This window comes from Lycorma delicatula, chromosome 5, assembly GCF_047948215.1.
Source record: "Lycorma delicatula isolate Av1 chromosome 5, ASM4794821v1, whole genome shotgun sequence".
In the NCBI taxonomy this organism is placed as follows: Eukaryota; Metazoa; Arthropoda; class Insecta; order Hemiptera; family Fulgoridae; genus Lycorma; species Lycorma delicatula.
In genome coordinates this window covers 82672175-82960532 of record NC_134459.1, presented here as the reverse complement: position 1 = coordinate 82960532, position 288358 = coordinate 82672175, and the positions used below count along the sequence as shown (strand labels likewise).

Genomic DNA, 288358 nt, shown 5'->3' with positions numbered 1-288358 from the left:
CACTCCTAAAACTGGCACAACAAGTCTCAACATAACAGTGCTTTACATCAAGCTTCCCAAAGAAAGGAAAGAGTTTTCCTTCTGCCTTCTTAAACGGTCAATTATAGACATACATGGGATGCCAAACCTACTAAAAGCGAATTTTTATGTCTCCATTCATGTGATGCTCGTTTAGTGTCAGGAGTGTAATGAAGCATCCAGCTGTCATCGCCTGTGATTATTTTGTCAAAAACTGTTGACCAGTCCTGGAATAACGTTGATAAAAAGAAAAAGCAGACGCAAAACGTTGATGTTGTGGGTTGTCGGTGAACAGGTGTGGCACTTTACGGTAATCAAGCTGATCGTGAATAATTGCAAATACACTACCACAACTGATGTTAAGTTCACTTGCAATCTCTCTAATTTTAATGTGCCGGTTAAAATTAGAGCCGTTTTTTTCACTCACATTTGTTCTTTCGTTTCTGAGTGTTTGACACCATTTTGTGATCATCAGGCGTGAAATTGCATTCTCACCGTATACCTCAACAATCTGGCGATGAATTTCACAACAGTTGAATTTTTTCCCACAAAAATTGGACTACCTCTAGAGGACATGCCATATTGATAACAATCCTACACACGTACTGAATGTCGTACAGAAGTGTTGCTGTGAGAGCGAAAGACAACAACGCAACCAGTGCTGCCACCACAAGACATTAATAAATCCCTTTCAGTTGCAGTACACGGCAAGGTTGTAACTTAGGTTTTGAACCACCTCTCATATTAATTTGGAAAACATTGTTTAATTTTATTATTTACATTTATGCACAATACCATAATTAAAATATTTTCATTAATTTAACCTGATTGAAATTCATATTAATTTATTCATATCTCATCTACCATTGGCAGTGAAATGTAGAGAGATTATTTGATCTTTACATAATACTTTTTACCATAAAGGTCATACATTGCCAGCATGCACAGTTAACCTAAAGATAAAATTCCCATTACAATATAATTTTTAAATTGAATGATCATGTTTTATTATAGTGAAATAATGTAAAATAACCAAAACTTATTTACTTTTAAACCTTTATATTTCTTTTAACACCTACAAAAATTAATTCTAATTTTCTTTTTTCAGGTTTTCAGTGATATTATAAACTATATAATATTTACTTTACAATTTGATGAAAGCCAATTTTAGAGTGCTTTTATATATTAAAAAGGAATATGTGAATGACAAAAACAATAGAAAAAATATTATCTGTTACTCAGTCCATTAAGACTGAGTAAAACTGAAAGGCATATTGGTCTTGAATCTATTAAATATATTTAAAATATTCCAATTCCAAATCATTCTTTGAAATAATTTAATTAAATTATCAATTGTTGGTGAAATTCTTATTAATAACTTACATATAATTACAGATCTGGTTTAAACTTTTTTAAACAAAATTAAATACAGTTCAATTTCTAAATACATAAAACTACACTTTCGAATGAAACTGTTGGAGGTTTCTGTGTAGCTTTGATTGGAAATATTTTGCTGAGATATCAAGCTTCTAATGTTTAAGAAGTTTTAATGTTTTCCAATTACATTAAACATTTTCTATCAGATTTTAAATCAGATGTTTTTGCGATGGTGAGTTTAATCACTAGGCTAACCCACCAGGTTAAAATAAACACTATATATAAAATTAAAACAAATATATATTATTTCTTTTTTATATCATTATTAATTTACCACATAAACTCAAAGATTTATGTGGAGATGTGGAATTGAAATTTCATAGAGTACGAAATATGCCAACCTTACAAGAACTTTAGTCTGACATTACCACTCTACCGCAGGTGTAGGCATTTTAATTAAATTTCTTTTTTGCATGAAAATAGTATAAAATAACAAAAAATGCTCATGAACAATTTACAGAAAAATAAAAACTTAGAACTACATGCCAATTTTAATTGTTTAATAATAATTACCATCAACAGTTGTAAAAGAATTAAACACCAAACTAAACATATGAATAATTAGAATATAACTACATTTATAATAAAAAAAATAAAAATTACAACTTATAAAGAATATGCTGGCTTGCTTATTATTTATACCATTTTACCCTAGAATATTAGAGTTTGAGCAGTATATGTGTGTGTATGTATGCTTGCGTGCATGCATTTATGTAGTATGTAACGTACATGTAAAGTCTATTACACATATTACACGTCATACCACTCTCACTGTAGACAGGTCACCACATTTTTTGCGACTTCCCTTGTGAACTAAGGAAAAAGATTAATTTCAATGAGAACTAATAAAAATATTTTTTATACGATTACAAAAATATAAGATAAGAGAGACTTTTTTGTTGTTATAAGACAAGAAAAATATTTAATATTCACACAGCATGACCATCACAAAATTTTAAAAAGATATTTAAACTTTTTTAAGACTATTATGAAATTAATTGATTTGATTTATTAATTTCTACAGTTAGACTGGCCGTTAGTTGCCAGTTAGTTTCATTAATGCCGAAATAGTCTAAATCAGCGCTGTCCAACCTTTTTACAACTAGGGGCGCATCTTAATGGTCCATGGACCATTACCTTTGAGACCACAAAGGTTGCGCTGGCGCCAGAATTCGTTTCAATTATTTCCACACTACTGTTGCTACTAACAAAATCAATAATTATAAATTATAATAATGACGAAAAAATTTGAAACAAAAGTTAAATATATTTACTCACCACATAATTAAAGTGAAATTTGACACTGCATGCTTGCTACAAGTTGAAGAAAATCTGATTGGAACAAGCTGCTCTTAACGGTCGTCAAGGTGGGATTCTGTCAAGCAGGATCGGTACTTGTTTTTATAATGTTTTTTGATCAAAATGCAACTTCACAAAAATACGTTAAACCAAAGCATGAATACATTTTCAGTGCAACACTATGGAGATTGGGGTATTCTTCTCTGTCCACCCGAGTACATATATTGCTACACATTGCATATGAATTTTTTCAAAGAAAGGTCTTCTTGAAAATTTTAAAATTTCTAATTCTAATTCTTCAATTTTATACTTTCCAAATTTTCACACACGCTATTTCAAAGTTCACTGATGTCAACGAAAGCGAATGGATTACTGACAAACATGGTCACTTGTTCAAGTACTGAAAACTGCCTAGATCTATTGTCAAATTTAAACACAAGAGTTTCAAGATGCTTGGCATAGAAGAAAGATCAGACTTGCCGTCATTTACTGTTTCTAGAATTGATTTGAAATTTGGAACGTATGAAAGGGAATTTCTGTTTAAATGTGTAATCCATAACTTCACTTTCTTTACAAACACATTTATAACAGTTATCTTATCAAAAATATTACGATATTTCCCATGCAATTCGAGATTTAACTCTTTTTAATTTTCAGATGGCATCTGCCAGGAAATAAAAATCTAGTAGCCATGATATATAATGAAGTTCGTGTTAATGTGGCCTGGGAGTTAATTTCAAAAAATCTCTTACTTCTTCTGTTTTATCCCTACTATAGGCCAATCAAATTAGATTTTTACGTGCCAAAAATTAACTTTCGTTAGATAAGACACGTAAAAAGTAGGAAAAATTCAAATTCCATGAACTACTTGATGAACTACTTCTCCACCCTCTCATTTTTCTGTATCATTTTCAAAATGGCGTCCAAAGTTGTAAAAAAACAGTTTTTTCGTTTTAAAATAACTAGACATTTCAGAAAATATATTTTTTTTGACAATAGTTTTTCGAAAAAACGATGTTTTCTGAAAATTCCAGTAACTCATACTAAAATGTACCGACGTGGCCCATCCGGGACTTGAAATTTTCCTCAAGAGTTGTACTAAACCTTTGAAAATAGTGCACGTATTGCAAAACAATTGCAAATATGTGAAAAATCGACCAAAACATCAACTTTTTTTCGGCTCGAAACTGCAATTATTTTTTAAAGTTGGAATTCCATCGAAATGGCATTATTGCCAATCGATAGCTGCCATTTTTCTACGTGGTGGACGAAGGAGACTTCGACTCGTCGGTTGACAGACTAGCTGACGACGCCAACTCGAAGTCTATCTTCTCCATCACGCGCATCAACGTGCCGAATGGAATAAGTATTTTACGGAGTCCAACATAATTTAGCTTACTGTGAACAAAACACAATCGTTCGCTGTAGAATAATTTTTATATTAAGTACAAGTATTCGAGTACAACGTGTGCAAATTTCAGACCTTAATATTGACAAATGAGGTCGTAGAAAATATTTTCTTGGCTTCACAAGGTCGTAGGGCAATTTTATTTTTAAATTTAGAAAAATTGCAACTATTGAATGGCAATAATGCCATTTCGATGGAATTCCAACTTCAAAAAATAATTGCAGTTTTTTGAGCCGAAAAAAAGTTGGTGTTTTGGTCGATTTTCACATATTTACAATTGTTTTGCAATACGTGCACTATTTTCAAAGGTAAGTACAACTCTTGAGGAAAATTTCAAGTCCCGGATGGGCCACGTCGGTACATTTTAGTATGAGTTACTGGAATTTTCAGAAAACATCGTTTTTTCGAAAAACTATTGTCAAAAAATATATTTATTTTCCTCGCCAAGGACTACATATTTTGGAAATTTCATCAAAAAATCTTTTTTCGTTTTAAAAATATTAAATATTGAAGAAAATGTTATTTTTAGCGGTTTGTTTGCAATAACTAATTTATTTGATGATCAACTGATATCAGGCAGGGCTTAAATTTTTTTTCTAAAAACTACAACTTTTATTTAAAACCTTTTTTTGTAAAATGTCTAGTTTTTTTTTTAACGAAAAAACTATTTTTTTGCCAACTTTGGACGCCATTTTGAAAATGATGTGGAAAAATGAGAGGGTGGAAAAGTAGTTCATTTATTTCAACGGAATTTTTTTCTATTTTTACATGTCTTACCTAACGGAAGATAATTTTGGCAAAAAAACGAGGTATTTTCGACAATTTGATTGGTTTACAAAACTACCTTACTTCTTCATGAAGAATTACGTCACCATACTGAGTATCTGATATATTCAAAACATTTCGAAAAAATCGATGACGTACAGAAGATGATCTGATATAGTTCACCACACGAGTTACAACTTTCATGACATGATGAAACTTTAAAAACCTTTCCGTATAAAGCTTCCTGGTGGAAAATATAATGATAAGAAATAAATTTTGGAAATTATTCATCCTTAGCACAAAGAGATAGAAATCCATTATTCTTACCAGTCATTAATAGAAGGCGGGCGCCCCATCTGTTGTTATAGCATCAAACTTTAAAAGTGGAAAGTTACCATCTTTGACAAATTTAAGGAACGCATTAAATACGTCTACTCCCCTAGTTTGTCCATAAAATGACAACAGTTTGACAAATTCTTCCTTCATTGTGAAATCATAGAAAATAATTTTAATAAATACACACAACTCGGCAATATCAGTTTTCAAAAAAATTGGAGAAAAAATATTCACATAATTGCAAATCAGGATGCAATTGAGATTCCAAATTATTAGAAATCTGTTCAACCCGCCCAGCAACAGTTTGGTGAGACAAATGTAGTCCTTTAAAGGAAGTTATAAGTGCAGATTTATCTTTGTGACCTTCGAGCAGAGATTCAGCGAGATTGATCATTACTTCGTTTACTACTTCCCATCACTTGAACGTAATAGATTTTGAAAAAAGCTTCTGTCTAGTTACTGGTGTTCTAGACAAGTTTCGTAAACACGGATTGTTGCAATTGTAATTTAGATTTAAGGTATTTCACTTTGTGTGTTCTCACTTCAGAATTTACAAGAAACTACTTATTAAACTGTGACTAGTCAAAAAATGTCTCTCTACATTACTTCTTTTAGAAACAGACACGCTAGCATTACACAATAAACACACAGGTTTTCCCTATATTCAATAAAAATAAATTGGTTCTCCCATTCACTGTTAAAGCTGTAAGTTCTTTGTCTTTTAGCAATGCTAAGACTATAATAGATATTATGATAAAATAATATCTGATAATTTAAATAACTTCACTTTAAAAACACTGATAACATTTGGAATGTATAAAATATCATAATAACGTAATAAATTGTACCAGCAGAACGTAGGCCTACTTCACTTCATAACTCCCAAATTAAACTAAAGTTAAAATACAAGAATGGGATGGCATTCAAACAGATAGAATTGTTAAAATGTGTTAAATTAATCTCCTGATTAGCTGAAGACTTAATTATGTTGAAAGATAGAATCTCTCTGGCTTCTTCTAATTAACAGAAAATTCATTGGCCACACCCACATGCAAATTAATTCAAAACCTCTCTCTCATTTGAAATATCCGTGTTTTTTTTTAGAAACATCACGTTAAAATTTATTAAAATCGATGTTAGGAAATACAAATAACGAAAGGGACTAGTTTTACCAAAGAACAGAAAATTCACTGTCTTTTAAAACTGTCAGGTTTAAATTTATTAACTACTAACTGACCAGAAATGACTCTCATTAGTTTAACTAAATGTCTGAAAGATCAGTGTCTTGGTGAATAGTGCAACAATTACTCGAAAAAACATCTGTTTTAAAAATGTCAGTTTGAAATTTATTATAAAGAATGCTAGGAGCTTGAGTGGAGGGCAGACCACCAGATGAATGAATTAAGTAGCTTGTTCTGTCGAGTTAGACCGCCTGCTAGGTAGGTGTTATACCTACTTATATACTATTACAAACATGTTGTAGGACATTGTACATTGTTGTAGGAAATGAATTTGCTACAACAATGTAACTCACAACATATGAAAATGTCATTACTCTGTACTATTGACAAAAGTATTCAACCTTTGAGAATAACCATTCAAAGCCAAATTGTTTCCAACAACACCTATGACATTTTGATAAAATTAATATTTTCACTCTCGAATAGGATAATTTATTGGGTCATTATACTGAAAAAACATTTACTTGAGAGTTCATATACTACAGAATTGTTGAGCTTTTATTTCAACAATACATTTTTTTTAATATCAAAATACTCAAAAAGAATATTAATCCATTTAATTGTTCATTCAGACACTCAACCCCCAATCACTTGACATTATATCAATTCACATACTCTTTTAAACATAAACATTTTGTGAAATACCTAAGTGAGGTTCCAAATCATCCAGAATATTTTATTTTATAAAATTAATAATTTTAATAGAATATTAATTTTTTTTTCAAACGGACAAATTTTTTTCTAAATAAGGTTTTTAAATTTAATCACATTTTTCTTACAATCTATGAATAAAAAAATATACTTCCTGAAAATCATTTTTTAAGCTATATAGTTCCTTCATCAGCAGTCTTTCAGATGGCACATCAGTAATGCAAACTACAACACTACTGATTTCCTAACCAGGTCAAATGAGCACTTCGTCAACGTGTAATTTGAACATTCAAATCTGTTTCATAAACACCTGTTTGAAAGTCTAAGCTAAAACTTCCTTCACAGCTGTACTTTCACAAAGACGTCTCAATAATACTGAGGTGGACGAGTGGTATCAAAATCTCTTTAGTATTTATTTACGAGTAGTTATCTCTAAAGTAAAAACCGTTCCATTGTAAAAATATTTATTCAGATAATTTTATAAATATTTTTTTATTTCTCTTAAATGATATTTGACTCCAAAAATGTGGACGTGCATTATTGTGCAGCACGATCGGTCAGCCGCTCACGTCGCCGAATTTGAATGGTGCGCCGTAACTTACGTGGAGTTTCGCAGTAGGCTTCTGCATTTATAGTCGTTTCATGTATTATGATATCAATCAGCAGTATGTCAAACCGATCCCAAAAGACTGTAGCCAACAATATGCGTTCAAATGGCTTGGTTGTTGGTCTGGTTGGTGAGTGAGGATAACGCCATTCTCTTGACTGCCGTTTTCTCTCTAGCGTGTAATACGAAATACAAGTTTCATTGCCAGTAACAGTTGAATTAAGGAACTCATCACCTTTCTCTGTGTAACGCATCAAAAATTACAAAGCAGATCCCATTCGGATTTTTTAATGACGTTCCGTTAAGACGTTCGGCACCCAGTGTACACAAAGGTTTCTGAAGCCTAACGGTTATGAACAATGCGACCAATAACAGCTCTTGAAACATCTGGAAAGAAGGGTCAGTCGGAAATCGTTGAGCGACGATCTTTTCTGAATTCATCATCGACGCTTTTCAACAAGTCCTCGGTGATTATCGAGGACCTCCCCGAAAGTTCAACATCACGCACATCAATTCTGTTATTTCTAAATCTTTTACACCATTTTCGGACGTTTCTTTCATTCATTACATTTTCACCGTACACACCAACCAACTGCATGTGAATTTCAGCCGACTTAACGTTTTGATGGTTTAAAAAACATTTGACTCCACGTATTTCACAGTCGGCGGCGACATCTATTTTCTTATTCATTTTATAACGTAATAACTCACACGTAATAAAAGATACTACAACGCGACAACTTACAGACAACAATGCAGTGTGTACATTACTAGGGTGCCATGAACGACACAGATTCGCCAACCTTAAGGAGAGAAATTTCCCAGCGGTCTTCACTTTAGAGATATCTCTCGTATATTTATTTGATGTATATGTTTACATTATTACATTGTATTTGTATTTTTGTTCATTTAAGATGTCATCTTTCATAAATTTATTGGGAAGTAAAAAAAAAATGTTATTTAGTAAAACGTGTTTAGTTCATTATTTTTATGTGTGAATATAAAATGTATATTATGTTACTTTAGCATGTTTAAAATTGACATATTATATATTTGTATATTTAATGTTTAACATTTTTATTAAGATCTATTTTAGCTGAAATTGGATCATAAATTCTAAATATTAGTTCTCTGAACAAATTTTATGTCATTTACAAAGAATTACAGATTAAATGCAGGAAAAATATTCCTTGTTAGTACATTTTATATACATTTTCATTTATTCACTCCCAACATACATTAATTATGGGGATTATTTTGTGATATTTATTTATCAAATTTTAAATCTTTATACATGTACAATAATTTACAATATATTATAATAAGAAAGAAAATAATATTAAAAATATTTCTTTGACAATGTGGATAATGACAGAAAAGTAAAGCTTGAGTTTCAGCAAAGAGTATAGTTCAAGTAACAAAAATGTGTATAAAAATATTAATGAAAATGTCAGACCCTGTAATTGTAATTGGGTATTAGACTGCTTTCAATAGATGAATAAATTAATTACTAAGTAAACAAAACAACCGATTTCAATTGTTTTATTACTTAATTTTGTTGTTTTGATTGAAACCTACTTGCTTATTGCAAGCTTAAATCAAGTCAAGATTTGTGATTGGTATAGACACATTATTATTCATTTTTATTAAGCTGTAGTAGCAGTATCGCATAATTGATGACATCAGTGAGAACCTTAACAAAAATTAAAGACAGTTGTCAATATTATTGTATAATATATTAAAATTAGATCAGTAAGCTATAGTGTATAATATACTAGAATATAATGAATTATACATAAACTTATAAATTTTAAATTGAACTTGATTAAAAAAAAGCATAACTTTTTCTCCGTTTTAAATATATAATTTTGAGAATTTTTAATATTAAAAAAAAAATTGTATATATATATATATATATATATATATATATATATATATTACTTGGTTAGTGACAATTTTAATTCTTAAAATGATACTGACTGCTGCAGTCATCAGTCACTAATAAACATCATGCAACGAAACAGTACACTTAGTTAACTATGGTGGTCTGCAGGAGTCAGTTTATTAAAGATATTTTCAATTGCTGATATTTCATCTTTAATTCTTACTCTTCAGTTTCCTGGAGATATTTCTGATAAAATCAACATGCTGAAAATTGAAGAGTGTGTAGCAAGATTAAAATTCCCATTGACCAAATCCATATCATGGCTATTTTAAACTAAGGAAGGAATAACTGCTAGGAAGGTGTTATATCTACTTATATACTATTACAAACATGTTGTAGGACATTGTACATTGTTGTAGGAAATGAATTTGCTACAACAATGTAACTCACAACATATGAAAATGTCATTACTCTGTACTATTGACAAATGTACTATTGACAATGTTCAAAAATTAAACATTGTCATGTTTAATTTTTTAACATTGACCAAATCCATATCATGGCTATTTTAAACCATTTTTTCGTTGCCCGCATAATTACCAAATTTAATATTTGTCAATTTTAGAATTGTTTCTCAATATATTATACAAATACATACCAAAGATGAAAATAAGCCAAACAAAGGCTGTAACATCAAAAATGCCCTTTTTTTCTTGTTACAAATTTGTTTTTTTTTGCAATTTTAGTGATGACATAAACAATTCGATATGTGGACTTAAATAAAATGTACAAATTTAGTTAAGCTTTGAAAGGAAAAATTTAATTACTCTAAATCGGATTATTAATGAAAATAAACATAGATCTTCAAATTTAGGTAATACAACATAGCAGTATAGAAATTTATAACAGAAATAGATATCATATCCACTTAAAAATACATACCTGGTTGAAAGAAATTATAAGTGTTTCAATTGAGTTATATCACTTATAATTTTGTAAATATTAAAATATTTTGAACTGAACAAATAGTTCCTAATTCTATCATTTGTATTATGTATAAGTAGCAGCTAAATGGCCAGTTTTTATTGCTTAACTAATATGTTGATACATAATCTACAATTTTAATGATTTTAATTAATTTTCATAAAATTCATCCTCTGAGCTGAAGCAGGCTACATAACATAATGTTTTACAATGCAAGGGATACATTGATTTGTTGTTTTACACTTAGTTCTCCAGACTTTCTTACAATTAAAGTACTTTTACAGAATGCTAGGTACAAGATTTGGTCAGAGTTACTTTCACTAACAAGCCAAACCTTAAGGTGAATAAAATATATAGAATTATTCATTCCCTTCTAAAAACATAAAACTGTCCTTTAATTAATAATAATTTAAAACTTGTTATATAATTTTAAAAAAATAACAAATACCTGGATTATAATACCATTTTTGATGATAAGATTAAAACTTCCACAAACAGTTAATGGTGCAGCATGCAGTAAGCTTATTAACATATATATCTGCAATAAAATAATACATCATCATAACTGAAAGAGAAATACTATAATATATCCAAGTATTCAAACATTATACTGAATGTAGCATCCTCATGACTGTTTTATACAGTTTCAAATTATAATTTTTATGCAAATGTAGACCATAAAAGTATACAAAATTCCACAAAAAAAATTAAGTAATGATGTAAAAATTATACACAAAATTCAGTGAAAAAAATTATAATGAAGCAGAGATATCATTAAAATCAAAATAATCAATATTTAAAGTAAATAAGCAAATGGTTTAGACATTATGAACATACTGAAAGTAGTAACATGATAAATAAATATTTACTTATGAATTGAGGAAACGTAACAGCATAAAACTTATACTTAAGTTTCAGCTTAATTTTAGACATAAACAACTTTCCTATTTCAGCCACATCATTACCTATAAAATTAACAATTATGCAACTCATGTGCTAACACAATTTGTGTAACAAAATAATCCAGAAACATTACTGCATTTGCGATTTATACAATTAAGCAGAATGTGATCATAACACTACAGTTATCTAGGAAAACCACAAATGGCATCACCAAACACCATAAGAATCAATGTGTTAACTTGGTACATTCTCAGCGTAAAAGACAAATTATCTCTTCTTTAAAGTAACTACAACATACTAGTAATTTCCATTATCTATATATATATATATATATATATATAAATGAATGTCTGTCTGTATCTCTCTTATGCCTTCCTAACTGTTCATCTGATAGCGATGAAACTTTGGGGAATGGTTGGACGCATGCCAGGGAAGATTTCTGAATTAGTTTGGACCGCTAGGTGGCACTGGCGTTGAGATATTTTGAAAAATTGTATTTATGGTCCGATTTGCCTCATATTCAGAATACATGTTACTTACATGGAAAGAATTATCTCTGCAAAAAATGAACCCGCTAGATATTTAGAAAAATTATAATTACGGACCGATTTGGTTCATATTCAGAATATGAATATTAGTTACGTGAAATGAAATATTTTTGAAAAAATTATACCCGCTAGGTGGGACTGGTGTCGAGATATTTACGAAACAAACAAACAAATATACAAACAGCCTTTTTTATTCTATATATAAATATATATGTGTAAAAGGCATGTTCGTGTGTGTGTGTGTGTGTGTGTGTGTGTGTCCGCTAAAGACCAAAAAACTAATGGACCGATTTACACGCAAACAAAACGGAAAGGGGGAAAATGTAAAACAGGGAAAAGGGGAAAAGGTGGAAAGAAAATGGGAAAGGGTAAAAAGGAAACTGAGAGAGGTTGAGGAAGAAGGGTGAAAGGGAGAAGTTTAAAAGGGAAAAGGGGAAGGAGAATAAGTGGAAGGTAAAATTTGTGAAGTTACTTTTTTAGCAAATTTTAAATTGTGTTCATTTATACTCTCTCTCTCTCTCTCTCTCTCTCTCTCTATATATATATATATATATATATATATAGCAATAGCGAAGCATTTCCAGGACTGCTAGTACATATATAAATTTCACTAATATGTGACTTTTATTGTCAACAAAGCCAACCATTCACTTAACAAAATGTTATGAAGTATAATATTATCAGAACAAATTATATGTTCTACAATGTTCAATTGGCCACATACCATTCTTTATTACCTGGTGTTCTATATGACTCAGGCCTGTGTAGAGACTGACAGGTGAAGAAGAAAGGTTTATTTGCTGAAACCTAAGATAAACACATGTTGATTGTATTTTGCTAAAAGAAAAGCAGAAAGAGGAGATCTTAAGTTTATGTTGAGGTACTAAAAACTGTAGTGTAAGTAAAGTATTTAGAACCAAAAATTATAAAAAATGCATGCCATAATCTTGTATCATAGGCTGACCAATATGCACTTACATATTCTCAGGAAATCCAAAACATGTTTAAAAAACAGTAATTATCAGTGTACTGGATGCATATTCACATCAACCTTCTCACTCTCCCTCTCTCTCTCTCTCTCTGTGTTCTTAGGGAGAGAAATTCTTTTTTTATGTAAATGTAATCTTTTAACACATATTAGAACAAAGCAAATTCTCTGATTACTGGGCTAAAGACAGTAGATGTTTTGTAAGGAAGAGAAAACAAAATGAAAAGTAAAAATGTTTTGTAAGGAAGGAAAGAATATGTAGGAAAAAAAATCACTAAGAAGATTAGCCAGTATCAACAGATTTTTATTAAAATGAAATGTTATATTGATCTTAAATAATCTGACTAGATTAAATAGAATTGAAAATGTTTAATTATTCTCATTACTTCAATATCCCTACTTTTCACTAAGATATATATAAAACCTAAAGGTTACTTCTGGTTTACTTTAATTAGGATACATTTAGGGGTACACTCATAAATTTTCCATTATCAGAAGGTTTGATTTTGTTTTATGGCAAACCGCTAGAATATGTTGACAGCCACAGCCAGCTGGCTACATGATAATGTTATGAAAAATGTACATTCATTTTGATAATTACATTGATAAGAAGCAAAACTTACCTTTTATGTTAATTGTTTCAATTTTTTCGTGAATTAGAATTTTACCTATATTGTGCCTTTGGATATCCAAAAGCAATGACCATTTTCATAAGGTCTGATTTTTATAAGTTAGGTTATGTGTTTATCAGCATTAAATTAGTGAAAATTTTACGTAAAAGAACATTCTTCATTTCTCCCCAAAAGCAGTACCAAATGGCATTAAATTACACTGTACCACTAATATATTTTAAACTAGCAATATATTAATTACAGATAAATAATAGTCTACAATACTTGAAATTTACCTCATTTTTTAAATTTTCATCGATAAAAACTGTGTTCATTAGCAACAAATCCTTTATAATTTTTCGTACCTGGAAAAAAAATCAGGGAATCAGTTAGTAAAAGATATACATAATTATTAAACTACAGTTAAACTGACTATCATTATCTAAAGCTCTGGAAGGTCAAATAGTATTTAAATTTAAAAAATGAACAGATCTTAAAAATATTTATTTGTTCCAAAAATTAATTTTTAACATATGGATTTAATTCATACCATTTGGAAGCAACTCAAATATTTTAAATTAAGTAATACCTCATTTTAAAAGCGTACCTGGCATATCCATTTTTAAAGATAAAAACATTAATTGTTATACATAAAAACATGTAATTTCCTTAATAAGGAAAGTGAGTTGTGGAGGGATTTTCCAATGCCTTTTTCACTGATGCCAAATAATGTTGAACAAACTTAACAAAACGAAGCAGATAATAAAGTTTAACAAGTTAAGAGCTTATTAAATATCTCAAACCATCTTGAAATATTATTTTCCTCTAATAAAAAATGCCAACATAAAGAGGTAGAAATTTTAGCATCTCAGGACTGCAGACGTTCACAGTTTATTATTTTTTCTTTATGTTATTATGAAAAAAACTCTACCAAAATATGAGGCAACCATTCTTGCCTCAATCAATCAATCGTTTGGTTATATGTTTAGGTTTAGATTTTTTTGAGAAACTTCTCTAACAAATCATAATTTTGAAAATTAAACACTGAAAACAGGCAGCTTTCATCAATCACTAACTTCATCATAAACAAACCTGGAATACAAATAAATGTAGGAAGCAATGTTTCTCTTTTCAGTAAATAAATGTTACATGTAAAATCAAAGTAAGGAGATGCAAAAATATTGAAATCAAAATAAAATCTTTACTCTAATTCATGCATTTGAAAGATGACTTAATCTCAGAAATTGAAATAAATTTTTTTTTGGGGAGTGAGAGTTAGGCAAGAGAGATTTGATAAAGTTATAACCACTGTATGAGAATCCTGTTCCAAACTACAAGTGAGAATGAAATATAAGAATCTGGAATTTACAAAAGTCATGCATTTATGGTGGTATAATTCTGATGGCATTCCATCTTGGAGAAGATATTCACATCACTTAAGATTTGAAATTTATACTTCTCTTATGTTTTTTATAAGCTTAATTAAATACTCAGACTTATCATTTTTGTTTAAAGTGATTATAATTATGATGTAAATCAATATGTAATATCAAACTCATAGTGCAGATGCAGTAATACCTATTTTGTATGGCAACACAAAACTAAATGTTATAAATATTAATGATTTATAAATTTATGAAAAACTGTTAAATAATTGGTAAGAATGGTCTCCATCATTCAGAGCTGTACAACACATATTTAAATCTATATAGCATCCTTCTTTTTTTAGTATATACTGAAGGGAGTATTCTCGATTAATAAATGCCTTTCTTTTTATTTAAGATGAATTTTTTTTAATATCTAATGCAAGATATTTAGTCTTCTTTTAAAGCCAGATATTACAGCCAACATAAAGGTAAAATTCATAAGTAAAAATGCTGATTGAAAGTGTAAAACAATAATGATGATTACAAAATTTGCAACAGAAAATTTAGTTAGGAAACCACCCTCACAATACCTGATAAATTAGACATTACATAAATTAGTAAAGATTTAGGAAAAATAAAAGATATTGAAATATTGATGTATTTATGAAATCTACTTTCAAAGAAGTGGGTTAAATTCAATGTAGAAAAGTATTTAAGTAAATTCCTGTCAAAAGTTTCTATATTAATGAAAATATTTTTTATATTTTTATACAATGACAATGATGTAACAGTATAATTAAAGGTATAAACAAATAATATGCTGTCAAATTATTGGTGAAAACATTATGCATTTTCTTCTCATAATGTGAAAGATACAGAATACTGAAAATAAATCCGACGATTAGGTATGGAAACAAAAGCAATGAATATTTGTGTTTATATTCAAAATAGCCTAATAGAGCTGATGTGTCTAAAAAAGGTAAAGATCCTATATCTTTAAATATTTTTAAAAATTAATCTCACTGAATCGTAAAATACTAGCAATTTTGTAGACGGGGGCTTGACTCTCGCTTTGTTTTTACTAAATATAAATTTTACTAAGGATAACTTTAGTTTTACTGTAGCATAAATTATTTTGATGTTGGATTTGCTATATTTTATTGAATGTCTACTTAAATAGGTACTCAAGTTAAGCAAATTCTTTAAAATTAAGTAATGAGATTTTCTCATTTAGTTAGAAACCTTTTAGTGGCGTTTATTTTGCATTTAAGTAATGCATACTTGTATATGTATCAAAGTTATTATACTATTATTGTCATTAAAAATATAATCTCATTCCCATTTTTCAATTGAGAGCCTAACTTATCGATTTTCCAATTAAATCTTTTATAAAAAAATCATTTATTGAAATAACTCCATTATACTTAATCTTATGGCTGGTATTTTGTACTTCTAAAAATTTATCATCTACAAAGTTAGATGGGAGGTCTTAATAAATTTTTGATAATTTAAAACCTTAAGTATTAGTTTGGACAATAAAAGATTATTTTTCAGTAATGAAAAAACATTAACTGAGCAACCTCATTTGTTGGGTTAAACGCTGATTCCTTTGTTTATCTGTATGGTCGATTATTCAGTCGATAACTGAATTTTCACTTCGTCCATTTACACAGTGTTAACCATGTAAAAAATATGACATATTTGTCGCTGTTAGTAAAACATATTAACGTATCCCAAATAACATTTAAGAAAAGAATTTATCGTCTGTTTTCAGTAGAAACTATGTTTTATGAAGTGGATGAGTGATGGAGTAATCTACCAATTCACACGGCCGTATTTTTATCTCTCTCACTACCTCTCTTCACTCAGCTCTTCATCAAGTTGCACGAATTGACAGAACTAGAGCCTCCCTTTATAATCATATATGGTCATGTCCTATTGTTATACGTATTTTGGGCGTTAAATATTGCATTTTTAAACTTCAACCCACACTGCAGGGCCACCGATATCTCAATCGAAATTTCCCGAAAGATGTCCACCCCTAATGTTTGATGGAGTACCCTGAATCAGGTCTCAAAATCCGGAAGGGGAATAGTCTAGATTCACCCAAACTGAATTGATAGATTACTCGGCATATGCAAATTAAAAATGACAAATTAACGACTTTAGTGACATCATGAGCTTTTTCAAAACATTTAAAAAAGTAAAAAAATTAAATATGTAGGATGTGTCACGAAGAAATGAAAAAAATTTCTGGACGTGTTCTACAATTAAAAATAAATAAAAACAGTCGTATAAACGTGGGTCTGGAAACGTATATTCTTCGAGTTACGGCTTGCGTGAAATTTATCCCGGATTTCTGATCCTGGGGTAAAAATGAAACTATTGAATTTACTAAAACTTATAAGGGGTAAATTTTATGGTTTCATATAATTTTTGTCCTCCAAAGATTGAAGAAAACAAGTTCCAAAACTATATATCTAGTTTTAAAAAATGATAGTAAAAAAAAAATAAAAAATAATTGTTCGCAAAACATAATTTATTTTTGATTTGATCTACTTTATTTAGTTAAATTGCCAGTAAATAAAAACCGAATTTGTAAACCGGTTATAACAAATTTATTTACGTCGTAAAAAATGTATTCTTTACTTGTATTGTATGACTGGTAATTTTTTTAGTTCTACAAATCTATCGATTACCGTGTCTGATAGTAGAGATCGTAATATATTTTCAATCATTTAAAATTCTAAATAGGAGTTTGCTTGGACAATAACTGATTATTTTTTCGATTATGAGAAAAAGATAATTTTGAAACTCCAAATGAGAAATCATATCTGTTGGATCAACATTTATTTTATTGTATCGTGCGCTGCCTCTTTTTTATATAAGACTTAATTGTTAACATATATAGTCTTATGTTAAATTTCTTTTAAATGCTTACTGTCATATGCAGAGTTCTAAATCATGTAAAAGTCTGTTAGTAAAAGTATTAACTTATTTGATAGAAGACTTTTAAAAAAAAATACTATTTAGTGTTGTTTTCTGCAAAAACATATTTTTTTAATTTTTATGTACTTTTTAAAATTAAAAATTACAAGTTTTCGATGGTAGACTATCATCACCGTATTCTAAATATTCTTATAAATAAAATAAAAGCAATATAAGTAGAACAAATTTTATAACAAATAGATTAGTATACTTTATCATTAATATTATTTAAATATCTATTAAATAATGTATTGTTATTGAAATTTATCGTTTCAAAATAATTTGTTTTGAGTTTTATTTTTTAACTTAAAATAATTTTTCAACTATTCATAATGTTTACATTTTCTCCTTTTTTATTTTCATGGATTAGCCTTTAAACTGAAGACTATGTTCTTTATATATATATATATATATATATATATATATTAATTGTATGGTCATGTTGAATAAATTACTTTTACTCATATTTCGAACTTAAAAATGTAGATATTTCACTAAAATTACCATTACTCTCTCTTCTACAGCTCTATGCTTCTATGTAGGAGCTATTATTTGATAATCTTAAGTGGTGTGCAGTTTACTTTCGCGAGCCAATCAGGCTGGTGTTCTTGAGACGAGAAGACACCGGGTTCTTTGTTGTTCATTGTGTATTTGTCGCTTTTGAAAGATTGAGACTGTGTCTTTCATATGCGATCAGAATGGTGGTTTCTTTAAAAAAAACTAATATTTCTCGATGAATGGTCCTCGTAAGCCCACTTAGACTGTGAAAGACCAGTTTTCCAATAGATTTACAGGTACAGCGATTCCTAAGGGCTTGTGGTCACTCTTTCTCCGGACTTAAGCCCACGGATGTTTTATTCTTGGGTTATGCAAAAATGAAAGTGAGTTGTGGTGGGTTTTCCGATGCTTTTTCCTCAGAGGCGAAAAAATGTCAAATAAACTTACCAAAATGAAACATATTCTTAGCTAAACTTATTAAAATATCTCAGTCCTTCTTGAAAAACTACTCTTACACTTATAACAAAGGAAACACAAAAATATGGAAATTTAAGCGTTTCCTGACTGCTGAATATTCATATTTTTAAGGGTTTTTTATGTTAATATAAAAAAAACTACCAAAATACTTGGCAACCGTACTTATCAATCGGTTAAATTTTCAGATTATATGTATACTAGGCTGATATTATACAGATGTATGTATACTAGGCTGATATTATACTTAATAAGTCTAATAACTACTCATACTAATAATATTTGATCACGACTTAAAATCAGAAACTGACATAAATTTTGTCTTAAGTTCATATTTCTCAACCGGTTTTCAAAACTAAGGGATGATTTTGTTCACAACAAAATGCTTAACATTTTTGGTAATAAAAACATAATATGATAAAACTGATTATTACAAAGATATAAAGGATTGAGAGAATTCACATGACTGCCATTTTGAAATAATTTGTGAACGTGTTAATACTGAAATTGTTTATTTCTTAGACAGCGTTCGACAAAAGATGTGTGCCAGATATTATTGCGATTCCTCCATTCGATCTTGAGATATAAATTTTTCATTAATAAACACAAAATGGCGGACAGAAGAATACCAAGGAGAAATCAACATTTTTTCATGACACATTTTTTGTTCATTTTGACAAATAGAATCGAAAATGTAGAGCCAACTCATGATTTTTGGTACGCTGTATATACATATGTATATTTTTAATTTTCATTATTATTATTAATGACTGTTGTTTATATTTCATACAGGAGCTTGTAGCCTTAAACATTTCGGACAACAAGCTCTGTTAAAGACGCTGATGAAAGTGGAAGACCACCTAAACTTAAAATGTTCTTTAAGTTTTAAGCTGCTTGATATTTAGGATGCTATGACCAAAGATCCATCAAAGTCAATGCGTAAGTAAGCATAGCATAGTAGTACGATATCGGACTTGCTACCGCACATAAAACTATAAGAAAAGAACTGTAAATTTTCCTCTACAAAGTAATGGGTGTTCAAGAGCTGAAACTACAGATCATGCCAAAACGAAATAAGCAGCGCATTGCAAAATATCGCAGACGACAGATGAACTAAAAACTGCAATAATGGCACATGTATGATACATTCCAGTACATCATTGGTTACAGTGTTTGAAATCAAAGGAAACATGTGCAGGTTGTATTGATATTTGAGGAGGTAATTTTCAACATCTTTAATAAACAATTCCAGTGACTGTAATCTGTGTTTCTGTTGAACAATGAAATAAAAATAAAAAGTAATAATAATTAAGAAAGTTTTATCATTACAGGTCCACAATTCCAGTGAATAGCAAGTTTTCAAAAACAATGAACATAAACAATTTGATATAAAAAAATTAGTCACACCCAAAAATGCCATTGACGTTTTCAAGAATAACATCTCATGTACCATTCTCTTTCAAAAATGAGAAAGGAAGTGGTTTATTCTTTGCCGACCTTCTACATTGATCTAAATTACATCATTTATAATAGCCTGTCTGTGTAAAAGAAATATATGTGATATGCAGCCCAACAATTGAAATCTTCACTCTGTTCAGAAAAATAATAAAAGAGCAAATTAATTTAGCTTTTTCTCTAAGAAGCAGCTCATAATACAAATTTTCTTTACTTAGTATGGAATTAAATTGAATATAGTCAACTTATTTGGTAAACATAACATTTACACTTTTTTTTTAATATTGCAGCCCAACAATTGAAATCTTCACTCTGTTCAGAAAAATAATAAAAGAGCAAATTAATTTAGCTTTTTCTCTAAGAAGCAGCTCATAATACAAATTTTCTTTACTTAGCATGGAATTAAATTGAATATAGTCAACTTATTTGGTAAACATAACATTTACACTTTTTTTTTAATATTCCTTTTTTTATCAAATTTTATTATCATTGTCATTAGTGACTAAACATTATAATAGGGTAGTTGTTTAAATTGTTCTTCAGGCCTATTCATTCAGAAGTTTGTTTGATCGAGGTAATCATTAACTTAATGAGCACAGCGAGGAGGAGCCCAATCTGGGTTATCTAACATTGGAACAGCTGATTACAAAGAGTATTGTTTAATTGCTCAGAAATAATGTCTCTAGATATAGATCACTTGACACAATTCTATTCAAGAAATAAAATACCATTGCTTCTCTTTTTTTTTGATCCAACACCAAAGGTGAACTCCAAAGTACATTAAGTTCCGTCTTCATAATAACACGAGGATTTTAATCAGAACATTAAACACAATTATGGCAATTTATGAGATCATTCAAATGAAACATGATTACAGTTCTATTTTTTATTGTTAATACAGAATTTTATCATGTTTACATTTCCCTTTGATTTTAGGCAAGAGGATTTTTATAAGATCTCTACAACTGGATATTCTTCACAATGAATATCTATTAGAAAATAATTGTGGAAAACTGGATTTCTAGGTTTCATGACAGGAATAAATTGAACAAAAAACACATGGGTTAGCATTTCACCAAGGAAAAGATATCCACATCACTTATGATAAAAAACTTACATACCTATTATTTTTTTAACAAGTGAAAATAAATATATAGACTTACCATTCTCTGCAGGTTGTTTGAAATTACTGTAAATGTAATATAAATCAAAGCATAATATCCAACCCGTACTATAATTTTAATAGTACTTATTTTGTGCGTCAACAAAGGACTAAATATCGCAAATATTAACAATGACATTTTAAATCTAATGAAAAAACTGATATATAATTGATAAGGACTATATGTATCATTCAGTGCTGAACAACACAATTTTAAATCATTATACAGTGACCTTATTTTTTCAATATATACTAAACGGGTATTCTCAGTTAATATATTCACATTCTTTGTATTTAAAATGAATTTTTTTAATATATAATGCAAGATATTTAGTCTTCGTTTTAAGCCACATATAACTGCTAAAATAAAAGTAAAATTCATGTGGAAAACTACTATATGATACTGAAAAAAAAAAAATGACGTAAATATAAAGCAAATTAAATCTATGATGGTAGGTTTCGAAACGAAAGCTAAAGTAACAATAACTGTTATATCAGAGAGTAAAAGTGTAAGAAAAATTATCAAGGATATTGTAATATTGATGTATTTATGAAATCTCTTTTCAAAGAAGCAACTTAGATTCAATGTCGGAAATTTTTTAAGTAAATTCCTATCAAAAGTTTCTATATTAATAAAAATATTTTTAATATTTTTATATTGCGATAATGATGCAATATGCAGTGCAGTTAAAGATATAAATATATACAAATGATATGCCATTGTATTACTAGTGATAACATTATGCTTCTTCTTATCAAAGTATGGAGGATACAGAATACTCAAAATAAATCCGGCAATTATGTATGGGAAAAAAAAGAAGAAATATTTATAGCTATGTTCAAAATATCCCAATTCAGCTGATGTCTCTTTTAAAGGTAAAAATCCTAAAACTTTAAATATTTTTAATAATAACCTCACTGAATCGTAAAAATACGAGCAGTTTTGTAAATGTGGCCTCATCTCTCAGTTTCATTTTTCAATTAATATTTTTTGATGTTGGATATTTTATATTTTTTTTTGATTATCCATTCAAATAGCTGTCAAGTTAAAAGCAATTTCTTTAAAAGTGCATAATGAGATTTTCTTATTTAGTTAGAAACCTTTTAATGTTTTCCATTTTACATTAAAGTAAACCATATACATATTATAGTTATTATAGGATTGTTGTTGATTAAAAATGTTATTACAATTTCTTTTCCATTTTTCAATATAAACATTCTAAATTATCAAATCTAAATCACATGAATATAGGTAGTCATTTAAATTGTTCCTCAGTCCTATTTATTCAAAAGAAGTTTGATTGATTGAGATAACCATTAACTTAAAAACCACACTGAAGAGGAGCCCAATCTGGGCTGTCTAACATAGGAACAGCTGATTACAAAGAGGTTCATTTAATAGCTCAGAAGTATCATCTCTAAATATAGTACACTTGATACAATTCTGTTGAAGAAATAAGATCTCATTACTTCTCTTTTTTGTGATCCCACACCAAACATGAACTCCAAAGTACATTACATAATTATGGCAGTTTACTAGGCCATTCAAATGAAAGATGATTCATAGACCATATCACTAAAATAGAAAATATAAAGATTTGTTTCACAGCAAATTATAAATTCCTCTTCAAATCCTAGTGAAAAGTGAACATATAACAGTGAACTTCAGCAGGACAAAATCCCTTACCTTAACATAGAATATCTGTCTCCTTAACATAGAAGGAAAGCTATTTGAGAGATTACTTGTAGACAGATAGTGGGCAGAAATAGAGATGAAGGGTGGACTCTCCCCCAAACATTACGGATTCGTGAGGGCGAGGTTCACTGTCGACGCCCTGGGACATATCCTCGACTGTGGCGGTGGTTCCTGGCGTCGAAGGAGGATCTCACTTATGATCCTCTTAAACTTCAGCAACCCTTTTGGAAGTCAACCTTGGCCAACAATCAACGAGGTGCTTTCTGTTTCGGTGAGAAGTGTTAGCGGCTACTTGAGAGGCATTGTGAATGACTATCTGTACAGGAGGACGGCCACTATACGAACCCAGGATGGAGATATCGACATAAACACATTCGAAGGTGTTCCGCAGGGTCGGTCCTAGGACCACCTCTTTGGAACCTAGCATTTGACTGTGTACTGAGGCTAGAATTTGAGGGCAACGTCGAATTACTAGCTTATGCCGATGATCTGGCCCTCCTTGTCGCCGTAAAACAGAACACAATGTTGAGGCATTGGCTGCTGCGACGATTGGCAAAATACAGAGTTAAATGGAGGATAGAGGCTTGTGTCTGGCTCCTAACAAGACAACTGCAATCACTTTTACTGGAAGAAGGTGAATCAGGGATATCAGAGTCCGCACAGGTAATAACAATATTCCCACGTCGAGGTCTGTAAAATACCTGGGCATGTGGTTACAGACCAATAGAAGGTTTAATGTGCATTTAAACAAAGTCAGTTGTCGAGCGGAAACCACAATGAATGGGCTAGATAGGTTAATGAGTAATGATAGAGGGCCGCGTTCATCAAGAAAAAGGCTTATACTATCGGTTGCAACATCTAACATATATTATGCGATGCCAGCATGGGCAGAGGCCTTTCAAATAAAGAGAAACGAGGCCAAGGTCTAGGCGTTACAATGATGAGCCGATACTATTAGTATCTATCTAAGATACTATCAGTATAGTATCATCTTACAAAACAGTTTCAAGAAATACAGTAGAGGTTATATCAGGCGTGCTTCATGTTAAACTCCGGGCACAAATGCTGCAGAGGATTCATAATGGAATGCCCAAGAACGAGGCTAGAAGACTTTTATTTGCTGATTTGTACATCTCATGGGAGGCTTCAAGAACAGGCAGCTGGACAAGGAGAATTATATCGGATGTCGGCGTGTGGGTGCAGAGGGAATTTGGTGAGGTGGGCTTCTATCTTTCCCAGATGTTGAAAGGCACGGAGAGTTCGAGGCCTACCTACACCAGTTTGGCAAGCGTGAAACCCCAACATACAAATATGGCAAGGAGTTTGATTCGGTTGAACACACGATTTACTCATGAAATAGATGGAACGAAGTCAGACAAAATGTGGGTCTGGCTAGGCTAACTCTGGAAGAGACGGTAAGGTTCATGATGACAGGAAGGCGTAATTGAAAATTAGTGGTAAACATGGTAACTAAAATTATCAGTATTAATGAAAGGGAGATCAGTGAATCAGACGAAGAGTAGGAACTGTTAGGTAAGGATTTCCGAGGGCCACCCTGCTCAGCAGATTGGGGCTCGCCGAGGTGAGCTGCTTCTGATGAATGACCAGGGACCCCTTGTGCTCAGGGAAAACAAAAGACTGAGTCTCGGGCGACCAGGGGGACCTCCATGGGGCACAGCATAGCTGGATCCTGCGGAGTCAACAGGAAGTTTGAGGCAAGGCAACTGCTGAGGTTGCACAATGCGAGAAAGTAGAACCAACCTCAGTATTGTATTTCACTGACTCATTGAGAACAAAAAAGTAGCAAGAAAGGACAAACTTATTTCTAGACAGTAACCTAACAGCTAGAGGTAGTTGATTAAACAATTACTTTGTAGTTTTGATATTGTAATTTTAATAAAATTTTAAGAAGTATAATAAAATAATGTTTCTACCTAGTATTGTAGTTGTGATTTATACTTGGTTGTCAAAATCATCAAAATTATTTCTTGTATGCATTAAATTCCTGTAAATGAACAATGAGGGTTAAATCATAATTTTAAGATTTGAAAGACTTTGTGCACTTTGTAATTAAGCAACTAGTATTCAGTAGTTGGTTAGGTCATTTCCCACCTCAGTTACAAATTTAATAAGAATAACCAAATACTTTATCTGGAAAACCGTGAGAATTAAAAACTAATGATTCATATTTACAGACAAACAACTAATATTTGATCAGTCAGAATGGATCAGTAGATGTCTACATAATGCTTTACTCTAGAATAACAGCTTGATTTTCTTATTAAACATCTTTTTATAAACTTCAGAACAGTTTGCTTAGATATTTTGTGTATTAAAAATACATTACATTATCATATACCAAGACAAATTTATACAAAATTGCCAACAATTTCAGAAAGTTGCAGTGTTGTATTACTTACAAAACTATATCTTTGCAAATTACCTTACTGAAAGTTGACACACATATAAAAAGATATTTAAAACAATATGCACATTTTACACAGTACATAAAAAAACAAATTTCAACTCATTTAAGCAGTATGACATTTTCAGATTTACAATAGTTTGTCAAAAACAACATATTAAACATATAAACACAACATAAAATATATTATTTGATTATATATTAAGAGGTTTCTTAACCTTTTGAAAATAGCACTAAGCACTAAGCACTAAGTTACAGATAACTGCATATAAGAAGAAGCTGGCTGCTATTTAACTCAAAATGCTCATCTGACAGCAAAAAATACAATTTTTAGAGAGTTTAATATTTATATTTTTGCAATGTATTCCAAATTATTTTCTGTTTTCTTTTTGGGAGGGGAGAAGGATTGTGGGCGTTGATTACTGTGGTCATTAGCTCTTATCCAAAGCTAAAAAAACCTTTCCCAACCTATGAAAAACAGCAACCAAGACAAAGGATCATTCTTGTCAAACATATCATCCTGAAAAACAGATTTATAAAAGAACATTAAAACCGCAAAAAAACACAATAACATAAGATGATAAGGGTGTACAGGTCTCTTGCCACCTTACATACAGGCAATCAATTTTTTTTAAAAAATATTGTTAAAACTGTCAAAATGCATTTAAAGAGCTCGTAATTATTAAAAACTGATCTATAAAATAAATTTGTCAGTAGTTTAGAATATAGAACACACAAAAACATCAATAAACAGTCTCCTTGACATTAAATGTATCACATACAACTATCGCCTAGATTTTCCATTAGGCCAACCTTTTTTGTTTCTTTTCTCCATTCTCTTGAAGGTATTTACTGGTGGCTGTATCTTGGCAGATCTTAAAACTTACTTTAGAGGGAAGAGTTCAAAATATTTTCAGATGGGTGTAACTTACAGGGTCTTAAAGCTTCTTTTGAGTGAGAGATTTCATTTTGCTATCGATGATTCTCTTTATCATGGTAGCTAAAGTTGGTGTGAAGTTATTAAGGAATTGATCTGGATAAATACTTTTGGAAGAAACAGTGGCCACTGCCTGAGCATATGTTGTTGTTGGTCTAGTTATAAAGCTAGACCAACAACAACAACACACATACCACATATAAGTGTGTGTGTGTTGTAAACACACATAAGTGTGTTTACAAATTTTTTTGTTTCAAAACAGCCAACCTTCTGTAAGCAGTGCCAGATTTCTAAATAGGGTAACTAGGCTATAGCCTAAAGCAGCAAATTTTTGAAAGTGGTAATGGGCCACACAGCAACGGTTCAGCGGCAGCGCTGGTCGGTCATTCACCCTATAGGCAACACATTTGTAAATCCACCTCTGTCTATAAGGTTTTTAATTCTTAAACCATTGCTTCATCTTTATAAACAGGACAGTTTCTCAACAGTAAGTATGTCATCCCTTGCAGTTAATGCAGACAGAAGGATACCTGCTGGTTCTGTTCAAAGACTTCCTCATCCCTCACATGCATAGCACCACACAGGTTGTGATACAAAACCCCACACACCTTGGGGGTGTATGCCAGCATGCACTTTCTCAGGTAAAGGTTTGTAAATAATAAGCACATTAGAAACAGTATTTAGAACTTCAGAATTTCATCTCATAATCAGCCTTCAGTACTCTATTACAGACTGCATTGACAACTGTTTCAACAATTTCCTGCTCGCAAAAATTAAGTAAGTCGTGACAAAGTTCAACACCCTTTGATGCATTGAGAGTGCTATGAGGCTCAAAATACATAGCATACTCACCTATTATGCTAAAAGTTAGAATATTTTATAACTGCATGTCTTGATGTAAAGAATGTCCCATATATTTCTTTTACTGGACCACCTGCAGAATTAGTTACTTAATGAGCAATAAAAAAAGGGCTCATCTTCGCAAAATAACCATCTTCTTTCGTAATCACAAGATACTTTCATCAAGGTGAAATGTTCTTTTTGACAGTTCTCTGCTGATTCCTTACCTAATTAAGAATCCGTATTGACTCGAAACTCTTCTTCTGTTTCACTTCTGGCAATAGGGCTGGTTCTAAACAAGGGTGTTTATGTGAACCCTTAGCCACGATAGATTGATCAACTTGAATGATGAATTAATACCTTCTACAGTTAGGCTACCTCTCCAGGTTACACAACCTGGCGGTACTCCAATGGAACTAGCAGAAAGCACAGATGGACAGCCCGCATTGACCCCAGGCCCCTGCTCACCGAAGCTTTCAGGGGTGCCATGCACTGACATACATGGACACTTCACTACATGCCAGCCATCGTAGGGGAATATGGACAACAGAAGGGTGTCTGTTTCGTTGGCTGTGGCCACCACATCGCCAGATCTAAAGATGGTTTAAGTCTGTTTGAAAAATCGTACACATTAAGTATGATTGCAGGTGACCAAAACGTTCAGTCCATGTTGTGATCTGAAGATGGAAGTCAGATCAAAATGATCACAAATCTGATGTAATACTAGAATCCTATTAGCCAGTTTTATATACTAATGCACAGCTGTTACTGTTCTGGACATGCAAAGTATGTGGTATATTCTGGATGTGGGGATTACCTATCACAGGGCAAATATTAGAAATGTAATATTAATCTATAATTATCTACTTTTATTGTTAATATGTCACATTTTAAGTAATTATTGTTTGCTTTTTACATTATAAATAAAATTTATATTTATCCTAACACACGCATATAATATATATATATATGTACATTTTATATTCTACTGTGAAATTCTATTCTTTAGTGAAAAAAAAAAAAATATTGATTTAGATGTGTTCTGTTTTTATCGTAAAACAATATAATAATAAAATATTACTAAAAATATATCAATATTTTAAATATATTGTATATAAAATTTAAATAAAACATATCTTTATGAAATGTGAAAAATTAACAAATATCTAGAAGTGTAAATAATTATTATTTTACTTGTCCCAAAAACACATTAATTTTCTTATGAACTAATTAATTATTAAAATATTTATTGTAAAATTATATTATTTTGTTGTAAAATGTAGAATTATACGTACTCTATTATATATGTAAAAAATAGTCTTACTGAATATATGAATTTTAAAACATGACATGATAATTGTAATGGTTAGTAAGTGTTTTTTTGTTAAGTAAAATTATTTATTGTTATATTACATTTATTATATTATATAAAAAGTGTAGAACTAACATTACTAAAGAAAGGTTTTATAATATTTATCCATTAAAATAATTTTAAGTTATTCAAAGTGTTTTTTATTCCATTAAAACTATTTATAAACATCCGAATATATATATATATTTTTAACAGTTTTTAGTTGTTCTCAATTTGAATTTATTTTTCAGTTTGTAGTGTAACAATTATTTATTACAAATTTAACATCTAAGTATTTGTTACATTTTATATTAAAGTATAGTCCTATAAATACAAGAGTGTAGGAAAGAAACTTGGTATATTTTGTACTTGAGAAATTTCAGTTTTTTTATATGAATTGCTTGTCGGTTCATTTAAGTTATTAGAAACACTATTATAGATTATTTCTTACTTAAGTTTTTCTATGAATACTATTAGTATTAATTTTTATCGTAATGAACAACAACAGAATTCAGAGTGATAATTATTGTTCTTACTTTTACGATTCTGTAAGACCACTTTTTAAAATATATCAATTTTTTGGACTGCTTCCTTTGAAAGAAACAACAGCTGAATTTGGATATTTAATATATGATGTTAAAAGCTTAAAATTTTGGTTATCTTATATTATTTTTGTGATTTTTAATTTTATCAGCTTCTGTTGGTATAATTTTAAAACTGAATTCTGGTTCAAATCAAAAACTATGCGTATTCTCCCATATGCATCAACAATAGCCATTCTTTTTCAGCATACATCATTAATAAATGTATATAAAAATATTAATAATATTTTTACAAAAATAGAAAATTTCGATAAAAATCTATTATCAAGCTTTCCTTTTCATAATATCAATAAATTTCTAGAAAATAAGAACCATATGTATTTTAATGTAATTTTATTTTTGATGATGATATCCGGTATTATAATTACTTCATTTATAGATGACAAGTTATCAGGAAATCTTATATACATTTTGCGTGATAATATATTTCATTATCTTCTGGTACTACCTTTTCATTTGCATTTTATACTGATTATTTCACTTCTTTCATGCTTACAAAGACGGATAAAAATTTTACATCACTTAGTTAGTACAATTGTTTCAAATATTAAGGAAGGCAATTTCAAATATGATTCACCATCAAACTTTATTGAAAAAATAAGATTATTGCATTATGACTTAAACGAATATTTTTCTACTATCAATAAAGCCTACAAACTAAATCAACTTTATAATAATCTTTACGTAAAGTATGCTATTGTATCATTAATTTTCTACTCAATAAATTCAGAGAGCATTAACCGTTATCGAAACATATTGTGGACTATTTATTATGCACTGACATATTCTGTAACAGTTGCACTATCTAACAGACAACAAAATATGGTAAGTAAATATTTCCTTGTACAATTTATTTTTAACTACCCATTAAAAAACTAGATCTTCTTAATTCCTTTTTTGAGTGTTGAGTCTAAAATTTAAAAAAAAATAATTTAAAATATAGATTGCAGGATTTTTTTTGTATGTTCACATGTTGATATCTATTTTCTTTATGTTTTAAGAATAGTTGAATTTACATTTACAAAATTTGATTAGGTAAGTTTTTATATTATAAACATTGATGCAATTAATTTTTTTTTTAATTAGATTTTATGAAAGGTAAGATATTGATTGTAAAGGTGGATAAATGAAGAAGTAAGATAGCTTAGAAGATATTTTAAATTGATTGTTAATACCAAGAAGATTCCTCAAAATGTTCTGCCTGTAATACAATATTTGCTTTTTTAACAGACCCTATACAGCTCAAACCCATAAGGTCTCAGCTTCACACTCTTTTACCTAACAGGTTTGATTAAGTAGTTTGGAGATTTTCAAGCGACAAAATTTTTTTCATAGGATTTTAAATATATTAGGAATCCCAAACGAAGTGAATGGTATTTTTGTACTTCTCATTCCTGAAAACGCAAAGGAGAGTCATTTTCACCTCCCACTCCCACCTTGCGGTCGAAAGTAATATTGTAATTTTCTTCAAAAATTCTTCAAAAAAAGCTGGTGAAGTATTGAATAATTTCCCGGCTACACTAATCATCCTACAATACAAATTTTGAAAAATAATTAAAACAAAGGAAGATAGAACAGTAGAACAAAAAAAATATTTCTAATTTAAGAAGTAGAGTTTGATTTAAAAAACATTTTTTTGGACTATTTATGTATGCATTGAATGTAACAAAATTGCTTTAATTAATTTTTCTCTAATATGCCTCTGAAGAAAATCAATATTGGTTTTTCTGTGATATCGCTTCACCCACTTATCAAATTATGAAAAAAGATATTAATATGATTGATGCACCATGTGTATAAATATTTGAGCCAAATCAGTTGGGTTAATCATGAGATGGGCCGAAAGCTGTGCATCACACATAAATATGTTTATTTGTTCTAGATCAGATGAACAAGTTCGACCCTAAATCGTAAAGATTTGCAAAAAACCTGTTACCCAAATTTTGACATGATCACCATACTTCCCCCTTTAATATAGGTATTTTAACTATATTCGAAAAGAAAGTAAAATCAGTACAAAAACAAACAACATCAAAAAGGATTTTTAAAAATCCGCGATTAAGCCAAGCATAAATTAAAAGGTGATACTGCATTTGCCAAACTATTAGATTTTACGCGCGCACACACACACACATATCTATATATATATATATATATATATATATGTGTGTGTGTGTGATTCGTATACAAATGATATATAAAAGTGTATATATATTAGCTCTACCCGCCACGCTTCGCTGTGGCACATTGTGGTTGCATGAATGAGAAATGAGAAAAAAAATGCATACGTTTCATAGAAGTTTAATTTTGCAATACTTGTGGATATACAATTTTTTTTGTTTTTCCACTGTCTGCGTAGATATAAAGGCTATCTGGTTTGCCTACTCGGGAACACGCAACATACAGTTGCCCATGTGAGAAGCAATCCGCATCTAAATCTAAACCACACAATTCTAAAGATTGGCCTTAAGCTTTATTGATTGTGATTGCAAATGCCAATCGAATTGGGAATTGCAATCTTTTAAATTAAAATGGTGTATCGGTCGGGATTATGGGTATTCGAGGAATGAGGACATCTTCACCTTTGAGAGGCTCCGTTAAAATCGATGCTTCCACTACGTTATTCATCAATTTCTTAACTGCAAATCGCGTGCCGTTGCAGAGTTTTGGCTGATTAATATTCCGCAACAGGACAATTGTCATTTTTTGATCGAACCGTTGCTAGAATCAATCTAACGAGGAATGTTTTCCCAGTTCCCCCTGGCGCATCAAAGAAGAAGGTCCCCCCAACTCCGTCATTTATCATTTGCATTATGCGATCATATGTGCCTTTCTGTTCACACGTTAATTTGGCAATGTTTGATTGGACATATGACTGAAGATCACCAATGTTGTAACTCTGTTCACGGCGTAAATCCACATCAAAAGAAGCAATCGCAGCTCGGGTGGGTGCTGGCATTCCCAATTGACTAAGAACTTTATTAGCAATAGCTAAGCACTTGATAAATATCTTCAATATTTATCAATGCTTCGTTGTAAATGCCTTCTGTAAATTCCATAGTCATATTGGTATTTTCTAGGCGTACTCTATGCAAAATATCTTCAGCCATATGCGATCGATATCTTTCTCATAACTCTGTGGGAGATGAAGGGAAGCAAGCGGTCAATATAATTGCGAATAATACGCGAATTTGGTTTGGATGTGCAGTGTTGCACGCGTCATTAATACATATAACCCACTGTTGGTCGTTTTCTAATAAATTCAGAGCTTGGTGAAAGGCGCAGCTCAATCACGACACGATCACACAAAAGTACCTCGATTAAAGTGAATATTTAATTCAGATTGTATAATAATCTGAATCAGATGCAAGTGGATACGTTTTTTTTTTTTGGTAATAAACAATGTAATTGGGAACAGGTATTGTTTCACATGTGACTGCGGTCGTCCTTAGCTATTATGACGAATGTTCCCTTCGCTTCCGGCAGATGGCGCGGTCACTGGTACACAACTGACCATTAAAAAAACTGTTTTCTCGCGGTCGCGGGTATGTGACTGATTCGAAAAATAGATAAAAACAATTTTTGATGAGAGTTATATATCGTGCTAAAATTTGAGCTCATTCGGTGCAGAACATTTTGAGTTTTTGAATCGTACACAAACGAACTTAACATTTTTATATATAAAGATTTGTGGGCTGCGAAAAAACTCTTAAGTCGTGCGAAAAAACACATCATTTTAAATGCTTACAAATGCAGAGTAATTCTTACAAATTACAGATAAATCAAACGGCGTTGATTTCAGATGTTAATAAACTGCTAACGTAAGTAGATGTTGTGCTGCTTCAGTGTACAACGTGATTCTCGAGTATGAATCTACTAATGAATTACGGTCTCCAAAGAAAACAAAACGCCGCAGGTCAATTGAGAAAAAGGTGAGATTTTGATAAAAACGCGATTCGTAAATAAATTACACGAATTTGAATTATTTAGAAATAGTTTAGCGGTATATTATGTCGTTTGGAAAAAAATTCCGTTATTGTCTTCGACGACGCTTCTTATCATTAATCGAAAAGAATTCCAGCCGTGTTATAGAAAAACAATGATATCAAAATGTGGCTTAGTTCAAAAGGAATAATTTTTGAAGAGGTTTAAGTTAATGTTCAATCATTGCAAATGGTTTCGCGTATTAAAAGTAATTATAGTCCGTATAAAATTGGTTTGACACACACCGCCTTATTGGTAAGTCGTGATTTTATTCGGCTCCTAACGAATATGTTTGCCGGCCTCCGTGGCGCGAGTGGTAACGTCTCGGACTTTAATCCGGTGGTTCCGAGTTGGAATCCCGGTCAGGCATGGCATTGTCATACGCTATAAATCATTCATATCATCATCTGAAGCATAGCATAACGGTGGTTTCGGAGGTTAGAAAAAACAAAAAAAAACGAATACTTAGTTGTGTAGTTTCAGTGTTACTATTTGTGAATTTTGTTCATTGGTTTTACATAGCAAAGAACGCTAAATGACCAAAAAACGATTGTTTGGTCATATATATGTAAAAAAATAACCTAACAAAGGATTTTTTGGTCTTTATGTAGGGATATTATTTTCTGTGTATTTGGTTATTTCGACTTTTTTGTTTGCATAGTCTTAAGTCTATCTCGGCTATAAGAAAGTTGGGTGTTTTAATTTATTTACTATAAGTCATCCTTCTTGGTGGCTTTAATTTTTGTTTTGGTGTTTTTTTTTTTTTTTAATAAAATACAGATGTTTAAGCTGTTAAATATAATTCAAAGAAATTTGTTACTTAATCAGTTGTGATTTTGTTTACATTGGCAACGACCATGCGGGCTCTTTGTGATTGGTCGTTGTGTTTGACAGCGGCCATCTTGCATTGATCTGATTGGTTTTCCTTTGTTTACATTTCCAAATTAAAAATAGGTAGATAGATTTATTAAAAATAGATGAAAACAATCTTTGATGCGGGTTATATATCGTGCTAAAATTTGAGCTCAATCGGTGCAGAACATTTTGAGTTATTGAAGCCGTACACAAACGAACTTAACATTTTTATATATATAGATATACACGAATGTATGTCATTTTAAACTATTAAGTGTGCTTTACATGCACTTATACATTGTCCCACGAAGAAATTATGAAAAAAGTTCATATAAACATAGATCTGGAAACGCTTTGTTTTTGAGTTACGGCTAGCGAAAAATTTCGCCCGGATTTCAGTTCTTCTAATAAAAAGAAGCCTTACTGTAATGTTTAGGACCCAAATTAAGGACTAAAGTTGGTAGTTTCTTATGTAATTTGAGATGGAAATAGGATAAAAAAAATAATTGCAATTCCAGAGTTTTTAAGATATCTGACTAAAACACAAAATTCGGTGATGAAAAACAATTTTTTTTAGGTTTGTATTATTTAAATAACTATAAAATAGGAAGATTTAGTAATAAAACTAGTAGAGAATTTAATTCTGAGAAAAGTAATATAAATACATCCAATTAAAAGAAAAAGAGAAACTTATAATAATCAGTTTTTATTGAAAAAAAACAGATGAAAAATAGACAGAAAATAGTATTATTCTTTCTGTACCTAATAAACATTCTTCATGTATCAGCATTTACGACAAAAGGGTCTTCCTAACGTGTTTTTTTTTTGTTGAACGCCAAGTAAATCAATGTGTTAATAATAAACATTGTGTGATTCAGCATATTCAGCCAACCCAAGGACTAGTACAAAGAAAATTTCATGTCGCACTGGTTTAACAAAAAACAAAGTGTGACGCATCCTAAGGAAAGAAAATTGTTATCCTTTTCACCTGCAGAAGGTTCAAAATTAGTATACCAAAAAAAAGGTATACTAAAGGAAAGGAATACTAAAGAAGTGTTACTCATTACAATAGGTAATAATATTGAATTTATACGAAACGATCCTGAGAAGATACCGAAAGCTACCGAAGATGTTTTACACCTGGCAATATTATAAAGTGTACATTGCGAAGGAGAGAATTTCAAACAATTACTGTAACTGAGATTTGTAATTCTGTTACCACTAATCATTTCATTTATTTTATATTTTTGTTTTTTTATATTAAGAATAATGATTATTAGATAGAGAGTAAATAAATACAATTTTCTGTCTATTTTTCATCGGGTTTGCTTCAATAAAAAATTTTGCAATGTTTTTATTTGCAGTAATTACATTATCTCAGAATAAAATTATCTATAAGTTTTATTACTAAATCTTCCGAATTTATTTGTCATTTAACAAAGCTATTTTACTACAACCCTAAAAAAACATTTTTCGACTCCAAACTTGCCGAGTTACTTTTTTGGGACCTGATTTATCCTATTTCCCAGCCCAATTTACATAGAAACCCGCCACTTTACTCCTTAATTTGGGTCCGAAAAATTACAGCAGGCCGAAATCTTTCGCTAGCCGTAACTGGAAAACAAAGTATTTTCATACCTATGTTTATATGAGTCTTTTTTCATTATTTTCATCAATAGAATATGTCCTGAAATTTTCTCTGTTTCTTCATGAGACATCCCGTTTAATTATAAGAGCAATTTTAAAACATAAATCAATACTATTAATAGCAATGGTAACCCACCGGGTTGGTCTAGTGGTAGACTCGTCGTCGTAAATCAGCTGATTTGGATGTCGAGAGTTCTCAAGTTTAAATCCTAACAAAGGTAGTTAGTTGCTTTTATTAGGATTTGAATAATTGATGTCGGATACCGGTGTTCTTTGGTGGTTGGCTTTTAATTAACCACACGTCTTAGGAAAACTCAGGCTGGTCGGCCTGAATTTGTTCAAGACTTCACGTTCACCGGTACAATTACATTACACTGAAAAGTCGCTAATGACTTTAATTGTTGATGCTACTGTAAATAAAAAAATAAGAAATAGCAATGGTTTTGGAATGCAATAATAAGTTTTAATTTTTTACCGAAGAAAGAAGAATCATTCTTCAACGTCAAAAAAAATGATAATCTAAATGAACTAATCAATGATATACCAACTACTATAACAACAGAATCTAAAACTTAACATGTATCTTTCATCTTTAAATTTTTATATTCGATTATTATAATTTACATGTACTTTTAAGAAATAATAATTTGCGTAATTCTATAACACTCAGGATTTCTGTTCTTTTTCAGGTACGTGAAATCATAAAAGAATTATTAAGAATGAACACTGCTTTCATTGATGATGATTTAAAAAATGAGGTAGAAAAGCAATCTTTTATTAAAATTAAAACTATCATAATTAAATTGTAAGAATTTTGAACAATCCTACTATTTTTTGTGAAAATGATTAACAACAGGACGGAGAAAAACTACCATCCATATGGAAGAAACCTCAGTTTATTCCATAGTTTAAAAATAATGATTATAAACAGCAATGCAAAACTTTTGCCTCACAAAATGAATTATGAAGAAAGTTAAAATATTTAACAAATATAAATAGATTTATATTGTGGTCAAGCGGCGAATATAACTTCAAGTTTTAATGCTGATTAGTCCATTGGTTCTTTATGCATCTCTAGATACCATGTAAATTCTAAAATTTACATTGAAATCTGGCAATTCATCATTAAAATTAAAATATTACACAGAGTATACAAAAAGAAATTCCGCGGTTTTAAATTAAATTTACTTTATTACTTTTAGAATTACAAATGTATGTTTTATTACAAGAAAGGATAAATGTAACATTTATTTTATCTCTTAATGTAACAATATGAGCATCGTTTATAGTTCTGCAGACATCAAACCCAGAATTAAACCTCATTACACACTCTGACGAATGTGTCTGCAGGAACTGCTTCCACGGTTGTTTCTATTCTTTGGCCCAGGTGGTCAAATGACTTTATTTCTAGGTATACGATTACTTTTATGTAGATCCAAAAGAAGAAATTGGAGTCAAATCGGAATTGCGCGGTGGCCAAACGATTGGTTTTTCTCTGCATGTCCAGCCTTCTGGCAACCTCTCGTTGAGCGCAGTCCGTAAAACTTCTGCATGTAGTGGAAGGGCTCTATTTAGTTAGAAAAGTAGGTTCTCCATATTTTTAATTTGAGAGAACACAAAGTTCTCTAACATGGTCACTATGCCCGTAATAATCTGCTCATGGGAAAAAATGGACCAAAACTTCGATTATGCCTGATACCATACCTGACATTAATTAAAAAATTACACCTATTCATCTGGATTTTCTGAACCCTATACTAGACAATTATGATACTTCAAGAACATTAACATGTAATGTGGCTTCGTCAAAATAAATGTGCTGCAGGTAGTTTTGATCAGCAGAAATGATTACTAAGATGGACTTTACAAATTGAATTCCTTGCTTATTGAATTTCACGAAGTAGCTGCACTTTATTAGCGAGAAGTTTCAGTCGCTTGCAAATACCTCTTGGATTTTTAGGAATGTTTAGTTGATGACGAATACTACAAACTGAAATTTTGGACTATTGCAATGACAGTGATTTCTTTCTATGTCTTGGTACTTTTTTAAGCCTACTAAGTAAGTCCTTTCAAAACACATCTGGTTCCCAAAAATTATTCACACCACTTATGTATGTTTGGTCACTCAGAGAATTTCTGATAGACTAGATTATATTTGTACAACAATCACTGATTTTGTTTCTGCGAAACTGTGCACAAACTGTGCTTTAACTTTTAACGACACCATAATGACAATGCCCGAGCTCATAACAGCTTGGCCAGAGCAACCGTCTGACAAAGACGACAACACAACACCTCTCTGACAAAGAATGTGTAAACTAAAGCTTAATTCTTATTGTTTCAATTGAGTACTGCAAAATAAAAAATATATTTATTCTTGAAACCCAAGTTTTTTTTTTCAGATACTGGTATATGAATATACTTATATATACATAAATGTATGTGAAGAGAATATTCAATGATATTTTTAGAGTTATGAATCACACTTTTCTTCTGAAATAATTAAGGACCAATTTTCATGAATAAGTATCTCAAAAACCAACTGTTACACCATAGTATCATTGTTACTTGAAACTAGCTGTTTAGCATGTAGAACACCAGGTAGTTGCAGGTGATTCAATGAATAAAAGCAATGTACATGCGAGGGCTTTTCTTTTTCCTTTTTAGCCTCCAGGAATTACCATTCAGGTTACTTCAGAGAATGATATGTATGAGTGTAAATGAAGTGTAGCCTTGTACAGCTCAGTTTTACCATTCCTGAGATGTGTGGTTAATTGAAACCCAACCACCAAATCACGGACCACGGACCGGTGTCCCTGATCTAGTATTCAAATCCGTATAAAAGTAACTGCCTTTACTAGGACTTGAACGCTAGAACTCTCGACTTTAAAATCAGCTGATTTGGGAAGATGCATTCACCACTACAACAACCCACTGTTACATGCAATGGCTGTTCAATCTCAACATAATAGAGCTTTACATCAAGCTTCCTAAGGAAAGGAAAGACTTTTTTTCCTTCTTGAATGGACCAAACAAAACATTTTTCAGACTTTTTTTTAAATATAGTCACCTTGCAAGTTGATTAATCTAGATCTACGACTTTCCAGCTTTACAATATCCTCAGTATAATGCAATTTAGCCAACTCTGTAAAATAAGCAGTTGTCTAGCTTTGATCTCATCATTTGAAGTGAATCATCTTCCAGCAATCCATTTACAAAAAGAAATTATGGCTTACAATTTCTTGATATCTGCCGTTTCATACAAGAAACCCACATAGAATATTTGTAAGTACCTTGTACTAAACATGAAAATCCACAGCTTTCATTGCTGTATTACAAATTTGAGTAGGTTTTTTTATTTTATTTCTTTACAAATAAATTTTACTTTTTTATAAGAAATTTACGCAAAGAGAAAGGCTATTTAAAGGAATTGTAGAGAAGACTTACACAAAATGTACTTAAGTCAAATTTTGGTATAGTGAGCAGACTCAGGTTTCAAAAAAGAGGAGGCAAGTAAATTACCACTAAAAATGAAATATCATAAAAACAGAGAAGACAGTGAAGTTTCATGTGAAAAATGTTGATATTTATTGTATTAGTGCTAAAAGTAGATTATGTTTTTTAGATTATTGTTGCATTAATTATAATTTTAATTGTTACAGATTTATTTATTAGTAAGTCAGTTGGATTCAGTATCATTTAATGTTTGTGGAAGCCTCAGACTTGTTATTAATAATTCTATTTTAATTTCGGTAATGTTTTAATTATATATTTTTGAATTTTTAAAAATGCTTAATTTTAAATAGATTTTTTTTCAGCTCTACTTTGAACACTAGGATATGCAAATAATAAAAATACTGCAAATCTAACTTCACTAATAATGTTATTTTTAATTCACTATAAACAAAAGCATAACTGTGACATAAGTTTTTTTTTGATCCTCCAGAACCACCATTAGGTATTGCTTCAGAGGATGAGATGAATGACAAGTAGCATGTCAAAATGCCATACCTGACCGGGATTTGAACCCAGGATCCTTGGATGAAAGCCCGAGATGCTACCACTCTTGCCTTACATGTGACATAAGTTAGTTAAAGTAATGCCACCTAAATAATGTATCAAGTATATAGGGCTATCCATTAATTATATAAGCATGAAGGTAGAGGGGATTTTACAATATCGTATTTCACCTTATGTGCAGGGAACAACTTAAATACTCTTACATAAATTTCCTGGGCAAAACATAGTATAAATTTTTATAGGTTAAAAAATAAATGACCTTTTTACAACTTAGCAAGAAATTTCTAATTTTGAAATAAAAATTGGGTAAAATGTAACTACAAAGTTGTTTAAAAACTGTTTTCTTTGATTGAATTAGTGTACACATAATAATGGATATTGTATTCAGATTTTATCAGGTGACATAATAAAAACCATATTTGCTATATTTAAATTTTTATTGAAAATGAGTAAAATATGTAGATGAATTTGTTTTAATAGACATCTTTGATATTTAATAATTTCCTTCTTCGGTGGTTTAAATGTACATAATGCACTAATAGTACAGGTACTACTGTTTTTAAATGAATTATGTAAGTTAGTTGTTATATCCAAAAATGTTGAAGAAGAGACCTTTTTATGTTTCTGTTTAGCCTCCAGAAATTACCGTTCAGGTATTACTTCAGAGGATGATATGTATGAATATAAATGAAGTAGAGTCTTGTACAGTCTCAGTTCGATTATTCCTGAGATGTGTGGTTAATTGAAACCCAACAACCAAGGAACTGGTATCCACGAGCTAGTATTCAAATCCATATAAGAGTAATTGCCTTTACTATGACACTGGAACTCTCGATTTCCAAATCAGCTGATTTGGGAAGACTCATTCACCACTAGACTAACCCGGTAGGTTTGTAGAAGAGACCTAATATGAGTTATGTCACTCCTAAAACTGGCACAACAAGTCTCAACATAACAGTGCTTTACATCAAGCTTCCCAAAGAAAGGAAAGAGTTTTCCTTCTGCCTTCTTAAACGGTCAATTATAGACATACATGGGATGCCAAACCTACTAAAAGCGAATTTTTATGTCTCCATTCATGTGATGCTCGTTTAGTGTCAGGAGTGTAATGAAGCATCCAGCTGTCATCGCTTGTGATTATTTTGTCAAAAACTGTTGACCAGTCCTGGAATAACGTTGAAAAAAAGAAAAAGCAGACCCAAAACGTTGATGTTGGGAGTTGTCGGTGAACAGATGTGGCACTTTACGGTAATCAAGCTGATCGTGAATAATTGCAAATACACTACCACAACTGATGTTAAGTTCACTTGCAATCTCTCTAATTTTAATGTTCGGTTACTCAAGATCATTTCAATCACGCGTTCCGCGTTACCCTCTTGTTTGCAGTTGAAGGACACCCACATTTTTCTTTCGTTTCTGATCGTTTGACACCATTTTTCATTCTGATCATCAGGCGTGAAATTGCATTCTCACTGTACACCTCAACAATCTGGCGATGAATTTCACAATAATTGCAATTTTTTCCCCACAAAAATCGCACTACCTCTAGAGGACACGCCATATTGATAACGATCCTACACACGTACTGAATGTCGTACAGAAGTGCTGCTGTGAGAGCGTGAAAACATCGCAGAATGCCATCAGAAAATAATTCATCCCTTTCAGTTCCAGAACACGACAAGGTTGTAACTTCGGTTTTAATCCACCTCTCGTATTAATTTGGAAAACATTGTTTAATTTTATTATTTACATTTATGCACAATACCATAATTAAAATATTTTCATTAATTTAACCTGATTGAAATTCATATTAATTTATTCATATCTCATCTACCATTGGCAGTGAAATGTAGAGAGATTATTTGATCTTTACATAATTCTTTTTACCATAAAGGTCATACATTGCCAGCATGCACAGTTAACCTAAAGATAAAATTCCCATTACAATATAATTTTTAAATTGAATGATCATGTTTTATTATAGTGAAATAATGTAAAATAACCAAAACGTATTTACTTTTAAACCTTTATATTTCTTTTAACACCTACAAAAATTAATTCTAATTTTCTTTTTTCAGGTTCTCAGTGATATTATAAACTATATAATATTTACTTTACAATTTGATGAAAGCCAATTTTAGAGTGCTTTTATATATTAAAAAGGAATATGTGAATGACAAAAACAATAGAACCAACCAAACACAACCAAAGATGGACGAAGCAGAAGCGATATAAAATGCCGAATAGCACAAGCGAAACGAGCCTTCAGTAAGAAATATAAATTGTTTACGTCAAAAATTAATTTAAATGTCAGGAAAAGATTTTTGAAAGTATATGTTTGGAGTGTCGCTTTATATGGAAGTGAAACTTGGACAATCGGAGTATCTGAGAAGAAAAGATTCTTAGAAGCTTTTGAAATGTGGTGCTATAGGAGAATGTTAAAAATCAGATGGGTGGATAAAGTGACAAATGAAGAGGTATTGCGGCAAATAGATGAAGAAAGAAGCATTTGGAAAAATATAGTTAAAAGAAGAAACAGACTTATAGGCCACATACTAAGGCATCCTGGAATAGTCGCTTTAATATTGGAAGGACAGGTAGAAGGAAAAAATTGTAGGCAGGCCAAGTTTGGAATATGTAAAACAAATTGTTAGGGATGTAGGATGTAGAGGGTATACTGAAATGAAACGACTAGCACTAGATAGGGAATCTTGGAGAGCTGCATCAAACCAGTCAAATGACTGAAGACAAAAAAAAAATTCCAATTCTAAATCATTCTTTGAAATAATTTAATTAAATTATCAATTTATTGGTGAAATTCTCATTTATAACTTACATATAATTACAGATCTGGTTTAAACTTTTTTAAACAAAATTAAATACAGTTCAATTTCTAAATACTGAAACTACACTTTCAAAAGAAACTGTTGGAGGTTTCTGTGTAGCTTTGATTGGAAATATTTTGCTGAGATATCAAGCTTCTAATGTTTAAGAAGTTTTAATGTTTCCAGATTACATTAAACATTTTCTATCAGATTTTAAATCAGATGTTTTTGCGATGGTGAGTTTAATCACTAGGCTAACCCATCAGGTTAAAATAAACACTATATATAAAACTAAAACAAATAAATATTATTTCTTTTTTATATTATTATTAATTTACCACATAAACTCAAAGATTTATGTGGGGATGTGAAATTGAAATTTCATACGAAAAATGCCAACCTTACAAGAACTTTAGTCTGGGACTTCCAGATAAAATGCTGAGATATTACCACTCTACCGCAGATGTAGGCATTTTAATTAAATTTCTTTTTTGTATGAAAATAGTATAAAATAACAAAAAAATGATCATTAACCATTTACAGAAAAATAAAAACTTAGAACTACATGCCAATTTTAATTGTTTAATAATAATTACCATCAACAGTTGTAAAACAAACACCAAAACTAAACATATGAATAATTAGAATATAACTACATTTATAAAAAAAAAAAAAAAATTACAACTTATAAAGAACATGCTGGTTTGCTTATTATTTATACAATTTTACCCTAGAATATTAGAGTTTGAGCAGTATATGTGTGTGTATGTATGCTTGCGTGCGTGCACTTATGTTGTATGTAACGTATATGCATAGTCTATTACACATATTACACTTCATACCACTCTCACTGTAGACAGGTCACCACATTTTTTGCAACTTCCCTTGTGAACTAAGGAAAAAGATTAATTTCAATGAGAACTAATAAAAATATTTTTTCTACGATTACAAAAATATAAGATAAGAGAGACTTTTTTGTTGTTATAAGACAAGAAAAATATTTTATATTCACACAGCATGACCATCACAAAATTTAAAAAGATATTTTTAACTTTTTTAAGACTATTATGAAATTAATTGATTTGATTTATTAATTTCTATAGTTAGAAATTGCAGAAATGGCAGCTAGTTAGTTTTCTACGTGGTGGGCGGAGAAGACTTCGACTCGTCGGTTGACAGACTAGCTGACGACGCCAAGTCGAAATCTATCTTCCCCATTACGCGCATCAACGTGCCGAATGGAATAAGTATTTTACGGAGTCCAATATAATTTAGCTTACTGTGAACAAAACGAAATCGATCGCTGTGGAATGACTTTTACATTAAGTACAAGTATTCGAGTACAACGTGTGCAAATTTCAGACCTTAATATTGACAAATGAGGTCGTAGGAAATATTTTCTTGGCTTCACAAGGTCGTAGGGCAATTTTATTTTTAAATTTAGAAAAATTGCAATTATTGAATGGCAATAATGCCATTTCGATGGAATTCCAACTTTAAAAAATAATTGCAGTTTTTTGAGCCGAAAAAAAGTTGATGTTTTGGTCGATTTTCACATATTTACAATGTTTTGCAATGCGTGCACTATTTTCAAAGGTTAGTACAACTCTTGAGGAAAATTTCAAGTCCCGGATGGTCCACGTCGGTACATTTTAGTATGACTTACTGGAATTTTCAGAAAACATCGTTTTTTCGAAAAACTATTGTCAAAAAATATATTTATTTTCCTCGCCAAGGACTACATATTTTGGAAATTTCATCAAAAAATCTTTTTTCGTTTTAAAAATATTAAATATTGAAGAAAATGTTATTTTTAGCGGTTTGTTTGCAATAACTAATTTATTTGATGATCAACTGATATCAGGCAGGGCTTAAATTTTTTTTCTAAAAACTACAACTTTTATTTAAAACCTTTTTTTGTAAAATGTCTAGTTTTTTTTTAAACGAAAAACTATTTTTTTGCCAACTTTGGACGCCATTTTGAAAATGATGCGGAAAAATGAGAGGGTGGAAAAGTAGTTCATTTATTTCAACGGAATTTTTTCTATATTTACATGTCTTACCTAACGGAAGATAATTTTGGCAAAAAAACGAAGTATTTTCGACAATTTGATTGGTTTACAAAGCTACCTTACTTCTTCATGAAGAATTACGTCACCATACTGAGTATCTGATATATTCAAAACATTTCGAAACAATCGTTGACGTACAGAAGATGATCTGATATAGTTCACCACACGAGTTACAATTTACATGACATGATCAAACTTTAAAAACCTTTCTGTATAAAGCTTCCTGGTGGAAAATATAATGATAAGAAATAAATTTTGGAAATGATTCATCCTTAGCACAAAGAGATAGAAATCCATTATTCCTACCATTCATTAATAGAAGGCGGGCGCCCCATCTGTTGTTATAGCATCAATCTTTAAAAGTGGAAAGTTACCATCTTTGACAAATTTAAGGAATTTAAGGCATTAAATACGTCTACTCCCTACTCCCCTAGTTTGTCCATAAAATGACAACAGTTTGACAAATTCTTCCTTTGTTGTGAAATCATAGAAAATAATTTTAATAAATACACATAACTCGGCAATATCAGACATGTCAGTTTTCAACAAACTGGAGTAAAAAATATTCACATAATTGCAAATCCGGATGCAATTGAGATTCCAAATTATTAGAAACCTGTTCAACCCTCCCAGCAACAGTTTGGTGAGACAAATGTAGTCCTTTAAAGGAAGTTATAAGTGCAGATTTATCTTTGTGATCTTCGAGCAGAGATTCACCGGCATTGATCATTACTTCGTTTACTACTTCACTATCACTTGAACGTAATAGATTTTGGAAAAAGCTTCTGTCTAGTTACTGGTGTTCTAGACAAGTTTCGTAAACACGGATTGTTGCAATTGTAATTTAGATTTAAGGTATTTCACTTTGTGTGTTCTCACTTCAGAATTTACAAGAAACTACTTATTAAACTGTGACTAGTCAAAAAATGTCTCTCTACATTACTTCTTTTAGAAACAGACACGCTAGCATTACACAATAAACACACAGGTTTTCCCTATATTCAATAAAAATAAATTGGTTCTCCCATTCACTGTTAAAGCTGTAAGTTCTTTGTCTTTTAGCAGTGCTAAGACTATAATAGATATTATGATAAAATAATATCTGATAATTTAAATAACTTCACTTTAAAAACACTGATAACATTTGGAATGTATAAAATATCATAATAACGTAATAAATTGTACCAGCAGAACGTAGGCCTACTTCACTTCATAACTCCCAAATTAAACTAAAGTTAAAATACAAGAATGGGATGGCATTCAAACAGATAGAATTGTTAAAATGTGTTAAATTAATCTCCTGATTAGCTGAAGACTTTATGTTGAAAGATAGAATCTCTCTGGCTTCTTCTAATTAACAGAAAATTCATTGGCCACACCCACATGCAAATTAATTCAAAACCTCTCTCTCACGTGAAATATCCGTGTTTTTTTTAGAAACATCACGTTAAAATTTATTAAAATCGATGTTAGGAAATACAAATAACGAAAGGGACTAGTTTTACCAAAGAACAGAAAATTCACTGTCTTTTAAAACTGTCAGGTTTAAATTTATTAACTACTAACTGACCAGAAATGACTCTCATTAGTTTAACTAAATGTCTGAAAGATCAGTGTCTTGGTGAATAGTGCAACAATTACTCGAAAAAACATCTGTTTTAAAAATGTCAGTTTGAAATTTATTATAAAGAATGCTAGGAGCTTGAGTGGAGGGCAGACCACCAGATGAATGAATTAAGTAGCTTGTTCTGTCGAGTAGGACCGCCTGCTAGGAGGGTATTATTTACCCTCTTGAATTACTTCTCTTGAACTTCTGGAAAATATAACGGCTAAAATAATTTTTTATATCCTTTTTAAGATGTAAAATATAATGTTTCTTTGAAATATGAATTAATATTAAAAATTGGCAAATGCGAAAATGGGCACGGGCGCCATGGCTCCCGTGGGCCCCGGGTTGGACAGGGCTGGCTTCGATATTTGCTGTTAGGATAAGATATATGTGTGGAGAACTCTGTGATGGAGCTGCAGTGCGAGAGGATGTAGGCATTGACCTCTCTCCCAAAATGGACCAGAGCAAAGAGAGATACGATATGTTTCCATTAGAGGCTTATTAAATTTCTAAATTTGTTTCTTGATTTTTAAGCAAAGCAAGAGGACTTTGAGTAAATTGAATTGAAGGACAAAATTGCCTTTGTTGCGATCAGCACTTGTTTTGTTGATATGAGGATAGTATTTTTGGTGTTTAAAGACCATAACCTGACCTGAGTGTATAATCTAATTGAAGTTAGATATAAGAATAGTTTTTGTGTGAAACCTTCGGTGTTAGGGGAAAGCGGGGATCACACTTACATGAATCAGTTAATTTGATAGTTGAGGGTTGTAAGTTATGGTAGGTGGTCACATGGTTGGAAGAGGCCATACAAAGGCAATAGTACTAATGGAAAATATACTAATGGAAATGTCTGCTTGGCATTTGCATCGATGGCATCCTGATAGAGGCCAAACTGATAACTGTGTTGTGTTTTAAAATTTAGAGGATCTAAAAGTCGACATCTGGTAAAACTTATCAGGGCTAAGAACTGAAGGGGTAATGTGGTGACCGGGATTGTCACAAAGCAGTTGTCTTCCCCTATGAGAGTTAGGATGGATAGTACAATTTTAGTTCACATTGCATGTGCTACCTTTCAAGCTCTGGCATATGCCACTGATTTGTTATCCTTCATCAACGTCATTAAAGATTATTGTTAACAAGAAAGATGTAAAGATTGCAAAAAGATTTAATTAAATTTGATACTGTAATTACAGAATGATATGCGTAAACTACCAGTGAAGTTTTTTTACTTATAAAAAGGTGTTAATTAAAAACTGTTGAAAAGTCATTGATAATAATCTGAAATATTGTTTAGCAACCTAAAGAACCACAGAAAGTAAAAGTTATTTAGTTACATATAAGAAAGAGTCAGTAAACAAGATGATTGTGATCATTAAAAAATACTCAGTTTGCATCTCAAAAATTCCACCTTTAACATAATTTCCATCAACACTGATGTACTTATCCTATTCTTTTATCAGTGCCCCTAAATCTGCTGTATAAATGTTATTTAGAGGCTACTGCCTTATGTTCAATATTGTCATCATCCTGGAAACATATATCATACAAGTCAGTTTTTAGCAAACTAAACAGTTTATAGTCGCTGCAAACAACAATCCTTGAGAAATCTAGAAAGTTATTTTACTAATCTTATCAACAGTTGATCAAGTAATCAATCAAGTTAACAGTAATCAATCTAATGACATAATATGAATGTCTTGTACAAATCTGAAGAAGGTTGTTTTTATTGCATTGAATCATGCTTCAATGTTGGTAGTGATATACTCATGCATCACCAATGTCAATCCAGTTAAGCACATTTTCTCCTTCATGAGTATGCAGAAAGTGATGTTGAAAGCAAGGCACTATTGAATTCATTTGGATTCCTTTCTCAGTTATAGTCTGGATATCCACCAAAGTTGAACAACATGATATCTTATTTGTTCAAATACAATTTGAAATAACTAAGTCATAGTGAAAATGTTAAATAAATTTTCAAATTTCAGAATAAAAAAATCCTTTGATCAAAATAAATATCATACCTATTTACAGTACATTTAGGATTCTGTATTTTTTAATTATAGTTCAAAATTGCTGAAATGATTCATACGAATTAATAAACATCACTCAGAAGTGAACAACATCATTTAATGTAAAATTTATTAAGAATAACAATAATTAATTAAACATATTTTTTATTTGTTTAAATACATTCTGTGTAAATTTAAATAGAAATTAATTTATATGTAATTTAATTAACTCTACAAGTTAAATTATCTTTAACTTGTCTTATCTTATCTTTAACTAGTCAAGTTATCTTTATCTTTAGATGTATTGGTTATGTTAACTTAAAAACTATTATTAATCATTAAATTTGAAAATGTTTGACTTTTATGCATGAATTAAGTGAATAATAAATACTTTTATAAAACGTCATCAAATACTATGGTCGTCCAGAAAGTTGGAATATGAATTGATGTGCAATGCATGCGCGCAACTTCACTCACAGCAATTAATCAAGACCAGCTGATCTCAGTTGTTCTGCTAGTGCTGTACAAATTTTGTAACTGTATTATTATAAGAAGTGACTTTGCATGTGTTTATAATGAATAAAAAAGTTGAAAATCCTGCCAACTGTGAGGTACGCTCAGTCATACGTTTTTTTTGAATGTGCAAGGTGTTCGTTCTGTGGAAATTCATCATTAGATTACTGCCTTATATGGTGATAGTGTAGTGAAAGAAGGTAACATAAGGAAATATTGTCTTTTTAATTACGGCAAGGAGATCTTATCTGTTCATGATGAGTAAAGCTCAAGTCACCCTATTCTCTTTACTGAACAAGTTAAAGAGCAGATTAACAGACATGCTAAACAAAACAGTCATTTACCGTTAGACGAACTTAGTGAAAAATTTCCTGTATGTTCAAGGTCTCTGTTACATGAAATTGTATCTGCTTACCTAAATTACCATAAAATTTGTGCCAGATGGATCCCAAGAATGTTGACAGACAATAAAAAAAAGTCTGTTGCTCTGTCATTCCTAGAGCAGTATCATAGAGATGGCAATAAATGCTGGATCACATAATGACTGGTGATGATTTTGCTCTAAATGTCAATCACTTCAATGGCATCATTCAAGAATGATGCCATGATTGGCATTGCCTTCAATGCCAAAAAAAATTCAACCAAACACTTTCAAAACCCAAAGTGATGGCCACAGTTTTTTGGTATCACCACCAGGGTCTTACTGTGAGAATGTATGCCTTGCAGAAAGGCGATACTGATTCTTATTTGGAAATTTTGATGAAACTTCATTGCACTATTCAAAATCACTGGCCTGGTCTTTTGACGCCTGGAGTGTGCTTCTTGACAATGCATGTCCACATGCAAAAAAAACTTGTGAACTTTTAAAGGTTTCAGATGGGTTGTTTTAGATTGTCTGCTGTACAGCCCAGATTTTGCTCCAAATGATTTCCACCTGTTTACAGAGTTGAAGGAGTTTCTTGGAAGGAATCTCTATGAAAGTAAAAACAACATCAAGACAGCTGTTCATGAGTTACTTAATGGTTTGTCAGCAGACTTCTTTGACAATGGTATAAAAAATGTAGTGCCACAATTTGACAGATGCTTGAACTTAGGAGGTGATTAAGTGGAAAAATAGCTTAAAATCTAAAATATGATGCATAAATTAAAGTTAAAATTAATCAAATTTATTTTTTATTAAACAAAAACGGTTTTTACTTTCTGGACCACCCTCATAACTGGGAAAAGGTAATGACATAATTTTTCAGACCATTTAGCGTCTGTAAACAGAGAAAAATGGATCAACAAAAAATAGAAACTTATATACTAGTAACTTACTTTCAGATACAAGTATATTATTTTTTTGCATCTAAGAACAAAATAGATTTAATCCATGTTTTAAAATTATTACAATTTAACCTCGTTCAATAGTAATTTACTAGCATTGAATTCAATCATGTTAATAAGAAAATACTTCAGTCCCTAGGACTCAGTTATGATCAAAATATAAAGTAATTACAATTTTTTTAATCTGTGGAAATTCTACTTTGTAGAAAGTGGTCTACTTCTAAGGTTGGCTAAGTAGAAATATTGATGCTTAGAGTTTCGACAATTTAAAGGATTCATTAATACCAATTAAAGACAACAAGTTTACAGTGAAATGATTCAAGATGATACGTTTAAGAATTAGTGAATTTAAGAATATAGTGAGAGGGATCAGTGAAGTCAAGAAAAGAATAAGGTAAAAAGGAATAAAGTTTTCTCTATAAGCAAAAGAATATATTTTATGCTAATTTGGTGAAATTTGCAAAACATTCACAAAATTATTTGTGAAAAATTTGATTACATTAGAGGAGGCTTTGTTGTTACACAAAAGTTTTTGTACTTTGATCTAACCAAAGTTATTTTCATTACCTTAATAGTAATGTTACTGACTACAAGATTAAAGCTTCCTGTGATGTCAAAAAATGATGCATTTAGCTGATTAAACTATAAATATATCTGAAATTAATGTTATATGTAAATAATGTATATTATAATTTAAGAATAAAAGTAGTTTTAACATTACAAGTGCATGCACACACACACACACACACACACACACACACACACACACACACACACACACACACTCACAGTTTGAGTAATTTGATAAAGTCATTAAATGTAGAGAATGCTGATTACTGCTTGAAGTGATGTAGTTAAGGACTGCCTGGGAAAAAACGGAGGTGGATTTATGCTGGTAAGTTGATTACTGGTGGGTTCATTCTTATACCTGAAGAAAACAAGTGATTTTATGAGAGTGTGTGTGTGTATGTGAATACATAGATAATCTGACACTTACAGAAAATAAGTAGAGGTAAGAGATATAAAAAAAACGAAAGAAATTTCAAGAAAAGAAATGTTATGAGCTAAATAAGACAATTATTACAGAATGGCATAGACACCAACTTTTTGTGATAAGTAGTAACTTTGATTTCGGGTGAAGTTGGTATTATGGGGTAGATACTGTAAAGATTGTTATAAAGGTTTACTGGCTGACAGTTCATGCAGAGTCCAGTAAAATAAGTTATCTTATGGAAAATTAACATAATTATTATTTTGAGAGTCACTGAGAAGAAGTTTGGAAAAAGAAGATCAGTAAATGTGATCATAATACAACATTTATATTTCTTGGTACATAACAAATGTATAATATTAAAGAAATCTAATAGGGTTATAAAAGACTTAATTAAGATGTATACACAAGGGTATAAAAATAAAAATAAAAACAGACACGTGGATTAGTAAATGATGTACAGAGAAAATTATGCTCAGAGAAAAAAGTACAGATGTTCTACCATATCAACAATTACAATAATTGCTGTATGGTAATGATAAACAGAAGTCATAATCAGAAGTGTGCTCATAATCAGTACAGTCTGAGAAGTTAGCTGGTTTGATTCTGGTGTTTGAACCAAACACCTACCATAAACAGCTTTCTTGCAAAAGGAAGATAAAATGTACATTGCAGTCCTACATCTTATTTGTGGATGTAGTTGGTGATTTAATCAACTCAATAAAACTGTTATGAAGAATGGGAATAGCATACACCCAACTGATAAAATGTATTGTTTTTCTTTATGAAAACACAACAACTCTAATAAAAGTTAGAAGGAAAAGTAAATTGTTTATTAAAAGTTTCTAAAGGAATATATCAGATATGTTGAATTTTATTATTACCAAATATTTTTTTTAGGCAATAGTAAACCCAGACTTACCTTATCCAATATTTGGGATTTTAAATCATTTTCCATTTATTAACATTATCTCTGTTAGGAGCCTGTGAATTAATATGACTTTCTAAACACCACTGCAAAGAGTAATGCTTTATTACATTTAAAATGTCTGGCTAGAAAATTGTTTTATAAAATAACCTGAATTAAAAAGAGTTTTTCAAATTTCATTTTGATCAATTAAAATACATCTCGACAGGTGAATCAAGTAAATAATATTAATATCAACAACAATTGCGAATTAGTAATAATCAGAAGAGATTTTTATTTAATAATAGAGAATTAATGTATATTACTATTTTCTGCCAACTAAAATCTAGTTTATTTCACAAAAAAATTTTGTTAAGAAAAATGGAATTAATAAAAAATCCTTAGGTTAGTTAATTTTGTATTTTTATTTTAATTAGGACTTGTATATAAAGGTTTATAACAACAAACCTTTTTAGATGATAATTAAAAATGAAAGTGTGAACTTATTTATATCATTTTTCAACTCTTCTGCTACAAAGACAAAGTTTTTTATCAAAATATGAAAAATTTTATTTTTTTATTTTAATTAAATGTGTTATTAACAGAGAAAATATACATGAACAAGTGTTCCACTTGTAAAGCCCACAAAAAACTAAAACAAATGCTAAATAAAATCCTACAAATCCATTAGTCATGTAAAAACTAAAAATCTTAAGTAGAAACCTAATGTAACCAAATATTTCTAAAACATATTTACACCAATAATTTCAAAAACAAATACTAAAATTTTCTAATAAAAGATTTCATATTAAATTTTTGTATGTATTTCAGTTTTTAAGAAAATTCATGTATATTTTTATAAACAGGTGATTTATATTACAATAATTGTTATTAAATATAAAGTCCCTAAACTTTCTAACATTTCTAATTTGGTCTTTTTAAGAAAAGTTAAAATTTAAAACTTTTATAATCATAAATGTAATACCCGAATTACAGATGTACTTTCAAAGGAAGAAAACTGATGGGTATAAAAATCTTAAAAAATAATTTTACACAATTGTAGAATTTTGAATATGAATTAAGGTTCATATATGTATGACTATTATGCATATTTATATTTCTTTAATGTGATCAAATAGTTCAAATTAAATGGTTTTTTAAATGTCCTTCAAATTCATTTACTTTTCTGAAATAAAGTGGTAACATATTCATTTTTTTATTAAAAAGAATTGCTATTACCACAAATAATGTGGACAAGTTTCAAGCATATAGGTAAATTAAATCTATTAAAAAAATACAAATAATAAAAATGTATATTTAATTTTTGTCAACTTTAAGAATGTTACTTAAAGAAAATTATTTTATAATTTTCTGATAAAAGGTATTAAATTCTCTTTAGTTAAACTACAGTAATGTAGAAGTATTTATTAAAATGAAATAGATATTACGTATGTATGGAGTAATGTGAAGAATTTCATTATTATTTAAGTAGTAAATATTTATTCATTAGTAATGGTATACTGGATGAATTATTTATTTCATAATAAAGGAAAAATATTATAAAAATCACTGAAAATGCTTTCAGGGGGGTCCAAGTGAAGAAATAGAATTTTTTTATTTTTACTTTCTTGTACGAAGTAAAGGAAATATTGTAATCACGAAAAATTTTGGTTTTCACATTTCAACGAAAATACCAATTTTGACCATCCCTGAATCCACTTTGACTAGTTTAGGTGTGACATCTGTACGTACATATGTATGTATGTATGTACGTATCTTGCATAGCTCAAAAACAATTAGCCACAGAAATTTTGGATTTAGGACTGTTGTAAGATCTAGTTGTGCATTTCCCCTTTTGATTGCAATCGACTGAGTCAAAAGTGTCCAAAAAAGCCCAAAATCCAAAAAACATTGGATTTTTTTTTCTTGACTGCAGTAATAATCCCTCATTGAGAGCTTTTCAACGATATATCATAAGTTGTACTTATTTTCATTGGTTCCAGAGTTATAGCCAGAAGAAATTTTAATTAATTAAATATTTGGATCAAGGGGAAAGCACATTGGTTTGATCAGACTTCAGCTACTTTTTTTATTAATTAATTTATTATTTTTTTAATTAAATATATCAATTTATTAATAATTATTAACCCATGACTGTAAAAAAATTATTACAATAAATAATTATTCAATAACAAGAATGAAAAAAATATATATAAAAAAAAAACAGAAGTTATTAGTGAAATAAAATTTTCTGTACTTTTAAAAATGTATATATGTAATTTAATAGGCATTATTACATATGTGTATTTGTAACAGAGTTGGTGAAACATCTGATTATTTAATCTTAATTGAAAATTATAATTTACAATGTTATTATTTTTGGATTTTCTAGTTTAATTTCTGTTTACTTTTATCTACATTAAAGTTAATTACAGAGTAACTGAAAAATAGACCGTCATAAAAAAGTTTTTACGATAAATTAGAATTCAATAAGTATCAATGAAATAAAATTTTATGTACTTTTCATTTTTTTTAAATGTATATGTAATTTAATAGTCGAACAAAAAAGTCATGTGGTGTCCACATCAGATTTTTGTTTTTTAGCGTCAAATGGTTGCATAATATTTTAGTTTTAATTTAAAAACTTATTTATGAAAATTTGAGGGCTAGAAAATTTTTTATGATTTTTTGAAGAAATGTTTTCCACTGGGAGTATTTTGTCAAGTTTTTGTAATTACTTTGTTTTTTTTTGCAATATTTTTAATTTAAAAATACTTATTTTTGTTGAGTCAGGAAATTTCACTTTTGAGGGAAAATTTTTCTCTTATTTCAAATGTAAACTGTTTTTATAAACAATGTTATAACCTTTCAACATAAAGGTTGGTTGTTAGTTTGCATTAGTAGGTGAATTTAACTTGCCTCTATGAAATGTATTTTTTTAACTGCAAACTTCTCAGAACCATGCTTTTATACAATGTTTTAATAACACTGTATGAAATCATAAAATCTATTTATGATAAGTTGTACTAAAAATTTCAGTAAAGTTAGCATGAATACTTATGAATATAATATGCTTGTTCAATATTTAGCAAACATGTTTTGCAATTATTTAAACAATCTTTCTTCACTATAGGATTTCCATTCCTTTTTCTTAAAATAAGTACTAAAATTATAACTCATAATGACATTTGCAAACAAAGTTTCATAAAACAACTCAGGTGAATCATAGGAAAGTACACACACGTTTGTGTAAACATATATGTTTTACCTGACAAAATCCAGTTCAAATCTAGGGAAGTGTTATTTATACACAAAGTTGAATTATTTTAGTTTATGAAAATGAATCACAGGATGTCATGTGCAATTACAATAAATATAAAAAATAAAATGCATGGAAATACTTCTGAAGAGAATCCATTATTAAAAATAATTAAAATTTCCTTCATATAAACTTTGGATTGATTGGAAATATTTATAATATTGTATATTCTTGACTTTTTTTCAGTCTTATAGACAGAATGATATTTTGTTTATTCTTAAACCAAGCTACGGTGAAAATGTACACTAAATATAAAAATTCTGAAAACTGAAAAATCACTCATCTAAAAATATAGTATTATATATATTTGGGTAGATGTTGGATTATGTACTCTATTCAATTAAAAAATTTAGAAATGAATCATTCAAATTAATAAATATTATTAATTTAGTGAATAAGAGTAATGTTTTACATTAAATGTAAAGCGTATTAAAAATAACAATAACAAAGATAATAATTACTTAATATTTTATTACAAGCACTCTAAATTTTAATAGAAGTTAATTTAAATGTAATTTAAACAGTTGCTACAAATTTATCTTTGGATACATAAGTAGTATTAATTTAAAAACTATTATTTAGGCTTGAATGAAATTTCATAAGGATTTTTTTTTACTTACGTAACATGTAAATATCTGACTTATATCCATGAATTAAGTAAATAACTAATATGTTTATGAATTATCATCACGTAATTGTGAAAGGCTAATTACAAAATCTTTTACATCGTTTAGTATCTGTAAACAGAAAAAATTGATTAACAAAATATTTGAATTTATTGATCTAGTTTGTTATTTTTTGCTTCTATGAATAAAATAAATTTTAACAATATAAAACAGTTTTAACTATGTGTGTGTGTAACTTGCTTGATCTATCTACATCTTTTGAATTACAGTTAAGCTTGTTCAATAGTGAACCTTATAAAAAAAATAAAGATGAATAATGGTTTGAAAAAATTTTCTCATATTAATTGGAACCCGACCTAATTCATTAAGTATCAATACAACAGGATCTGACAGGAGGAAGTATTATGAGCAATGAATCCACTCATGGTTTTACGAAAATACTTTTATAAAAATATTCAATTATACTAAAATCGAAATTTTCTTAACCTAAGTAAGTAAGTTATTTGTATCTTATGTATTTTAGGTTCGATTTGACAAAAAAAGATATTGAAGCTTGGATTCTCAAGGATTCAAAGGAATCATTGAAACTAGTCCATCAAAATCAGTCAAGTGTAGAGTGATTCAAATTGATATGAAAATTGAATTATCATAATAAAAGCTTTTTTAGTGTGTACAGTAAGTAAAGTCAGGAGAAGAATAACATATCATAAGGAAATGGATCCTTTGCTTTCTATAAGCAAAAAGATATCTGTTATGATAAATTTAGTCACATTTGATAGAAAAGTTCTAATAACATAAAGAAGGTTTTGTTATTATAGCAATTTACTACATTGTTTGTTTAGCAGTAATTAAAGTAAACTCATTATTAAATTACTTTTGTTATTACCAATCAATCATTAGATAATGATCCATACAATCACACATTTCTCCATAAATATACCATTATAACTGTCACTTCAATTAAAGGATTTATTATAGTGCATTACTGTTTAAAATCTGTAGATACTGCATTAAAATCCTGTTCAGGCATGGCATTTTCACACATACTACAAATCATTCATCTCATCCTCTGAAGCAATACCTAACAGTGGTCCAGAGGTTAAACAAACAAAAAAAAGATACTGCATTAGCAAAGCTACAATTTATTTGACCAGTATTTTAGAACTGAAAATCAATTGCACAGTACATTTCAAAGGGAACATGTATAGATGCCACCTTTTTTCCAGTAATTTCATAATTGTAGTAAATTAGAACAAAATTTAGCACAACTGATCACTTGAAAGAATAAAGCCATTTGCTACTGTTGATATATTTATTCATTATAACACTGAATGCCTGAATGCAATAGTTCTAATTTTAAGAAAAACTATGGAACATGTTCATCATATTTTTATTAGTTGCATTTCTTCTTTTTTATTCCTTTTCTTGCTTTTCAATATTATTATAATTTATTATTTAATTAGAAATTATCACATTGCAAAATTATAAAAAAAGAGCCAGTTCTTTTTTAAAAATCAAAATATTTTAACCTAAAGTATTAAAAAGTAAGTAATTATTATGAATTATTGATCTTACAATTTAAGTCCATAATTCATGCAGCAGAAGTGTCAAAAACACTCTTTCACATTTCAAGTGAAAGAAAGCAAATTACATCATATTATACACTACTATTCTTTTTTTTTAAATATGAATCATTTTGCCATTAAAAATTTGTGAGTGTGCCATATTTAAAAGTGGCTCTATTTTTAATTTTTTTTTGTTTCAATCACATGCTACCTTCTTGGACTCACCATTATTGCTTCTTGGCAGATTATCATTATAAATTCACTTACAAAATAAATTTTTGAAATTAGAAATTGCAAAGAGATTTCTTAAATCTTCCTTATAAAGACACTCGGTTTGAATTTTGTTGTATACAAAAGTAATTTTCATTACCTTAATAATAATGCTGCTATTGATGACAAGATTAAAGCTTCCAATCACATTAAGAGATGTTGTATGTAGTTGACTAACCAATAAATATATCTGAAACAGATATAAATAAATAATTATCAACCAAAAACTTATTAGAAAATAAAAGTACAATAGAATAAACATTCACAATCCCTAAGTACATACATACACAATCCCTAAGTTAGTTAACACTGAGTTTTTGTTTCATATACTTAGTCAGTGTGTGAAAATATTGATAATAATAGATATAAATAACAATCCCAAAATCCATGTTAAACAATTTATCAGAGACTTGAGTCTTGACTATGAGACTTGAGTGTTCAGCTAAGCAGAGAAAGAAGATACTGCAACATCATCAGAAAATGGCCTGTCCAAAAGAAAACAAACAAAAATGGACAGAGACTTATCGATCTCTGCAGAAACCATAATAACCGAATCTTGAATCCACGTACTTCAAGAGGGAACTCAAAAACTCAAAACCTGGAAACATCCCCACTATGCTAAAGGAGAATGACAACTAGATCATGTCTTCATGGAAAAACACTACCACAAGGAGATCTACAACGTAAAAATCCTGCAAGGAGTAGATACATGCTCAGATCACTATGTAGTCAAAATTAAAATTAAATTTTCTCCCCAAAGAAAGCAACAAAACCAAGTCCCTAATACTAAAAGAAAAATGGATCTTACTCAACTACTCAAGAATGAAAATTACCAAAAATCAACTGAAAAAATAACAATCTTGGGTAAACAAAGGTCTAGTCAACACATTAAAATCACAGAAGAATTAGTCCCAATAAAATCTTATAAAAAACATCAATGATGGAACAGCAAATATGACAAAACAGTGGAAAAAAGACATCAAGCATGGCTATTTCACCAATCTCAAAAATCAGAAATATCTTTCCAAAATCTATTAAAACAAAGAAAAGAAACCACCCGAACCCTAAGGAGAATAAAAAGACAACACCTTAAAGATTCACTAAAGTCAATAGAAAAAGAATTTAATAAAACACAGTCTAGAGACTAAAAAACCTTCAAAAAATCAGCTCCAAAAATATGAACCTCCAACCCTACTAATAAAGAATGAAAATGGTAAACTGGTCCATAATAATAAAGACAACGCAGGAATCCTAGCTCAATATTTAAAAAAACTCCTAAATTTTGAAGAACCGACAGAACTTCTAAACTTCAGCACCACCAGAAAACATCAAACCTCCCACAATAAAAGAAGTCTACCAAGCACTGGATGAGACGAAGAGTTAGAAAGCAGCAGAAGTAGTTTATACTTTTGTAGAGTTCTTGAAACATGCCAGGAAGATCAGAAAAATTCCTCTTCATCAACAGGTTGTCAACATCTGGATCAAAGAAGAACTACCAGAACACTGGACGACTCTTTCATCTGCTACAAACAGGGGACAAACAGTTCCTAACAGTTACAGAGGAATCTCACTACTAGACACAACATACAAAATTCTTTCAAGAATCATCCTCAACAGGATCAGTTCACAACTCGAGAAAGAAGTAGGAGAATACCTGGGAGGTTTCACACTCTGGAGGAACTGTCCGGACTAGATTATGAGTCTCAAGCTAATAATGGATTTAAACAGGAAAAGAAAAGAGATATGATGATAATATTTGCATATTTCAAGAAAGCTTATGACTGCATCCACAGTGAATCCCTACTGAAAATTCTAAGACACCTCGAACTACATACCAAATTAATATATATGATAAAACTGACCCTCACAAACACTAAGTCAAAAGTAAAATTCAGAGGCAAGCTCTTGGAACCATTTGAGATCAAAACAGGACTCTGCCAAGACAATGGGCTCTCATGGCTATTATCCAACTGCTCTTTGGAAATGATAATGTGAGAATGGCTCAAAAAATGTCCTCCAAAAGTAAAAATAGGCTGAAAATTCAAAATAAGCTGTCTTGGTTTCACAGACAACTTGGCACTGCTAGCAAATATTGACGAAGCTAAGTCACAGATATTAGAACTTCAAAGCATTGCAAATAAAATTGGCCTCAAATTATCATTCGAAAAGACAGAAATTATGTCCCAGAAACCAACATGATTAAAAGAAGTAACCATAAACGGTGATAAAATCAAAATAGTAACCCAATTTAAATACCTTGGAGAAATAATAAACACAACAACCTAAACGTAAGAACCTTGATCCAAAAAAGAAGAAACAGACTTTCTAAAGCTCAAAAATTAACCTGGAACACTTACAATAAAAAATGCCTATCAATAAACGCAAAAATAAGATACTACAACACAGTTATAAAAGCAGAAAAGCCACTTATGCAGCAGAAATACTCTTCCATCTGAATGAACAATCAGACAGACTCCAGAAAATTGAAAGAAGATTTGAAAGAAGCTGCATCAATAAAAAGTTCAAGAAAGACGGGCAGTGGTGGATTGTGCCCAACAAAATTTTATACAACTGGAACCCATCACTGATACTATGCATTAGAGGAGACTAGGAGTGTTTGGATATGTCATGAGGATGCAAGATTCAGTACTTCTGGAACAGCTAGTACAGTACAATCTCGACTCAAAAAACACCAAGACAGGATGCGTCTGTCATCCATCTGCAGATGGATCAGAGAAATAAAAGAGGATCTGAAGGAAATTTACCCTACACCAGAAGACATCACAGATAAGATAAAATTAAACAAGAGAATCAAAAACAAAAACACTTGCTTCACACTCAGAAGAAAAAACTTATAACACAAACACTTTCAACACTAGAAAGGGCACAAAGATCGGAACGTAGGAAAAAGTACTGGGAGGACCACAAGGCCCAAACATCCCATCGAAGAGACTTGGATAATGGACTGACTAAAGTGATCCTATGCGATCAAAAAATATAATAATAAAATTTTAGTTAAATGATAACTGAAAATGAAAATGTGAACTTTTATATTTACCTCATTTTTCAACTCTTCTTCTATGAAGGCTGTATTCATCATTAATAAACTTTTAATGATTTCACGCATCTATAAAGTAAACATAAAAAATAAGTACTTAATTATCATTGTATTTGCTTCATTAAGCAAGATATTAACTTATTTTAATTTAATATATTCTTATCTGTCTCCATTAATATTTAATATCAAAATAGATTCTCCACCAATCATTCAAAATATGGTCTATGGAAGGATAAAACTCTGCAGGAGATATGGATTTAGATCCATGGGATCAGCTAAGAAACTTTTTTATTTAAATCCTAACCCTAAATGGTACAAAAAGTATGAAAACATACATCTACAAAACCTAATTCTCTTGTTTCTTCAACAGTTGGAAAGCTATTGAATTGTGAATGCCTATTGGTTTCACATATTTTTCTACTGGGGCATTTTAATGACAAATCTTAAATATATCAAATTTCAAAATAAAAGCATATCATATATAATTTTTTAAGTTAGATTTACGTATACAAATTTGAATACTAGATCGTGGATGCCACTGTTCTTTGGTGGTTGGGTTTCAATTAACCACACATCTCAGGAATAGTCTACCTGAGACCGTATAAGACTATACTTCATTTACATTCATACATACCATCCTCTGAAGTAATGCCTTACAGTGGTTCTGGAGGCAAAACAGAAAAAGTATTGGTTTTTTTTTTTGTTAAATCTGACATAACTAATATGTTTTTCGTGCATTATGCAACCAACTAATTACATAGTTAGATTAGTAGTCATATGACTACTGCAACATCAATAATAAAGAAATTATATCCTTTATTTACACCAGAGAAATTTAATCTACAAATGTTTTAAACAACCTTCAACAAATGTCAGAACATCACTTGGAGCAGTAACTCACAGAAAAGGGAAGACAAGAATTGCTAGTTAGAGTTTTAGCAGATCTTTGCTTCATGCAGTAAAAATATGCTTCTTGCAGACAATATATCTAAGCTAAAATCCAATCATCTAATATTTAGTGAAAATTTGGATTTATGTCAATATTATGAGGATGTATAAGAAGATTAGAAAATTTTTCTGAATTACATATAAAATAGAAAATGGCAAAAATAGGAGTAAATAATCATTTAAATACAATAAATAAAGGTGTGAATGATTTGAAAATTTTAGCTGAGTGGTTTCCCTCATACATACATACACTAAATTCTACTCACAAAAAGAATCTATGTCTCCATTTATCTCAACATCAATAAATTATGATAGGCTTATATTACAGAAACATACTAATATTATTTAAAAGGTAAATTACCTTTCTTTTACTTAAAGTTTCAAGAACAACTGTAATTCCTGCAAGTGCAAAGTTATAGAAACACCAAAATATTAACAGTGGAATTCTTCCATTGCTTGAGTATATCATTTCATAAACTAACATCGACAGAACATGTTTAACAAATAATAGAAGGCATAAAATATATGGACTATATGAATTATTTAATGCATTATAACACATAGATAAATCATAAAAAGACATTCTAATACTTTCAACAAATTTTGATGGTGAATGATATTCAAATGTCGCTTCTTCAACATCTACAATAAATTTTTTTATCAAATTACAAAGAATATTTTTTCTTTTATTTAAACTAATCATAATTGTTATTAGTATTGAAAAGTGTACATGTACAAGTATTACATTGGTAATGCCCAATAAATACCAAAAGAATGCTAGATAAGATCCTGTTGTATAATTACAGAAAAAATTTAAAACCTGAAGTGGAAACATACTGCAACCAAATATCGCAAGAACATATTTACACCAATCACTTTCAAAACAATTAGTAAAATCTTCTGATGAAAAGTTTGATATTAAATTTTTATCGTTTATTTCAATTTTTAAGAAAAAATCATGTATATTTCTATAGACTTTCACATATGAGATTTGTAAAATAACGGTTATTGTAACACATATAAGGGTTAAGTTATCTAGCATTTCTAATGGGAATCCATTCTTTTTTACAAAGAAAAATAAATAAATTGTAGTAATATATGAAACCCCGTGAATAATGTATGATTTAATAAAGTTAAAACTTTTGTAGTCAAAAATGTAATATCCGAATTCAGATGTTGTTTCTTTCAAAGGAAGAAAACCAATATGTATAAAGATCTTAAAAAATAATTTTACAGAATTGTAGAATTTTGGATATGAATCAATATTTATGTTTGTATGGCTAATATGCATGGTTATACTTCATTAATAAGATAAAATAATTCTTATTAGATTACTAATTTTTATCAAATTCATTTATTTTTCTGTAGTAGACCTTATTCCTATCTTATGCTTCACATTCTGGGTTTGAACCATAGTCAAATTTGATTTATTTTTAGTAAAAACAACTACTACTGCAACATACGAGTATATTATATTAATGCATAAGCCTCGAACTTCCAAGTAATAAAAGTATTAAATTAATTTAGTCAGATTTAAGAGTGTTATTCAAAAAAAAAAAAAATTGATAATTTTCTGATAAAAGGTATTAAATTCTTTTTAGTTAAACTACATTGATGTAGGTATACAATGAAATATATATTACTAAGTATGGATGGAGTAATGTGAAGAATTTCATTATTATTTAAGTAATAGTCAATATTTATTCATTAGTAATGGTGTACTGGATGAATTATTTATTTTATAATAATGAAAAAGCTTTATAAAAATATATTGAAAATGTTTTAAATAAATAATTAAATTCATAATTTAGAAATTTTATCATTATTCGTTGCATAAAAATTGCACAGTAGCCTTCTTTTCTTTACGTTATTTTATATTTTGTTTTAATAACATTAAAATTCATTAATTTATGATATATTGTTTTAAACTTTCAACTGAAGTAATATGAAATAAATATTTAATGAATTAGCAATATAAAAATCCCTCTCGGCATGCCAGAAGGTGGAGGTAGATTTCACTGGTGCTAACTAGGGGATAAAAAATATTTCCACCTTAAAGTTAAGAAAAATTTCAAATTTACTCAATACGACAATAGTTGCATGTGAAAAAAGTTTCACGTGTTTAGCATACGACAAGCCCCGTTTCCTTACAATTCCAGCAACATTTTGCTCATCCCTTGCCATAAGGTTTAGTCATATCAAAAATTGTTTCAGACAAAAGTTTTAGGTAATGTTTAGAGGACTAACGAACACTTTAAACTGATTCGATAATGTGCCTATTAGAGAGGTATGATTTTTTTTTGTTTTTGAAACCCCATTTTTTCTACCCCTAGGCCAATGATTGGTGATATCAAAAAAAATTACTTAGATAGGTTTTAGCCCCTATCCAAAGAATAGTAAGAACTTTAAACGGATTTGATATTTTACTTAATAAGAAAGTTATAGCGATATTTTTTTTTTCGAAAAATTCTCCCATTTCCAACCCCATGATTCGATTTTGCCCAATTTCAAAAATTTGTATTCCTATTGCAGGTTATCATTAAACACACATTTCTTTGCCCATTTTTAAACGATGAGACAAAAAACAAACAGAGATAAAATGATCAACAACATGTAGACGAGTTACTTCATACACGAAAACAACATAAACACATTGTCCCTGTTGTGTTGCCAAATGGCTAAGTAAAACGTTGTGGCGAGACCGGTAGCCACGCCTCCATCAAAATCGACGTCAGCGCTTGCTCCAAGATCGGCTGAGAGATGCATGGCCGTAAGAAAAGGTTTAAAAATGCGAAGTTGAACAAATAGGTCTAAAATTTAAAAAAAAATCCTCGCCAGTCATAAAATTCTCAAACCCCGGACATTTTTGCAACCCCGGACAGCACTAAAAAACCAGGACTGTCCGGGCTAATCCCGGACGTATGGCAAGCCTAACAAGATGGAAAAGGTGTAAAGGGCCTAAAATTATCACACCATCACATTAAATTTATCACATTAAAAACACTTCAAAAAACAAAATACTTTTAAAAACTCAACCATTTCTAATGAAATGTGAAAAAACTATGAAAATAAATTAAAACATTAAATCACAAAATTAAATCGAATCACATAAAAACTAATTTCTTAATTTCTATCGCTTAGGTTTCCCCTTTAGCCATCCTTTCTTCTTTCATTTCTCCACTATCCTGAAGGCCTCAATGTCGAACTCCAGGTTGTCTGAGGCCTCTAAAATGGATTCTTCTGTTCTACAGTAAATCACGAAGGATCTCCTTCTGCCGGCATCAGATGATGCCAGCTCCAGTTGTACAGTCAGCAGCGTATCAGAGTTAAGAATCGATGCACTCCCCGATAAAGATTGTGGGGCAGCTGAAGTACACGCATTCTCGTTTAAAGGCTTCCGTGCCTTCGGAGGCTCTATTGTAGGATGTTCAAAGTCCTCTTTTTTTAATACTTTTATTTCCGGCTTTTCTGTTGCCTGAATGGGCATTAACCTGCTCTGATTCAGATTCGGGCTTTTCCTTTGTTCTAATCTCATTTTCACTATTCTTGCGACTGATTGATGGCTCATTGGTAGGTTGTGCAGAACTCTTAGGTTTGGAAGCATCTGCTTTCTTCTGCGTCGATTTGAAAGTACTTTCTGTTGATGGTCAATTCTTCAGTTTTCATTGATTATGAGTTTAACCAAGCATGCTCAACCAGTTCAAAAACTGCGTGTGGTTTAATGGCAGCTGCAGGAGCTGCAACAACCTGTGAGCATGAGACAGTTTTTGGCGTTCTAACAAGCCCAGTTTTCCTGGCTTCAAACTAGCTGACTTTCTGTATAATCCTGTTCTCTTGTACAGCTGCTTCTTGTTTGTATTTCAGACAGTTCCTAGATCTTGCCGAATGGTTCCCATGACAACAAACATACATAGAAGGGTCCCTGCATGGATCACCAGGATGTAATGCAGTGTTCCTCAACCTGTAGGGCGTGTCCCCCTAGAGGGGCGAGATAACACTAAATGAGAAGCGCGAGCACATCGAAAAGAAAATATTATTAAAAAAAATTATTAATTTACTGAAAGGAAAGCAAAGCAAAATACATTCTGACATAATAAATAATAGCAGAGACATTTATAATGATATAATACACTTATAGAAAGAATTGTATCAATACTGCACAATGTATTTTATAATTAACTTATCAGTACTAAATTTAAAAAAAAATTAATAATTATTAGTGACGCCCTTGTGCCTGTGTTGCAGAGCAAAGGTTTTCGAAGAGATTTAATATTAGAAATATTAAACTGAGTTATTTTTCTATATTTAGGTGAGATCTATATTTTGTCTTCAAAGCAGTCACCATTGAAAATCCGGTTTCCCAAAGATAGGATGTTGAAAATGATAATAGTAACCCTCTTGTTTTCAGTGCAGAAAATTCATCATCCATCCCTGCCCAAAATTCAAAGAGTGATTTATTACTAAATTATCTTTTGATTTCGCCACTTGCCGTGAAGTCTATGAAGATTTCTTCTTCTGCAGTTGAAAGCCCTTCTGGAGTATTTGAAATGGATCCCTAACCCACTTGCTACCAAGTTGTCGTCAGGAAGAAAATACTTTTTAAAATTTTTTGCCAGCATGGCTACATGATTTTCAATGGTTACAGAAACTTTCACATGTTGTTCTTCACTCTTGTAATTTATTACACATTCTTCCACATAATTATGTAAACATTTCTAGGTTTTTTGCTTTAAATTTCTGCTCTATAATTCTAATTTTCTACAAAAAGCATTAACATTATCACTTGTACCCAACATATGTGTATTTGCTTCTTGGAGTTGAAGATTAAAGGTAGTTAATTTCTCGAATATGTCGACCAAGTAGGTCAATTTCATCATAAATAAACCATCTCGAAACTTCTCAGCTTCCGGTCAGTTTTTCTCTTCTAGATTTCATCTATTAATCATAAACACGTCGTAAAAATTTCCCACGGGATAACCATCTTGCCACGGAATAAAATAGTAACGCTAAATGTACTACATTCATACATATGTACATTACATGTCTTTACAAAGTGCAGAAAAGATTCTTATTTTAGGGGTCTCAGTTTTATATAATTTACTACAATTGCAACCGTCGTTAGCACAATATTCAGACCAGGACTCACTTTTTTTGAAGCTAGAGCTTCTCTGTGGATCTTGCATTGTGTATAGACACTTTGTGGAGATTTTTTTTTCACAAGTGATTGTATACTCTGGAATCTTCTAGACATTGAACGAGCACCACCGGTGCACCATTCGACGCAATTTTTCCACTCTGTTTTCCTCGTTTATAAAGTCATGTAAGATCGAAAATAATGCGAGTGCTGTTGCTTTGAGTTCTATTGGTTTGCATCACAAAATCGAACATAGGCAATGAAATGAGCATTTTTATTGCTATCTGTTGCCTCATCAAGCTGAATTGAAAACAATTTGTCATGCAGCCTCCCGAAAAGCTGATGCTGTACATTTTCATCTACATAACATATGAAAAGCTGTTTGCTTTTCATATGATTTTAATTTTAATTCGAAGAATTCTCGGGGTTTGTTATCGTACTCACTATGAATCGTTTCAAATATCGTTTAAGTTTATTAGATTTCATGCTGTCTGCTGCCAAAAGTTTTGAGCAAATGACACACAGGGGCCTTTCTTCTTCATTTAATTCAGTACTGGTAAAGCTAAAATTTAAATATTCTTGAGAATATTTTCTTGATTTTATTTTCGGAACCACGCTGGTCTATGCACTTGTTGATGCTTCACTATCGTCTAATGCTCGTTTACACCCACTAAAAAATTTATCCATCAGTCTGTAAAAATCTACTACCGTGAATATTTAACACTGTGAATTGCAATTAACATGCAAATTATAACATATACATTTACCATAGATTCGATAGCGATAGAAGGATTGACTAGACTGAGACTGGCTGGAATTGAACGAGGTGCAGCATTTATACATGTTTGCGCAAACGGTTGAGCAGACGTCCAGAATGTTTGAGACAAATCGGAACTTCTCGCCAAGCTGCGAGAATGTCCGATATGGTGGACTTAAAACAGAGAGCAATAGAGAGGCATTGATTCTGGTTTTGTCAATGCAGCGGATCAGGGTTGCCAAATATCAATAAATTTACTTATTCTTGGTAATTTAAAATTACTGAAATTAATGTCGTACTGTAACTTTAGCATCAAAATACGCAAAACACATTATTATTGTATACATTCTTATTGTATGAGAGGAGGGTGTGAGGAAAATTATGATTGAAAATTAGGGGGCAAATACTGAAAGGTTCAGAAACGCAGGTGTAATGGGGCATCACATGTACAGATTTGCTTCCTCGTACAACGTGCCGCTGTGTGTCCGAATCGCTGACATCCAAAGCAGCGCAAAGGACGAATATCAAACCTGTGGAATCCAGCTCTAATCTACTCTGGACATTCTGACTTGTTTAAGGTTAACACATGCGACTCGAAGGGTAGAACTTCTCCTTTGCGTCGTGTATTTAGTCGACAACACGAACAACTGCTTGCTCATGAAGTTCCTGAACGATTTCCTCTTCTATACAATTTAACAAATCTCTGCACACGACTACACCCTTAGAGGAATTCAGTTTACTATATGTTGTAACCTCAATGTCCAAGATTCCGATTTTCTTGACTTTGAGTAACCGTGGCAATTGAATATCGTTGGAAAGTTTCAACAAACAGCCCAGTAGCAGTCTTTCTTGTTTCTCTTACAGGTCCACCATCAGCTTCTGTGATACCTAGATCTATCACGTAAGGACTGACTCACGAAAAGTCCCCTTCTTTTAGTTTGATCACCAAATATTTTGGAATCATTCCAATGCTCTTTGGACAAAACTTCGTTCGGTCCGTCTTTTCTATCTTCATGACTTCTATACTCTTCCTTTGCTTCGCTTTCGAAGCTAAAGGCTCTCCAAGATAAGGTTTTTACGTTGACTATCTGCCACGTACCTTTTGGATGTTGTTATTTCCATAAAATATAATTTCCCCAGTCAATATGTCACAAGGTACGAGCGGAGATACAGTTGGGTGTGTCCCAGATCATTGATTCTGCCTGGGGAAACCCAGGCAGGATCAGTCGGCTGCCTCCCACGAATTTAACCCGGGCCGAGAGTCACTGGAGGTACTGCCTGACCCACGATACCGTCATCCAGGGCTCACACATAGCAGTAAGGAACCGATACCCTTACTCATGGGACAATTCCTACCAAGAACCGAAGTAACTGACACACACTGGCTGGCGCAAGACTTCGGCAGAGCAAACTGATAGCAGCCATCCCTCGATCCGGCTCCACAATCGAGAAGAAGAATGAGCACTTCCCATCCGCACTTCGCTCAGCGTCGGCAGAACAGATCACGGTCATGACTCCCGCTCCCACTGCAAACAGCGAAACCGAGAAGCACAACCGCAACCAGCTCGGGACTGCCAATCTCATACTCCACGGGAGCTACTGAGTAGCCCCGTTGGCCGAGATAAGTGGGGGAGTAGTTTTAGTCGGTAGTCTACTGATAGCAGTTGGATAAGATCCCCAATGGGAGCCCGACACTCATTGCGTAAATGCATTTCCACCCAAAAATCGAATTTTTGGGCCATTTTTTTCCCATGTGTAGACTATTACAAGAATATTGACCATGTTAGAGAATTTTGTGTCCCTGCAAATTGAAAATATGGAGAGCCTACTTTTTCAACTGAATGGAGCCCTTCCATAACATACAGAAATTTTGCGGACTGCGGTCAATGAGAGGTTCCCAGTAAGCTGGACAGGCGGAGAAACTAACATCGCTTGGCCACCGCGCAATTCCGATTTGACTCCAATTTCTTCTTTTGGATCTACATAAAAGTAATCGTATACCTAGAAATAAAGTCATTTGACCACCTGGGCCAAAGAATAGAAACAACCATGGAAGCAGTTACTGCACACATTCGTCAGAGTGTGTAATGAGGTTTAATTCTGGGTGTGATGTCTGCAGAACTATAAACGATGCTCATATTGTTACATTAAGAGGTAAAATAAATATTACATTTGTTCTTTCTTGTAATAAAACAGATACATTTGTAATTCTAAATGTAATAAGGTAAATTTAATTTAAAACCGCGGAATTATTTTTTGGATACTCTGTGTAATATTTTTATTTTAATGATGACTTGCTAGATTTCAATGTTAATTTTAGAATTTACATGCTATCTAGAGATGCATAAAGTACCAATGGACTAATCAGCATTAAAACTTGAAATTATATTACATGCTAGACACACAATATGAATCTAAATTAAGTATTTGAACTTTCTTCATAATTACATTTTGCAAGACAAGTGTCTTGCATTGCTGTTTATAATCATTACTTTTAAACTATGGAGGAAAGTGAGGACCATATGGATAGGAGTTTCTCCTATCCATTTGTCCTGTTGTTAATCATTTTCAAATAAAAATAGGATTGTTCAAAATTCTTACAATTTGTGATAATTTTAATTTTAATAAAAACTTGTTTTTTACTTAATTTTTTAAATCATTATCAATGAAAGCAGTGTTAATTCTTAATAACTCTTTTATGATTTCACGTACCTGAATAGAAATCCTGAGTGAATAGAATTATGCAAATTATTATTTCTTAACAATACATGTAAATTATAATAATAAAATCTAAAAATTTAAAGATGAAAGATGCAACTTAAGTTGTAAATTCTGTTGTAGTAGCTGGTATTTCATAGATTAATATTGATTAGTTCATTTAAATGATAATTTTTTTAACGTAGAAGAATGATTCTTCTTCAGTAAAAAATTAAAACTATTGCATTCCAAAACCATTGGTATTTTTTTATATTTTTTTTTATTTACAGTAGCATCAACAATTAAAGTCATTAGCGACTTTTCAGTGTAATGTAATTGTACCGGTGAACGTGAAGTCTTGAACAAATTCAGGCCGATCAGCCTGAGACGTGTGGTTAATTAAAACCCAACCACCAAAGAACACCAGTATTCACCATCTAGTATTCAAATCCTAATAAAAGCAAACTGCCTTTATTAGGATATGAACCTGAGAACTCTCGACTTCGAAATCAGCTGATTTACGACGAAGGTTTACTACTAGTCCAACCCGGTGGGTTACCATTGCTATTAATAGTATTGATTTATATGTTTTAAAAGTGGCCATATAATTAAATGAGGTGTCCCATGAAGAAACGGAGAAACTTTCAGGACATATTCTTCTGATGAAAATAATTGAAAAAGTTCATATAAACATAGGTTTATATGAACAGTCGAAAACACTTTGTTTTCGAGTTACGGCTAGCGAAAGATTTCGCCCGGATTTCAGCTCTTCTAATAAAAAGAAGCCCTAGTATAATTTTTCGGACCCAAATTAAGGAGTAAAGTGGTGATTTCTTATGTAATTTGAGCTCCGAAATAGGATAAAACAGGTCCCAGAACGGTAACTCCGATAGTTTAAAATATCCCACGTAAAACACAAAATTCGGTGCCGAAAAAAAAGTTTTTTTTTAGGTTTGTAGTACAATAGCTTTATTAAATGACTAATAAATTCAGAAGATTTGGTAAAAAAACTCGTAGAGCATTTAATTCTGAAAAAATTAATGTAAATACTGCGAATAAATCGCTGAACAATGTTTTATTGAAGCAAAACAAACGAAAAAGAGACAATAGATCGTATTTATTCTCTCTAAACATTTAATAAACATTTTTCTTAATATGACAAAAAAAATGAAATGATAAGTGGTAATAGAATAACGACCTCGGTTACAATAATTGTTCAAAATTCCATCCTTCACAATGTACACAGCACTCTGCTTAACGTAAAATACTTCCGATGTCTTTCCGTATCATCTCAGGATCATTTCGTATAAATTCAATATCATTACATATTTTAATTAATAATACATTTTTAGTTTTAACTTTTTGTTTTGTTGTATCCTTTTCATATCGCCCAAAATGAAATAATCTAGCACCGTTAAGTCAGATGATCGTGGTGGCCAATCGATTGGTTCACCACGTCCAATCCAGTTTAAGAAATTAGCACTCAAATGATTTCTAGCTACTAAAGAAAAATATGGTGTTCCACCCTAGTGCTGGAAAATCATTTGCAGTCTAGTTAGTAAAGGTACATCTTCCAAACAAGCCGACAAATTATTTTTCAAGAAATGTACGTATTCATATCCCGTAAGGTTTTCATTGGAAACAAATGGTCCTAGAATTTTGTCATAAATAGTGTCACACCAAAGATTAATGTAGAATCTGTTAGAAAATAGTTTCCACTGTACTATGTTGATTTTCTTCACCGTAAATGAATATTGTTAGAATTGAAGACTCCGTTTCTCATAATAATGGCTTCAACCGTAAATAAAATTGAATTTATCTTATCAGCGTTGTCTAGAAGCCAATCACAGAAGTTTAACCGCTGGGGTACTCGGTTGCCCGCAAATTTTAAACCTTCTGCAGGCGAAAAGAATAAAGATTCCCTTTCTTTACGATACATCACACTTTGTTTTTTGACAAACCAGTGCGACTTGAAATTCGCTTTGTACTAGTGCCTGGGCTATGCTGAATATCCTGAATCACACGATTTGTATTATTACTACGATGATTTACTTGACGTTCAACAAAAAACAAGCACGTTGGAAAGACCCTTTTGTTCGTAAATGCTCATACACCGACGAATGTTTAAAAAGAAAGTTTATTAGGTACACAACGAATAATAATAACTTTCTGCCTATTTTTCGTATGTTTTCTTTCAATAAAAAACTGATTATTATAAGTTTATATTTTACTTTTTATTGGCTGTACTTATATTACTTTTCTTAGAATTAAATTTGCTACTAGTTTTGTTACTAAATCTTCTGTATTTTTCAGTCATTTAACAATATTACAAACATAAAAAGAAACTTGCTTTTCGACATCGAATTTTATGTTTCACATCGGATATCTTAAAAACTCTGGAATTACAATTCTGGGACCTGTCTTATCCTATTTTCAAGTTAAATTGCATAAGAAACTACCAACTTTACTTCTTAATTTGGGTCCGAAACATTACAGTAGGGCTTCTTTTTATTAGAAAAGCTGAAATCCGGACGAAATCTTTCGCTAGCCGTAACTCGAAAACAAAGTGTTTTTGACTGTTCATATGAACCTATGTTTATATGAACTTTTTTCATTATTTTCATCAGAAGAATATCTCCTGAAAGTTTCTCCTTTTCTTCATGGGACACCTCATTTAATTATAAGGCCAATTTTAAGACATATAAATCAATTCTATTAATAGCAATGGTAACCCACGGTATGGTGATCATGTCAAAAATGGAGATCAGGTATATTGCAAATCTTGATGTTTTAGGGTTCAATTCATCTAGTCTAGACCAAAACAAAATATGTACATATGTATGTGTGTCGTCCAGCTTTTGGCCTATCTCATGATTTACCCAACCAATTTGGCTCAAATATTTATACAAATGGGGAATCAATCATATTAATTGTTTTCAAAATTTGGTAAGTGAATGTGGGGATATCACAAAAAGACCAATTTCGATTTTCTTCAGTGGTATATTGGAGAATAACCAATCAAAGCAAATTTGTTACCTTCAATGCATATATAAATAGTACGAAAAAATGATTTTTCAATCAAACCACTTCTTAAATTTGAAATATATATTTTTTGGTCTACTGTTCTATCTCCCTTCATTTTAAACATTCTTCAAGGTTGTTTGAAAGTTTATACTTCATATATATACCTATTAAGAGGTATTGTAGCATGATCAGCATATACGGAAAGTTTATGCAATACTTTACCAACTTTTTTACAGAATTTTCAAAGAAAATTACTATATTACTTTTGATCGCAAGGCGGGAATGGGAGATGAAAATGAATTTTCTTTGCGTTTTAAGGAATGTGAAACACAAAAATACCATTAGTTTAAATTGGATTTTCTTATATATTTAAAACCCTATGTAAAAAATGTTGTCGCTCAAAAATCTCCAAACTACTTGATCAGACGTGTTAAGTAAAAGAGGACCATGCTGAGACCTTATGGATTTGAGCTGTATAGGGTCTGTTAAAAATACATATATTGTATAACAGGTAGAAGAACATTTTGAGTAATCTTCTTAGTATTAACAATCAGAGTTTAAGATATCTTCTAAGCTGTCTTTCTTCTTGATTTAGCCACCTTTACAATCAATTTCTTACCTTTTGTGAAACTGAATTAAAAATAAAAATTAACGACATCAACTCTTAATATAAAACTTACTGAATCAAATTTTTTAAATATAAGTTCAACTGTTTTTAAAATATGAAGAAAATAGATATCAACATGTAAACGTACAAAAAAAATTCTGCACTCAATATTTCTAATAATTCTTTTTTAAATTTTAGACTCAGACTCAAAAAAATGAAGAAAATCTAGTTTTTTGACGGGTAGTTACAAATAAATTGTACAAGGAAATATTTACTTACCATATTTTTTTGTCTGTTAGAAAGAGCAACTGTTCAGAATACATCACTGAATAATAAGTAGTCTGCAATATGTGTCGATAATGGTTAAGGCTCTCTGAATTTATTGAATAGAAAATTAATGATACAATAGCATACTTACATAAAGATTATTTAGTTTGTAGGCTTTATTGATAGCAGAAAAATATTTGTTTAAGTCATAATGCAATAATCCTATTTTTTCAATAAAGTTTGACGGTGAATCATATATGAAAATGCCATCATTAGTATTTGAAACAATTGTACTAACTAAGTGATGTAAAATTCTTATCTATTTTTGTAAGCATAGAAGAAGTGCAATAATCAGTATAAAATAAAAATGAAAAGGTAATACTAGAAGAAAATGAAATATATTATCACATAGAATATTTATAAGACTTCCTGACAACCTTTGATCTACAAATGAAATAGTCATAATACCAGGTATTATGTACTCATTAATGTTGTATGCTGAAAAAGAATGGCTGATGCTGATGTCTATGGGAAATAATGCATGGCTTTTGATTTGTACCAAAATTTATTTTTAAAATCATACCAATAGAAGCTGATAACATACAAGATCCCTAAAATAATATAAGATAACTAAAATTTGAAACTTTTAACATTATATATTAAATATCCAAATTCAGCTGTTGTTTCTTTCTAAGGAAGAATTCCAAAAAATTGATTTGTTTTAAAAAGTGGTCTTACAGAATCATAAAAGTAAGAACAATAATTATCACTCTGAATTCTGTTTTGTTCATTGATAAAAATTAATAGTAATAATAAGCGTAGAAAAACTTAAATAAGGAATAATCTACTAGTAAAATAGAGTTTCTAATAACTTAAATGAACTGACAAGCAATTCATGAGAAATAAATGAAATTTCTCAAGTACAAAATACACTAAGTTTGCCTATATTCTTATATTTGTAGTAGTATACCTCAGTATTAAATGTACCAAACACTTAGATTTTAAATTTATAATAAATAATTGTTACACTACAAACTGAAATTGAGAACAACTAAAAACTGTTATATTGGGATGTTAGTAAATACCGTTAATGGTATAACAAACATTTCGATTGAATAATTTAAAATTACTTTAATGAATAAAATACTATAAAACCATTGTTTAGTAATGTTATTTCTACAATTTTTGTACATATAATAAATGTAATATAATAATAAATAAATTTACTTAACAAAAAACCACTTGCTTACCACTACAATTAACATGTTATGTTTAGATTTCATATATTCAGTATGAGTATTTTTTACATATATAATACAGACCATATAATTCTATATTTCACAACAAAAATGTATAATTTTACAATAAATATTTTAATAATTCATTATTTCATAAGAAAATTAATGTGTTTTTGGGAACAAGTAAAAAAATTATTATTTACACTTTTAGATATTTGTTAATTTTACACATTTCTTGAGTATATGTTTTATTTTAATTTTATATACAGTATATTAAAAATATTAATATATTTTTAGTAATATTTTATTAATGTATTGTTTTACAGATAAAAACAGAGCACATCTAAATCGATATGTTTTTTTTATAATAACAGAATAGAATTTCACAATATAATATAAAATATATATATATTAGGTACGTAATAGTATATGTATTATATATATATATATGTGTGTGTCTGTACATTAGGATAAATATAAATTGTATTTATAACATAAAAAGCAAACAATAATTACTTAAAATATGACATATTAACAATAGAAGTAGATAACTAATATTACTAATATTTGCTCTGTGATAGGTAATCCCCACACCCAGAAATACCACTTATGTTGCACGTCCAGGGCAGTAACAGCTGTGTATCAGTATAACAAATAAAGCTAGCTATTAGATTTTCAAGTATTTCATCAGACATGTGATTATTTTGATATGATTCATCTTCAGATCACAATTCAGACTGGGCATTTTGGTCACCTGTGATCATATTTAATGTGTACGATTTTGGAAACGGATTTAAACCACCTTTAGATCTGGCAATGTGGTGGCCAAAGCCAATGTAACAGACACCCTTCTGTTGTCATATTCCCCCATGATGACCAGCATGTAATGAAGTGTCTAGGCATGTCGGTGCATGGGACTCCTGATAGCTTCAGTGAGTAGGGGCCTGGGGTCAGTGCAGGGACTGTCCATCTGTGCTTTCTGCTACTTCCATCGCAGTGCCTCCAGGACTGGTAGCCCTGGAGAGGGGTTGTGTACCCTGGAGATAGTCTAACTGTAGAAGTTATTAATTCATCATTCAAGTAACAATCTATCGTGGCTGAGGGTTCACATAAACACCCTGTTTAGAACCAGCCCTATTGCCAGAAGTGAAACAGAAGAGTTTCGAGACAGTAAGGATTTGTAATGAGGTAAGGTATCTGCAGAGAACTGTCAAAAAGAACATTTCAGCTAGATGAAAGTACCTTGTGATTATGAAAGAAGATGGTTATTTTGCGAAGATAAGTCCTTTTCTTACTGTTCGTTAAATAATTAATTCTGCAGGTGGCCCAGTAAAAGAAATACATGGGACATTCTTTACATCAAGACATCCAATTACAAAATATTCTTACTTTTAGCGTAATAGGTGAGTATGCTACATGTGTTGAGCCTCATAGCACTCTCAATGCATCAAAGGGTGTTGTAGTTTGTTGCGACTTACTTAATTATTGCGAGCAGGAATCCTGTTGTTCCCTAGTTGTCTTAGGTCTTTTTCTATTTCATAATGCCAACTGGTTTTCCTGATTGAGCTGTTCACTGTATCAAAGATCCTCTTCATGAGTCTGTTGTGGTTCATTCACTGTATGTGCCCATAGAATGTAAGTCTGTGTTTTCTGATCATGTCTATGAATGTGTCTATTCTTTCATATAATTCTTTGTTTAGTTTCTTCATCCATATGCCATCTCTATGAACTGCTCTAAAAATTTTTCAAGTATTTTCCGTTCTTTTTTTCTGTTTCTGTGATGCCTGATGCTCTAATTCTGATAGTTTCTGATGCATCCATTGCCTTCGGTAGCACAACTCTTTTGTAGTGTCTGAGTTTCACCTGACTCGATATACTTCACTTGTGGTGGTGTGACCATGTAAGTCTGTATGCTTTCTGAAGTTTTTCCGTTCTTTCCATACTGGATACCTTGTCTGATCTTCCCATTTGTATATATTCCCCTACATATTTGAATTTTTCTACTCTATGTTTCCATATTTTGTGTGTATTGTTTTGGTGTCATTTTGCCTTTCCATATATTGTGTTTTCTCATATGATATGTCTAACCCTGTTTTGGCAGCAATTTCATATAAGAGTCCCAGTGCTTCTTGTGCTTCCTGTCCTTCCTGTCTTTTGTTGTTGAGTATTGCCAAGTCATCTGCAAATGCCAGGCATCTGATAATTGTTTTGGTATCATGTGTTCTTTCCAGACGTATCCACTTGAAAAATTTTCCCATTGTTTGATAATTTTGTCCAAGACCACGTTTAATAGTAGTAATTAGAGTCCATCTTCTTGTCTGACTCCTGTTTGTATCTCAAATGGTGCTGAAGTTTTCCCATGCATTTTATCTTGGAGGTGCTGCCCAAGAGTATATGTTGTATGAGTGCCCTTGTTTTTCCATCTACACTGTATTCTTCTAAAGAATCAAAGAGAGAGTCTTTCTGTCTATGGAGTCAATGCTTTCTTAAAATCCATAAAAGTGATCACAATGTTATTTGTCTATCTAATCTTCAAGAGTGTTTTCAAGTTCTAGATCTGTTCGACGCGTGATCTTTGTTTTCTGAAGCCTGCCTGATATTCAACTAACTGCAGATCTATCTGTGGTTCTAGTCTATTGAGCAATGCCTTGGAAAGGATCTTGTGGTGACCGGTAGTAGTAAGATGCCCCTGTAGTTACTTGGGGTCTATCTTGTTGCCCTTCTTGTATAATGTGTGGATCAATGCACACTTCCATTCCTGTGGAATTTCCTCTATGAACAAAATTCCCATGAGAAGTTTGTGAACTTTCTTTTTGAAAAAAAAATTTCATAAAACTAACTGAATAAAATAATCATCATCATTACTAAATATAATTTCACTAATATTACAAGGTTGTTGGTTAAGATTGCTAGTAAACCATAAGAATTCACATTTATCATAATTATTTAAAAGCCACCTGTGCTCTTCCGGTATCAGTTGCGACGGAATACACTCGTACGATCTTTGGCAGATATTGGACAAACATAGCGAGTTCTTAAAATGTGTGGTTCAAATTCGGAATAACAAGGAAATCGGAACTTGTTGCATCAAAATTTTTTAAATGTTTCTTTTTAAACGGTTCATTAATAATTTTATTCCATAATTTTTCAAAAAAGTTTAAATCGAGCTTTATTAACGATTGCTGGATCATTTTGGTTCTTACTAGGAACTCCATAAATTTGACATACAAAGTTTTCAAGATTTGGTATACTTTATCTTCAGCCGATGACAAAGTACAGAGCTCTATAAAAATTTTTTACGTCTCTTGGAATTCCTGAAGAAAGGGAAGCAACTTTCCCTTTCTATAAAAGGATGGATGATAATCATATACTGTAAAGGCATGAATCCTAGAAGTGCTTCGCAAAGAGATTCACCCATTAACTCATAAATTTCATTAATATTTATTACGTTTCGTTTACCTGAAACTCCATATTCAATTGAAATATATTATTTAGATTTAATGTTACGAAACTTTTCCTATTAATATAATCGAAATATCTGTATTCGAACATTTTATTGAAATATTAAAATCACGATCAATTTTACAGATATGAAACATTTTTGTGTCCGCTTCTTCAGGACAAGAAAACTCTTCATTGATTGACTGCATGAGTTGGCCATTAGCAACTTTATTTGAATAACACTGATCAAAATTCACTAAAATAGTTTTATCTATAAATTCAACAAGATGTCAGTTACTCCAGTGATTTATTATAAAATTAATTAATACATTTTTAAATTTACTTTTGCGCAATTGCTTGGAAAAGTCTGGGCCTCAGTTGAGTTTCACCTAAAATAACGAAGTCACAATCAGATGAAGAGCTTCCTCTTCTTGAACGTTTATAATATTTAATAGAAGGTTAAATAAAAGTATCGATAAAAAATTAAGTGAATTTCGGATGAACGATTATTAGTGATGGCTTGCAATATTTTTTTTTTTTTTAATTGTTTCCAAATGTTTGAGGAATATCTTTCATAGAATGTATCATATAAAATCTATCTACTATTATTATATCAGGTATTAAAACCCGGTTACTTTCAACCTTTAAATATTTCATCGATTTAGGTTTTCTCTACTATGAATCGTGACATCTAAATTACAAAAAGACTGTGGAACGGGAGTTTAAGGGGACATTAAAACCTTTTCAAGGTCAATATTTTGCTGCATTGAAATCCTAAGCAAACGTCCAAATAAATTTCTCTGCAACCGCGATTCTTGCCCTTTGTTATTCACAATCATTCTTTCCTTCTGGTTACACAAGACGAAATTAAGAATTTTATTACAAGATAGACTCTCTTCAAACCGAAATTCAGATTCACTACATTCTGAAATAGATTTTTCCTTCAACTCATTGACTTTTTCTTCTGCACTCAAAAGAAAATCAGCTACTTCATCTGTAGCAGGTCGTCCTGTTTCAATATTATACAGGAAGTCATTGCCCACCTCAATACAATCGAAAGGATTCATGTTATTTTGTATAACAGATACAAATTTATTCAAGTGAGTTAAAGTCTGATTGATTTTCATTTTTTTCTAAATCTGAATTAACGTCTTCACTTTTTCTTAACCCGGTTTCATTGAGAACATGTGAAATTATTATTGATCTGATAGCATGAACTTCTAGACAATCGCTGAGGAGCAGATATTGTATTTGTTAACTGAGTAACACCGGTAAATCTTCTAGCAGCATCAGCATTTATGATTTGTTCGAAAGAAAGATCTACAGGAATTTTTGAAAAAGATTTTTTTATTGTTTTTACAGCGAAAAATCCTTTTTTTAAATCTTCAGTAAACGATGGATGTGTTTCATTTACTTGTAATAAATTGTTATGAAACTTCAATAACTATTTAGCATAGTTGTGGTGATTGAATGTAAAAAACAAATTAATGAGTTTTGGAGTAATAGATTTATAAAGTTCGAAATTGCCAATACGTATACTTCAGGAAAACATAAAATAATAATTGATGAATTCATCATGCAAAATTGTGCAGTTTTACCTAACTTTCCTGCAAGCGTATTTTATTTTTATATTCAGCATATTTGTTCAAAAGATTGTTTAGTTCTCTATTAAGAAAAATTTTTTATTTAAAAATAAAATTTTACAATTATTGTAAGATTACATAAAATATGTGAGATGTTTTGATTAATAGTAATTATATTTTGTAAATAGAAGAATTTTGTTTGAAAACCACTTTTGAATTTATAAAAATTAATCGGTTATTTAAATTATATTAAAAAACATTAAAAAAAGAATCCAACTTACCAGCATGTTGATATGTTCTCTAGATCTTTCAGCTTACTTGAAAGCCATCATCAGGAGTTAAAATTAATGCATTAAAGTCAACGCTTAAAAATCAGATATATATATAAAGGGACAGTTATGACTGTTTGCAGTCCGAAAAGACTCTTTTTTCAACTATTACCTTCTATTTTGTAGTCCGCCCTTTGGAAAATGAGCTTAGACATAAGCAAAAAATGTGTATTTACACTGGCGGACATACCCTATTGATTTTTATTAAGAAATTTTCAAGATATTGAAGTTGTTAGAAAATTACGCTGCGTTCAGGTCACTTCCCATCGAGATTTTTAAAAGGAAAACTTCCGATTTTTTCCCCGCCTTTTTGAATATGAGCTTATACACTTATATAAACTGCACATGCGAGTTGGCGGACGTAGGTCTTATGGTTTAAATTTTTTTTTTAATTTTCCTAACATTGAGGCTTTCCGCCAGCTACTGTCTTCCACTCAGCGTTCCGCCATTACACGTACAATAACAATATCCACTACTATTTAAATTTTCATCTTCACCCGAATGATTTACCAACCTTGAAACTTTTCCATCTTTCACGCTAGAACAGTTTCCATCTTCCACACTGCTTTCCGCCATGAGTTATTAGAATCAATATAACTTCAGTATTACCACCATTTTCGATCATTTTATTCATAGACTTAGTAAAAAAAAAAAGGTCCTTATCTCTTAGACTATTAATAATCTAGCCCTATTGTTTTATGCAATAACAAAATGAATGTCAAAATTTGAATTCAAAACCTTAACGTAATTATGGAAATGAGCAGTAATTTTTACATCATTAAAAATTATTCCTGATCTCCATGGGGGAATGGTAGCGTCTCGGCCTTTTATCCGGAGGTCCCGGGTTTGAATCCCCCGGTCATTTTTCATAGCTACCAAATTCCGTTTCCATAGCCCACGCACAAGCTCTTCAAGCTTTACATATCTAACAACAAAAAAAGTCAATAATATTTTAAGTATTACAAATTACAACGGGACGAGTTACTTAACACGTTTTACGTACAACGTAATATAACTTTCAGCATTACAGTACTTTAAATGAAAAGTGTAGAAAAATAATTACAAATGTTTTGTAAATAGAATAACTTCATTTTTTAATTTATAATTTTTATAATTAGTCAACTGTAGTAGGAAAACTTAGGTAATTTTACTAATGGTAAAATTACCTAAGTTATCCTTCCTTATTTGGAGTTTGACCAGTAAAAAAGAAGATGCTTTTTGCTCCTTCTTTTGTTCAATATTTAGTTAGTATCTGGTAAATCAGGTGAATGTTTAGCGAGGGATTACTGTACTGCATTCTAGCTGAGGTAAAACTAGTTACCTAGTTTACATCTGCAAAAGTGTTTGATTTGTGTACAAGGTTGATTTTTATATTTAGAAATAAAGGATGTGGAATACAATAGCAATGAATTCAAAAAGTGAAATACATAGAAAAAATTCAAGTGAGAATACCTTAGTCTTGCGTGTAATAATACTTTTATGAATTATTATCATGGATCTGTGAAAGGCTAATTGCAAAGTCTTTTACATCAATTAGTATCTGTAAACAGAAAAGAAAAACTGATTAAAAAAATATGATCTTGTATACTAATAACGTATTTTCAAATGAATTCTTATTTTTTACTTCTATGATAATAAATTTATATATACCGGGTGATATTAAAGTATGGGAATAGCAACACTGAATATCAAAGAGATATTTGGAGGCAGAGAGAAATCGGGTTCTACATGATTAAAAAAAATCTTCATTATGGTGGATTTAAAATTCTTGTCCACCATCTTGGATCCGCCATATTGAATCAAACTTAATTTTTTTAGATAGGAAGGTTGACATATGACAAATGATTTCGATTTAAAATTTTACAAGAAGAACAATGGTGAAACCTGTTTTTCTGTGTTGTTATAAGCATTCAAAGTTGCAATGACGGAAAAATCGTGTTAACAACAAAACGAGGTAAAACGCGCTGCATGAACAATTTTATTGCATTTTCCATTCATAATTCGCACAATAACGAACTTTAAACAGTGCTATAATATCTATAAATGTACGGGTATGATAATAGAGTTCGGCCTTTACAACAGGTATGTGATTTATTTAATAATATATTTCCAAACAGAGAACCAATAAATAAATCCGTGATCAAGGGAGTACAGCGATTTGAAGAAAGAGGTACTGTAAAGAATCGTCCTCGAACCGGTAGACCAAGGACTGTCACAATTGATGCTAAGTCATTAAATATATTGCAAACCTTTGTTGAAGACCCTCATTCATTGATTAGGAAAGCTGCTGTCCAACTTGACATCAGTTGTTTTACAGTTCAAAAAATCGTTAAAACATAGAGTATCAAGACCAGTAAAACGGACCTCTCTTTTTTCCTGTTTAGCCTCCGGTAACTACCGTTTAGATAATACCTCAGTGGATGAATGAGGATGATCTGTATGAGTGTAAATGAAGTGTAGTCTTGTACATTCTCAGTTCGACCATTCCTGAGATGTGTGGTTAATTGAAACCCAACCAGCAAAGAACACCGGTATCCACGATCTAGTATTCAAATCCGTATAAAAGTAACTGGCTTTACTAGGACTTGAACGCTGGAACTCTCGACTTCCAAATCAGCTGATTTGGGAAGACGCGTTCACCACTACCTGAGCAACGAATTCCTGCCAATTAAGAAGAAAGTTGTAGAAAATATAATAACGAGAGAATCCAGAAGGGGCTAAAAGAAATACCCTTTTAGGAAAGTTAACAGGTCCGTTTAAAAATCGTCCTTTGTAATAGGCCCCGCTGGCACACCTAAACAGATTTTGTTCAATGAAAAGGGGTTATCGAACCAAGGTAGGAATCTCATGGGAAAATGTGAGGGCGAACGATCATTCTCACACTTCGAGATGGATCCGGTCCGGAAGGTAAAGAGTTTAGGAATATAAATACTCCGGGGAAGACCGGTTGACGGTCAGTCCGTGAGAGAGTTCTAAGCGAGAAATTATGAGAGTTTAAAGCGAGACTATTCTGCGAGGTCAGTGAAGGAGTGAATTTCTAGTGCGTAAACGTTCGACGCGATTAAGGTGACGTCACAAGTAATTCCAGTACATGAAAACAAGAAGTGGTTCTGTGAGTTACTGTTAGACTATAAGTGAAAGAGATAATGGACTAAATTTCATTCTTAAATTGTTAGGGTAGTTTTATTTGTGAACACCAAAGGTATTTGCAGTGAACGAACTTTATACTTAACATATCCTTTCTACTATTGTTGTCAATACAAGACTAGTGATTAAAAGTGTTAAGATTAGTGGTCATGCTAATGTCTTTTGTCAATGGGGCTGAATTATGGTTTTCAATATTTAACTACCTGTAAATAAATTCGTTCGATTATTTAAATTCTGTTTTGTATGTGATCACTGTTTTATTATTATTATTACTGTACTGACATTTATTATTAATATTGTCGTGTTAGTGATTACTATTATTATTATTTGTTTATTATTGTCGTTTATTATAACACTGATCAACATGATTTTTGTCTCACGAGTACCAATACGTGAACTGAATCCAGTCTTTTTCCAATTTTCAAATATGTATAAGGAATTTCTCCCCCACCCACAATATTTTTGGTAATTTAATGTTTTTAAATATTTTAAAACGTTTTTCGTCCATTTGTTCATTGTCAAGTAAAAGCTGCTAGAGCATTGTAAGTATGATGGAAACAAATGAGCTAACTCAAAGGGTAGCATTGCTACTGTTTTGCAGGTTCTATTAGACATGTACAAACGTGATCTAGTGTAGCACACATTTATCAGAATGATGCCAGTTGTGAGATAGTAGTGAACCAGTAAACACATCATTGTGAGTGCTTTGTGTGCCTGAATTATTGTGTATTACATATTTACAACTTTCTTTCTTTTAATTAGTCGTTAGTTACAAAATGCCTAGAGTTTGTTTAAATCATCCTAATAATTTTTGTTATGTATGTGGTGAAGTACCGCTCAAGTCCCAAAGGCGAAAACTTATTCTATTAATAAAAAAGTGTTATATAAACTTTATTTTGGGTGTAAGTCGGAGACCAAACAAGCACCTGGGCCCCACATATCTGTTATTTATCGTGTTGTAGGCTTCTCTCTGCATGGAAAAATGACACACGCCACATGCCATTTGTTCTCCCTATGATTGAAGGGAACGAAAAGATCACTCTTCTGACTGCTTAGCAAACATTAAAGGGATTACATCAAAATCAAAACATACAGTGCTGTACCCTAACTTGCAATCTCCAATGAGACCAGTTTCACACTGCGAAGAATTGCCTATACCAAAGCCTCCAGAACATCTGACATTAGATGAAGAGAGCTCAGAGTCTGATGGAAGAAAAAGAAACAGATTCTGGTGATACAACTTTTGAACAAAGCAGTTCATCTGAGCATCATTTACTGACAAGAAAATCTTAATGATCTCATATGAGATTTAAAGTTATCCAAAAAATACAGTCTGAAGTACTTGCTTCCCGGCTAAAAGGATTGAATCTTCTTCAAAAAAATACAAATTACTTATCGTAATTGTCATTCTGAATTTAAAGACTATATTTCTGAAGAAAATGGCTTAGTGTTTTGTAATGACATTTCTTCTCTTATGGACATACTTTGTAATGAACCTAACCCAACAGAAAAGAGCTCGTTCATTGATTCCTCAAAAATTAGTTTAAAAGCTGTGCTTCTACAAACGGCAATAAATACCCATCAGTACTTGTGACTCACTCTGCTAGTATGAAAGAAACATATGAAAACTTTAAATTTATATTGGAAAAGCTTCAATATGCAATGTGTGAATATGCAGTGGTGATTTGAAAGTAATTGCACTTATTCTTGGTCTGCAGCTTGGTTACACAAAGTACTGTTGTTTTTCGTGTGAATGGGATATTAGGGACATAAAAAGCCATTTCATTACAAAAGAATGACCTAAACGCGAATTACTCATTCCTGACAGAAAAATATGAAACATGACCCTTTGTGTAATCCTAAAATGTGTATCTACCTCCATTAAATATCAAACTAGGATTAATGAAGAATTTCGTCAAGGCCATGGACAATACTCCTGGTTTCATGTACTTAAAACAGAAGTTTCCTAAAATTAGTGATGCAAAAAAATAAAGAAGGAATATTTGTGGGTCCACAAATACGATCACTAATGCATGAAAAAAAGTTTAAATCCACTGGAGAAAGCAGCTTGGCAAGCATTCAAAAATGTTACTCACAGTTTTTTGGGAAATCGAAAGGTGGATAATACCGTGATATTGTCAACGATCTTATAACATTTTATAAAAAATTTGGGTTGTAATATATCCTTAAAAGTACACTTCCTACATTTGCACCTAGATTTCTTCCCGGAAAATCTTGACGCAGTGAGCGATGAACATGGGGAACACTTTCATCAGGAGATTTCACCTATGAAAAAGAGGTATAAAGGCAAATTCAATCCTAATATGCTGGTTGATTATTGTTGGACCATCAAGAGGGATGCTCCATAGGCGAAATATAGCAGAAAACATCATTTCCTATTTTCTAGGTGAGTCAAATATTTAAATATTGCGTAATTAAGAATGCAGAAGGTATTAAAATGTTTAAAATTATAAATGCCTGTCTTTCGGAAACCTTGCATAATGGGAAAAAACCGATATATTTGAATTCAGAAGAGAAAATACTATCAGAATCATATATTTTTCTTCGTGAGACCAAAACAAATTCTTTTTTGTTCCCCAGTGTTATTATTATTATTATTAATGATTTGTCTTATTTTATTTTTAAAGTAATAAATTATAATTATATAAACATTTTCAACTGTCAATCTCTCAATATCCTGATCAAGCCACGCGACAATATAAATTTCACCCTTATAAGTTACACCTGGTGCATGAACTTTCGGAAGATGATTTTGACCACCGAGTTGAGTATTTTGATGTTATAATGCAAAAATTAGATACATACGCATATTTTTCTGATTCAATAACATTTACTGGTGAAGCGACTTTTATTTAAATGGCCATGTGATTAGGCAAAACTCTCAGTGGATATTGGAGCAATAATCATTCCAGATGGATATTGGAAGCTCATCTATAATACCCTCAGAAAGTGAACGTTTGAGTGGGAATCGTTGGTTTTAAATAACAGTCATTTTAAACTTTTTAGTTGTTGTCATTTTAGATGACAATCTTACAGGACTGTAACTTTTTAGCAGATGGGATTTTACTAAATATTCGGGAAAAAGTTGGACAAGAATTAAAGAATAACGTATGATTTCAGCAAGATGGAAACCACTCTTAAATGGAAAATTTTAAATGAACAATTTCCAAATCACTGGATAGGTCGTAGAGGAGCCATAGAATGGCCTGTCAGGTCTCCAGACTTGTCTCCTCTCGATTCCTTTTTTGGGGATACCTGAAACATAATGTTTACAAAACAAAACCTGCAGACATTGACGAATTGAAAAGAAGAATAATTGACGAATCTGCTTGTCTAACACCAGATATAACAAAAAGTTAAAAACTGGTATTACTTGAAGTTAGCACACTGGCAAGCTGTAGAGGAGAAGCATTTTGAAAATTTATTGTAGATAGGTATGCTTTCAAAATTTATTTCATTAGTAATTTACGATCAAAAACATTTACTTAAAATTTTTAAATAAATATTGTAATATTTCAAATAAATAATATAGCTGTTTAATTTGTTATACTGTTGTTAATTATTAGTGATTGTTTAGTATTATCCATATTATAGAACTGTTTAAAGTTTGTTATTTTATGAATTATGAATGGAAAATGCAACAAAACTGTTCATACACTGTGTTTTACTTCATTTATTGTTAATACGATTGTTCATTGCAAATTTGAATACTTTTGATTCGATAACGAAGGCATTAATAGAAAATGGGTTTTACAATTGTTTTTCGTGTAAAATTTTAAATCAAAATCATATGTTATATATGTCCACCTTCCTATTTAAAAAAATTAAGTTTGATTTAATACGACGGATCCAAGATAGCAAACAAATATTAAAATCCCACCAAAATGCAGATTTTTTTTAACTTTGTAAAACCCCATTCTCTCTGCCTCCAAATATCTCTCAAATATGCAGTATAAAGCTGTTTCCATACTTAAATTTCGCCTGGTATATATTGAGCTATTTAGATCTTTTTAATTATTAAGTTTGTTCAATAGTGGAATTAACAAAAACATAAAAAAATGGATATTAGTTTTTTATTAGAGATTCATTTCATAACTGCTGGAATCCAACTTTAGTATGATGCAAAGGGTTTGACAGAAAAATCTATTAGGTGGATTGAATGGACTCGTTTTATTTATAAAAATACTTGCATCCCAGGTACTCTATTATGCTTAAGATCTAAATATTATTAACTGAGAAAGCTGTGTCTCAGGAAACTTGTTTATTACACAATAAAATCCAGAACCATCATGATCCATTTCTTTGACAAAATCTTTCATTAAACCTGACAATGAAACTTTTTCTGATTTTACTAGTGTTTGACTCACACTGTTCTTCTCAGTTACAATCAATTTTTCTCTTTCTGGACATTCTTTTTTAGCATAATGATTCTTCCTTTCTCTACTGTGCCACTCATAATAGAAGCAATAAAATTAAATATACCCAAGTTCCAAGCCAAATAACAGTCTTCTAGCTTTCAGATCTTCACAAGTATGCCTCAAATATTTCTTATACTGAATCATATTCAACACAATTTTCATATTTTCATAACACTTCATCTGAGCCGCATGAGCTAAAGAAATTGATGGGATATTACTTCCAACAGGAAGAAGGACTGCTTCAGACTATGATTTCAACAGTCTACAAAAAGACACCAGTCATCAGGTCGGTGCATATCTCCCATAGTTTCTAGTAAGATTCCACATCTTTACAGAAAACTAGGTCCATATGAAGAAAAATGTTCAAATTCACACTGCCTGTCACAAAAAGTCCTTATTTTAACATTTTGTTGTAAAAGATTTCATTCTTTCAGTAGTAACACAAGAATTTCTGCTTGATTCTTGGATAAATTTAGATCTCGATCAAGCTCATTTAATTCTGATTTTCTTAAGTGTGATCAATTTTTTGTATTTTCTTAAAAGTTCTGGTTCTCTCCTTTGATCATTAATTGATAAATCTGCACAAGCTTCAACATCAATAGCTTCATCTTCATCTAATTACCATGTATTTAGTGATAAAAGAACTGGAAACTGTGGACTGTAAGGCATTGTTATAAGAATAGAAGGATCTGGATATTTATCATTTTAGCAAATGTCATGTGTCGAGATCCACTCAATTAACTAGTCAAGAGTGCCACACATGAATTGCAGCAAATAGGAGGAGTGCAAGACCTGTTCTGATCATCTGTTTTACATCTAAAATAAGTTCATATGATTTTTTATTTATTAGTGAAGTTATATTTCTCATCTGAGACTTTATGTTACCTCATATTAATTGAACCTAATACTCTCTGGGGTTCTTCATGCAAATCCAAGACATATTTATTCAAAAATTCACTGCAATAATACACTCACAAACATATACTACAAAGTTTAAAAATTGTATATACTCATTAATATAGTATCTATAATACTGTAGAGGAACTATACTATAGACTTTAAATGGAAAATAAAATCACAAATTGATAGGAAAATTAGTTGATCTACTAAATGCTACACATGAGAGCTCACACTTGACTGATGTAGTTAAGATTTTTATTAGACAAAATGTTTATTATTTACAGTATTACATCCAGCACTGAGTCACCAAACCAAAATATTCATATAAGCTGCACAGTGTGGGACTAATTTCTCAGATCACATTTTGAAAAAAAATAACATGAATCATATGTGTATCATTTGTAACTGTTTTGATTAGTGTGTAAATAATAATAATAATAATGATATGTATTTGTCATGGTAATTTATCAACACAAATAAATTATAGTTTATTTAGAATATCTGTTATAGAAAATAGAATATATAAATAAATAATAAATATAAGTACTTGCATTATTCATGCTATGCACTTGTTGAAAAATAAGAACAGCAATTACAAAGAATCTCACAACAATAAGGAATTCCTGACTTCAAATCCAAAATCTGTGCCCAAAAATACACAAGATTCAGCAAATATTGTCCATGTATCGAAATCATTGTTGGCCAGTGTTATATATTCTGTTTAACTTTACAGATACATGAAGTCATTAAAGAGTTATTAATGATGAATACTGTTTTCATAGAAGAAAATTTCAAAATTTAGGTAAATAAGTTCATATTTTCCCTTTCAATAATCATCAAACTAAAATTTTATTATTATTTACCTTAATTTGCAATTCCTATATAAATGAAACATAAAATAAACATTATCTAAAATATAATACTTTATATATATTTCTGCTCTTATTCTCTACCCAGGGTTTTTAAACTTATTGAAACACAACTCTTAGCAGTGGTAAGGTGTCTGGACTTCTTGTTCTCTAGATATAATAGTGGTCTTATATAATCCTTTAAAAACTTTAAAGGAACATTATTAATGTACAAAAACATATTTCTACATTAATATATACATTATACCTGTTACTTGATTAAAATCAAGTATCAGTTACAGAAGATAATATACATTTATGTATAAAATTTATTGGACCAATATTTTAGAATTCAAAATAAATTCCGTTAGTCCATTTCAAAAGAACAGATATAGGTGTCATCCATTTTTCTAGATATCTTATAATTATAATAAATAGATTACTTGAGCTGATTAACTTAAGTTGATTACTTGAAAGAATAAAGCCCTGTGTCATAGCTGATAGATCTATGTAATAAAACACTCAATGCAACTATTCTATATTTTAGAGAAGACTAACCAATGAGTAATCCAGTGTTTATCATATTTTTATTAATTCTGTTTCTTTTTGTAATCCTTTACTTGATCTCAACACAAATTAAAAATTTTATCTTTATTTATAAATATTATCACTTACAAAAAAATAAAAATAGATCCAATTTTAAAAACATTATTAATGAGTGTTTAAGGCCATAATTTATGTGGCTCCTTCACATTTCTAGTGAACAAAAAAAAATTGCATCACAATATTAAGCATTTCTCAAATTTATGGGTGTAAATCATTTTAAAGCAGCTCTATCTTTTTTATTTTCTTAGAAGCAACATGTTTTTTCATACACCAGCTTTGTGTACTCAATGTCATTGCTTCTTAACAGATTAGTTAGCTTCTAAATTCACTTACAAAATATAATTTTTAAATTAAAAAATTGCATTGTATTTCTTAGATCTTCCTTATAAAGACACTCTCAGTTTGAATTTTCATTTACACAATATTCATTTTCATTACCTTAATAATAATGCTGTTATTGATGACAAGATTAAAGCTTCCAGTCAGATTAAAAGATGTTGTATGTAGCTGACTCACTAATAAATATATCTGAAACAGACGTTATAAATAAATAATTATCAGCCAAACATTAATTAAAAAATAAAATTACAATAGGGTATACATTAAATGCACATACAACATACACATACAGGATAAGTAATGTTATGAAGTCATTGCATATAGAGATGAAGATGATGGGATCAAGTGATTCTAATAAAGGCTGCGTGAGGATAGATTGGAGATGGGTTCATGCAAATGAGTTGATTCATGCAGATTGACCAAAATAACTTCATTCTCAAGTTATATTATGAGAGTGGCAGGTTGTGAATAGGCAGATAATTGATCATCCATCCTCAATATAAGGATGGATGATCAATTTATAAAATCACTGAAAAGAAACTTGGGATGTTAATAGTGTATTAATAAGGCTGTATGAAGTTTGCAAATACTGCAACATATAAGTTTGTTTAGTTAATAATAAATGCACACATATTAAGGATACTGCAACAGAGTTAATAGTGGTTTGAATAAGTTCAAAACATAACTTGGGACTAATGCTAATTGTCTTAATAATCAATGGATTACTGCACAAAGAAAAAAAGAACAGATTAATTACCATTACAGCAATTATAACCAGATTGAATGGATGTCTAATAAAAAAAAGGTAGAACAGTCTAAAAAGTATAAGATTTTGTGTTTGATAATAAGTTTTGTGTTTATCATTTAAAAATCTATTTGACTTAAGGCACCAAACAGTTACTGATTTAACAGTTGATGAAGAAGACTGATGTCTATATTTAGAATGTGAGTGGGAGTCATATATCTATCTCATTTGTGATGTAGTTGAGGTTTTTAAAATGATATCGAACACAAGACTAAATATTACCATTCATGTTAGTTAATGTTTTATGAACTACGTAAGTAGTAAACAACAGAAAGATAAAACATATCACTGCTTTTTATGTTACTTACTTTACTCATTATATGGGAATTTAAATTACATTCAGTTTAGGAATGTTATCTCCTGGTTAATTAAAGAATTAAAATTAATATGGCTACCTTTACACACCACTGCTAACAGTCATGTTTCAGGATGTTTGAAAAACAATGGGTAGAAAATAATAGCAGAAAAATATCTAAAGTATTTATTACAAATATTTTATGTTTATAATATTAGATGTATATAGAAGTTTATCTAGATGTATACAAGTATATCTAGATAAAGATAAATTTTTATTAATTTTATTTATTTTTAGGTAGAGAGTTAATGTATGATATAATTATTACACATCATCTGAATTTTTACTTATTTCAAAAAATTTTATTAAATAATAGAAGGTATATGTATGAATACATACTCATATTATAATTCTTATGTTAATTAAAATTGACTTTTTTCTGTTATTTAGGGATTGTATATCGAGGTTTATAAATAAAATCTTTTAGTTAGACAATTATTGAAAGAGAAGATATGAACTTATTTACCTCATTTTTTAAATCTTCTTCTATGAAAGCAGTATTCATCATTAATAAATCTTTAATGATTTTACGCATCTACAAAATTAACAGAATATATAATTAGTATACAATAAATATATTTTCTTCATTAATCAATATATTAACTTATTTTTAATTTACTGCATTCTTATCTATTTCTATATCCATTTAAAATCAAAATAGAATTCTCCATCGCTTATTCAAAGTGGATGAATAAATTTCTACATGAGAAATAGTCCTTAGGTTTTTGAAACCAGCTAAGAAACTTATTTTATTTAATTCCTAAACATAAATGGTACAAATGAAGAATGAAAACACATATCCTTATTCTGTTTCTTTTTTAACAGCTAGGAAATGGAGATTCTAAATTTATTTTGCTTCACTTTTTACTCTACTGGAGAATTTTTAATGATGAATCGTAAAGACATATCTTTCATTTCCAATCTCTCAAAATGAAAGAATCACTCGGAGCAGTAACTCACAGAACGTGGGAACACAAGATTTTTAGCAGGTCTTTACTTAATGCTGTGAGAAACCCAGCAGACAACAAATATAGGTCAACAATCAAATCATTTTTACCTTAGGTAAAAATTAGGTGAAAAGTTAACATAATGGATTTCATGGACTGTAAAAACTGAGGTAAATATATATTATGACTGAAAAACAAAAAATGGAATAGTAACAATAATGTAAATGATTTTTCATTATTGTTAATACTGTTTGTTTTTAATCCTTCCTCATACACTTGGCCACAAATGAAGGAAGATATGGTATTGTTAAAATTATATAGTGTTGTGGGTAGCACCTAACTATTTGTTTTCATTCAATTATTGAATAAAATCATATTATTTTGTTTCATTTACTTTATTTAATACTTTTTACAATAGAAAAGATGATTTACAAGTAAATTGTAAAACATAAATATATAGTGTTCTGAAAAGTTTAAAAGTATGCTAAATCATAAAATCAAGTGTCAATAAATATTTGCCATATATAAAACTAAATATAGGATAATTTTTTAAGCTTTCTATTTTTCATCTTTCTTTTAATTTTTCATTCACTACAACATTCTTTTCTCATGTATATCATTAAAAAAATAAACAAATTTATCTTAGCAACCAGTTTTTAATAGTTAAACTAATTAAGTATTATATGATAAATTACCTTTCTTTTATTTAAAGTTTCAAGAACAACCATAATGCCTGCAATTACAAAGTTATAGAAACACCAAAATAGTAACAGTGGCGTTTCTCCAGAACTTGTGTATATCATTTTATAAACTAACATCGTTACATCATATCTAACAAATACAAGAAGGTACATGACATACGAACTGTATGAATTATTTAATGCATTATAGCACATGGATAAATCATAATATGATAATCTAATATTTTCAACAAATTTTGATGGAGAATGGTATTCAAATCTGCCTTCTCCAATCTCTAAAATAAATTTTTTTATCAAATTGTGAAGAGTATTATTTCTTCTATTTAAACTAATCATAATTGTTATTAGCAGGGATAAAAGTATATGTAGAGGTGTACCATTGTTAATGCTCAGTAAAATCCAAAAAGATGCTACATAAAATCCTATGATCTTATAATTAATAAAAAAACTGAAAAACTCCATCAGAGCTTGAATGCAACTAAATATTGCAAGAACATACTTACACCAATCACTTTCAAAACAATTACCACAATTTTCTAATGAAAAATTTGATATTAAATTTTTATCAAATATTTCAATTTTTAAGAAAAATTCATGTATATTTCTATAAACTTTTACGTATGTTATTTGTAAAATAACAGGTACTATAAAGTACAGAAAATTTAAATTATCTTGTATTTCAAACAAGAAGCCATTTTTTTTTATGAGAAAAAATATGTGAATTATAGAAATATATATTAACACTTGAATAATGTATGATTTAATAAAATTAAAACATCTATAATCATAAATGTAATATCCGAATTCAGATGTTGTTTCTTTCAAAGGAAGAAACCCGGTGTGTATATAAATTTTAAAAAATAATTTTACAGAATTATAGAATTTTGAATACAAATCAGTATTTATGTTTGTACTGCTATTTTGCATTTTTTTGTTTCTTTTATGTGAAAAAATAGTTGAAATGAAATAGGATATCAGGTTTTCAGCAAATTTAATTCTAACCACTGTGGTGGAACCCTAGATTATCTATCTTTTATACTTTATATTCTGGGTTTGAATCCATATCAAACTTGACTTCGTTTTAGTAAAAACAACCACTCTTACAATATATATTATTATTACTTCATTTTGGACAAGCTTAACAATAAATTTATTTATTTAACAAAACACAAATAATAAAATGTATGATCAATTTAGTCAATTCTAAAAATGTTATTCAGAAAAAATTATTTCATAAATTTTATGATGAAACAGTCTAAATTCGTTTTAGTTAAACTACATACACTAATGCAGGTATTATTTTTTTACAATACGATATGTATAACTACATTATTATACTAATTACACTAATGTGAAGAGGTTCATTATTATTTAGGTAGTAGTCAGTACTTATTCATCAGTAGTGGTATATTTCATAAATTATTTTATAATAAAGAAAAAGCTTTATAGAAATATATTGAAAATGCATTAAGAAATAATAAAATTTATCGTTTAGAATTTTTATCACTATTCGGTACATAATGATTATTCAATAGCACTTATTCTAAACATTATATTATTGATTAACATGTATATCTGTAACACTGATATATTGATAATTATTTACATTATAATTATGTATTTTAACATTATATGTATACATTTAAGTTGTTATCTAATAACATTGTGTTTTTTTTTTTGTCTTCAGTCATTTGACTGGTTTGATGCAGCTCTCCAAGATTCCCTATCTAGTGCTAGTCGTTTCATTTCAGTATACCCTCTACATCCTACATCCCTAACAATATGTTTTACATATTCCAAACGTGGCCTGCCTACACAATTTTTTCCTTCTACCTGTCCTTCCAATATTAAAGTGACTATTCCAGGATGCCTTAGTATGTGGCCTATAAGTCTGTCTCTTCTTTTAACTATATTTTTCCAAATGCTTCTTTCTTCATCTATTTGCCGCAATACCTCTTCATTTGTCACTTTATCCACCCATCTGATTTTTAACATTCTCCTGTATCACCACATTTCAAAAGCTTCTAATCTTTTCTTCTCAGATACTCCGATTGTCCAAGTTTCACTTCCATATAAAGCGACACTCCAAACATACATTTTCAAAAATCTTTTCCTGACATTTAAATTAATTTTTGATGTAAACAAATTATATTTCTTACTGAAGGCTCGTTTAGCTTGTGCTATTCGGCATTTTATATCGCTCCTGCTTCGTCCATCTTTAGTAATTCTACTTCCCAAATAACAAAATTCTTCTACCTCCATAATCTTTTCTCCTCCTATTTTCACATTCAGTGGTCCATCTTTGTTATTTCTACTACATTTTATTACTTTTGTTTTGTTCTTGTTTATTTTCATGCGATAGTTCTTGCGTAGGACTTCATCTATGCCGTTCATTGTTTCTTCTAAATCCTTTTTACTCTCGGCTAGAATTACTATATCATCAGCAAATCGTAGCATCTTTATCTTTTCACCTTGTACTGTTACTCCGAATCTAAATTGTTCTTTAACATCATTAACTGCTAGTTCCATGTAAAGATTAAAAAGTAACGGAGACAGGGATCACCCTTGTCGGACTCCCTTTCTTATTACGGCTTCTTTCTTATGTTCTTCAATTGTTACTGTTGCTGTTTGGTTCCTGTACATGTTAGCAATTGTTCTTCTATCTCTGTATTTGAACCCTAATTTTTTTTAAAATGCTGAACATTTTATTCCAGTCTACGTTATCGAATGCCTTTTCTAGGTCTATAAACGCCAAGTATGTTGGTTTGTTTTTCTTTAATCTTCCTTCTACTATTAATCTGAAGCCTAAAATTGCTTCCCTTGTCCCTATACTTTTCCTGAAACCAAATTGGTCTTCTCCTAACACTTCTTCCACTCTCCTCTCAATTTTTCTGTATAGAATTCTAGTTAAGATTTTTGATGCATGACTAGTTAAACTAATTGTTCTGTATTCTTCACATTTATCTGCCCCTGCTTTCTTTGGTATCATGATTATAACACTTTTTTTGAAGTCTGACGGAAATTCCCCTTTTTCATAAATATTACACACCAGTTCGTATAATCTATCAATCGCTTCCTCACCTGCACTGCGCAGTAATTCTACAGGTATTCTGTCTATTCCAGGAGCCTTTCTGCCATTTAAATCTTTTAATGCTCTCTTAAATTGAGATCTCAGTATTGTTTCTCCCATTTCATCCTCCTCAACTTCCTCTTCTTCCTCTATAACACCATTTTCTAATTCAGTTCCTCCATATAACTCTTCAATATATTCCACCCATCTATCGACTTTACCTTTCGTATTATATATTGGTGTACCATCTTTGTTTAACACATTATTAGATTTTAATTTATGTACCCCAAAATTTTCCTTAACTTTCCTGTATGCTCCGTCTATTTTACCGATGTTCATTTCTCTTTCCACTTCTGAACACTTTTCTTTAATCCACTCTTCTTTCGCCAGTTTGCACTTCCTATTTATAGCATTTCTTAATTGCTGATAGTTCCTTTTACTTTCTTCATCACTAGCATTCTTATATTTTCTACGTTCATCCATCAGCTGCAATATATCGTCTGAAACCCAAGGTTTTCCACCAGGTCTCTTTATTCCGCCTAAGTTTGCTTCTGCTGATTTAAGAATTTCCTTTTTAACATTCTCCCATTCTTCTTCTACATTTTCTACCTTATCTTTTTTACTCAGACCTCTTGCGATGTCCTCCTCAAAAATCTTCTTTACCTCCTCTTCCTCAAGCTTCTCTAAATTCCACCAATTCATCTGACACCTTTTCTTCAGGTTTTTAAACCCCAATCTACATTTCATTATCACCAAATTATGGTCGCTATCAATGTCTGCTCCAGGGTAAGTTTTGCAGTCAACGAGTTGATTTCTAAATCTTTGCTTAACCATGATATAATCTATCTGATACCTTGCAGTATCGCCTGGCTTTTTCCAAGTGTATATTCTTCTATTATGATTTTTAAATTGGGTGTTGGCAATTACTAAATTATACTTCGTGCAAAACTCTATAAGTCGGTCCCCTCTTTCATTCCTTTTGCCCAGCCCGTATTCACCCACTATATTTCCTTCCTTGCCTTTTCCAATGCTTGCATTCCAATCTCCAACTATTATTAAATTTTCATCTCCTTTTACGTGTTTAATTGCTTCATCAATCTCTTCGTATACACACTCTACCTCATCATCATCATGGGCACTTGTAGGCATATAGACGTTAACAATCGTTGTCGGTTTAGGTTTTGATTTTATCCTTATTACAATGACTCTATCGCTATGCGTCTTGAAATACTCCACTCTCCTCCCTATCTTCTTGTTCATCACGAAACCTACTCCTGCCCGCCCATTATTTGACGCTGTGTTAATTACTCTAAAGTCCCCTGTCCAAAAGTCGCCTTCCTCTTCCCACCGAACCTCACTAATTCCTACTATATCCACCTTTACCCTATCCATTTCCCTTTTTAAATTTTCTAGCCTACCAACCTTTTTTAAGCTTCTAACATTCCACGCTCCGACTCGTAGAATGTTATTTTTTACTTTTCTGGTGACCCCCTCCCTAGTAGTCCCCACCCGGAGATGCGAACGGGGGACTATTTTACCTCCGGAATATTTTACCAAGGAAGGCGCCTCTATGTTATTATTATTATTATGTGAAAATGCAGAGCCACATTTTCTTGGAAAAAAACAGCTGTAATTTTCAATTGCTTTCAGCTGCGCAGTACTCAGAGGACTGAGTGATGTTGATATGACCGTTTAAGTCATTGTGACTCACGCCCCTAACAACTACTGAAAAGCTGCTGCCCTCTTTCAGGAATCATTCCTTAGTCTGGCTCTCAACAGATACCTCTCCGATATGGTTGCACCTTCGGTCCAGATACTCTGTATCCCTGAGCACTCAAGCCATTGTAACATTGTATAAAATTATTAAATATATTTTTGATAAATTGTTTTAAAACTATCAGTTGGAGTAAATAGTAAATTAAATGAAGTAATAATACCAGTATACATACCACTATATTCTCTTTAATTAATAGCTTAGCTCGTAATAATTAAATAATGATTACTTTTTTGTAATATTTGTCTACTTTACATCGAGGCCAGAAGTAAACAAACAGATGTCGAGCTAGGCAGTAGAACCGGGTGTTCACAAAATTGCTAGACAGCTATTGCACGTCTGATTTATTAAGGCTCGATATAATTTAAAAAATTTAATTTTTATTAAATTAAGAAAAGTTTTTAAATTGTCAAATATACTAAATAAACTATTTTTTTTTTTTATATATGTACTAAATATACTAATTAAACTAGTAAAACTAAGATACTAAATAAATTAATTGCCATCGAAAGTAATTTAGTTTTACTGTTACAGTAGTAATTGTCATATGCAGATAGTAGATATACAAAATAATAATGGTTTAATGAAATGATAAACATAAATAGGTTTGTAAATAATCTGTTATGTGTTTTACACAAACCCTGAAATACTACCTACATGCATAGAATAAATTAAAAGACATTTTATGATTTATTACCAGTTTTCATTGGTTTTTTCTCAATTTCTTATGGTGAATCACTTTATAAATAAATACACCCACTCAACACCTCATCTTCATCTTCACACTAGATTCCAAGGAGACATTTTCAAAATTAATAATGCATTTATCCACCTCAATATCAACAAAATAATACATCTTCCACATTTCTTCTTCTTGCAGCACATGTAACATAGTTCCGGCACTTATTTGCCGTTACCTCAGCAATACCATTTTCAAGTAAAACCTTTATATCCACTAATTTTTAGGTCTTGTAATTCCGAGCTACAAATCCTTTTATTTGACTTTTCCACTAGTTCTATTGGATTTAGATTGAAGTGGTATCATGAATGCTGTAATACTGTATGTCCGTTTGCTTCAACTACATCGATTATATATTTGTTAAACTTTTTTTTTAACTTCTTCAACGAGTTCAACCTTTAAAAATGTAGAATCAAATGGGATTTGTTTTTTTCTCAGCCACAATTATATCCACTTTTAGCCAAGATGTATTCGGGTTTTTTTCTAATTTTACACTATATTATGGTGCATTATCCATAACAATAGCACTATTCTGCAGAATTAATTTCATAATCGTATTAAACCAGTTTTTAAAAAAATCACCATTCATATCTTTGTAGTAATCACCCTTTTTATCACAATGGTTGACCTACAATCAACCGTTTTCCTTTGTTACCTGCCGATTTCACACCATTACTTAAACCAGACAGAAAAGCCTGTTTAGATGTCTTAACGGAAGTGTCACACCAAACTTTATTGAATGAATGACCTTCGTTCACCAAAGTTTCATCCAAATAAAAAATCTTTTTTCCATTTTTCTAAACTCTAATTTGTTTCAAATATTTTCTTCGCCAGATCTTTATGTCATCTCTATCAATGATAAAACTATTTCTACTTTTTTCCTGCAAATTTGAAATCCATCGATAAAAGAAGTTTATGTAAACTAGCCCGACTAATTTTCAGGAAATCCGGATTACTTTTGACAGCTGAAAGTATATTATTGGGTGTGGGCAATTCATTTAAAAAAATCCGTGGATTTTTCTTTTCAGCTCGCGACCTCTCAATAGTTGAAATGGATACACCCGTGAATTCAGATGTAAGCACTTCCACTAGTTTAATTTCAAAAAAGGGTATTTTTTGCGAAATTTATTGAAAACATTAAAAACTATAGTCTTTTCCCACTTCCTAACATTTTATCTTTTTGTGTTTAACTATACAGCAAGAAAGGCTCTCGGCCATAGTTATAAAATTTCACGACACTTATAAACAAAAACCCAATTTTTAGCACTGTAATAAAGCAAATAAATCATAAATGTTAGTATGATATATATTTAAACCAAATTTATGATAAAAACATCACTCAAAGTAACTTCTGTCATGAACAGCTGGTTGAAGGTCGTCATATATATGTTGTGTACTTGCACGCACCACAGACATGCAGGTTGTTTACTTCAGGCCTCAACGTAAAGTAGACAGCAAATAATATAATACAAACAATTGACAAGTTTTGCTTGGTTACAAAATTTTAAGTAAAATTTAGCATTAGTGTTATTATTACATGTACCTGTTAGTTTCATAAGTTGTATTTTTTTTATAATAATTAAATTTTCCTATTCTTCTGCTAAATTTGTACGGTTATGTTTTAATTACAGACAGCCCTTTTTCCTTTTCAAAATTGTCCATCAGATGCATTCAATCTTTCAGTTGCAAAGAAACCATTTTAGCTAGTGAATTAATTTCAACTTAATGAGGTTAACTTTATTCAATGTTAGTGCATTGTTGAGCATCGTAATTAAATTGTTACAATAATAAAATAGTAAAACTAATAATGCTCAGGAATAATGCAACAGAGTTAAAGTATATGCATATGCAATTTAATTGTTAGACAAGTCATCATCCGATTCATAGAGATATCTACCAAATCAATGAATAGTTCACAATCAATAGACGTTTTTATTATATTTTTTTGATTAATTCAAATATCTAATATGGGTGTGAGTGATAGAATGTCAATGATAATTTTTAATGCAGTCGGTGGGCTCTTTAATTTAGAGAAATTACTATTCAGAGCTCTTTAATTTAAGATAATTACTATTCGGAGAGCCCCCCTCCTCCCTACGACTACATTTAAAAAGCCCGCCTTTTTTCTAGTAAATGATTAATGTTGTAGGGTTTTTGATAAACGAATACTTCAACTGTTAAGGAGTATAAAATTACAAAATAAAAAAACAGAGAGGAATTTGAGGATGATTAAATTACGTTCTTTCCATTTTATCTAGGTTTATGAGAAAATTAAGGTTATATAATTTAATTTACTTCATGCGAAATAACATTTTTATATTTACATTTACATTTTTATTTTATTTTTTTATACAATTTATGTACATATTTTATACATTTTTATGTACAATTACATTTTTATATTGCAGAAGTATATTATTGTTACTATATAATACGTTTACATAATGCAATAATTTTTATATTGAATTCAATCTTCGTAATAAGTTCATATACATATAGTAGGTATAATTAACAGAAAAAGTATTTTAGTTAAATTCGTAGCAAATAATTCATCTTCAATTTATTATAGCTGTGTTAAAATGAGGATGATATATATGAGTGTAAATGAAGTGTAGTCTTGTACAATCTCAGGTCGACCTTTTCTGAGATGTGGTTAATTGAAACCCAACCACCAAAGAACACCGTATCCACGATCTAGTTTTCAAATCCGTATAAAACTAACTACCTTTACTAGGATTTGAACGCTAGAACTCTCGACTTCGAAATCAACTCATTTGCGAAGACGCGTTCACCACTAGACCAACCATGGGTTAATATTGAGAGTTTAGCTTAAAAAAATTGCATGTTTACAGTTATTGGAAATAAAGATTACTTAATATGATGAAAAATCTTACTTCCTTTTCCTGTTCTGCAATATTTTTTCAACAATACAATACTTAAAAACAAAAAACAAGAATGTGCTCCATCAATTACGTATATTAAAATTAAAATAAAAATTAATAGTTTTTTATGCTCACAGATAAAAGAAAATGTTAATTTTCAAAGTGATGACTTATCTAGCTGGAACACACCTCATCTACTTTTCACTAGGCTGTAATATAATTTTCAGCAACATTATTTGAAATTCCAATGAAAGTTAAATAAGATAAATTCAGTATTTTAAGATAAGTGCTTATAAACGAAGAAAAGGAGCCTTTTTATTACTGTTTATGGATAAAAATGATCGAAAATAGTAGTAATACTTGCATTGATTCTAAATAACTCATGGCGGAAAGCAGTGTGGAAGATGGAAACTGTTGTAGAAGGTGAAAGTTGTAAAAGTTTCAAGGTTGAAAGTAAAGTTGAAAATTTATTAAATAAGCAGAGCATATTATTACACTCATGCGTAATGGAGGAATGCCGAGTGGAAAATAAGGAGCTGGAGAAAAGCTTCAATGTTCGTAAAATTTTAGGAAATTTAAACCATAAAATCTACGTCCGCCGACTCGTATGTGCAAAGTATATAAGCTCATTTACAAAAAGGCGAAAAAAATCGATAGTTTTTCCCTTAAAAATCTCGATTGAAAGTGACCGGAAAGCAACGCAGTTTTCTAACGATCTCAGTGATCTTAGAAATTTCTCAATAAAAATCATTAGGCTGTGTTCACAGGTGTAAATTCATCTTTTTTGTTTATGTGTAAGCGCACTTCCCAAAGGGCGGACACCAAAATGAAGATAATAGTTGAAAAAATATGTGTAAAAAATAAATAAATATGAATAATGTTTAATACCGACTACAACATAAGCAGCAACATTACACCTTTATTTTTTTTACTTTCAGGGTTAATCAAATAGCATTTCCAATTGAAAAAAATTATTTAATTTTTTTAATGTAATTTAAACAACTGATTAATTTTTATAATTTCACTGAAATAAAAGTGGTTTTCAAAATTTTTTTTTTATTAGTAAGAAAAACATTGCATTTATATCCAGTAAAACTAAGTTAACAAAATTGTATTTTAAACCCCAAAAAAATAGTAAACCGAACTTTCTCATTTTTTTTTTATAAGAAAAGTTCATTACTGTATCTTTTTTTTTGAGTTCTACAAACTTTTCATGGTATGGTACTAGTGCCATTTCAAGTTGTCTAAAACTGTGCCATGTCAACATCTAAAATTCGTAAAACGTCTAGAAAAGAATCAATTTCAGAAATTGTAGTTCTATCTACCTAAAGATTTCATTCAGCGATTTGAAGAAAATAGTGTAATTCAAACTTGGTTATCACATCATCTTCTTCTATTTGATTAGTTGAGGACTTAGTAATGAGCTATTTTAATAATTTTTCTTAGTTCTACGTTTTAATTTTGCAGAAGTTCTTGAATGTCGAATGTTTGATATCGTTGAAAACTTCGTGTTTTAATTTATGTGCTAAAGACAAGATTTCCAACCTATGTCATCAGAGCTAAGGACAATGTATTCTATAACAGAGTCTGACCAACATTTTCGTGAACAATCACTGATCACTACGTTTAAATTTTATCTGTCGATGAAACGCCTTTATGTTGGCGATGCGTTCTGCGATGTCATAATTTTTCCACCATTGAATGTATGAATCATAAAGATTATCGTCTTCAATCAACCGTAACAATCTGCTGAAGGTACGCCGTAGATAATAAGTTTTTAAAAGAGAGATGATCCCTTGATCTAATAGCTGTAACAAAACTTTCTTCTTTGGCGGAAGAAATAACACTTCTACATTAGAATGTAAAAATGTCACCTGTTCTGGATGTCCAGAAGCATTTTCTATTACAAGTAGCAATTTAAAAGACAGTGATTAAAATTAAAATTCAAAATTAAACTACTCGATGGAAAGAGCTGCTGTTACCTAAGATTTTTTATTGTATTTCTATAAACCTAGTAAACAATTTTTATCCTTCTTTTCAACGGTCTTAGATTTATAGACAAGTATAAGTAAAATGTAAACAGTGAATTGTATGTTCCGTATATAAAATTTTGAGATTTCATTATTGAAAAATCGTATTTTCCATCCAATTTTTTTCGATTTCTTTCGATCGCAAATAGCGACTGATTACTGTATTCTAACTGAGGTAAAATTATTTAACATCTGGGAAAGCGTGTTGTTTGTCACGAAGATCACTAATTTATACTTTGAAACACGGATGTCGTATACTTGTACATTAGCGATGAATATAAAAAGTGAAATACAAGGAAAGACTTCAAGAGAGAATACCTTATTCTTGAGTGTAATTAATACTTTTATGAATTATTATCATGAAACTGTGAAAGACTAATTACAAAGTCTTTTACATCATTTAGTATCTGTAAACAAAAAGAAAAACCGATTAGAAAAAAATGTGATCTTATATATTAATAACGTATTTTCAAATGAATTGTTATTTTTTACTTCTATGATAATAAATTTATATATACAGAGTGATATGTAAGTATGGAAATAGCTTTATACTGCATATCAAAGAGATATTTGGAGGCAGAAAGAAGTCGGGTTCTACATAGTTAAAAAATATCTGCATTATGGTGAGTTTTTAATTTTTGTCCGCCGTATTGAATCTAACTTAACTTTTTTAAATATGAAGGTGGATTGACAAATGACACATTATTTCGATTTAAAATTTTACAAGAGAAACAATGGTGAAACCTTAATATGCAATTTCTATATAAATGAAGCATAAAATAAATATTATCTGACATATAATACCTTATATATATTTCTGCTATTGTTCTCTACCCAGGGTTTTTAAACGTATTGAAACACAACTCTTAGCAGTGGTAAGGTGTCTGGACTTCTTGTTCTCTAGATATAATAGTAGTCTTATATAATCCTTTAAAAACTTTAAAGGAGCATTATTAATGTACAAAAACATATTTATACATTAATATACACATTATAGCTATCACTTTATTAAAATCAAGTCTCAGTTGCAGAAGATAATACATTTCTTTATACAATTTATTGAACCAATATTTTAAAATTCAAAATAAATTCCGTTAGTGCATTTCAAAGGAACAGATATATATAGGTGTCATCCATTTTTCTAGATATCTTATAATTATAGTAAAATAGAATAAAATTTAGCACAATTGATTGCTTCAAAGAATAAAGCCCTACCACATTTGATAGATCTATGTAATAAAGCACTGACTGCAGCTATTCTAACTTTTAGAAAAGACTAACCAATGAGTAATGCTGTGTCTATCATATTTTAATTAATTCTGTTTCTTTCTGGAATCCTTTACTTTTTTCTCAACATAAATTAAAGATTTTATTTTTAATGATAAACTATTACATTACAAAAAAAGAAAATTAGATCCAGTTCTACAAATCAAACATTATTAATGCGTTTTTAAGGCCGTAATATATATGGTTCCTTCACGTTTTTAGTATACAAAAAAAAATTGCATAATAAATATTAAACACTGGTCTTCTGTTTGTAAAAAAATATGAATGCATTATGCCGTTACAAATCTATAGGTATATACTAGGCCCAGCCAATGTTCGAGCTTATGACGTCACGAACAGACTGCGTATTACTACTCGGCCTGAAGCATCAACTCCGCGTATCAAATCGAAATATTATTTATTATCATATTGTACGCGGTAACAACTATCATATTTACATTTACTAATTATAAAGGATACGTAATTAATTCTTTTATAACCTTTATTTGTACTAAATTATTAATACTTCTAGCAAGTTCACCAAACCCGATAAACGAATCACTACCACTGTCGCTTTCACTATCAGAGTCTACACGTATAATATAACATTCTGTCATTTCATCTATCAGTGGTTCAACGTTTTCATACTCTTTTTCATTATTTTTTCACAATAAGGTTTCCATTCATCTTCATTCATGGAATTAATTTTCTCCGTAGTTAATTTTCCAACGTTTGTGAAAGAAAACGTTGTAGTATGACTCGCCACATGTCTTTTTACGGCTGACCGTACCATCTCAATCGGATTCAAATTAGGATGGTACGGTGGGAGTCTAAAAACACGATGCCCATGTTTTTTTTACAAAAGTTCATCCTAGTAATTTTTTTGTACGTTAGCTTTATTTAACTCTACTAATACATATAACTGTGGTATCAGCATTTCTGAACTATACGGAATATGGTTTTTCTCCAGCCAATCACTCACATCTTTTCTTCTGGAGTTACGATTTGGCGCTTTATCATTACCTGTATTCTAACTAGGGGCGTTATCAACAACTACTACTGACATTGGTGGAAGACTTGGAATCAATTTTTCACGTGAACATTTCATGAAATTGTCTGTATTCATGTTGTCGTGGTAGTCGCTACTTTTCAAAACAGCTTTCCTAGTTTGTAATGCGTTCGGGATAAAATCGATTTCTCCTCCAGCATGAATTACTATTAAATGGTCACCTTTATTAATCGGTACATGAAGTCCCTCAACAATCCAATCAGACCACGACTTTGTCGAACAATACGAACTTAAAACATACGTTTCATCCAAACAAACAATTGTAGCATTACTTTGTCTGTACTTAGCCATTGCCTGCAAATATTCAATTTTCTTCCACCTGATATCGGATTTCTCAGTTAGAAGTTTTCTGTTATTTTCAGTTTTATGCCATTTGAAACCTAACTCTTTCAAAATAATAGCTAAAGTTGATTCACTACCTTTAAAATCAATAGATGACTGAAGTTCTTGCCTTATTATTTTTAAAGTAGGTAATTCATTCTTTGAATAAAATTCATTAACTGTTCTTTTGACTACACCTACATCAAAATTGTCCGATCCACTGTCAGGTTTCGAACGTCGTTTATACTTTTTCGGCGTGCTGTAAATACACGATTGGGATGTTGATTGAAGAATCATATCTTTTTTTTCTCTTCTGAGTTTTTGAACCTGTGTTCATGATATCACACAAGCAGCAGCAGTTCTTTCTTTGCATTTTTTAATACCAATTATATGTTTGTCGTCAGTTAATTTACCTACATTTAAGCTTCTTTTTTCATAAAATCATAAAAATTATTGATAATTTCACGTCCTTTAGTCCTAAGTTTTTTCCTTAACTACGGATTTAAATTCTCCTATAATAAAGACCGCACTAATAACACGCGAACAAAAATTAGACAAAAAATAATATATTAAAAAAAATTTGCGAAAAAAACGAGCAATTATAAAATAATATGACCGCACAAAAATGCTATCCGAATACCTTCAATGAACACGATATAAATTGGACTAAAGTTTATTTCTTTATTCGCACATTGTGTACTATCAATGACGGATCTAAATATATTCGTGACGAAGACATCATTTCTAACTGCATGTATTTATAGGCCGATACATAATACCAATCAGAGCATTAGTCATCGGCTAAGGAATTGTTATTGTTTACAAGAATGAGTCATTAACCATTTTTATACATGTAATCAAATCAAGTGTTAAGAATTGAACCCACAATTGGCGTCACAAGCTCGTAGATTCGCTGGGGAAATTATAACTCATTTTAAAGCAGCTCTATCTTTTTTTATTTTCTTAGAAACAACATGATTTTTTCATACACCAGCTTTGTGGGCTCATCGTCATTGCTTCTTAGTAGATTAGTTAGCCTAAATTCACGTACAAAATATAATTTTAAAATTCAAAATTGCATTATCATTTTTCAAATTTTCCTTATAAAGGCATTCTCAGTTTGAATTTTGATTTACACAATATTCATTTTCATTACCTTAATAATAATGGTGTTATTGATGAAAAGATTGAAACTTCCAGTCAGATTAAAAGATGATGTATGTAGTTGACTCACCAATAGATATATCTGAAACAGACGTTATAAACAATAATTATCAGCCAAACATTAATTAAAAAATAAAAATGCTGTAGGGTATACATTAAACACACATACAACACAAACACAAAGGATAAGTCATGTTATGAAATCATTGCCTAGCATTCTGAGAATGAAGATGATAGTATCAAGTGATTCTAATGAAGATTGCACGAGGAAACATTTGAAACGGGTTCATGCAAGTGAGTTGATCCATGCTGATTGAACCAGGATAGCAAGTTGTTTTGTGAGAATGGCAGGATGTGAATGGGCAGATAATCCTACATGTGAAAACAGAAAAATAGAGAGTAGGTAAAAGAAATATGGAAGGAAATTTAAAGCACTGAGAAAAGAGATATAATAAGACGATCACTAGAATCAGGAATGGCATGAAACCAGTTTAATATTTGTTGTGATAAGCAATAACACAAGTTGTTATGAGATTGCTGTTATTGGATGGAGAGTGGAAAGATTTTTATAAAGGATTATGGACTGCCAGTTTGTGCAGAATCCATTAAAATGGAGTATGTTTTGGAAAATAAATATACTTGCTATATTGAGGATGGATGATTAATTATAAAATCACTGAAAAGAAGCTTGGGATATTAATAATGGTGTATAAAGTCTGCAAATATTACAACACATTTTGTTGAATTAATAATAAATGCATACATATCAAGGATATCATAATAGAGTTAATAGTAGTGTGATTATAAGTTCAAAACATAACTTGGGGCTAAGGCTAATTGTCTTAATAATCACTGACTTACTACACAAAGAATAAAAGAACAGATTTATTACCATTACATCAATTATAAGCATACTGAATGGATGTCTACTAAAAGAAAGGTAGAATAGTCTGAAAAGTATAAGATTTTGTATGTGATAGTAAGTTTTGTGTTTATCATTTAAAAATCTATTTGATTTAATGCATCAATCATTTATTAATTTAACAGTTGATGATGAAGACTGATCTCTATATTTAGAATGCGTATGGGAGTAGTATATCTCATTTCTGATATAGTTGAGGTTTTTAAAAATAATTTCAAACACAATAATATTGGATATTATTATGATGTTATTATGAACTATATGAGTGGTAAACAACAGAAAGATAAGACATATTACTGCTGTTTATAAACACCAAAAATGAAGTGAAACAGACTATAAAATGAAATTAAGGTTTTTAAAAGATGATGTCAGACATGGTGCGATTTACTATTACAATAATTTGTAGAGGACAGAAAGTCCAGGCTTACGGTATTCATTACTTGGGAATTTATATTATATTCACTTTAGGAATGTTCTCTCCTGGTTAATTAAAGAAGAATTAAAATTAATACCAATACCTTTTTACATCACTGCTAAAAGCTGTGTTTCAGTCGGTTTGAAAAACACTGGGTAGAAAATAACAGCAGAGAAATATTTTAAGTATTTATTATAAATATATTATGTGTATAATATTAGATGTATATACAAGTCTATCTAATGTATGCAAGCATATCTAGATGTTTTTGATGTATATCTGTTACACACAATATAGTTTGATATTGTTATATATTTTTTTTTTTTTTCGATAGGGAGTCAATATATGATATAATTATTACATATCATCTGATTTTTCTTATTTCACAAATATTTTATTAAATAAAAAAAAAAAAATAACTTTTTCCCGTTATTTATGGATTGTATATCGAGGTTTATAAATAAAATCTTTTAGTTAGACGATTATTGAAAGAAAAGATATGAACTTATTTACCTCATTTTTTAAATCTTCTTCTATGAAAGCAGTATTCATCATTAATAAATCTTTAATGACTTTACGCATCTATGAAATTAACAGAATATGTAATTAGTATATAATAAATATATTTTCTTCATTAATCAAGAAATTAACTTATTTTTAATTTACTGCATTCTTATCTATTTCTATATGTATTTAAAATCAAAATAGAATTCCCCATTGCTTATTTAAAGTGGAAGAATAAATCTCTGCATGAGAAATGGTCCGTCGGTTTTTTAGACCTGCTAAGAAACTTATTTTATTTCATTTCTAGCCTTAAATGGTACAAATAGAGTATGAAAACACATATCTTAGAATTCTTATTCTGTTGTTTCTTGAACAGCTAGGAAACAGAGATTGGAAATTTTATTTGTTTTACTTATTATTTGTTTTTAATATTATTTTATTTCTTTTACTTATTATTCTACTAAAGAATTTTTAATGATAAATCTTAAAGGCATATATATTTTCAGTCTCTAAAAATGAAACCATCGCTTGGACCAGTAACAGAAAATGGGAAGACAAGAATTGCTGGCAAGACTTTTAGCAAATCTTTACTTAATACTGTGAGAAACCCAGCAGACAACAAATCTAGGCCGACAATCAAATCATTTTTACCTTAGGTAAACAGGTGAAAAGTTAACTGAATGCATTTCATGGACTGGAAAAACTGAAGTAAATATAAAGAGTGTTTCTAAAATGGTAAGCTGCCTATATTTTTTCGGATTCAATTTGTAAAACTAAGCAAAAAATATCCTTAGGAAAAATGGTGATTTCTGCTTCGTTCTCCACTGTCCGCCATTTTGTTATTTTTATATAAAAATAACAATTGAGAATGACAAATCACATTAATATTTGGTAAGCGTCCTGGTAATAGAGTTTTAAAGTTAGCAAAAAATCTGGACTTAAATACCTTCGTAAATTACAAAATAGCGGCCATGTTTATTTTCTAATCGTTATATCTTCGTAAATATTAGTTTTATCAAAATTTGTTTTATTTTCTAAAATATTAAGCCTTTTATTTTGAACAAAATGAAATTTTATTTTTTTAAATCGGTTTACAAATAGCCCGGTTATGGCAGAAAATTCATGTAATTTTGTGTCTCTTTTCAAGTCCTCCACTCCATGTTCAATTCGATTAAATATTAATTGTATTTATTAATTGTTAATTGTAGTATTGTAAATTAATATCAAATTAAGTAATAATAATAATAATTTTCTCACAATAAAATTTAATATTATATAATAATAAAACAATTGATATTAATTTTTCAGTTATGAATAATTTTACACAGCAACTATTACTGTTGCGTTAACAACGTAAAAGTGAAACGTCCTTCAACAGGAATGTTCAGGGCGTTCAAAACTATCACGACCAGTGTATCTGGAGCGACGAGAATCCTCATGGTACCTTCCAAAGATTTTCCCTGAACATATGAGCAGGAATTTTTAATGACTATCTTTTTGGTCCCGTCATTCTACCAAATCGTTTAAAAGGAGAAAATTATCTTGCCCACTTAATCGAAAATCTTCCACATTTTTTTGGAAGACCTGCCTCTACAATTAGGAAGAAATATGAGGTTTTCAACAAAGGAACCGAATGGATTTCAAGAAATTAGGAATACTGCCAAAATTGTTGAACGGTTAAGACAATCTCTCAGAAAAAGACTGAAGACTTGTGTTATTTTCTAATGGTGGACACTTTAAACATCTCTGATAACTTTTAACAATTGTTAATTGTTTAGTTACACCTAATGTTCTACAATAATTAACGTAAGATTATCACAGGTGGCTGTTTTATTTTTTTTAATTATTAGATCTATTATTGTGAAAAAATTATTACTTAATTTGATACTAATTTACAGTACTAGAATTAGCAATAAATAATAACAATTAATATTTACTCGAATTGAACGTAAAGTGGAGAGCATAAAAACAAACAAAAAATCACAACATCAATTTTCTGCAATAACTCGTCTATTTGTTAATCGATTTAAAAAAATAAAATGTCATTATGTTCAAAGTTAAAGGCTTAATATTTTAGCAAAAACACAAATTTTAATAACACTAAAATTTACGGAGATATAGCGGATTGAAAAATAAACATGGCTGCCATTTTGTAATTTACAAAGGTATTTAAGTCTTGATTTTAATTAATTTTGAAATTTTATTACCAAGACGCTTACCAGATATTAATGTTATTCGTCATCCGAACTTCAGATATAAATTTTTATATAAAAATAACAAAACGACGGATAGGGTGAGAATGAAGGAGAAATCACCATTTTTCCTACGGATATTTTTTGTTTAGTTTTACAAGTTGAATCCGAAAAAATATAGGCAGCCATTTTAGAAATATTCTGTATATTATTACTAAAATACAAAAAATGGAATAATAACAATAATGAAAATGATTTTCATTATTGTCAATACCATTTGTTTTTAATCCTTCCTCATATACTGGACACAAATGAAGGAAGACATAGTGTTGTACGTAGCACCTAACTATTTGTTTCATTCAATTATTGAATAAAATCATATTATTTAGTTTTATTTATTTTATTTAATACGTTTTATCATAGAAAAAATGATTACAAGTTATTTGTAAAACACAAAAATATAGTGTTCTGAAAAGTTTAAAATCATGCTAAAACTTAAAATCCTATGTCAATAAATATTTATCATATATAAAACTAAATAAAAGATAATTTTTTAAGCTTTCTACTTTTAATCTTTCTTTTAATTTTTCATTCACTACAACATTCTTTATATATCATTAAAAAATAAACAAATTTATTTTAGCAACCAGTTTTTTATTGTTAAACTAATTAAATATTATATGATAAATTACCTTTCTTTTATTTAAAGTTTCAAGAACAACTATAATGCTTGCAATTACAAAGTTATAGAAACACCAAAACATTAAGAGCAGCCTGTCTCCAGAGCTCGTGTATATCATTTTATAAAGTAACATCGTTATATCATATCTAACAAATACAAGAATGTACATGACATATGAACTGTACGAATTATTTAATGCCTTATAACACATGGATAAATCATAATATGATAATCTTATATTTTCAACAAATTTTGATGGAGAATGATATTTAAATCTGCCTTCTCCAACATCTAAAATAATTTTTTTTATCAAATTGTGAAGAGTATTATTTCTTTTATTTAAACTAATCATAATTGTTATTAGCAGGGATAAAAGTATATGTAGAGGCATTCCATTGATAACGCTCAGTAAAATCCAAAAAGATGCTACATAAAATCCTATAATCATACAATTAATTAAAAAAGTGATAATCACAATTGGAACTTGACTGCAACTAAGTATTGCAAGAAAATACTTACCCCAATCACTTTCAAAACAATTACCACAATTTTCTAATGAAAAATTTGATATTAAATTTTTATCAAATATTTCAATTTTTAAGAAAAATTCATGAATATTTCTATAAACTTTTACGAATGTGATTTGTAAAATAATAGGTACTATAAAGTACAGAAAATTTAAATTATCTTGTATTTCAAACAAGAAGCCGTTTTTTTTTATGAGAAAAAATATGTGAATTATAGAAATATATATTAACACTTGAATAATGTATGATTTAATAAAATTAAAACATCTATAATCATAAATGTAATATCCGAACTCAGATGTTGTTTCTTGCAAAGGAAGAAAACCGGTGTGTATAAAGATCTTAAAAAATAATTTTACAGATTTGTAGAATTTTGAATATGAATCAATAGTTATGTTTGTACGGCTAATTGGCATTTTTTTTTTTTGTTTCTTTACGTGATAAAATAGTTCAAATTACATAGGTTATTGGATTTTCAACAAATTCAATTCTAACCACTCCGGTGGAGTTCTAGCTTATTTATACTTTTTATACATTTTATACTTTATATTCTGCGTTTAAACCTGTATCAAACTTGATTTCTTTTTAGTACAAACAACTGTTGTTACATTACTTATCGTAGGAATATGGACAAGCCTCAAGCATAAGAATAATCTAATCACCTAACAAAAACAGAAATAATAAAATGTATTATTAATTTAGTCAAATTTAAGAGTGTTATTCAAAGAAAATTATTTCATAAATTTTCTGATGAAATGTTTTAAATTCTTTTTAGTTAGATTACATTCACTAATGTACGTATTACTTGTTAAAATGAAATATGTATAACTACATAAGTATGGATACAGTAATGTGAAGAGGTTCATAATTATTTAAATAGTAATCAATATTTATTTATCAGTAATGGTATAGTGGATAAATTATTTATTTATAATAAAGAAAAAACTTTCTAAAGATATATTGAAAATGATTAAAAATACAATAAAATTCATAATTTAGAAATGTTACCAAATTATTGTGAAAATTCCACATTAAGGCTTTTCTTAACATTATTGATTATATTATTTTTTAATAACACTAGATAAAATTACAAACTTTATTTATTCATGATAAATTGTTTTAAAATTTACAATTGAAATAATATGAATGAATACTTAATTAATTAGCAATATAAAATTAAATGACGTAAAAATACGCTTACCAAATTAATTTCAATTTTTAATTAAAAGCTTATAAATAAATAGGAATTCCTTTTTTGCAATATAATACAAATAACACATTTAACAATTAACAAGTGTTGCTTGTTAACCAAATTTTAATTAACGTTTAGATTTACTATTATTATTGTATTTATCTGTTAGTTTAATAGATTAACTTACTTACCTAATAATTAACTATTTACAATAGTCACAATAAATTTTTATATTTATATTTTTAATTATGGAAAGTTTCTTTTCCCTTTAAAATAGTCCATCAGATATATTTAATCTTTCAATTCAGTAGGAACCCTTTTAGGTACTGGATTAGTTTCAGCTTAATGAAGTTAATTTTATTCAGTGTTAGAGCTATCCTAAACTGTTGAGATGATAAAATAGAAAACTAATAACGATCAGAATTGGTTACAAGAGAATTAAAATATTGCCACATGTTTGCGGTTCGATCAGGATATTGAGCGATTGACAATTAAAAATGTTTGCATAATTACAATTTATTAGTTTAATAATATAGAACATAAATAATATAAGGAAAATCAATAATAATTTTTTATTTATTGTTTTTAATAAAGGATGGTTTCCTCTCAACCTTTATGGCCATCCCCAGCCTCCATGAAGAACCCTACTCTAAACAGGGAAGCAAGATGACCTAACCTAACACAGAAGTACCATGTGCAGTAGGACAGAAAAAGAAACCTTAATGTGTTGCACATGGACGATCTACAGAATTCTTCATAATTTAAGCCCTGATCCATTAGACCATGCATTCAAAGTACAGTAAAAAAGCACTTCTGCACAGCTTTTATCATATTAGTTGTGTAGTCTCTCATAATTCCAGACCACCAAACAATATTCCAAAATAGGTGTCACCATGCTCTGGTACAAACGCAGGATGGTGGTGGAATTCATAAAATCCCAACCTATCTACAGCAGTAGCCCAAGATTTTGTCTGGCTCTGGCAGTCATATTCTCGACATGCCTATCAAACAGCAGCTTTTCATCAAGCATAACACCCAAGTATTTTGCATTCAAATCGTGGCATACATCACAACCACCAATTCTATACTTAAACTTTACTGCAGTGGTTTTCCTAGTAAAAGTGATCCCTACTGTTTTATCCACATTTAATGGCATTCTATTATCCAGTGACCACTGATGGATGAACTACATTAATATCTCCCCGAAGTGCAAAGAAATCCTGTTGTGATTTCACCAGTGCATAAATTGTCAAGCCATCACCATAGATAGAATACTTGCTTCTCAGCTGCCAAGCAATGTCATTCACAAACAGGATAAAAAGGAAAGGTTCAAGATTAGAACCCTGCAGTACTCCTGATGGAGCACTAAACTTTCTGGAAACTTTCCAGCAATTTTTACATGAAATTTTCTGTCTGAGAGATAAGACGTTATCCATTTAAGTAATGCACCACAAACACCATGACCCTTCAATTTTCTTAACAATACACTACAGGGCACAATATCAAAGGCTTTCCTAAAATCAAAGTATATAGCATCAACTTACTTTCAACATCCGACCTCAGGTGCTATATTATTCAAAGGCTCAAAAAGATTAGTTACGTGGATCTTTTTACATGCTAATGGTAGCAATATAACAAATTATTTGGTGGGATAATTTATCTTTATATTTATTCACATAATCAGATATATATCTGCAGGCAAATATCTAAATAAATAATATCACATCTATTCTATGCATGATAAGGATTCTGTGCTCTTTATTACTGCAGCAAAACTTTAGAAATGAATCATCCAAAATAATAAACATTACTCTCAAGTGAATTTTTAATGTAAACTATTAAAACTAACTAAATCAATAACATTATTTTTTTTAATATTAAGCTTTAATAAATACAATAGAAGTTAATTTATATGTAATCACTAAAGTTTATCTTTAGATAAATAAATTTTATTGATTTAAAGATAATTATTATTTACACATCTTAGAGATTTAATAAAAGTTTAATAAGATTTAATAAATTCACAAAATGTCTGATTTGTGTGCCTGAATAAATCAATTAATTTTTATGAATTATTATAATTTAACTGATAAAGGCTAATTACATAATTTTCACACCATTTAGTATCTGTAAACAAAAAATAAAAACTGATTAACAAAAAACATAAAGTTGTACGGTAGTAACTTTAAAAAAAATGTTGTATTTTTACAAAACTTTACATATATAAATTTATCTATTCCCGAAAACCTTACATACTATCCTAAGTACATTTTTTATCTTTTTGTGTTTACTAATGAATAATACTACTAAAATATTTCTCTTTACAGCCAAAAGATCTTTTCTCAGTTAACAATGCATTTAACTGAGTCATCCAATGAATAACTTTTTTATCACACAAGCCAAACTATCTTATAATCATATGGTACAAAGCAAACTTTTATTTTTGTATCATAAGTCCATGCAAGCTAGTAGTTTGGACCTGTATAACTGCAGTAGCTGAAATACAGAGAAATCTATCTATAAAAATATATTGGTATAGCTTTCTGAATATTCATAATTGTTTTTTTAGCTTTACAAAATCCTGAAAACAAATTTTTTTTATTTTTTTTTCATAGAGTATTTTATAGTAAAATAATTTGAAATTTTTAATTTGTTTGATGTATCAGTCATTAACATTTTTATTTTCTTCAGGACACAAGGACCAATGATCGTTATTGTTTAAAATTTGTTCTACTTATGAATTCTAAAAATTGCATCATGTGAAAACAACAAACTGGATTCCCATGGTGTTGTTGCAGGTGAACAAAGTTCATCACAGTTTTATTAATAGTTCAGATTACATTCAATAAAGTCAGATATTCTCTTCAAAAGAAGCCCCTAATTTTGAACTTAATTACATACCTTAAGTCCATGTAAGTCTGATTTATTTTCTAGTTCTGAAATGTGTTTATATAAACATTGTAAACCCAAGGTAAATGATACAAACAATTGTATTTGTAATGTACCACATAACACTTGATAAAAAAACATTAAAAAATTGGTGCAGTATTCTGATAATGAAGAAGAGACTAATATTATGAGTGGTTCTGACTGACTGTATCTTTGGATAAGGCTTGTAGGAAAAGGAAACATCTCTTCCTTATGTACAGAAAACATCAGAAAATAAAAAGTATTTCCAGATAATGAATATGTTTCATCAATTGGAAAGTTAGTACTAAATGTAAAGAGTGTTCAAAAAATGACACAGCCTTATGGAAGAATTATTTATTTTTTTGTTTTGTTGCAGGTTTAATTGAGGAAAAATGGGTTACATAATGCAGCAGACAATATTTATTACCTCCCAATACATTAGATGAGCCAGTTATGCCTAGACCCAGAATGCCTTCACAGAAAAGTATGGTGTGGATGCACCAAACCAGTCCATCAAGCGGCTGTACAAGTTCCAAGGGACAGGGAATGTGGCAGATGCAGCCAAAAGCACTTGACCAAAAGTACTAACAGCAGAAAAGTTAATCAACATGCAAGCTGCTTATTCTGTTAGTTCCTAGAAGTCTGCAATGCCTATCTAGCCAGTCTGTTCTCTCCACTGATAGTGCCCACGTGGCATTGTGCAAGTGTTAAAAGATGAATCCATACAGAATTCGTGTTTTTCACAAGTTGGTACCTGCGAGTTGAGACACTGGAAAATGTGTGGCTTTCTGCCAGTGGTTCATGTCATCTATAACGCCAGATGGGGAAAAACTCAATGATTGGTTTCAGTCTGATGAGGCATAGTTTCATCTTGATAGATATGTGAATGCACAGAATTCATGCATTTGGTATACAGAAAATCCGTACACCAAATCAGCTACACGAGTTTCCTCTGCACAGACAAAAAATGGGTGTTTGGTGTGCAATGTCACGCAGGTGAATCTTCATGACATACTTTCATGGCACAGTGAACAGTGAGTGCTACATACAGATAGTGCAATAATTTGTAAACACTCTACCTGCAGATTGGCTAGAGTACACATGATTTCAGTTGGCCAAGAAAGTCATAACTTTCTTGGATCACTGTTTTCATGGACAAGTGATTTTGAAGGAGTTGTGACACCATTCGTCTCCTGATTTATCCTCTCCTAATTTTTTCTTGTGGGGATACCTTAAGGATGTTGCTTAAAAAAACTCATCCTCACACCATTCCCGAATTGCAGAGTGAAATTGAATGATGTGTTACTGCAACTCCTCAACAAATATTACATGTGTTTAAGAGCATACAACGTCATATTCAATTATGTGAATCGCATAACGGAGGCCACTTTCAACAACTATTGTAACATACTACTCCTTTTCCATAAGGTTGAGTTACTTTTTGAACACCTATATTTTACACCCTAGTTTGAAAAATAATTGCAGGTTGAAGTGACTGACAGAAACATATTTGATGAATTTTGGTCAAAAAAAATCTTGGAACTAAAACATTGGTGCCTATTATCATAAATTAACTCAAGACCAGCATCCAGAAAATAATCAAGAAACATTGACACAGAAAACGGAAGGAGAATGACATGTGTTTATCATTTATGAATTTTTTTCAATTAATTTATTCAATGATTGTACATAAACTCAAAAATTATCAGTAAAAGTGATAGGATTATTATCAAACGGATGAAATTCATTTCTCATCCTTAGTAGTTGATGGGCGAATTGTTTAACCTCGCCGTCTTTTAACGAACTGATCGATGATGTTCGTGAAGAAAAGATTGCAAAAATTTGAAAAATTTAAGAAAAGATGAACTCGCATGTTAGTTGTAAGCGATAGTACCATAACTGCTCTTCAAAGACGTGAACTCTTTTTAGACACGCATCAATTTCATCGGCCGCTGTTGATTTTGGTATAACAGGAAAGGTTTGTCGGAAATCTCCTGCAAGTAGTAATACTTTACCCTAAAAAGAAATGTGTTATTTTGAAAATCCCGTACTGTTTCGTTAGTGTTTCTAAAGCTTTTCGATGAGACATTGTGCATTCATCCCAAACAATGAGACTGCATTTTTCAATAATTTTGCTCTTCCTGATGATTTAGAAATATTGCATATAGGTTTTTCTAAATGGTCAATATCAAGTGACAACTTTAAAGCTGAATAGACTGTCCGACCTCCCTCCAGCAGTATAGCAGCAGTCCCTGAGATGCAATCAATAGCTACTGCGATTCCTTTCCTGATTTGTATTTCAGCCAAGATTAAGTTGACAAAAACGTTATACCAGTTCCACCAGGGCATCCAAAAAAACATAGATTTATTTGATTCTGTTGTGTCATCAACAACGGTGTTAAAAACATAAACGTGTTCGGTTGTTAGTTTTTCCTTGTTTTCTGAAAGGAATCTTTTTAGTTTGTTTTCATCGTAATTTCTTTCCTGTCAATCTCCGTTCAATCCCATGAAAGCATCAAGATGAGGTGGTTGAAGTCCTAATTCGGGTAATGTTTTAGAGCCAGTATCAAAGCAAATATTTTCCAACAAAATAAGTCCACGATTGTAAATTTCGCTGTCGAAAACTGCGTCTGGATTAAGAATTTTTTTTTCATGTAGAACATTTTCCAAAAGCTCATCCTTAAACTGATTCCATAGCGATTGCGGTCACTTAGTAAATAACATATTAATATAATTGCAAGTAACTGTCAAAATTAAGAAGGTGATTTTGTAAGAATTGTGAAAATCATTGTCTCTTTCCAGTGGTCATAATTTTCTAAAAGTTTCAGTTTAAAGCAAGCCTCTTGATATGTGCAACAAACACTCATGTTTACAGTACGTAAGTTCGCAAATTTTTCAGGTCCTCGAATACGATGAAGAAGCATCCTCAAATAAAAACACTCTGATTGACTCGGATGTACAGTGTAAACACATGACACAGTGCTGGATGAAAAAAGTTTGGAAATTCAGGTACCGGTGTTCCTCTACGGAACCGCAAAAATTTTTCCTTCAGTTATCCCATGTACAACGTGTGGGTACTTCGCAAGATAACAGAGTTTTTTTTTATGAAACTGTCGCTCTGGCATAGTTAAAGAAAGCGCTAATTGTTGTAAGTGACGGTTTTTCTAAAACGCGGTGAATATTATCAGATGAAAAGTAGACTCTCTGGCCATTTTCAAGGTGAACACTAAGATGGGTTACCGCTGGATATCTTTCATGAATGGCAAATCCAAAAATACACCAAAAGCTTCATTGGAGCTTATATAACATCCTGTCTGATATTGAAGCACTTCATCATGCAAGTTTTCATTACGTATTTGAAGAACAGCCATATTGCTACCTTTTTTCACGTATTTGCAAATATATTTGACTGATCTCACTGAGTTGCAGAATGTCACGTTGATATGAGCATTAAACATCTTTGATAATAGTGGATTATATGATACGATCCACTGATTGTCTACAATCCAGTTTTGATAACATTGCTGATTTGGGTACGCAATTCGGCCGTAAATCCTCCATTGTTAGAACAGCATCGACGATATAACGGATAACCATCTGTTTCTGTTTTTGTTGAATCTAAAAACATTCGCGGGAAGTGCTTGCTACATCTGTTATTTTTTACACGGTGAATTTGGATGTAGCTGACCGCACAGAAATTCTTCGATACTATATCAAATAATTCAGGATCCGTGTGACTATCAGGTAGCTCTACTGAAATAATCAAATCAATGTCGTTAAGATGAACCTTTTCCTTTAGCCAAATTAGGATATGCGAAAAAAACTCGCTTCTGCAATTCTACGGAATACATCTAACAAACATTTGAAAAAATTCCTTGGCGAATAAAATCCATCAATTTTGAAAGCTTTTGTTTAAATACTCTGGAGATAACATCATGGTGATTGGAAGCTTGCTCGTTACGTTTCAAAAGAATTTCGATTTTTAACCATTTTGGGTTGGATGTAAAGGTAATAAATAGATCTGGATGGCCGTGTTTTTGAATATAAATCATGGCATCCTGCGTATACTCGTGCATGTGTCGCGGTCTGCCTATAAATGATGATGGTAAATACACCTTTTTACCTTTTTCATATATCCTGAACTGGAATATCCGATTGTATCGCTTCTTGAAGGTGAATGTAATCTTCACATCGCAAACGTTTTTGATTTAGTTCGATGTACAATAGTCGTTCACTTTCGATTTTTGCGTACATATCTAACGAATTGATTTAAGAGTTGTCTATATTTCAAAATGTAGTTGTCGTGTTTAACTTTTATCATTAAGTGAGAGCAATAAAATGATTGAGATGATATTTTCTTTATTGTCAGTATTCCAGTGTTAGGGTCGCTTTGAACATAATTGAATTGGTATTCGTCAGACCCATTCTAAAACATTAATGGATATTGAAGGCAGTCATATGACCTGTGCGTTTCTGAAATTCGCTGTAAGATTCTATTTCGTCGATGTAGAACAATATCTCTGGACGTACATTAATTTCCAGTTGTTATTATCGCAATATCATCCGCTGTTAGGGCATTGAATCTTCTTTCGTGTTCCCCAGTAGGTGTCTTGTCTGGCCGAATAACTACTTTGAAAGAATCAGACGTTAGTTGTATCCAAAGCCAGTTTGAATTAATGAACTGATCGATGATGTTCGGAAGAAAAGTTTGTAAGCGGATCACTATTTCTCTTTTGAGTCCGTGTATGACATCACATCTTCTTGAGGCTTGTAACTTAAGGAATCCAATAAAGAAATTAGTAAAAAATTTGAATTTTCACTACTCATAGGCAACAAAGATTCCATCTGATGATAAATTTGTTCTTGAATGCGAAACGTTGATTGGAATTCCGTTGGCGATTGATTTTTTCACCGAAAGATGTCATTTGAAATCATGGATTTTACTTTCTGATATTGCTTAAAAATTGATTTGAATGATGGTCAGTTCCAAATATTGGTGACAAAGTGGTTTTGGAGACGACTCAAGAGATGGTAAAATGACCTCTTCTTTGTTGCAACAAATTCCTTCAGATTCATTTGCGTATCGAAGAGCTTGGCAGTAATCGCAAACAATGTCCATTAATTCAATTTTTTCTTTCGGGTCATCCTTATAGTTGTACCTGTAATCGTAATCAAATACACCTTTAAAAATGTTTTTACTTGTTTTTTGATGCTCTCGCCTGGGAGATGTGCGAAGGGGGTAGATATTCCGGGTAGATGTGTCTCGACGGGTAGATGTGTTAAGTAATGTGACAGCTAGGCGATGACAAACGTACAGGAAATAATTTTTATATATATATAAAATATATATATATATTTGTTTTTTTTTTTTTTAGTTGTAACATGAATTTTTGTTTTAAAACGATTTTGAAGGTGTGAATATGGGCCCTGTAAAGTTTGTTAATGTATATTTAGTATTGCGGCTGCAAAACGGTTACAGACAGAATTGGTATAATTTTATATATATATATATATTATTGTTCATCTGTCTATCTATCTATATATATATATAGATAGATATAGGCAGATGAATAAATATAGGCAGATGAACAATAATACATATGTAATCAATATGTTAATATATATACGAGTATATATAGATATATATATGACTCACTTGATAACTAAATCAAATTTTGCTAAAATTGCTGATTTTAGCAATTTTAATCGAAACCACGATAATAAAAAACAAGATGGTCGCCATATCGGTTTAGACCTACTTTTTGCAATAACTCTGTTGTTTGCTGTCGTATTTATACAAAACAATGCTTCATAATTTTTATAATACAACACAATTTGATAAATCTAGTAATTCCTAAGATATTTAAGATTGAAAAATTGAAACGACCGCCATTTTGAGATTTGTCAACGAAGAGTGTCGTTATTTTTTTTCTATTAAAAAATGTTAGTTTAAAGTAAAGTACAAAATTTTATTGCGTTATCTCCAACTGTTCTTGAAAAATTTTCTTAAAAAACAAATAATGACGGACAGACAGAAAAATATGCGTTTTCGAACCTATGTTCATTGGACATTTTTTCTTCAGTTAACTAGAATCACTTCCTAGAGTTTTGGCATCACCTTTAAACACTATACAGTGTTTGTATATGTATATTCAATACATAAACAGACACTGTATATGTATTGATCACTATGCTCATAAAATTTAATATAAAATGAAATTTAAACCACAAAAACACAGTAATCAGAAAAGTTAAACTTACGGTATTAATTCCAAGAATCGATTTTCGTGGATCCCAAATCTTCAGTATGTATTTAATTCTATAATTTCATTATAATAAATTGTTTTTATAATTTGTGAATTCCGAATTTGTCAAAAATGTTGCTGTATTATAAATTATTATCAAATTAAGTAATAATTTTCTCACAATAATAAACCTAATAATTAAAAAAAGTAAAACATGTGATAATCTTACGTTAATTGTTGTAGAACATTAGTTACACATTTTTTTAAAAATAAACAGTGAATAATTTTTAAAAGTTATCAGAGATGTTTAAAGTGTCCACCATTAGAAATTACACAAGTCTCCAGTCTTTTTCTGAGAGATTGTCTTAACCGTTCAACAATTCCGGGAATTTTCCTAATTTCTTGAAATACATTTGAATCCTTTGTTGAAGAGCCTCAATGTTGAGTATTGAAGTTGAATAAACAATATGCTTCAAATTGCACCACAGGTAGAAGTCATGAGGGTTTAAGTCAGGTAATCGGGCAGGCCAGGGCACTGGCCCCCGCCGCCTATCCATTTTTGACCGAAAGTTTCATGCAGGAAATCTGCTACCAACTGAATGAAATATGCTGGAGCTCCATCGTGGTGAAACCTCATATTTCTTCTTAGTTTTAGAGGTAGGTCTTCAAAAAATTTGGAAGATTTTCGGTTAAATAAGCAAGATAATTTTCTCCATTTAAACGATTTGGTAGAATGACAGGACCAAAAAGATAGTCATTAAAAATACTTGCTCATATATTCAGGGAAAATCTTTGTTGGTGGCTACTTTGGAAGGTACCATGAGGATTCTCGTCGCTCCGAATACGCTAGTAGTGATAGTTTTAAACACCCCTGAACACTCCTGTTGAAGGAAACTTCACTTTTACATTGTTAACATGATCAACAGTAATAGTGATTGTGTAAAATTATTCAAAAGTGAAAAATTAATATCAATTGTTCTATTATTATTTTAATTAAATCTTATTGTGAGAAAATTCTTACTTAATTTGATATTAATTAACAATAAATAAAAACAATTAATATTTAATCGAATTGAACGTAATTCGAGGTTTTCATTGGAGGACATGAAAACAGACACAAAATTACATGAATTTTCTGCCATAACTGGGCTATTTGTTAACCGTTTTAAAAAATAAAATTTCATTTCAAAATAAAAGGCTTAATATTTCAGAAAATAAAATAAATTTTGATAAAACTAATATTTACGAAGATATAACGATTAGAAAATAAACATGGCCGCTATTTTGTAATTTACGAAGTTATTTAAGTCCAGATTTTTTGCTAACTTTAAAACTGTATTACCAGGACACTTACCAAATATTAATGTGATTTGTCATTCCCAATTGTTATTTTTATATAAAAATAACAAAATGGCGGACATCAGGAGAACGAAGTAGAAATCGCCATTTCTCCTAAGGATATTTTTTGTTTAGTTTTACAACTAGAATCCTTTCTTTTTCCTGTTTAGCCTCCGAGAATTACCGTTCAGGTGTTACTTCAGAGAATTATATGTATGAGTGTATATGAAGTGTAGTCTTATACAGTCTCAGTTCGACCATTCCTGAGATGTGTGGTTATTTGAAACCCAACCCTAAGAACATCGGTATCCACGATCTAGTATTCAAATCCGTATGAAAGTAACTGCCTTTTCTAGGACTTGAACGCTGGAGCTCTCGACTTCCTAATAAGCTGATTTAGGAACATACATTCACTACTACACTAACCCGATGGGTTTTTCAAGTAGAATCCGAAAAAGTATAGCCAGCACACCATTTTAGCAACACTTTGTAACACTCTGTTGTGTGTATATATATATATATATATATATATATATAACTAAAAAAAAATTATGTAAAGAAATCATAATGTCCATATAAAGTTTTTAGATATATAAATTCATTTAAAAATACATTCTAGTTTAAGTTAGTTAATTTTTATATTAAACAATTTATGAATATAAAATTAAAGTAATACTTTTACAAAGGCCGAGTGGTAGCATCTCGGCCTTTCATTCGGAGGTCACGTGTTCGAATTCCGGTCAGGCATGACATTTTCACAGGCTACAAATCATTCATCTTATCCTCTGAAGCAATACCTAACGGTGGACCCAGAGGATAATAAAAAATGAATTTAACCAAAATCTAATTTAGAGTGCCCAATGAATTTAGGCTGCCAATAAATATTTTTGGCAATATATATTTTTTTATTTAAGTTATATTTTGCTGATAACTAACTCCAAGGCATTATTTCAAGTTGATTAAAAAAAACATAAAAATTATTTAAATAATTAAAAAAAAAATGAATTAAAAATGGAGTAAAATCTTGATATCCTTTTCCACAATCTTATCAAAGTGATTTCACAATTTCACATGGTATTTCCCATCTTGAAATTTATAGGCTTACCAAGCTCCCTTCATCCATCTGGCATATTCGTTTTAATGGATGTTAAATGTACTCAAAAGGTTCTGCTTCTCCAGTTAACTTAAAATAACTACAATGTTCTCATAAATCTTTTTAGAATTTAGTTTATTTTTAAACAAGAAAGTTAAATATAATAAATTAAATTTATTGCATGATATAAAATATGGAAAATATATAATATTCAAATAATAATATTATTTGATTGTTACTTTAGCCTTCTGAAATACCACATATTGTGAATTTGTACGGTCCATTCCGGAATGACAACTCTCCATTCTCAGAACAAGAGAACGTTAACAAGTCACTCACATATTCCACATGAAAAAGAACCAAATTCAGATACATTACCTTTTAACACATTACATCAATATTCAGCAAAAAGGATTCTGAAAAATGTTTCAATAAAGTTATAAGGTTACAAAGAAATAAAATATGATACTTTCTTTTAAATATATGAATTTCTGTTTACAGGGCTACCAGTATTTATTAATAACTATTTATAACTATTATTTATAATAACTATTAATAACTATTTATTAATAAATATTAATATTGTTGTTAAATATTCATACATTCATTTTTGTAAAGTGTAAAGATTTAATTAATTTTTGTTAGGGTAAATATGAGAATAATGTTATTACTCTCAACTCTGCTCTCAGTATATCTGTACTGTTATACTGATGTACTAAAAGCAGCAGATTTGCCATATATTGAAAGAGGAAATTGCATTGAAACAAGGCATATTACTCCAGAAAAATTCCTGAGGATAAATTTTGTGCTTCATTATCAAATGATAAAAGTATTTCTGGATATTTCATTAATATAATGAGAGTCATTAAAAAATTAAGAATGTTTATATGGGAAAAAAAAATAATGTGGAAGAATAACAACACTTGCTTGAGAGAACATTGCTGCTACTGATTCAGTGTTAAATTTATTTTATTTTATTCTGGCTCAGAGTCATCTGTCTTATTTTAAGTAAAAAGTCGTACGAGTACACATTTCAAACTTTGATTTCATTACTAAATACAAAAAGGTTTAAGTTAAATTATTTTTTGAATAATCACATACAACAGGTGGTGTGAACCTTGGGACTTGTGAAGAGGTGTTACTGTGAAGTAACATTGTTCAATGCTTGTGCTTTTTTAATAACATGTTATATTTATAGCAAGGTTGTTGGTTTTTGTTTTGACCATAAAATTTATCTTTAATAAATTGAAAATTATGATGGAAAATTCTTCTTTTGAAACTAAAACTTGGAAATGTATTGTATAATGTCTACATAATATTATTATTACAAGACCTATAATCATATTATACATTTTATTTATATATTTTTTATGAAACACAGATCAAAAAGTGAGAATGCTTTTCATTTGAACAGTTCGCAGTATTAGAACATAATGTGCTATGCTTTGCACTACCTACATAAGTAGGTAGTGCAAAGCATAGCACATTATGCTACCAAGTAGCATAAAAAAGCATATATTAATTTTAGAACTGGCCTCTAATAAATCTCAATTCTGCAGAAAATGCAAATAACTGAAAGGAAAAACACAGAATTATTTTAATCAAAGTAATACGTAAGATCATGCAAAAAACTAAAGGAGTGGTAAATGGATCCACATGAAATCAACAAACATAAATCAGAGTGTAACTAACATACTATTTATATAGAAAATAATGTAAAAAATTGGTAACTAAAAATTATTAATATATTTATTTAAACAACTATCTGTTTCCAAAAAAATCCATTAAGTAGAACTGTGTAATTCAACTTTATATACAGTAATACTTCATTAATTTGAATATTTAAAAGTAATTCTGCTAACACTGGATTACTAATTTCATTTACTGAAAATAAAATTAAGTATTAATTCCAAGCTTATATTTGAATTAAAATTCAAATCAAGTAGCATTTAACATGGGATTAGTAATAAGGAGTTCTTGCCAAGGATTAATAGTGACACCAGTGTGCTACATTGATGGAAAGAGTAATAACACATAAATATTCAAAGTTACTATATTCTTTCTTTCTTTGTCAGTGTGAATGAAGATAATATCATAATTACTTGAAAAACTACTGGATATATTTTCAGGAGGTACAGTGCAAAAAACAGAAAGAAGTGCAAACTGACAAAGAAAAGAGGTTGATGATGATGACCAAGCACAAATTATAAACAATTTATTTTACTTGGCAGCAAGAAAAGATTGAAAACTGAAAGAGAGCTATGATTGTACTTCAAATCTCAAGGAAATATTAATCACTATTTTTGGCAGCTTTGGAAAATTAGACAAAGTGTACAGAGAATATAATCATTGAAAAATTCAAATGAATTTTGCTTAAATTTTGGAAAAATACACAATTTAATATAAAAAAATTGTGTATAATGTTGCAGGTGAAATTTAAAATGATATACATGTGAAAATAATTATTTATAAAAAAAAATGTAATGTTACACAAAATTAATTCATGTTAAATAAACGAAACAAAAGAGAGATCTAGCTGAAAATTTAATGGAATGCTACTGAAGAAGATTATAATATAATTCTAAAAAATTTAAATCAAAGTGCATAGACGTATATAACCAAAATAAGTTCAATCATTTTTCTCTAATTGTTCACTGCATTTTACAGACAAACCTTTATAACTGCATGGTTATGGTGTTACAAACGTGAGAAAGTACTATTACATATTCAATTATGAATGCTTGATTGTTCAAAACCTGAAAGCCTTTACATTGTCTTGTGAAACAAAATTTAAAGGCTGAAGATGATGACAACCTGAGTGGGGATAATGGTGTAATCAGCACAGCCATCATTGCAACAACACTGACTAGGATCCACTAGATAAAATTGAACAAGTTATGAAGGATCTTATGGTGATGCTGGACAATCACAGAAGAAATTGGACAAAAGCCCACAGCCTACTAGTTCCCCATTCTTGGGAAGATAGTCAGGCTTGCCAGCACAGACATTGGACAACCATCTACTAGAAGAACAATATTAAAGAGGAGGATGAGACAAAAATGAGAACATCTTACTACACACCCAGGGTAACATCAGGAGGCTCCAGCATCCCACCATCAATGATTGGATGGGGACTCCTTTGCAGCACCTCTGGGGGAGGAAATGTAAGACTGTAGTCCCAGTGGGGGATCCCCTTGGGGATTCCTCATTATAGGCAGGGCATTAAGACTGCCCCAGTGAGGGGATCCCTTTGGGGTCCTCTCATTAGACATGGCATGTACTGCAAGACCGAGTCCCAGCTACCTGGGTGGGACCTTGTTTTCTGCTGAGGAAGTTTGAGGCAAAGGCACCACCCAGAGCTGAGTTATACTTAGATGTTGTTACAGCTCCAAGAGGGGCAGGGTAAATGAAGGTGAACAAGAAATAATAATAATTAAAGCTAATTTAATCAGCTTTCTATTTTTCATATTTTATTCACTACAAAATTCATTTCTCATTTCATCATTAAAAGATAAGTAAACTTAATTTGGCAGCCACCTTAAATAGTTAAGAATAAGTAAATAAATATGTTTATTTATGTATTGTATAATTCACATATTTGGATCTTATAAAGTTCGATCTGTTTAGAAAATAATATAGATCTTTAATTCATTAAATGTTAGACACAAAAAAAGTAAGGCATATTTCCATTCCACTCATTATTGATAAATTATATTAGACTTATTATTCAGAATTATATTAATGCTCTTAAATTATAAATTACCTTTCTTTTTTTGCCAAGTGGCAAGAAAAATTACAAGAACAAGCTGCTCCAAAATGAATTATTATTATTATAATACTTTTCAGTAAATAGTTTACAAAAACTCAAATCAAATTTAAAGAGTTTTGCTGGATATTAATACAAAATAGGCTCCAACTTATAGTGCTCATTTCGGCAAGGTACAAGGTTTTGAAGATAGCATAAAACATTCTTGACAGTCTATTATATGGCTTTTATAATATTCCCTTTATTTTATAACCTTTTCTTTTCTTCAAACTGTTATTTTGAAGAAAGTTATTGAACCGTACCTTAATTCACGTAAGGAAATAAATAGTAGATTACTATTGTCTACTGTCGTGAGACGTTTGAATAAAATTAAAATTTTAAGTAAACACATGTAGTAGGTAAGCACAATATTTGATTTATACATAACTTCGTATTTAGAAAACAATTTATTATGACTCTTTGAATTCCGTTTTTTTTTGTTTAGTTCATGAACTATTCATTCCCATTGAGTCTTCAAAAAACAACCGGTTCGTTTTTTAATTCAAATTTTGCTTTAATTGTGATTAAATCTCTTTGTAATCAATTCCCCTTTTAAAAAAGAGTTAGTTTTTAATTTATCTGTGCACGGACGGGTATTATTACGGTTTGTAATGAGCGAGAAATTGAAGCCTAAATCTGAAACTAACGACTTGGAATGGTTAAGGTTAAGACCAGCTGCTGATGTACCTCTGAACGAAGAAACTTTTATAGAAAAATTTTATCGTAAATTTAAAGAGAATCCATTTGTACCACTTGGTGAGTTTTTGACAACCATGGTGTTTGTTTCCATTTGAAACATGAATTCAGATAGAAATTACAGTATTCAAAGTGGATTTTTAAAAAATATTAGATAACACGACTGATTTAAATGTTAGAACTTCTCTTCGAGTAAGAATTTATTATGCGAATTTAGCAGAAATGTTGATTTTTACATTTTCCTTGTACACTGCATTATGTTCAGCGTTTTCTGTTATCCTTTAACTTTACAACATTTGGTTTTATTTAAATTATATTTTTTCAAATTAAATTGTCTTTACAGACACAGGAGTTGAATTGTCAAAAGTAGTAGTAAATGTGCAATACTCTTTTGTTATCTAGAATGTTGTAGTTTCCTACCAATAATTACCGTTAAATAAATTCGAGTGAAATAAATGTTTTTAATCTAGATTTTGGGAAATGATTTTCATGCTTTGACAGTGTAAATGTGCAGTATCTAACCATATTACCAGATAGTAAACATTTGTGTAGAGTTGACTGCTTGTTTTTTTTTTTGCCTAAATAAAAATTTCAAAAACTACATTTCACAATCTTACGCTGATTTATTCTATCTACAATAAAGTTCAGGTTATGTTTATTTTTAAAAAACCGAAATAACTTTGTGTTCATTATGGATAATTGTACAAGATTAGAACATTATTCTGTATGGTTGAACATTATTTCAATTGTTTTAAAATATCTAAGCATAAACAAAAGGAAATAAGTAGTTTATTTTTCTTAAAAAAGATTTAAAAAATCTTACATGATTGGTTTGTGATGATGTAATTATCTCTTTATGATTTTAAATCACTATGTTACTTTGCAGTATTTTAGATGTACTTAAATTTTCCAAAAAATACAATAAATTATAATAATATTAATATGTATTACAGTAAGGTTGATTCTAATTTTAAAATATCAAATTCTGATATAAAATTTTGCATGTTTTCATAACATTGGCTTACTAACAGAGAAGCTATTTCTGAGCTAGTTAATCTCAAGCTTTTGCTAGAGCTACACTTAAAAATGAGATAGGATTCTCAATTCTTGTTAAAGACTTTGTTTTTAATAAAATTGAAAGTTACCGTAAATTCACAAAAGAAGACAATTTTAAATAATATCCCAGTTCATTGTCTTATTAAAATTGATGATGATTATTTATATCCCCTTCTCCTTCTTTTGAGACCTTTCTATATAAGTATTGGAAACTAGATTTCCTAATAAATTGAATTTCATAATGTAGGATATTTCATAATTAAATCTTCATAATGTGTTAGCATTTTAATATTAACTTTCTAGATAATTCTAGTTTTGTATGAATGAACTGTTAACTCATTTTGAATTATCAGGACTAAATATTTGTGTCACATAGTCAACTAGAATAGCAAAATACCTCAGCCACCTGACAATATTTTTAAAAATTCATCTAGTTAATTTTTTGTCCTTTTGTGAGATTACATTCTTTCAGATCATCATCTGCAAAATTAGCAAAAGCATTATTTATTAATGAGAAAATGTGAAGAGGCAATAATTACTTTCTTAACACAGGGTGATCAATAAAGAATCGGTTAGAAATTTTAGAACCTTATCAGCAACAAATTGGGAAAATAATAAAACAAAGTTAGCTTCAATGAAAAATTTAACAATTCTCTTAATGCATTTTAGAAGGCCTACTTACTATCTACCTTCCCCATTTAGTAAAAAAAGTAACTGTTTATATATAAAAACACATTACTAGAGGAATTGTAACTATATCTTCTCAAAGGAAAAATTACTAACAAGTTTATATTAAAATTATGCATAATGCTAAAAGATTATGTTATAATTTATTATCTAATTAAAACAATAAATCTAAAAACTTTGTAACAAGTGATGAAAAAAACATCGATTCATTTTAAAGAAAGCAATTCATGTCGAATGGATTGGTTAATGATTCACTACTTTTATTTCACATTGATATCCATGAAGTTATGATTGTATGTAAATTATGATAGTAAATATAAAGAGTAAGCGTTCAGTAAGTATGTGAAATTTCTGCCAATATTTTAACAATAAAAAATGAAATAGATGATATTATTGTCTCTTTTATAAATATAATTAATGAATCTTTCAACATAAAAGAATTTCAACTGCCTTAAGGCTTCAGTTACCCGTAATTAGTACTCCTTCAAAGTGTAAATGTTATTGTTAAATTCAAAATAAATTTGATAAAAACAAACATTTAATGTCTCAATTCTTGCAAATTCGTTAGATTTTTTGGGTAGTCGGTAATAACAATAAAAATTTCATACTTAATTTATGAAAATTATTTATTGCCTATATTTTCTGAAGCATTTAAAAAAAAAATCAGCTTTTAACATTTTTTGAGAAGCATAATGTATTAACAAACTTTCAACTTCATCTTATAAAAAATTGTCTACAGACACAATCATCTTTAAAAAATATAAATGGTATAAATAAAAGATCCATTTTCATTTTTTTTTTTAAATTCCAAAAAAACATTCGATTTATTTCCTTTCACACTTTTGCTTAAGAAAATTTTATAAGCTTTTTTTATCAAAGGAGCTGCTTATAATTATTTTAAATCATACTTTTGAAAAGAATATATTTATAAAATTGTCCTTGCTTCAAATTGCAAATTGAAACCGAGTGGTACAGGGAAGTGTCCTCAGCCTCTTGTTTTAGTTATTGTTTATTAATGATCTGCCTCAAAATCTTGAACCATTTGATGTTACCATATTTACAGATGACAACCATATCTATAATTGAAAATAAATTATTTGAAAATTCTACATTAGGGTCAATCCATTTGAATTTGAAGTGGCTCAAGGGTGGTTGCTTGACCAGTTCAAAAAAAATTGAAACTTTTACCCACTTGTTTCCTTCATGTCTCAGGACCTTAAAACTATTCTTTTAGATCTTTTATTTAAGCAGTTTACCTATGGTGGTCATTTTTGTTACAGGACGCACACCTATTTTTGTAATTGTAAGGGTTTACGGAAAAAACCATAACTAAAGAACTATAGGCCCTGAAAGGATGAAACAAAAAGCAATTTAATCACATTTTCTCAAGGTAAAAGTCTGGTCTAGTAGTTTGTTTACCTATCTCTTCTTTTTATGAGAAAATTACCAATAAAGTTGAACATGAAAAACAGTGAAATTTCACTTTTGATAATCTTTTTCAAGAGGCAGGGATGGCATACACAGTTTGAATTATTTTTTTATATGTAGGTATATGCTAGTAGTTTTACCATAAATAATATTAATGGTGATATACTTACCCCTAAATTTTTATGAATTTAAAAAAAAAATTAAAAATTTGGCTTCAAATAACTCTGATGGGGCTGGTGATAAAAATCTCAAATTTGCACAAGCGTTTTTGTATATGCTTATGGAAAATAAAAAGGTTTCTTGTGTCGTTTACTAATAAAAAAGTTATAACCTCTCAAAAATCATGAAAACCCATTAAAAGTGATACCATTTTGACTCGCTAAATAAGTGCTCCAAGGGGGTTTCTTGTCATCTTGGAACTTTAATATTTTTATACTTATTACAATAGTTAAAATAGACTTGTTTGAACCAATCAACTGCATTCATGTTATAACAGGCGTTTGAAATCATTTCCAGTCAGGAAAATTCATGTTGCAACATGCTCATTTATGGTTGTTGCATCAGTTAGCTTTGCAGTTACAGACTGGTAAGTCTGACATTAGCCAGTGACCTGTTCACATCTTCACAAAGTTTCAAATTTCATTCTGTGTTTGTAAGTGTTTATTAAATAAATAAGTTTTACTTAATATTATTATATTTGCAAATTTTAAAATCGGTTAATAATGAATGTTTACATTATTTTCAATTAATTTCACATAAAACAATGGAAGAACAATGTTCCATAGGAATTTATGTGAATGAAGAGTGTCAAAAGAACATTAAAATTTGTGAATTTAGTAGCGAAAACCAACAACTTTTTGTAAATATCATGAAATAATGTTTTTGTCAAAATTCTGTCACCTGTATGAACAATTCTGTTGTGACCCTTTGAGAACTCATAAAAAGAAAGTTAAGAAAAACTTAAGACAAATAACATTAGAGCAAACTCTTAGAGAACACTTTTCCAAATTTAAATTTAGTCCTGGAAAGTCTCCTTGTGTTAACTATAATAAAGTATTTTTTTCCCAGCAGAACAGAGAACTGTATGAAGACAAAGACCAAGAGAAATACATTGCCCCACATCACAATATTGAACAATGGATGCTGCTTGTAGCATTTTGGGTGTATCACTTCCATAAAAATTGAAAAAATTAAGCACGAATCAAAGGCCATCAGCATTAAAATTTAAAATAAAAAAGGGTATCTGAAAAAACCATCTTGAATTGTGTTTTGATTTAAAAGTTTCTGAAAATGAAAATCTAGCTCAATCTTCTTCACATGAATATGATGATGATCTTATTTTAAAACTAAAAGAAAAATGTGTTCTTGCTTCTAAGATAAGGTTAAAATTATCAGTTTACTTCCCTAATCTTGGACAAGATCTAAAATAATAATAATTCAGTGTGTCTGAGCATTTGGTTAGACTTAGTAGAGAATTAGTTAATGAGCAAGGCACTCTACCGAAGTTAGGTAAAAGACATAAATCAGGAATTACTAACAACTAAAAAAGTTGTGTTATTTTATAATAGCAGTCTGTGTTTTGGTAAAAGGATTGTGTTAGCACACGTGTTGGTGTCAAAGTGCATAAGCAAAAGTGCCTTGTTCTGATAAACTTAAATGAATTGCATGTCTCCTTTAAAAATGAAAACCTTGAGGAAAAAATTTGAAGATCAAAAGTTCTGCAAACTCCCTCCAAAATGGTGTATCTGGGACTCATCAGTTTGTGTCTGCCCCCACCACCAGAATATCAAACTCATGATTGATGGTCCCAAATTTAATGTGGAATTACAATAACTTAGTAGACATCTTTTTTTGTGACGGATAACTACAGCTATATGATGAATGTGTGCACCAAATGTCCAGGTAAGCAAGCAGTGTTTGACATGCCCAGCTTTTCCAAAGAGTATGATGTGTTGCCAGATACAATATTGTACAAACAGTGGGTAACAGCTGATAGGGCAGAGATGATTACTGGTCTTCAGACCAAAGATGAGTTTTTCAAATTAGTAGTGGAAAAATTGGAATAGCTGATTCAACATTCATGTCAAAATTTAAAGCTCAGTTTTTCAAGAAGAAAAAACCAGAATTAGGTGAAAAAGAATATTTGGTGTTGACAGACTTTGCAGAAAACATTTCTTTTCTTGTTCAAGATGAAATACAAAGCTTCCATTGGGTCAACAGCCAAGCCACAGTTCACCCTTTCGTGTTTTATTTCAAGGAAGATGATGTATTACAACACAAAAGTGTCTGTATTTTAAGTGATTACTTGAAGCACGATACAGCAACATTTTATTGCTTTCTAAATCTTTTAACGAACCATATCAAAGAAGTACATAACAACATTAAAAAACCCATCTATTTTATTGATGGTGCTTCAAGTCTGTATAAAAATAAAAAGAATTTTGTTAGTTTGTGCAGTCACAAAAAAGACTTCAACCTTGAAGCCAAATGGCATTTCTTTGGATCATCCCATGGGAAAAACGCTTGTGATGGATTGGGAGCAATAACAAAACGAGATTTGGCAAAAGCAAGCCTGCAAAGGCCATTAAACAGTCGCACACTAAATGTTGATGAAATGTATTCATTTTGTAATCACAGGCTGAAAAACATCAGGTATTTTTTGATTAAATCAGATGAGATAGCTAAGATTTCAGAAACTCTAAAAAACCGTTTTACTGCTGTGAAAGAGTTGTTGATACTAGAAGCTGCCGCAAGTATGTTCCTGTGTCAGGAAGCATTGTAAGATGTTACTTTACTTCAAGGACTATGAAGACTATCCTGTGTCAAGTATATTGTACCACTTTCACTTAAGGAAAAAGAGTCTGTTGTTTGTGTGTATGACTATCAGTGGTGGATAGAAGTAGTTGATATTAGTTATGAAAATGACAATGTGCAGATTCATTTTTCCAACCAACTGGACCATGTACATCATTTCAAAAGTCTCAAAAAGACAAACTGTGGCTCCTGAGAAAGTTGACATCACTTGAACTAACTACAGTGACAGGTCATTCTCACACAATTTCAAGAGAATTATCAGAAGAGATATAGCTGTTGATTAACCACACTAAATAATAAACTTTCATTGCTATAAAAAGAGGCTATTTGATTAAAGAATAATTAAAATTTTGCTATAATTTATTTTTTCTTCGATAGTGTTTATAAAATAAACCATTATAAAAATAGAAATGAATTCTTAAAAAAAGATGTAGACTACTCACTCAAATCTCAGTCTGGGTAAGTTTTACAAGCCTTTTTGAATCAAAATGTTATTAGGTTACTACTGGTATTGGTTAAGTTATCATTACAACCTATCATTAATAATTTAAAAAAACTATTTTAAAAATATTGAAAATGTCAACTTCAGCAACATAGGAGCTATATATAAAAAATGTCAAGCGTAAAGAAGACAAAAAACCCCCTTGGAGCACTTATTTGGTGCATCAAAATGGTATCACTTTTAACAGCTTTTTTAAGATTTTTGAGAGGTTATAACTTTTTTATTAGTACAATCCACAAGAAAGTTTTTTATTCACCATAAACATCTACAAAAACACTGCAAGTTGGGCAAATTTGAGATTTTTATAATCAGCTCCATCAGAGATATTTGAAGCTAAAATTTTTATTAAAAAAAAATTAGTTTTCAAAAATTAATAAAAATTTAAGGGTAAGTATATAACAATTAATGGTACTTACGTATTAACGCCACCGCAGCTACAGCTTTATTTAAAAACAAAGTAGTCAATCGGATTTCAGTGGAAAATGAACAGTCTCTTTATTAATTTTAATAAATGTTATTTATATTTATTTATTTTATAAATATAATTTGACCAAACTTAACCTACGCTCGCTAACCTTGACTAATTAACACCATAATTTTTTGAGTATTTATTTTATAAATTCAGTAATTATTGCAATTATTTATTATTTAAATAATCAAAACACTCCTGTTAATTAGTCAAGGTTAGCAAGCGTAGGTTAAGTTTGGTTATATATTTATAAAATAAATAAATTATAACCATTTATTACAATTAATAAAGAGACTGTTTTGAATCTATGTTAAACTCTATATCGACCCATTTTCCACCGAAATCCGATTGACTACTTTGTTTTTAAATAAAGCTGTAGCTGCGGTGGCGTTAATACGTAAGTACCCAATTAATATTATTTATGGTAAAACTACTAACATATACCTACATATAAAAAAATAATTCGAACTGTATATGCCATCGCTGCTTCATGAAAAAATTACCAAAAGTGAAATTTCACTGTTTTTCATGTTAACTTTATTGGTAATTTTCTCATAGAAAGTAGAGAGTTAAGTAAATAAACCACTGGACCATTCTTTTACCTTGAGAAAATATGATTAAATTGCTTTTTGTTTCATCCTTCCAGGACCAATAGTTTTTTATTTATGATTTTTTCCATAAACCCTTACAAAAATAGGTGTGCACACTATAACAAAAATGGCCACCACAGGTAAACTGCTTAAATAAAAAAATTTTAAATATAGTTTTAAGGTCCTTTAATTGGTCAAGCAATAAGCTTATGTTTTTTTGGGACACTTCAAATGGATTGACCCATTAGCAGTTTAAAAAATTACTTAGTCGATGAATTGTAATCATCTAACTTTAAATTTGAATAAATCATTGCACTGTGCTTTTTAGGTAAAAGTAATGTTGCTAATTGTGTAGAGTTTCCATTAATGATAGCAATATTTCAATTGCTTCAATGTTGCCCATAAAGTGGAATTTCAGGGCGGTTTATTAAATGATAAATTTTTCTCTTGGGAAGAAAATTGAATTTTTTTTTACAACAAATTAAATCTTACTATTTTGCTTTTAAGTACCTTAATAATTAAGTTTGACAATATGTTTTAATATTAATTATGTTTGCATATATTCCCGTAAGTAAAGTAACATCTTGTGTGGCTTACTCAAAGTCAGAATGGTTTTCAAGAAACAAAAACGGACTGTCAGATCATTGTTTGGCACCCATATTTATAAATCATGTAGACAGATATTTAGAAAAATTATCAGCATTAATTATCCATGTGGTTATATGTATTTATGTACTTGATAGCAGAATTTGTGTATTCATCTATAATAAATTAACACTATAAATAAGTATATTTTAATGTAATTACATAATTTAATTACAACTGAAGTTGTGGATCCTACGAAAATCGATTCTTGAAATTAATATGGTAAGTTTAACTTATCTGTTTACTGTGTTTTATATATAATATATACTGTCATTTAATTTACATATATATATATGAAGTGCAATCTTATCCTCTCGCTCTTAAAAAAAATAGTTATATCTTGATTCTTGAAATTAATATGGTAAGTTTAACTTATCTGTTTACTGTGTTTTATATATAATATATACTGTCATTTAATTTACATATATATATATATGAAGTGCAATCTTATCCTCTTGCTCTTAAAAAAAATAGTTATATCTTCCTCTATCAAACCAAACAGAACTGTTTACTTATAATTCAACATAATATTTTATTATGTATTGATTAGAATGAAAGATTTATTTATTTATAATATATAATTTCACAATATAAATAAATACTAATTTGTTGCTTAATACCACTAGTCGCAATCTTGTTTATATAAAGGTGTACAAAATGAACCAGCCAAAATTGTTCTCTCCTAGAACAATGATGTTCATTAAACAATCAGTCCCTGTGAAAGTGTCACTTGTAGGGCTAATGTAAACTTCATTTTAATGGGCTTGGTATGTTGATATGCTGTCATATATTCAGATAAGTGCAGAAAGCAATAGAAACCATTTCATCCCTACTTTCCTTATTGAATAACAATCATGGGATTATTGTTATTCTTTAAAAATGTCTGTAGGTCGCCTAAAAAACATTATTGTTGTGTATGTAATATAATATGCCACACCTTCACAGGTCTGACATCCAAATTTTGTATTGTAAGAATGCTTGAAATACCTTTAATAGTATACCTCACTTCTAAGGGTATTTCTACTATTTCAATTTTTGAAACAGCAAACCTGTTTTTCTTATTTGACAAACTCAAGTGGTTTTGCTATGGTTGAAAAAACTTAATGATTCAAGATGTTACTCTCTGGAATACTTAATTTGCCCTACTTAAAGAATATTAGTTTTTGAAAGAGTATATTAATTATCAGAAACAAGTCATATAGTTTTTAAATTGTAACAAATTTGTATTTTGTTTTAGGTGCTTTGGCCACTTCAGCTTGTTTGGGATTAGGTTTATGGCATTTAAAAGGCAGCAGAAGTGACAAGCAACAAATTTACATGAGAGGTAGAGTGTTAGCTCAGAGTTTTACTATTGCTGCTTTTGTTGTTGGAACTGCTTTCTTTGCTTCCAAACGAGATGAAAAACCATAATCTTCTGTTATTTACATATGAATTATATTAAAAATCAGAAACTTTATTTTTTAAAAATTAGGTCAGGATTAAAAACACTTGCTAAGACTGTTATGTATCAAAACTGATTTAGTTAAAATTGTAATTTTTATTTTTCCTGTTAAGTAGTTAACTGTAATTTACTTAGTTTATAAAAAAAAGAAATATATATACTGAGAAGTAATGTTTTGTTATTTTATGCGAATTCCTTTTCTTTGTTCAGTATGTTTCATTCATTTTTTTTTCATTTTAATTCACTTTTCTTGTGTACTTTTTAAGTGATTTTTTTTTGTCTATGAAATGGTGGGTTTGAATTCTTATCAGTTTGGTATTTTTCAAGTACACAAAATTCATTTCCCATTATTAATAAAAAATAAGTAAAATTTGTTAGGTTAAAAAAAAATATTTAAAATTTGTTAGGTTAAAAAAAATATATTTATTCTTAATTAGATAGTAATAAATTAATTGTGAAACTGGCCGTAGCCATTATCAAACAGTATAATCTTGAAATGAAAAATACTTTAACTTCTTTTTTTGTTTATCTGCATTTTCAATTTATTGAACAGTTTTCAACAACTAATTGCCAATAACTTTGCACTTATTTAGTAATTTCAATATTATACTAATAATTATTGCCTATTTAGATGACATTTTATGATTGCTATCTTTTAACCCATCTTCAGTAAATGTATTATAATATACTATAAACATTATAACTATGACAGATGAAGGACATGTTATGTATGCCCTCCTGCATCTATCCTTTTATACTAATATCTCTATATAAATATAAGCATGTAATTTAAATTCCAGTATTTGTAAGTTCAATAAATGGATTAATTGAGAATATTGTTTAAATGGAAAGGAACTAAAGCACTGAAAGGAACTAATGGAACTAATGCTCTGAAAACTATTTGTATAAAAAAAAATTCCTTGAATTTGTATCAATGCAGGCTTGAAACTCTGGAACCACTTGCTGATCTAAGATTTATATCACTGTCATTGAAATTAAGGTTGGTTTTAGGTAAATTTATGCAAGTAATATTCTATTTTTATTGTGCAGTAAGGCGTAAACTGTGATATGTGTTGTAATTTACAACATTTTATATTAGTATACTAATTATTTTAAGAAATTGGGCATATAATAAATTCAAGGAATAATATTTAAAAAAATCAAATTTTTTGTAGGTAGGTAAGTGTAGTAATTTTTTGTGAACAATAATTTTTTGTTATACTATACAAATAATTAAAGTTTTATCAGTAACAATAATAATAATGTTATTTATTGTTTTTAATTAAACATAGCAATTTACAAAAACAAAAATTTAGCTATCCCAATTGTAAGAATACCAGTGTTTATGTAAAATTATGCTAACAGTATAATGTAAATTAACGTAAAATTGAATCTGAAAATTAAAAAAATAATTTATAGATAATTTTTTTTATAATACTGAAAATTTTGAAAGATAAAACTATCAGATAAGCCTGTACTCACAATTTTCTTTCAATTTATAAGCCTACACCTCAAAATCTTCCTGCCATTTTTGTTATTCATTTAAATTAAGTGTTAAATACATACATATATTTTCAAATATTTAAAATTGTTTAAATATAATGTTAATAATAATAATATTACTATTATGAAAGAAATTATAGAATACAGGACAATTTACTTTATTGTGGTACTAGAATTACCTGTATTCTATTACTGTAAAGTTATTTCCATAATTAAGGCAGAATTATGGTAGTTGAATGTTTCCATGATGAATGCCAGTTCCAAACTTCCAAAACAAATGTATTACACCTAGTTTATTACATTTTCACAAAAATATGTACATTATTTCTTGAATTATATTATAATAAACTGTATATTATTTCTTGAATTAATTTTTCTTAATTTAGACGAATGGTGTAACCAATAGCATTGAATTTGTGTTGTGGTTGTGTAATCACTTCACTATCATTTGGTTGGTTTTTATTCTTTTGTGACTTCAGTATATTTCACTGTATCTTTGTTTACATTTTTATCTAACTAGTTAGTAGAATTATTATTTTATCAACCTTATTATTGCATTACTTCTATAGGATACAATAATTTAAAAAAACATGTGTATCTGATGGATGTTCATAATTATTTAAATTGTGCACATCAAATAGCCACGTGGCTTTTATTGAAATAAAGACAGCCCATGAATTTTTGTTTATATAAATAAGTATACCAATTAACGTTCTAGAAAAGAGTAGTTATTAGTTTCTGTTCAATGAACATTATTATAATTAAGGATTACTACAATGTAACTTAATATATATTATACAGAAACTTGCAGGGTTTCTGGAATGTTTTTTGTTTACTTTTTCTGCTCCCCAGTAATCCAGATGAATGGAAAACAGTGGTCACAGAATTTGAATTGTGGGGGGAAACACAATACACAAAGGAAACATGTGAGAATTATGGCCCCACAAACAGCAGTTCCTTCTATTTTAACTTCTAAGGATTCTCACAGCATTATGTTATTTGGTGTGGTATATACAAACTATGACTTCATTTACATTGATGTGGGAAAAACAATTGTAGTTTGATGGAATAATATTAAAAAAAAAAATTGTTCATAAACATTTAACTTCATTTGCCCAACAACTCAGATGCAATGAACTTAGATTTTTTTTTTATCAGAGACAAGATATTCACGTTACTTAAGAATTTCCTTAAACCATATCCACAAGAGAACTCATTAAAGAAAGGTAAGTATTTAATAATAGCCTTTCAGAGCCAGGAAAGTTTTAAAAAATCCATTAAGCATTTTAAAAAAATGAAGTCAAGAATTGTTGGTCTATTGACAAAAGAAAGTAGAAATTATTACCTAATAACCATGGCAAGAAAAAATATTGTTCAATACAATATATATATGTATGTATTATTAACAGTGTAGAATAACTGATAACTGCTTAAACTGATATTATATAAATAAAATTAATGAATTTAAAGAAAAGTGAATTTGACAAAGTTTGGTGTCAAAAATAATAATCATGTGAACTCACTTGGGTTTCATTAATCTCAGTAGAATCATCCTCTTCCAAATTAGAGGTATTTTCCTAGGTATTTATGATCTCAAATAAATAATAACATGTCAAAATACCATTGTAAAAATTTATAAATTCTGTTTGCACTGGTTCCAGATTTTTTGTTTTCTTCACTTTTATTTAATTCTTTTCTCAACCGACCACGGATGCTATTATTTTTACCACAAAATCTTTATCCACATCCAAAAATTATGGTTTGACAACGTCAATTTTTGGTATGTAGCAGTCATTAACATTTTATTACTGTATGGGATTTTATTTTCCAAACACAGTTATCAAAAACGTTAGGAGCAGCAATTTAAAAAAATCATATCTCAGAAACTCCTAGTGATAATCAGAAAAGTATTTTTTTTTATTCACAAAAGTTTTTTTTACTTATCTTAGAATGTTTCAATATGAGCTCTGTAGGTTGCTCTGCAAACAAATCGACTTCTGCCTAGATCCACTGGATCATTGCAGGCATAACTGTGGTAATAGCAACAGTGATCTATTGTCTTAAATCTTGTACATCCCCAATTTTTTTCACTGTAGACAATGTTTTTAGCATAAAAAATCTAGGGATGTCAAATCTGGGCTTCCCATAGGCCAAAGTACAGGACCAGCCCTACAATTAAGTTAATCTTAATCCAACAATTAAGTTATCTTTCACTGAGAGCATGTCGAACACAAAGGTTAAAGTGTGGGGGGCATATCATTTTTGAAACGTTATAGCAATGTTACTTTCTTTGTGGGACAATTTGGTCAATTTGCTGGAAAACATACAGTTGTTCCATGCTAAATAAATATTCTCTGTGGTAGTATGCTCATGAAAAAATGAATGGGACATATATCATCTCAATTCTCCCCCAAGAGAGAAGAACACCTGCCTCATGACATGTCTGGTCCACAGTCCTTAATGTTGACCAAATGTCTGCACTCTTTGTGCAACCTTTTACAGTTGACGCAGGATGGAGCCTCGGTTTTCTGCAGACAATCTTCATGCTTGTGACCCTCCTTGCCACAATGCGTGCAGACTGATGCATACTTGCAGAATTAAAGCATCTTTCCATTTGACATGGAAGCGACTTTCCATTTGACATGGAAGCGACTTTCCATTTGACATGGAAGCGACTTTCCATGTCAAATGGAAAGTCGCTTCATCCATAAACAATATGTTTTAAAAATTTTTTGTCATCATCAATGTTATTGGCAGTTTAAAAATTCACCAATTTACCAAAATGGTGGATTTTAAAAAAAATACTCTGGTTAGTAGTTTCCAAGATATGATTTGTTTCTAAATTGCTGCAATCTTTTTCAATGACATTACTGTTTGATAAACTCCCTCATTAAATCAATAGATGTTTGATGGTTCTCCATTTTGAACAAAAAAATATATACCTACTAAACAATACAATAGTTTGTAATTTAATTGCACAAAAGTTTCTAAAAAGTAATGCAAATATTTAATAATATAATACATAACGTAGTTAAAAAATAAAAAGAATAAACAATAAGAACAATCACAAACACATACTCTAGGAATGTTAAAAAAATGAAGAGCGATATCCCACACTCCACTTCACACATCATTCAACTCCCAGAAGTAGCACCTCCATACATATACTCCTAACGTGAGATGCCTCGAATATGTACTGAAACTTATACTAATGAGTGTGTGTCTGTTGCAGGCTAAAAAGTGTAAGTATGAGATATGTTTGTATAATTTCATACTGTTCTGCAACTGTTGAACTGAGAATTATAGGTAGAAGATGATATGACTATCTAAACTCCAATGAAGAAAACATATAACATGAAATGACAGGGTACAGTTACAATCTACAAGTTAACCTAAGCAAATTCTATATTAAAAAGACAACAGAGGAAAATAATGAAGTATGAGAGCGATAAAACTGTAAAGTAATTTATAGGACACTTTTTCTTATTTCTTAATTTAATTACATGGTTTAATTTTTCTCCAAAAAATTGAAAATTTTTATTTTCAAAAACTATTTGACTGACATAATTAAACATTTCATCTTCAGAGGTGGCATTTTGACAAAGATTCATTCATCACTCACTAACACTAGAGTTAATAATCTTCAAATTTATTAATTTACGAGGGTAAATCAAATTTAAATGGTAATTTTGCTACTCTATGCAGCAAGCAGTTCCGAGCTGGAGGGCAGAGTGAGCGGTTAATGTTTGGTGTGTTGCAGAGGAGAACCAGCTTGATCAGCTCCTCCGTTCTGTTCTGTTCTGTTGTCAGTACAGCCATGAATAAGCAAGAGGTTTTGTCATCTATTGCATGATGTATAATCATGGAGTTTTTAACTAATGAAGACGTTAAACACGAAGAAATTTTAACCTGTTTAAAGGTACAGTTTGGGGATGCTACAATATCCCAGTACCGAGTGTATACATGGAGTAGGCAAGAAAGTGTAGAAACTGAAAGTCATGATCGACACCCAAGGTCAAGTCTCACAGCTGACTACATCCGTGCCATTGTAGAGCTTATCGAAGGTGATCGCCAGTTCACTATTGAAGAAATTGCATCAAAAGTGAGTATCAGATCTGTGAGAGACCTGTAAATCAATTTTGGCAAGGGACGATTTTTTGAGGCACATCATCACATGTGATGAGACATCGATCCATCATTACACTACAGAGTCAAAGATGGCGAGTAAGGAGTGGTGAAAGAAGGATGAGGGTTACCCAGTGAAGGCCAAAATCAGTCTATCAGCCGGAAAAGTTCTTTTTAACTCAATGGGAGTTTTACTCACTGATTTTCTCCACAATCAACAAACAATAAATGCGGCTTACTATTGCCAGCTGCTACAGTTAACAAAAGCCACCAACCGAAACAAAAGACGAGATATGCCCACCAGAGATGTAATCCTTCCCCATGACAATGCCAGGCTGCACACCACGATTTTGACAAGGGAAAATGCACTGGGAAACCCTCAACCAGCCTACCTATAGTCCAGATTTGTCCCCTGCGACTATTTTGTGTTTTCACCCTTGAAAGAATCGCTTGGAGAGGAACTATTCGAAAACAATGAAGACTTCAAGACGCGTGTGCACAATTGGTTGACGACTCGTCCTTTATGAACAAATCATATTCAAGCTTCCAAATCACTGGTAGAAGTGTGTAGATTATGTAGGAGACTATATTAATCAATAAATTTATAAAAAATTTGATATACCCTCATGCATATATTTAATTCACCCTCGTACATTGTTTATGCAGTAAGTAATATATTTAGAGTAAATGAGCCACAAATATAGGTGGTAGTGTGGAAAAAGTTAAGTGCCTCATATATAAAAAGAAAAGATAGCCACTTTAGATAAGAGTTGTTTAATGAGTTAATATCTCATTTAACATTCCACAGTATTATCTTTTACAATAAGAATTAAAACAGCATACCTAAAAAACAACAATGAGCACACTACATAATTAGATAAAATTGAATAAAAATAAAAACACTTCTTGGCTATTTTTTTTCCAGGTAAATCTTTTGTGTTATCTGTATAAAGTATAACTTCTTTCAGTAGGTACTAGCTTTGATCAGAATCAGAATCAGAATATTTTTTGTGCCAGTAGTATTTCATGCATTGAATTTATCTTTTTTCATAAATCACTGCATCAATAAGAAACAGTAACCAAAAAGAAAATTCATTCTCACCCAGTCATTCATTTATTTTTTATTTATTGTAGAGAAAGCAGGGTAAGACACTATTTTTTAAAAAATATACCATAAATTTGCTCATGTATTTTATTTAGTAACTAAAGTTACATTATTTCAATATCCTACCTAATTTTTAAGTTTAATGAAATATATATTCTAATTAGAAGTACACCATTTACCACACAAGTAAAGAAATAAAATTAAATAGAATAAGAATTTTGATAGAGGACTCAAATTTCACTATAATCTCATAAGTACAATTTCAACAATTTACATATTTGTCCACAAATGACTGTGTTCAAAAATTAAAATGAGACTTCAGCTAAACATCCTACACAATTATATTAAATTTTTGGTCTGTTAAACCTACCATTAAAGTTCATGAAAAAGAGAAAGAGAATCTATACTATTTCCAGTTTAATATGCCCAAGTTAATCCTTTGTTTCCTCTTTCTAAATAGCTACAATTCTTTAATTCTTGTTTAACAGTACTGTAATTTCTTTTATTACTTAAATTATGTGTTTTAATAGTTTAATTTTGTTTTTCCTAGTAAATAAATGGACTAGATATTAAAAAAGGAGAATGTGATTTCAAGAGAATTCATAATTCCTAAAAGTTGTTATATGAACTTATGTACCTGCTTTACAATAATTTTTTAAGTTTAAGTTAAGTTTTTATAATTTTTTTTTAAGTTTATAATATGAAAGAATCTGCCTTAATAAACTTTAGGTAAAATTATTTTTCTTATGAAATCAGGTAAGTATTTAGCTTATTATTTAGGAGAGATTAAAAAAAAAAGTAAAAAGAATGACTCTCTTCCAGTGAAATTAGCTTTAAATAAAAATAACTGGTTTGATTCACACTGATTTGAAAAGCTGATAAAATGTTTATTTTGAAAACAACCTATGAGGTAACAAAAGATTCAAATTCTGGCCATCAGAAGCAACAAATAAATAAAATAATGTGTTCAATACACAAAAACAGTGAAAATTAATGACAAAAAAGTTCATGTTAACTTACATATATAAATCTAACAGAAAATTGCTGCGATAAGAATATTTTTTTTTACCAAAGTCTCATTCCTGAAATTTAAAACTATTAGAATAAAAAAAAATCTATAAAAAATTATTTTGTTTTGTAATTAAAATTTGTTAATATAAAATCCAAAAAACTAAACAATTTTTTTTTCTGTCTGTGTAATCACTAAAGTACTATTATAATAATAACAATGCTAAGATTGTTAAAATTTGTACATTGTCCACTCTATAATGACCAAATATAATTTGTCATGGAATGCAAATCCAGTTACTGCCACTTCATTTAAAAAAAGAATTTCACTTCAATTGAAAGTGAGAAAAATACTGAATACACATCTACATTAAGAATTATTTGTTTAGAATAAGCAATAATTATTTATTTATATATTATATAATTTAAATTTTGGTGAATTACTAAAATATGATAATATATACAATTAGTGGAGCCAATTTTTTGCACTTTTAGTTATCATACGTAATGAAATACTAAAAAGCAGTTTTGGATCATAATTTATTATAATCATACATTCATCACTGAAACATTTTATGTTTCCACAATTAAATACAAAATTATGACTGAATATAATGCAGAGAAAAGAACCAACATTTTCTATTTAATTTTTTCATTATTGTTAATAATTACTATGTTAATATTATACTTCACGCTGCATATTAGACATCGGAGCGTATCGACCAGGTGGTGCTGTAGGAGGTGGAGGTATTCCTGCTTGACTGTAAACCAAACGACTTGCTGCTGACTGTGGAGCTTGACTCACATATCCACTCTGAATACTCTAAAATATTAAAAAAAACCTAATAAGACTATTATTACAGAAAAGTTTTACTTAATATTTCTCATTTTCTATGATTATTTATCAATTAACAATAAAATGAAAATCAAAGTAAAAACAAGATTTAAATTCTAGATTATCGGATTAATTATTAATTAAGTTTATGAAAGAAAGGAGAAATTAAGATAAACGGTACCTCATATTAAATTTTCATATGGTGCATGAAGAAAGGTGAATTAAACAAAAAATAGCAATGCCCAAGAAAAGTTTAAAAAATTGTGCATATCTTTATCATATTTTAATTATTAACTTTATTAATATTTAAATTATGTTCTATCATGTAACTGGCAAGACATACATTTGCATTGAAAATACCAAACAAAAGTTTTCTTTGAGAAGCCACACTTATGGGATCATAATAGTATCTTCACTGCAGTATTTAACTTATACATGGTAAAACTTATTTTTACAATTATACTCAAATGAATTCTGCATGTTACAACTAAAAATCTAAAAATTTCATAACTTACAATATTACTTCAAATAAATAACATAACTTTTAACCCAAAGGCAAAAGACTTAAAAAAGTAAAAAGGTATAAGTAAGACTATTTTTCATCATTTCTCAAGGTCCATGAAATTTCTATTTCCAGTAAAAGGGCAGGCAGAGTTAACAAACCACAGTTCCATGTAAGATTGTATGACATGTTTTAGTCATATATAACCTAACTATAAATTACATAGATATTTGATCATTTTAAATAAAATTATAATAAGAATGTAAATACACATGCAAAATACAAAATAACAGAAAAATAGACTACTTTTGACACTGAAACTGAAATAAACATAAAGTAGAAACATCAGTTTATAGAAAACACACAACATATAATATTAGAATACCTTCAAATTCTAACCACCCATGGTCGCAAAAAATTAAAAACGTACTCTTAAAATATAAAAACATGATATTTAGACCATTCATTATACAAAACCATAAAAATAAACTCAAAAAAGGAAATAAAACAAATATCAATATTTGATGGTGAAATTAGAGAAAAAATTTATAAAAAGCAGAATAAAAAATACTAAGATAATTATACTAAAATACAAAGTGAAAAATTAATAATAGTTTATACCAGTGATTCCCAAACTGTGTGCTGTTGCACCCCAGGGAGCTGCAGCTTATTCATAGGGACGCCGTGAAATATTGTAAAAGCTTCATAATTAATTGAACCGTGACATTTACAAAAGTAAAAAAATAATGAAGATACTTTTAGATGCTTTTACTTCTTAGGATACGGCGCCATATAAAATTTTAATTGAAAAAGTGCACCGAAACTCAGAAAGGGCACCACGAATTGGAAAAGTTTGGGAACCACTATTTTATACCTAAAATTCAATTACACAATGAATTAATAGAAAAAATCATTAAAATATTTGAAAAAATAAATAAACATAAAAAAGCATATAACCAATACTCATATAAAATATTTTAAAAGTAAAAATAATAGGGAGGAATATATAAAATTAAATGTAATAGTATTTATATTGGTAAGATGAATAGATTATTTAAAAAAATGATTTACTGAACATTATATCAGTTTCTGTAAATCTAATATTATAATGTTCTTTTTTTTGTTTTTTGCACAGTATATAAACAAAAATGATTTAGAGATTTTGGAAATTTTAATAATTGTAAAAACATAGATATACTTGAGAAACGTATTTCAGAATATAAACAAAAATATAAAATTATGTACCACCAGATCACATTTGAAGATAATGATTTAATTAAAAGCATTTGGTGGTTTATATTTCATATAATAAATTTTATTAACACAGTGGGCAATATCGCAATGAATTATTTTGATACACACATATATATATATATATATATATATATATGTATATTACATTAAATAAACCACCTAGTACAGAATACTGAGATAAGACATATCTTACCTTTAACTTTCACAGGATCCCGCATCCTCAGTTACGATTGAAATAATTCCATTATTGCATAACAAAAATACTAAAATAATAACTGCTTATTAATTTACGCAAGTGCTGCTATCTGTAGTAGTTTTCATAAGAATGTCTCACTCAAACACTGTCTGATGCTTTATCAATTGAAATTTTGATTATATTTATAAATGTAATATTTTTCTAATATATTTAATTGTATGTCATCTTTATTAATTTCTAAATTTGTCTTAATATCAGAAATAGAATGATTATTGTTTATTAAATGATCTGCCATACTTGGTAAACCTAATTAATTATTTTCATAATTTTTCTAATGTTAAAAAAATCTAATTTTAATTGTTTTCCCATATAAACAGGATAACAATCATTACATTTAATTTTATAAATTCCACTCAAATCGTTTATTTTATTATTTTTGTTTTTTAAATATTTTATTGTGTGGTTATTAAGTTTGTATGCTGATTTAAATATTTCTTTATTGTAAGTTTTAGTAATGTTTTTAGTGATATTATTAGTGTATAAATAAATACTTTATCTATATTTCTTCACTCTTTTGTGTCTATGTATTGTTTGGAAAGTTACTATTTTGTTATTGTGTTTTGATAGTTGTTTTGTGATGTTTATTTCATTATTTACCTTATTTGTTATTATGTGTGTGTATTAATCGCATTTGTACAGTGTTAATTTTATGAGACCAAGGATGATTTGATTTTTATGAATTGTTATATGATTAGAAATAGGTTTTCTGCTTTCTATATAATGATGTTTCAATTTGGTTGTCCTTGTTTATTTTGATACTGACATCTAAATATTTTAATATTCTATTATTATCTATTTTTTTGTGTATAACAGTTATAATTAAATTCAAAATAGTTGACATATATTTCTTGTAATAGTAATGATACCTTTAATAAATACTGGATCTGCTTTGTTACTTTTTATTTAATAATTTTATGGTATGGGGAATAGGTAAGTTAGGATACATGTTAATTATGTTATAACTAACCATTTTAGTGTCTATTAATATTTGAGCTATTTAATTAATTTATTAATTCATAACAATTTTTTTATATTAATTGTATTAAGAACATTAATTTTATTCTTAAGAATTTTATCTATTACTTTGGATATAATATAATAGGGGGCAGATTTAAAATTTATTAAAGGTAGAGGTGACATTGGGATGTTTAATTTATGAATATTTGGTAGCCCAGTTAATTTAGGGCCAATCTGTTCAAAAGAATGTAATCTAGATGGTATTTTATAAATTATTATAACTAAAAATTGATTTGAATTTTTTTATTAACCTTTCTGTTACTTTTAGAAATTTGTTAGTTGGATCATTATTAATTTCCTTAAATTTATTATCAAAAATGTATTGTTTCATTAACTTATAATTATTTTTCAACAGTCGTGACAACCCATGTATTTCTTTTATCTGAATTTACTATTAAAAGATTTCTGTAAATAATTTGTCTCTTAATTGGTAAATTATTTGTTTATTGATAAATGGTTTATTAGTAAATTTTGCATTTTTAATTTTTTGATATTGTAACTGATATTATTATGTGATTTTTCCTTATCTCTAGGATTCATTTTGATGGAATTTATTTCATAATCTACAATAATGTTCTTAATTATGTTAATTTTATTATTATCATCAATTACCTTGGATTTAAATGCGATAGTAATAATTAATTTTTTATTATCATTGAAATTGGTATTTCTTTAAATTTAAAGATCAATTACTTATCCAAATTTTCTTGAAAATGTATAAAATGAGGTTTAAATTTATTTGAATTATTATTATTATTATTAATATACTGTTTATGATTAAAAAATTCTGCATCTTTATTTTTATTAAATTATAAATTTTGGTTTCATTAGTCTTTTTTAGGATATAGTTATGTTTTTCTATATTAACTTCAATTAAATTTATTATAAAATCAAAAATGAGTAGTCCTAAGCTTTTTGTTGTCATTTTAAATGTGTATAATATAATTCAATATTTATAGAATTTCTCTTATAGTATATCCTTGTTTAATCTCTTGTTTTATTCAGAGATGTTTGGAAAATTATTTTGTTTTTGTCATCACCTTTTCTTGTACTTGAAATTGTTCATTTTTATGATTGCTTATTTAGGAATTAAATCTAAATTGAGGTATGATTTGTTAAAATTTATTAAATGCACTATATTATAAAGTTTAATATGCAATTTATAGAAATAAAAAAAATCTTTTTGCTTGGTTAGCAAAAATTACTTTACTAAAATTGATCTTTTTTATTTCATACTATTCCTCTACTATTAAATTATATTTATATTCTATTAAATAAACCACTAGTAGAGAATACAGAGTTAAGACATATCTTACCTTAATCTTTCACTAAAGTACTTTCGTGGGATCTCACACCCTCAGTCATAATTGAAATAATCATTATTGCAAAACAAAAATACTAAAATAATGACGAGAAATAGGATTTTAACTCCTTCTTGGGGAGTGGCCCAAGGGTTGTGATTTAAAATATTTTAAATAGTCTCTTTAAGACAAGAAAAATTGTACAAATAAAAAGTTGGTACAATATCTGTACCCAAAATGGCAGCAGGATAAATTTGATTTTTTTAGAAAATTACTAAATTAAAAAAAAATTAAACTTAATTAAATTAAAATTTAATCTAATTCAAATTTATTTTAAAAGTTAAATTTAAATTTTAAAAGATGTTTTGTTCCAATTTAATGAGTAAATAAATAAAAATATTGTTGCCTAATCATGCTGATCAGCAGATAGATCATTGACGGTCTCTTACCATTGTTGCAAAAATGAAGTTTAGTCCATTGTGTAAAATTACATTTAGAGTGATTCATTACTATACTCTTAGTTTCTTATGAGAATTTATTATGATCGGTTGGCTAATTGATTTGCCTACTTTTATCACATTTGTAAGTCACTTCTGTTATTTACTTCTGTTTTTTTACCTTTTTGTAATTGTTTTTACTGAATTAAGTTTTTCTCTCCCACTTGCTAATTGCTATCTACATGTCACTTAGTGAGCAGAAAAGGATCACACGTTAATGTTGAGGGACACTGGTGATAGAGTTAGGTTGTATAATGAAGTTTGTGAATTGTTTAATGCAGACTTTAATAATCGTAACCCTATTTAAAAAAGTACAGTGTCAAAAATCATAAAATGATTTGAAGAAACAGAGAGCATTAATAATAGTAGGAGAAAACCAGGGAGGCCTAAATCTACAAAAAATAATAAATCGTTAGAGATTATGCAAGAATTTATTGAGAATCCTCATTCCTTGACTCGAACAGTAACATGAGAACATAACAATAGCGAAAGGTCAGTAATTTAAACATTAAAAGTGAAAATTTCAAACCCTTCAAAATTCATCTGGTGCAAGAACTTAATCAAGATGGATTGACCAAATAAAGTCAGCGAGATCACCTGACTTGTCACCACTGGAATATTTTCTATGGGGCCACTCAAAAAGTACTGTTTATCATAAGCCCCATGATAAAAATGATTTATAAAATATAATTTGAGAATCAGCACAAAATATCACTAGGGAATCGTTGAATAACGCAGTATCATCCTTTTATAACCAACTGGCACACTGTCAAACAACAGAAGGAGAACATTTTGAACATTTATTAAAATTAAATATAAATAAATAAGCAAATGTATGCTTAATAACTTTTTTTTTAAATAAATCTATTTGATAATAAACATTTAATCAAATCATTTATTTGCAAAAACAGTTCCTTAAATTATCAGTTTATTTTTTCAAAATCCAAATTTTATTCCACCACCATTTTGGGTACTGACATCATACCAACTTTTTACTTATACCACTTTTCTCTCTTAAAGAGTCCTTTAAAATGATTTATCACATAAAGGGTGTTACCATTTAAAATAATTGAGTTCCAGCCCCTGGGCCACCCTCCAAGAAGAGGTTGAAATTTTATTTCTCATCAAAAGGTAAAGTAGTTGATCAATACCTTATCCTGAAAGTTACAATATTGTACCTGGAACGGTTTTAAGGTTGTTGAGAGGGTTTCCAAACTTTTGACTAACAATGTATATAATATTATATTATATACATGTTTGATTATAGTAAAAATCAAATATAACATACATGAGGTGCTGAAGATGTATTAACATGAGGCATAGGGGGTGCAGCAGTGGGAGGTCGAATTGGGTAGCCCGATGTGATCCCTCCAGTTTTTGCACCCTGAAAAATATATAATATTTCATCATACTGAAAAATGAAAAAAAATCACTTTAATATTAAAAAACCTACATAACTGACTATATAATGTGAATTATGGATGAAATTTAAGTGAAACTAATAGGAAACTCAGTAAAGAATAATACAATATAATTTATTTACTATGAAGCAGCTAAATATTAATAAAGCCACATAATACGAGGGTTATTTTTTTTCAAGGTCCGATCGGTCGCGAAATAAAAACCCGCGCAAAAATAAGATGAACCTTTGCACATATGTGTTGCACAGCGTCTCTAGTATGGCCCTCAATCACGCCACGTCACTTCGTTTAGTTCTGAACATGCAGCTAGCATGTAAACATGTCTACAACAATAGTATCTCCCGCCAAGTGTGAAGTGCATCCGGTAATTCAATTTCTTCAGGCTGAGGGGTGTAATGCAGCTGAAATTCATTGACAAATAAGTAATGTGTACGGTGAAACTTCAATGAGTGACAGCAAAGTGGGACAATGATGCAGGAACTTTAAAGCAGGACGTACAGATGTTCATGATGCAGGCAGTCAGGGAAGGAAGCGAGTGTCAACCGATGATCTCGTTGAGCGAGTGGATGAGGCAATTCGAGAAAATCGGCGGTTCACAATTTCTGTATTGAGTGATTCGTTTCCTGAAATTTCAAGGTCAGCTCTCTACACCATTGTGAGTGAGAGACTTCAGTACCGCAAACTGTGTGCAAGATGGGCTCCCAAGATGCTGTCTGACCATCAGAAAAAAATGAGAAAGAAACGCGTCCCTAACGTTTCTCCAGCGCTACTACAATGAAGGAGAAGATTTTTTTAACAAAATTGTCACAGGGGACGAGACATGGGTCCATTTCGAAACTGAAGAAAAGAACAATCCAAACAGTGGATGCATTCTCATTCTCCCAGTAAACTAAAGAAGTTCAAGCGAACCTTCTCCAACAGAAAGTGTATGACTACTGTGTTCTACGACCAAAATGGAGTTCTCTTGGTGGAATTCATGGAACGTGGCACGACCATCACTGCAGCCTCATAATGTGTGACTCTTCAATGTCTACGAAGGGCAATTCAGAATAAATGGAGAGGAATGTTGTCATCAGGCCAATGCCTGATGACAACATTCTTCCACCATTCATTCTTCATGATCACAATTCTTTCACCATGACAATGCTCGGCCGCACACTGCAGCTATAACAAAGAAGCTCCTGCAGTGTTTTCGTTGGGAAGTGTTTGATCACCCACCATACAGCCCGGACTTGGCTCAATCTGATTTTCACCTCTTTTCTCACATGAAATGCTGGCTAGGAGGACAACATTTTGGCACAGACATGAGCTGCAGACCAGCGTAGAAACATGGCTAAAAACACAGGCGGCTCTGTTCTACGACGAGGGTATTGGAAAATTGGTACCACGCTGCGACAAATGTCTAAATCGGTGTGGCGACTATGTAAAGAAATAGCGTAACTATGGAAGTCCTTGTTACAATACACTGTGGTTTAATTTTGTGACTGATCGGACCTTGAAAAAAAAACCCTCGTATCATACAAAAATATATATCATATGATATGACCGTTTAAATAAATGTGATCAAATCCCCTGTTTGTGTAGCAAGTATATCACAGCTTGTTACATCTCTGGATTACCAGGATAAATCATTAGTTACATAAGAATGAATGGTGACCAGGAAATAATATAAAGGATCTGTTAGCATTAAAATATAATTGATCTAGCTGAACCTTGAACTGCATACCTCCCACATGAAAGTGACCATTCTAACACATAATTTTTTAAATGTAATGATGAAATAACCTCCGCATATAATACAACAGTTTCCATCACAAGAGTTTCAATGTACTGACTTTTAAAGGAACTACTAATATTAAAAATATACCTTTAAATTAATTTTACATGCATAAACCCCCTGGGTAAATCAAGTGGTTAAACTCATCATCCTAAAATCAACTGATTTTTGAAGTCGAGAGTTCTAAGGTTTGAGTCCTTATAAAGGCAATTGCTTTTACATGGATTTCAATGCTAAACTGTGAATACTGGTGTTCTTTGGTGGTTGGTTTCAATTTACCACCTGTCTCATGAGTGGTTGAGTCTGAGTCTGTTCCAAACTACATGTTTACTGGTACATTTAACTAATATTGCACCACATCTGCAGCTATGTCAGGCCTGGTAAGGTGGTAGCAGTAACTGCATTTGCCTGTACAGACTCACCCAAACCCAGCAGTAGCTGGAAAACTGGTTGTAGAAAAAAGTAAGTCTGCTTTTTACTTCTCATTTTCAGGAAGATTATTGTGATACAAATATTAATCCAGATTATGTTAAGTAAGATTACCTGTGGTGGTTGCTGGATGGGTATTGCTCCACCATGTAGGGAAACATGAGTTGCAGGTCGCATCGGTGCTACAGAGTAAAACTTATCTTCAGTGAAACCAGCCTTACTGTGCTCCACTGATGTATGCAAGAAACCTATAAAGAAAAATTCATTTAAACTTCTACTATAATCCAAAAATATTATACTTCTAATTTTATGAAATGTTATTATATGAGTAACAATATAATAATAAAAATAAGGTATGTCATTACCTAACTAAAATAAACAAAAATTTTCTGAACAGATGTTAAGTACAAAAAGTGAAAAATATTACAGGATAATAAAAAACAATTTTCAATTTAAACTATAATAAACTAGTAAACGCATTTATGGTAAAAATTTACATGATCTTCAATCAACAAATTGGTCTGAAATTCTGACAAGAAAAATCAAACAGAGTTTAAAACTGCATGATATCCTCACTCTAATGATAAAGATGACAGTTAGTAATTAATTAAGTTAAACCCCTCAAAATTATCAACAATTTTAACACTGTATAGACAAAGGAAAGGTCACCTTTTTTAATATGTGAATAAAAAGTATGTGCTTACACTCTTTTCTACTAGAGATTATATAACATTTATTTGCATTTTTAAGGACCGCTAAAAGTAAGATGAGTATTGAAAAGAAATATAATAAACAAATGAAATTCAGTCATTTTTCTACTAAGGATATTTTAGATTTTACATTTCATTACTCTTACATCAAAGAAATTAAAAAAAAATCTTCATAAAACCTTAATGTTTAAACTATTTGTTCCTTCAAATTATAGAATAAAACAATAAGCCATAAAATTTTAACGGGTTCACAATTCATTAATTTCAAAAGATTCCAACAGACTTTTAACTAGAAAAATAATTGTTAGAATTGGAGCACAAATGTGCTGCAGTTTCATGAGGGTTTACACTTCCTCATATTTGGCAGTTAGGGGTGTTCACTTTGCCACTGATGTGAGATAGTGACTCATCACCAAACATTGCACTGTCTACAAATTTCCACACAGTACTAAAGAAGAGCAACTTTGTCATCATCTGTAATGTGTTGAACAATGGTTAGTTTGTATGATCAAGTGCAATAATTTATGTAATACATGCCAATCAGTAGTTTGTGGAATGCCAGTCTCACATGACTCATATCAAATTGATTTCTTTGGACTAGATACAAAGCTTTTTCAGAGTTCTTCCACAATAGCTTCAGGGACGTGTGGGCATCCTGGTTGTATATTTAACAGAACAACGTGTCTCAACAAAAGTTTGATTCCAAGAGTAAATTATATGGCTTCAAGGAGGCTCCCTACTATACTCTAGAGAAATTACATTGAACTGCAGTTGCTGACTCCAAATCATGAAAGCAAAACAGGTAAGCACATTCTGTACCAATAAATGTATCCATTTTTTTATTTACAACCCTTCAAAAATAGCATGAAAATTTTATCCTAATGATCTTCATGTTATAACAATTTTGACATTATAATCAAAATTACTTTTAAAGTATTTCTTTGTAATAACTATTATTCACAAATATAAAGTAGTGATAAAAATAAACAAAATGAAAATTTATGACTGATTTTGTAGAAGTCAGTATCTCTTTAACTAAGAAGTTAGTTTTTTTCATGTACTGAGAATCTTTTCTTTATAAGAACAAGCAGTGAATCACTCATCATAAAGTTCAGTACTGAAAAAAATTACTTGAATAAATGCAACATTGTCTTTAAGCTTTTTTTGGTAAATCTATAAATAAACACTAATTATCAATTGATCTGCCTTGATAATGTTGTTTTATTTGCAACATATATCTTGCTAGAACCTTTCTCCTTAATCATGCACAAAAATTTGGAGAGATTGTAAAAAAAAATGAATTTTCAATGACATTCTGTAGCCTAAACTAAATATTTGTAGCTCACAAATAGTTTCTTTATTAAGATCACTATTTTCAAATTTTTTTGTTTCCAAGAAAATCTTGAAATTTCTTTAAATGATTTCTATGCCTGTTAGTTTGCTACCTTAATAAATGGTTACATATTAATTTTCTGGTTTCAAGCTAGTAAAAATTCACTTTTTCAATTTAACATCACTTAACCACAAAAACCAGAGTTAAATATTTAAAGACTTTCCTTATTTACCTAATTTTTTCAAAAAGAATTTCATAAGGCCTAATTTTGAATGTAACAATGGTAAGTAAAATAACTCCGTGAGGATCAACAATTTGTCAGATCCTTTCCCTTTCAAGATCCAAATATTTTATTAATTAAAATTTTATTTGGCTATAACTCTGGAACCAATGAAAATAAGTACCACATTTTAACATTTTTACTATTCTGGAATTAATTTTTTTTTAACAATATTTAACTAAATAATGTTGACAGGTGCACGGCTGTCCCATAAACACAAGAAATAACACTACTGTAAAGCCAAGAAAACCAAGAAGCCCAACAATTTTCAAGTCACCACAGATTCATCAAAAGTCTTATTCATCATATTTAATAGTTTTCAAAATAAGTGATTTATTTTCATGTCCTTTATTCCTACACCATGAGCTAAAGTACTGAAAAAATTTACTCGAATACAACATTGTGTTTAAGCTTTTTTTGATGAATCTATAAATAAACACTAATGATCAACATCACACATAACACCCAGGTCAAACATCATAGCACAAAAAAGTTAACCAACCCATGGTAACTATTTCATTAAATCTTGGTTTTAATTTTTATACAATGAAATTTTAGTATGTTTGTCTACTAAGTTCCTAACCTTTTAAATATGAATCTTGCAGTTCTGCTCGTTGTTTACAGACTACAAATTTGGACTGTATATGAATGCATTGCAATGTGCAATGATATGGTTGACCGGTTGCTTCTTCTGATACGAATATTTTACCTCAAATTAAGGCTTTTGCAATAGTATTAGGAGAATCTTCATCAGAAATTTCTTGCCAAGAAGCTGATGGTGGATGGAATCTGTAAGTCTTCAACTATATTGGTCTCATAGCTGATGGAACATTTACAAACTGTTTTTACTTTCTGAACTAAAACCAATGTCATTTATATGAAAACGCAGCAATCGTCATAATTTTTTGTTGGCTTTTGCTGAATCATTGGTACACCAAAAGGAAAATACTTACTTTTCCTTGTGATTATACTATTAATCTAATCTAATATCCCTAATAAATGTATTTACAGAGCCCAGGTTTTATTTTGATTTCCCAAAGGACAAACAGGACAAGTTTATCAGTAGTTTTCACCAGTACTGACATTGATTGATTGAATTTTTGTGTTGAATTCTTCATAAACATAACAAAATATATTTGGAGAATTTTTACCAGTGCAATTTCTATTCGTATTGTAGATTCCCAAAAGAAAGCTGAAATGAGCTAAGATAAACTGATATATTTTAAATTACTTATGAATAGATAAAATCTTTGACTAGTAAATAATAAAACACTGCTGTATAACACATGTATAAATTACATCAAGTTACAATTTACAATTCCTAAAAGGTTTTTTAGTAAATAAGTTTCATCTTACTAAAATTTATTTTTCAATTATAAACAGTTAAACAAAAGGTTATTCAGAAAGTAAATTGCAAATTATTATTAAAGAAGATCAATAAAATGTTCACAGAAAAGTTTTACTTCTGTTTGAAGTACAAATTTTACTCTACTTTTTTACATAGTTTCCTCCACTATTGAGCATTTAATAAAGCAGGGCACCAGAAGCTGTATCCCTTCATCATAAAATTATATCACCTGTGATGCAAGCCACAGATCATCATCATCATCTTAAAACTGTTAGCCAGTAAGGAAAGTTTCAAGATACAGAAGGTGTTAGTTACTTGATATAAGGTCTGGGCTGTAGAGGGAAAGGTGAAACTGTTTCCTGCTGAAGGTCATGAAAAGATGTTCTGTTGTAGTGGCAGCAAATGGGTAAGCATTGCCTGAATCAACATAGCACTCCTAAGCAGGCCAATTGCTTGTTCTGGATCACACAACACAATTTTTCAGTAAATATCACTAATTTACTGATAAACTGTCAATTATTTACTGATTATTATGTCAGTATATTTTGCAATAGATATCACTACTGAATGTGCAGCCTCAAAGCAAGAAGTTGACAAGCAAAATTCCTTTTTTATCCCAAAGCACGTGACTTTTCAAGTGAAAAACATCAGCTTGCATTTTCTTTCTAGAGAACAAAAATATCACCAATCTATAGATTCTTGTTTTGTTTCAGACATTAGTGTGACATCCATGTCTCGTCCTCAATGACTGTATGGCTCAGACTACACACATTGTTCTCTGTACAGAGTCAAAAATTCCAGCATGCTCCCCAACTGCTTCATTTTGTGATTTTTCTTAAACATCTTTGACACTCAGTGTGCATACAATTTCCAATAATAACAATTTCTAAAAAACAATTTGGTATAGAAGCGAATGTGAAATTTCTAGAAAATTTCAACAGAGATAGAGATGATGAACTGTCTGTTCTCTTATATCTTGTCATCATTACATTCATCATATCATTTCAAGAATGGTTGCCTGCTCCATTCATTGCCATGCACATTATTGCATCCATCTCTGTACTATTGAATCATTCATTGTATTTTCTCCACAAACATGACGATGAATTTCAACTATTTTAACCTTCGTTACATTCAAGAAACAGATCAAGACTGAATTTCTATAAGGCAGATGTCTCAACCTCCATAAGCATTATGAACACATCCTTAGAAGCATAAGGTTAGATAACTGAATAAGAAAGGCAGCAATCCCTTTCTAACATATCAGGCTATTTAGCACACATGTATAGAATAGTGCTGCATCAGCAATGTTCAGAAACAGAACTTACTTTTTCAATTGCCTAGTTAATTCTTTGACTAATGTACACAATTAAAGAAACACATATAAATTACAAAAGCTTAAGTCACACTAAAAATTGATCTAGTGGAATGACTTATTGTTTTGTCTAGGCATGCTTGATTTATATTATAACTGTATTTTTTATAGAATCATATAGCTAAGGTTTCAATATTAATCATAGGAAATCAAATATGAATAAACATGTTCACTAAAACAACACCAAATTCCTATGTTTTTTACATACCATAATTATAACAGGCTAATAAAACATAAAGCTTTAGATGGTTATAACTTAAAATTTGATGTATTGGAATATATATTGTGATTTAACATGAAAAATACTACATAAAACACAAACTTCCTTTCCAGTTCCAAAAATTCTGTCAATCGATCATGACATAGCTGTTAAGTGTTTCTTCTTTTCTAAGAACAGTATACATTTCAGACTGTAATACAATTTCTATAAAATTAGTAAAATTTAAATTTAGCATAACCAAATATAAGTGTGTTCCTTGAATTATCTAAACCCCCTAAATTAAATCTCTACTTTCCGTAACTCAATAATTATTAAAAAAAGATTATTTTTTCATCATACATACTGAAAAATATATAGGTTTTAAATGTAAAAGACTTTTTTAAGGAAATAAATTTTAAATACCAATTTTTAAATTCTTTCCACCTACACAAAACTTCTTTTAAATTATGTCAATATTTAAATAATGTAAAGGTCAACACGTCAAATCCTACAACATAAATACTCCTACAACTTCTCTAAAATCATCGCTAGGTTTTCCTTTATTTAAAATTTATCAGATAATTTTTGCTGTCTATATAACTGTAATTTTAATACATCCTGGCTTTATTTCCCAGAACTTTCTCTAATATTTTCCATATATTAAACTCCATTCCACTTTTGTTTCTACTTCCCAAACTAAATTTCCTTCATTATCGTTTTGAATTTTTGGAAATAACATATTCATCTCTCAAAATATAAATAATAATAGAAATTAATATTTTATAATCACCTTGACTAATAGGAGGCCTCTGTTGTCCCATATAAACCGGATGTTTGTTACCAGACTGTGAATCTTGGGGCATAGGAGGTGGAGCTTCTCTGGATGGTGGAGGTGGTAGAGTAGCTGCACCAGAAGGTTGTGCAAACTGTGGACCAGCATATGTGTATACTGTTTGTACATTGGATGGTGATGCAGATGCTGAGTAACTTATAGTTGTTGAAGATGGATATAATGGACTATACTGAGTGTTTTCTACAAAACAAAAATTAACAATTTATTACATTTAATAACTAAAATTCCTATTTCTAAAACATTCACCAAATTAATTTCGAATGTTTCAATTATATGATCGATGAAGCATAAAATATAACAAAACACCTTTTTTTTCTATAATATTCAATGCAATATTAGATTTACATATTCAGATTAAGAATTACACTGGATTATATTTAAGAAATATATAATTAAGGATTAGTAGTTAAAAGAATAATGCAACTACTTTTTCTTTGTTATAATTAAGTATATTTTAGATAATGAAAGTATATTTGATTAAAATATTCATAGAAAAATGTTATTTCTTTGCTTGACTCAACTTTTAATTCATTTATTGACATATCTTAGTTTATCTGGTTATAATTTTAAAGCACAGAGCAGTATTTACTCCAAATATTATAAAAAAGTAGTAATATGTAAACTTATATAATTGATTTTTACCTGGGGGAATGCTTCTGATTTGTTAAGCAACTAGCCATTTACTTTAACTTTTGACTTGGTTTATGGTAGGTGTCAGACACTGCTTAGATTCATATATTTGATATCTTGTTGAATTTTTAATTTTAAAGGGCAACAAAACGAAATGAGTTAATATTGATTGATCTCAAATATAAAAGAATATAAAATTTTACTCTAAAGTTACATTATGTCTCTTTGGGACACCAAAATAAAAAATATACTACAATTTTTACAAAAAAAGAAAAAATAACTTAAAAGATTGTTAATGGATTAAAAGGAATTTTAAAGGATTAAAGGAACAGAATGAAAAAGGAAGTTAAAAAACTCTTCTTTATTTAGTATCATAGTTGAACCACTTAACTCACGTTTCACACAAACAACAGTCAAATAAACTATTTTACTAGTAATTAACTATAAACTAGAATGTAACCCCTACATTCATACAAACATAATAATAACAATAAAAGTGTCAATTTACTCCTTGCAGTGGAATATACAGACAAAAAGTTTCAAATGTCAAACTTTTACAATGAATCATACATAAGATCATTCATCTAGAAACCAGCAACTGATGAACATACCAGTAACCAAATAACTGGCATAATTCGTTAAAATGCAAGAATGAATGTATTAAAAATTAAGAGACACTGCAATGTCATAACTGTTTAAATCAAAAGATTTATAAATACGATTATTCTATAGAAGGTAATTATATAATTTTATAATCAAATCATACTACCAATCAAATAATACTACACATAAATAAAAATTCAGAGAAATTAATCAAACTACTGACTTACTATTCCATAAAACTGCTCGTACATACTCATGCCCCCGTCTGTTATCTTCAGTAGCAACTTCTGTGGGGCAAAAACATTATCAGTTACACAAATTAATTTTATATAGCAACCTCTGATGATGTATGTTTTTTTTTACGTAAAAGAAAAATAAAATGAAAAGATTAGGAGGGTATTTTTCCTATTTATCCTCAAAAAAATTAACATATTCTCATTACACACACTTAAAATATGTATAATATCTTATCAATATACCTTACCTAAACAAATCTTTAAATGTTTCATAAATTCCATAAACAAATCTATAGATTTATTTATGCAAGATAATGCAAAATACAAGTGCAGAAAGATAGTTGAGAAAAATAATAATAGTCTTTCTAAATTATCAAAAAATATTATCTATACTGAGAAATACATCCATTCATTGAGTAGTTAATAAGATTGCTCTGTATGTATTGAAAATAATCTCTTATGATGTCATGGCATGTTCTTTTTCTCAACCTCCTGTACTAGTTCTGAAAAGGCATATACAATACAGACTGAAGGAAACATGTGTTCAGTAATGCTGGATATCAAAAAGTCAAGGTGGTTAACTGCAACACCAAAACAGTAAGTCACTGATAGTTGAACAACAGAAAAAGTACCAAATTAACATAACTGGGTGTTAATATGCCTGTGATAATTAGATTTTTTTATTATTTTATAGTTTCCTCAGTACCCACAACTGCTACCAGTGTGGCTCAAGAGCCATGAGCAGAGTTAATACTACCGAAAAAAGAATAGATTATTGTAAAATAAATTTACGCTAGAATCCAAAAACTGAAATTACAATAATTCATTCTTATAAATTTAATTACAATATAATCAAAACGAATTATCTATAACTTTTCAATGTAGCCCTCTTTGACTGCAAGATATACACCATAGATGAATCTTCTTAATTCCAATTTCAAAAGAAATCTTTCAATTATTTTACACACCAGCTCAGAGCAACTTCAAAGACCTCATCATTCTTATTACATTTTTTGCCCAATGAAAACATCTTTAATAGTGAACATAAATAATGATAATCAGATGAGCCAAATCAGAACAACAAAATAGATAATGCAGAGCATCCCATTTCAATCAATGTTAAAAGGCGTCGATATAAAGAGCACTGTCTTGAAGAAATAAATCTAGGCTTATTCCAGAAAAAATTGTGGGCTTCACTTTTCCACAACAAAGTTCAGCAACACTGTGATTTAACATTTTGTTAAGAAACTTTAGGTAAGTAACAACCTTTAAATCCCAAAACAAGTTTATTAGCCATGTTCTTGCCTATTACAAACATACTTTTTTACTCTTCTTGAAGAGTTGCTATATTTCTACCACAATTATTCTCATCGAGTCACGAGTAAAATGTTAACACAGGTAATTGGAAGAGAATTCAAGAATTTCTCTTCTCACTAAAAAAAAATACATTCTAATCAATCAATTTTCAATACATTGTCAGGGTCACAAATATTTTACCAAGAAGATTTTAAAACCAAGAGATTTATGCAATAAATCTAATAGTAAAAAAATAGATAAAAAAAATTATAATATTACACTTTCCTGTGATAAACACTCATTTCCAAACTGAGTTTGAAGTCTAGAAAACATTTCAGAAAGCTTACTTCATTGAGGAAAATTCAACACTAGTCAGCAGTTCTTGTTTAAACATTGTTAACAATTGACAAGTAGATGAAAGCTCAGGTCAGTAATATTTGAAAGTTTAAGCATAGTGATAACAATCATAAAATGCCAAATGTATTACTGTAAGATCTAGGACACTTCTTTGCTCTTTTTTCATACACATTGTAAGGAAAATTGTAATTTTTCTCCAATAGATATGCTACAATGCAGTTTAAAATGAGATGAAAACATAAAATTCATGAAAATTCATACAACTGAATTTATAGTTTCAAGAATTACATAAAACATCTCTGATGAATGGTTGAGCACAAATAATATTTTCTGCAAATGTCTTAAGAAAATACTCTCACAAACTACCCTCTTGCCACTGCTGTCGGAGTTTGCCAACTGATTTATTTTTATAATAGCAATCAATCCAAAATGACTGATCAAACTTCACTAAATTATACTATAATTATGTGTTTGTATATGGTCATATGTGTTTGATATTGCTAATAAGAAACTAAATTTTTCCATTCAAATATTTTGCAATGTCCACTACATTTGGTACAACATAAGCTACATAGATTAATGTCAGTGATTAAGCAAAATTACATCAATCAGTAAACATGAAGATATTAGATCCTAAAAAAGAAAATTTAATTAGCAATTAATATGATCCAAAATTGTTAAACTTAAGGAATTATTACCAAGGGTACTTCAAGAGTACTGAAGGTAATCATATCAACTTAATTTTATTTCTCAGTATATCATAAAAAATAATATTGTAAGAACACAGCCATATAGTAGCCATATTCTACTTAATAAGTAACCAAAGGATTCTTAAGGGTTTTACTTCGTAAAAATAATTAAAAAGGTTAATAATTAAAAAAATTAAAAACATGCAAGTGAGAAAACTAAAATCACTAATACACAGATATAGAACAAAGACTTATCAGACTAAAACTTTTATAAAACATTAAAAAGTATTAATTTCAAAAATTGTCCTTATCCTGAATTTTTAATTATAATTTAATACAAACTTTGATAAGTTGATATTGCAGCTTGCCCTGGTTTATAGCCATAATTTTGATGATAATTAGCAGCTGGAGGTGGAGGTGAAGGACTGCAAGGACGTTTCAATGCACCCTAAAAAAAAAAATCAATGAACAATTTTGTTATAAACAAATTTTTTTAACAATGATATGTTTTTTTAATTTCCAGTTAAAATAGGATATACCAGATGATCGTTTGAAAAGATACAACATTTATTATTCAACAGCTATCAGTACCACCGTATTTTTGTTTGCAGGTATGTACACCATTCTCAGGAAAGAACTTTTATTTAAATATTTTCAAAGGGGTGAAACCCACACTCACACTACACCTACCCTAACTCAAAAATCTTAAATGGCAATGGTAACATTTAATTGCATTAATTGACAATACGAAAAAAATAATGAATTTTGGTTAAAAGAAAATTAAAAAAATCCGCCCACCCCTTTGCTCGGTAGATGCAAAAACCATTTGGGGTAGTATTTTTTTTTAAATTCAGTCCAACAAAAACAACTACAAAATTACATGATATTACTTCTTAAGCCATTTGATATAATCATAATCTGTGGATTAAAAGAGTGGAAATTACTTTTTAAAATACAAACACAAAATTTCACCCTTAAATGTTTTCTAAATTTTTAAGGGTTGAAAACTTATTTTTTTTAAATGAGACAATGTTTTAAATGAGACCTCACTGGAAGACCCTTTGAATGACAAGTAATTTGGTTCAAATAAAATAAATATTGGTTAATTGGTATTGAAGTTATGATTAAAAATATGTTTTTTTTTAGGTTATGTTAGGATACAGTGTTACTGACCGGTGTCTGAAATTGTCCGTTCTTGTTAAAAATATGGTTTTTAGGTTTATCCAGCATTGAAAAAACGAACCAGTAAACACAGCATTATAACATCAGTTAAACATATGAAAAACCAATGATAAGGTACCTACTTCTTTGCTGGTAACATGTTGAAAAATTTATTACCAGATAAACTTGATTAAATAATTAAATAAAGACTAATTTATAAATGAATAATTGTTAATCAAATAGAAAGCTTAAATCATTCATTACCTAATTTTGCTATGAAGATTTACAACAATAAGAGTTCTTAAGAAATAATAAATTAACACATTTTTTTCCTCAATAAAATAAAAGTATCAATTTTTAAATCATTTATTCAAAATGATTCCCATTTTCCTGTAAACAGTAATAAAATCTTTGTTGGAATTCACATCTTACTTTAATTAAAGTTTCTTTAGTTACATCCCTACATTTTCTTACAATATTATTTTTTTGCTCTTGTATATTAGCACAAATTCCTTTATAAATTATTGATTTTAAATGACCCCACCAAAAAAAAGTCCAGTGCTGTAAGATCAGCAGATCTTAACAGGCACTCAACTGTTCCTCTGCCTACTTAATGCCCAGGAATCATTCGGTCCAACCACTATTGAACTGGAACTGAATAGTGTGCAGGTGCTTCATCTTGCTGAAAGTGAAGCATGTCTTTGTTAAGTAACATGTTTCCATTACCATCTAACAATGGAATGTTTTCTAAAGCATGGACTGTTAGAGGGTGAATAACTTCATCCAGCAGCTGCAAATACTTTTCACCTGTCAAATTCCCATTGATAAATACTGGACCGATAATGTTATCACTGTAAATCCAAACATTTATTTTTTTCAGAATGCTGCGTGTTTCCAACATTGAAAATAAAAATATTTGCATTGCTCCAGAATCGGCAGTTATGTTTATTAACAAAGCCATTTAGAAAGAAGGTAAATTCGTCAGAAAACAAATACTTTTCATAAACACCGGACTGGCATCTATTAACTGAATCATTTCTTCACAGAATTCAATCCTTCTGTCAGCATCATCCTCATTCAGTTCTTGATACTGTTGAATTTTATACAGAAAAAAATTTATTCACTTTTAATGAAGTGAAAACAGAACCATAAGAAACCCCAGTTTCACAGGATATTTTACGAATTGAGCTCTGAGGACTTGCTACTACATTTCCCAAGATTTCAACGAAAGTTAATTTGTCTAAAACCGTTTGCTCTGCACATTTCTTATTCATGATAGTCCCAGTTTCTTGGAATTTATTTACAAGTTTTGCAATGTAAGAGTGTGAAACATTTTTATTTCAATGTCATTCATTAAACGCTTGGGCAGTTTTTCTAGGACATTTATTTTGTTCTCTGTATGCAAAAATTATTTCAGTCCTTTCTTCCAGATTGTAAGTCATTTTACTGAGACAAATTTACTAAAGACAAAAAATGAAAGGCCAAATGGTAAAACAATAACACAAACCAAATGCCAATTTTAACTAAAGACACAATTTAAATAAAACATGATGAAATAAATACAATAAATACTTTTTGCTACTAATTACATATAATATGAAAGAAAACAATTTGCAAAAATTTACCATAGAAACTAAGATATCAATAATTGGTGGAAAATTATAACCTATTATAACAAGGTAATCAATTTTTCAACATGTTACCAGTGAAGAAGTAGGCATCTTATTATTGGTTTTTCGTTATGTTTAACTGATATTATAATGCCATGTTCACTATTATGTTTTTTCAATGCTGGAGAAACCTAAACACATATTTTTAACAAGAATGGATGATTTCAGACCTAATGTTTTCGGTCAGTAACAGTGTTACAGACATGTGTCAGTAACAGTGTTGTATCCCAACATAACCTAAATAAAGACATTTTTAATCACAACTTCAATACCAGTGAACCAATTTTTATTTTATAAATTTTCAACCCTTGAAAATTTAGAAAACATTTAAGGGTGAAGTTATGTGTTGGTAATTTAAAAAATAATTTTCACAGTTTTAATCCACAGATTATGATTATTTCAAATGGTTTAAGAAGTAATATCACATAATTTTATATTTATTTTTGTTGGATTGAAATTTAAAAAAGTACTATCCCAAACTGTTTTTTGAACCTACCAAGCGAAGGGGGTGGGCAAATTTAATTTTCTTTTCAGCAAAATTCATTATTTTTTCATGTTGTCAATTAATGTAATTAAATGTTAACCATTGCCATTTAAGATTTTTGAGTTGGGGTAGGTGTAGCAGAGAGGGTGGGTTCCACCCCTTTGAAAATAATTTTAAAAAGGTTCCCCCTGAGAATGGTGTACATGTCTGCAAACAAAAATACGATGGGACTGATAGCTGTTGAATAATAGATGTGGTAACTTTTCAAATGATCACCCTGCAATTATAACAACAGCAGAGTACAAGTTGACCCAGAATATATGTAAGAATATAAGTACCAGAATATAAGTACTTTCAGAATATTAAAGTGAGATACACTATTAAAAATATAAACATTTACACAGGTAAATACTACAGCTTTAAGGGACTAAATACTTCTTTATAAAGCAAACATTCACCTTGGTAGGTTTAAGCTCATTAAAAAACATTCATTCTTGAGAACATTTTAATAGTTCCCTACAAGTTTTTAAAATCAATATCGAAATCACTATTGGTTTTTTCTTTTATTTAATAGTGTATCATTATTCTTTTGTTTTAAAAAAATGAATTTTTAATACTTTTAATACAACACTACTAGCAACATTAACTGCAGCGCCATTACTAGCTGGTGAGAGCAATGCTCACACTTAGGTGTTGTCCAGTTTTAAGTTATATTACTGATGAATTTAGTAAATAATAGCTGAGAAACACGATTTAATGAAAATAGAAATAGTGTTAGAACTTACACAGATAACTTTATATTATACACATATTTATAAATTTACCTTCAAATAAATTATACTGGACATGTATAAAATTTTATGTGATAATACTACTAAAATAAAAAATAAATTCAATGTGGAAAAAATATAGAAATTATTAATGACATAAAATATTACTTATAGGAAAATCACTGTAATTATTTCATGTAAATGGTATTTACATTTCCAAACTGGAAAACATACAAATTGCAGAGACAATCAAACATTAAAGAACAATACCTCTCAAAAACCATAAAAACTGAAAATGTATTAGAAAACAAACCTACTATAATTATTATATGTATATAGAAAGAGGACGCAAAAACATTGAACTGATATGCATAATTTTTTATTCTAAACTTCTGTTTTATTTTTAACATATCTCTAAATCTAGAAGAAACCTCAAATTGTTATTACAGGTTTGTTGACTTTCATGTTGATCAATCCATCTCAGTCCTATATAAAAAAAATATCAAAGCCAATTCTTGGGTACTGTACACAAATTTATAATTTTTAAATTTGAATTGCATCTTCAGTCAGATTGAAGTGGTTAAAAGACATCTCTTTGGACATACATGGTTAAAAGACATTTTTACCCATACAGAATTTGGTATTTACATCTTCTGAATATGAAGTATATATGCAATTTCTGGATTCAAATTGCAATGCTTGGTTTAGGATATTTTGTAAATCAGTAAAATCCTTAAAGGCTCTGTTAAGTTCAATCTACCTAATTTTGATTCATGACTACAATTAGGACACACTCATATTTTAAGTATACAAATTACTCAATACTCTCTACTTTATTATACATTCTGCTAGATAGTTTTTACATCTAGAATATTTAACAGCACATTCAATTATGTTACAGTAGTTAAATAAGCAGATTATTTAAACACTACATAACTTTTTTTTTTAATTGTTTGATAATTTAAAATAGTAAATATATTCATAAATAATACTGCCTTTACTGACATAAAATATATTTATTTCTAGTATACTACAGCAACATGCAATTTTGTAAAAAAAAAGTCATACAAAGATCAAGAGGTCTAAAACACCTTACTAGAAATGTCTCTCATCTGATGTTATTCCAAAGACAAAAACATTATACCCCATTATCAATTCATTATATCTACCTTTTGATGAACATTCATGACACCTATTATGTAGATATTAATTTATTATTACAATTCTACAGCATTAATGAGTACATTATATTTTAATATTATATAAAAATGTATCAATAAATTATTCATTTAAGCACTGCATTGCCTAAGTCAACCACTGCTTTATTTGGTTACAAAATCTCAATTTACAATATATATATATCTGTCATAAATAAATAATAAATTTCCATAATTAGTATTTTAATTAATATTTCAATAGTAATGAAATTAGTTATTGTAGTAGGACATCAGTAAGTTATTATGTAGTAGAATACTGTGCTCTTCTACAACAACTTTATTTTTATTAATGATGAAAAAATAACATACTTCTGAGAAACAGACCTATAACCAGCAGAATGAGAACCCAACATATGACATTGACCCCAAAACTGAGTGCCCAGTTTTTGCAACTAAATTATTCAATCAAATTTTGAGTTTCATCAGCAACATGCACACCAACACAGTCGTGAAGAAACAAAACCACACAACTAAGCATGCCTCTCCTTTTGTTTTGGATTTCATGGCGCAGTTTTTTGTGAGTATAACAATAAAGTGTAGTATTTATAGTCTCACCTCTAGGCAAGAACTCAATCAAACCCCTTTCTTATCCCAGAAGACAGTAAGTAAACATGACTTTTTGTTTTGAAATACTGGTTTTGTACTTCTGTTTTAATGTTGTGCATTACTATTTATAGACTACTGTTTGGATTCTGCAGTGATATGAGAGACCCAAGTCTCATCACCAGTCACTATCTGGCTCAAAAAATCATTTTCGTATCAGGTAAGAAAAGAATGAACAGTCTATTCGCTTGGTTTTGTGAACCTCCATCACTCCTTCAAGATTTTCAGTACCCAACGACAACCGTGCAGGTTTCTGCATTTCATACAGAACTGTTTGAGAGATATTAGGAAACTAAATACATAATGAAGAAATAAATTCTAAACTGTCAACTTTCTTTAATTTTTTCATCCATTCGCGTAACCAAATTGTTTTATTTACGACAGAAAGGCACCACCCCTATGCTCATCATGCGTATTAATGCAACCCTCAATAAAATACCATACCCAATCAAATATCTACTCCATCATTCACAGCTTTTTCACCTAAAATTCACTAATTTGATGATGTATATCAGCTGGTCTTGATATTTCTTGGATTTACAAATCAGATAACTGCATTAATTTCAAATCAGTAGAAGTCTTGAATGACTTGAACATTTAATAACAAGGGTTGTGTTCATAACAGATTATGTTTATGCACAATATAGTGAGCATACATTTTTGTATATCTCTATTTAAAATTGTTCTGCGTGTTGTCATTTTGCAGTCATAAAGTTTATTTTTCAGATACTATAGTTAAATTTTTTTTTTCATTCTGACTAAAATTAATTTATTTGCATCAAATTTTGTTAAATAATGAATAAATTCAAAATTGCTGGTCAAAATAACCTATAATAATGGCAAAGAGGCAAAGAAATGTTCAAACTGTTGTCTGTACTACAATCCTTTGTGCTATGACAGAATGGTTAAATCTAATTGTGCTGGGCCCCTTAAGTGTTATGTTGATAAAAAGTGTAAATCAAACAGTACTCCCTCACAATCGGCAAGTCAATGTAATTCAGTTATTGATGATAATTTTCTTATCAAATAGTTCAATCACTCTGAGATAATATCAAATTTCAAGTAGATGCAAACAAAAAATGTTTTCTACTCATGTTGACAAGCTTGAAGTTGACATTACGGATAAACTTGTTCAAATTACTGAAACTGTAGACAAACATGAGCATATTGTTGATACCTTCAAGAGAATTAATATAATTAGTAAAAAAAATGAATGATAAAGTATTAAAATGGAAGAAGATATTTTTGAAAAATCGAAAAATGACGAATCTTATCATCAAATACATCAACAGAGTTCCAAAAATTACTGAAAAGAAAAATCAGTCTTCAAAAAACCAACAAAAAAGGGTCCAACATCTAATAAACTAAATGCACATTATCTGAATGTACATAGTATTAAAACTAAGCTAATTCAAATCTGGTTGTCATATGTATACAAGGGTGAAGATATAACTGCATTTACTGAATCCTGGTAAGATAATAAAGACTTAGAATTAGTCATGCTCAGTTACAAAACTTGTGAGAATAGAAATTTTAGTTCTGGTGAGTGTCGAGGTGGACTACAAGTTTATTAAAGCACCTCATCAAAATGAAATATACCTAGCAAATAATCGTGATGCTGAAGATTCCTCAAACTAAACTTCCTGGGAAATAAACTAATCTTCAACATACATGACATCACATTTGATAAAAAAAATAAAGATTTTTATTTAGACATTTTGGATTATTACTAATCAATCCCTGACGCTATTTATGATACATGTTCTACTTGTTCATTTATCACATGTGGCGACTTTAATCTACCTGGCTGTCGATGGACAACAAAGGATGATCTCACTCTTGCCGAAGGCCTACATCACAATTGGATAATCAAAAGAGTGGTGAGTTGTGAGGTGGAAAATGTGAATATATTTACAAACAACTAATTACACATGCTAACAAGTTGGAAATTTTTTGGACCAGTTTTTCACTGACATTTTAGATATTAAGTATGAAATCTGTTTAGATCCACTTTTTGCTAGTAATATTTTCCATGATCTCTCTCAGTTTCTGCTTGTTTTTATATTTGTTTTCCTCTGTTGTTTAATGAAATTTTTTTTTATTTTAAAAAAATGGATATAATTGGTTTAACAAAAAGATTTGAAACTACTGATTGGAATGAATTAAAGTCAAATACTTCTTGTCATATTGATAAAAAGATTGATAAATATTACAGTATATTTCATGAACTTATCACTTGCTTCATTCCTACTAAAAAGATTACTTCTACATATTCATGATGGTAAAATTCAGAATTAAAACATGCAGTAAAACTGAAAAAAGGCAACATGAAATTTATAAAGAAAATCCATCTGAATATACTAATAAATTTAGTATCCAGAGAAACTTGCAATAAACTATCCAACTTACTTTACAACTATGTAAATGGAATCAAAAACAAGATTAAATGTAATCCAGAGCTTTTGGAGATTTGCCGATATCAAAAATAAAAACAGTCGTTTTACATCTGATAGTGTTCGTTAAAAAAAAGTAAAATTTCTGAAAATGAATTTGAAACTAAACCTATTTGCGAATTACTTTAAGTCGGTATACTCTGATGAATCACCAAACTCTATTATTGTCAATAGTACAAGAGAATGTGATGAATACTAGTATAGCAGCTGTATGTCAAGTTTTATTAAAACTTGTCAAAAGATTGAGCACTGCCCCTGATGGTATTCCTGCCAAGTCTATCAAGGAGTTTAGTAGATTTCTCATTAAACCTCTTTTACTAATTTTTAATGGATCTCAATTCTACTTGGAAAATTTCCATCTGCATGGAAACAGTCTTTAATTACTCTTATTTTCAAGAAAGGAGACAATACAAATGTTTGTAACAATCATTACAATGCTCCGTGGGATTCATCCATGGATGATATAGGTGTAGTCCAGTGTGCAATGTGTCATTGGCAGCATAACTTCTTCCACTTCTGGCTTGTGAGTGCAGTCCTATTGTCTGTCAGAATAATCGCAGGATAGTTCCAGCGGAGAAACACTTCCTCCTCCAAACAGATGAAGATGGTGTCTGTCTCAGCTAAAGGAACAGGCCTATACTCTACCCAGCAGGAAAACAGGTCAGTCGTTACCACTAGGAACCTGTTGCCTAGTTTCGTTTCTGGGTATGGACCCATTAAGTAAACCACCACATGCTTCCAACAAGCTGTAGGCCTCCGGGATCACTGATTGTCGGTTGGAGGGTTTGGTCCTCATTTGTAGTGGGCGCATGTGTGGCATTCCCATATGTACTACTGAACATCCTTCGTAAGGCCCTGCCAATTATAGTATTGGCAGATCGCCCGCCAGCACTATTCTCCTCCGAGATGACCAGCTTCTGGAGCGTGGTGGTAGTGTTGTATGACAGCTGAGCAATTGCCGGGTGGGACATACACTCCCACTGCTCGGAATCCTGCCCTAGTGCTACGTCCTGCTATCCATACAATGCTGTCTTCGTCCACTCTGAGGTGGGTGCCTGGGGTCGAATTTGGATCCTGTAGTAATCATTGGCACTCTGGATCTGCTTCTAGTGCTTCCCGCAATTGTTGGAACAGAGAAGTGGCGACGACTTCTTGCAGACAGGGTGTAACCACTCTCTCTTCTTGGCCACATTCAGTCGGGAGTAGTCTATCTTCATTCTGCACCATCTTAGTATTTTCTTCTTCCACCAGTTCTCTTGACAACAGATCTGGTAGTTCACTCTCCCGGCCAGGACATTGCTCTAATGTAAACTTGAAACTTTGCAACAATAAGGCCAAATGAGCATATTTTGTTTTCTGTCCAGTGACCTGCCTTAGCCATGACAAAGCCTTGTTGTCTGTTCTGAGGATGAAAGTTTGGTCTTCAAGGTAAGGTCGATAGCGTTTGACTGCCCACACCAGGATGAGACATTCAAGCTCAATGGAGTGATATTTCTTCTCTGCCTCTGAAAGCTTCATGCTGGTGTACGAGATGGGACTCTTTGCTCCCTGTTGTCGGCTTGCTGATAAAGCATGGCTCCCAGCCCTTGCTGGCTGGCATTGGTATACAAGACTGTAGGAAGCTCTGAATCTGGCAAAGATAACTTCAACAGTCTGCTGAAGGCCTGCTGAACAGCTTCGAAGGCTAGCTGGTGCAGAAAACTCAGAGAATCTTAGGATATATTCTCACAACCAGTTACAGGTGCCGAGGAGCTTCTGCAGCTCCTTTCTTGACCCAGGAGTCTTGTATTTGATGATGGCACCTAGGTGTTGCTGCTGCGGAACATTGCCCATGGGTGTGATTTCATGGCCCAAAAATGACACCTTGTCTCAGCCAAATTGACATTTCTCCAAAGAGCACATCAGGTGGTGAAGTTGTAGGCGTTCCAGAATTAAGTCTACATCCTGTAACTGTTTTTCCCAGCTGCTGCTCTAAACAATGTTGTCCGGATAGACCATGCAGCACTGGCAGAGGAGGCCAGTGAGAACGTCCTGCATTAGATGCTGGAATATGCTAGGTGTATTTTTGAAGCCAAATGGCACGACTCAAAACTGGTATCGGCTCCCATTTGGAACTGAAAAGGCTGTAAAACATTTGGCTGATTTCTCCAAGAGTACCTACCAATAGGACTTTTAAGGTCGATTGTCGAGAAGACATGGGCACTTCCCAAGTCTTTAATAGTCTCATAGATCAGTGGCAATGGTGAGTCCACATCGTCTGTGATGTTTCAGGCGTCGGAAGTCTATACAAAAACATGGTGAACAATCCTTCTTCTTAGCAATGTCTACTGGAGTTATAGGCGATGTAGATGGCTCTATCACTTCTTGCCTCAGCATTTCTTCCACTTCTTCTCTTATAGTCCATTTCATTTCTTTGCTGTGAGTACTCTTTAACATTGTAGCTTGGATCTCCTGTTCGTCTGCTTCAATGATGATGGCCCGATGTAGCAGGTCATCAATATCATGGATGGTTGCCGCTCGCAGTGAAAGTCGAATCTGGTAGCCAAAGCAATATTGGTAGGAAGGCAACTTAACTGGCTCCCAATAGTTAAGTTGTCGGTGAATGAGTTTCCTCTTCTGCAACAGGAAACATTCCACCGATTCATTAGCTCCTCGCATTTGTCCATAAAGTTGAGACCAGAGCTTGGCAGTTGTCTGTGGGCAGTTATATTGATGCTAAAATCAGTCAATGAACTCAAACCAATCGAGTTGTAGGTCTTTGTATTGCCTGGCCCGGGACAGAGACTCTCCTTTTAGCTGCCCTTCGATGAACTCAACAAGCACTCCCTGTTATTGCGGCTGAGTTTACAGACGAGAGAAGTACAGTTCTGGGTCCTCATGTGGTAGACTGGTGAAGGTTGCTGTTATCACTGGCAGAAATGCTGTATGGATGTCCGCAACCAGCAGTCAATGTTGTTGGGTGCATTGTGTGTTGGTCTGTCAACTAGCATGTCATCGGCAGAGGCGTGGTTATGTCCAGTCTTCTCGTCCAAACAATATTGGCCCCACGTTGGGCGCCACTTGTCACCGAATGGCTTCAATGGCATGTGGCACTTAATAACCTTATGTTAACCCTGAAAAGGACTGTTTTTGTCGTCAACTGGCTTCAACAGCTCATTATAATTAATAACCTTATGGTAGGCCGAGAAGGGCTGTTATCAAATGGCTGTCATTTGACAGCTATTTGATGACAACAGCAAATGGCAAATGGAGCAAATCAGAGCGTCAGCTCTGAGAAGAGCTATTGGGTCCAGAAGCGGGTCTCCAGCGAAGTCGGGGAGTTGCAACTCGTCCATTGAAATCAGACCAGGCTTCCCCTCAGTGGCAGTTGGGTCCCCACTACAGCGCTACGCTGTAGTGGGGTGACACTGCGGGGCTGTATGGGCCACCACTGTAGTGGTGGCCCCTACAGCCCGCAGTGTCAGGTCGGCATCGGTCATCCTTCGCCGGCATGGCTGAGGCAGTTCTCCACGAGCAATCTTATGCTGGGCCAGCTCCTGCTGCGGAGTTCATTGACCAGAGCAATTGAAACCCTGCGAGCTGTAGCAAGAAGGTAGCATCCACTTCCAGTGGCTCTCCCAGCGAGCAAGTCAGGCCTGCTGCTCCAGTAGAGATGTTGGCATCTGCTGGGAGGTCCCACGTTGAGGCGGCCAGGGAACTTCTCCTGTCTTCTTCCGTTTTCCATCTTCTTCTTCTTTTTCTTCCTCTTGGTCTTCTCCAGGTGGTGATCGACAATGAATTGAAAATTCACTCTCGTACACGGTCTTTTATTGGAGCCTGAGAGTGGTGGGGCCACAGCGCTGCTATGGTGGGAGAAGTGCATGGTCATCTGCGTGGCAGGAGTGATGCTTGTACCAGCGCGTTTGTATACTGTGCGCCAGCTCACATCTGAGTTGCTACCACGTTTGTCCGCCAATATTAAGTTAGGCATATATGTGGTAACAATATATATATAAGTAACATTCATATATTCATGTGTTTAATTACATTATGGTATACAAATCAAATTATATGTATGGTGGCGGTGAATAGAAGCCTTTGACAGGGATAGAGCCTCTCTCCTATAATCTTTAACTTATAAATACGTGAAGTTCTTCAAAAATGGATAGACCAGATCATTACGGCATCGAGGGTGAGGTGATAAGAGGGATTTTTATTGTTCTGTATGCAGATGATCAGGCTGTCATATCTGATGAGGACAAGTTGCAAAGGACAGTTTATTATTCAAATGAGATTGGGTGCAAATCTAATTTAAACATTTCTGTAGAGAAAACCAAAGTAATGACCTTCAAAGGAGCAGACCTAGTTAGATCTAAGATAGTGCTAGAAAACCAAATCCTTGTGCAGGCCTTGTTTTAGGTTTTTGGGTTGCAATATTTAATAAAATGGGGAGCTGAATGTGTACCAAAAGATTAAGAATTTAAATATAATGAATGGCACTATCAGGCAGGCTCTGAGGAATAAAGTGAGGAGGAATATAATTTGAAGTTTTAAAAGGTATTATCAGTTCCAGTTTATCTATTCGGGAGCGAAATGGAACTGATTAGTGCACATAGGCAGAGACACCAGAGTACACAAATGAGATTTTTGAGGTCAGTGCAAGAGTACAGGTGTTTGAACAGACAACCAGATATCTGGGAAGACCACTGAATGAAAAGGTATCCTAAATTGTATCACTACCATTGCTAAAATGGAAAAATGCTGTTGAACATATGGATATAGAAAGATTTCCCAGGCAGTTCAAAGACTATCGACTTATAGGAAGACGTGTAGGCCAACCCAGAATATGATGGGAGGACCAGTTTAAGATTTTGGATGATGCAACAGGCAGTTTTGCCTAATGCTTGATGGAAAAGAAGAAGAATTATATGTAAAAAGATTAACTTTTTACCTATAATAAGTACCTTTTTACATATAATCCATATATTCTTTAAATAAATAAATTTAAATGATGTTACATTAATTTAAACAAACACCATTGTACTTGTAATGATGTCTATCAAAAACCAACAAATAAGAGAATACGGTATTATGCTTGCTCAGAGCAATACTTACTTTTTCAATATGCCCTGTAAGTTAAGTTACACAAATATACTACTAATTTGTATGCACACTAACATTTATTAAAACAAATAAATCTGCAATATGTGATAAAATCCAAAATTATACTTTTAAGGACTAACAAAATAAAATTCAAAGTACATATAATATAAAACTATGCAAAAATTATTTAATTAAAAAATAATAATGATAAAATTTTAAAATAATAAAGAAAAAACTGATTTCACTACGTACAGGTGGGAGCAGCGTGTGTGTTGGTGGCACCTTATACAAAGGATTACGATTTGCAATTGGTATATTTTGCTGTAAAAATAACTGTGGGTTACCACCTAAAGTGACTCCATACATTTCTAACACTTCACTGAAAAATAAAATTAATATCACCAAAACAATATTATAATAAATCAGATTTTATATAATATAACAATAAAAAACATGATATTAACCCTTTTAAAAGCAAAGGACAAAATGTCATTTAAATTCTTATGAAGAAGACTGTAAAATAAGTCAATGTCAGCTGAAAATTATTTTCTTAGATGTAATTAATTCAAGCAAACTGTTTTGTAAGAATTTATTTTAAACATAAATTAATCTATTAAAAAATATTAAACATCTGTTATTAAAAGAAGAAAAGTATCAACTCCAAGGGTCATGAAAATTTCAGTTAGTCTGTAAATAAGAGATGATGAACTTTAAAGTCACCTAGGAAGTTTTATTGTTTATAAAAAAAAATATTGCTGTGAATTAATTACACATTTACTAGTTTTTATTTCACTTTTTTTAACTGCACTGATGTAGTATTATTATTTGTTTTCTTATTATTATTAAATAAATCAGAAGCCAATTATTTTTGTTTTTTTTAAAAACCAGCAGTCATATTCTAAATAATTTGCTTTAGAACACAAATAAAAAAAAGTCTACTACCATGATAATGTTATAATACAGTACAGAGAAAAAAATTTCTTATCTTTACTGAGAACTGAACAAGCAATTATTTTTAAAATGGCTACCACTTGAAACCAAAAATAAGAAAAGACTTGAGAAAAAGTAGTTCTTAAATATATTCAAACCATTTTTTTATACAACCTTTATCAAAATTATGAAACCCTCAAACTCCACTACTGCAAAAAAGGTGAAAAACTAGGTACTTTTTATAATTCTGATAATTTTGTTCAAAAAATTGAACTATCATAACTAACCTAGAAAAAACAAGATATAATATAAACAATATTTTCTATCATGTGATTCATTCAAAACATAGCTCTTCAAAAGCAAACATTTCTAAACATGAAAGCTGGAAAAAAGTGTTATTTTATAATTCTCTCAAACTGACTGAAAATTGAAACATACATAAAAAACAACTTTTTGAATCAAGAAAAACAACTGTATACTAATAAATTTTTCACTTTTTTAATTATACAGCTTTAATTAATTATAATTCAAGACTGCTACCTGTGTAATATACTTGGAACATATACATAAGACCAGAATGTTTAAAAAGTCATAATTAAATCAGCATCTATCTAGGGTAATTATTTTGTTTTAGTGACATGCAGTATGAACCCTATTTAATAACTGTATTGGTTTGAAGGTTTACTTTTTTTATGTTGTTATTTCTTCAGTTTTGCTTTTATAGAAAATTTAACTAAAAAAGGTATATTTATTTTTGTTTTCATTTAACTTTTTATCAAATATTGACAGTTAAGACACATTTATAATGACACTCACAGGCCTGGTAATGCTTCACTATTGCTAGATTTGGGTATATATATATAAATTAAATGAACACAATTGAAAGTTTGATAAAACATTTATAAACTTTACGGAATTTCACAAAATTTAACCTTTCACTATAAAAGTCAGAATGTAAATGAATCCAATTGTCAAAGCAGCACTACCTATCAGATTTAATTCAAACTACTCTATAAACACAGTAGTCAGTTTAAAACACCCCAACTTTATTTCTACTGGTTAGATCAAGGATTTCAGTAGCTTCAAACCTTCTCCAGACAACACGAACCATTTTGCAAAAACCCACACATAAATCGATCCAGTAGTTTTTTAGTCTATACTGAACACACATATGAACCTTGCCTTTATATATATATATATATAGAAGATAGTCTGTTTGTATATTTGTTTGTTCCATAAATACCTTGACACTGGTATAATTTTTGCAAAACGTTTTCTTTTCACATAACTAATTCTGAATGAGCCAAATGAGTTCATAAATACAATTTTTTGTAATATCTCAACCCCAGCAGCACCATCTAGTGGGTCAATTTTTTGCAGAGATATTTCTTTCCATCTAAGTAACACATATCTTCTGTATATGAGCCCAATCGGACCATAAATAAAATTTTTCAAAATATCTCAACCCCAGCACCACCTAGTAGGTCCAAATTAATTCAGAGACCTTCATGGGCGTACGTACAACAACTCACCAAAGTTTCATCACAATCGAATGAATGGTATAGGAATGCATATGGGAAAAAAAACATTCATCTTTACATATATAGATATGCATTAAACTGTTAACAAAAAAACATAAACAAGTGCAGTTTTACCCTTCTTATTTTGAATCACCGCTATAGCTAGCAAACATACCTGGAAAGACTGGTATACCAACAGGTACTAACCTGCTTAGTTCCTTGTTAGTAGATAATAAGTTTTTTAAATAATTATAAATGGAGCCAATCTGAACTGGTGCAATATTTACATTTTTGAGCATGATCCCACGTCACAAATGAAGTTTTCTTAGAGAAAGATATTATAAATATATTTTTACTTAATGTATTATTACAACCACTTTAAGTAATAAAAAAATTATTCACAGTTTAAGTCATCCATAATTTTCCTTTTTTTGCAGTTCTACTACTAACATAACATTCTTCTGTAATTTATTTCATATAAGATGAAGGTTTGATTATAAGATATAAGATCTAGGTTTTGATTATTTATTAATTATGGATGGCTTTTTCTAAAAGAAATGTGACTATTCATCAGAATTTATTTTTATTTATATCAAATTAGAAATTTCAAATTATTCAACGAAATGTTATCTTTATGCTCATGTAAAACTTATAAAAATAATTCACACAGTTTACATTATAGAATTGGTGTAAATGAATAATGCATAAAAGAACAGAATCTGGATTTTGAACTCAGGCAAGAAATTAATAGGTTAAAAAGAAGAGAAGAAAAGGTTATGCCACAGACACGACATGCTGTATATGTAATAGTTAATTTATTTTTTGTTTAAGGATAATAAAGACATTATTAATTAATGTCTCTTATGATTTAAAAAATATTCTGTTTTATTAATTGTTTGGTAATTAATTTGTTTGCTTTTTCTTGCACTGATTATTTATTTTGGTTTGTAAACATTTTTGTACAAAACACACATGCACACACACTATTAAAACCGCATTATTGTAACCATTATTATAAATTTGTTCTAAAATTTCAGTTAACCCGTTTCATTCATAAAAAACCCCATAAAAATTCCCTCTGAAATTTTTCAAATACTACTTATCAGACTTTCATGGATGCACAATTAATTTTTAGAATTTCTTGTATGAAACCACTCGAATATCAACTTAACCATTTTATTTGGATTTATTGAAATTTTTGAAAACATGCCACACCAAATACTTTTCATATGGCATGTTTCTATAACATAAGTTGGCATAGAATAATTTGTTGTTTTTGTCTTAAGCATGAGATGAATGTGAGGTATTTTTAATCAATTTTTTTCATTTATTCATTCTAACACATTGTGACTATATCCCCAAAACTATAAAAGGGTCACTCTGAAAGTTTTCGGCCTGACACAGAGATGACAAAAGTATGACCAAATGACTATGACATTTGTGAAGGATAATCCTTTAGTTGGAATGCTGTGAAGTTTCAGATGCGTGTGTTTAGTTGTTTGTTTGTGGTGATCGAGTGAAGCAAACAAGTTTTGAAATTTTCTGAGAAATGTATTGAAGTTCAAGCTGCAATAAAAAACTTTGTTTTAAATAATTTAAAACAGACAGACATACAAAAAGAGTTCCTTCTAAAGAATTCCTTTTTCAAGAATTCTTCCCTTTCATTTTTGATGGTAAAAAAGTAGGCTACTGAACTTAAATGTGACAGTATATGTATTCAAGACACATAGGACGGCCAAAAATTGCTACGACCGACAAAATTGTCACAAAAATTCACAATGTCATATTCCCAACTGAATGTACATGAGCTTGCTTACATTGCAAGCATCTTGATAGACTGTGTCCAATACATTTTACACAATGTTGGTATGAAAAACATTTCCACGTGGTGCTGCATTTCTTAACAGTTGGCCAAAAAGGCATTCAAATGAACACTTGTTGAGAGTTGTTAGACTTATTTAGATGCAATTTTACAGAGTTTCTTTGACATTTTATATCAGTAGAGAAAACATGGATTCATCACTGTACACCAGAGACCAAATAGCAGTCCAAATGATGAGAGGGAGAGGGTGAGTGTCACCAAAGAAAACAAAAAACAATTCCATCTGCAGGAAGTCATGGCTACAGTTTTGTTAGAATTCTTGTGGTGTGGTGCTCATAGACTACTCAGAATAAGGCATGATCAACAGGGAGTATTATGCTTCACTACTGGACCAACAGAAGGATGCTATTTGGCTAAACATACACATCTGTCCAAAAAGAAAGTACTCTGATCATGACATGCACCTGCACACATCTCAGGTTATTGTGGCAAAAATCCTTGACCTTCACTTCAAATAACTTTCACATGTACTGTATTTGCCAGATTTGGCTCCGAGAAATTACTTTTCTTTTCTAATGTAAAGAAATGGCTTGCTGGATGAAGATTCAATTCACATGATGAGATCAAAGCTGACACAACTTCTTATTTTGCAGTTTGATAAATCACATTATAACAGGTGTTTTTTTAGTGATAGAACTTTTGATAGAGATAGCTGTCATTTGTTTTGTTTTGATAACATTTTGTTTTTGTCATTTCAGATCAGTGAGCACAGGCAAATGATCATGGAAAAACTGACGCCGCAACGTTTACAAATTGCGGTATATCTCCAAAATCAATGTTCTGTTCGCCAAACATAGCGACCACTTCATAATTTTTATGGTGCACATAATCGTCCAGCAGAGCAACTTATTCGTCGAACTATTGATAAATTTCGAAAAAATGTACTCTACTCAATGAAAAACCAACAAGACAAAGATCTGTATGTACAGACGAAAATATCGGAGCCGTCAGTGATACTGTTGAAGAACATCTGAATGTGTCTATTCGTCGCCATTCTAACAACTTGGACTTTGTCCATCTACTACATGAAAAATTCTATGTAAAGATCTTGGTCTACACCAATACAAGACGCAATTGGTGCAAGAACTGAAGCTGCAAGACCATAATAAGCATAGTTTGTTTGAAGAATGGTGCCTAAATCAATTGGAAATTGATCTACTTTTTTATTGAAAAATTTTGTTTAGTGACAAAGCATTTCTGGTTAAATGGTTATGTCAAGAAGCACAATTACCGTATATGGAGTACGATCAATCACCAGAAAATTTACGAGTCTCCATTGCATCCTGAAAAATGCACTGTAAGGTGGGTTACATGCTGGAGGCATCATTGGTCCTTATTTCTTTAAAAATAAGGCCGAAGTGTATGTTAATGTCAATGGTGATCGTTACAGATCAATGATCAGTGATTATTTGTTTCCAAATTTACATGACATCAACCAGCAACAATTTTAGTTTCAACAGGATGGTGCCACACCTCACTGCTACTGAAACAACAATTTAATGACAAAATTATTTCACGAAATGGTCCAGTGAATTGGCTTCAGAGATCATGTGACCTAACACCAGTGGATTATTTTCTTTGAGGATATCTGAAGTCTCTGGTTTATGCTGATAAACCAGCAACAACTGACGGCTTTGGAAGCAAACATAACTCATGTTATTAACGAAATATGTCCCAAATTACTTGAAAAAGTGGTTCAAATTTGGACTGATTGAATCCAATTCATCAAAGCTAGTCATGGTGGACATGTGCCGGAAATTATTTTCAATAATTAAATGTCAGAAAGTTATCTTTCAGATAAAAATAAAATTGGCTTCAAACTTACCTTTTTATGTGTTTTATTTCAGTTCAAAGTTCTATCAATCTAAAAAAAAGCACCCATTACTTACAATATTAAAAAGTTAGAAAATCATTGATCTAAATGTATCAAATTGACTACATGAAAAAATAAATAAAATATTTTCTGAGAAATCCTGTGTTTTCTTTGTCAGACTGAATATTTTCTTAATGACCTTCATATTGTAGTAAGATTTGTATTCTGTGTGACTTTATTATTTACTTCTTCCTCTTTTTTACAAAATCAGCAGAAAAGGGTGAAAAATATGATTATGGAATTTATTATTAAGTTATCATCTTACTTATTAATTACTGTTTTTAACACACACGCACATTAAAATCACGTATGTGTGTGTGTGGGGGGGGGGGGGGACAACTAGCATTCATTCAACATGTAGTTTATTTGGTGCCTTGGCAATTTTTGTGACGAGTGACTTACTCAAATAATGAATTGCAGTAAAACTTTGTTAGGCTTGGCAAAAATTTCACTGAAACTCAAAAAATGAATTTAAGAGATGTAAAGGAAAAAACTTCTGACAATGCCATGAGTGGTTCAAGCCTTAAAAGGTTTTGAGAATCTATTGAAAATGATGCTCAATGTACACTCCCAACATTGCCCATGTGAACAGATTCAGATTAAATGTACAATTGACCTTGATATCAGTTTTTGAACTCGAATCATTTGAACTGTTACGTTTCACAGTTCACAAGATAGCAGAAGAAACTAGGAATTGATGGTTTCATGTCATGAAATCCTACACGAAAAATTATGAATGCATTGTGTTACTGCCAAGTTTGACCCAAGGCTCTTGACACAAGAACAAAAAGACAATCGTGTAGAGATCTGTCAGATACTTTTGAATCATGCAAGTGATTATGAAACTCTCTTGTTGACAATAATAATCAGCCATGAGTTATGAGTGTATGAAGGAAACAAAATCCCAGTTATTATAGTGAATAAGAAACTCATAACCAAGACTGAAAAGTCATTCAAACACGGCTGACAGTCTTTTTTGATATCAAAGGTGTTGTCCACTATAAGTTCCTATCTGCAGGGCAGTCAACTGTTACTATTATTTATTACTCAACAGGCGTCTGCGTAAATATGAAGAAGAGACCCACAAATTGTGGTGTAACATTTCATAATTCCTTCACCAAGACCGGCTCATAGGTCACTGCTAATTCGCAAGTTTTGTACAAACATTTGCTAGGTGTGAGCTATGAGATTCACCATATTTACAACCCTTTTTTAAAATTTCCAAACTGACAACAAAAGTGAACATGGTAAAACCATTTTATAATCTGACTAAAAAAGGCAATAAAAGTTTTTTAATAATACAACAATTTTACTAAATTTTAACCATGCAATCCTTTTTATAATGATCAGAATGTCCAACCAGCTTACCAAAAGAAAAAACAAAAGTGATCACAATTACTTGAATGGACCACAATTATGAATAAATAATATTAAAACAGTAAATTTATTGATTTTATAATCTGCAGAAATGCATACTTAGATTCTTTTACAAGTTGCCGTCTCCTATTATCATCTTCATTAAGAACCTTTTTTAACTGTAAAAAAAGTTGATGTTTTTCTTCTTTTAATTGTGCAAGCCGCTGTTCTAACTGTGAGATCTGTTCACGAGTTTCACCAAGTGTCATTACATCCAGTTTTTGTTGCCTCTCACGTTCTTTTCTTTGCCTTTCAACTTCAGCATCTGCTTCTTGTTCTAAAAAGCAACAAATATTAAAAAAGAAAAAATTAAAAGTAAATTTCTCCTTTTTTTTACTTTTAAATAACACATAAAAAAAAGTTTTGTAGCACTGGACTCGACAATCATAGGATAGAACTTTATAACTTTAAATATTAAAGTAATATAATCGCTTAATCTGCGTGTTTAATTTATAACTTCATTTATATCCTTATTACAATCCTTTAATTTCATAATTTATTAATATAAATATAGAAGACAAAAATAATCTTACAGTAAAACACAGAAACATTAAAATTAAATTTACTTAAACTGCTCTAACTGTTAGCAACTATGCTAGATCCTATATCTGGGAATTAGTTGCCTGTGCAACTTAGGCAGTTAAAATTGAATGTTGTAATTATTAACATGCTATAATGATGTATGTATGTATGTCTGCATGTGTATGTCTGTATATTTATTTGTCTCTCTCTCTACGTCTGTACATCCATGTGTGTGTGTGTGTGTGTGTGTGTGTGTGTGTGTGTACCATACATATATGGTAGTAGCATAAACAAACCCATCAGGTTGGTTTAGTGGTTAACGCGTCTTCCCAAAGCAGCTGATTTGGAAGTCGAGAGTTACAGCGTTCAAGTCCTAGTAAAGCCAGTTATTTTTACACGGATTTGAATACTGGATCGTGGATACCGGTGTTCTTTGGTGGTTGGGTTTCAATTAACCACACATCTCAGAAATGGTCGAACTGAGAATGTACAAGACTACACTTCATTTACACTCATACATATCATCCTCTGAAGAATTATCTAAACAGTAGTTACCGGAGGCTAAACAGGAAAAGAAAGAAGTAGCATAAACAAATCATACTGTGTATTACTTTTGATTTCACATCAGTAACTTAATGTTGAATCACTAGGCTGTATCATAATTGCCAGTTTATAAATAAACTTTTGACATGAGCATTTTTTTTTATCTCTGCATTTCTGTTCACTGATCCACTGCTCCATGAGCAGTGGCAAGCAATGAGCACTGTACATGGCTGCCAGTAAGCAGTTCCTGTTTTTTTGTGTCACTTGTATAAGTCGGACAAGCAAATTCATTCCATAATGTACTAATACGAGTTAACAACTAAAACGATATGCTACACTTAAACTGAGACGGTAAAATTAGTTAAAATAAAGAAGAAAATAATTTAAAGCAATCTACAAAATCTAAAAGTTTTAAAACTTATGAGGATTATCCTCATGCATTATATCCTTTTGGCTTAAAAATGAAAAAAACTAAAAACTTCCTAAAAAATGAAAACTTTCAAAAGCCTTTAGTTCCTAAAAACATTAAAAACGTTTTTTTTCATATTTCTATCTCTAAAACTCCATAAATCAATAAAATTATGAAAAATACAGCTAAATGAATTATAAAACAACAGCATACCAAATATATAATTATAAAAAAAAACAAATACAGTTTATAGAACAGTTATTGGTGTATGTGCACTACTAATTGTTAAATAAATTACAATACCTTGTTTTTTCTTTTGTCTTTCTCGTTGAATGTGTATTTTTAAGGCATTCCACATATTCTCCGTCCTAGGCGGAGGAGGCCTTTCAATTACAACAGCTGGCATTTTTTATCCTGGATAAAATAAAATAAAAAATTTAATAATCAAAATATAAAAGGATTAGGTTTATCTGTAAGAAATTGGGATGTTCCTTTCAACCACTTTTAAGGTATTACAAATAGTTACTGCAACAGAATCACTGTAGGAAATGAACTTGGAAATGATGTGATTGATGTTAACATGCACAAAACAAATACATTTTTTTAAAACATACTAAATAAACATAACTAAAAAGCATGACTATTTATCTGTAAGAACTTTTCAAAATATTAACAAATAAATAACTTTATAATTATATATAGCAAATTACATATGTTAATTATATAATTAACATAACACTGAAGAAAAAAATGAAATCAGAATAATATAAAACAATATCAACATAAACAAAATATAACAGATGTAGATCACAACAGGCTTAACACAGATATAGTACTACTTATTTTCCTTTTCATACCAAAAAATAATTTTATTAAAAGAAAATTGTTAATTTAGTTTGTTAAAAATAATGCACATACAGAATCTTAAACAAACAAAAAAAATGAAATGGCTGAAGAGAAGAAGGCATTCAAACCTTTAATGCCATACTAGGTAAAAGATTTAATTTTGAGAATTAAAACTTATTTAATCTTAACAGAGATGTTACTTAATTCTAAATAATTACTTATAAATTAATACACCCATAATTATTTTTCTACTGACTTCATTTATAATTCATACATAAGATGATATGTGAACAGTTCAAATATTTTGAGTAGGTTACAATTTGCTTCATAGAATAAAGCTAACAAACCCTCATCATCTGACACCCACTTCAAAAGTGCACTTGGTTCTCGCAACTCTGTGTCCTTAGCAAACACAGACATTTCACTTCCTTTTTTTCTAACTGCACATTACCTTGTATAATACATTTAAGAAATTGGGAAGTTCCTTTCAACCACTGTTACGGTAAATATTATCACTAGTTACTGCAACAGAATCATGGTAGGAATGAAAAAAGGTAACTTGGAAATTGATGTGATGCCAGAATCATTAGTAAGTATTATGAATAGATCACATTGTTGAGTGACCTAAGCCTTTGCCTGCAGTCAGCAGTGCAGTTATTTACTGCAGTGCAGTTTTATATCAAGCAAAGAACACAGCACTATTTTCTTCGGTTTTCACAATTAAAAAATTTTGAAATCCATAACAGTTGCTACTGCAACCCAGCCTGCTAACAAATAACACTTATTTTTTTATACCAGTTAAAACAATCTTCCTATTAAGTTTTAAATGTTTTTTGTGTACTGTATATTAAAGTTAAGTTTTGTTTTGACCGAAGTCAATCAATATTAACCATAATCATATAAAGAGATGTATGAAAAAAAATCATTCTATGACAGTCAATTTTTTTCAAACCCGCTACCAAAAGCATCACATCCAAAGACTCAGAAGAGCACAGTCTTTTTTTAGTATTAATTAACAAAACTTTTCTGTGCTTTTATGTAAAATTATCACTTACAAAATATAAAAAAATAAATATTTAAAAAGAACTGTCATAATGTAATTATAAAAATAGAAATGAGATTTTTTTTAAACATAAGCACAAAATCTTTTTTCATTTTATAACTATCTTATTAATATTACAGATTTACAGTGTGAAAATATCCTTCATTTCTAACCCCACTTCACAGAAATTCACCAACAAGAAAAAAACAAAATTAAGCAACATGTTGTTTTTCGTATAAACCTTTAGTCAAATTTATCAAATAGAGAGTTTGTGTCCCTTATAAATGCCAATACCTATTATGCACTTCACAAACTTGATGCGCCATACATTCACAGGAGTCTTACGAGATGATGAAATATGGTACTGTTGATAAGATATCAGGTAAGGTATTCTTCTATTTTATTTTCCAGGATGAGTAGACCAATGCAGAATTGCAAAGACTATTTTTACCATCACTTTTAATTTTTATTTTTGAATCTAAAAATCCAAAAGAGATTTGAACCTATTTAAAATAGTTTTAGAAGAAATACTAAAATTCCACCCTTCTACAATTTAAAAGTAACAAAATCATGAATACATTTATTTCTGAGCAGTAAAAGTAATTACAATTGGCAGCATAAAAATATCTATAAATTTTACTCAGTTTTTTAAGAGCAAGCAAGGTTTCATTTTAATTTTAAAAATATGAATTTCAATAATAAAATAAAAATATTACCCAAAACATGCATAAAATAAATTTAATAGCAAGACAACTTCCTCTTTTTCTCTTGCACAGAGCTATATTAATCATTAAAAGCTACTTACTACATTAAAATTGTAAATAACAGATTGCTGAAGTAAAATTAGTTTAAAATCAACAAAAATTATTCCCTATGAAAAAAAAAACTATTAAAACAAAAACGTAAAATAAATACACATAAACTTACCTGTTTAATTATTTATTCATTCAAATGTATTGCTGTCACATATTTTCTGTATATTTAATAAAAACTACATTCCTGAAAATATATTGAAAAAATTATTTTGCTTTTCAAAACAAATAGAGAAAAAGAGTTAATAAATATTTCAAATTAATCAATTTATACAATTCTTACAAAGTTAAGATAAACAAGAAATTTATACATAACATGTAATGTAACAACATTACAACATAAATACCCATAAAACAAATTTCTTTAGATTTAGATCACAACCTAGTATATTTTTTCAGGTGCAAAGATTTGTACTTCGACATGAGCATCCTACTCTTTAGGCCACTCATCACACGCATAAGAAAAAAATTGGCAAAAACATCAAATTTTTAATTTTAAGCTATGACTTTCACATAACCTTATACATCATCAAAGCTTGTTGTCAAATCCATTCTGAAATACCGTCCTAAAATTATTTTTTGCCTTTTAGTGCGTTTAATTTAAGTGGCGTTTTAAAAAGCTTTTTTATATATTTTTATTTCTTGTACAAAAATAAAGGAAGTATTGTGATTGTGAAAAATTTCAGTCTTCAGATTTCAACTGAAATGTTCATTTTGACTATCCCTGAATCCATTTTGACTAGTTTTGGTGCGACATCTGTATGTACATACATATCTTACATAACTCAAAAATGATTAGCCTTAGAATGTTGAAATTTGGATTTATGATTGTTATAACATCTAGTTGTGCACTTCCCCTTTTGATTGTAATCGACTGGACAGTGTCCAAAAAATCCAAAAAAAAAATTGGATTTTGGACTTTATCTTAACTGCAGTAATAAGCCATCATTGAAAGCTTTTCAACAGTATATCGTAAGTGGTACTTATTTTCATTGGTTCCAGAGTTATAGCTAAATAAAATTTTAATTAATGGAATATTTGGCTCTTACAAGGGGAAGGCATCGGTTTGAATCAGACATTGTGTTTTATTAAAGAATTGGAGGATCGTATCTCACTTTCAAAGGAAATAAGTGTAAATGAAATGCTGCAAAAAATGTGTAAATGTAATTTAATAGGCAGACAGGGAAGTAATGTGGTGTCCACATCAGATTTTTTATTTTCTACTTTTTAGTGCATTAATATAAGAGTGGTTTTTAAAAATGTTTTTTTTAATATACATTTTATCTTCTACGTTTTAGTCTTCATAAGTTTAAAAATATATTATTGGCTTTTGACATTAGATAGGGAGCAAAGATCATTTAGGATATAAAAAATTTAATTTTATGTATGTTTATCTTTTGCAAGAATAAAATCAAGATTTAGAATTCTTTATGACTTTTTCAAAGCATGTTTCTAGTCAGTTCTTCTTTTTCTATATCCTCTGCAGTATTATGTTTTAAATGGATCTCTGGGATATACTCTTTTGCTATTTGAAAATATATATATATTTTTTTTTTTAGTTATTTGTTATTTTCACTCTATAATTCTATAATCACTGAAATGTTTGCTTTCAGGCGTTTTATAAGTATTATTTAGTTGTTAATTACAATTTCTTAATCATCACTTTTAATTTATTTTTTATACTAATTATTCAATAATGATGATTTAATTTTTTAACAATCAAAATCTAGTTCAATTGTAAATTTTAGATTGATTGTAAGTTTTAATTTTGATCTAGTTTTAGATTTAAAGATTGATAAGTTTTTAAACCATTTTTAAGCAGTTACTTGATTTACAATTTTTGACCAACATAAATAAAAATTGGATTGGTATAGGTTTAAAGAAATTGCTTTAAATCACTGGCGTGCAGCACACAATTTTTCTAACTGTGAATAGTTAAATGAGTATTACACAATTAAGTGATTACAACATACTCATATGTTTATGAATCTGTGTTCAAGTGTAATAAAACTTTAAATTACAAAGTTTATATAAATTAAGTTTAATTAATTATACTTTAAGTTTATATAAATCTGCAATACAGTCATTCACGTCATGACATGTCTTCCAAATTTAACAGTTGTATATGTGTGCAGTTGCTGTATGTATGTATGGCGCGTGCCCATGCAGACAGCTTGAAACATAATTTTTTTTATTTTAATGGTCAACTTTTACATAGACTACTGGCATTAAGAATATTATTTCTGTAAACCCATTTTTTCTCCATCCTTAAAACTGATTTACCTCTAGTCATTCAAGGTGTGTAAGAATATGAATTGTGTAAGAATATGAAGACAAAGGGCTTGGAAAAATAACATTATTTCAAAAATACATTGTATAAATTTTGGAAATTAATATCTATATATCACAAGCTTAATAATAAATAAAACCTTTTTTTTTTAATTTGATACAAGTTAAGTTAATAGACAAATAAAATTTGAAAGTGATACTTGGCTCACAGAAATTACGTGTTCAAATTTAACATTCAGTTCAACAATTACAAAAACTTATTCTGAACAAATAACAATTTGTAATTTAAATAATGGGATACAATAGAAATAGAATAATCAAACAAGCAAATAATTTTTAATCAAACTTGGCCAATGGATTTTTTTCTCTATCTAATCTTTTAAATTTTAACTTAAAATATTTCAAAGTAATATTAGAGTGTTTTCTTAAGTAAAATACATTACAGACGTACTCATAATAATTCAGAAAAATAAGTCGCTAACAAGATAAATAATTTGAAATACTTAATTCAATATTCCAATGATTACCACTTTAATGTTATTAAAAGAAATTAATTTACTTGTAACTGTTCATTTGATAAATAATAAGTAAAAGCTATAAACAATGGCTATCGGCCATTTGATGTAGTGCCTACACATTTCGAACAACTGATCTTTGATTTAATTCTCATTAAAGTTCAGGTGTTTTTTCATTCACCTTATATTTCTTGTGTGTGTATATGTGTGTAAATCTATGGCTAGTGATAATAAAAATTATCAAAAATAATTTAATAATAAAAATAAATTACAAAAATGTGAAAAGGGCTAAGAAAAACAAAACAATACGGGCATACAAAATTAGAGTGAAATCATTATTTAATACAATAATATTCAAGTTATTTAATACAAACAAAAAGAAAAAAGTGAAAAATATACACACTTTAAACTTATTTAAAGTAACTGTAGTAAATAAAATGTTTAAATCGTGCGAATTGTCTGTCTCGCACTTTTATAGATAAAACAATTTAAACAAATTTTCCCAAGCACAATATGAATTGCAGCTGAATAACTTTAGGGCATGGGTTAATAAGTCATATATTGCATAAAAGATTTTATAAGCTGATTAATGCAAAAGGAATTTTAAACATCTTTAGATCTGTAACAATAGATTTTTTATACATACTAAAGGAAAGATATTTTAAAGCCATTAGTAATATAACTATCTGCCCTGTATAAATATGATAAAAAAATCAATATCTGTGATCAACATGAAGCATGAGATAGTTCAAACAAAAATCTGAAGAAACCTTATTCTACAATAAACATTCTCTGGGATAACCTCAATCAATTGTAGGTAAATACATCCCAAGTTATGGAAGTGAAATTAAAAATTGAATCATACACTGGAAAGAGGTTCATAAAAATTCACTTAATAGCAATACGATATTTGTAATATAACACAAAATAGCAATCATTCTTGCTTAAAGTGGAATGTTAATTGTATCTTTGAAAGTGCATGAAGTCCATTAGTTTTGAAAGTAGAATTGTTTTCATGATTTATATACATATATTTGATAAAACTAATTTTTCTAATATCACTGTCGCTCTTAGCATATTCTAGTGGTCACACTAAATTAGATAGAATACTTGACATTAATAACTTGGCATTAAAGCTGCCAACAGGAAATCTTCATAAGTGAATAAAACCACATCACAAAAACAAATCAGATATAAAATTAATTCAGCGATTAGCACATAATGACAAAAAGCCGTTTTTAATCAAACCAATAAATAACATTAAACCTAATTAACTTACTTTACAAATAAAATACAAACAAAACACAAAATGTTATAAAACAGGCGTGCCTACTACTGACTTAATTACTAAAATATGGTGACAAGTTTTTCTCAAGTTTATAATTTCGTTGAAAATTGTAGAAACAATCTATTTTTACTATAAATTTATTCAAATAATAAATTACCAATTAACAAGTAAACAGAATAAGCTCTTTTTTAGTTATCATAGTACCACTTATTATAGCGATACTAAAGAAATAGTTTTACTCTAGTTGGCTAACCTGCAAGTTTTAACAAGGTGATAGAGTGTCTGAATTATGAGTTATTTTAAATATATGTCCATTCATTCACCAGTAAAATAAACATAATATTTTTAATCGAAATATTAATATTTAAATATGTGGTTTCTTTATTTTTTAAGTTGGATAGCTTTAATCGTTCAGATTTCATTTATTACAGTAGCTATCGGTAAGTAAGGTTATGTTTTGGGTTCTGTATCATTTATTTACTTTGAGTAGTAGGAATACTATGATTAATTGCACTGACTTAAAAATCGGAAGTTATACAAACATGTTATCATATTAATATTAATTGACCGGTCTACGAAGGAAAACTAATCAATAGTGATATCTCTTATTGTGTATATTTGCGGCGTTTTCCCCTTATTGGTACCCGAAAAGCACTTGTAGCAAAATTCACAACTATGTGCATTATTAATGCAGCAAGTGTGTATTTTTTCACACTGAACACTTACTTTTTGTGGTTAAATGTTGTTCGCTAGATTTAACTCTGTTGTGATTATACGTATTGATTGTTTTCAAGTTGTGTCGTAAAAGCATTTTCTCTGTTAATCTATGAATTTACATCCTCGCCCGTACATCATTTTTTCAATTTTCACTATCTTTTATTTTTAGTTTTTTCCATTTGTGAACCCTTCGATGATTTTGTTGTGCGCAATATCCACAAATGCATGAGATAATTATTGGTTTTTGTGCATGATTTAAGCCAATTTTTTAACCAAAATATAACTGATGTGCAAACTTATAATGATTAGTAATCAATGTATTGTCGCATTGTGTTCCCAGTATAGTTATTATAAGTTTTTTTTGTTTCAGATGATATTAATTATAGTCAAAAAGAGTATTTATTTTAACTAATGTCATTTATTATATTTCTGTTTTTGTACATCATTATGCCTAAGTATCCATGTTTTGAACAGTGTTTATAAAATATACAGGTTATGTTAATGTCACTACATTTCACTTAAGTTGACCAACAAGTACTGTGTTGAATGTAATCATTTTACATTTTTGACCAATATAAAACTTTTAACTACAGCAATTTAGATTATAAATGCAAAGTACATTATGTTGATTCATCTAATGTGTTATTTTGTTGTTTTGAAGCCTATTTAGTTTATTTACAATTCATAGTTTTTTCAGAATGTTCGTTTGTTTATGTGTTAGTAAGTTGTATTTTTGTTTTTATTGTATTTTTTTATTACCGAATGTTCATTGTCACCATTTTCTTTTATTTGTAAGATTAAGTATAAAAATAATACTTGTCAGTTAAAGTAAAATAAAGTATACAACTGAAGTGTGAATTACAGGACCACAGTAACTTGTTCTTTTCAAAATCATATTACTAACAAAGTCAGGTAGTTAGTGAATGTCAGAGGTCAAAACAGTCATTAAAGTAGCCTATAAACTTATAAAAACCTGTGAACAGTGATAGAAAAATTTTTCCTGGATGGGGTTGAAACAGTAACATAGAAAGGAAAGAATATAAGCAATATAAATCAGAAATTATGCCACCCAAGACATCATTCTTGATGTCTGATTCTCACAGCTCTCTTTTCTATTTAATGAAGTTTTCTAGTGAATGATTAACATTCAGAGAGAGAGAGAGAGAGCGAGCCCAAGCAAACTGAAAATGTGACAAGAATGAATCATTAACACGTTCTTCAGATCAAGCAAATTTCAGAGCCTCCTCAATATACCTCTTGAATCCCTTCTATATACATTAGAAATATGCTGCTCCTAACTCAGCTTACTTTCAATGCTAAAATCAAGCTGGTCAACTACAGTAGCAGTGTGCAGATTGCTTCTATTTCTTTCTTTGAATGAGTCAATGAGTTTGTCATTGTATATATTTAATTTAAAATGTTATTCTTATCTGGTCTAATATAACATATTGAATAGCTTGTGTATGATTCTAAAAGTTAAGAAGTTATGAAATAGATTAATTCATAAGGAGGGAAATATTAAAGTTGAATGATCATACATGTTTATTATAATTGATTTTTAGCCGAATAAGATCAGTTAACTTGAAAATGCATATAAATGAGTGCTTCACAGTAGATTTGCTACACTATTCACACATAAAAGAAAAGATTTGCTTTAGCAGAGATGCTTTTCCAAAAGCTGAGAGAAACTATTTAAAACTGGCAGATAAAAGATAAATCAATTTCAGAACTACAATTAAAAAATGTAGAAAAACACATAATAAGAGACAGAAAAGATTTCGTGAAACAAACCAATTCTAAAGCTCTCACAGACTAAGTTTTCCCAAAGCTTTAATTAATTAACTTTACTTATTAAGATTTAATAATTAAATATTTAACTGTACATTAATCTAAATTCATTAGAACATCTGAGTTAAATTATAAAAATGCTTCTGCTCAGAAAAACTAACTGCATATGGCCAAGTATAGCAGCAGACGTAGAATGTAGAATAAGTGGTCAGAGAATTGATGGAAACCTATAGAAAATGGGATCTGATAATTAATTTTGGCAAGACCAAATATTTTGTTGTGGGAACAACTGAAGAGGATCTGTAAATGAGGAAAAAGGTAAAACTGTATGAGGAGGTTAGTATTTGAGAGTGTGTGGATATCATTCTGTAAGAGGTAACAAATCACATAATTTATTGAAAAGAAGTCATCAAATTGTTAAATTCATTATTGTATTAAACGTTGTGATAAAGATTTAAGCGAAGGATTGGAAGGGTAATTTATAGATGACATATGGTACAGGGCTACAGAAGACAGGAAACAGGTAGGGTTTATGAAATGAATTTTCTGTACAGAATATGTAGAGTCTCAGTTAAAGCATGTCCAAAATAAAGAAATAAGAAGAAGAATGGGATTGAGCGACTGTTCTGAGTTTTGTTGAATAAAAGGATACTCCTGATCGTATGTGCTGAATGGAGGTAATTGGTAAACTCTGATAGGGAGGAGACAATGTGATAGACTGCCTAGAACAGTGGTTCCCAAACTTTTCCAAGTCATAGCGCCTTTTTTCAATTAAAATTTTTCCATGGCACCGTACCCTAAGTAAAAGTATGACCCTAAGTAAAGTATTTATTTTTATCTAAGTAAGAGATAAAAATAAATAAACTCGTGTATCTTCATTATTTTTTTACTTTTTTTAACATTAAATTAATAATTATAAATGTCTTGGTTCAAGTAATTAAACAAGCTTTTTCAATATTTCACGGCACGCCTATGAAGAGGCCACAGCTCCCCGGATGCCATGGCACACAGTTTGGGAATCACTAGCCTAGAAGATAAATGATGTGATCACATCATTCAGCCTAGCTGAATGATGTGATGGATATAATGAAAAAGGATTTCATAGGGATAAATGTAAGAACAGGAGGGTCTGGAATTTAGAATGCATGACTACATCTTTAGCTGTGTAATACTACAAAAAAGGAAATTATATACAAGTTATTAAATAAAAATGTATAAACCTTAGTTTGACATTTTCCAGCTGTTTGGTATTAAAATATAATTGTATATTTCTGTTTTAATGTATATTCATTGAACCTGAAAACAATAATTATATTTTACTGAACTTTACATCTATAGTATAAACTCTGCAAATCTTCCTTTTTATAAAATTCCCTTCTAAAACTAGCATTCATTATATTAAAGCTAGTAATGAATGGTGGACTTAATTCAAGAAACTAATATTAAAAATAAACTTCTTGTAAAATAACTTTTGATTACTTGAATATTTATAGCTTGTATATATTCTTTTCTGTTTTGTTTATTTTTTTTATTTAATAGAACGGAACCCTTTTGCTAATATTATTTATTTATATTTCTAGCTGCTGGATTGTACTATCTAGCAGAATTAGTTGAAGAATACACAGTTATTTCAAAGAAGATAATCTTATGGATGACATTTGTAAGTTAAATTATTTTTTCAAAAAATGTATAATATTGTACTGTTTGGTGTTTTTTGGGTTGTTTTTTTTTTTACTTTAAAATTACTTTTTTTTCCACAAATTATTTTAGAAACTAAGGTTCTTGACAGTTATATGACACAAGGTTTTATTTTTTATTTCTATTTGGATACCTATTGTGGTCCCTAGTTGACATGGGTTTCTGATAGATAGTAACTCCTAGAAGACATTCACCTTTTTTGTTTTTACTTACTGACAACCAGATAAACTTGGCTAGGGATCAATCCATTTGTGGTGACCCAAGGTAGTTGCTTGACCAATTCAAAATAAAATTGAAACTTACCCACTTGTTTCCAAGATGTTTCAGGACCTTAAAACTATTCTTTTAAATTTTTTATTTAACAGTTTACCTGTGACAGCCATTTTTGTTATGGTGAGCACATCTATTTTTGTGATTGTAAGGGTTTACAGAGAAAATCATAACTAAAAAACTTGGTCCTGGAAGGAAGAAACAAAAAACAATTAATCATATTTTCTCAAGGTAAAAGATTGGCATAGTGGTTTATTTAGCTCTCTTCTTTCTATTAGAAAATTACCAATAAAATTGAACATGAAAAACAGTGAAATTTCACTTTTGGTAATTTTTTTCAAGAGGTAGGGATGGCATATACAGTTTGAATTATTTTTTTATATGTAGGTATATATTAGTAATTTTATCATAAATATTAATGGTGATATACTTACCCGTAAATTTTTATGAATTTTTGAAAACTAGTTTAAAAAAAAAAAAATTAAAATTTTGGTTTCAAATAACTGTGAAGGGACTGGTGATAAAAATCTCAAATTTGCACAATTTAGTATTTTTGTAGATTTTATGGCAAATAAAAAAGTTTTTTGTATATTATACTAATAAAAAAGTTATAAACTCTCAAAATCATGAAAAACCTGTTAAAAGCAGTACCATTTTGACTCACTAAATAAGTGCTCCAAGGGGATTTCTTTCAGGGGGATTGGCTCAGTGATTTATTTAGCTAAATCAAAGAGCCAGTCTCTTTTACCTTGAGAAAATATGATTAATTTTTTTTTGTTTCTTCCTTCCAGGACCAAGAGTTTTTTAGTTATGATTTTTTTCCGTACGCCTGTACAATCACCAAAATAGGTGTGTGCACAATAACAAAAATAGTTGCCACAGGTAAACTGGTTAAATAAAATTTTAAAAAGAATAGTTTTAAGGTCCTGAAACATATAGAAAACAAGTGGGTAAGTTTCAATTTTATTTTGAATTGGTCAAGCAACCACCCTTGCTGGGTTACTTCAAATTGATTGATCCCTAAGTAAGTGGTAATCAGAATGCTAGGGAACCTTTTCTATGGGTTAAATAAAAATGTACCTGCAGCACATTGATCAGACTAGTCTATGATTGTTCCATAACTCATGTTGAGCTGATAATTATACTACTAACTAATTATACTACTAAGAAACTAGTCGTTTCTTTATTTGACTACGTAGTGTTGTTAAAAACAGAAGATGGCTTCCTTTGAACCAGTGTACTACTCTAAAACTAATTATACAATAAAACATTTTTTTCAAACATAGGTGTGGCTTGAAGTATAATTTGCAAGCATTGTCACAAATTTTTGCTTCAGGTAGTATGCTGTGGTTGGAAAAATGCAATCATTTCAGTAGTTAAAAATACATCAATTTCATTAGTTGGTAAGGCCCAAATTTTCATTGTTTAACTTATTTAAAAAAAATTGAAACAATTATGTAAATAGATTAATTGTTATGAATAACCTGTGCAATGACTACAGAATTATATTAGATGAAATTTAGTTAAATTAATTAACAGAAGTAGGCAAGAGCAAGTGATATTTTATCAGAAAGGAAGATAGGGACTGGGAAGAGGAGTAGACTAGCAGCAATTTGTTCTGTATTACTTTACAAATTGTCACCTATGTTCTTCAAATGTTAGTTTGGTTTAGAGGTAGAGATGAAACTGTACGTTATCGCTTCAGTAATAGTGCATTTCTTGCAGATGCAAGGAATTAACAATTAAAAAATAATTGTGGAAAAAACCTTGTGTTATATAACAAGTCTTGGTATTATTAGTTTATATTTATTATTTGGGTATAATTTTTTTACTTATTAGTTTGGTATAATTAGAAATAAATTACATATTCTATTAACACATAATGTTTGGAATCACATAGGTTTTTTACTTCCTTGTATGACGTAAAGTATTGTGATCATAAAACATTTTGGTCTTCATATTTCAATAGAAATATCCATTTTCACCATCCCTGAATCCATTTTGATTTGTTTTGTCGTGACGTATGTATGTAAGTGCGTATGTATCTTGGATAACTCAAAAACTATTAGCCTGAGGATGTTGAAATTTTGGATTTAGCACTGTTGTAACATCTAGTTGTGCACCTCCCTTCTTGATTGTAATTGAAATTTTTATTAATGAAATATTTCGAACTTAAAGGAAAGGCACATCAGTTCGAATCAGAATTGATCTTTTGTTTTTGTTTTTTTTATTTATTTTTTAACCTTCCTTTTTTTAATTTAAATATATTGTTTTAATAATTATTACCTCGTGATTGTAAAAACGTTTTACAATAAATAATAATTTATTGGTAATAAAAAAATGAAAAAATTATTACTGAAATAAAATTAGATGTAAAATAAAATAAAAATAATAGATTTGGTGAGACATCTGATTATTTAATGTTAATTGAAAATTATAATTTAGAATCGTACTATTTTTTAATTTTCTTAACAAATTCTTATAAAAATTGTATATTTATTTTTTTTAAATCACTTTATTTAATTATTTGACAGAAAAATAAAATACATTTTTGAATTGTATTCAATTTAAAGTGATTGTTGAAAAAGTTTTTTTCAGTATGTAATATGCACAAGATTTCTGGTGTGTAGTTTAAATAAAAGTTAATAATAACTAAATTATTAGGTTTAGTGAACTCATGAAGTGGTTACAAATATTAATTTTGACCTTACAGTGTAGAATAATCAGTTTTTATTACTGGATTATTTGGTAAACAATTTATTTAGAGAGTAATCAAGGGCTTTTACTCAAACCTAATATTTCAGTTAAGATTGTTGAGTTAATAATTGTATAAATATTTGTTGTTAATAAAAACTAATGTTTTAGCAATTGTGTAACTGTCCACTTTTATTAAAGAATTAGAGGATTGTACCTCACTTTCAAATGAAATAAGTTTAAATGAAATACAGCAAAAATGTGTATATTTAATTTAATATACAAGGAAGTCATGTGGTGTCCACATCAGATTTTTTTTAAGGTTCAATTAGAGATGTATCAATTGATATATTAGACATTTTAATTATGGATTAAATTTTATTAATTTATCTGTTACCTGAAACATGTACATTATATAGGGTTTTTTTATATTTAGTATAATTCTCATAATAACTATTTATGTTATAAACAGAAATGTATCATAGACATGTGTAATAGCTTTGCTTGATTATAATAAAGGATTTGGGAGAAAAGTTACTTCATATTTTAATGCAAAAGTAAAACAAGGTTTTTTCTTGTACTTTAAATGAAGTTTACTAAACCAAATATGAACCTTTTTCATAAACCATCTTTTGCCATTTCTGAAGTAAAATCATAATCCCATCACTGTAGAACTCTTGTGTTTTCTGGACAAAAACTGTGATGATTTTCATATGCCTCTTTTGATGTAGAGAGACTGATACAAATGTTAGTCTGACTACCATTTGTTGCAAGGTCAGGACTTTATGGTGGAAATTTTCTACCCAAGCTCTCAATTTTCTTCGGGTAATCAAAGATTTATGAGATCTGCATTTGTGAGGGAAGACAATACCTTTCTGATCAAACAAGTCTGGCAGCTTTTCTAAATTGCTTGGCATAATCTTTCCAAATGTTAACATTAGAGGTTAGAGTCAATCATTTGACCAGGTGGCAGCAGCTCATAGTGAACAATTCCTTTCTGATCCCACACACATACACAGCATCATTTTTTGGCATCAGTCCTGGTATTGCCACCATTTACAGAGCTTCACCTTGCTTCAACCACAATCTTTTCCATACATTATTGTTATATGTCATCCATTTTTCATCCCCTGTAATGAGCTGTTTTAATAATGGTTCATTTCATTCCGTTTTAGTAACAATTCACAGATGGAAATTTGATCTGTTAAATCATGAGGTACCCAAACATTGAGTTTTTTTACATCCAGCCTTCTTGAGATGGTTTAAAATTGTTTTGTGGTTGATGTTTAGTTTATTACTGAATTCACAACTGCTAAAGTGCTAAAATTTTCTAAATCTTTTTCATGATTTCATCAAATTTTCCAGTTACTGTCCAACCAGAGTAAGGTGTATCATTGACATCAAAATTTCCAAATTGAAAACATTTGAATGAACTTTGTGCCACACGTACTGATATCATATCTTGTTCATAAACATCACAATTTTTTTCAGGACAGAGTCACATTTTCCCTTTTTTATTATAAAATTTCAAATCATATCAAATTTATTCTTCATTTTTACTTTTCAAAATACAATAACTTTTAAATAAGTTAATGTGTCACTTTTCAAAAGCATGCAAGTGTTGATAGATTTGATTAATATTACCAGTGTTATGTGAACCTGAAGTGGGATAATATGAAGAAACGTTTTTTATTCATATGTAAAAGTATTGTTATGTAGAGAAATTTGGTAGTCAATTTTGGATTATTTTATTGTTAATAAGAATAGTACATTTTTGAGGCCCTTTTAATTTTTAGCCAGACATAATAATTTTATATTAAAAATTGTAATATCATGAAAGGATGACATATAATATTTGGAAACATATTTAATAATTTTTATAAATAGTTCATTGAATATTTCCAAGGTTCAGGGATTATTAAGTTGTAGAATCACATGCAGAAAATTTCAGGAAAAAATTAATTTTTCAGTTTCTCAAAATTGTTTTTTAGTTTCAAAAAGTTTGAAATTTATTATTAATATACATACAATTACTGGAATGTCCAGTACTAGAATACATTCCAATACTGAACAGCAAAATTTGCATACATGTTCATAATAAATTTCAAAATTTTTAAAACCTTTAAAAATGTTTTAATGTAATTATATAACTCAGTACGTACTGAAGATGTGGAATCCTGAAAAATTGATTATCGGAAATTAATATGGTAAGTTTAACTATCTAATTTACTGTGTTTTGGTGGATTTTACTTTATATATTATTAAATTTTATTAACAAAGTGGTCAATATGTGAATGAATAAATAAATATATATATATATATATATATATATATATATACATATTTATTTATTCAGTTTGTATCATGAAGTTCGTTTTCCCTATTTTTCATAACATTTTTACTCATGAAAGTAATGGAAAAAGTTCATATAAACCTATGTCCTAAAATGCTTCATTTGCACATTATGGCTAGGGAAAGATTTTGCTCGGATTTCAGCTATCCTGGTGAAATGGAGTTGTATTGAAATTTTTAAAACGTTAGTTGAGGGGCAGAATTAGGATTTCCTATGGTTTTTGATATGAAAAATCAAATAAAATAAGTCCCAGTACCATGCCTTTAGTAGTTTTCTTTTTTTTTTTGAAATCTGGGGTAAAAACCCCTGTTTTTTATGTTTGGCGTACAATAACTTTGTTAAATGGATAATAAAAAAAATATAACTTTTTTGAATTTTATTTAGAAACAGTACACTAAACCAAAGTGCATTATACATATCAGTTTATAATAAATGTCCAAAAATGAGTCTGCCATTTTCAACACATTTCTTGGCATGTTTCTGTACTGCTTTTGTTGCTCTTTTTAGTTCTTCAGGACTGTCCTTAAATTGCTCAGCCGCAACTATAATTCAGACACAAATTTCCTCACAAGCATATATTTTTGTTTGTGTACAATATTTTTCATTCTTCCCCAGACACAAAAATCTAAAGGTGTCAGATCAGGTGATCTTGGTGGCCAGAAATGTGGACCTCCACAACCAATCCATTTCTCAGGGAAATTATGATTTAAGTGAGTGGAAACAACACAAGAGAAGTGGAAAGCCATGCCGTCATGCTACACTTTGGGTCTCAACACTAGAGGACATCTTCAAGCAGCTGGAGCAATTCTTGAAGAAAGTGCAAGTAGACCTCAGCATTTAAGCAGTCAGATATTATGAACAGTCTAAACAGCTGATTGTGAAAAAAGCTCCTCCATACATTGACGCTACATCGGTATTGAAAATTTCCTTCCACTGTTTCATGAAGATTTACTTCTGCCCATGTATTCTCATTGTGTAACTTACTGATGCCATCTTGAGTGAAATTTTCCTCGGCAGTAAACAAAATATACTTGTATAGTTGTCTATTTGTATTCCACCAGTTTTAGAACTCTAAATGAAGCAGACCGTCTCCAGGGTGTAGATGTTGAAATGGCTGTTTATGGTAATGATAAAACTTGTTTTGTTTATGTCCTCCAAACCATAGAATGTGAAACTGATTGCTTAAAAAGACATCAGCTTATGCCTGGACTGCGCTGAACTGCATCGATGATAATAATATCATCAGTAACAGTGTCGTGTTGGTCAGATCATTCATAGCTGGTAAGACTACTAGGTAGTGAATCTGTTTCCTGAAGATAGCAAAAAGTGATGCTAATTATTTTTTGACCTGGAATCCTGCGATTCATACAATGTATTTCATATTCTACTGCAACAGCTATACCACTATACCAATTACATGCACCCAAAATGAATACCATATCACCGTGTTCATCTGCTGTAAATGGCATTACATCAATGGTAAACTGATCATATTCAAACTAAAATTCACAAAAAACATTTGCTGATAACACAGTTCACAGTACCCTATATATCAGGTGATTCAAAAAGGACTCCCAAATTTAAAAGCATATAAAAATTTATTTAGATAACTTACAGATTCGGTTTAGGTCCCATTTCATAGCAAAACTCATCAAGTTTTGACTCGCTTAATTCATTAGTACTGAACTCTACCACTAGTGCTGTCACCAGTGTTTTTAAAAAGAATAGATTTGCTGGTGCAGATCAGCTTACTGTTTGTTTTGGCTTCAAGATTTGCAGCCAGCAGCTGCAGTTCAATGTAATTTTTAATTCAAAGAGTATGATAGTGAATCTCCTAGTAAGCATACGATTTGCTCTTGGCACCAAACCTTCATTGAGACTCATTTTTCTGTTAAACATACAAAATCACCAGGATACGCATACATCCCCGAAGCTGCTGTGGACTCGGAGAAAGCTTTGCATGTGGCGAAGAAATCAACTTGTAATGCATCACATCAGACACATTCCACAAATGTCTTTGGCACGTATTACATAAACGATTGCACTTGAAGTCATATTTACTTAACCATGGTTTAACACCTTATAATTAACAAAAAAGTTGCCCAACTGCAGTTTTGTGCGGAAATGGTGGATAGAATTGCAGACAGTACATTTTTACACAATTAATTTTTAGCGATGAATCAACATTTTATACCAGTACCAAGGTGAGCATCCATAACTGCCAAATATGAGGCAGCAAAAACCCTCATGAAACTTTGCAACATTCGTGATAGCCCTAAGGCCCTAATTGATTTTTGTGCCGTAAGCAAACAAAGACTGTATGACCTGTTTTTCCAGGAGACAACTGTAAATGATATCGTTTATCTAGACATGCTTTAAAATTTTTTAATTCCTCAGATGCTGATGACCAAGTTGGATGCCATTACTATCAGCAAGAAAGGGCACCACTTCACTACTGCCTAGAAGTCAGAGATTTTCTTAATACTCGATTCCCTGATCAGTGGATTGGTCGTGAAGGTCCAATTGCATGGCCACCTCACTTTCCAGATTTGACTTGGCTAGTGTTTTTCTTGTGGGGTTTCATTAAAGATTAAAGGGTTTATCTACCACCTTTGCCTGCTGATCTTAATGAGCGAAGACCAAATTAACCACAACTGCTGAGGTAACGCTTAACTTGCTGACTACAGTCTAGAATAAAGTCGACTTCAGGTGAGATGTATTACAAATGAAAGCCATATCGAACCAGAGTAAATACTAAATGACAAACTTGATGTGTTTTTTCTTATAGATTCAACTAAATCTGAATTTTTTTTTATGCTTTTAAAGTTGTGAAGTCCATTTTGAATGTACCTTATAGAAGGTTAAACACTAATACAGTATTGTGCATTGTTCAGCTATTGTTATGTTATTGCCAACTTTGAAATAATAATTTTTCAAATAATTTATTGTATTTCTGTCAGGAAAAAGTTATTTTCTAAGTAATTTTTTATTTTACAATTTTGTGTAATTTTTCAGTTTTTTAATTGTAAATTTTGTTTTTACAAATTTACACATCACCAAAAAAAAAAACTGATGTTTGTTTACATTAAATAAATACTTTTCTGACAAATGAAGTACAGTAACGTACTTTTTCTAAATAAAATACGAATTTTTCTAACTTTTCTTTGTTTTATTCAATTTATCTTACATCAGTTTGTGCAGAATTAAATTCTCTACAAGTTTTGTTTTAAACGTTTTATGTGTGTGATTATCAGACATAAAATCAATATTTTCTACCCCTAATTTATTGGTTTATCACTCGAGATTTCTCAGAAACTACTGCTGATACATTAGAAATCATTAATTCTGCCCCTTAATTAACGTCCTAAAAATTTCATTACGACCTAATTTCAACAGGGTAGCTAAAATCCAAGCAGAATTTTTCATTAGCCATAACTCGCAAACAAAGCATTTTAGGACATATATTTATATGAACTTTATTCATTATTTTTACGAATAGAATAGGTTATGAAAATCCAGGGAGAACTTCGTGATACACCTGTGTGTGTGTGTATATATATATATATATATATATATATACAGTGGCGAATAAATTAATCCGAACACAGTATGTTTAACAGAACATTTTATTTTTAAAATAAAAAATGTTTAATAGTCAAAATTACTCAAATTTAATAGTTTATGTGCCCTCCTTTGTTTTTGATTAACTCATTAATCCTTTTTGGCATTGATTCCACTAAGGTAGAACAATGATTTTTGATTTCTTCATCTCGAAACCAAACCTTTATCACTGAAGGTCAGTTTTTGTGCTACAATTCATTTTCTCAAGTCTTCTTTTTAGTATGGCCCATAAATTTTCAATGGGATTCAGTATGTTAAGAGTTGGATTTGAGTAAGTGAACTCGTACCGTACGGTCGTGTTGTTGTGCTGCTTCGCGCGATAATAGTGTTTTTGATTGGTTTTTCGGCTCTTTCTTGGAAACGGACGTTAAGTGAGTGTTCAGTGGATGTATTTTAAAATATTTATGATTTATGATTTTTGATTAACTGACGGATTTTTTTATTGTGATTTTTGCCGTTTCGACCTTATTGCCGCAGGCAACAAGGATTATAGTGGAGCATCCCTTCGCTGTACGTGATTGTTTGGTTATCTCTAACCGATAACTGATAACATATCAGTAAGTAGTAATATAATTAATACAATTATTATAAACTATAATATATAATAGATAACATCTGTAGGACACAACTTATCATTAAACTTGAATTTATGAGTGTTTTTGATATTACGGGTCTCCTGTATATACGGGTGTGTGAGGTATCATAGAGCTTGTTTTAGGGCCCCGAGTACACTGGTAGTGATAAAAATTGTGCAGAGCGTTATCGATCTGTCGAACGGTATAGCCACAGGATGACAGGAGTTCGTTTCATCCCATTAAGAAACTGGAGCGGTTGCCGGTGAGGATGGGTCGCTCTCTCCGAAGCTCCACATCGTCCTTGAATATGGAGATAGTAGTTGCTGGCGCGACCATACATGCTACAACGGAGTTAAAGGCTTCTCCACCAATCAAGCGCCTTCATGTCGCTTCCTCAGATGAGGAAGAGCGTTCTGGCGGTAACCTAGATACTCGTAACTAGTCTGGAGGTATTGGCTGATGATTTAAGTCAATGTATATATCGCAGCACGAAGCGTGAGATTAAGCTTCTCGATAAAGATCTCACTATACTGGCTTCGGAATTTGAGAGATCTATGCGAGTTATCTCCAGCGATTGATAAGATAATAGCAACACAAGCAGAGCTGTATCGAGAGTCGGATTTGACAGTTAAATTGGAAAATGGCGTCTCTGACGAGGAACTTCTTCACTTGGTTGCCCGGCGTTGAGCCTCGGAATTATTGGCCACTACTGAAGTCATCAATAAGCCGGCTACTACTGATGAGCGGGTGCTTCTTGTGGATTTGGCGGGCCGGACTGATCAAAGCTTGCATGATCGTCGTTTTTTGGTGGCCCCCTTGGCTTCCTCCTTGTTCCGAGAGGGTAGGGCTAAGTGAGAACAGGTGATCCGGGACAAGACGGAGTGGTCTGTACTCTTAAGCGAAGAATCGACCCTAGTTGGCGGCGCGACATATACGATTTTTTATGACTCCAGAGAGGAACATAGGGTCTGTATGGCTGACTGCCTGAAGGCAGTCAGATTCACCTAAAAATCTTCGGCCTTGATCTCAATGAAGCGAGTGATCTGGTTTTCAGTTTTTCTGGCGACAGGGTCGGACACTCATCCCGGAGACTACCAACTTTTAGCCTCGGAAGGGACAGGGCAAAACCAATTAGAATTTGCCTGACAAAGTGGGACAGTTCTGTAGCTAGGAGCAAAACCACCTCTAGTCTGCTGCATCAGGACACCAAAATACTCATCGTGAGGTCTTTAGGCAAGTCATATGCCGACTTGCTTAAGTCGATGAAGGATCGAGTATCGGTTAATGAAGCCACTGATGTTTTGTCACTTAGGCGTGGTAGTAATAACGAAATGATGATAAAGGTGTAAAACGTTAAGGCGGCAGAAATCTTTAAGTCAGTATTACAGACCAAGGCCGAAGATTTTCAGGTGAATCTTCGATCGAAGGCTGACCGCCGTACTGTAGTACACCTTAGTGATATGGACGCCACGACGGAGGAGAGTGATGTCAAGGAAAGTGTTGGAGCCACCCTTGGCTGGGAGGAGGAGTTTAGGCTGACTTCTCTTCGTCCCGCCTTCGGATCCACGCAAAAAGCTACATTAATTATGCTGTACCAAGCAGCCAAGAAGCTAACCGAAAACAGGATTCGAGTTGGATGGGTGCAGTGCCACGCTGTTATTTGGGATGCTGAGACGAGATGCTACAAATGTTGGGAGGTTAGCCACGTGGCCTCGAATTGCACCAGTGTGGATCGCACAACCTTATGCTTTAATTGTGGAAGCCGGGGCATAGAATGAGGCAGTGTGGGGAAAAGGCTAGTTGAGTGCTGTGTGGCTCGGTGGACCACTGGTTATTGAGCAGTGCTTGTCCTAAAGGGAAATGAAGATTCTTCAGTGAAGATTGATCGCGACGTGTGGGGGGACAGCTTCAGGATAGTTATGGGGCGTTTTGGACGCCGTTTCCCCACTCTCACAGCTGCCCAGGTCTTGGAGTTATTCGGCACTCTCTTCCCCCAGCATGCTAACGATCTCCCGTTGTTCGAGATACATGAGCTTTTCGCGGCTGCATTTGATATGAAGCCTCATAAGAGCCTGGGACCGGACGGGATCCCGTCGGAAGTTGTGAAGATCGTCACAGAAGTCGCTCCGATTCCTGTCCTTAATATCATGAACTATATGATCTCTCTGGTTGATTACATACCAGACAAGTGGAAGTTCTCTAGATTAGTATTTATCAAGAAACCTAGTGGTCCTGGTGAAACCACAACTTACCGATCGCTGTGCCTAACGAACAGCTTTTGTAAGCTGTTCGAAAGGTTACTTGTGGCTAGGCTGCAACAAGAAGTCGAGGAAAGAGGCGGTCTGAGCGACATGCAGTACAGCTTCAGGCAAGGTTGTTCTATTATGGACGCTGCGAAACACGTCATGGATTTGGCCAATGGGACTCAGAGTTCCAGGAGTATTCCGGCTCTGGTACTGCTGGACGTCCAAAATGCTTTTAATTTTTAATTTAATGGACGTCCATCTACAGAGCCCTGGACAAACTGCACATTTCCCCTTACCTTCACTGAATTTTACAGAGATATCTCCAGTGCAGAAAAGTGGTGTACAAACTGAGAGACCATCATCTGTCTTTCGATGTACAGGGCTCGGTTGCTGGGCCAGCGCTGTGGAACCTCGTGTATGATGGTGTACTTGGAGTGACTTATCCCGAATGGTTCTCAACTGTTGCATATGCCGATGATTTAGCTCTCGTAGTAGTTGCCAGTAATGAAAGATATGTTATCTCAAAAGCGAACAGTTCGTGGCCAGGGGAGTTCCCTGGCCACGAGCAGTTCCCTGGCACTCAATTTTTTTGTTTTTGAAGAACTCTTTTGCTTTCTTTGATGTATGTCATGGTGCAAGGTCCTGTTGGAAAATGAGCTCTGGGTTCTTCTGCATTAGTGGGACTATTTTTCTTTGGCAATGTATTAGTCTGATTTCATCATCCCATCCACAGGCATAAGTGCTCCTAACCCTTCATGTGTAAAACATCACCAAAACATCTTTTTGGCTGGGTGTTTGGTAGCTTATTGCAGGTGTGCTGGCGTAGTTGTCTTTTCATCTGCTGACTTACGAATGTAGGCTATTCTCTACCGTTGAACAAAGAAATGAGTTTTGTCTGAAAAAATAACTTTTTTCCACATCTCAATAGTCCATTCTGCGCGATGGCCATGAGGGACACTTCCGTGTTTACCGGGGACGCTTCCTGTATAGGAGGGCGGACTGGCGGACTGTATAGGAAATAGAGACCCTTGGGCGTTGTGTATAGGAAAGATGTCCTCTTGTCAACCCGCGAGGGTGTGGTAATTGATAAGGACCGTGTCCTTAACATTTTGCTGAATGATTTGCTCCCGATTGAATGCTCCCGAACACTATGGTGGGTGAGGTTTCATACCACCGGCGTGTCAGGCGGGAAGTCGCGATTTTCGAGACCGACTTACAGCTTTCTGAGATACTGAGGCGGAAGTGCGCCAGGTGATCTGTAGTATGGCACGACACAAGGCCTCCGGATATGATTGTAACACAGTGGAGCTCCTCGTCCGAGCGCTTCCAGTAGTCCTTGGTCCTCTAACTAGAATATATAATAAGTTGCTCTTCGCCGGCCACTTTCCGACATGTTGGAAGTGTGGAGACTTGGTGTTGTTGAAAGGTGGCGACAAAGATCCTACTGTTAGTTCTTTCCGTCCACTAACGCTCTTGCCCGTGATTGGCAAGGTTTTTGAGGAGGTCCTATATTTGCTTATTAATGTTAGTTTGGCCACTGATCATTTGCTAATGGACAACCAGTATGGTTTCCGACCGAGCAAGAGCACTGAGGATGCCATACTAAAGGTGATGGATATAGCTTCCTCTAGTCAATGTAAATATGTATTAGGAATTTTTCTGGACATATCCGGGGCATTTAACTTATGGTGGCCCCCTGCCCTGTTTCAGATGCAGAAACGTAAGTGTACACGAAATGAATCACGTTATTTCACCCATCGGACAGTTTCCCTGCGTGACGGCGGGTCGGAAGTTCGTAATACCTTAACTAAAGGATGCCCTCAGGGCAGTGTTCTGAGTCCCCTTCTTTGAATCATAGAATTCGAATCGATGTTGCGTTTAAGATTGCCATTTGGTTGTCGTGTCGTCGCTTATGCTGACGACGCGCTACTATTGATTGAAGGGGATTCGCGTAACGAGGTAGAGTTCCGAGCTGCTCGTGCTTGTGGGGTACTCTTACTTTGGAGTCTCCAACATAAGATGATTTTCTGCGTAGAAAAAACTAAAATGATGTTGCTTAAGGACCGATTGGCTGCTACCCAACGAATACGGGTCCGGATGGCTGGTCTCCCCATTCGGTACGTTACAATTCAAAAATACCTGGATATTATCCTTGATAAGAATTTTCGGTTCAAGGAACATCTACAGTACATAGCAAAAAGACCGTTGATGCTTTTTATGGAATCCGTAAAGTCATTCATCTCAATAGGGGGATTGAATTACCGTACCATGCGTATCATTTACAAAGGTTTCAGCGAAGCTATTATGCTGTATGCTGCACCTGTCTGGGCTCACCGCATGACTTTTAGATTTTGCTGCGGGCCCAGCAACTTCTCTTGCTGGCTTTTATAGGCGGTTATATTACAATCTCGCGGGAGGCAATTAGTATTATAGCCGAAGTCAAACCAATAGATATCTTGGCAAATGAGCGTAAGGAACGCTACATTTCTAAGGTAAGTAATCTGTTGACGTCAGAACGAAAGCAGGCGATTGAAGACCGGGGCCTTGCGTCTTCGCAGGTCAGGTGGGACGAATCCCCACAAGTCGCTACACGCATGGTATATTTCCTATAGTGTCTGATTTAGGTGCGATTGGATGGGTCTCCCCCAATCGGTATATCACACAGTTTCTCTCCGGGCATGGCCAGGTTGTCTTTCGGGCGAGTTCGGCTAGGTTTCGTTTGGTGGATTCGAGTCAATGCCCTGATTGCGGGACTGATGATACGATGGACCACGTCCTCTACGTCTGTCCCCGATACGAGGTCGAACGTTCATGAGCTGTTAGGGAACTTGTGAGAATACATTCCTTTCTGGATCTCCGTATTAACTGGATGATCTGCGAGGAGTAGTCTATAGTGGCTGATTTTCTTCGCGCCCTTGCGGTGTGTAGGTCTGCAGAGGGAGTTTAATCGATGTACTCAATCGTGGTAGGATCCCGGGTTGCTAGGGTTCCAGCTTAGGCATTGGATTGCTTGGAGGCACATGCATTGGCATCATGCTACGGTTATATAGGTATTGTTTGTGATTCGATTTGGGGCTCCCGCTGATGGGAGTGGCTGCGCTGCAGGGATATGGTAGCCCGTGCGAATGGGGGCGTGGCTTCCCACCGCCGGTGGCGGTCCTTATCGTGACTTGGTAATGCCACGCGAGACGCCATGATGGGATCGGGTGAGGGTGCAGGGTTTGTACCCGGCTCCTGCGCGGACCAGAATATGGTGTAGGTCTGAATTTCTATGTTGCATAAAACATAATTCTGATTGGTATAAGTGTTGCACTGATTTAACTTTAAACTTGTTTATTTCCCAAGGCATTCACAGTCACGAACGGTGTTGTCAAATCTTTACTAGGCGCGGGGTTTGTGCTTCTGTGGTTTCAGTCTGTTAGGTTGGATGTGAAGTCTATTCTTTATGTTCCTTTGCCCATTGAAGTCTTTTTGTCTTTATAACCTGTGTCAGTAACTGGTTCTTTTTAGATTTCCATACAATCGTTCCCACTGCCAACAATCTTCTATGAACTGTCATATTGGAAACATTAGTCCCACTGGCTCTCAAGTCCCTATTAAGGTCAACAGCTGACAATCGTAGATTAAATTTTGCTTTTTCTTATTGGTAGTCGATCCTGTGTAGGCATAGTTTTCTTTTTCCATCCCCATTTTTCTTCTCTCTTTGGAGAGTTGGAACCTGTTTCCCTTGGAACCTTTTCACGATTTCATTTACAGAACCTAACCCCACATTATACTCAATCTCTCTTTGAGTCATTTATGTGTGTTGGGACATAGCATCAATTTTTTACTGCTTTTGTGGGTTATATCCATTGTATTAACTAAGAACGAAAAACAAACTTATCAGAAACTCAGAAGGTCACCAAAAACTAATTGACAATGAACTATAAAAGCACAAAAACCACTAATCCTGTCTGTATATGAACTAACAACATAACCTGAAACACCAAACAGGAAGCATTTTGCCACAGAACAAAAATTCCCTTTGTTTAGATTAATTTGTTCGCTGTTGTTTATATATTATTTATTATATTTATATATTACATTACATTATATTTTATATCAATCTGTTTTTTTTTTGTTTTTTTTATTTCAGTTAACTCTTGGCTGCTATGTTTGTTTTCTTCTGTTTGAAGAATTACCTAATATGATGGTTGTATGTGGTATTGTAAGTCAAGTGGCTCATCTGTATATACTCAAAACTTTTCCATTTGTTGTAATCTTTTCGCCAGAGTTTATTATTGCTGTAATATTAATATTTATTAATCATTATTTGGCTTTCCAGTACTTCAGTACTGTCTACTACTCTTTTTCAGAAGTAAGTATTAAGAATAGTTTCCTGGATTACAAAATTACTGTTTCATGTTTTTAATTGATGTTTTAAGTTACTTTTATGGTTGTTTATGTAGTAGATTGAATGTGTGATATATTTGTATCATGCAAGTACTTCAAAGTTAGAAGTACAGGTAAATTAGATATTGGTCTGAACAAACATAGACCTTCTTTTTAATACACAGAGATGAATTTGTATTAAGTTATAAGAAAAAAAAATGAACTGAAATGAAAATGAAAAACACTTTAGTAACTTCATTAATTTTATGAAATTAGAAAAAGGTTATACAGAAATTATGGAATTTGTTGTTAGTTACCTTTTTGTTTCACTGTAAATACATGAAATTAATTTTGATCAAGGAGTGGAAAGAAACTCTAGCTTATTTGTTTAAAAATGGACAATAATGCCCCCTGGAGATCTTCAGGCCACAGAAAATTGGGGGTGTTCAGACGGTCTAGGAAGGCGATGGCTGCCGGCCTCTGTGGCGCAAATGTCAGTCATCTCGGCCTTTCACCCGGAGGTCCTGGGTTCGAGTCCTGGTCAGGCATGGCATTTTTCACACACACTACAAAGCATTCATCTCATCCTCTGGAGAAAAAAATTACTTAACTGCAGACCCGGAGGTTAAAAAAAAAAAAGGAAGGCGATGGCTGATTAAAAAAACAGGCAAAAATTATGTTTTCCTGATATTTTAAACTGAAATTAAATACCTACTACACTAATACAAAAAATTAAAGGGACACCTATATTTTACAATAAAAAAATGATAGTATTCAAACTATGTTTACTTTGCAACCAACAGGCTTTGAGAGACGAATAAAAAAAAAATTAAAGCTTGAATACTGTACTTTTTGAAAGTACATTCAGATTTCAAAAATCATCAAATTAAAAAAAACCAGTGAGAAGAAAAGTTTTAAAAATTTTAAAGTTTTTGTTGTTTAATCGTGCACATGGGGAAACAAATTTTTTCAGTAAACTGCATTAAAATCATTTAAAATTTTAAGACTTTAGCTTTAATTTGTTTTTTTTTTTTTTTTTGTATATCTATGATTTTTCTGAACCAAAATATTCCACATTAAGGAGAAAAGGCCACTTTTATCTTTAATGCTGCATATCTTCTGATCTAAGCAACCTATTGATACAAATAAATATGGAAATTTAAGGGTTTTGATTACGCTTTAATGACAGATTGTGAGGAGGTCTTTAATGTAGCGTTGCAGTTTTTGGCTTTTGTTCATTTTGTGCGAGGTATTGAAATCTTTTAAAGATTTAAACTGCAACACGTATCACTGCTCTCAGCTTAACCCAAGATCATGTTACAGTCACAATCATTAAAAATTTCAGTGTCATTGCACAAAATGATCAAAATCCAAAAACTGTAACGCCACATTAAAGACCTCACAATTTGTTATTAAAGCGAGATCAAAACTCTTTAATATATATATAAACAAAAACCTTTTAATAGAACTAACGACAAACAAAGAAATGAAATAAAATACAAGAATAACTACCATGAATTTTGGCTGCTAAACCCAATCATGCAACTGTACCCTGGATTATGGTTGATTGTTAAGTGATTTCTTAGAGCATTCCCATCGTCATATTTGTCTGAACATGGATTGGCTGTAACAATGTTGCTAACAAAAAAGAGAAATTGGCTGCATGTTACCGAACACAATAACTTGGGCCGTTTTTAAGTAAATTCGAGCCTGATATTAACAAACTTGTTAAAGCACATCAGATTCATCCTTTACATTAATGTAAGTGAAATTTTTCAATTGAAGGCTTTATTTTTATTATTGTATTGTTATATTGAATATGCTATATCCATTTATGAAATGGTTGATAAAATTGTAATTTTTTTGAAAGCAATTTTAATAAAAATACTTCCCTATGATGAAATATCCATTTAATTACTCTAATTTAAAATATTAGTTTCAACTGAGAAATAGGATTTGCCATGTTTAAAAACAATAATTGCAATAGCTGTTTTTAAGATGCGCTCTTAAAAACAGCAATTGCAATTATTATTTTTTTTAACAGATGTAAGTTTAAAAATTTTGGGGGCGCTAGAAAACATTTGATTCTCAATGTGGGTGGTGGGTGAAAAAATTTGAAAATCAGTGCATCTATATGCACTGATTCTCAAAAATAAAATAAAATAAATAATATAAAATAAAATATATTTCTACTTTTACATATATTTTTAGGTAAATATTATTTTGATGATTGTAGTTTTATCAAATTCTTTAAAATGATTTAATAAAGCAAACAGTTTATTTGCTTTATAAATGGATAATACAGTATTTAGTAGTAAAATTAATTATATTAATGTTTCAACAGGTGATGGCATATTTTACTCTATGTTTATGGATGGTACCATTCGCACTATTTGTCTCACTTTCTGCTAATGAAAATGTGTTACCAACTGTGACAGAATCAAGACCTCTGCTGGGTAAATATATGTCAATATTTATACATTTTTTTTAAATTTTCTTCATTGCAAAAATTCAATGTTATATTGAGATCAGTGAATGATAGTTACTAACTTCTCCAACAACTGCTAGATCAGTTAGGTCATACTTTTATTTATTACATTATATTCTCTATTTATGCAATGGTTGAAGTTTTTTAATTTCACTTGTGTTATATTTAAAATAAATTTTTTTATGATTTATACACATTTAGAAATTGTGCTTACTATCTGACCTTCAGTATCAAAAAATTGTTAAAAACTTAATTATACTATAAAAATCAACTTCTCTGATTTATATAAATCAGTAATGCATTATGTATTAAATAATATCAGCTTACTATTCTTTTACATTTTCTGGCGATTTATTTAAGAAACAATTTCTGAAAACTCCAACTTGAAAAGGATTACGAAATGAAACTTAGCTATGAAAAAACTTTACAGTCATTTTGATCCATAATTCTTTAAAATACCAAAATGTGTTTTGAACATAAAGGCAATTTTTTGCAAAACAAAATATTTTGGATTTGTATGTTTTTTGCCTAAATTGGTACTGTTAGAACAACTCAAATTTTGGCTGAATTGCTGAAACAAATTTGAGTTCAAAGTAAACTAAAATCTGGTGTTGGCAGTAGATTTTTATGTAAATATAGATTAAAAATCAGGTAGCTGACTATTGTTGACTAATTAACATAATTCTCATTATAATATACTACTTATTTTATAATAACTTTATTGGCGATAGTTATTAACCAAATAATAGTGTGAAGAAATTTCAAATGAATTCTTTAAATTGACCTCCAACTTTGCCTGGCATTTTAATTTTATAATAAGACAGAGTTCATTTTAATTATATTCTTTACATTTAATTTCTGATTATCACTTGCTTAATCAGCTTCTTAAAAAAAAAAGTTAGTAAAAGGCATTCATTTAAGCATTAGCCTAAATGAAGTTTTGATATGTAAAATTATTATTTAAATAAATATTACATTATAAATTGTAATTTTGAGTATTGAAGATTGTGAATTATTACAGACTATTACATGATTTTAATAAAAAGACACATTTTTATATTCCCTCACAAATTTCCAGCTTATGTAGTGAATTAGTTAGTCATCTTCAAAAAAAAAAATTTAAAGGCAAAATAAAGTTAAGCCCAGGCAGGTAATAATGAGAGTAATGCTATCAATAACAATCTGAATTAGTTATTTTATTTTCATGTATTTATTGCTGCTGTGTTTTTTGTTGTCAGTTTAGCAGTTTTTTTTGTTTTTTTTTTTTATAGAATTTAATTACTATTAAACTGTAATTCATATAAAACAAGAACAATGTTTTTGTTTTGTTTTGTAGAGATGATATTGCAAATTTTGTTTATTTTTTTAACTTTGCAATATTAGTGATATTTCAACTTGACTCTGAAGTTTAGAAAAACCATGGTATTTTATCCTTCTATTCCAGTATAAAATAAATGAAAGATGATAAGCAAATATTTTATATTTTATTCAGAAATTATTTTTTTGCATGAAATAATGTGCCAAAGTGAACCCATATTAGTACTTGCTTATTAAATTTATTAAGTCGTGACATAGTAAACAAAAAAAGTATGGACAGATTACTTTATATTTTTTTTAGATCTTTTTGATATACAGGGTCATTCACAGGAACCGGATGTTTTTGAAGTGGGTTGTACTCGGGCGTTCATGGTGGGAGGGGCACGTGGCTGGTGTCTGACGACGTTTCCTTTGTTCATAGCATTTACATTTTAGTCGTTGAAATGGAGCCGTGGACACTAGACCAACGCCTGTATGCATATGACAGTTTTGTGCGAAATGACGAATCTGTAACTGCTGTTCAGCGAGATTTCTGCCGTCAGTTTAATATCCATCGTAATGCAAGTGTCCCTTCTCGTAACACAATATTGCGATGGGTAAACAACCTTCGAACAAGTGGTTCAATATTGAAGAAAAAACCACCGGGTCCCCGACGAACTGCTAGCACTCCGGAGAACATAGAACGAGTAAGGGAAGCCATTATCAGAAGCCCACGCCGCTCTATTCAGAGGCATTCAGCAGCACTTCAAATGAGCACAAGTACGGTAAGACAAATTCTGCATACAGACCTGCATTTCCATCCTTACAAGATAGCCGTCGTGCAGCAGTTAAACAAGCAAGATTTCACGCAGCGATTACAATTTTGTCAACAAATGCTTACCATTTTTGAAGAAAATGAAAATTTGTTATTGTTAATGAGTGATGAAGCCCATTTTCATCTGAATGGCTTCGTCAACAAACAGAATTGTCAGTATTGGACAGAAGAAAGAAACCCACATCAGCTTCACAAGAGACCAACTTCATAGCCCAAAGGTGACTGTCTGGTGTGCAATAGGAAAGGTCGGTGTTATTGGACCATATTTTTTTGAAGAAAATGACGCTGCCATAACTGAACAGCTGATCGTTACATTGCGATGTTGAATATATTTTTCATCCCTGAGTTACGAAACCGGGGAATCGATTTTCAAAATGTGTTATTCCAGCAGGATGGAGCTACAGCGCACACAGCGAGGGCAATGATGGCTGTTCTTCGTAACTTGTTTCCGGGACAGATCGTTTCCAGATTCGGCGCCATTCCTTGCCCCCCTCGGTCCCCCGACTTGAGTAGTTGTGATTTTTTTCTGTGGGGGTTTCTGAAATCGTGTGTGTACGGCAATAAACCGCGTATAGGCGTGGAGGACCTAAAGATCGCAATTCGTCATCACGTCACCCAGATTGATGTAGACATGCTGCAAAGAATTGAGGCCAGTTACCGTGAAAGGCTACAACAATGTATTGCCCAAAATGGACATCACTTGCCGGACATAATTTTTTGTTCATGAGTAAGTAACAAATGCTTTGATTTAACAAGTGTTTCAGTACCAATAAAACTTTTTTAAAGTAAATATTCATTTTTTTATGATTATTTTAAAAACATCCAGTTCCCGTGAATGACGCTGTATATGCAAAAGCTCTTCTAATAAAAAGAAGCCCTACTGTAATTTTTGGCACCCAAATTAAGTTGTAAAGTTGGTGGTGATATGTTATGTAATTTGAGCTGGATAATAGGATTAAATAGGTTCCAGAACTGTAACTCCAGTAGTTTTTAAGATATCCATTGTAAAACACAAAACTCTATGTCGAAAAATAAGTTTTTTTTTTGTTTGTAGTAGCTTTGTTAAATGATAAATGTAGAAAACTTGTAGAGAATTTAATTCTGAGAAAATTAATGTAAATACAGCCAATAAAAAGTAAATAAAAGCTTTTAAAAATTTGTTTTTTATTGAAACAAAACGGATGAAAAATAGACAGAAATTAATATTATTCTTTCTGTACCTGATAAACACTATTCTTAATACAGCAAAACAAAAAATAAAATACATGAAATGATAAATGGTAACAGAATAACAAACCTCAGATACAGTAATTGTTTGAGATTTCCTCCTTCACAATGTACCCAGCACTCTGCCCAACATAAAATATTTCCGGTGGCTTTCTGTATCATCAAGATTATTGTTTGTATAAATTCAATAGTATTTCATATTTTAATGAGTAACTCTTCTTTAATATTAACTTTTTGTTGGTGTACGTCGTTCTCATATGGCCCCAATTGAAGTAACCTAGTGGCGTTCAAGTCAGGTGATCGTGGTGGTTTATCAATTGATCCACCACATCCATTCCAGCCTACGAAATTAGCATTCAAGTGAGTTTTAGCTACTAAAGAAAAATGTGGCATTGCACCATCATGCTGTAAAGTCATTTGCAATTTGTAATTTGTAAAGATGCATCCCCCAAAAGAGCTGGAAAATTATTTTTTAAGAAATGAACATATGCATCTCCTATAAGATTTTCATTGAAAACAAATGATTCCAGAATTTTTTCATAAATAATGCCACACTAAATATTAATGTAAAATCTGTGTTGGAAACTAATTTCCACAGTACAATATAAGTTGACTTTGCTCCATAAATGACCATTTTTAGAATTGAAGACTCCGTTTCTTGTAAAAGTGGTTTCATCAGTAAATAAAATTGAATTTACTAATCAGCATTGTCTAGAAGCCAATGACAGAAGTTTAACCACTAGGGATAACCTGTTGGCTGCAGATTTTGAACCTTCTGCAGGTAGAAAGGATAAAGACTTTTTTACCATAGGATGCGCCACACTGTTTTTTGACAAACCAGTGCAACATGATATCCACCTCGTACTAGTGCCTGGGCTACGCTGAATATGCTCAGTCACACAATGTTGATCATTAATACGATGAAAATACTTTGCGTTCAACAGAAAACAAACCCGTTTGAAATGAACCTTTCATTCATAGATGCTTATACACTGAAGAATGTGTTAACAAAATACTGTACAAAGGATGTTTATTATGTACAGAAAGAATAATAGGATTTTCTGCCTATTTTTCATCTGTTTTGCTTTGATAAAAAACCAGATTTTTAAAAGTTTTTATTTACTTTTTATTGGCTGTATTTAGATTATTAATTTTCTGAGAATTAATTTCTCTAAAAGTTTTATTATTAAATCTTCCACATTTATCAGTCATTTTACAAAGCTATTGTACTGCATACCTAAAAAAACTTGTTTTTCAATTCTGAGTTTTGTGTTTTACAACGAATATCATAAAAACTTCTGGAGTTACTGTTCTGGAACCTGTTTTATCCAATTTCCCAGATCAAATTACATAAAAAATCACCAACTTTATTCCTTAATCTGGGTCCCAGAAATTACAGTAGGACATCTTCTTATTAGAAGAGCTGAAATCCAGATGAAATTTTTCGTTAGCCATAACTTGAAAACAAAGAAAGCATTTCCAGAACTATGTTTATATGAACTTGTTTCATTATTTTCACCAATAAAACAACTCCTGAAAGTTTCTTCATGGTACACCTATATATATATATATATATATATATATATATATATATATATAGCTTACAGACAAATAAACAAAGAATTTAAAGCTTTAGAAATCTTTAAAAAACAATTTTTTTATAATTGATTTTAATAAGTTTTGTGAGTGAATAATCTTGTAAAAAATATATATATACAGAACAGCTGGAAAGTCACTGTACCCTCTAAAATTGAACTAAAAATTTTAATGAGTTGTAAATGAAAGATGTAATACAATAATGAATTATTTTATTTACTCATTTGTTACATAGTATTAATTTTAATGGTCCAGTGGGTCTGTATGTTTGTCCTCGTGTTGCACACATAATTCTATATGTTGCCATGTCCTCTGTGACAGAGCATTTCTGGTGTTATATTATGGAAGGCATCCCCACAGCATCACACAATTCTTCATTTTGTGTTGTAGTAACATGCCTTAGTAATTCCCCATAATGAATTGTCTGATGTGGTGAGATCAGGACTTCATGGTGGCTATAATAATGAAGCTGATGATGCTGGAGTACCGTGGCCAATCCAATGCCCCGGAAATTTTTCATTCAGAAATGTGTGGACTGATAGAACAAAATGTGTAGGTGCTCCATCTTGCTGCAACCATACTTGTTCCATGAGATCCTTCCTTTGAAGCTGTGGTATTAAGCATGTTTATAACATCTCTAAATATCTTTGTACATTCACTGGCACATCAAAAATATAAGGATCAAACAAATGATGAGCTGTCATTCCAGCCCATATCATGACATGCGGTGGATTTCTTTCCAACTCTGTCGTGTAATAAGGATTTTCTTTTGCCCAAAATAACACATTTCTGGCACACAAACTGCAATAGATTGCACATTAGTCAGTAAAAAGCACCTTTTACAGTGCACTGCAGCAGGTAATTTTTCTAATGAAGCCCAGCAGGATGCAGCACAATGTTCCATGTCTGCATCTTATAGAACATTGATGAACATCAGACGAAATGGTGTAACTTTCAAGTCCGTTTTCATATTGTCTTGCATTGTCATCTGTGGTATGCAGAGTTCAACTGACATTTACAAGTTGATTTCATTGGGGATTGTTCAGTGGATACTGCAACAGCAGCACTTGTTTCTAACCGCATTAACTTTCATCCACTCTGCAGCCTACCTTTAACACTGCCTCATTCAAAATCACATTTTTCCCAAACCAACATTGTTGCTTTTCGTGGTGGCGGCTTTCACGTTGCCAAAACATATCACTAATTAGCTTCATTGTTTGATTTGTCACTAACCACTCAATGCTGTAACTACTTGTCTCAGTCATTTTAGCACAATTGTCTTTTTATCGAGTAAGTGATATTGTAAAAACTGTTGCCAACCAACCCCAACAAAATTACCCTATGTTCTAAACACATATTTTTCATTAACTTTAGGGAAGTGGTGACTTACCGGCCGCCATTCTGTATATATATAAAGACTTTCAGCAACAACAAAAGTATGCATATGCCTACAGCTGCTCAACTGAATATAATATTCATAACCTTAATTGTATTATTTGGACATTATCCATCATTGTCGTCAATACCATTCAGTTTAAACAGTTGTCACTTTTAAATTTTTGGGTATAAAAAATAAGGACCTGCCCATAAATTAGGATAAAATTAAAATTTTCCTTAAAACAATGTCACATGTCTGTTATGTTTAAAAGATTTTATGTGTATTTTTTTAATGTTCAAAATAATGCAAAATACCTTTAAATTAGCCAAAGAATAAATAATGCATTCACACTGTTTGGATATACTTGTTTATTTCTTGAATTTTATTTACAGAGTTTATCACAAAGTTTTTCTGGGACTTTCGTAACCTATTCTACTCATGAAAATAATGTAAAAGGTTCATATACATATATGTCCTGAAGTGCTTCATTTGCAAATTGCAGCTAGTGAAAGATTTCACCCGCATTTCAGCTATCCCAACGAAATTTTAGGATGTCAAGTAAGGGACAGAATGAGTTATTTCTTATTGTTTTTGACCTGAAAAATCTAATAAAATAGGTCCCAGGACCATATATGCAGTAGTTTTTGAGAAATCTTGGGTGAAAACCAATAAATTGGAATAGAAAACCCTGTTTTTATGCTTGACATACAAGTGCCTTGTTAAAGGGTAATAAACTCATAAAATTGTTTTACAAAACATGTAGAGAATTTAATTTTGAACAAAATGGTTTAAGTTAAGATGAATAAAACAAAGAAAAATTTGGATTTTACTTAGAAACAGTACACTAGACCAGAGTGCATTATACATACCAGTACCAGTTTATAATAAATGTTCAAAAATGAAACTGTTATTTTCAAAACATTTCTTGCCACGCTTCTACTGCTTTTGTTGTATTTTTTTTTAGTTCTTCACGGCTGTACTTAAGTTACTTAGCTTTATGGGCTTTATCTATAATGTGGACAATTAATTCCTCACAAGAATGTGGTTTTGTTTTGTATACAATGTTTTTCATCCTTCCCCAGAGATGTAAAAATCTAAAGGTGTTAGATCAGGCGATTGGTGGCCAGGAATGTGGACCTCCATGACCGATCCATTTCTCAGGGAAATGATAATTTAAGTGAATGAAAACAGGACAAGAGAAGTGTTTAGCTGCACTATTGTGCTGGAAGTATACTTTGCATTACATTGCTAGAGGGTCATCTTCAAGTAGAAACAGCATTTCTTGAAGAAAGTGTAAGTAAACCTCATATTGGTAATATGAACGGTCCAAACAGCTGATTGTGAATAAGGTCACACCATACTTTTACGCTACATCAGTGTTGAAAATTGCCTTCCACCATTTCATGAGAATTTACGTCTGCCCATGTGTACTCATTGCGCACCACTACCTCGAGTGAAATTTGCCTCGGCAGTAAACAAAACACACTTGTATAGATGTCTATTTGTATTCCACAAATTGCAGAACTCCAAGCAAATCATACTGTCTCTTGGGTGTAGATGTTGAATTGGCTGTTTATGATAAGGAAAAACTTGTTTTGCTTACGTGTCCTCCAAACCATTGAATGTGAAACTTCAGTCTGCATACTGATACTTGGATTGCAGTGAACTGCATTGATACTAATTTCATCAATAATAGCATCAAGTTAGACAAATCATTCGTAGCTGGTACGAATACTAGGTAGTGAACTTGCTTCCCGAAGATTACAAAATTTCAACCTAATTGTTTTGGGATCTGGAATCCTGCAATTCGGAAAGCATGTTTCATATTCTACTTTAACAGCTGTAGCATTGCCATTACACACCCGAAATGAATTTGATATCAGCGTATTCCTTTGTTGTAAATAAGTACAGCATTACTTCAATGGTAAATCGATCACGTTCAAACTAAAATTCACAAAAAACCTTCACTAACAACAGCACAGTTCACAGTACTTGATATATTTACAGAATGATTTGAACATTAATACAGTATTGTGCATTGTTGATCAGCTGTTATTATTTTATTACCAACTTTGAAATATTAATTTTTCAAATTACATGTACTTTTGTGATGATGATTATTAAAAAAAAAATTATCTAAATAATTTTTACTTATTTTTTTTTTTTTTTTTAAGCAATTTCTAACAGTAAATTTGGTTTTTACAAATTTTTCACATCAAATAAAATTTGGTTTTTGTTTACATTAAATAAGTACTTTTCTGACAAATGTAATAATGAACTGTTTCCAAATAAAATTCATAGTTTTTAACCTTTCTTTGTTTTATGTAACTTATAAAGAATTAAATTCTCTATAAGTTTTTTTTAAAAGTTTATGTTTATTACCCATTTAAAAAAATTACTGTAATCAAACATAAAAAACAGGATTTTTACCCCAATTTATTGGTTTTCATCCCAAATTTCTGAAAAACTACAGCAGATACAGTTCTGGGACCTATTTTCGATTATTCAGGTCAAAAACTATAAGAAATCATTAATTCTAATTCTTAATTAACATGCTAAAAATTTCAATACAATCCTGTTTCACCAGATAGCTGAAATTCAAGCGAAATCTTTCACTAGCCCCTAACTCGCAAACAAAGAATTTTGGGACATATGCTTATATAATATTTTCCATTATTTTCACAAGTAGAATAGGTTATGAAAGTCCCAGGAGAACTTCATGATACACTCTACATATTAATTAACTATAATTTTAATTTTATAATATATAATTTACAATATTGTATCTAATATTTTATATACATGGTGTGTGTGTGTGTATATATATGAGGGTTATTTTTTTTCAAGGTCTGATCGATCACAAAATTAAAACCACAGTGAAAATTTAAAATTTTTTATTTGTAACAAGTTACCTTATTTACCTACAAGAAAGGGTAGAGAATAGGGTAACATAGTTACCCTATTTCTCTACATAGTCGCCACACTGATTTAGACATTTGTCGTAGCGTGGTACAACTTTCCAATACCCTCGTCAGGTTCTCTTGAACTTCTTTGGTTTACTGGGAGAATGAGAATGCATCCACTGTTTGGATTGTTCATTTGTCTCTTTAGTTTTGAAATGGACCGACAATTTTCTCGAATTGCCTCATCCACTCGCTTAGCCAGATCATCAGTTGACACTCGTTTCCTTCCCTGACCGCCTGCATCATGAACATCTGTATGTCCTGCTTTAAAGTTCCTGCACCATTGTCGCACTTTGCTGTCACTCACTGAAGTTTCACCATACACATTACTTATTCGTTTATGAATTTCAGCTGCATTACACTCCTCAGCCTGAAGAAATCGAATTACCGCACGCACTTCACACTTGACGGGAGATGCTATTGTTATAGACATGTTTACATGCTAGCTGCGTGTTCAGAACTAAACTAAAGTGACGCTGCGTGATTGAAGGCCATACTAGAGACACTGCGCAACACATATGCGCAAAGGTTCATCCGATTTTTGCACGGGTTTTTATTTTGCAACCAATCGGACCTTGAAATAAAAATAACCCTCATATGTATATATATATACCCACACATCATTCATATGGTGTATTTACATACATGTGCATGCACATGCGCACACACTCACACACAGAGAGAGGAGAGAAAAAGATCACTATAAAATAGGGAAATTTTTATTTTACCTCACTTTATTTGCAGTTAAAAAAATTACTGCCCAAAAATTTGTAGAGGTTTGACAGCTGATGGTGAGAATTAATACATAATGCCTATAGAAATTTGATATAACTCGCAGATTACTAATTTCTTAACTTATTAATCTTACAGTAATTTTTTTTAGTTGAATAGACAAAACAAACTATATTTAGATTTCCTAAAAATTTAACTGGTAAAAGTATAAGTTATCTTATAAAGTAAATGATTTCTGTTAAAAAAAATTTGCTATTACAAAAAATTTAAAGTAATTAGATTTTTTCCTATTAATAAGCGTTATCTTATAAAGTAAATTATTTCTGTTAAGTAATTAATTTAATAATAAATTATTATTACCCTTTTTATAAAGATTGATGCTAAAATTTCTTCTCTACCCTTCAGAATTACTCAATTTGATTTTCTCTTTTCTTTGTTGAAAGAATATTTAAAGAAACCTTTTGGCGGTATGTAGAGAAATAAGGACGTATTCATGTATGAAAAAGTAATGGAACAGCTAGGTAGTACCTAAAGTAAATTGTTGTGCCAGTAAGAAAGTACGTAGCAATGTGAGGTCATTAATTTTACTGCATCTCTCGTATTTTTCATTTCTTTTTTATAGCTATTTCTAAACTGATGAATCTTCTGAATATTTATGTCAAGTATTATATGTAGCACCTTATTTTAAATGCTATTATACAACAGATTTTTTTAACTATAATCAGTCATTGTAAAGTTCATAGTTTAAGTGCGCAGTGTTGTTAAATTAGATATTAATAATTACTTCGGCTGTAAAAAATAATTTCCTTTGCTTTTATTTTGTTTAATTTTTTTTTTTTAATGATTGGTGGTCACTTTTATTTGTGTTAATAAGTAATTACATCTTGCTATGGATTCTGGGACCTGGAAAGCATTATTTTCAAAGTCATTTCAGATAGCCATATAAAAAATTATGTTGATTCATTAAAAAGTAAAAGCCTAGCGTTTTTATCACAAATATTTTTTTATTATTTATATATTTTTAATTCTATTATTTATTGATGAATGTTGAATATACTGTACATTGATTTCTCTTACTTTATTCTAAATCAAAAGCTGACGCTGTATTATAAAACTATTTTCCAGGAGGAGATAATGATGTTGTGAGCAATTACTTTTCTAAAAAGGGCAAAAAATACGGCTTATTAAGTCTATTTAATTATCTAAAAGATACACTTCTTGTTCAACGCAGTAAGAAGACATTCTGAAAACGTTTAAAACAACCCAGCAGATTTTTGTTTACTTACTGCCAGAGATCCAGCACATCACATTATTTGATATTTGAAAATTGTTGGTAGCTAACAAGAATGAAGATTTTTTTTAATGCATTTTGTTAGACATGTATATATAAATTAATGTACAAAACTATTAACGTATTTATCGCATATTTTGTAATTGCTTGTATAACTGGAAAAACTACATTAAGTATTATTTTAAATATATTTTATAGAAGTTTGATTTTCTAATTGTAATTTTATAATTTGCAAAAATTGTATGTGTTAATGTATTTATTAGTAGTAAAAATAACTTAATTATGTTTTATATTCATGTCTGTAAATATATCGTGTATAGAATCAATTTTATAATTTCTGTTTTATTTGTAATCCTTTCTCACTAGTTAAAGAATGCAGGGAAACCTAACCGTAAAAAAAATCCCTATACTTGTTTATCTAACATATTTATCATCCAGACGGCCATGTCACTCTCATGATATCAGCTGTAAAAGTACCATTCATGACCAGATTATAGCATTAGTTTTCAACCTATAAAAATTAAAGCTTATCAAGATGTAAATTTATAACCAAAAAACCTTCTATGTTTTGCAAATTGTGTGTAAATTTATACGCTATCATTTCAGTCAGTGTAATAGAAAACTTAATGTAATCACCCACAGAGATCAATTAAGGGATTTGTTGGCCTAATTTCACAAGTATAGTTTATCTTTTTATAGTTTCTGTACAGGTCATTCTTTTCTTTGTACATTCAATCTCTCATTGTTTGACAATATGTGGTAGTAGGGTTATGTTTTGATTAATGAGTACACAATTTTTTTTTAACAATTTAAATGCACTTTCTTATACTGTTGTGATTTTTTCTTAACAAACTACATTTTTCAAAAATTAGAAAATAATGAAACAAAATTTCAGTCACAAAAAGAATCTCTCAGTTAGGTTAATTTATAAAAAAATTAGCATCTTTAAATAGTGTAAATTACATATGAATATACAGCTTGGAAAGGGCCTTCTTGCAATCTGACTATTGCATAAGCACATTAGAAGACTAGCATAGAAACAACATAATTCTTTTCTGATTAGTTCTTCCTGTATAATGATACATAATTATTTTTAGTCCCTAAAAAAAAATAAAAACTATATGTTTTTTGATTTTCACAAAATCTACTTAAAAGAAAAAGAAGAAAACACTTGTTTCAGTACTATTTTTATTCTCTTCTACCAGCTTCACACTCTATAACCACAAATGTAGAGTTAATATTCCAATTTATAACTAATAAATAATAATTCCATTATTATTTATCTGTAATTCTTAATCACTTTCTTAAAATATTATTGGATGTTATTACATGGTTAAATATCACAAATCAGCTAATATATTATTTATCTGCAATTCTTTATCAGTTTTCTTAAAATACTGGATGTTACTGCATGGTTAAATATCACAAATCAGCTAACACACAGCAACTATCATTAAATAAACATATGAAAAGAATGCTGTACACTTTTTTCTCTATCAGAAGAGACCATTTGCTTAAAAATAAAAAAACCGGAAATAAAACCAAATCAGGCACATAATTTGATTTTGCAGTCATGATACGAGGTCTGTAAATAAATAAAGTAATGAGTCTGGTTTAGAAAAACTTTTTATTTACAATTCAGTTATACATGGACTCTTATCGCCTTTAAAATAGTTCCCTTTTTTAAAGCCACACAACGCTTCAAACTGTTTTCCCACTCATCATAGCAGTGTTGGAACTCAGAAACAGTAATATTCTTCAAATGGTTGATTACATTTTTTTTATTTTCTACTGTTTCAAAATGATGTCCTGTGAGGTGTTTTTAAAATCGGGAACAGGAAAAAGTTGGGTACTTGTGTCAGCTGAATAAGGTGGTTGAGGAACTACAGGAATGTTTTTCTGTGCCAAAAACTAATTTAATTGAGAGTACAGTGTGACAAGGTGCATTGTCATGATGCAACATCAAGTTGTCTGGAGCAACTTTTTCTGCAGTCTTTCAAGAATTTCTTGGTAAACATATTGATTTACAGTCTGTCCTGTAGGCAAAAACCCCTTATGGACAACGCCATTACTACTGAAAAAACAAATTATCATGGTTTTGATTTGATTCATGATGCTGCATCATGACAATGCACCTTGTCACACTGCACTCTCATTTAATGAGTATTGGCAAAGAAAGATATTCCTGTAGTTCCTCAACCACGTTATTCACCAGACTTGAGTTCCTGCATGTTTTCCTGTTCCTGACTTTTTATAAAACACTTCAAAGGACACCATTTTGGAACAGTAGAAAACATTTTTTAAAAATGTACCCAACCATCTAAAGGATATTCCAGTTTCTAAGTTCCAACATTGCTATGAAGTGGGAAAACCGTTTGAAGCATTTCATGGCTTCCCAAGGGAACTATTTCGAAGGTGATAAGAGTTCACGTATAATTGGATTGTAAATAAAAAGTTTTTCTGAACCAGTTTCATTACTTTATTTACAGATCTCATATTATTTTTAGGCAAATTTTTACTTATCAGTGAATCTTCCAATTCAACCAATAGAGTATGTTACATTCACTTCATATCATCTTAACATCATATCTTCATATCAAATTTAACAACTTAAGATAGGTTTTAATAATTTTGATTTTTTTTAATATTAAGAAGTTAGTATACTCAGCCAAGATAAAAACTCTATTTCTTTTGATTTGCTACTTTTAATTCTATTTATTTTTGAATTGAAATGCATGTTAATTACAAGTGTCTACAATGCTGAACTGTTCACCTTCAATATGGCTTTGAATATCTTTAATTCAAACACTGTCACATCCTTACCTGTAGCAATTCATATGTAGTATACTCTAAGCTTTAGAAGATTTGTATTTTGTATTCTATCAGGATTGACATCCTATCATCACCGAAATTCATAATACAATTGCTGAGTTGAATCGTCACAACACTTAAGTCAATCTCTTTTGGATCCCCACCCATGTGGTAATTCTGGGTTACGAATAGATGGATTCCACTGCTAAAGATGCATGTAGCCAACTTTCACCATTTGAGTTACTACTACTGATTTTATTAATTGCACTAAACATACATTTCAAAAAAGGTGACAAGGTGATTGGACTGATACAGTGGACAATAAACTCTGACACATCAGACACAGTGTTACCATGGGACTCTATGCAGAAAAATTCACCCGCAGGAAGTGGTCCTGCGCCAATTGCAAATAGGACATACCAGGGCTACTCAAATATACCTGATATCAGTGGAAAACACAGCACAGTGCGAACAATGCAACTGCCATTTGACTGTGCACCACATCCTTCTGGGCTGCATATGTCATGCAGCCTTACATCACAAACTTAAATTACCAAGAGACATTCGTTGCATCCTAGGAAATGAAGAGAATGTACAGGACCGTGAATTTCTTCTAAGAAGAATCAATATGCTTCATAAGATTTAACAAGCCATAAACTTTGATTTCAATTTGTTACTCGTGTTACTTATATTATCCTAATGGTTATGTTTCTTTTATTATTTTACTTTTAATCTTATTATTACCTTTTTTTTATTATTTTGACCAGGGTAATAACACAAGAGCATTTGATTTGAAAAAAAATATTTTTTTTTACTATAGCATCGATTATTTATCTGATAGTTCATTATTTATCTGTTAGTTGACAAATTTGATAGTTCTTTCAAGGCTTTCTCACATAGATTATTAACAATAGCATGAAATTCTCACAAACTTATAACTATTTTTATTACACTCTTAATATTGATAATAATAATGAAATGATGTACACATTAATTCATAGGCAAAAGAGAAATAGTAAATTTAATACAAAGAAAAATAGTTTTATCTTGACTGACTTGCTTTATATTATTAATAAATTCAAAAAGCTAAATGTTACTGTCATTTTAAATAAATCAATCACTTATAGAATATACTAAAAAAGGAATGCTCAATTATTAAAAGCAATTCCAAAACTAAATAAAATAGAATATAAGTTCTTTTAAACTCAATAAACTCTTTAAAAGTTACACTGAAGATGAATCCTTTGACAAGAATGTTTGACTGAAAATAACGTCATAACAAAATCAAATGATACAGTGCAATTTGATAATCAGCAATTATAACTGCACTAATTTTTTAAAGTTTGATATAAAAAAGTGATATGTAAATTCTGTCAAAGTAATTAAAATATTTAAAGCTGACAAAATTACAAAAGAAGACAGTTTAATGACAACTATCATTAAAGTCTGTTTAAATACCAGTAATTTTACATAACTCAGATGGAATGTAGAGATATGTTACTAACACAAACATTGGAAAATTTTATTTGATGTGCTCCATTAAACAGTATCTGCTACTTTGTGCTGTCCATGTGTTCAATTATGTGTTTTATGAAGTGATATTCTACTCTTTTATTAGTGATTATTTATGTATTTATTTTTTCTAATATGTTGAATAAAGTATATCTATATCTAATTGTAATTGAACTATTTTGTTAGAGACAAATAAGTTTCCAAAACAGATTTAGATTGAAACGTTTATCAATTTTATGAAAGAAGAATGCATTAAAAGATGATTAAAATAACTTTTGTTTTATGGATCTGTTATAAAATTTTCAAATCAAGCAAAACAATTCACATCATTTATTCAAAATAATCTTGAAAATATTGGTAAAAATATTTAAAATAAATCTGGGTCTTACTGTGATTTAATGCAATTTAATTGCAGTAATTGTGATCAACTGCAATTTAAGTAACTTAAATTGAATCACTGAATATTTTTACAATTTTAAGTTAATATTGAGAAAAAAAAATATTTTTTTTTAACGAATAAAATATCAAACTCTACTCAGTCCAAAGAGCAAAATGCACTGGATTCATTAGAATCTAAAGAAAACTTGTAAAGCCCCTAAAACAGTATTTAGTGTTCGTGATGCCTCTACAGTCATTACCAGTCTGCAGAATACCACAATCAGAAATCACATAGTTTTCCATTACCACTTATGTTACAATTATGAGCAACCATTGTGTACCTATATGTATTTACGCCTTTTCTTGTTTATATAACTTGAAAAATAAAAAGAATTAAGTATGAATACAAAGCGTTAAGTTACATTAATTTTAACTGGGTTTGTTATTTAAATTTATGTAATTGTAATTTTCTATGTATATAGTAATTATTACAGAAACAATTTTTCATACGGTTTCATTCATACCATTTCACTTAGTTGCAATCAGAGGAACAGTTTCCAAGTTATAGACTTCACTGAATAATAGTAGAATATAATAATAGTAACATATTACCATGTCATCATTAAGCAAGGGTTATTTTTATAAACAATTCTTAAAAGTCGTGTTTTGCCTACAACTTCATTTGATAAACGAAAAGAATTTTTATAAATTAACTTAATAAAATCTAACATGAAAATAAAAAAAATTCTCCCTAAAGATGAACATGAAGTTTGCTGTTTTTAACTGATGACAAACAAGTCTGATTGATCAGATCGGCCCAGGTGTGATAGAAACTGATCTTCTTCACTTTATAGTGGTTAAACACTTTTTTCACATGACTCATTTCTTACAGGAAAAAAATATAACAGTGCACTTTTATTTACATAATTTTTTTTTTTCAATAGTATGTATGGTGAAACAAAAACTACTCTTCATATTGTAACAAAAATATAACTCTTAATTAGTGGTGGTAATGATTTAATGTAGGTGGTAATGATTTTTTATCAACCACCTACACATAACTTGTCTGCTGATACAAGGAGTTTAATTTAATGATCCTTTAAGCTTTTTTTTATAATACTGTTAATTATAATGCACTCTTTGAACTGTTAGATTTACCTATTACTACAAATGCAAACTGTATAAAAAAAAAATCGGGTGGGACTGTGTCAGGGTGCATGGCTGTTGCTTTAACGTGAAACGTTAAAGCAACATAAAGCATAAACCTTGGATGAAGTTCCTACAAGCTACAGACTGACCAACTTATCTGTAGAGTTAAATGGGTGAGTTACCATCGTATTTTTTGAACAAAACTAAAAGTCTCCAATGGAAAATTTTAGTGCCTTCATTTGGCCAACTCTACAGATAAACTGGTCGGTCTGTATGTCAGTCACTTTTAGTGTATTGGATTGAAATAAAAACCTGATATTCACTACAACTAAAATTAATTTTAACATACACAAACACTAAATGGTACATGATATTTATTTCAACTAATATTCAATGACAATTAAACAAGAAGTAAGAAACATAAGGCATAATATCAACATCAATGTGCCTGGTGGACATGCAGTTGATAGTGGTGTTGGTTCTGTGGGCATGAAGTTGAGGCCGAATTCATTCTTCACAAAGTCAACAAAGGAGGTGTTTTGTCATGGATCACTACTGAAATCAACACGGAGACAGATTTGAATCTCCAAAATTTTGTAAGCTTTCACTTGCTTTAAATCTCTGTCGAACCACTGTCAGAATGTGATTAAATCAATCACAAACACTGCAAGATAGACCAAACAAATTGTTTTTAAATACTGTTTTGAAGCATTTGTTCACTGCACACCAATGATCCTGCATCACATCAATTTGACTGATGCTGATATCCATTAGCCCAGGGACATCTTTGACAGATGCATGGGTGTTATCTGCACTCGCTATGTCCATTAGTTAGGGTACAACAGCGATGAAGGTGCTCACACCATTGGCATCGTTCACTGAGCATGCCGTGCCAGCTTTGCGACGCTCCCGAAGCAGTCTCACTCGCTCACCACTGGACATTGGAGTACCTATGTGTGGCCCATAACCTTCCCTTTCCAATGATATGCATAATTTATATTTCCAACTGGCTGGCTTTTGCGTGGGCTGAGGCTGACATATTGAATTTTTATACTTTTAATGTTTACTTTAATTTTTTACACATAAATACTGTCCAAAATACACTTATTACTTAAATCAATCTATCTCGACAAACTTTATACTCAAACACAATCACCACACTATCATGTCTAAGTTGTGAGTTACACTGAATGGAAATGATTGAGAGTGCCAGTTTTGGCCAATCTACACGGTGCTCCCTCCCTACCAACCTGCTTGCCAATGACACAAACTCAAAGTCATATCAGCAAGCTGACCGTGTAAGTTATAAAATGACATCGCATTTACGTCTATGAGACTAATAGTTAGGAAGTTATTAAGGCAGGATGATATAGACATTTTCATTACACTACAAATTTCTGTTCTGGTACCTGTATGTTTCAGTGTAATTTTAAAGACATTTCACATCAAAAATATAATATTTTCAAAGCTAACAACACAATAATACAGTTTCCTCTAATGAGAAATTTTTCCATGCCAAACACTGACTTTTAATAAAGATGGTAAATTGTTTCTAAAATAAGATCTTTCAATTCATTCATCATTTTAATATTTATTCTTTGTATATACTGCTGTCACTGACATTTTCAACAAATAAATAAACAAAATGTTTGCTTTCATTGTAAATAGTAAACTCATGCTTTATTTGAAAAGAAGACATTAAAATATCATCTCTATTTTCATTCACATTTGGAAATTTAGCATATCAGGGATGTAATTTTCTATAAGATCACTTGCTTCACACTTTTTTCTCACCTCAAAGGTAGACTTTTACCTCTACTGTAGACAAAATACAAAATATTTACATGCAAATTTTAGGCATCCATAAAAAGTAGTTACTGCTATTGAGTTGGTAACAATAAATTATTCTTGTGACTTAGTTTTATCCTTGTGATTCAGTCGTATATGAGAAGCTAGTGATTTTCTTACATTATAAATTTTACCGCAATATTTACAAGGAAAGTGAATACCATCGTGGGCACTGGATATATGATCACGTAAACTCTGTGATGTTCCAAAAGACTGAGTACAACCATCACGGTTACATGTAAATGGCTTTTCATGGGAATTAATATGAACTTTTAATTTAGTAACTGTAGAAAATTTCTTACCACATGTATCACAAGAATATATCTTTTCGCGTGGTTTTGAACAAGAATGTCTGTAAACGTCACTAAGTTCAACAAATAGATGACCACATTCATCACAGCGGTATGGTTTCTCTCCTGTGTGTCTTCTTCGTAAATGAATTTTTAAAGAGCTTGATTGTGTAAATGTCTGTTTACATATATCACATTTAAACGGTCTTTCTCCAGTATGAGTTAATTTATGACATCGCAGAGTAGAATCTTTACTAAATGTTTTATAACAAACATTACAGGTATATGGCTTTTCCCCTGTATGAAGTAATTTGTGAGCCTTTAATGCAGATAAATGTCTGAAACTTTTTTGACAAATTTCACACTTAAATGTTTTATCATCACTATGTAAAAGCATATGCTGATTATGACTTGCAGTAAATGAGAATGTTTTAAAGCAGATTTTACATTTATATGGTCTCTCTTTAGTATGAGTACGCATATGTGAATTTAATCCACTTTTAAAATAGAATTTTTTCCCACACAAATCACATTCAAATGTTTTATTACCAGTATGTAAAATAGTGTGTCTCAAATAAGCAGATCTATCAGTAAACTGGTGGCCACATTCTTCACATTTATAAGGTTTAACTCCTTCATGAATATTTTTATGCGTTTTTAAATTGTGTATTGATGACAATTTTTTATTACATATGTCACATTGAAAGTATTCTCTTTCATCAGAATGGCTTTTAAGATGTAACTTTAAAGTCATTTTATGCATGAAATTCTTATTACAAATGTGACAAATAAGTGGTTTAAGACTGTTATATTCAACTTTATGATTTTTAAAATCTTCATTATTTTTAGGTGTTTTACAGGCGTAGATTTTCTGTTTTATTTTCTTTATTGAGTAATTATTTACATGAATAGAAGAAACAGCACCACAATTTTCCTGGAAAAAAATTAAAATATATTACAAGAGATCTGTGGTAACCATTTAATTAATTTTAGAATAGCCTACAAAAGAAGAAGTAGAAGGGTAATAAGATGTGCTCATAAAAATGGCATACACACATTATAAATGTGAAAATTAAATAATGTTAAATAATGTTTTATAATAACAGCAATAATTTTATAATTATTTGACCATTAAATCATTTGACCACTGCAAAAATAATTAAACTACTTGTAAACTATTTTAATTGATGGAGCTGACTCACCATAATATTTGTCTGACCTGGCTTTAATTCCTGTGCTGTCTTATCTTTCAAAGAGTAATATTTAATCACCACATAAAATTCTTTCCTACATTTTTCAAAAATCCCAATAAGTGATCAAATCAAACTGCCAATTGTGAATACAACTAACTGAAACTTAGTGTGTGCCCCTAGCAAAGACTCAGGAAAGTAATAATGACTTAAACAATGTGCTATAAGCATCATTAATTGATATCTTTATATATCCAAACCGATTGCATTACTTCTCCATAACCAGCATCACTGTTGATCAAATATACAACAGCCAGCCAGTACTTAGTGATGGTGCAGGACCCAGCTTTAAAGCTAAATAAATCTAGTGAATTTTATTTAGATCTGAATACTTGTGTTATGTATCTGAGTTCAGTTAATGAAAATGCTCAGAAGCGGCCTTAATTTGGAGAAAACAAAAGATGAATGTACTTTAAGAGACAGTTCATATTCTATTCGTATTTAACAAACATTGGTTTTTATTGCTGTTTGATTGTAGATTTTATTATAATCATATTTTTGTCTCCAAATTACAAGCTAACTTACAGAAAACCTTTTGCCAATCATTAAAAACATCAGAAACTGTCAGAAAAGAAAATTTTGCACGAAATATAGTCTTAAATTCTAAACTGATGGAACGGAAAAGGCCTAGAAGATGGCAGCTCATTTACATATAAACATGAATAATCATCTGAGAGAAGAATTTTGGGCTGACTAATGAATGACTTAAGTGGAAGTTGACTATTTAATAGAAAAAATTTTAGATTAGTCAATCATAAAATGAAATCTGTTCTGTTAAAGAGAAACCTTCAAATGAGAAAACTAATTGTCTTCAGTCAGATAAATAAAAGAATCATTAGATTTTTATTTTTTCTGTACCAGTTCTATCTTAAAAAAATTGTAGAAAAATAAAGCATGAAAAACTGTAAAACCAACTGCATTACAAATACAATTCTATAAATTTCTAGCCATAACCCATTTTGGAGTGGCTATCCAGAATAAGTGCCACTAATAATGATATGTGGTCCTGGATTCAGTGTATTCAACAACAGTAAAACTAATCATTAACATATAATTAACTATAGTTACATTATTTTTATCCAATTTCTTTCAATGGAAAATGTTTACATATTTTTTTAACAATAATACGAGGGTTATTTTTTAAAAGTCCGATCAGTCACAAAATTAAAACCACAGTAAAAATAAATTTTTTTTAATTTGTAACAAGTACCTACATAGTTACACTATTTCTCTACATAGTCGCCACTCTGATTTAGACATTTGTCATAGTGTGATACCAACTTTCCAATACCCTCATCATAGAACAGAGCCGCCTGTGTTTTCAGTCATGTTTCTATGCTGGTCTGCAGCTCCATGTCTGTGCCACAATGCTGTCCTCCTAGTGAGCATTTCATGTGAGCAAAGAGGTGAAAATCGGATGGAGCCAAGTCCGAGCTGTATGGTGGGTGATCAAACAGTTTCCCAACGAAAACGCTGCAGGAGCTTCTTTGTTACAGCTGCAGTGTGCAGCCCAGTATTGTCATGGAGAAAGACAATGCCTGATGACAACATTCCTCTCCGCTTATTCTGAATTGCCCTTCGTAGATGTTGAAGAGTCACGCAGTATGAGGCTGCAGTGATGGTCATGCCACGTTCCATGAATTCCACCAAGAGAACTCCATTCCGGTCTCAGAACACAGTAGCCATACACTTTTTGTTGGAGAAGGTTCGCTTGAACTTCTTTGGTTTACTGGGAGAATGAGAATGCATCCACTATTTGGATTGTTCTTTTGTTTCTTCAGTTTCAAAATGAACCATGTGACCTGTGACAATTTTGTTCAAAAAATCTTCTCCTTCATTGTGGTAGCGCTGGAGAAACGTTAGGGAGGAGTCCATTCTCATTGTTTTGTGATGGTCGGACAGCATCTTGGGAACCCATCTCGCACAAAGTTTGCGGTACTGAAGTCTCTCACTCACAATGGTGTAGAGAGCTGATATTGAAATTTCAGGAAACGAATCACTCAATACAGAAATTGTGAACCGACGATTTTCTCGAATTGACTCATCCACTCACTCAAAGAGATCATCAGTTGACACTAGCTTCCTTCCCTGACCGCCTGCATCATGAACATCTGTACATCCTGCTTTAAAGTTCCTGCATCATTGTCGCACTTTGCTGTCTGTCACTCATTGAAGTTTCACCGAACACATTACTTATTCGTCGATGAATTTCAGCTGCATTACACCCCTCAGCCTGAAGAAATAGAATTACCGCATGCACTTCACACTTGGCAGGAGATGCTATTGTAGACATGTTTACGTGCTAGCTGCGTGTTCAGAACTAAACGAAGTGACGCGGCGATTGAAAGCCATTCTAGAGACACTGCGAAACACATATGCACAAAGATTCATCCAATTTTTGCACGGGTTTTTATTTTGCGACCGATCAGACCTTGAAAAAAATAACCTTCGTAAATATTTATGGGGAAATTAAAAAATATTTTTTAATAAGAGAAAGTAAAATAGGTTAATGTATCACCCTAAAATGTCTTTTTATAACCACGCATCTATTTAAAAAAAAAGAAAATTGACCAACCCCTCAACTGTTATGTCAGACAAATATACACTATATGTGTAAATCACAGATGTGCGTGGACAAATGTTCATTAAAGCAGTTCAAGTGATCCCAGTAAAAATTTCAACCAAATACCATAAAACTTTGATGATAAAATTAAATTGCACTTTGCTATATCTTTACTGAATTATAAAATGACTTCATCAACGATAAGACATTGATCACATATATGACAGACAGACACTGATGTATCAATTGAGCTCAGCCACAGTTCTAAATTACTTTGAAACCAAAAACTTAATAATAATAATAATAATAATAAATGCCCTATGTCTAAAATAATATAATCTAAGAAGTGGGACAATTCACTGAAGTGAACTCTTCCCCTAATAATGAAAAAAACAACAAATAACAAAATCATTTGATGGCATCAGTTGTTTTCAAAAGCTGAACAAGCTTTTGAAAACAACCGATTGCTTTGTTCGTTGTTGAAGTAATTTTTAAAATAACCTAAGTTTTTTCCTTGGAGACTGCCATGAAAAAATTTACTTAAGTTACTAGGTAACATTGGCTCATTAGACTTTCTGCATCCACAAACCAAGTACAGTGGAAGAGGCTTATTTTCATCTCTAGTTCAAGTTAAACCATAAACCACTTTCATTGTATTCTCAATTTGGCCTAGTTTTGCTTTTCTTGGATGAACAATTGAACTACTTTCAACATTGGAATAAGTTCATCAGTAGTGCATTTCTTGCATAAAGATCTATCCATTTTATGGGTACTCAATTTTTGATTTTTATAATTCAACAAGTTTACTAATGAGAGCTTTGGAGAATATTATAGCATCATCTAGGTGTCCAATGTTTGACTGGCTGATAGTAATTACAGTAGTAATTATGCCTACCTAGTTATCTTAAAAATGCTAGACCAAACCTAAAAACATTAATGTATATACAACAATAATTGTAGATTTATTTACAAAAATTATTAAATTATATATAATGGTATAATTTACATTTAAAAAATAATCTATTAAAGAAAACATTTATCTGCATTAATACATGTATTAATAGCAAGCTGTGTAACTATCCATATAATTTGCTTTAATTTACATACAAAACGTTGACAAGTACATATGAGCAGCATATTTCCCCCACTCCTGACTCATCACATTTTGTTACACTTTCAAATGAAATTACTCCTACCATTGCTAAAAAATAGTTTCAGTTCAAAACTCTTCCCTGAATTAAAAACAAATTTAAAGAAAGCTTTGCTTTATAAAGAATAAGAAAATAAGCATCCAGTTTTTAAATATGAAATGAGAAAGACCTGACTCAAACATGGGACATATGTGTCTATCTATAGCTTTTTAAAAATACTATTTCTTTTTATACATAAAAAAAAAAAAACATAAATTATGCTTTCATTTGCTTGGGATGCAACTGGCTGGCTATCTTTTAGCCCAGTCAGAAATGCTGCTGTACAGTTGACATAATGTGAAAAATGGTCACTGATTTGGCAATGTTAAAATATGTGAATTCTTTTTAAAAAAAAGTCTAAGTCCTTATTAAGAAATCTATTTTTTTTAATTTTACTTCTTTATACAATTAAGTATTGTAATCGCAAAAAATTTCAGGTTTCAACAAAAATATCCATTTTGACCATCCCTGAATCCATTTTGACTCATTTCAGTGTGTGTATGTATGTATGTATCTCGCATAACTCAAAAACGATTAGCCGTAGGATGTTGAAATTTTGGATTTAGGACTGTTTTAACACCTAGCTGTGGTGCACAGCTAAGGGAGGTGCTCCCATTTTGATTGCAATCAAATGAACCAAAGTGTCCAAAAAAAACCCAAAATTCAAAAAAATTGGATTTTGGACTTTTTCTTAATTGCAGTAATAAGCCCTCATTAAGAGCTTTTCAATGATATATGTTAAATGGCAATTATTTTCATTGGCTTCAGAGTTACAGCCATATAAAATTTTAATTAATGAAATATTTGGATCTTACAAGGGGAAGGGACATCGGATCAAATCAGTCTTCATATCCTTTTTTTCAACTTTTTGTTTTTTTAATTTAAATATATTGCTTTATTAATAATTATTAACCTCTGATTGTAAAAAAAATTACAATGAATAATAATTCAATAATAACAAAAAAAAATGAAAAAATATCAGAAGTTATTAGTGAAATGAAATTTTATGTACTTTTAAAAATGTGTATATGTAATTTAATAAACGTACAAGGAAGTCATGTGATGTCCACATCAGATTTTTTAATATTTGATTTATAATTATCAGTATTCTTATTTTTTTATGAATTTATATTGTTTAGGTATTATATGTATTTCTTACACATTAATTGTCTGGTTTGTACTGAACATGTCTTACTTGGGTTTTTTTATCACTATAGGATTTTATTAACACATACACATAAATTATAATACAGATAATTTTAGTTTTACACTTTCTAAACTAAGTACTTACCAAGTTAGGTAACCTTTTTTTATCACTATAGGATTTTATTAACACATACACATAAATTATAATACAGATAATTTTAGTTTTACACTTTCTAAACTAAGTACTTACCAAGTTAGGTAACCTTTTTAGGACAACAATTAAATTCTTTAACTTTGGTTTATTGTCAATAGAAACACTAGGTGGTCTTTCAGCAACACTAACCTCGTAGTTATTATTAGTATTATCATCATTGTTAAAATATGATTCATCATTACTTTCAGATTCACATTCTTCCTTAATTTCCAGTTCTGTTTTTATTCCTTCTTTGCTTTCATTTTCAGAATCAAATTCTTCTTTTTTAATTTCATATTTTTCTACTTTCATGCTTTGTGTATTTTCAAATGTACTATTGAGATCACCATCTTCTGATTCATCTGAGAGATACTCCTAAAAATTTATCTACATGAAAAATACAATTAATTCCTAATGATTAAAATAAGAATATTAAAAATTTAATTACTTGACCATTATAGGATTTCTTGGGTTCTTCACTACATGACTAAAATGTTAGTAATTACTTTTTTAAACAAACATAGACAAATATATTTATAAAAACTGGTGTACAATGTACTGTAAAACCAGTAAATAATAATCAAATACTTGTATCTTAATAACAGATAGTTCAATGAATAAAGAAACACTGCAGCAGGCTATAAAATTAAATGTGGAAACTGTGAAAAAAATAAAATATAGAAAAACCAGCAACCATTCAAAGAATGATTTTCATGAAATTTAAAAATAAACAGACAAAAACTTTAATTGTTTTACAACATAATAAATAAAAAAATGATAACAGAATAGTTATGAAATTTTAAAAACACTTAACACCCAAATAGAAACTAAAATATAAACATTCCTTAAGAAAGAAATATATATATATATATTTTTGTGTACCAAAAGGCAGCCTTTTTGAAAAAGAATTTGATTAAATTAATATAAAAAGAAAATTTACAGCTGATAAAAATCCAATTTTGATTAATATGCATCACCAGTGTACATGAAATGTAATGCACACTGGAACATAACAGAAGAAAAAAATGTTACACAAAGCAACAGATGCAGCCATCTTATATTTTCATTTCCTTACTATTATTATTTCAAAAGTTATTGAACCATGTCTTCTTATTTTCTATCAATCACCACTATGGAGTTGTATATGTCTGCTTTATCATTGCGTCTAAAACATGCAGTGACTCAATTTTTAACATTGAAAAAGTGAATGCTAATGACATTCATCATCATCTAAAAACCATGATGATGAAACTGTTGTTCTAAGTACTGAGAGTAGGTGGGCTATAAAATTTTATGCATCAAAAGCTAGTAAACAAAATATTGAGGATTAACTTCATAGTGGTTGACCTGTTTCTGTGACTGATAAGCACCAAAAGGAGGTAGATGAATATCCAAACTGAACTTTGCACCATACAACAATGCAATGCCACCCAGATAGGTATATCGAAAGAATAAGTAGGACACATTATTGCACAACTGGCTATCATAAAATCTGTTTGCGATGGATGCCACATCTGTTTGTGATGGAAGCTGTTCTTTTCTGAAAGAACAGAAAAGAACAACAACGAAAGGCATGATGTGAACAGCTTTTGAAATGTTAGTGATTAAGAAGATGACTTACTTTTCAATATTCTGATAGGAAATGAACCTTGGGTCCATAATTACAGCTCAAGATTTAAAAGTTGAGCTTGAAATACTGGCACTATGGTTCATCACACAGAAAATTTAAAAACATAACCCTCTGCAAACAAAATTCTCTTTTTTTTACATTATGTTTAATCCTAGAACAGGGTTCTGGGATTCCAAACACATAGCGTCCTGCAATTTTCACTTCTTTCTACAATTAAATAGGGTTAAAGGATATACATTTAATCTTTGAAGGATGCAGTAAGGTTATGGAATAAGGAAAGTAGCCAGCATTCTTCACTGACGGAATGAGTAAATGGAGAAATATGTAGCTGTAAATGGTGATTAGGTGAAAAAATTAATGTAAGTTTTTGTAGTTTATAATATTTATTTAATTTGACTATCTCTTTTCATTTGCGAGTTATGAGCATCTGTGCATTAAATTTCAGCCATCCCTCATACTTTGATTAAGCGAAGAATCATACTTCATACTTTTTACAATGATCAATGTAAAAAAAAATTAAATAGACAACTATAAAAATAACATCCATTGTTAAATGAACACATAAAGGATGGCACACAAAATGATCCAATATTTGGTTTTGTTAAAAAATATTTATTTGAATCGCAATACAGAAAAGTAAAATATGAGTTTACCTGGAGATTATGTTTTGCTTATCACATGTTCAATATGACCACCATCACGTCTAGCAAGTTCTTCAATGCAAACTCTTATGTTGTTAATAACTCAATGACACATTTCCTCGGTTATCTCGTTGCACACCTCAATGATCAGCACTCACAGTTCCATCACTGTACAAGGATGTTTAGGGAAAATCTTTTCCTTTACAAATCCCCAAAGAAAATATTCACATGGATTCAAATAAGGACTGTTTGAAGGCCAATTCAGTCCGTACGCAAAATGATTAGAAAATCTGTTTGAAATGACATTTGCATTAAAAGTTCATGCACAAAGTCTAAAACAACATTAACTGTGTCTGGTCTGGCTCCATCCTGAAAGAACCACTTGTTTTCTGATTGAAACCCTTTTGCAAAAACCTGAGGAATAAAATTATTATGCAGCATGTTTAGATAATATTCAATGTTCACTATCTGTTCAAAAAAGAATGGCCCCATGACTTAAGATAGCGACCCATACTGTAATTCTTGGAGCATGATGCACCTTTTCATGAAGGACATGTGGATTTTTGGAAGCCCAAAAATGCACATTTTGTTTATTAACAACCACATCTAAGTGAAAATGTGCCTCATCTGAAAACCAAACATTGTTCAATAATATATCTCGGTTCACAGCCCATTCAGCAAATGCCATTCTTTGATATTTATTGCCAACTGTTAATTTACACAACACTGTTATTTTGAACCAATGCAGATCAGTTTTTAAAATTTGCTGCACAGATCATCTAGAAATCCCAAGTTGTGTTGCTGCTTTTCTTGATTTGCCCAGGCTCCTCACCAATGCTGCTGTGTCAGTTTCGACATTCTGTGGAGAATGAACATTGGCAGGCCATTCGTGCTCACTCTCAAATAGTGTACCATCACTATTAAATTTTTTGTGAAGTCTACATATTGTTTTATTTTTTAGATAAGGGCAATCACTGAGTTAGAAAATGTGCATGTAACAGTCTTTGTGTAAGCACCACACTTTTTGTTTAAAAAACAACACAGTCTTTACCCACTGTTCAACAGTCAATCTTCCTTTGTCAGTCATCTTGGAACGATACACAAACAATGCATTCAAAAGGAGAAGAAAATAGTATCCATGAACTGACCCCATAGGGGAAGACACTCACCTTGTAACAATTCCGGTCACCACACCACCCTCTCTAAACACGCCTGATGGGCTTTACCAAAAGTCATATTCAAAACCTCAGGCGAAAGACATCTCTCAGCCTTGTTCTTGCCTCAGTCAGGATGCCACTGATGGAAATGTCACACGTGGCATTTCCATCAGTGGCATCCTGATGCAAATGCCACGTGTGACATTTCCATCAGTGTACTACTAATCATTTGATGTTATCCGTGCAAAAAACCTATCAAGTCTTAAACAAGACCAATCTAATTCAGCAGATAATAAAACGAACTACATCCTAATGGGAAAGGTTGAGTTCAAACACAACACCAGCACAAATAAAATAAAACAAAAAAATAACCGAACAGAAAACAGCAAAACATAAATAAATAACAAAAAAAACAATTATACATAACATAACAAAACTACAATTGGAGAACCCAAGCAGAACCATATCATACAAACCTTCAGCAATCCTTTCTTATACAAGAAATCCCATACATTCTGCAATGATAGTCCATTTAGCCTGGTGTTCCCAATTTTCACGGAGGTCTAACATCGACCCAATAGCACAAAGCCGACAAATCACCTCCATACACGTCATATCAAACCGCAAACATTTGTAGAAAACATGAAAGACATCGTCCAGCTATGCCAATCTGCTCCTAAAGTTGCCATGCCTTGAAAGAAATTGCATCACATATTTGATTGGTCATACCCAAGAAGTGCCCTGCAAACCAACAACATCAGGAAACAAATCATGCATATTACGCCTATTAACTGTCTCAACCCATTTTCCTGCCATAAAGCATAGCCCTGTTGCTCAATATCCCAAAATTTTTCTGAAGACAATTCTTGGGACTACTTAGCAACATATAGCTGTTGCCTCTGAGTAGATCAATCAGCTTCACTCTGGCAATCACCAAGATGTCTTATGTGAAATCATAGTCTCTCGTCACTGTTAACAGCAAGAGGTGTTGGGCCTTCAACAATATATCCCAATAATTTTTAAGTTTCATCCTATCCACCCAAACAGGCATTACATGTAGCATAACTGCCTCACATAAGCCCTATACAGGATATTCATGGTCTTAAAATTAAGACCCCAATTAAGATTGACCACACGTCGAATACCAAAGAAGGCTTTACAGGCTTTTTTGAGACATACTGTTAAGTACTCCTTAAATCAAAAATTCTCATCAAGAAACATCCTGAGGTACTTTTGAACCTGAGCATATTTGATTCGCAGGCCTGACATCAAAACACTGACTCGCCACCTTGGAGCCAAACAGCCCCTAAAGGAGCATGATCGTGGTCTTCTCTGGGCTGAACATCATCTTATGTTGATGTCTCCACTACTTAAGTATCCTGCATGCCGGAGTGGTTCGAAACTCAACCTCCCTCCTCGAGATTCCTTTGATCAGCAGGTGGTCATTGTTGGCATAAGCCACAGTAAGACACCCCCCCCCAGGCAATCTCAGCCGCAGAAGGAAATCAAAAAACTCCACCACCTTCAACAATGGACCCAACATACTGTGTTAAGGACAATCCTTGGGCAAGATTTTATTTCAAATCAAATGCAAATATTGCCTACCTCATGCCTGCCCTCATGGGGCAGCACATCTTGAAGCCTGAAGTAACTATGCAGTACTTGCAGTTCACTATTAGTGCATTGTCTCTTTTGTAATTGATAAACAACAGAAGGCCACCACAGGTTATTAAATGCACCAGAGATGTCCAGGAAATTTTGCAGGACATATTTCTCCTCGCTAGCTCTTACCATATCCCAGCCCTGTAGGGTAAGGACACCCACCTTGTGACATTACTGGTCTTTACATTACTTTACATTACTGGTCATTACTGACCTCAAACATTTGCGTAAGATCTCCACCAACCCCTCTATTCCGAGCCCTAAAGGGCTTTACCAGAGGTCGTCTTTAGACCCTCTAACTGATTACATTTCTCAGTCATCAGCCAGGCCTCAGTCGGAATGCCAACGATGTAAATGCCTCGGCAGACATTTGCATCAATAAAATACAAATCAAATTTTTCATAGGCCTCAAGCGGACATCTTCACATCCAACCTAACATGATTCCCTCAAACTAACTAATCGAAATCGCAGAAGCACGGACCCTGTGCCTAGCCTAAATTTGACAGCACTGTTCGTGACTGTGAATGCCTCAGAAAACGAACGAGTTAAAAATTAAATCAGTGCTACACTCATACCAATCAAAATTATGTACCTTTCATTTATATGCAGGTACAGAACCTTTTCAAAGACCTTACCAATAACCAGCAGCAACGTCAAGGACCTATACAACAAAGTAACAACAGGATCCTTCTTGCCTCCCTTAAACAACAATTTAGCAACAGCCATCTTCCAATATACCAGGAAGTATCCTCCAAAGAGTAATTTGTTAAACACGCGTGATTATTTTCACATTAACCCCAATCGAGCAAACAAGGAGCTCTGCGAATATTCCATCAAAGCCTGGGGCCTTGCCCATACCTAAACTGCAGATAACTTGACGCACCTCAGCAACAGTAATCTCCAAGGGCTCTGCACCCCCATGAAACTGAGCAACCTCACACCCCACCTTCAGTTGGTATATGGTTTCTCCAGCTTCACTGTCGTCAGGCAGTAAGTTGTCAAGTAATTTGCGTAAGATCTCAAACATGTCTGAAATTATGCCAAACCAGGTTGAGGGCAAACAGAAGAACGTCCTTACATCATTTGTGGCCAATACCCTATAGACTGCCCAGGGATCCTTATTCCCCTGCTCATGCACAAAGGAACACCAGGAATCATTCTTTGCTGTCCAAACTTTGTGAAAACATTGAGATCTACGATCTCTGTATGCAGTCAAAGAACTGTCCACCATTTCGGATCTCCCTCACATTGAGAAGCTCTCCGCAAATGACTGACAGCCTGTTTCAAAGCTGATAATTTCCTGCTCCACCATGCAAGCCTCTCTCAACCAGAACAGTGGGGAATTGAATTTTCAGCAGCATCAATAAAGGCCACCGACAGACTCACTGTCAGGTCCTCCAAATCCAGAACTTCCAGAGTCCAACCTAAAACTCAAAGCCTCGCCGAAAGAAAATCAAATTTTTTCCAGTCCGCATACCTGTGCAGAAAACGACCCTGCTGAACCGAAATGTAACATTGGTAGTGCTCACCCAAACCACCTGCAATCTCATAATCAATCAATGATCTCTTGAACAATCATCAACTACCTTCCAGTTACAAATATTGGCAGGGATATACCCACCAACAGTAACGTCGATGTTCATTCCTCTAAACAACTGTCACCCATCTACATTACCGGTGTAGTAGGGCAACTTCCCAGGTACATTAAATACCTGAAGACCATGCTAGCTAAGAAGCTCTCTACAACTTCACCAACATCATCTTGCTATGCCATGTAATTGTAATTCATCTGCTATGCCATGCAGGTAATTCACCCACTATGCCACAGAAGTGACAGCATTCATGTACACACCAATAAGGATTGGACTAGTATCAGAGAATCGAAGGATATTATCCCAGACTTTAAGATGACGATTAACAGGATCAGTATATTGAAAATATACTACTTAGTTTTTTTTACAGTCTACATTTTTTACTCATTAAACTTCCTTCTAGTATCAGATCACCATAATTCTTGTTATACAAATTGAAGAAAAGGAGAGGGATCTATTATATAAATTGTGTTAAGATTATTATTTTGATGGTGGTATGTCAGCTCACTATCTAAACCAACATAAAACCTCATCCAATGAGAAAAACCTGGCAGTCACCAGATACAATTTACAGATGCTGTAACAGAAAACCATCCAATCCTCGATGTAGCGCTATCTCACCAAGCTCAAGTTGAACAACATAAGCACCCTGTGCATTTAGCTGACCAAATCTAACCATAAAATATTCAGTTGTAATACATTTCAACAGCTCTCAGATAGTGTCCACATTCTTTACTACTGACAGGGTGATTGTGGTCTTTTCGAAAGCACTTGCAATTAAAGCAAGTTGGATCGTCTGAAGTCCTAGGACACTCATCATGCTTGTACCCCTTGTCTCCAAAATGAACACATACTACAAGCTGATTTTCAGAACTTAGCCCTGTGACAACACTTGCAGCACTTAAAACAATGCTCAACATCTAAATATTCCTTAACTCAAATAGAAAAGAAGTCTATAAACAACCTGCCCTCCTTAGTGAAGCTGTTAAATAAACTATTACTTACCTCAAAGATACTGTGGTAGCACTCTGCCTCACACCTACTTGATTTAAACAATAACCAACATTCAGACTTGAAAAAAGTCTCATCCATCTGAGTATTCTGCTCTCTAATGAGTCATCAACTCATCCTCAGATAGTTATTGATCTATATCATAAACTACGAATCTTGGGCACCTCTTGTGCTTGAGGTCAACTTTCATATCAGACTTACTGAGCTTTAGAGAGTCAGAAATAACCTTAATGGTTTTCTTGTCGTCAGCAATGAAGACTAACCCCTTTTTTGGTTCCTTAATATGGCAAATCTTCAAGCTCAACCTCTTTTGTTTAAGGACAACCTGAAATTTGTCCTTCATCTCCTTGCTGGATTTAGTGTTTGCCGACAGTTGAGCCGGAACCAAAACAGGAAAAGTCTCCCTTACCACAACCTCCAAAGTCTCAGCTGGCTTAGCAGCTAGCCACTCATACCCCTTTTCCAAGGCACTCATGATTAACTTAAGCTTATTTAATTTAGGAAGCTTTTCTCAAGCAGTCCTAATTTTCTATAATCTTTAACAACTCATCAAAGCATTCATTAAATGCCCTAGTGAGCACAAGTGAACTTCTGACACCCTCAGCCATTCTCTCAAAATCTTGGATGTAAACACTCTTGTCAGTCTGCACAAACATTCCTGACACTCCAGCCTGCAGCTCCTCCTCTCCAGAAGGAAGACAATGAATCATCAAACCACATCTCAGCAATGACCTCACTTGGGTGTACCTCACCTGGGCATATCCTGTTGTCTGCCTTCCTGCTCAGACATGATGGTAACACAAAACACAAAAACAAAACTCCAAAACACTAATAAAAAGACTAAAACAAAAACAAACACCAGTAAACAAAACGATGTAATTAATAAGATCCAACCGACGGCAGACCTCTATAAAAATAAAAAATAAAATGTCAGCAAATTAACAGCTGTTTTAAACAAACAGCTATTACAAAAATAAACTAAATAAATCTAAATAATCTAGAACAATTAAATTAATTATGTCATAAACAATAAAAAAGGACCAGGAAGGCATTCCTGATAAATTACTAACACAGGAGGATAGTCTAAATAAATAAACCATCAACCTAAAAATTTGGCCTAGGTAGCCTACTGGCTACCCAAACCACAAAATTTATAAATAACTAATAAAATGAAAATATACCCAGTAAACAGAACAAAAAACAAACAACAAACACTTATACAATCTATCCAAGAAACAAAAATATTGGTATAAAATAATATACCGATACTAAAATTCCATATTCCAGAGCTCACACAAAACGAACCTATTGCTTCGACGTTGCATGCTGAACTAGTATTCATGAACTGCTGTCACTTCTGCCAACATAAAACACATTAATAATTATTATTAACCTAAACAATTATTGCCAAAACAAATGTTGGATCATCTCATGCGCCAGCCTGAAAATTGAATAACACCATCGGTTTACAAAATCAGATACTAACAATGAATTGAGACTCTTAGGAGTGTTTATTAGTGAGCTGACCTACCGCCATCAAAATAATAATCTTAACACAATTTATTTAGTAGATCCTTCTCTAATCCTTCAATTCATACCACAGGGATCATGGTGATCTGATACTAGAAGGAAGTGTAATGAGTAAAAACTATAAAGACTGTAAAAAAAACTGAAGTAAATGAAACATAATATTCAAGAAATGAGATGAAGTAAATATTTAAAGACTTAACTCTTATTACAAAACAGAAAGTTATTGCACCAAAAATGTTTTTGAATTCATATAGTAGATTAAATTAATTTATTCTTTCCAAAAAGGAAATGGTATTGCATAATCCCTTGTGCGAGTTTCACTTGGTGTAAAATTTTTTTAAACATTTTTCTCATTTTAAGATAGGTATTTGAAAAATAAAAGTACTATATTCCTTAATGATTATCATGGTGCATGACAAAAATCATTTTTTTCATAAATTAGTTTTTAAGATCTAAATTTTTCAATAAGCTTTTTTGTGATACACAATACAGTCCAGAAACATCTCTTCAAGAAAAATTCTTGTAAGAAAAATCTATTTTACTTAAATAAAATTATTCAATGAATGGTAGATATCTTCTCCTCCTTCGCCTCCTCCTCTTCTTCTTCTTCTTAAAATAGTCAATCCTAGGATTGGTTTGTAGCAGTTTTCCTCCTCCAGGTAGTTCTATCATGTGCTAATCTCTATAACTAATCTCTAATTTTTTCCATGTACATTTACACCCAACATCCAGTATAGTTTGTTCATTATACCCTAGTCTTGGTCTTCCTCTTGAATTGTTTCCTTCAATTGTCTCCTCTATTATAGTGTACAACGAAGTGTTACACTGTAGTACATGTCTATCCATGTGTCTCACCATTTCTTTAATAAGCTTTGTGAACATGTCACCTCATCAAACAGTTGTAACACTTTTCATTGGTTTATTTTCTCCTTCCATGTAATCTTCAACATCCATTGGTAGCACCACTACTCAAGTGCATATATTCTCCTTTACCCTTTTGCACCTATGGTCCATGCTTCGCTGTCATATAGGAAAACATGCCATACAAATGTCTTCATCAATTGTCTTCATTAATATTGTTTTTATCAAATATTTTCATAAGTATAAATATAGAAAACATTTAACTTTTTTTTTTTTTTTAATATGTTTACTTTTCTCTAGAGGTTTTTTTTCAGAGTTTAGGCAGAGGTAATTTTGTGAAATTTTTAGTTAAATGCCTTTCCTGTTAATTACTAGGAATGCCAACAACATGAGTAACAAATTTACCAGTCAATTATTTGCTATCGTGCTTATGTTATTTAAATTCATCAATTATATGAAAAATAATATGTTATAAAAAAATAAAATAAACTAACCAGTGGAAAAAACATGAAAACTTATCCAAAAACATTTATATTTTCAAAATAACTAAGAGAAAAACGTGTAATATCAGCACAGAAATTATATGACAAATGAAGTTAATCAAAGGTAATAATATAAGAGTAAATAATAAAATGTTGTAAAATAATATTTAGTAATTAAAATAAAATGTTATAAACATTGAAAATAAAAACTGTATATCTTAATCGTAAATCAGCTGATTTTTATGTAGAAAATTCTAAGGTTCAAATCCTAGTTAGTAAAGGTTGCTTTTATATGGATTTAGATACTAGATAGTGGATACCAGTGTGTGCTTTGGTGGTTGAGGTTCAATTAAACACACATCTCAGGAATGTCAGTCTGAGTCTGTTCAAGGCTACACATTTACCAGTGCATTTACACTTACAAATGTAATACTGATGGGTCGCTAAGGACTTTAATTGTTTATGTGACTATAAATAAAAATGTTGAAAAAAGTATAACTTCTAGATCCACATGTTACCTTAATTTCATTTTTAACTTCATCCATCCTTAGATTATGTTCGTCAGTGCTCATATTTATCCCATCATAAGATACTCTTGAAACCTATGAAGGTAATGAAATTTAATAAGTAATAGTTTAATTTTTATACAAGCATATGTTTTTAATACTTTATGAAAGTTTAAGCAACATAGTTAATAATTACAATTTATATATATTGTTGAAGGAACGGATTTGTTTGTGAAACAAACGTGAACTTGAAATTTTGATGAAAATAAGTGTAAAAAAAAGAATGTTTTTAAATGTAGTATTTAGTGTCATCATCTTTATATTTTCACCTTTTATCCTTTATTCTCATTTCAGTATATTTACTAATTTCTTACTGACCCAATATGCTGTGCCTCATTTTAAATACTGTGAAATATTATAGTACTATTTTGAGATCATTCACTTGCAGCAACCTTGAGTAGTAATAATCATAATCAGAAAATAATTTTTTAAAAAGATCAGCGATTCGAAGTGATTCAAAGATGGGCTTTTAAAATTAAAAGATCCAACACTTAAAAGTAATTTAAAGTACAGAACTGAAAATTTAGTACAATCAACATATACAGTAATATTATTAAAAGTCAACCTAAGAAATATGTACCAGAGGTCTTAGACTGCACAATAACTTTCTAAATACAAATGGAACCTCTCTTATTAAATAGATATTATGCAGGAAAGTAACCAATCACAAGACTGAAAGTTGAACTTTCTATTTTGTTCATATCTTGAAATTTTTAAAAATCCATGTATTTAGGCAAATTTTTTTTATGTCCCAACAATTTATCAAAAAACTGTTTATATTAAATTCTAACAATTTGAAATTTTGTATAAATAATCAAAACTGTATAAACTAAATACAGTTAATGGCATGATCTCCATTTGCAACATCAGCCTCCAACAGTTTTAGTAGACAAATAATAGGATAACAACTATCATCCACAAAACAGACTTTAATTAGAATTTAATTAAAGTATTACATGAGTAAATATCTAAGGTGAACTCGGCCCATACATGATGTACTAAATAAGCAGGTTTATTATACATGGTAATAAAACAATTAAAAAAAAAAAGAAAAGGTTTTTTTAATCTGAGGTTTACGTATTAATTCTGCTTTCAGCAAATCCCAAACTAGAGCACAATATACAAGAATTCATTAGTTATCAAGAAATCCAACAATTTATTTTTGGTTAACCATAAACTTGATTTTCTGTACCAAACCAATGAATGTACTCCACCTTCAACTGAAAGTGTTTTTTTTTCTTGAAATAATCAACAGCCTCAGAAAACAGACCACTTTTATAAAAAGGCATGCCCAACTAAATATAACTGTCAACCAGCTCCACTGGAACCTTACCAAAAAAAGTTACTCTTATCTTTTGCTCTGTCATTAGAAAATATAATCTTTTTGGTTCTTTTCAGAATTTACTACTAAATCATTTATTTCTGTATATTACCTCAAAATGTTTAACTTTCCTGTAGTATTAATAAAAATCACTAATCAAAAGCAAATGTAATCATTAAATATCAGCAACACTACCTTCTGGAATTCCATAGAAGCCTTGCCCTCTAAAATACGCTTCAATGTCAGAATTAAATAAATTGAATAAGAATAATAATTTAATAAATTACATAAATTGAATTAAAACCACTTGTAAAAACCACTCGTAATATTAATTTCACAATCAAATAAGTCACCTCTAAATTTTAAATGAATCCAAATTTTACACACACACACACACACACACATACACGTGCGCCCACACACACACACACTTCATGATCCTTATAAATTTATCACTTATACTTAATGAAAGAAAGTTAACTTCTGTCACTAATTAGAATCACTGACACAATCAAACATTTTCTAAACATCAAAGATATAAATTCTTACTTGATTTTTAAAAAAACTGGATTAATGAATTAAAGGCAATTGTAATTGCCTTGAATAAAAAACAATTAAATTCTTCTATAAATCCTGGTTGACTCTCAGGCAATATTTTGTAAAAATTGATTTGAGATGAAAAGTCAGTAAATAAAATTTGTGTCAAAAATCTTTGAAATATAACTAATTGTGCTAACTATATTTCTATAATATTTTGGCTTGCTAAGACAGGCTTTTTTATGCAGCATTACAGACTCTAACTTTGTCCAAGCTGCAGAAAATCTTTCTGAATTAAAACTTTTATTAAAAAATATCTTTGAGGTATTCATCAAATTCATTCATATTGTGAATAGTAAGGTTGATCATTTTTTGTCAGAAAGTAGCTTTGGAAATGTCAATTGAGTTATCCCTGTCAAAATATTAGTCAAAGAATGAATTATATATAAATAACTAAAGTAAGTACCAGAATGATAATAATATTAACTAACTTACTGGAGTCCTATCAACAATTCTTATTTGAAGGTTACTTGATGAAGGATCTAATAGCAAAGAGTCTTTCGCTTCTAGACTCAATCCATCATGATTTTGGGTCTAAAACACAACAGAAGAATAACAATTATACGTGCTACTATCAGTTCAAATATTAATTAATAAACTAAATACACACATAACCATTAGTGCAGGAATGTACATGAACACACACACACATACACATGTGTGCGCGCACGCATGCATGTGTGCATGTGCATACATGTTAATGGCACCTTCTTTTCTAATTTAATCTGTTTTTCAAGAATACATTTTCATTCTGAAAATGCACATACCAATCATTTGTCAAGCACTTTATTTCATTCCTTTTCATCATCTGAATGTTAATTTTTTTTTCAAGTTAATATTATATCTTAACAAGACAAATTTAAAAAATAAAAAATCTGAAGTTGACACCACATGACTTCCTTGAACGCCCATTAAATTACATATACACATTTTTAAAAGTACATAAAATATTATTTCATTAATAACTTCTAATGTTTTTTCATATTTTTTTTAATTGCTATTGTTGAATTATTAATTATAAATTTTCTTTTACAATCACAGGTTAATAATTATTAATAAATCAATACATTTAAATTAAGAAAAAGGTTAAAAAAAAGAGGAAATGAAGTTGAATTCAAACCAATGTGCTTTCCCCTTGTAAGATTAAAATATTTCATTAATTAAAAATTTATATTGCTAACTCTGGAACCAGTGAAAATAACTACCACTAATGATAGATCATTGAAAAGCTCTCAATGAGGGCTTATTGGTGCCATTAAGAAAACATCCAAAATCCAAATTTTGGGGGATTTTGGGCTTTTTTGAACATTTTAGTTCAGTCAATTACAATCAAAAGGGGAGGTGCACAACTAATTGTTACAGTAGTACTAAATCCAAAATTTCAACATCCTACGGCAAATCGTTTTTGAGTTATGCAAGATACTTACATACAAACAAATGTACAGATGTCACAACGAAACTAGTCAAAACTAATTCAGGAATGGTCAAAACGGATATTTCCGTTGAAATCTGAAAACCAAAAATTTTTCACAATCGCAATGCTTCCTTTTTACTTTGTACAAGGAAGTAAAAAGGTATTCTTAATACTCAGCATTATGCAATTTTTCACATTAATTACAACTAAATTGATACACCAATGATAACTTATTTTGTTAATTATTATCATTTTTAACTTTACCAGTTTATTCATCCCTCTTTTAATTTATACAAAATATTTGGATAATCTATTTGTGAAATCATATTATAATCAATTTATTTTTAAGTTATTAAATATATTTTTCAGGATGATAAATCTCCTTATCATGTATAGAAAAATTACTAAATAAATTGGTAAATATTTATTTGTAAATTTTAAATGAATTGCAAGTGGCCCAAGAATTGGATTACAAAGTTTATTTTATTATGGCTTCAGGTTAATTAAAAAATATGACGCTGACTAAAAAATAAATTTCAAAGATTTTATTACGGGCATAGTGAACTTTTTTCTAGTGCAATATATTTATTTTTTATTACATTTTTTTTTTTGCAGTTGATTTAATTTTTTTCTCATTGATTTTTAACTTTATTCTTTTTTAAATGTGTAATTATGAAGTAGAAATATACAACAAAATAAAATGTTCTCTTCAAATACACAAGCTCATTTAAAATGAGTTAAAGATTACAGGAAAAGGATGCAAAAGACGAAGTCATGAGTCAGATATCGTACATAAGCAGAGACTGTCTAAAATGCAGGAACATGAAATGTAAATTGTCAAAAGCAATGCAATCTGAATGGAAACATCAAAATGATTTAATCTACAAGCGTCTTTCATATCAGACTAAAGAAAAGATCACACCGTTTTTCATTGATTCATAAACATATTAGTAATAAAACGCCTGAAGAATGTTCACATTGACTGGCTTTTATAAAAGAGTATCAGTATAAAAAAAAGTGAAATGAAAGAGTCAATAAAAGATATACTGGTTTACCGAGAATGTGTACAAGCACTGAATAAATAAGAAACATATTCAACGAAATAGCATTTCAAAACCTATAAATACATTTTACTGCCTATATCACTGTTTTTTGCTTAATACTACTTTTTTTTAATGGTATAGCAACATTTTATTGATGTAGGATGACTTTGAGATCATTCTGTATAGTTTATAAAAATAATAATCCAAATTGGTGCAAGTGGTAAAATGTTATGCCCCAACAATTAAAAATGTACTGGATCAACTGACAACCTCCTCCCTTTTTAGGATCTATATAAAATTAAAGCAAGTAACAGAATGGTACTAATATTAACTAACTTACTGGAGTCCTATCAACAATTCTTATTTGAAGGTTACTTGACGGAGGATCTAATAACAAAGATTCTTCTAAACTGAAGTCATCACAGTTTTCGTTCTAAAACACAACAAGAGAATAAAAATAATATATGCCATTATTAATTCGTGATACATAAAGTGAATGCATCCATCACCATTAGTGCATATATAATAGATATATATATATATATATATATATATATATATATATATATATATAACTTAAAAATTTTTTTTTTTTATAGTGTTTGTCCATATCTTCTGCTGTACCGATTATATAAAAGTCAAAAGTAAAACTTAGCTTTCACCAACAATACAGGATTTAACAATATTTCTTACCTTATCTTATTGCTTTTACAAATTTACATTAAAAACTCTTTCAAGGGTTTCCCTCATTGTCAGTTAATCAAATCTTTTTTATTATATATATTAAAATTAAAACATAAAAATTGTCACATATTGTAAAATATGTAGTCAAAAAATAAGTAAAATAAAAAAAAATTAAATTAAAATAGATATTGCCTGTGGTCAGCCATACATACAGTACTGTACTAATATTATACAAACTTTACTTAATAATTTAAACAAATCTTCTGCTAACTATGGCAGTTTTGAAAAGAAAATCATAAATTCTGTCTGCATATTAATCAAGTTGAACTGTTGGCTACATTTATACGGGAGACATTCAATAATTAAAGAGACAAATTGATGTAGAAGTGAAACAGTTTGCAGGAGTTTTGTACTTTCATGACTAGGTTGGCATCACTGTGATGAGCTGAGAGCAGCTGACAGATAAAAATTTTTTTGTTTAACCTCAATATTATATTTAACGATGGCATGTTTCACTTGAAGTTTCCACGTTAGTTGAACAACGTTCAGTGATACGTTTTTGCTTTCTGAAGTTGTAAAACCAGCTAAAATCTTTTCTCAAATGATTTTACAGTATGGTGAAGTTTATATGAACCATGGAAATTTTTATAAGTGTGTAAAATGAGGTTGAACCTCATTTACTGACAACAACGTCCTGGCTGGCCAGTTGAAGTGTGAACTCCTTTGCTTGAAACTCGTACTTACAACATTCGTGAAGACCGACCAATTACAGTTAGGCCAACATATAGGAAAGACACACACAGTAAGTAAGATTGGCATAGTTCATAACATTATCAGTAACAAGCTCAAATACAGCAAAACAAGTGCAAGGTGGGTCCCAAAAGAGTTAACACAACAATATAAGTGTGTAAAGACTTGAAAGAACACTATGAAAGGGTAGGTGACCCTTTTCTAAACAAGATTTTAACGTGTAATGAAACTTGGCTTCACCGTTTTGAATCAGAGTCCGAAAGACAAAGCATGGAATGGATACACACCACCTCACCTGTCCGAAAGAAATTTAGAATGCAAGCATCAGCAGGAAAAGTCATGTTGACCATCTTTTGGGATGCCCAAGGTGTCATCTTTTGTGATTATATGGAAAATCAGTGTACAATAAACAGTATCTACTACTCAGACACGGTGATGAAGAAGTAAAGCCAGCAATGAGAGAAAAACGTCGCAGATCTCAAAGAAAAGGCATGATATTGCTACACGACAATGCTCACCCTCACACAGCCCAGCTGACCAAGAAACCATTGGAAAAATATTTTGAGAGATATTACCACATCCTCCCTACAGTCTAAATTTTGCTCCCTCAGATTTTCATTTGTTTGGTCCACTCAAGGAGACATTACATGGAAAAAGGTTCAGCAACGAGGTCAAAAAATGTGTGAGAAAGTGGCTCAAACAACAAGACAAAGACTTTTTTTCATCAGGTATAAAAAAACTAGTTCATCATTGGACAAGTGTATTAATATTGGTGGGGATTCTGTTGAGAAGTACTAAAAGTCTAATTTTGTTCAAATACACAGTTTTTTTTCTACATCAATCTGTCTCTAATTAATGAATGTCCCTTGTACACACAATACTTTTCTAAATTGTTAAATTTGTTATTGCTATTATCACATTCTTTTGTAATTTCAATTATTTTTAAATTTGTATTCAAGTCAGTGATTGAAAGTTTATTAACTATAAATTGTCAGCAAGATTACAGAAACCTAACTTATTCTTTTTACAATATCTAAAGTGTTCTATACATCTTGCCCTAAACGATCTATTAGTTTTCCCAATAAAAATTTTATTACAATCATTGCATGTTATTTTATAGACACCACACAAATCACTAGGATAATTACTATTTTTATGGAATTTCAAATATTTTATTATATGGTAGTATGATGTATATGCTTGCTTATATTTTTCATTAAAAACATTAATCAAATTTTCAATAATATTATTAGTATAGGAATATTTTTTATACATGGTGTCATCCCCATGTTTATTATTTACAGGTATCTACGCTGTTGCATTTCTGGATTTCAGTTTTTGTTTTTATAAATATTATCAATTAATGAGGTGCTACATCCATTTTTTACTGGAATACATTTTACAATACCTATTTCTGCATCTAATTTTTCTTTATTATTCTGTGTATAATGTACTGCTCTATTCACCATGTTTGTAAATATATTAATTTTGTGTGCTCAAGGATGATTCAATCTTCTGTTAATAGTAATTTTACTTGCTGCTGGTTTCCTGTATACAGACGTTATAATTTTATTACTTTTATTAATATCTATGTTAACATCTAAACACTAATTTTTCTGTATTTATCTGTTTCAAATGTAAACTGCAAATTATTATGATATGAAATAAGTTTTTAAAATTATAAGATGTTCAATATTTATAGCAGGCTCATAGACTATCAAAATATCAATATAACGAACCCATAATTGAATTTTGTGTATTTGGGTAATATCATAAAAAATTTTATTTTCAAATTCTTGTAAATAAACTTTCGACATAACACCCGATAATGTAAATCCCCATCTGTAAATTATTATCTTGTGTGTAAAATACATTATTAAATTCGAAATAATTTTGACATATTCCTTATGATGATTATAATACTATAGGTAAATTTTGGGTTCTCATTATTAATGTTCAGTTGTTTTTTTTTTATTATACAAATAATTTGATCTGTAGGGATATTAGGGTACATGCTGGTTATGTCATAACTTATCATTTTAGTATTTTCATCTATTGATAAATTATTTAATTTGTGAACCAAATCATACTCATTTTTTATATTATACTTATTTGGTAAATTGATTTTAGATCTGAGTATTTTATCGATTACTTTAGCTAAAATTATTATAAATACTTATCTTAAATCTAGGTTTAATTTGAGTTGGAATGTTTATACAATAATATTTAAAAACTAACTTAAATGAGTTTGCCGTCAGAATTACTGACAGTATTATCAGTATTATTCATTACCATATCTAAAATGGGGTCAATTAATAAGAAAATTATGTTATATTAAATCAATAACAAAACCAAGTAGACAAAAGTGAATAAACTGAGCAGGAGAATCGCTAACAGTGAGGCCAGCTAACAAAATAAGATTGTTTTAATCCTGTGATTTTACAAAAAAGGTTCCCAATTGATGAATAACTAGACAAACAGTAGTAAAAGTAGGAAAAATATAGGATATTTAAAAAAAATTATCCCCCATTGATAAGAAACAAATTACATTAGTAAAAACAAATTAAAACACAATCTAACACTTTTCTCCCTTGAATAATATTAAAAATTAATTAAGCAAACAAATATTAAATTAATGAACTATTTTACCTAATAAATGTAACTTTGATAAAAACAAAGAATGAATTATATCTAAATAACTAAAGTAAATATCAGAATGATAATAATATTAACAAACTTACTGGAGTCCTATCATCAACTCTTATTTGAAGGTTACCAGACGGAGGATCTAATAGCAAAGAGTCTTTCGCTTCTAGACTCAAGTTATCACAATTTTGGGTCTAAAACAAACAGAAGAATAACAATAATACATGCTACTATCAGTTCAAATATTAATTAATAAACTAAATACACACATAATCATTAGTGCAGGAATGTACATGAACACACACATACACCCACGCATGCACATGTACATGCACACACACACACATATGTGCATGCATGTTATGGCTGGCACCTTCTTTTCTAATTTAATCTGTTTTTCAACAATACATTTTCATTATGAACATGTACAAACATACCAATCATTTGTCAAGCACTTCATTTCATTCCTTTTCATCATCTGAATGTTCATTTTTTTTTCAATTTAATATTACATCTTAATAAGACAAATTTAAAAAATAAAAAATCTGATGTGGAGTCCAAATGACTTCCTTGTATGCCTATTAAATTACATATATACATTTTTAAAAATACATAAAATTTTATTTCAACTGGTGCTCACTAAAAACAACTTTGAAAAATGCTTTCCAACAATGAAAACATATCTGGAGTAAATGTGTTACATCAGAAAGGACCTACTTTCAACGGGACAAATAAATTAACTAAAAGATTAAATATTTTTCTTTTTATGAACTGAGGTCACACATATTTTTGATAACAGATATTTGAAATGATGTCATTCTTATCGTTTTATGTTAAAAATGGAGTCCAGGTTTTACAAACTATTAAAATTAATTTTTTTATAAAATCATTAAGCAATATTTTAAAACAATAGTGAAAAATATCATCAAAAACTAACTAAGTTTTTCTAGCAGCAAAGTACGAATTTCATCACTCTGTTGAAAAACCGATGAGTGAATGCATAGATAAAAAACAGCAGTGAACTGGCTGAGTCTTATTAAAACCTGTTAAAATAATTTAAAGACTTGATGCCAATTAACATAAACAGTCACTCAGGAGAATTCAACAGAATGCATGCCAATAAGCATCCACACCATTCAACATGCTAATTCGTTTTTAACTTTATATTTAACCAGAACACCTTTATTATCATATTGTGGATTTTTATACTGATTAAAGCTTTCTGCTGTTAGATAATACAATTTTGTTAAATGAATTTAATTTACCACACGTTCTTTTATTACAATAATAATTTTTTTTTTTTTAATTAACTTAATATTGCAAACATTAAATACAAACTTAATTCTTTCAGAAAGCAACATAGTATATTTACACAAACTTGTTTACATCAAATCCCATTTATAAATATGACATTATTTGATAGTCTTAATCTAGGTTTAATTTGAGTTGAAATGTTTGTACAATAATATTTAAAAAATAACTAAAAGAAATTTTTGATCATCAGAATTACTGAAAGTACTATTCATTAAGGGGTACTAAAATGGGGTCAATTAACAAGTAAAATTATTTTATATTAAATTAATAACAACAAAACCAAGGACTTAAGTGAATAAACTGAGCAGGAGAATCGCTAACAGTAAGGCCAACTAACAAAATAAGATTACTTTGACCCAATGATTTTACAAAGAAATTTTCCCATTTGATCAATAACTAGACAAACAATAATAAAAATAGGAAATATACAATATATTTTAAAAAATTATCCCCCACTGAGTCGCTTGAAAATTTTATCTTATAAGTTAAAAACCCCTAACCCCTACCAAATTAAAAAAATGTCAAACCAATGTAGTAGCTATTCTAAGAAGTAAAAAATTGTCCATATAGAATCAAAATAAAATGTACATTGAAAACAGAAAAGTACAATCATAAATAAAATAAATAATGAAGAAGCATACCTTGGTTATGAGTCAATTAAAATTTTAATCCTTTTTTTTTTTTTTGTCTTCAGTCATTTGACTGGTTTGATGCAGCTCTCCAAGATTCCCTATCTAGTGCTAGTCGTTTCATTTCAGTATACCCTCTACATCCTACATCCCTAACAATTTGTTTTACATATTCCAAACGTGGCCTGCCTACACAATTTTTCCCTTCTACCTGTCCTTCCAAAATTAAAGCGACTATTCCAGGATGCCTTAATATGTGGCCTATAAGTCTGTCTCTGCTTTTAACTATATTTTTCCAAATGCTTCTTTCTTCATCTATTTGCCGCAATACCTCCTCATTTGTCACTTTATCCACCCATCTGATTTTTAACATTCTCCTATAGCACCACATTTCAAAAGCTTCTAACCTTTTCTTCTCAGATACTCCGATTGTCCAAGTTTCACTTCCATATAAAGCGACACTCCAAACATACACTTTCAAAAATCTTTTCCTGACATTTAAATTAATTTTTGATGTAAACAACTTATATTTCTTACTGAAGGCTCGTTTAGCTTGTGCTATTCGGCATTTTATATCGCTCCTGCTTCGTCCATCTTTAGTAATTCTACTTCCCAAATAACAAAATTCTTCTACCTCCATAATCTTTTCTCCTCCTATTTTCACATTCAGTGGTCCATCTTTGTTATTTCTACTACATTTCATTACTTTTGTTTTGTTCTTGTTTATTTTCATGCGATAGTTCTTGCGTAGGACTTCATCTATGCCGTTCATTGTTTCTTCTAAATCCTTTTTATTCTCGGCTAGAATTACTATATCATCAGCAAATCGTAGCATCTTTATCTTTTCACCTTGTACTGTTACTCCGAATCTAAATTGTTCTTTAACATCATTAACTGCTAGTTCCATGTAAAGATTAAAAAGTAACGGAGATAGAGAACATCCTTGTCGGACTCCCTTTCTTATTATGGCTTCTTTCTTATGTTCTTCAATTGCTACTGTTGCTGTTTGGTTCCTGTACATGTTAGCAATTGTTCTTCTATCTCTGTATTTGAACCCAAATTTTTTTTAAATGCTGAACATTTTATTCCAGTCTACGTTATCGAATGCCTTTTCTAGGTCTATAAACGCCAAGTATGTTGGTTTGTTTTTCTTTAATCTTCCTTCTACTATTAATCTGAGGCCTAAAATTGCTTCCCTTGTCCCTATACTTTTCCTGAAACCAAATTGGTCTTCTCCTAACACTTCCTCCACTCTCCTCTCAATTCTTCTGTATAGAATTCTAGTTAAGATTTTTGATGCATGACTAGTTAAACTAATTGTTCTGTATTCTTCACATTTATCTGCCCCTGATTTCTTTGGTATCATTACTATAACACTTTTTTTGAAGTCTGACGGAAATTCCCCTTTTTCATAAATATTACACACCAGTTTGTATAATCTATCAATCGCCTCCTCACCTGCACTGCGCAGTAATTCTACAGGTATTCCGTCTATTCCAGGAGCCTTTCTGCCATTTAAATCTTTTAATGCTCTCTTAAATTCAGATCTCAGTATTGTTTCTCCCATTTCATCCTCCTCAACTTCCTCTATAAAACCATTTTCTAATTCATTTCCTCCGTATAACTCTTCAATATATTCCACCCATCTATCGACTTTACCTTTCGTATTATATATAGGTGTACCATCTTTGTTTAACACATTATTAGATTTTAATTTATGTACCCCAAAATTTTCCTTAACTTTCCTGTATGCTCCGTCTATTTTACCAATGTTCATTTCTCTTTCCACTTCTGAACACTTTTCTTTAATCCACTCTTCTTTCGCCAGTTTGCACTTCCTGTTTATAGCATTTCTTAATTGCCGATAGTTCCTTTTACTTTCTTCATCACTAGCATTCTTATATTTTCTACCTTCATCCATCAGCTGCAATATATCGTCTGAAATCCAAGGTTTTCTACCAGTTCTCTTTATTCCGCCTAATTTTGCTTCTGCAGATTTAAGAATTTCCTTTTTAACATTCTCCCATTCTTCTTCTACATTTTCTACCTTATCTTTTTTACTCAGACCTCTTGCGATGTCCTCCTCAAAAATCTTCTTTACCTCCTCTTCCTCAAGCTTCTCTAAATTCCACCGATTAATCTGACACCTTTTCTTCAGGTTTTTAAACCCCAATCTACATTTCATTATCACCAAATTATGGTCGCTATCAATGTCTGCTCCAGGGTAAGTTTTGCAGTCAACGAGTTGATTTCTAAATCTTTGCTTAACCATGATATAATCTATCTGATACCTTCCAGTATCGCCTGGCTTTTTCCAAGTGTATATTCTTCTATTATGATTTTTAAATTGGGTGTTGGCAATTACTAAATTATACTTTGTGCAAAACTCTATAAGTCGGTCCCCTCTTTCATTCCTTTTGCCCAGCCCGTATTCACCCACTATATTTCCTTCCTTGCCTTTTCCAATGCTTGCATTCCAATCTCCAACTATTATTAAATTTTCATCTCCTTTTACGTGTTTAATTGCTTCATCAATCTCTTCGTATACACATTCTACCTCATCATCATCATGGGCGCTTGTAGGCATATAGACGTTAACAATCGTTGTCGGTTTAGGTTTTGAATTTATCCTTATTACAATGACTCTATCGCTATGCGTCTTGAAATACTCCACTCTCCTCCCTATTTTCTTGTTCATCACGAAACCTACTCCTGCCTGCCCATTATTTGACGCTGAGTTAATTACTCTAAAGTCACCCGACCAAAAGTTGCCTTCCTCTTCCCACCGAACCTCACTAATTCCTACTATATCCACGTTTACCCTATCCATTTCCCTTTTTAAATTCTCTAGCCTACCAACCTTTTTTAAGCTTCTAACATTCCACGCTCCGACTCGTAGAATGTTATTTTTTACTTTTCTGGTGACCCCTTCCTTAGTAGTCCCCACCTGGAGATCCGAACGGGGGACTATTTTACCTCCGGAATATTTTACCAAGGAAGGCGCCTCCATTATTGCTTTTGAAAATGCAGAGCCACATTTTCTTGGAAAAAAAAAACAGCTGTAGTTTTCCATTGCTTTCAGCTGCGCAGTACTCAGAGGACTGAGTGATGTTGATACGGCCGTTTAAGTCGTCCTGACTCACGCCCCTAACAACTACTGAAAGAGCTGCTGCCCTCTTTCAGGAATCATTCCTTAGTCTGGCTCTCAACAGATACCTCTCCGATATGGTTGCACCTTCGGTCCAGCTACTCTGTATCCCTGAGCACTCAAGCCCCCTCACCAACGGCAAGGTCTCATAATTCATAGAGGAGATTTTAATCCAACAATTCAAATTTAAAAGTATTCTTTGGAGCAAATATAGCCAAACACCAGCTGGCTCTACCTTTATTTTTTTATATTAATTGCTTTAGAAAATAACAACTCATATTACTCAAGGTATTTAAATACATTAATGGGATGCTCAACCAATCATCTTTAGAAACACATAAAACAAATGGAAACCTAATATCTGAAAAAACAATAATTTATATTTAAAAATCCCTACACATTCAAAAACAATTAAAAAACTGTACTGATTCAGATGCTGCTGTTTGAACTTATCAGTACAACATAAGTAGGAAGTGATAAAGGAGTGCCTGATAAAGAAGCCTTATGAAAGATGGTCATAATAAATGAAAACCCAATGAAGAATAATAAACAATACTATTTTTTTTAAGTGCTTAATGTGTATTATTGTTGCACAATAGTTTCTGTCATGCTATAAGTTCCTATAAATCTAGAAGCATGAATAACAAGAAAGTTGCTAGATTAACAATTCATACTATAACTAGTATAACAAAGAACATTTAATTTGATCAAGTATTTTAAATGAGACTCTCATATTTTAACAAAAAATTCATAAACAAAATAATTATACTCATAGCTAACAATTTTTTGTACAAAATGAACCCATACCAAAAAGAAAAAAGTTTGTAATATACTGCACTGTAAAGGAAAAAATAAATTTTCCACTAATTCCTCAATATAATCTTTTAAATTTATTTGTTTAAGTTAGTACCAAATTTTAAATTAATTAGATTGCAAAGCACATGGATGAAAAAATTAATTTCATTAAGGCTTCAGTTTGGCACATATTTCAAAAAAAAGTTTCAAAGAATGTATTAAGGGTATAGTGAAAAAAATCTTTTTGTTAACTGTGTATTTGACTGCTGTGTTAAATATATTTTAAAAGACTTAATTTTAAGAAACCAAGGGCGATCTGATTTTTTATAAATTGTTATATTATTACATGTAGGTTTTCTGTAGACTGTACACAGTATATACTGTTCAAACAAAAATATACTATTCAAATTGAGAACTACCTCCCTTTTTAAAGGCCTACTAAAAAGAGAAAATGAATTACATCTAAATAACTAAAGTAAGTATCAGAATGATAATAATATTAACTAACTTACTGGAGTCCTATCAACAATTCTTATTTGAAGGTTACTTGATGGAGGATCTAATAGCAAAGAGTCTTTCACTTCTACACTCAAGTCATCACAATTGTTAGTCTAAAACAAAACAAAAGAATAAAAATAATACATGCAACTATCAGTTCAAGTATCAATAAACTTAATGCATGCATAACCATTAATGCATGAATGTACACATACACACACACACACACAAGTATGTGCATATACATACACACACTATGCATGTGTATGTGCAAAAACACACACACAAACACATACACACACATACACACACATACACACACACACACACACACACACACACACACACACACACACAAATGTGGGTGTATTAAACAAAATGAATTTTCACCTTAAACAGCAAACAAAATGAGTTAAGGCACCTTTTTTTCTAACTTAATCTGTTTTTCAAGAATACATTTTCATTATGAACATGTACACACACCAATCATTTGTAATACTTTATTCATTCCTTTTCATCTGAATGTTAATTTTTTTTCAAATTAATATTATATCTTAACAAAACAAATTTAAAAAATAAAAAATCTGAAGTTGACACCACATGACTTCCTTGAACGCCCATTAAATTACATATACACATTTTTAAAAGTACATAAAATTTTATTTCATTAATAACTTCTAATGTTTTTTCATATTATTTTTAATTGCTATTGTTGAATTATTAATTATAAATTTTCTTTTACAATCACAGGTTAATAATTATTAATAAATCAATACATTTAAATTAAGAAATAGGTTAAAAAAAAAGAGGAAATGAAGTTGAATTCAAGCCAATGTGCTTTCCCCTTGTAAGATTAAAATATTTCATTAATTAAAAATTTATATTGCTAACTCTGGAACCAGTGAAAATAACTACCACTAATGATAGATCATTGAAAAGCTCTCAATGAGGGCTTATAGGTGCCATTAAGAAAACATCCAAAATCCAAATTTTGGGGGATTTTGGGCTTTTTTGAACATTTTAGTTCAGTCAATTACAATCAAAAGGGGAGGTGCACAACTAATTGTTACAGTAGTACTAAATCCAAAATTTCAACATCCTACGGCAAATCGTTTTTGAGTTATGCAAGATACATACGTACAAACAAACATACAGATGTCACAACGAAACTAGTCAAAACTAATTCAGGAATGGTCAAAACGGATATTTCCGTTGAAATCTGAAAACCAAAAATTTTTCACAATCGCAATGCTTCCTTTTTACTTTGTACAAGGAAGTAAAAAGGTATTCTTAATACTCAACATTATGCAATTTTTCACATTAATTACAACTAAGTTGATACACCAATGATAACTTATCTTGTTAATTATTATCATTTTTAACTTTACCAGTTTATTCATCCCTCTTTTAATTTATACAAAATATTTGGATAATCTATTTGTGAATTCATATAATAATCAATTTATTTTTAAGTTATTAAATATATTTTTCAAGATGATAAATCTCCTTATCATGTATAGAAAAATTACTAAATAAATTGGTAAATATTTATTTGTAAATTTTAAATGAATTGCAAGTGGCCCAAGAATTGGATTACAAAGTTTATTTTATTATGGCTTCAGGTTAATTAAAAAATATGACGCTGACTAAAAAATAAATTTCAAAGATTTTATTACGGGCATAGTGAACTTTTTTCTAGTGCAATATATTTATTTTTTATTACATTTTCTTTTTGCAGTTGATTTAATTTTTTTCTCATTGATTTTTAACTTTATTCTTTTTTAAATGTGTAATTATGAAGTAGAAATATACAACAAAATAAAATGTTCTCTTCAAATATACAAGCTCATTTAAAATGAGTTAAAGATTACAGGAAAAGGATGCAAAAGACTTGAAGTCACGAATCAGATATCGTACATAAGCAGAGACTGTCTAAAATGCAGGAACATGAAATGTAAATTGTCAAAAGCAATGCAATCTGAATGGAAACATCAAAATGATTTAATCTACAAGCGTCTTTCATATCAGACTAAAGAAAAGATCACACCGTTTTTCATTGATTCATAAGCATATTAGTAATAAAACGCCTGAAGAATGTTCACATTGACTGGCTTTTATAAAAGAGTATCAGTATAAAAAAAAGTGAAATGAAAGAGTCAATAAAAGATATACTGGTTTACTGAGAATGTGTACAAGCACTGAATAAAATAAGAAACATATTCAACGAAATAGCATTTCAAAACCTATAAATACATTTTACTGCCTATATCACTGTTTTTTGCTTAATACTACTTTTTTTTAATGGTATAGCAACATTTTATTGATTTAGGATGACTTTGAGATCATTCTGTATAGTTTATAAAAATAATAATCCAAATTGGTGCAAGTGGTAAAATGTTATGCCCCAACAATTAAAAATGTACTGGATCAACTGACAACCTCCTCCCTTTTTAGGATCTATATAAAACTAAAGCAAGTAACAGAATGGTACTAATATTAACTAACTTACTGGAGTCCTATCAACAATTCTTATTTGAAGGTTACTTGACGGAGGATCTAATAACAAAGATTCTTCTAAACTGAAGTCATCACAGTTTTCGTTCTAAAACACAACAAGAGAATAAAAATAATATATGCCATTATTAATTCGTGATACATAAAGTGAATGCATCCATCACCATTAGTGCTTATATAATAAATATATATATATATAAAACTTAAAAAAATTATTTTTTTTATTGTAAGTGTCCATATCTTCTGCTGTACCGATTATATAAAAGTCAAAAGTAAAACTTAGCTTTCAACAACAATACAGAATTTAACAATATTTCTTACCTTATCTTATTGCTTTTACAAATTTACATTAAAAACTCTTTCAAGGGTTTCCCTCATTGTCAGTAAATCAAATCTTTTTTAAATTACATATTAAAATTAAAACATAAAAATTGTCGCATATTGTAAAATATGTAGTCAAAAAATAAGTAAAATAAAAAAAAATTAAATTAAAATAGATATTGCCTGTGGCCAGCAAAACATACAGTTCTGTACTAATATATAAATTGTCTTAATTTACACAAATTTGCTGCTAACTATGGCAGTTTTGATAAGAAAATCATTATCAAATTCTGTCTGCATATTAATCAAGTTGAACTTTTGTCTATGTTTGTATATATATAAAATACTTTTCTAAAATGCATCATTTTTTATTTCTATTACCACATTCTTTTGTAATTTCAATTATTTTTAAATTTGTATTTAAGTCCGTGATTGAAAGTTTATTAACTATTAAATGGTCAGCAAGATTACAGAAACCTAACTTATTCTTTTTATAAGATCTAAGTGTTCAATAAATCTTGCCCTAAATGATCTATTAGTTTTCCCAATATAAATTTTATTCCAACCATTGCATGTTATTTTATAAACACCACACAAATCATTAGAATTATTACTATCATTATGGAACATCAAATGTTTAATGATACGGTTGTGTGGTCTATATGCTGGTATATATTTTTCATCATTATAAACATTAATATAATTTTTAATACTTTACAGATGGGGATTTCTATTATTGGCCGTTATGTCGGAAATTTATTTACAAGTATTCGAAAATAAAATTTTTTATGGTATTACCCACATACACAAAATTCAATTATGGGTTCGTTACGTTGATGATATTTTGATAGTCTATGAGCCTGTTATAAATATTGAACTTCTTATAATTTAAATGTATATATTTTTTTTTTTTTTTAAATCAAATAATTCATTAATACACTGACCATTATGTTAATAAAATTTAATATTATATGAGATATAAACCCCCAGAATACAATAATTATCTAAGTTAAATTTACCATAATAATTTCCAATAATCAAATTTGGTTAGTGGTAGTTCATATAAATTAAAGTCCTACAATGTTTTTTTTGTGAGTTAGAATTAGAGAAAAATTTTGCTTAGATTTCAGCTACCCCATTAAAATGGGATTGTAGAGAAATTTTCAGGACATTAATTAAGAGACAATTAGTAATTTCTTACAGTGTTTGAACCGAAAAATCAAATAAAATAGGTCCAAGAACAGTATCTGCAGAAGGTTTTGCAAAATCTGGGATGAAAACCAATAAATTTAGTTAAAAATCCCCTGTTTTTTTATGTTGACATACAATAACTTTGTCAAATGGGTAATCTTTATATATATATATATATATATATATATATTTCTTCTGTCCATGTGTATGTGACTGAACTCCTAAATGGGTGGACTGATTTTGATGAAATTTTGTATGTGTGTAATTAAGTTGATTCGAGAATGGTTTAGATTCACAATTTGATCCGATAGAAAATGTTTTTTTAAATTTATTTATGTTGTTGTTGATCTTGGGATGGATAAGGTTCAGAATCGGATCCAGTAAGCAGCGCTGCGATCGCGTTTTAGACATTTTTTTTTTTTTAATTTTTGGCATATCAGTCAGGTAGTTGGTGGCTGTGACCGGATTCTAGGAAATTTTTTTATTTTGTTGCTTTTTTCCATATCAGTTATTTGCGTCATAGCTTAGTGTTGTAATTACATTAAAATTCGTATTTTTAACAGACTACTGTTTAGACAGTAGTTTGAATTAAATCCGATAGGTAGTGCTGTTGTTTTGCCATTTGGATTTATTTACATTCTGACTTTTATATAGTGAAAGGTTAATTTTGTGAAGTTCTTAATGTTCAGTTTTTTAAGATTTTATGAAACTTTCAATTGTGTTCATTTAATCTATCATTAAATGAACATCATTAAATAGCATTGCCGAGTCTGCTAGAATTGCGCGCTTAATGAGAATATTATATTATTATTTATTGAAATAACGTTTTAAAGTGTAATTAAAAAATATACACTGTGCAAATTTGTAAGATGCAATATTGAAAAGAATATTTTACATGATTTTTCATGATGTACACACATGCATTCTATAACAATCAACTAAACCTACAAATTTAAATTGTCAGTTCTCATTTGATTCTATGCAACTAATGAACTATTGAACGGCTCTTTGAAAATAAAAATGTAAGTTTGTAAAATAAATTGTAACATTTATAAAATTAAAATATAAGTTACTTATAATAATTATAATTTAAAGTATATTTAAAAAATTGAAGTTATAATTTTTGTAGCTGATTAATTTTATACAAAATTTTCTAAAATTGTTGTTAATTTACAATTATCTAAAATTTGGTAAAATAGATGTTAAAATAAAGAATGATAAAAATTTTAACTACATTGCTTTTTTTTACAGTGCTTTAATTTTTTTATTAATTGATTAATTAAGCTACCACATGGTTATGAAATTTCAAAATTATTGAATAAAAAAAAATGTAGGAGGTACATTTTTAGAATGACCTTAAGTGAAAATTAGCAGTAATGTGGATGAAAATTTATTAATTACACTTTTATTATTAATTTTACAACATTTTGATTTTTTAATTCAATTTTCATCAGACATCTCAATATTTAGTGAAAATAAACATTAACCATACTACACATAAATAATCTATAAACCCATTACAATAATACAATCACAAACTGATAATAGTCATATTAATGAAATTTCATCCACATTCCTGCTAATTTTAACTTAAATAAGTTACTTATATTTATATGTTCTGCATTTATTACAGAACAATGCCACGTCAGGACAACATCTGTCAGGTTCGCTAGTAAACATATAAAACTTTTAAACAAAACTTGTAAATGATCTAATTCTAACAAAATGGTGTAAGATAAGTTGAATAAAACAAGAAGTTAGAAGAATCTGAATTTTATTTAGCAACACTACGTTACTACATTTGTCAGAAAAGTATTTATTCAATATAAACAAAAACCAAAACCAAATTCTTTTTTGGCGGTGTGAAAGATTTGTAAAAAAATTTACTGTTAAAAAAAAACTCAAAATTATACAATTGCAAAATAAAAATAAATAAATAAAAATTACTTATACAATAATTTTTTTATTAATGACAGAAATATGATCAATTATTTGAAAAATTGTTATTTTAAGTTGACAATAAAATAATAACACCTGATGAACAATGAGCAATATTATATTAGTATTTAAGTCATTCCGTAAAGTACATTAAGTATATAAGGTACTGTGAACGTTCTATCATTAGGGAAGGTTTTCTGTGAATTTCAGTTTGAACGTGATCGATTTGTCATTGAAGTACTGTCGTAGTTTACAACCGAGGAATACATTGATATAGTATTCATTCTGGATGTGTGTAATGGTAATGCTGCAGCTGCTGCAATAGAATATGAAATACAGTTTTCCAAATTGGAGGTTTCAAGTTCCTAAAATAATTAGTGTGACTTTTCGCAATCTTCAGGAAACAGATTCACTACCTAGTAATCATACCAGCTAATGAACAATCTGTCAAACACGACGCTGTTACTAATGAAATTATTATTGATGCAATTCAGTGCAGTCCAGGTCCTTGTGACGATTCCGGTCGCCAGCCCCCCTCCTGCCACACCTATTACTAGCCCTGATGAGCTTTAACGAAGGTCTCTTTTGACCCTCTAACTTTTTACACCTCACAGTAATAAGCCAGGCCTCATCAGGATGCCACAATGTAAATGCCTTGGTAGACATTTACATCAGTGAATTATGACTTTGCCTTCGCCTTCACTGTAAGCTTCTGTCAAACATCTTGACTGTCCTACTTCATTGCCCTCTGAACTACCTAACTGAGTTCATGGAAGCATGAACCCCGCGCATAGTTCTACATTTAAATTGAGCTATTGTGAGTAAACGTCTTGCAATATTCGAGGCAAATCAGTAGTAACATACCACAAGAAATGTTCGCAATAATGGAATTTATTCGTAGCTCCCTAGGTGAACTCAACTTTATAGTTCAAACACCTAGTTGGATTACAACTATGGACTCTGGTCTGGTCTAATAGGGAGAAGAGAACAGACCTCCTACTCCCACTCAGCTCCATCACACAGTCCCATGTAACATTTACTTTATCACATAAACTACCATCGTCGAGATGACGCTATACCTCACAGCTGCATGGAAGGCATCAGTACAGATGTCTTTCTAAGCAAATTGGAGTTTTTTATTCGATGGTTTGCAGGACACTTAAACAAAAGTCTTATCCTTACCACAGCCACTTCAACATCTACACCCAGGAGACAGTCTGCTTCACTAAAAATTTATCTTAGTAAAAATATATTTTAATTAGTAAACAAAAAATTTAATAACCAATAAAAACTGTGAACTAAAATAATTTAAAAAATAAGAATAAAAACAGATTTCAAAAAATAATAGTACTAAAAAATTATAAATAATTGTTTTTATTTATTAACACTAAAGTAAATTTATTTACAACAAATAACTATTTTTGAAGTTGGTGTCAGCCAACACAAGTTAAACAAAAAAAAAACCTATGATCTATATGATAAAAATCCTCCTTCAAACAATGCAAAATTGCTGACAGAAGTTTTACTACAATAAAATGAGATCTACAAAAATATAATATAACAATAAAAAGCGATATACAAAAATATAAAAATACTTTGGATGCTTTTTGCCATTTTTTTTTTTTTTTTGGGGGGTTAACCTATGAGACCACTGTTAGGTACTGCTTCAGAGGATGAGATGAATGATTTGTTGAAAATGCCATCCTGACCAGGATTCATACCCGGGACCTCCAGATGAAAGGCCGAGACGCTACCACTAGCATCACAGAGGCCGACACTTTAGATGCTTAGATACATATATTACCTTAGCAAACTCAAGATGAGATATGATTGTGAGATGCTCTCTCTCTCTTATATGCTCTTGAGATCCCATTTCACATGTAGGAATCCTGTTTAGCTGCTTTAGCCGCCCAGCGGTCGATTGAGGTACTAACTTTCCGTAACTTAATATTTAACTTGTGTTGGCACTGACTTCAAAAAAGTTATTTGTTGTAAATATTTTTACTTAGTTAATAAATAGAAATATAATTATTTGTATCTTTTTAGTATTATTATTTTTGGAAGTCAGTTTTTATTTTTATTTTTTAAATTATTTTATTTCATCAATCCAATTGATTAAGGCCAAATTTTTTGTCAAAATCACTACTCTGATACGAGCATCATTCATCTTGATATGGCTAGTTTTTTTTACATATTATCCTACACAAAATAAAAAATTGCCTAATCAATTTGCATTCATCTAGTTAAAACATTAGACAGTTAATTAAAATGTAGAAATTACAATCCAGATTTTTGGGCAGTAATGAGAATATTCAATTCACAAACACTGAATTTCATTCCACACCAGTTTCCATTTTTTCTGTGTATAAGGTAATCTTATATTTCTCATTTTACTTACATTGTTTACTACAATAAATAATAATAATAATAATAAAACAAAACCTTGCTGCTAACTGCAGAGAATAACAATCAGGGCAATAACCTAATACAAATATAATGTCTATAACTTTCCTACTATTACATTTTTAAACCTGCATTCACACTTTTCCTGTTATCTCATATCATGGAACCTTTCATATTTTAATTTAATTAATGTAGTTTCTTTTCATTATAATAATTTAGAAGAAGAGATATAAAGTACCGTAATTATAAGATGCATCCCTATTTCATAGAATATGAAAAAATTCATAATTGATGACTGTGGAATATATAGTTCCTCTTATAATGTTCATTTTTTTCTTTCATGATCTGAAGGAAATACAATTATAAAAACAATATAAAATCTAAACTGAAATAGGATTAAATCCACAATCCATAAACTAACAGAATAAATGATTTAGCTAGATATCTGTAAGTTACAGAAATTTAACAGTATCTTTTGAAAAAAATTTAATCTGCTACTTAATGGGCAAAAAAAATCTGTAAATTGCATTACAAAAAAGAAAAATTATAAATTTTATTAAATTAATAGGTAAATAGAACCAATTACTTTGGTAAAGAAAATGATACGATTATTTTGAAGACACTGATGACATTTTTTGTCCATGTTAATACACAAAAAATATAACAAATGACACAAAAAAACGATTAATGAAAAGATGCAGAGATTTGCACAGGAAAAATAAAACGAACACATTTTATGCATAAAATTTATATACAAAAATGGTTATCTAAAAATTAATGGTTTTATATGTTACCATATCAAAACTGCAGTAAACTTTCATTAAAGTCTCATTTTAGACTTCAAGACTAGACTGATTTAGATCAACCATTTCAAATTTTATCAAAATAATATATATCAATTAGCTTATCAAAATTTACAAAAATTATCAAAATTTCAGGATAAATTAAGTATTAGTTAAGTTTTTCAGTTATACACAGAATTATCTCTTTTTTTTTTTTTTAATAATCATTCTATAACACACAACAACATAAGATAACAAGAGATACTCACAATAGTTTTGATTAAGTGTAAAGGTTTCTTTATATCTTCATCCTCAGCCAATGGATCAAAAGTTTCATCATTATTCATATAATTATCGAATGAATCCATCCTCTAAAGAAAATAAGGTTAACAGTTTTTTACATCTCAAAAATAATAACAAATAAAATATGAATGATATTTAATAGTAAACCAGTAAACCACTTTTTAGCTTAAATGAATCTCTAATTTGATTAAAGTAGACTTCAAAACATATCATGCTAGTACAGCATGATATTATATCTGCAAATTTCTCATTCTATACTATGTCAGTTTTTCTGACATATTAAAAATGTAGAAATTTAATCAGAAGACTAGAAGTGGGTGAACCCATTAATAGACCTGTATGTTTATCCATTTTGTTATATTATGGTTTGTGTTGAATTCATGATTTCATTAGTGCTCTGGTGGTGTGTAGTTTTTCAATAACTCATATGTATGTTGATGATTTCTTGTACTAGGTAAGTTAGTGTAAAGACTAGTTATATCAAAGGATATAAGTCTGAAGTTGTGGATATGTGTACATCAGATTTTGTTGAAGTTGGTACTGTTTTGTTTTCTTTAAACAGGGTCATTCACGGGTGGTCCACCAGGTTGGTCTAGTGGTGAACATGTCTTCCCAAATCAGCTGATTTGGAAGTCGAGAGTTCCAGCGTTCAAGTCCTAGTAAAGCCAGTTATTTTTACACGGATTTGAATACTAGATCGTGGATACCGGTGTTCTTTGGTGGTTGGGTTTCAATTAACCACACATCTCAGGAATGGTCGAACTGAGATTGTACAAGACTATACTTCATTTACACTCATACATATCATCCTCATTCATCCTCTGAAGAATTATCTAAATGGTAGTTACCGGAAGCTAAACAGGAAAAAGAAAGAAAGGGGTCATTCACGGGAACCGGATGTTTTTGAAGTGGGTTGTACTCGGGTGTTCGTGGTGGGAGGGGCACGTGGCTGGTGTCTGACGTTTCCTTTGTTCATAGCATTTGCATTTTAGTCATTGAAATGGAGCCGTGGATGCTAGACCAACGCCTGTACGCGTATGACAGTTTTGTGTGAAATGACGAATCCGTAACTGCTGTTCAGCGAGATTTCCGCTGTCAGTTTAATATCCATCGTAATGCAAGTGTCCCTTCTCGTAACACAATATTGCGATGGGTAAACAACCTTCGAACAAGCGGTTCAATATTGAAGAAAAAAACCATCGGGTCCCCGAACTGCTAGCACTCCGGAGAACATCAAACGAGTAAGGAAAGCCATTGTCAGAAGCCCACGCCGCTCTATTCGGAGGCATTCAGCAGCGCTTCAAATGAGCACAAGTACGGTAAGACGAATTCTGCATACAGACCTGCATTTCCATCCTTACAAGATAGCCGTCGTGCAGCAGTTAAACGAGCAAGAATTCACGCAGCGATTACAATTTTGTCGACAAATGCTTACCGTTTTTGAAGAAAATGAAAATTTGTTATTGTTAATGAGTGACGAAGCCCATTTTCATCTGAATGGCTTCGTCAACAAACAGAATTGCCGGTATTGGGCAGAAAGAAACCCACATCAGCTTCACGAGAGACCACTTCATAGCCCAAAGGTGACTGTCTGGTGTGCAATAGGAAAGGTCGGTGTTATTGGACCATTTTCTTTTAAGAAAATGCCGTAACTGTAACAGCTGATCGTTACATTGCGATGTTGAATACGTTTTTCATCCCTGAGTTACGAAACCGGGGAATCGATTTTCAAAATGTGTTATTCCAGCAGGATGGAGCTACAGCGCACACAGCGAGGGCAACGATGGCTGTTCTCCGTAACTTGTTTCCGGGATGGATCGTTTCCAGATTCGGCGACATTCCTTGGCCCCCTCGGTCCCCCGACTTGAGTTGTGATTTTTTCTGTGGGGGTTTCTGAAATCGCGTGTGTACGGCAATAAATCGCGTGTGTACGGCAATAAACCGCGTATATTGGAGGACCCAAAGATCGCAATTCGTCATCACGTCACCCAGATTGATGTAGACATGCTGCAAAGAATTGAGGCCAGTTACCGTGAAAAGCTACAACAATGTATTGCCCAAAATGAACATCACTTGCCGGACATAATTTTCTGTTCATGAGTAAATAACAAATGCTTTGATTTAACAAGTGTTTCAGTACCAATAAAACTTTTTTAAAGTAAATATTCAATTTTTTATGATTATTTTAAAAACATCTGGTTCCCGTAAATGACCCTGTACATAAGCTGCTGTGAAGTGTTAGTTACAATCTAATGGTTTTCCCACTATTGTCTAAAGCAGTGACCCACTGTTGTAAAACATACTTAGAAGTTTTCACATTTATACAAGAAAACAGTTTCCAATTTTGGCTGAGGTCAACCACTGTAATCTAGCACTTTCAAACTATCTTTGAAAAAACAGTCAATCCACTCCAAAGAAAACTCTTAGTTACATTATATGAGATGTGTTTATTAAAAAACGAGACTGTGTTTCTAAAGTTTAGAGAACGAAGTGACAACTGACTATGAATTCATTGGCAAAGTCCTTGTCAGAATCTGCAGGACAAACATCAATCAACACTCTCAGCCGTTTAGTTGATTTGAGTTATAATTTAGTACACTTGTGTTTTCTGGAATAATAATAAGGTTAAAAGCTCAGTGTGTAGATATGAAATTTTTAGTAAATCTGAACACAATACAAACAGAATGTTTTAAAATACTAACTATGGCTTATTAAGGAAGATCCCCTTGCCTTGTACATGTGTGTTTGGGTAGCACAAAATAATGAGTAAAGAAATCAGAACATAGATCTTCCACTTCACCCACCGGGTTGGTCTAGTGGTGAACGCGTCTTCCCAAATCAGCTGATTTGGAAGTCGAGAGTTCCAGCGTTCAAGTCCTAGTAAAGCCAGTTATTTTTACTTGGATTTGAATACTAAATTGTGGATACCGGTGTTCTTTGGTGGTTGGGTTTCAATTAACCACACATCTCAGGAATGGTCGAACTGAGAATGTACAAGACTACACTTCATTTACACTCATACATATCATCCTCATTCATCCTCTGAAGAATTATCTAAACGGTAGTTACCGGAGGCTAAACAAGAAAGGAAAGGAAAGATCTTCCACTTCAAAAAAAAAATGTAGAAAATGGGCTAGATTTTTCAAGAAGACCACCAACTCAGTCTTTGAACTATGGCTGAAATCATTAACACTGACAAATGTACTATGTGGAAAATTGGTTTATCAAATATGTCTCTATGGTTCTCATACAAAAGCCAAAGAAATACCATAAAGAAATTTGTGTGACATGCTGCACCAACTTGATGCAAACCCAACCTTTTCCACAAAAAAAATCATTACTCATGACAGAAAACTGGGTCTTGCTGCATTATTATAATATGAGAAAATCAGTGTATTGGAAAACAACCAAAAATGAAAATAGTTCATCAAAGCAAGCCTAAATTCAATGCCAATGCTCATTATGCTTTTTAAATTCAATGGCATAATTTTGAAAGAATAGATTCCAAAATGCACAGCAGTGAACTAACATTATTTACAAAAACGTTTGATCCCAGCTTAGAAGTTGTCAGAAAAAACAAACTGAACTGTGTAAAAATGGTTTCATTTATCATCAGGACAATAAACCTGCTCACACAGCACTTTCTCCAAAATAGTTTTGACTGATAATTGCATTAATACAACGAAACATTCTCCATATTTGGTACCAGATTTGAAATGAAATCTGTGCTTAAAGGAACACATTTTGAGTCAGCTGATGCAGTAAAGAGAACAGCTGAAAGAAACTGATCTCTCCTTTTCTGTTTAGCCTTCTGAACCACTGTAAGGTATTACTTCTTAGGATGAATAAGGATATGTATGAATGTGAATGAAGTGTAGTCTTGTAAACTCTCACGTCAACTATTCCTGAGAAGTGTGGTTAACTGTAACCCAGCCACCAAAGAACACCAGTATCCTTGATCTAGTATTCAAATCCATATAAATGTAACTGCCTTTACTAGGATGTGAACCTTAGAACTCTTTACTTTGAAATCAGCTGATTTGCAATGACCAGTTCACCACAAGACCAACCCAGTGGGTTAAAGAAACTGATCGTTCAGCCAGTACCTTCAACCAGTGTAAAACAAGACTATAGATCGGTATAAATGCAAATTGCGACTATATTGAAGGAAACATCACAACTGTAATACATATAAATAAAGGTTAGTTTTTTAATTTCTCAATATTTAATAAACATATTCGAATACATTTGCATAACAAAAGAGCTGGTTTATATTTTTTTAACTTTATTTGTCTTTCCTTCAAGTAGTTAAAGTAGCTAAACAGTAAAATAAAGAATGGAGTGCCATTAAAAATTAATTAATTTTAATGAATCATAAAGTTAAACATTACAAAGTTTACATCCCATATAGACACGTTTGTACTAACCACAACAATTTTGTGTTCATTCAATTCTAACATCTGGTCGGTTGATTACAAAACTAATTTTAATTGTACATTAATAAACTATGAATGAAACTCACGTTGCTCATGATTTAGAGAATCATTACTTACTACTAAAACTTTTAACCTGGACTAAAATTTCACGTCAAAAATACGTTACAACTGAAATGACGCCCCAAAGGATAACCTCTTCTTAGAAAGAAGAGTCAACTACGACGTAAAAATCGAATCATTCTCGATGCGTGAATACTACTTGGAGAATGTTTAGTAGCAGACATGCTAACTGAGATACAAGTTAAATTACTATTTTTATAAAAATTCCAAGAACTTTGCAGTTTTTTAATTTTCTTAATTTTTAAAAACTAGGCAAACTATTTTTTTTTTCTATTAATTGTGTAAGATTTTTTTGTTATACTATGTTATTTACAATATCGTACAAAATAAGAATGACCTGAAAGAGAGGTATCCGTTGATACCTCCCAAGACATTACAATAAAAGCCTGAGCAAAGAATAATACAATTAAAAGTACAATGAATAAAATATAACTAACAATTCAGAATAACTAACATTCCAAGTCTTTAACAAAGTACACATAAATCAACAAGTAATGGAATAGATAAAACACGATAGATGAGTGTTGATAAATCAGCAAAAAGATAAATCCGAGACAGTTGTTCGGTGAATATTAACAGTTATTTTAACAATCATGTAAAGCGACTGAGTAAACTGTTTTTAGTTACTGTTGAACATAAAACATATGTTTTTTAAACCCTTAGCTCCGTCTTGAATACTTTCGGTTCCGTAGCTCATTCTGTAATGTATCAGTGCAACTGTATTTTGGGAAGGATTAGGAGATACTATTAATTATGGGTTATAATCCTAACATACCAATATTGTTTTATTTATATAAATTGGAAAGACTTTTTTTTATTTGTTAAATACAATAAATTGTCATAAATTTCTGAATGCTTTCTACTAACACACACCAGTGTTTCTCAACCTGTGGGGCACGTGCCCCGTAGAAGGACGTGATAACACTAAATAGTGGGCGCGAGCATATCGAAAAAAATATTATTAAAAAATTTTATTAATTTACTGAAAGGAAAGCAAAACAAAATACATTCTGACATAATAAATAATAGAATACACATTTATACTGATATAATACACTTACAAATAGGATTGTATCAGTACTGCATAATGTATTTAATAACTAACTTATCAATACTAAATTACAGTTTAATTAGTGGCACCCTTGGGCCTGTCTTGCAGAGAAAAGTTTTTCAAAGGAAGGTTTAATATTAAAAATGCACACTGAGTTCTCTTTTTACATTTAGCTGAGATCTACATTCTGTCTTCAAAGCAGCCACCGCAGAAAATCCGGTTTCGTAAAAGTAGAACGCTGAAAATGGTAATAGTATACGAAATGCTTTTGTTTTCAGTGCAAAAAATTTATCATCCACCCCTGCCCAAAATTCAGATAGTGATTTATTACTAAATTGCCTTTTGATTTCGCCACTTGCCGTGAAGTCTATGAAGATTTCTTCTTCGACAGTTGAGAGCCCTTCGGGAGTATTTTGAAATGTAACCCACTCCTAACTTGTTACCAAGTTGTCATCAACAAGAAAATACTTTTTTAATTCTTTGCGGCATGGCTAAATGATTTTCAAATCAAAAACAACAATAAAATACTAACAAAAATATAAAATAATAACATATCGTAATAAATAATAAAATAATAATATATTGCAATAAAGTAGTAACGCTATATGTAATGCACCCATGTCTTTACAAAATGCGAAAAAGATTCTTGACTTTAGGGATCTCAGTTTTATATAATTTACTGCAATTACAACCGTCGTTAGCACAATATTCAGACCAGGTCTCATTATTCTGTAAACTGGAGTTTCTCTGTGGATCATGTAGTATATCCAGACACACTGGTGATTTTTGTTTCACAAGGCTTGTATACTTTGGGATCTTAGACATTGAACAAGCACCATCGTGCACATTCCAACACAATTTTTCCACTGTATGTTTGCTTCGTTTATAAAATCATTTAAGAGAGCAAATAATGCGAGTGCTGTTGCTTTGAGTTCAACTGGTTTGCAGAAAGATAGTTCTTCCATTGCTGGCATAATATCACAAAATCGAACATAGACAATGAAATGAGCATCTTTATTGCAATCTGTTGTCTCCATCAAGCTGAACTAAAAACAATTCGTCACGCAACTTCCCGAAAAGCTGATGTTGTACATCTTCAGCTGTATCACCAATTCGACTGGCAATAGTATCATTAGATAGAGGTATGGACTGCAGTTGTTTGGTAAAATTATTTCCAAGCATAGTTTCCACAATCTGAATTGCAGCTGGCAAAATAAGCTCTTTACCAATAGTGTGAAGCTTTTTACATCTGGCAATTTTATATGAAACTTTGTAAGAGATATGTAAAGCTTTTTCATTCAAAGTTTTTTTTAAAAATTATGTTTGCTTTTCATATGATTTTAATTTTAATTCGAAGAATTCTTGGGGTTTGTTAACGTACTCAGTGTGAAACGTTTCCAAATGTTGTTTATTAGGTTTCTTGCTGTTTTCTGCCAAAATTTTTGAGCAAATAACACAAAGGGGCTTTTCTTCTTTATTTACTTCAGTACTGGTAAACCCAAAATTTAAATATTCTCTTGATTTAATTTCGGAACCACGCTCGTCTGTGTACTCGTTGATCCTTCACTATCGTCTAATGGTCGCTTCGGCCCACCTAGAAATTTATCCGTGCTTCTATATAAATCTACTGCCGTAAATATTTAATAGTGTGAATTGCACTTAACACGAAAGTTACAATACATATTCACGATAGATTCGATAGCGATTGAAGGATCGACAGCATTTATACAAGTTTGCGCAGACGTTCCAGAATGTTCGAGACAAGTCGGTAAGACAAATATGTCCCAATCAAAATTGAGACAGATATGGTGGACGTAAGACAGAACAATTGAGAAGCATCGATTCTGGATTTGCCGTGCAGCGATTCCCTGTTGCTAAATATCTATAAATTTACCTATTCTTGGTAATTTGTAAGGTTTGTAATTAAGGTCATAGTG

General features: G+C 30.7%; 4 protein-coding genes across 7 annotated transcripts; 2 read left to right on the top strand and 2 right to left on the bottom strand.

The window, feature by feature from the left end:
• Positions 1 to 130938: 130938 nt before the first annotated feature.
• On the top strand, positions 130939 to 140651 carry LOC142325693 (HIG1 domain family member 2A, mitochondrial-like). The gene is made up of 2 exons (XM_075367725.1): positions 130939 to 131083; positions 140452 to 140651. The coding sequence occupies exons 1-2, from the start codon at positions 130939 to 130941 to the stop codon at positions 140622 to 140624; spliced, it is 318 nt and encodes a 105-aa protein (XP_075223840.1). The 3' UTR covers positions 140625 to 140651.
• A 6808-nt stretch (positions 140652 to 147459) lies between these two features.
• Positions 147460 to 196973, bottom strand: LOC142325140 (uncharacterized). Of its 2 annotated transcripts, XM_075366519.1 has the most exons (11): positions 196913 to 196973; positions 192945 to 193016; positions 190433 to 190543; positions 188716 to 188932; positions 181287 to 181413; positions 167937 to 168042; positions 165244 to 165303; positions 163721 to 163963; positions 157800 to 157933; positions 155347 to 155442; positions 147460 to 149219 (listed from the first exon to the last, which is right to left on the bottom strand). In XM_075366519.1, the coding sequence occupies exons 3-11, from the start codon at positions 190533 to 190535 to the stop codon at positions 149079 to 149081; spliced, it is 1227 nt and encodes a 408-aa protein (XP_075222634.1). In that variant the 5' UTR covers positions 190536 to 190543; positions 192945 to 193016; positions 196913 to 196973; the 3' UTR covers positions 147460 to 149078. The 2 variants fall into 2 exon arrangements, with proteins under 2 accessions (XP_075222634.1, XP_075222635.1); XM_075366520.1 differs by lacking the exon at positions 155347 to 155442.
• Positions 196974 to 197175: 202 nt separating this feature from the next.
• Positions 197176 to 231391, top strand: LOC142324465 (protein TEX261). Its single transcript, XM_075365291.1, has 5 exons — positions 197176 to 197361; positions 201007 to 201086; positions 217019 to 217240; positions 219599 to 219710; positions 230895 to 231391. The coding sequence occupies exons 1-5, from the start codon at positions 197292 to 197294 to the stop codon at positions 231014 to 231016; spliced, it is 606 nt and encodes a 201-aa protein (XP_075221406.1). The 5' UTR covers positions 197176 to 197291; the 3' UTR covers positions 231017 to 231391.
• A 5876-nt stretch (positions 231392 to 237267) lies between these two features.
• LOC142325139 (uncharacterized) lies at positions 237268 to 285473 on the bottom strand. Of its 3 annotated transcripts, none has more exons than XM_075366518.1 (10): positions 285368 to 285473; positions 280781 to 280882; positions 273872 to 273964; positions 271377 to 271475; positions 265074 to 265172; positions 261239 to 261331; positions 258877 to 258975; positions 256476 to 256559; positions 245448 to 245765; positions 237268 to 239982 (listed from the first exon to the last, which is right to left on the bottom strand). In XM_075366518.1, exons 2-10 carry the CDS (start codon positions 280877 to 280879, stop codon positions 238813 to 238815), a joined length of 2154 nt encoding a protein of 717 aa, XP_075222633.1. In that variant the 5' UTR covers positions 280880 to 280882; positions 285368 to 285473; the 3' UTR covers positions 237268 to 238812. The 3 variants fall into 3 exon arrangements, with proteins under 3 accessions (XP_075222633.1, XP_075222632.1, XP_075222631.1); XM_075366517.1 differs by having other exon boundaries at positions 285337 to 285465; XM_075366516.1 differs by having other exon boundaries at positions 285242 to 285459.
• Positions 285474 to 288358: the final 2885 nt, after the last annotated feature.

Coding starts and splice junctions, on each gene's coding strand:
- LOC142325693 (XM_075367725.1), top strand. CDS start 130,939: ATGAGCGAGAAATTGAAGCCTAAATCTGAAACTAACGACTTGGAATGG. Junction 131,084..140,451: donor GAATCCATTTGTACCACTTG/GTGAGTTTTTGA, acceptor ATTTTGTTTTAG/GTGCTTTGGCCACTTCAGCT.
- LOC142324465 (XM_075365291.1), top strand. CDS start 197,292: ATGTGGTTTCTTTATTTTTTAAGTTGGATAGCTTTAATCGTTCAGATT. Junction 197,362..201,006: donor ATTTATTACAGTAGCTATCG/GTAAGTAAGGTT, acceptor TTATATTTCTAG/CTGCTGGATTGTACTATCTA. Junction 217,241..219,598: donor TCTACTACTCTTTTTCAGAA/GTAAGTATTAAG, acceptor ATGTTTCAACAG/GTGATGGCATATTTTACTCT.
- LOC142325140 (XM_075366519.1), bottom strand. CDS start 190,535: ATGCCAGCTGTTGTAATTGAAAGGCCTCCTCCGCCTAGGACGGAGAAT. Junction 188,933..190,432: donor AAGACAAAAGAAAAAACAAG/GTATTGTAATTT, acceptor GTTGCTTTTTAG/AACAAGAAGCAGATGCTGAA. Junction 157,934..163,720: donor GAGGCCTCCTATTAGTCAAG/GTGATTATAAAA, acceptor TTTTCTTTATAG/GTTTCTTGCATACATCAGTG.
- LOC142325139 (XM_075366516.1), bottom strand. CDS start 285,274: ATGTTAGAATTGAATGAACACAAAATTGTTGTG. Junction 273,965..280,780: donor TACACTTAATCAAAACTATT/GTGAGTATCTCT, acceptor GTTGTGTTTTAG/AACGAAAACTGTGATGACTT. Junction 245,766..256,475: donor AAGTTAAAAATGAAATTAAG/GTAACATGTGGA, acceptor ATAAATTTTTAG/GAGTATCTCTCAGATGAATC.